Source organism: Nomascus leucogenys, chromosome 9, assembly GCF_006542625.1.
Source record: "Nomascus leucogenys isolate Asia chromosome 9, Asia_NLE_v1, whole genome shotgun sequence".
Lineage (NCBI taxonomy): Eukaryota > Metazoa > Chordata > Mammalia > Primates > Hylobatidae > Nomascus > Nomascus leucogenys.
The window spans coordinates 87,422,669-87,666,175 of record NC_044389.1 but is presented as its reverse complement, the minus strand read 5'-3'; the positions used below and the strand labels follow the sequence as shown (position 1 = coordinate 87,666,175).

The window sequence follows — 243,507 nt, the reverse complement described above, 5'->3', positions numbered from 1 at the left end:
GATTTTGTTTCATTTCATAGCTCAAATTTAGAGGCATTGAGTTGACCAATTCTAGTTTCTATACCTAAAGGAACCCATTGATTTTACTAGTTTTTATTTCTGTAGATTGGCTGTAAAAATCACAGATTCAATAAATTAATAAACTTTGTGTAGACAACTGTTACTTTCATTTTCATACTATATTATTCCTTTTCAAGTCCATTGCTGGTAGAGGCTTTAAATATTTGGCCAACCTCTACTCTCTTACTAGTGCCTGTGTAAATGTGTTACATTTATTAAGGCTCTTTCCTGTGATTTATTGTTTTGGAAATCCTAATCTCTTTTTGATTCTCATTTATTCCCCTTATGGTGATGACTCTGGGGATAACTCTCATCATCGCTATGGGATGACACTCTGTAGTGACGACTCCCTCTATGATGGTGACCTCTATAGCAATGACTCCCAAATCTCCATAAGAAGCCCAGGTCTCTTTCTGGTGTCTACCTATTGGTTATCAGTTTAAATGCCTTTGACTTCTCTTGTCCAAACCTGGATTCATCTTCACTTGCACATATATATGCTCCTTTCTCCCTGTTCTTGAACAATGGAATTGACTTTCTCAAAATCTTCCACTTGAAGCCTTGAAATCATATGGAACTTCTCTTTACTCATGAAGATGATCTAAATGGTTATTTGTTGTCCTCCACCCTTACTCTGTTGATTTTTCCCTTACTTCACTAGACTCTTGTTAACAGGCTTCTATCTCTTCTCCATGACTCTGAGATCCAACCCCTCTGCCTCATCCCCATTGCTATAGATCAGTATCATGCACTGTTACCTCCTAACCAAGTGGTTGTCTTGCCTCCAGTTTTTCTCCCTTTATACCATCTTCCACATTTCTAAACAGTGATTTTCTTACAGCATAGATCCTATTTTGTTATATGTTTCTCAAAATGCCCTCTATTCATAGTTTTCTATATTCTTGACAATAAAAATCAGACTCTCTCTTTTTGTCAGGAAACCCATCCCGCAGCCATGCAATGCTACTCACTCCTCAAACACATCTTATACTCACACTCTGAATACTGCACTTCTCTCTTACCAGTTTTGTTCACTACTTTTTCTCCCTTTTTCTATATATCATCATTAACAAATTGCATTTAAAGTGCTTTGTTGTTTACAGAAGACTATTATGATAACAGTTACTGTTTATTGAGCACCTATTGTATATCAAGCACTGTTTTGGATACTATGTGTGTACATATACCCTATATGCCTCTACTTGAGAAGTGCTATAACTTGCCCAAGGTCACACAGCTAGGTCGGTTTCAGAGCCAGGATTAGATAGAACCCATTACTCTGTGGCTCTAAATCCTATGGTTTTTCCATCCTTCTATGCATGCAGCTTCTCATGTACAACCGCCTTGTAATGTAGGCAAAGCTCAGAGCACTCCTCTATTTTATAGATAAGAAAACAGGCACAGAGAGTTTAAATGATTATACGAGCAGTAAATATTCTCTTGAAGTGTCTTTGGTAATGTATGAACCTCATTGAGGGACAACAAAGAGTGTAAGAGAAGAATGAATTCTTTTTACTTTTATTGATATATTGAGTGTTTAAATTGTGAAAATAAAACTTATAGAAAGATAGAAAATAGAGTACTATTATTGCAATAGTTGTAAAAAGTTAGCTGGAATTATCAAGAGATAAATAGTGGATTTATGGCATGTGACATGTTAGTCTCTTGAAAGTTGGAAGACATAAGCTGTGTCTGGTGGTCCTCTTGTGGGGCAAGGCACACCTAGTATTTTTCCCCCTCTTCTTCTAGCAATCAGTAGTACTCAGATGCTACCTAGTTAGTGAGCCTTGCTAGCGAGGTAAATCCATTTGATATGGTTTAGATGTTTTGTCCACTCCAAATCTCATGGTGAAATGTAATCTCTGTGGTAATGAGTAAGTTCTCACTGTATTAGTCCATTTTCATGCTGCTGTAAAGAACTGCCTGAGACTGGGTAATTTATAAAGGAAAGAGGTTTAATTGACTCAGTTCCACATAGCTGGGGAGACCTCAGGAAACTTACAATTACGAAAGAAAGGGAAACAAACATGTCCTTCACGTGGTGGCAGGAGAGACAAGTGCAGAGCAAAAGGGGGGAAGGTCCCTTATAAAAATCATCAGCTCTCATGAGAACTCGCTCACTATCACAGGAACAGCATAGGGGAACTGCCACCATGATCTAATCACCTCCCATGAGGTCCCTTCTCGATCACTTTTGGATTACAGTTCAGATTACAATTCAAGATGAGATTTAGGTGGGGACTCAGAGCCAGACCATATCATTCTGTCCCTTGCACCTCCCAAAACTCATCTTTCTCACATTTCAAAACACAGTTATGCCTTCCCAACAGTCCCCCAAAGTCTTAACTCATTCCAGCATTAACCCAAAAGTCCAAGTCCAAAGTCTCATCTGAGACAAGGCAAGTCCCTTCTGCCTATAAGCCTGTAAAATCAAAAACAAGTTAGTTACTTCCTAGATACAACGGGGGTACAGGCATTGGGTAAATACAGCCATTTCAAGTGGGAGAAATTGTCCAAAATAAAGGTACTACAGGCCCCATACAAGTCTGAAATCCAGTAGGGCAGTCATTGAGCCTTAAAGTTCCAAAATGATCTCCTTAGACCCCATGTCTCACATCCAGGCCATGCTGATGGAAGAGGTGGGCTCCCATGGCTTTGGGCAGTTCCACCTCTGTGGCTTTGCAGGGTACAGCCCCCCTCATGGCTGCTTTCATGGGCTGGCATTGAGTGTGGCTTTTCCAGGCACATGGTTGCAAGCTGTCAGTGGATCTACCATTCTGGGGTCTGGAGGGTGGTGGCCCTCTTCTCACAGCTCCACTAGGCAGTGCCCTAGTGAGGCCTCTGTGTGGGGCTGCAACCCCACATTTCCCTTCTGTACTGCCCTAACAGAAGTTTTCCATGATGGCTCTGCCCCTGCAGCAAACTTCTGCCTGGACATCCAGGGATTTCCATACATCCTCTGAAATCTGACTTTTGTACACCCCCAGGCTCAACACCACATGGAAGCCATTAGGGCTTGGGGCTTGCACCCTCTGAAGCCATGGCCTAAGCTGGACCCTGGCCCCTTTTAGCCATGGCTAGAGCAGCCGGGATGCAGGGCACCATGTCCCAAGGCTGCACAGTGCAAGGGGGCCTGGGCCCAACCCACAAAACCATTTTTTCTTTCAAGCCTCCAGGCCTGTGATGGGAGGGGCTGCTATGAAGCTCTCTGACATGCCCTGGAGAGACTTTCCCCATTGTCTTGGTGATTAACATTCGTCTGTTTGTTACTTAAGCAAATTTCTGCAGCAGTATTGAATTTCTCCCCAGAAAATGGGTTTTTCTTTGTGCATCGTTAGCCTACAAATTTTCCAAACTTTTATGTTCTACCTCCTCTTGAATGCTTTGCCACTTAGAAATTTCTTCTGCCAGATACCCTAAATAATCTCTCTCAAGTTCAGAGTTCTACAGATCTCTAGGGCAGGGGCACAATGCCACCAGTCTCTTTGCTAAGGCATAGCGAGAGTCACCTTTGCTCCAGTTCCCAAGAAGTTACTCATCTCCATCTGAAACCAACTCAGCGTGGAGTTCATTGTCCTTATCACTATCAGCATTTTGGTCAAAACCATTCAACAAGTCTCTAGGAAGTTCCAAACTTTCCCACACCTTCCTGTCTTCTTCTGAGTCCTTCAAACTTTCAACCTCTGCTTGTTACCCAGTTCCAAAGTTGCTTCTACATTTTTGGGTATCTTTATAGCAGCACTCCACTTAATGTACTGTATTAGTCCATTCTCATGCTGCTATAAAAAACTGCCTGAGCCTGGGTAACTTATAAATGAAAGAGATTTAGTTGACTCACAGTTCCACATGGCTAGGGAGGCCTCAGGAAACTTACAGTAGTGACAGAAGGGGAAGCAAACACATCCTTCTTTACATGGTGGCAGGAGAGAAAAGTGCAGAGCAAAAGGGAGAAAAGCCCCTTATAAAATCAACAGATCTCATGAGAACTCACTCACTACCTGGAGAACAGCACAGGGAAACCACCTCCATGATCAAATTACCTCCCACGAGCCCCCTCCCTCAACACACGGGGATTACAACTTGGATTACAAATCATTATGAGATTTGGGTGGGGACACAGAGCCAGGCCATATCACTTACTTTGGTAGCTCACATGAGAGCTCACATGAGACAGCCTGACAACTCCCATTCTTGCGCTCTTGCACCCACCCTCTCTTGCATGCTCTCTTGCCATGTGACACACCTGCTCTCCTTTTGCCTTCTACCATGATGTAAACTTCCTGAGGCCCTCACCAGAAGCTGAGCAGATGTTGGTACTGTGCTTATACAGTCTGCAGAACTGTGAGCCAAAATAAACCTCTTTTCTTTATAAATTACCCAGCCTCAGGTATTTCTTTATAGCAACACAAAAACAAACTAATATACCATCTGTCTACATTACTCCAGTTAATGATTGTCTTCATAGTGTGTGATGTTATGTACTTATAATCTTAGTACATACTTTTGAAATTTTTAAAATTATAAGCATCTTTCTATGTTGCTACATAGTCATCACTATTATGATGACAATGCGGCTCTTTCATGATTGTTTCAGAATACTAGCTAATTTAATTTTTGCCAGTCCAATCACATGAAACAAATTAAATAGACATTATACTAAATACTTATAAAGAAAACTACTGGGAAAATACAGAACAAATTATTGTTAAAACTGCCTAAAACAAATTAGGAAACTAAAATTGATCCATAGATGCAATTTTAGGTAATACCCACAGCCAGTTCCCATGGATGTGAAAAAGTAAAGGGTGTGGACTATCCAAGAATCATTCTCAAACTTGCCATAATTACAAATATCTGAAATTTTTATGAGCTTTCATTTATTTTTCACATAAGACAAACATTTCATCTATGATATATTTAGTAGCATTGAAGTCTACAGAGGAGCACTTAAAGTCTGTTCCTCCATCAATGACTACATGCATTTTTAGCAGCTTATATGCTTATTAATAATATGATGATTTAGTTTCAGAAGGGGCATCATTGTCTTGCCATAGGTCAAGGTATGTCTTGCCACTACTAGTTTATGTTTACTTATTATACTGTCTTATAATGTCTTACATGGTGAATCAAATCTTTAAATTCCAGTTGGCTTCTATTATTTTCATCCTTCTTTCCATATTCTGTTTTGCCAGTGGGCTCTATGAAACACCAGCATCAAAATCACCAAGAATGCTTCTTAAAGTACAAATTCCTGGCGTTCCCTAAAGATCTATTCATCAGAATTTCTGGGGTAGAGCCACAGTCATTTTTCATTTCCTCCATGAGTCTTAGATTAGACTTAGATATTCACAGGATGGATCATATTGGGAATTTTTCAGTGTTAATGTTCTGTTTGAGTTTATCTCCCCACCAAGAAGAGGAGAAAGAAAATGAGGTGTCTGCTTGTGTAGTGGATTCATACATAGAATATTATTATTACCTCCTGTTAAAAAAAGGTGGAGGGAGTAAAAGTTACACTAAGTTTAGTATTAAACATTAAATGTGGTTTGGGTTAAAACTTAAAAATGTACTTGATGAGAATAACTTGTTTTCTAAGTTAGCAAACTGTGTTAGGTAAAGTAAGCACATAATAATTGGGATCCCTATCAGCCCCACACATAGACTTGTCTTCCTAGGACACAATGAGAGATAAGCCTCTGCTTCTGATGTGACCACTTTGGAGGAGTTAGAATAATGAAGAAGTAGCTCTGCTCTAACGGGTGGGAGGGGACAGTGGTGGCCACAGAAGATAGAAGAGCTTTATAAAATGTGCGAGCTCTAGCCACAGATCAAGGTTTCTGTGGTTGACATGACATTTACCCTGTTCTGATGACCTGTTAAGACCAGACTCCACTTCTCAAATTCTGCCCCTCTATAATATGACTAGTAAACAAGACTCTAAAAGGATCCTTGTTCACCCTGAGAGGAAAAATATCAACGTTGCTTCTCCATTCAGGAATACCCAATACATAGACAATTGGGGCTCCTTCTCCTCTTTTGAGTACCTGGCTGCAAAAGATTGAATCAGGCAGAAAGATAAGAGGGATCCATACAGAAGCCATGCCACTACAGTGATTTTAATTAGCAAACTGCTGTTTTTAGACATGATTTCTCATTTATGTTTTTCTAAAATTCATTCAACCATTACTTATTGACCGCCTATGTGTATGTGCCAGGTGCTATTATTTTAAGTTTTTAGCATGCATGAGTACAAAACAGACAAAATCCCTGCTGTTGTAAAACTTGCATTTTGTGTGGGGAAGACATATCATAAACATAATAAATAATTTGCCTAATATGTAAAAGGAGGAACAGAGTAAGGAGAAATTGAGAATCCAGGTTGAGTTCAGTGGTAAGAGTAGCGAATTGAAATTCTGAATTGAGTAGGTCAAGGCAGGCCTCACTGGGAAGATAACAACTGAGCAAAGTGGTGAAGAGAAGCAGGAGCGAGCCCATGTGGGTCTAGAGCATTGAGGTAGCAAGGCCAAGAGCAAAAGTCCTAAGGCAGGAGTCCGGCTGGCTTGTTCCAAGAACAGCAAGGAGGCTTGTGTGGCTGTAGTGTAGGGAGCAGGGAAGAGAAGCAGAGATGAGGCCCCAGAGGGAGCAGGGAAATCACATGGGGCCTATGGGTCATCTAAGGACTTGCCCTTTGACCCTGGTAAAATGAGAAGCCACTGGAGGTTCTTGAACAAAGAAGCAGATCATTCCCACTGTGGTTTTGAAAACTGATTGTGCTGGGGGCAGGAGCAGGGATGGAAACCAGAAGATTATGAGATTTCTATAAATTTCCTAAGGTGGAAATAGAAAGAGAACATTTTATAGCCAAATAGATTTTTATAAGGCTTATTCCAAGGTATATTGCCACCAGCAATATATGAGATTTCTAGTTTCTTCCTTCCTATTCTTCCTAGGATAGAATATTTTATTATTTTTACGGTCTTCATAATAGGTTTAATTTTTTTCCCTACATACTTACTAGTCATAGTGTCTTCTATGAATGTCCTTTGTCTTTGCCAATTTATCCACTGGATCTTAATGTTTTTATCAATTATAATGATATTCCTTATTTCTAGGTGCAAAGTTTGGATCCTGAATACTGATCCAAGTTTAAAGAGATTATTAGCCCACTTTCAAGTCAGAAATCTAAATCTAAGCCCTGAAAATATTATGCCAAGCTAACTAAGGAAGCCGGGGTGGGAATATACTAATTTTCCCTGCTTGAGGCAGGACTAGCTGAAGGACTGTCCCTATTATGTTATTGCTTCCTGTTCTCTTTAAAGGTTAAAAATGAAAATAAGATAAAAATGTTTAAGCTTTTAATAACACTGTAAATTGAAAATGGCTAAATAGTAATACCAGTACAGTTTTGAAAGGAATCACGCAGAATGCCAAACAGTGAATCTTACCTAATTAAAGCAGCTAAAATTGGATGGCTGATTTGCATCTGTAGTCTTCTAGGAGAACTTAGTAGTTGGCAAGACCAGGGATTACCATCCTAATGCAGGAATTCTCCCCAGTTGGAGAGTAGAACATGAACACTAGGATTCAAGCCAGAATCTCATGCATCAGGAGCATTCTGTCCACAGGTGGACAGAAACAGCTAAGCCCACTGTGAAATCAGCAAGTAGACTGAGCTGTCCCTTCCTGTGTGAACAACAGCAACTCGGACAAGACCACATGCCCACAGCCTCTTCTGCGCAAGGGATTCCTGCTAGTTTCTAGTGAGTGGTAGAGGCAGAAGTAGAAGAGAGCTCTGGCTTTTGATTCAAGGATTAATGTCCCTTTCACTCTTATCGTGTTGCTTCTTGAGCTATTACTTATCCTCAAAGTCCAGCTCAAATGCAGGCTTTTCTGTCCCCAACCCTTCACATTGAAATCAATATTTTCTTTTCTGTGAGAGGTGAATAGCACTATTTATTTATTCCTCCATTATAGTCTTTAAGTCATTCTGACTTGTATTAGAATTGTTCATATTATCTCTTTTACTAGATTATAAACTCACTGAGAACAGAGATTGTTTTATGACAATGTTTGCATTATTGTTTTGCACATTAACAGTTCATGTTTTTTGAATTTAATAGATACAACATCCTGTGAGGAAGACAAATATTCTTTCCACTTTACTTACTACATTAAGTAAAGTTTAGAGAGAAGTTAAGTGGATTCCTGGAAATCACAGGCCTTCTGCATCTTGTCAGCATTCTAATACTGCATTTGAAAGCACTTTGAGGGGTGTCTCTCTGCTCTGTTCCAAAAGCCCATGTAATATCTTTGAAATATAAGAATATATTTGTTTTAAGGATCTCCAAAAAAGGAGACTTAACATATCTAACTTAAATATCAGGTTTTTAAAATTTAGCTTATTTTTAACATATATATACCTGATCATTGTATTCAGAGAGCTTCTTATAAATCTTAAGGTATAAAAAGTAATACATTTCTTTTCAAACTAGAAATAAATTTTATAATAAATTAACTTTTTGCATAATTCTTGCCTCCTAAAATTCTACTAATCATTGAAATTTTTACTTAAAGTCCTTTCTAAATTATTTTATTATGTTGTTTGCTATGGAGCCTCCAAATGAATATAGTAAACATTTGCCTAATGTCAAAACAAAAACCAGTACCTCTTTCTTTATGCATTCTATATACCTTTTAATGCAGCCTAGAATATTTTGTGTTTTCTGAAACAATGATTAGTGTTACCAGTTATGGGTTGCTTTTTTACTCCCCAAAGTGAATAAATGATACCAAGAAAGTAAGATTATCTGGGTAACATCTTAGTCGTAGCAGTATGTAAGGCATTTTGAGAGTTCTCATACAAAATTCCTCTAATGCCCCAGAGGAAAAAGTTTAACTGACAAAGGGCTGGTCATCACATGTTTACTGCTGCTTTTTTGTAGAAGATGAGAAAAAAATAAACATGAAATACTTAACAATAAAAATAGACTCAGGGCTCAAAGGCTAAAAATCTTGTTCCAGAGTGACTTCTTATATGGGTTTTTGTGTAATTATTGACATTAACTTCTGTGTCCAGAATTTATTCCTTCTGGTGGGTTCTTGGTCTTGCTGACTTCAAGAATGAAGCTGCGGACCCTCAAGGTGAGTGTTACAGTTCTTAAAGATGGTGTGTCCGGAGTTTGTTACTTCAGATGTTCAGCTGTGTCTGGACTTTCTTCCTTCCGGTGAGTTCATGGTCTCGCTGATTTCAGGAGTGAAGCCACAGACCTTCGCAGTGAGTGTTACAGCTCTTAAAGGTGGCGTGCCCAGAGTAGTTTGTTCCTCCCGGTGGGTTCATGGTCTCGCTGACCCCAGGAGTGAAGTCGCAGACCTTTGCAGTGACTGTTACAGCTCATAATGGTAGTGTGGATCCAAAGTGTGAGCAGCAGCAAGATTTATTGTGAAGAGCAAAAAAAGAAACTTCCATGGCCTGGAAGGGCACCCACGGGTTGCCGCTGCTGGCTGGGGTGGCCAGCTTTTATTCCCTTATTTGGCCCCACCCATGTCCTCCTGATTGGTCCATTTTACAGAGCGCTAATTAGTCCATTTTTACAGAGTGCTGACTGGTGCGTTTACAAATCTTTAGCTAGACACAGAGCGCTGATTGGTGCATTTTTACAGAGTGCTGATTGGTGCGTTTACAAACTTTTAGCTAGACACAGAGCACTGATTGGTATGTTTACAATCCTTTAGCTAGACAGAAAAGTTCTCCAAGTCTCCACTGACCCAGAAGCCCAGCAGCTTCACCTCTCACTTCCATGTTGGAAACTTGACCTCCTGAACTTGAAAGTAGCAGTAACATATTTTGATTTTCTGATTAGAGATACCATGATTTGACCACAGTCATAGAAGACCTAAATAATGTGAAGAGAGTGGTAGAACAAATAAGAATAATATATAGTGAAAATGAGAAAAAATGTAATCCACCTGGATGTAATATAAATTAGTTTAGTTGATAAACTCTCATGAAAAATAGTTTAAAGGTCACCTGTTGCACTTAAAACCCCACTTACTCGAAACTACTATGTTTTAGGGGATATTTTTCTCAAAGAAAAGTTAATTTTTTTCCTTTTCCTTCTATAACATCATGTCATTCCTCTGACTTCTCATTTTCTTTAGTTTTTTAAGAAAATTTTTAAAACTCTTAATTTGTTAAGGTATTAGAACTCTTGGTAGGCTCTGAAACCATAATTTCACTTTTACCAATACCAATCCAGCTTGTATCCTGCCCCACAAAACAAAGTACTATTAATGTAATTTACATTAATGTCTGTTAATTTGTCTTTAGAATATACTTAACCATTTACAGATAGATTTTATTTAATACAGAAATCTGCAGAAAGTACAATAGCTATAGACTGTAGGTTGCTTTTCTGAATCTGAAGGAGGATTTAGAATATAGAACTTTTTGAACTGGAAAGAATCTTGCTTATTGGAAGAGGAATGTAGAATCTACAGAGGTTAATTTTTTAAAGCCACATGACTAGCAAGTGATGGGGACTGGCTTGAAACTAGATCTTAATCCAAACTCGTTTTATTTTTGCTTTTGCTTTTTGCCATGCTTTTTTGTGTACTTTGCCTCCTTTAATGTAGAAACATAATTATTTGCCCCTTCATACTGTATGTGGTTAAAAATTATTGTGTTGTCCTAACTAAGGAAAAGAAGATATACATCATTTACCATTCTTTGCTGTAAATTTCTTTCCGACTGACAGCTGTTTAAACCTGATAGTTTTAATACAAAATAATATTCTTCATACAGAGATCTTTTTTTGTAATAAGAAGTTGGTAGACTCTCAAACCATAATTTGATTTTTACCACTGCCCAACCTGATAATATTGCTTGTAAATGTGACTATGAATTAAAGATCAAATGTAAATTCAGGAATACTGTGTGACTTAACATTTTAAATTTTAAAATATTACTTGTGATTGACTCACAGCAACTTTTTTGGGCAAAATTATGTTTAATTATTATGTATGAGTCCAACAGTAAGCCCTTTTTGCTCATCCTTGGAATGTTTCCAATCTGTGGCTCCTAGTATCCTATGCTGGGAACAGGGAAGAGAGGAATGCAAATCTGTGGCTGTCTTTCCCTTAACACTTATGTTGGACAATAAAAGTGTGTGTCAATCTAAGTTTTTCAGTGTTGAATGTTAATGATGTGTTAGTACTTTCAGCAAATAGGAGGAACATAAACCAACCATTCTATTAAAAACACTGTCTTTATATTAGCATCTGTTTGTGTAGATATTTTCCCATGGTATAAAACAAAAAGTGCAACAAATTAGGTTTGCCACTCCTTAGTGCTTCTTTCTAATGTGCATTGAAAGAATGATTTAAAACAGAGAATTCCAAAGATAACAGGTGGTGTGGGAGCTGGAATTGATGTTGGCCAAATACTCTGTGGCACAGATTAGATTCATCCTCTCTAACCAATTGTCCATCCCATGAAAGCTTTTTGCAATTTATTACAAGGAATATATTTTGTGAGGAGTGTTAAGAGTTGGTCTCAGGGTTGGATACTTGGGGTGACTGAGACAAAGAATTATTTAGTGAAACCTGCATGCATACTAAAAGATATCTGGTTTTAAAATGCAGTTTCAAGTTAGATTTCTTATTTTTTGGAGAAAAAAAGTACTTTTTACATGCAGATGCTATTTGGCTTCTGACCCTTTTTTCTCCCCTAAAAAGGATCATCTAACTGGCCAATATTACACTTGATGGTTTATGGGGGTGCACAAATATATATGGCTTAAGGTGGTGCTTCTTGGAGAAAAAAGGGAGAAACAGTAAATATTTGTTTATTTTCTCTATAAACAGAAATTTGGCTATTGCTTTATATAGAATACAAACCTTTGAGGCAGGATCAGTGTAAAAATTCTGTTCCCAAGAAAATAATTCACAAAAACAATTATCTTTCTGTAATTTGTGAAAATAGGAGTACAACACTTTACATCTAAGGAAACAGGTAGTGGGTGCCCCTTTGCTCTTTGTAATCACAGAGAATATGGTCACTAAAGCCAAAGTTGTCATCACATCATAAAAAGGAGTTGGTAATTTATTCACTACAACTGATAACTAATAGATTATTTGGCAGCCTGAATTGTATGCACTTTGGGATTAATTTTGGAATCATTTCAGATTTTAAAGATATTTTTCCCTACTGTTCTCATTAGTTTTCTAAACTAATATGCTATATTTTTAAGTTTTAAAATTTAAATTTTTAGTGTGTGTTTAGTATTTAGTAAGAAGAATATTACATGAAGAAATTGACAGTAGAAAGAATGTTAGTTGAGGGACCTTGGATTGGCAAGAAGTCACATTGAAAGGCTCACATAATTATGTTGGATGTGTACTTGCTGCAGCTTCTCAAATGTTGGAGTGTTAAGAGAAAAGGAGCCACATGTTTGCATTTGCCTCTTTCCCTGTTCCTAGCATAGGATACTGGAAGTCATCAACTGGAAACACTCTAAGGATGGACAAAAATAGCTTATTATGTGACTCAAATAAAAGTGAAACAGTTGTAAAAATAATTTTTCCCAAAAAGTCAAATATATGATTACATCAGTTTAATAGAGGAAAGGTTGATGTTTTGAATTTTGTTATATTATTAATCTGTTTCTGAGTAAAAATCCATAAAACCTAGTGGCTTAAGACAACAAACACTATTATATCACAATTTCTGTGGGTCAAGGAATCCAGGAAGGGCCTAACGGAGTTTCTTACTTCCAGGGTCATCTCGAGTCTTGACTGGGGAAGGATTTGCTTCCAAGCTTACATTGGTGGATAGGAAGATTTGGCTTCTTGCTCATCCCCTTACTATACGTGCCTCTTTAACATAGCAGCTTGCTTCATCAAAGTGTACAAGCCAACAATGAAATAGAGTCTCCCAGCAAGACAGCAGTCACCATCTTTTGTAACCACTCTTGGAAGTGACATCTGTCAACTTTACTGTATCCTATTGTGTAGAAGCAAGCCATGAGGTTCAGCCTACATTTGAGAGAACGAATTGAGCAAAGGAGTGAAGATCGGGAGGAGAAGGTCATTGGGCACCATTTTAAAGTCCCCCTACTATAACTACTAATCATAAGCAATAGAAATTCAACATAGGCCAGCAAATGGTTATATGTGAGAAGAGATCTACACTGCCGTGTTCCAAGGGAAAATGTGCCCTGGTGGAGGATTTGCGAGGTTCACCAGACTTGAAAATTGATGCACATTATGGGAAGGTCTTTCCTAGGAATAGTCTTGACAGTGAGATGCATCTAGTCAAAGAAAATATGATATATTCAACACATAGGCCAATAATAAGTGGTTATATCCATCTAAAGCATTTTATGCTTTGGAATTTTTGCAAGTGTCCAGTGAGTCATGAAAAATATAGAAGATAACAGAGGAATGAATGATTTAAAGGAAGATAGAACAAGCTAGTACATTTCACTACTTTAAAAAAAAAATAAAACTGGCAGGGCACCGTGACTCATGCCTGTAATCCCAACACTTTTGGAAGCCGAGGCAGGAGGATTGCTTGGGCCCAGGAGTTTAAGACCATCCTAGGCAATGTGGTAAAACCCTGTCTCTACAAAAAAGTACAAAAATTAGCTGGGAGTGGTGGCATGTGCCTGTAGTCCCAGCTAATTGATAGGCTAAGGTGGGAGAATCACCTGAGCCCAGGAAATCAAGGCTGCAGTGAACCATGATCACACTACTGCACTCCAGCCTGCGTGATGGGTGTAAGACCTGTTTCAAAAAAAAAAAAAAAAAATGAACACATTGTTTTAAAAATTAACATACAATGTCAAGGAACATAGCACTGCAACCCCTGAAAAAGTTTGGACTACTCACACTTGACTCTAGCTTTCCAGCTGTAGGGGAATGGCAGTGCCAGGGCTGTTTGTGTGGGTGTACGAGCTGATTGGGGAGGGATTTGTAGGGTATGAGATATCAGAAATATTATGTAACAAAAATGTTTGAGAAGCAATAAGACAGTATCGCATGATTGTTAAAAGCTTTGGCTTAGGCCGGGCACTGTGGCTTACACCTGTAATCCCGGCACTTTTGGAGGCCGAGGCCGGCAGATCACCTGAGGTCAGGAGTTTGAGACCAGCCTGGCCAAATGGTGAAAGTCTGTCTCTACTAAAAATACAAAATAAAAAATAGCCGAGTGTGGTGGCACACGCCTGTAGTCCCAGCTACTCGGGAAGCTGAGGCAGAAGATCACCTGAACCCAGGAAGCGGAGGTTGCAGTGAGCCAAGACCAAGCCACTGCGCTCCAGTCTGGGCAACAGAGTGAGACTTGGTCTCAAAAAACAAAACAAAACATAACAAAAGCTTTGGCTCAGAGTTTGAACACTTAAATTTACTTCTAAGTCCCATTACTTTATAGTTGTATGATCTTAAGCAAGCTATCTTTTTAAATTTCTTAATCTGTAAAAATGGCTTTACCAATAGAATCTATCTCGGGGTTTGTTTGAGAATTAAAGGAGATAATACATATACCATTTAGTGGTATACAGTAAATATTCACTAAATATTAATCAATACTATTTTACAAATTGATGACTGCACTCAAAAGAGAAAGAGATGAGGCAGGATGATTCAACGTTTGGGCCAAGGATGGTAAGAGAATGATAATACTATTCATTCACAAATACTAAAGGTGGCCTATAGTTTGGGTGGGAAATTATGAGATCAGTTTCAGGCTTGTTAAATTGGAGATGGCAGCATGTGACAATATCTAGCAAATTCTTTATGTGCTCAGATGGGAGGTTAAGTCTGGAGGTGACATTAGGGACACCATGTTCTTATGACCACCTAGCCATGGTTGATTGATCCAAGGTGATCACCTAACCTTTTCCCTTGACTGTACCCCCTGCTGAAATTGATTTATTTGAGACCTAAGCCTAAACTGAGCCAATCAATAGCCTTACTTAGAAATCTGCAATTGAGACCAAGACATTACAACCCAGTCTTCCTGCTCTCTGGAACAAAAAGAGATATAAATTCAAAATGGTCTGCACACAGGAAAATGAAACAATCACACAGAAAAAGAAAACAAAATTGGTAGAAAACTCACATGTTTGAGTCTCTGATCCCAAGTATTCCTTATTTAGGCAGCTTCATTTTTGCCTAAGATCCTTAAATATGTTTGTAAAATTTATGCTAGTTCAAGTTAGGTTTCTATTACTTGCAACTCCCAACTAATACCAAGAAACCACATGCAGGTGATAACTGCAGGCACTTGGCATGAATAAACTACCTGAGGGAACAGGAAAGGAATGAGAGCAAAACTAACTTGGCATTGTGAGTGTCAGAGAAGCCAAGATAGGAATGGAAGGTTAGAGGGACAATTGTATCAAATGCTAGTCTCTTTCTCTCTCTCCTCTCCTCTCTCTCCTGGAGCTGGGACACCTTTCGTCTCCTTCTTTTGGACATCAGAACTTCGGCCCCTCCAGCCTTTGGACTCTAAGGCCTAGTGGTCAAGGAAGATGAGGTCAGAGGAAAGCCTGCTGAATTGAGTTTTGAGAGTTCACTAGTAGCTTTAAAAATGTCTACCATTCTCAACAGACGAAGTGTAATGAAATTTCAAAGTTAAAACTTTTTTGAATCTTGGCAATGTTCCATCTTTTATAAGTCTCTTTTACTCAGAACACATGTTTAGTATGCCCATATTTAATTTATACCTGTCTGTTAAACAGGTTGACTGCATTATGTCTGTGGTGGTGGTGATGGTTCAAAACAGTCTGACCTTTTAAAGACAAGGTTACTGATTCCAGCTTAGTCATTCCCTTAGTCTTGAGGTTAGGAACCAGCTTAGAAACAGCTGAGAGTGACATCATTGTGGCCATTTGAAAATGCAGAGAAAGAAGGGTACGTCAAGCTGCTTCAGGAAGACTAGAATAGAGACCTTCACAGAAGAGAGAGGCCCCATATCAGAAGGAAGTGTGACCCAGAAGGATGGAGCTCATCAGAGACAGTCCCCTTTGAGAATCAAGAAAGATTCAGAACAGGTGAATTGAGTAAATTGTGGCTTTTGGAAACTGAGTAACACAGTAGCAAATTGCATAGCTTTTTAAACACTGCAACCTGACTTAAGAGAGAATCCCCCTGTAAAGGTAAGGCTGAGGGATGGTCAGTATAAACACCTTAGGAAATGTAGGTTACCTCTAATCTATCCCCGGTCTCTTTGCTTTTCTTGTTACTGTGTTGTTCCATGTATTTGTGTTTGATAAGAAAATGAACTGATATGTGTAAAAAGTGTGTGTATATGTATTTGAAGGATAGATGGGAGGTTGTTGGTTGCCCAGATTTACATTTCTCCAGGCTTAAATCACTGTGCCTTTTACAGTAGCCAAAAGAGGCACACAGTTCTAGAAGCACTGACTGAGCATCCAGAGGAGAAAAATTCAAAGATGTTCACTAATAGTACCAGAAAGACCTTAAGTCCCTCTGAGTCTCAGCTGCGGTCAAAGGAGGAAAATACCATCCTAGATTTTTCTGTAACATATTTGGGACCTATTTGGAGAGAAGATAGAGGCATACAACTTTGAGTGCTTATAGAAAACACTAGTTTCAATTTGTACTGCATGTCACCTACTGACCCGTAGTGCCCTCAGTATGAAATGTGTTGTTTTAGTGATCCCTAGCTGCTTTTTTGTTGTCGTTGCTTTTGAACCCCAAGTTAAGAATGATGAAAACCTTCCAAATCTGCCTAGATTACTGCCAAGGAAGAGATGGGTGCATACTGATCCCCTGCCAGACAAATGAAAAACTGGCAACATCCTGGGATGAGCTCTCCTGCTGTCAGTTTAGTTTTTGCTTACATGTGGCCAATGGTTGTCAACACTCATGGTGAGGGGGTATAAGCATGAGCTTGTCACCTCAAAGGCTAGGTTACCAGATTTAGCATTGTTTAAAGAAGTAACTGGAAACACTAAAAGTTTAACATCTGACATGGTTGAATGTGGCTACTCAAACAATAATTTAAAAGAATTAGCAGTTCAAAAAAGTGATTCCTGACAAATTATATGAAGGAAAGATAACTAAAAGTACCATCTGTTATGATTAAAACTAGGTAAAATGTATACATGTCTACAAACAGAACACAAAATAATACAGGAAAACTAACGAAGGTGATTTCTTGGAGTGGTGGACATCTGGATGATTTTTACTAATTCTTGTTGATGTTATAATGTTATGGGTATAACAAATTTAAAGTAAACAAAGTTGGTGGATTTATAGCAAGTGATGGTTTTTTGCTGGAACTACAATAAAAACATCTTAACCTAAACCATTCTCATAATCATTGAATCAGAGTGGCCCAAGTCCAGATTCTTATAAGCTAAGCAGTTATGTAGGATGACAGAGTGGTGAGGCCCCACATCCCAGGACAAAAACCAAAACAGCTCAGAAATGGTAATAGGATTGCTTAAGTGGGGTTTTTTCTCCATAAAGTAAGGCTAATAGCTAAACTCCAGAGCTGAGCCATTGAAGAGTTACATGAGTAACTGTAGCCTCGTGGCTAGTTAGAAAGAGAAAAAAATATATGTCAATTTCATCTGGGAAACCATCCATAAAGATAAACAATAGGAATGGTCTAGTGATGACAAATTGTGCATAGCAAATTAACGAGAAAAAAATCAAATTTTTCCTTGGGAGCAGATGAGTCTAACGTATTGGAAATATACATGTTCTGCAAAAGCAATTAGAACTGGAGTCCTTGAAAGGAGGCCAACTCAGCTAGAAAGCAGGAAGTTTCACTTCCCTAGACTTAATGATGTAGATGAAAATATGGATACTCTATGTCTGTCTGTTTACAATGAGCAGTTGTTTTGAGTATTAAACTCTAAGAAGACATGGCAATAACTTCTGTAAATCATAAATCCTCTAGCTTAGATTTAGACAGCTTTAACAGACAGTGAGGTATATTAAAATTTTTGGATCTAAATCTAGTGGCGAAATGTGCAAACTTTGGAGTCATGTAGATTTGGGTTTGAATTCCACTTTTTCCTATCTGCATGATCTCAGGTAACTTGCTTAAACTCTCTGAGTATGTTTCCTCATCTATAAAACGAAGATAAGGATAGTCTCTTAGAGACCATTGGGTTGTACTGAATGTATTCAGTAGATGACCTTATCTACTCAAGGTAATTTAAGAAGAAAGGAGAAATAATTGTAAAGATACAGGGTGGCTTATGAACCCCCAAGGACATGAAATGTGGTAGGCCTCAGAAACAAGTCAATCTAGGAATTGAAACATAGGCATCAGTGAGTACTGAGTGAGTTTGTCTTAGAGCCAAATGGTCTTTTGTCTCTACATCGTTTTTTATTCTCTCTAAAGACTTACAAATGGATCAAATACAGCCTATTACAGCATTTATTGGTTTTAATATTTTATATATCCAGCTGCAAATTCCTACAAGTATGAATTTGATTAGCACAGTTTACTTGATATCAGGTGTCGACCTCTGGTCTAGTCAACTGTGACCTGGTGGATCAGGGTCTTGTCGTATGAAGGTCTACCCCTTCCTGGAAGGTGATGATAAGGTGGGAATAAAGAAAAAGTGATACACATCTCTATAATTGAAACTTGACTTGCTAGGAACAATATGAGGATCAAATGAGATAATGTATGTGAAGCATCTAGAATAGTGTCTACCTGATACATAGCTCTAAAATAGTCTGTGAAATAACGGGGCTGATGGACAAAGGCCATAAAATCTCATTGGCTTAATCTTTGAAACCATATTTTGCTGCACCTGTCATCACAGAAGGAAGCTCATAGAAACATTAGTCATGTCATACCTATGAAAAATTATTTTCTTGTCCAAAGTGGTCACTCTGAGAAGGAGGCATTCCAGCAGCTGATGTTGTGATCAGGTTCTCCAACCTGGAGAATGCTTGCATCTCCATCAGAGGCAAGGCAGGGCACAAATGAAAGCTCCTTGCTTTAACATTGAAATTTTATTTACTCTTTTTTTATTTTTTTTTTTTTGAGATGGAGTCTTTCACTGTTGCCCAGGCTGGAGTGCAATGGCATGATCTTGGCTCACTGCAACCTCCACCTCCCGGGTTCAAGCAATCCTCCTGCCTAGACTCTCGAGTAGATGGGATTGCAAGTGTGTGCCACCACGCCCGGCTAATTTTTGTATTTTCAGTTGAGACTGGGTTTCACCATGTTGGCCAGGCTGATCCTGAACTCCTGACCTCAAATGATCAACTCTTCTCAGCCTTCCAAACTGCTGGGATTACAGGCGTGAGCCAACACGCCCAGCCTGAAATATTACTCTTAACAAGCACCTCTGCTCTGGCTATGAGAAAGTATCTCTCCCAGGCAGAAAGAAGCAGGAAGTTTCCCAATGGACAAGCTTAGCTAAAACACATGCTACTACCCAAGATAGGCAGTTTCATTCCTGCTTGAATTGGACTGTCAGTTTTTAGATTTTAAATATCCTCTTTAAGTAATGAAATTTTATAAAATGGGTATAAATCCAGCTTTTCTGCTGCATCTGCAGCAGTTGTGGTGTTTAGAGGTGGTGCTGTCTATAAAAGAAAAATTATCTCAATAAACCTAAGTTCTATAATTGATATTGGAGGTAACTTTTTGAAAAAATTAAAAAATTCAAACACACTGAGTAGCTTCTCTTTTGTTGATTTGAATGTATTAATGTACCAAATTTTAAAAATGTCTTCTCTTGCTTAACTGTCAAGTTTTAAGAACAAAAATATAAAAGCAAAAAAATTGCTTCTCTCTGAAATATTTTTAAATGATATACTTGTGGGAGACATTAGCTAATATATTTCCTTCTTTTCTCACTTGCAGCTTTCCAGTCTTTACCCTTTGGGTCTAAGTTCTACTTTAGTCTAAAATCAATATTTATTTTAGAAGCAAGGGCACCAATGCAGTTGTCAGGAAATGTCTCATAGAAAACCATGACGCACAAGTTCTGAGGGGAAATGTACCTTCTTGCACATGTTAGTGAATTGGCTATGGCAACTTATGGTTATAGGCCGGAGAATTTGGGGGAGAAACCCAGTCTTCCGCCTGGTTTAGAATAATATCAGGCATCTGTATTCTTCCTTCCAGGATCCAGTCTGCTCTGGTACAGGCTTCCTGAAATTGCCCCAGATGAGCTTGATAAGACTGTACCTAGAGGGCCCTCCCTGCTGGGGAGTAAAGATAACTATGGTTTCGTGGTGGATCCATCAAGTCTCACTGAGGTCTCAGAATTGCATGGGCATTGTGGATATGGACATCAGAAGTGCTCCTGTTGTTAAACGGTTAGGGTTGGTCGAGAGAGAGTGAAGGTAATGGCTTTAGTGCAGATGCCGGAGGAGCCTGCTCTGGGCCTTGCGTAAGAGGCCCACTGTTTTATCAATGCAACCATCTTTCCTGAGCCTCACCCATGTATCCAGCTATCTTTCAGACTTTTCCATCTGGAAAATCCACAGACATCAGCATGTCCAAAAATTGGACTTATGGTTTTTCCTACCAAAACCACATGTCTTCCATAAGTGGATGAATGGGGCTTCAGCCTTCATCCACTTATCAAGGCCAGAAAGCCCAGAGTTATTCTTAGCAATTCCTCTCCCAGTTGTCTTGTCTCCACATGCAGTTTCTTTCTCTCTCTCTTTCTTTTTTCTTTCTCTGTCTCTCTCTGTCCCTTCCCCTTCCTTCTTTCTTCTTTCTTTTTTTTTTTTGAGACAGAGTCTCACTCTGTCACCCAGGTTGGAGTGCAGTGGCGCGACCTCGGCTCACTGCAACCTCCATCTCCCAGGTTCAAGCGATTCTCCTGCCTCAGCCTCCCGAGTAGCTGGGATTATAGCTGCCCACCACAACGCCAGGCTAATTTTTGTATTTTTAGTATAAACGGGGTTTCACCATGTTGGCCAGGCTGGTCATGAACTCCTGATCTTAAGTGACCCACCAGCCTTGGCCTCCCAAAGTGCAGGGATTAGAGGCGTGAGCCACTGCATCCAGCCTGCAGTTTCATTAGGACATGTCAATTCTACCTCTTAGTAAATCTTTGACTTTGTAATTTGCAGTATTCTTGGGCTACCTTTAAAGTCCACCTATTACAGTATTTTTTTCCTGTCTCAATTTAAGTCATGGTTAGTTTCCTAAAAGTGGGTCATTTAAAAAATAGACACATTAGTTTTCCATAGGAAAACACAGCATTTTGAAGTATATATTCAAGTAGTTAATGAAAGTTCTTTTATATTGAAGAAAATATTTTAATATATAATGTTAATATATTTGTCTTTCTACAAAAAAAAAAAATTTTATCAAGAGGGTAGATCACAGGTTAAGTGTTACTACAAAAAAAAAAAAAAGCATAGGAAACTTTGAGTGATGATATGTAACTACGTTGACTGTAGTGATCGTTCAAGGTGTATGCGTTTGTCCTCATTAATTGTGTCCATTAAATATGTGCAGTTTTTGTGTATCAGTTATATCTCAATAAGTTGTTTAAAATAGGCATTGTAACCACAGCTATGAACAGAATTTTATTCCAGAGTGTTTTCTGATGTTTTCATCCATCAGTCGAAATTCTACATTTTAGCAGAATCTCTTCCTTTTTTATCTTGAATGTGGGTACAGTTAATACTTTAAAAATAAATATTTTTTAAATACTGAAAAAAAAATAAATAAAATAAAATAAAATAGCCATATAGTACTTAGTAATGTAAATAATAAAAACAATGTATAGAAAAATAAATATATAAAGTTGTTTAATGAGAAATAATGTTAATGATAGTGCCCAAAGCAGCCACTGATTTAAGCTCAGATCTCCTCAAACCTTAATGTGCTTCCAAATCACTGGCATTCTTGTTAAAATGCAGATTCTGATTCACTTGGCCTGGGGTAGGGCCTGAGATTCTGTGTTTCTGACAGGTGTCAGTGATGCTGATGATGCTGCTGATGGTTAGAAGACCATATTTTCAATCGCGAGGCCCTAGCCTTACAACTCTCACTTATGCTAAATATATCTCAAGGAATTCTTGCCCCCAGACTATCTTTGTCTTACTGGGGAAAGTTTCAAATCTGTCTCTTTTTCTTTAGTATAGGGAACACTGCTCTGATGCTTTGGGTCTGGTGAAGCAGCACCTCAGAGAGATGACACATTCACATTTTTCATTGTAGGTGATAACCTTTATTTTTATACCAGAGGTAAAAGCTTCAATTTGCATGAATCTCAGTGACATTAAATGACATTTTACAGACGTGTAAACTCTTGAGAGGTTTAAAAAACCAACACTCTAGAAATTCATGTGTTTACAGGGAATGAACCTTAAAACACCTCAATAGCAACTGAGAAATCACTTTGCAGCATGCTTAGCCACTCTCAGCATGTGAACTTTTATTGCCAGCAAAAGACCCCCAAAATGTCAGATGATATAAATCATGTTATCCTGAAAATAGTGCATGAATATTTTTCCCAGAATAACTATGAAATTTTTCATTACTTTATTCTGAAAATACAGAGATACTCTAAAAGTTGTAAAAATTTGTTATTTTCCTAAGAGAAAATCTTTTTAATTGACATATGCTAATTGTATATATTTATGGGGTACATAGTGATGGGATACATATAATGTAAAGTGATCAGATAAGTGTAATTAGCATATTCATCATTTCAAACATTTACCATTTCTTTGTTTTGGGAACATTCAAGATCCTTTTTTAGCTGTTTGAACCTATGTAACACAGTATTGTTAGCCATAGTCATCATACAGTGGTACAGAACACTAGAACTTATTCCTCCTGTCTAGCTGTAGATTTATAAAAATTTTTACACAAATAAGATAATGCAATTTATGTGTTTTCACTTTGCTCTTTTTTAACTTAATGGTCTTTGGTTTTCTCATGTACTAGCATGTATATATGTGTGTGTGTGTGCATATGTGTGTTAGTTTTTAGCATATGCAGTAATACCTACATAGTGCTTATTTTCATACTTTTGTATGTATTCTGAAATTGTATGTAAAATTTTTTGGCCTGAGGTAGAGAGTTCATATCCATTAAATTAAAAAAAAAACTAATTTGATACCTGCATTAAATTTCAGTATATTACTAACATTTTTTGAATGCTTCTGGTATACTAGATACAATATTAACTACCTTATAAGCATTATTTCATTACATCCTGAGGCAATATTTAATGTAGGATGATGTATAGCTAAGGTACGGAAGTGAGTCACTGCTTCTAGCTGTCACAGAAACCCATCCTGCCTCCATATTTAGCTCTGTGGTTCCTTACTTGCCCTAGCATATACAGTGACAAAAACAAAACTTTATTTCTTGTGAAACACAATTCTATAAAGAACTTGCTACTTGTTGCTAATGGCAGAGGAAGAAAGAAAGAGAATGCAGTCTAAGAAAATCATCTGGATAAACTGAAGTGAAATGTCATATTTGGCAGTGGTTCAGATGAGCATCATAACCAACTTCATCATTGCGAAGGCACTTCAATGGCCATTCCAGTTTGAGTGCAAAAACTGCTCAAGTGAAACAGAAAGATACAATGAAAAATTAATAGTCATTTAACTGATGGTATCAAGACAGGTACAGGAAAGGAATCTAAGTGGCAATGGAAAGTTGTTTGAGAGGAAGCTAGGCCCTTCTGTAAACACTTCCACGGTCATCAGATAGGGGGTTTGCAAGGACAAATCTCTTGTGAAGGTCAAAGGCCAGCTGTACCAGATTGTTTGGATTGCTTCTCTTTGTACTCTCTGGCACTCACCTAGTTCAAGCTTTTTTGGCTTCTCATCTGGACTAGACCAGTAGGCTCTCATTTGGTCTCACTGACACTAATCTCACTGCTCACATGTGCCTTAACCCAACTCATGTTATGCTGGTAACAGAATCACCTTTCAAAATGCAGATCTGACTTTGTCATTCCTCTACAAATCCTTCAGTGAAGGTACATCAAGCATAGGGTAAAGTCTAAACACCTTTTTGTGCATTCAAGTTCCCCACAGCCTGGCTTTGCTTCTCTTTTCACTCCCTCTAACCCTAACCCTTAACTCTATGCTCCAGAAATACCTTATTACATCGAGTTCCTCAAATATACTAGGCTATTTCATCTCTTATGGGCACGTGCTGCCCTTTTCATCTGGAGTCACTAGACCACCATGGGCATCATGAGCACAGGGGCAGTCTGCCTTGCTTCTTATTCTCAGAGCCTAGCACAGCCCTTAGGAGGTGCTCTACAATATATGTTGAATAAATGTCCCTTTAGTTCTTCTCCCACCTCCTGTGTTACTGCTGAACCTAGCGTATATCTCAGATGATGTGCTTATTACATCACATCGTGATTATTTATGCCCCTATTTTCTCCCACTAGGTAGTTTGTAATTGAAGACAATTTCTTATTTGTCTCTTTGCTAAATAAGTATTTTGCACAGGGCCAATATAGAGCCCAATAATTTTTTTACATAAATTAAGTATGTGACTTTTTCTCCTATTCATTTATTTGTTTGGAGATAAATCCTCAAGCTGGTATTCCTCAGTCAAAAGGTATAAACATCTTTTTGGTTTATAACACATATTCTCAGGTTGCTCTTAGGGTTTTATCTATTAGGGGTATTATTACTTTAGGATGTCAGCAGCCACACATGAATGCATTGTATTTTACCACATGTCACTCATATTGGTTATATCAACATTCATTTTTTTAAAATTAATCTAGGAGGATTATGTGTGTGGCAAATGGCATGGCAGATTGTTTCAAGATATATCTCTGCAGTTCTTGTAAACTGCTTACTTCTAAAAGAGAAAAAAGTAATGTGTCTGTTTGTTCAGAGTAGCAGGAAGCTCTGAGGTCTGCTGGATTGTATCCAGAAATTGTCTTCTCCACTTCCACTGTATTGGACTTATTTTAACCATTAAAAGTCAGTTCCTATGCATGTGTAGAAGAGGTCCCTATTCCAAAATAATTTGAATGTTTTTTACATAGGAGATCAATCTAGGGGATAAGTTATTCTTCATTTCAATGAGTAATGGAAGCAAAAACTCTTCTCCACTTTTCCTGATCTTATCAAGCAGTTTTCCAAAGATTTCTCATGCTCATTGATGGCTTCTGACTTTGGAACATTTTAGCATGATTAACTGATGTTTATCTAGTATTAAAGTCTTCTGGGTCTCGTTTCTTCATTGTCATCTTCTACTTTGTGAGCCCTTTGGGGCAAAAACATTTCTAGTTGAATTAATCTAACACACATGCTGGGAACATACTTTCTGAGTAACAGACTGAGGTCGGAGTTCTTACGAACAGTCCCTGCAGTGAAGCCTCTCACTGTTTCTTTCTGTAGGAATTTTGTGCTTGTAATAAAGTGCATAGGGGGCGGGGTGGGATGAGAGAAGCGCAGAGAAGGGGTAAAGGAAGCGCATGTGTTAGCTATTCCAGCTCTCATCATACTTTCTGTTTGGATAGCATATCACGTTTGGCTGGGGCTGAAAAACAAAATCCTATATTTAATGAGCCAATAAAATGCCTGGAGCAGCAGGGTCCTGGGGATGCTTGACTTTCCACCAAGCTAAAAGCCGATAATTGAGCCTGTGTGCCAGCTGAGACCTGGAGATTTCTACTGAAAGAGCCCTGTTTTTTACATTTTTTTCCATCTCATGTGCAGCCAGCTTCTGATGAGGACTCAGGTCTCAGATTCTCCGGAGAATTAACTGCTATCACCTAAATTATTTTGATCAACCCTTAACTCTGAGAGTCTCAATTTACTGACATGCCACATTAATAGTCTTGTGTAAATGTCTGCAGGGGAAAGTGATAAACCAGGTCTAATGCCAAGGGGCTGAGGGTGAGCCTTTATAAAACATTTTTTTTTAAGCTTGAAATAGAATTGTAACAGTTTCTGCTCAGAAATACACAAGGGAGAAGAAAAGGTTAGCAAGAAAGACCATTTTGTCTTATTCTAAACTAATCTCTCCCTCAAGTGACAAGTTTAACAGTGAGGTTGCTTAAGTGGAGATATATTTTAAAACACATTGAAGGGAGCCCTCTCCTTTATCATATTTTTAAACAATTTTCATAGTCTAATCCTTCTAAGAAAATGTTTAAAAACTAACAAAACTTAGGCTAGTTCAATTAAATTTGTGGACTTAGAAGGCTAGCATTGTGGTGGCTTTTGAGCTTTATCTAGAATCTGGATCCCAAGGAGGGAGAGATGATAAAAGAATCAATCATATGCCCACAGCCCTCTGAGGTTTTGATAGATTTTTCAGGGAGTATTAAATGAACTTAAAAAATTATCAGATTCATATGTCAGGTTTACTATGTAGCTGTGATTGCACATATCCCAATTTTAAAAACAATAGGCAATGTATTTGAAGATGGTTCATTACAACTTGGGTAGGTATATGACATTATGGGCTAGAGCAGCTATGTCAATCTTTTGCCATTTCATTTGCAAAGCGGTCTTATGCCACTTTATTCTTCTTTCATTTTAAAACATCTCTAAAGCATGTAGTATAGTTAAGAAGGATTAAAAGTTGTGTTTAAAATAATTTAGTCAGGAAATTATTCCTCGCTAGCCTGCATTTGCAAACTATGTGTACACAAGCTGGCCAGTTTAGCAACTAACTCAGAAGACTTGTTTTCTAGAGCCAGTTTTGTCTTCTGTCCTCTTTGGTCCCTTGTAGTCCCTTTCTTCTGTATCAGTCTCCTCTCATGTGAGTGTTGAAAGTCAAAAAACGTGAAGCAAAAAAGCTACGCAAGGAGGTGAATGATAAGAGATGAGTGGCACCTGGAAAATCCTTCTCGGCTACCTCTAACCAGGGTTGAAGGAGTGTCTAGGCTGTTTTATGGATTTTCTCATGTGCTCATAATTACATGTTATCCTCCACGATTGCAAAACTTTCCCCTTAAATTAGCCTCTTTTTCAAGAAGGTATATATAAAAAACATTTTTTCTTTGAGGAAGCAAAATTGTCATTGGCATCAGTTAAAAATTAAACTGAAATCTATCACCACTGCATAAAACAAATCAGTAATGGTTAATATAATGTAATTAATATAGTCATGTATTATAAAATAATTTATTAAAGTGAGTTTCTCTCAGAGATTTACTTTAAAATTAAGAACAGATATCCTTGGCTTAGCTTTAAGTTTTGAAATCAAACGGCATGCCTCGACCCTTCCACTATTTCAGTGGTTCTCAAACTGTGGTGTGCACGAATCAGAATCAGCTGAATTACATTAAAACACAGGTTTTTGGGCCTTCCTCCGCAGTTCCTGATTCAGTAAGTATGGGATGGAGCAAGAGAATTTGAATTTCCAAAAATTCTCAGGTGTGAAAGGAACAATTCTAAAGATGCCTCACCAAGGAATCCCATCCCCTGGTTATTTAAGCACCAATCTAGATGCTGCTGTGGAGGGACTTTGCAGATGGAATCAAGGTTACTAATCAACTGGCCATAAAATAGGGAGATTAGCCCAGATTGCCAGTGTAATCCAATGAGCCCTTGAAAGCAGATGAGGCAAACAGGAGAGGTGAGGCCGAAGGAGAGGTCGGAGCCATTTGGGGCATGAGAAATATTTACTCTGTCTTTGCTAGTTTTGAAGAGGGAGGAAGAAGCTGTGAGCCAAGGAATGTGGTTGGCCCCTAGAAACTGAGAATGACCCCCAATGGCTCAAGGAAACAGGGACCTTGGTCCCATATGGAACTGGCTTCTGATACCCTGAATGATCCAAAGTGGATTCATCCCCAGAGCTTCTGGAAACCAGTGCAGCTCTGCTGAAACCTTGATTTCAGCCTTGTAAAAACACTAAGCAGAAAACCAAGCTGGGTTCAGACTTCTGATCTACAGAAACTGTGAGGTAACAAATTTATGTTATGTTAAGTCATTGAATTTGTGGTCATTTGTTACAGCAGCAATAGAAAATGAATGTCTGGTAATGCTGAGGCCGCTGGTCCCAGGGTTACAATTTAAGGATCGCTGGCTTATTTGTTGAGAGTCTTGTGTTATTACCAATTTACAGCCTTCTGAAAAAGTTCAGCTACTATCTTAGTTTCATTCTCTGAAACAGGGCAAACAAAAGTGAAGAGTGATATTATTTTGAATGAGATAGTATAAGTAAAATATGTAGAACAGTACTTAGTCCTTGCCGAATGTTCAATAGTAGCTGTAATTTCTAATAGATATCACTTATGAAAATGCTCCATGCCAGGTGCTATGCTGATTATTTACCATGAATTTTCCCAATTAATTCTTATAATAACCCTATGAGGTAGATACCGTCATTCTTCTCATTTCACAGATGTGCAAACTGGGACTCAGGAAACTTGCCCACAATCAGGCAGTCAGTAAAATGGAGGTAAGATGTGAACCTAGGCAGTATGGCTCTGAACCTAAACTCTTAGTTGCTATTAACTTCTTATATGGTTATTTCATATCTGCTTACACATTCTTATCTTACTTGCCACTTGAGCTACATATTCCTATATAGTTTCACAAAACAATACAATGTAAGCTATACAATTTCTTTTTTTTTTTCTTTTTCTTTTTTTAGATGGAGTCTTGCTCTGTCGCCCAGGCTGGAGTGCAATTCCAGGTGGCAGAGGTGAGCAGAATAACCCGAAAAGCATATCCTCCATAAAAGAAATCAAACTGACAGAACTCTACCATATTTTCAATGGGTCTGCAGATCATGGAAGGGTTTTGTGTCAGAGGCATGGGCATTTAGAAGGTGGCAGAGTCTAAAGGTGCAGGCAAATGTTGGAAGACTGTGATGTCATGTCTTCCTACAACCCTTCACATTTTCCATAACATCACTAAATTCACAAAATCATTGACTGGACTTTCATGGAAAATGACATAGTGAAAGTCTTCATGTTGGCTGATGTAGGCTGGACTGTAATGGTATCAACATGCTAAGATTGATGATGATTAGAGGTGACCATAAGAAAATGGAATTGGGAAGTCATAGAAGTTATGTGGTGAATTCACATACACAAAAAGTGGTATATTCAGCACTATTCACAATAACAAAGATAGGGGATCAACCCAAGTGTCCATCAATGGATGAATGAATGAAATGTGTTATACACACAATGCAACACTACTGGGCCATAAAAAATGAATGAGTTGTCATTTGCAGCAACATGGATGGAACTGGAGTGGTGCCATCTCAGCTCACTGCAACCTCTGCCTCCCAGGTTCAAGCGATTCTGCTGCCCCAGCCTTCCGAGTAGCTGGTACTACAGGTGCGCACCACCACACCCAGCTAATTTCTGTATTTTTAGTAGAGACGGGGTTTCACCACATTGGTCAGGCTGGTATCGAGCTCCTGACCTCGTGATCCGCCCACCTCGGCCTCCCAAAGTGTTGGGATTACAGGCATGAGCCACCATGCCCCGCCAGCTATATAATTTCTTTCTTAAACTTTGCTAACATGGTAAAGCATATTTATCATTTATCCAGTCAATGTCTTTTAAACATACTGTATATTGGGCATGGTGCTAGGACTGTGCTTACAAACTTGTGAGTGGTCTCTGGTCCTGTTGAACTTATAACTAAAATTAGCAGCTATTAACATACTTCACAGAGAAACACTGTAGAGTCATTTCTAGTAAAACAGAAATAGTACGGCAATGCTATCATCATTATTTGGCACAATTCTCGTAGTGCTAGCACCACAACCAAACTTGCCAGATTTACCAAATAAAAATACAAGACACTTAGTTAAACTTGGGTTTCAGATGAACAACAATTTTTTAGTAATAGTACTCTAAAGTATTGCATAGGAAAAACTCATACTAAAAACTTATCAGTTTACCTGAGCAAACAATTTTTGGTCCTCTATTTCATCTGGCTACCCTAAATGCCACTACAGAAAGAGACTATAGTTATCTATTATTTGCAAATAATCACCTGGAAAACTATTAGTGCCAATAAAATTAAGTTAAATGGCTGGCTATAAGATATTAAAGTCAATGGTTTTTACATATACTAACTGGTTATACAGTAGGAAAAAATAAATAATCAACAATAAAAAAGATGAAACTTACCAATAAATGTGCGGGATAATATGAAAAAGACATATGAGGGCTATGAAAAGATTCTTGCAAGAATGTATAGGAATATGCTGTGGATTCAGGCATCAATGCTTGTTAAATTAAATGGCATATTTAACGCAAACCCATTGAAGATTCTACTGGTATTGAGCTTGGGGAGTGAGATGAAGGAATATTTGCGAAATGACTCTAAAATTTTTTGGACAAGTAATGTATGATAATAGCTTGAAGTCTGCAAAAGAGGAGTAAAAGGGGTGAAGATATGGGCAGACTGAATTTGGTTCAGGAGAGCCCGGTCTTGATAAACAGAAGTGGGATTTTAAGTTCAGCAACTGTTTGTATAAGCCTTTTGGAATTGGGATGTAAGTTCCAAGTATAAAGGGTTGTGGTGTAGCACAGCGTGGACAGGATAGTGTTGCTGGGCCACGAGCCCCTGCCACTGGCATATTGAGGTGTAGGCAAAGAAAGCTATACTGAGGTATGAAACATTTGCTCAGCTACCTCACGTTCACCAAATTGGATAACTCAATTAGGAAGAGGGGGGTGCAGGTGTACTCTTCCTGCCAATTGATGGCCCACCTGAATATCTGCAAAGATATGTCACTATGCACTCATTTTAAAGGGGAGAAGACATGACATCTAGACAAAATCTCACAAAGCAAAATATTTTTATATTTGACTTTAGAAAAAACACATACTTAGGTTGAAAAAAGTCATTAATATCTAGCAGACAAAATGCCAATATTTCTAATATTCAAAAAATGTAACATTTTGTACAGAAAATACACAATAGAAAAATTGATGTTTACAAAAACTATAGGAATGGCCAAAAAATGAAAAGTTGTAAATACAACAAGATTCTATTGATTTTTTTTCCTAAGCAATCAGCCTAATAAGGGAGGAGGTAGATAATCCCTTATCTGCAAAGGATAAAGGAGACTTTAATAAATTGTTGGATTTTAAAATGTATGTCAAGAGCTGGAAAGCACCTGAGATTTTTACATTCCTGGCACAGCCAACAGGTTAGGCCATAACAGTTTCATGGATGCCTGGGCCAGAGACAAAAATTTCATTACTCACAACAACAGCAATAGCCAAAATAGCAACGTCATCTTAGGCCAATTTCCTAAGCCCAAAGGGACAAGGTGACTCTTTACCTGGAATATGCTATAAGGAAATTATTAGAATAGGGTACAAACATAAATGCACATAGGCATAAATATATTTTCATTGCAGCATTATTTAGAATATTAAAATTTAGAAATATATGTGTCTTTTTAAATGATGGTATATCCATACAAGAGAATATTAGGAAACCATTAAAATGATCATGTAGGTCTATCCTGACATGAATTTAAATATCTGAAATGTTTTTGGGAAGATGTTGTGAACTGAATCATGTCTGTCCAAAATTTGGCCTAGCCCCCAGTGTGACATAAACATTTACAAAAACAAGATTCTATTGTTGTAAAAACTATCAGGCTGGGCATGATGGCTCATGCCTGTAATCCCAGCACTTTGGGAGGCCGAAGCAGTGGATCAGGAGTTTCAGACCATCCTGGCCAATGTGGTGAAACCCTGTCTCTACTAAAAATACAAAAAATTAGCCGGGCGTGGTGGCAGGTGCCTGTAATCCCTGCTACTCGGAGGCTGAGGCAGGAGAATCACTTGAACCTGGGAGGCGGAGGTTGCAGTGAGCCAAGATCACGCCGTTGCACTCTAGCCTGGGCAACAAGAGCGAAAATCCATCCCAACATTTTAAAAAAAACTAAAACTATCAGCCTGATGTGGGAGAAGGTAGAGAATACTTGATTTGTGAGGGATAATGGGCACAATTATAAATTGTTGGTGAAAATGTGCATCAAGAGCTGGAAAGCACCTGAGATTTTTACTATATTTGGAGACAAGGCCTTTAAGTAGGTAATTAAGGTTACATGAGGTCAAAAGCTTGGGGCCCTGATCTGATAGGATTTGTATCCTTATAAGAGGAAGAGAGAGACACCAGAATATTGACTTTCTACAGTAAACATATGCGTCTTTTACTGTCAAGCAAAAAAAAAAGTTTTCATTTTAGGGAAAAAAGGAAGTGCCTCTTGAAGCTAACCTCAGTATAACTCCATTTTTCTTTATCTTTCTGGTTTGTCACATTTCAGCTACTCTTACAATTGTAGCAACATGATAGTTCCCACTCAATGATTTTATTGGTAAGTCAAGTGCATCCTGAGATAAATAATCTTAGATGTTATGGTAAGTGGCTCCTGAGGAAAGAATAGAAAGGGTCTTAGGAGATAGGGCTAATAAGGCATGACATGTTAGATTTCAGCCTGCTTAAGTTCACATTCAATAAAAGAGTTTCCCAGTCATCAGGTTGGTGGAATATCTTTTGCTTCAATCTCTCTGCTATCCAATACAATGCCAACTTATTTTAGTGGTTCTTTCCTTTGATCAACAGCTTTGATTTCAGATGTTATTGGTGTGGTAAATTTTTAAAAGGCAGAGATCCAGAGATAATTTCTTTTCTAATCGTAGTTAGTACTTTGGAGTAGGTATAAAAGCAGATGCAGTCTTGCACGTCCTGTTAAGGCAAATTATTTTTTTAGTTAGTACACAGCGAAGGCTTGTGGTTTTTGTTTGTTTGTTTGTTTGAAATGGAGTTTCACTCTTGTTGCCCAGGCTGGAGTGCAATCTCAGCTCATTGCAACCTCTGCCTCCCAGGTTCAAGCTATTCTGCCTCAGCCTCCCAAGTAGCTGGGATTACAGGCATGCCCCACCACGCCTGGCTAATTTTTTGTATTGATTAGAGACGGGGTTTCTGGCTGGTCTCCAACTCCTGACCTCAGGTAATCCACCCGCCTTGGCCTTCTAAAGTTCTGGGATTGCAGGATCGAGCCACTGTGCCCAGCCCAAACGCTTGTTTTTTATGAGCTGTATCACTAAGCATCCTGCCTTATTCAAAGGAAGTATTTCCATTATAAATGGTGTTGGCCTAATAATAGCATCCTACCATTTCCGTATAACTTTGATATATTTCTTGTATTTTATCACATTTATAATAGTCCAGTTATGCATTTGTGGCCCTAGTTGTTGGTAAGGAATGAGACATGTAACCTAGATGTCACTTGGGATTTCAGTTTCTTGACGGTTTAGGTGACTTAGGCTCAAATTCTCAATATGCTAGGTTTTCTTGTGGCATGTATAGAATGCACAGTGATTACAGCAGGGTATTTGGGATATCTATCACTTATTTCTGTTGTAAACATTTCAAATTCTCTCTTCTAGAGTCTGAAATACACAGTATGTTGTTGCTAACTATAGTCACCCTGCTCTGCGATAGAATGTCCGAACTTGCACCTTCTATCTCATTGTATGTTGTACTCAATAACCAAACTCTCTTCATCACCCCTCCCACCCATACATCACCCCCAGCCCCTGGTATCTATTACCCTACTTTCTACATCCATGGGATCAAGTTTGTAAGCGCCCATATGAGGAAGAAAATGAGAACTCTGTCTTTCTGTGCCTGGCTTATTACACTTAATAACCTCCAGTTCCATCCATTTTGCTGCAAATGACAATTCATTCATTTTTTATGGCCCAGTAGTGTTGCATTGTTTGTATATATAACACATTTCCTTCATTCATTCATCCATTGATGGACACTTGGGTTGATCCCCTATCTTTGTTATTGTGAATAGTGCTGAATATGCCACTTTTTGTGTATGTGAATTCACCACATAACTTCCATGACTTCCCAATTCCATTTTCTTATGGTCACCTCTAATCATCGTCAATCTTAGCATGTTGATACCATTACAATCCAGCCTACACCAGCCAACGTGAAGACTTTCACTATGTCATTTTCCACAAAAGTCCAGTCAATGATTTTGTGAATTTAGTAATGTTACGGGAAACGTGAAGGGTTGTAGGAAGAGATGACATCACAGTCTTCCAACATTTGCCTGCACCTTTAGACTCTGCCACCTTCTAAATGCCCATGCCTCTGACACAAAACTCTTCCATGATCTGCAGACCCATTGAAAATACGGTAGAGTTCTGTCAGTTTGACTTCTTTTATGGAGGATATTCTTTATTTATTATTATCATACCTTAAGTTTTAGAGTATACATGTGCACAATGTGCAGGTTTGTTACATATGTATACGTGTGCCATGTTGGTGTGCTGCACTCATTAACTCGTCATTTAGCATTAGGTGTATCTCCTCATGCTGTCCCTCCCCCCTCCCCCTTCACCCCACCCCACAACAGTCCCTGGAGTGTGATGTTCCCCTTCCTGTGTCCATGAGTTCTCAGTGTTCAATTCCCACCTATGAGTGAGAACATGTGGTGTTTGGTTTTTTGCCCTTGTGATAGTTTGCTGAGAATGAGGGTTTCCAGTTTCATCCATGTCCCTACAAAGGACATGAACTCATCATTTTTTATGGCTGCATAGTATTCCATGGTGTATATGTGCCACATTTTCTTAATCCAGTCTATCGTTGTTGGACATTTGGGTTGGTTCCAAGTCTTTGCTATTGTGAATAGTGCCACAATAAACATACCTGTGCATGTGTCTTTATAGCAGCATGATTTATAGTCCTTTGGGTATATACCCAGTAATGGGATGGCTGGGTCAAATGGTATTTCTAGTTCTAGATCCCTGAGGAATCGCCACAATGTCTTCCACAATGGTTGAACTAGTTTACAGTCCCACCAACAGTGTCAAAGTGTTCCTATTTCTCCACATCCTCTCCAGCACCTGTTGTTTCCTGATTTTTGAATGATGGCCATTCTAACTGGTGTGAGATGGTATCTCATTGTGGTTTTGATTTGCATTTCTCTGATGGCCAGTGATGATGAGCATTTTTTCATGTGTTTTTTGGCTGCATAAATGTCTTCTTTTGAGAAGTGTCTGTTCATATCCTTCACCCACTTTTTGATGGGGTTGTTTTTTTCTTGTAAATTTGTTTGAGTTCATTGTAGATTCTGGATATTAGCCCTTTGTCAGATGAGTAGGTTATGAAAATTTTCTCCCATTTTGTAGGTTGCCTGTTGACTCTGATGGTAGTTTCTTTTCCTGTGCAGAAGGTCTTTAGTTTAATTAGATCCCATTTGTCAATTTTGGCTTTTGTTGCCATTGCTTTTGGTGTTTTAGACATGAAGTCCTTGCCCATGCCTATGTCCTGAATGGTATTGCCTAGGTTTTCTTCTAGGGTTTTTATGGTTTTAGGTCTAAGATTTAAGTCTTTAATCCATCTTGAATTAATTTTTGTATAAGGTGTAAGGAAGGAATCCAGTTTCAGCTTTCTACATATGGCTAGCCAGTTTTCCTGGCACCATTTATTAAATAGGGAATCCTTTCCCCATTTCTTGTTTTTGTCAGGTTTGTCAAAGATCAGATGCTTGTAGATATGCGGCATTATTTCTGAGGGCTCTGTTCTGTTCCATTGATCTATATCTCTGTTTTGGTACCAGTACCATGCTGTTTTTATTACTGTAGCCTTGTAGTATAGTTTGAAGTCAGGTAGTGTGATGCCTCCAGTTTTGTTCTTTTGGCTTAGGATTGACTTGGCAATGTGGGCTCTTTTTTGGTTCCATATGAACTTTAAAGTAGTTTTTTCCAATTCTGTGAAGAAAGTCATTTGTAGCTTGATGGGGATGGCATTGAATCTATAAATTACCTTGGGCAATGTGGCCATTTTCACGATACTGATTCTTCCTACCCATGAGCATGAAATGTTCTTCCATTTGTTTGTATCCTCTTTTATTTCATTGAGCAGTGGTTTATAGTTCTCCTTGAAGAGGTCCTTCACATCTTTTGTAAGTTGGATTCCTAGGTATTTTATTCTCTTTGAAGCAATTGTGAAAGGGAGTTCACTCATGATTTGTCTCTCTATTTCTCTGTTATTGGTGTATAAGAACGCTTGTGATTTTTAAGCATTCTTATGGAGGATATTCTTTTCGGGTTATTCTGCTCATCTCTGCCACCTGGAATTATGGAGAATGTACATTTTTCCATTTTGTTGCACTGATGATAATGAAATGTAACATTACTGAAGCTCATGCCACAAATCAGTGCCAGAGTAATATGCTCATTTAACAGACGTTTATTAGGCATCCTCCAAATATTCAGTATTAAGTACTAGAGATACAAAATAAGACATAGTCATAGGAGAAACATTTTAAAAAGCTTTTTCCTTTTGGAAGAAATGTTATAAAGTTACAGAAATTAAGAAGGAAGTCTTTTGGAGATCATCTGTTTCAACCCTTCATCATTGTACAGTTGAGAAAAGTAAGGGATAAGATCATACAACTGGTGGCAGAGCTGGGATTGATACATGTGCCTTCAGTCTCGGTCTAGTTCATTTTCCTGGACATTATGGAATATGGAAGATGTTGATCATATTAAGGATACAAATAAGGATACAAAAGTGTGCTGGAGAAACACCAAGGGGGAAAATGCAAGAGGTTTACAGAGAAGAAATAAAACAAGCAGGGCCTCCTAATAAGAAAAAGTAAAAGAGGACATGACAAGTAACAAGACAGTGGTGGGTTCATGTGAGTAGGAATGGTTCACCAACCAAATGAGGTGTGATGCAAAGAGAGCGAACATAGGTATATGTGTTAGTAAGTGGGAAAAGAAGAAACATGAAACCAGTGCTTCCCCAAGCTTGATAATGTTCCATCTTGATTGTATCCAAAATTTCTTATGTCAGTTTTCTCAATATGGGCCATGAAAGTAGAAGTTGGTAATTGTTGAGAGATTGAGCATCTTTGTGAGATTTCTTTTACTTTTTTTCTTTCTTTTTGAGACAGGGTCTCACTCCTGCCACCCAGACTGTAGTGCAGTGGTGATCATGGCTCACTGCAGCCTCAGCTTCCTGGGCTCAGGTGATCTTCCTCCCTCAGCCTCGCAAGCAGCTGGGACTACAGGTACATGCCACCTTGCCTGGCTAATGTTTTTGTATTTTTAGTAAAGATGAGGTTTCACCATGTTGCCCCGGCCGATCTCGAACTCCTGGGCTCAAGCGATCTGCCTGCCTTGGCCTCAAACTCCTGGGCTCAAGTGATCTGCCTGCCTTGGCCTCCCAAAGTGCTGGGATTATAGGCATGAGCCACCATGCAAGATTTCTAAGGGTTGAAAAAATGAATGGAATGATTTAAAAAAAAAAAAAGACTTCACATTTTCTCAAAAGATTTGTTGGAATCACGGGAGTAGGTGCCGGAGCTTCAACTAGTAAAGTTAAATACAACTGTTAATCCAGGGACTTTAGATACATGTATAGTATGTGATTTATATGGTCCAGAAGTTTCACAACACTGGAACACTTGGAAGTGGTGATAGGGAGAAATTGGAAATGCGGTTAGACTTTTGTTTACTCCCTAGTGCATTAAAAATGGGGAACACCAATTATGTGAAGGTTATTTCTACCTCTAGTTTTGTAGTAGTTTCATTCTCAATTAGTACACAAATTGTCCTTATATGTGAATTGGTAACTTGGGCCAGTTATAATCCAAGTTTTTAAAAAAAGATTTATTGCTTGTAGGGAATAAAAGTCCACTTAAAGTAGAATGCATACATTTAGGAATAGAAAACAAAGTAGAGTAAGGTCATGCAGAAACTAGAACTGGAAATTCAAAAAGTTAAGATGCTTCCTCTGTCCTTTAAGTCTACATTTTTTTTTCAACTGCTACATAATATTCTACATGTTGAGAGGGCACATGTGATATTTTGATACATGCATAAAAAACATGATCAAGTGAGGTTATTTATGATATTGAACACTTTTTTCTTTTTTTTATTATTATACTTTAGGTTTTAGGGTACATGTGCACAATGTGCAGGTTTGTTACATATGTATCCATGTGCCACGTTGGTTTGCTGCACCCATTAACTCGCCATTTAGCGTTAGGTATATCTCCTAATGCTGTCCCTCCCCCCTCCCCCCAACCCACAACAGTCCCGAGAGTGTGATTTTCCCCTTCCTGTGTCCACGAGTTCTCATTGTTCAATTCCCACCTATGAGTGAGAACATGCAGTGTTTGGTTTTTTGTCCTTGCAATAGTTTGCTGAGAATGATGGTTTACAGTTTCATCCATGTACCTACAAAGGACATGAATTCATCATTTTTTATGGCTGCATAGTATTCCATGGTGTATATGTGCCACATTTTCTTAATCCAGTCTATCGTTGTTGGACATTTGGGTTGGTTCCAAGTCTTTGCTATTGTGAATAGTGCCACAATAAACATACGTGTGCATGTGTCTTTATAGCAGCATGATTTATAGTCCTTTGGGTATATACCCAGTAATGGGATGGCTGGGTCAAATGGTATTTCTAGTTCTAGATCCCTGAGGAATTGCCACACTGACTTCCACAATGGTTGAACTAGTTTACAGTCCCACCAACAGTGTCAAAGTGTTCCTATTTCTCCACATCCTCTCCAGCACCTGTTGTTTCCTGACTTTTGAATGATGGCCATTCTAACTGGTGTGAGATGGTATCTCATTGTGGTTTTGATTTGCATTTCTCTGATGGCAAGTGATGATGAGCATTTTTTCATGTGTTTTTTGGCTGCATAAATGTCTTCTTTTGAGAAGTGTCTGTTCATGTCCTTTGCCCACTTTTTGATGAGGTTGTTTGTTCTTTTCTTGTAAATTTGTTTGAGTTCATTGTAGATTCTGGATATTAGCCCTTTGTCAGAAAAGTAGATTGCGAAAATTTTCTCCCATTTTGTAGGTTGCCTGTTGACTCTGATGGTAGTTTCTTTTGCTGTGCAGAAACTCTTTAGTTTAATTAGATCCCATTTGTCAATTTTGCCTTTTGTTGCCATTGCTTTTGGTGTTTTAGACATGAAGTCCTTGCCCATGCCTATGTCCTGAATGGTATTGCCTAGGTTTTCTTCTAGGGTTTTTATGGTTTTAGGTCTAACATGTAAGTCTTTAATCCATCTTGAATTAATTTTTATATAAGGTGTAAGGAAGGGATCCAGTTTCAGCTTTCTACATATGGCTAGCCAGTTTTCCCAGCACCATTTATTAAATAGGGAATCCTTTCCCCATTTCTTGTTTTTGTCAGGTTTGTCTAAGATCAGATAGTTGTAGATATGTGGCATCATTTCTGAGGACTCTGTTCTGTTCCATTGATCTATGTCTCTGTTGTGGTACCAGTACCATCCTCTTTTGGTTACAATAGCCTTGTAGTATAGTTTGAAGTCAGGTAGCGTGATGCCTCCAGCTTTGTTCTTTTGGCTTAGGATTGACTTGGCAATGTGGGCTCTTTTTTGGTTCCATATGAACTTTAAAGTAGTTTTTTCCAATTCTGTGAAGAAAGTCATTGGTAGCTTGATGGGGATGGCATTGAATCTATAAATTACCTTGGGCAGTATGACCATTTTCATGATATTGATTCTTCCAACCCATGGGCATGGAATGTTCTTCCATTTGTTTGTATCCTCTTTTATTTCATTGAGCAGTGGTTTGTAGTTCTCCTTGAAGAGGTCCTTCACATCCATTGTAAGTTGGATTCCTAGATGTTTTATTCTCTTTGAAGCAATTGTGAATGGGAGTTCACTCATGATTTGGCTCTCTGTTTGTCTGTGATTGGTGTACAAGAATGCTTGTGATTTTTGTACATTGATTTTGTATCCTGAGACTTTGCTGAAGTTGCTTATCAGCTTAAGGAGATTTTGGGCTGAGACAATGGGGTTTTCTAGATATGCAATCATGTCATCTGCAAACAGGGACAATTTGACTTCCTCTTTTCCTAATTAAATACCCTTGATTTCCTTCTCCTGCCTGATTGCCCTGGTCAGAACTTCCAGTACTATGTTGAATAGGAGTGGTGAGAGAGGGCATCCCTGTCTTATGCCAGATTTCAAAAGGGATGCTTCCAGTTTTTGCCCATTCAGTATGATATTGGCTGTGGGTTTGTCATAGATAGCTCTTATTATTTTGAGATACGTCCCGTCAATACCAAATTTATTGAGAGTTTTTAGCATGAAGGGTTGTTGAATTTGGTCAAAGGCCTTTTCTGCATCTATTGAGATAATCATGTGGTTTTTGTCTTTGGTTCTGTTTATATGCTGGATTACATTTATTGATTTGCATATGTTGAACCAGCCTTGCATCCCAGGGATGAAGCCCACTTGATCATGGTGTATAAGCTTTTTGATGTGCTGCTGGATTCAGTTTGCCAGTATTTTATTGAGGATTTTTGCATCAATGTTCATCAAGGATATTGGTCTGAAATTCTCTTTTTTTGGTTGTGTCTCTGTCAGGCTTTGGTATCAGGATGATGCTGGCCTCATAAAATGAGTTAGGGAGATTACCCTCTTTTTCTATTGATTGGAATAGTTTCAGAAGGAATGGTACCAGTTCCTCCTTGTACCTCTGGTAGAATTCGGCTGTGAATCCATCAGGTCCTGGACTCTTTTTGGTTGGTAGGCTATTGATTATTGCCACAATTTCAGAGCCTGTTATTGGTGTATTCAGAGATTCCACTTCTTCCTGGTTTAGTCTTGGGAGGGTGCATTTGTCGAGGAATTTACCCATTTATTCTAGATTTTCTAGTTTATTTGCGTAGAGATGTTTGTAGTATTCTCTGATGGTAGATTGTATTTCTGTGAGATTGGTGGTGATATCCCCTTTTTCATTTTTTATTGCATCTATTTGATTCCTCTCTCTTTTCTTCCTTGTTATTCTTGCCAGTGGTCTATCAATTTTGTTGATCTTTTCAGAAAACCAGCTCCTGGATTCATTAATTTTTTGAAGGGTTTTTTGTGTCTCTATTTCCTTCAGTTCTGCTCTGATTTTAGTTATTTCTAGCCTTCTGCCAGCTTTTGAATGTGTTTGCTCTTGCTTTTCTAGTTATTTTAATTGTGATGTTAGGGTGTCAATTTTGGATCTTTCCTGCTTTCTCTTGTGGGCATTTAGTGCTATAAATTTCCCTCTACACACTGCTTTGAATGTGTCCCAGAGATTCTGGTATGTTGTGTCTTTGTTCTCGTTGGTTTCAAAGAACATCTTTATTTCTGCCTTCATTTCATTATGTACCCAGTAGTCATTCAGGAGCAGGTTGTTCAGTTTCCATATAGTTGAGTGGTTTTGAGTGAGCTTCTTAATCCTGAGTTCTAGTTTGATTGCACTGTGATCTGAGAGACAGTTTGTTATAATTTCTGTTCTTTTACATTTGCTGAGGAGAGCTTTACTTCCAACTATGTGGTCAATTTTGGAATAGGTGTGGTGTGGTGCTGAAAAAAATGTATATTCTGTTGATTTGGGGTGGAGAGTTCTGTGGATGTCTATTAGGTCCACTTTGTGCAGAGCTGAGTTCAATTCCTGGATATCCTTGTTAACTTTCTGTCTCGTTGATCTGTCTAATATTGACAGTGGGGTGTTAAAATCTCCCATTATTATTTTGTGGGAGTTTAAGTCCCTTTGTATGTCACTCAGGACTTGCTTTATGAATCTGGGTCCTCCTGTGTTGGGTGCATATATATTTAGGATAGTTAGCTCTTCTTGTTGAATTGATTCCTTTACCATTATGTAATGGCCTTCTTTGTCTCTTTTGATCTTTGTTGGTTTAAAGTCTATTTTATCAGAGACTAGGATTGCAGCCCCTGCCTTTTTTTGTTTTCCATTTGCTTGATAGATCTTCCTCCATCCCTTTATTTTGAGTCTATGTGTGTCTCTGCACATGAGATGGGTTTCCTGAATACAGCACACTGATGGGTCTTGACTCCTTATCCAATTTGCCAGTCTGTGTCTTTTAATTGGAGCATTTAGCCCATTTACTTTTAAAGTTAATATTGTTATGTGTGAATTTGATCCTGTCATTATGATGTTAGTTGGTTATTTTGCTCGTTAGTTGATGCAGTTTCTTCCTAGCCTCGATGGTCTTTACAATTTGGCATGTTTTTGCAGTGGCTGGTACCAGTTGTTCCTTTCCATGTTTAGTGCTTCCTTCCAGAGCTCTTTTAGGGCAGGCCTGGTGGTGACAAAATGACTGAGCATTTGCTTGTCTGTAAAGTATTTTATTTCTCCTTCAGTTATGAAGCTTAGTTTGGCTAGATATGAAATTCTGGGTTGAAAATTCTTTTCTTTAAGAATGTTGAATATCAGCCCCCACTCTCTTCTGGCTTGTAGAGTTTCTGCCCAGAGATCAGCTGTTAATCTGATGGGCTTCCCTTTGTAACCCGACCTTTCTCTCTGGCTGCCCTTAACATTTTTTCCCTCATTTCAACTTTGGTGAATCTGACAATTATGTGTCTTGGAGTTGCACTTCTCAAGGAGTATCTTTGTGGTGTTCTCTGTGTTTCCTGAATCTGAATGTTGGCCTGCCTTGCTAGATTGGGGAAGTTCTCCTGGATAATATCTTGCAGAGTATTTTCCAACTTGGTTCCATTCTCCCCGTCACTTTCAGCTACACCAATCAGATGTAGGTTTGGTCTTTTCATATAGTCCCAAATTTCTTGGAGGCTTTGTTTGTTTATTTTTATTCTTTTTTCTCTAAACTTCCCTTCTCACTTCATTTCATTCATTTCATCTTCCATCACTGATACCCTTTCTTCTAGTTGATCGCATCGGCTACTGAGGCTTCTGCAATCTTCGCGTAGTTCTGGAAACTTGGTTGTCAGCTCCGTCATCTCCTTTAAGCCCTTCTCTTCATTGGTTATTCTAGTTATCCATTCATCTAATTTTTTTTCAAAGTTTTTAACTTCTTTGTCATTGTTTTGAATTTCCTCCCGTAGCTTGGAGTAGTTTGATTGTCTGAAGCCTTCTTCTCTCAACTCGTCAAAGTTGTTCTCCATCCAGCTTTGTTCCATTGCTGGTGAGGAACTGTGTTCCTTTGGAGGAGGAGAGGTGCTCTGCTTCTTAGAGCTTCCAGTTTTTCTGCTCTGTTTTTTCCCCATCTTTGTGGCTTTATCTACTTTTGGTCTTTGAAGATGGTGATGTACAGATGGGTTTTTGGTGTGGATGTCCTTTCTGTTTGTTAGTTTTCCTTCCACCAGACAGGACCCTCAGCTGCAGGTCTGTTGGAGTTTGCTAGAGGTCCACTCCAGACCCTGTTTGGCTGGGTGTCAGCAGAGATGGCTGCAGAACAGCGGATTTTCATGAGACTGCAAATTCAGCTGTCTGATAGTTCCTCTGGAAGTTTTTTCTCAGAGGAGTACCTGGCCGGATGAGGTGTCAATCTGTCCCTACTGGGGGGTGCCTCCCAGTTAGGCTGCTCGAGGGTCAGGGACCCACTTTAGGAGGCAGTCTGCCCATTCTCAGATCTCCAGCTGCATGCTGGGAGAACCACTACTCTCTTCAAAGCTCTCAGACAGGGACAATTAAGTCTGTAGAGGTTCCTGCTGACTTTTTGTTTGTCTGTGCCCTGCCCCCAGATGTGGAGCCTACAGAGGCAGGCAGGCCTCCTTGAGCTGTGGTGGGCTCCACCCAGTTCGAGCTTCCTGACTGCCTTGTTTACCTAAGCAAGCCTGGGCAATGGCGGGTGCCCCTCCCCCAGCCTCGCTGCTGCCTTGCAGTTTGATCTCAGACTGCTGTGCTAGCAATCAGCGAGACTCCATAGGCATAGGACCCTCCGAGCCAGGTGCGGGACACAATCTCCTGGTGTGACGTTTTCCAGGCCCATTGGAAAAGCGCAGTATTAGGGTGAGACTGACCTGGTTTTCCAGGTGCCGTCTGTTACCCCTTTCTTTGACTAGGAAAGGGAACTCCCTGACCCCTTGAGCTTCCTGAGTGAGGCAATGCCTTGCCCTTCTTTGGCTCACACACAGTGCACTGCACTGACTGTCCTGCACCCACTGTTTGGCACTCCCTTGTGAGATGAACCCGGTACCTCAAATGGAAATGCAGAAATCACCTGTCTTCTGTGTCTCTCACGCTGGGAGCTGTAGACTGGAGCTGTTCCTATTCAGCCATCTTGACTCCACCCTCCGATATTGAACACTTTTATGTTGGTAACATTTCAAATCTTCCAGATATTTTGAAATATAAAATATATTGTTAACCATAGTCACCCTACTGTGCTGTCGAACTCTAGAGCTTACTTTCCTATCTAACAGTATGTTTGTACTCATTAACCAACTTCTCTTCATCCCTTCCTCCCATCCACACACCCTTCCAGCCTCTGGTAACTATCATCCTACTCTCTGCTTCCATAAGATCAACTTTTGGCTCCCACATATGAGTGAATACATCCAATATTTGTTATTCTATGCCTGGCTATTTCACACAACATAATGACCACCAGTTCCATCCATGGTGCTGCAAATGACAGGATTTCATTTTTTGTTATGGCTAAATAATATTCCATTGTGTATATGTGTGTGTGTTTGTGTGTGTATATATATATATATACACACGTATATATATGTATATATACGTATATACACGTATATACATGTATTTATACGTATATACGTATATATACATGTATATATATGTATATATGTATATATGTATACATGTGTATATATACGTATATATATACACATGTATACATATATACATATATACATGTATATATGTACATGTATATATGTATATACATGTACATATGTACATGTATATATGTATATATACATGTATATATAACATTTTCTTTATCCATACATACATTGATGGACACTTAGGTTGATTCCATATTGTTGCTGTTGTGAATAGTGCTGCAAAAAACATGGGAGTGCAGGTGTCCCTTTGAGATACTGATTTTTCTTTCCTTTCCTTTGAATAAATCCCCATTAGTGGGATTTCTGGGTCATATGGTAGGTGGCTTGTGTGGTTTCCAGCAGTGGCAGTAGCAAGCCAGCAGGGCCAGTCCTGTGGTTGGTAGGTTGTGTGGGTGGTGATGGTGATACCAGGCAGTGCAGCCCTATTCTCAGACCCCCAGATAGTGTGCCTGTTCAGACCGTGGTGGATGGGGCATCTTGAGTGCAGGTGGCAGATGTTCTGGTCCTGTTGTTAGGTCCTCTGATGCTCCACATGTGAGCCAGAAGCCACAGGCAGGGCATGTCAAATCCTGGGACCTTGGGACAGTGTTCTTGGATGCCAGGGGCAGGCAGGCTGGGACCTTTATCCAATCTGCATGTTCATCAGTGTTTATCAATATCTCCTACTAAACCTGAATGGTTTCATCAGCACATGCCCATTTTGGCTGCATGACCCAATTCCACATGCTGCTGCTTCCAATTCTTCTACCCATCATCATATTTTTTATTTAGTCTGCCTTACAGCTCAAATTCTTGAGGGAGAATCTGGCTCACTGTGCTCAGTTTACATCTTCATTTCCTTTTATAAAGTTGCCACTGTTGGTCAACTCAGTCGTGACTACAGAGGAGGAGTTATAACCAACCCTGCGCTGGTTTTAAGCCCTTTTCTCCAAGGGAATATGGTTTGCTCTTTCTAAGGAAACTGCATGTGATTGGATCTGTGATCTAAGTTATCTTTTTCAAGCTTGTAGTTTTGGATAAAAAACTCATGATGCTTTCTAATTCATTAAGCATTTCTAAGCAGTGTTTTGGTCTGGGATTCAGATTCAGGGTCTCTTTAGTGAGCACTTAAGAAATTTAGAATATGAGATCTCACAAGGGAAGGTGAAAAATTGAAAGCACTGGAAATGTGGGGCTTTCTCTCCTTAAGCTGTAAAGAGCCACAGTGCTGCATAATATACTTAATGTTGCTGATTCTTTAATGTGGCCCCAATTTAAAAGAAAATCAGAATAGTTTTTTTATTATACTTTAAGTTTTAGGGTACACGTGCACAACGTGCAGGTTTGTTCCATATGTATACATGTGCCATGTTGGTGTGCTGCACCGATTAACTCATCATTTAACATTAGGTATATCTCCTAATGCTATCCCTCCCCCTTGCCCCACCCCACAACAGGCCCCAGTGTGTGATGTTCTCCTTCCTGTGTCCATGTGTTCTCATTGTTCAATTCCCACCTATGAATGAGAACATGTGGTGTTTGGTTTTTTGTCCTTGGGATAGTTTGCTGAGAATGAGGGTTTCCAGCTTCATCCATGTCCCTACAAAGGACATGAACTCATCATTTTTTATGGCTGCATAGTATTCCATGGTATATATGTGCCACATTTTCTTAATCCAGTCTATCGTTGTTGGACATTTGGGTTGGTTCCAAGTCTTTGCTATTGTGAATAGTGCCGCAATAAACATACCTGTGCATGTGTCTTTATAGCAGCATGATTTATAGTCCTTTGGGCATATACCCAGTAATGGGATGGCTGGGTCCAATGGTATTTCTAGTTCTAGATCCCTGAGGAATTGCCACACTGACTTCCACAATGGTTGAACTAGTTTACAGTCCCACCAACAGTGTCAAAGTGTTCCTGTTTCTCCACATCCTCTCCAGCACCTGTTGTTTCCTGACTTTTGAATGATGGCCATTCTAACTGGTGTGAGATGGTATCTCATTGTGGTTTTGATTTGCGTTTCTCTGATGGCCAGTGATGATGAGCATTTTTTCATGTGTTTTTTGGCTGCATAAATGTCTTCTTTTGAGAAGTGTCTGTTCATATCCTTCGTGCACTTTTTGATGGGGTTGTGTGTTTTTTTTTTTTCTTGTAAATTTGTTTGAGTTCATTGTAGATTCTGGATATTAGCCGTTTGTCAGATGAGTAGATTGCAAAAATTTTCTCCCATTCTGTAGGTTGCCTGTTCACTCTGATGGTAGTTTCTTTTGCTGTGCAGAAGCTCTTTAGTTTAATTAGATCCTATTTGTCAATTTTGGCTTTTGTTGCCATTGCTTTTGATGTTTTAGACATGAAGTCCTTGCCCATGCCTATGTCCTGAATGGTATTGCCTAGGTTTTCTTCTAGGGTTTCTATGGTTTTAGGTCTCATATTTAAATCTTTAATCCATCTTGAATTAATTTTTGTATAAGGTGTAAGGAAGGGATCCAGTTTCAGCTTTCTACATATGGCTAGCCAGTTTTCCCAGCACCATTTATTAAATAGGGAATCCTTTCTCTATTTCTTGTTTTTGTCAGGTTTTTCAAAGATCAGATGGTTGTAGATATGCAGCATTATTTCTTTTTTTTTCTTTCTTTTTTTTATTATTATACTTTAGGTTTTAGGGTACATGTGCACAATGTGCAGGTTTGTTACATATGTATCCATGTGCCATGTTGTTTTGCTGCACCCATTAACTCATCATTTAGCATTAGGTATATCTCCTAATGCTGTCCCTCCCCCTCCCTCCACCCCACAACAGTCCCCGGAGTGTGATGTTCCCCTTCCTGTGTCCATGAGTTCTCATTGTTCAATTCCCACCTATGAGTGAGAATATGCAGTGTTTGGTTTTTTGTGCTTGCGATAGTTTACTAAGAATGATGCTTTCCAGTTTCATCCATGTCCCTACAAAGGATATGAACTCATCATTTTTTATGGCTGGATATGCAGCATTATTTCTGAGGGCTCTGTTCTGTTCCATTGGTCTATATCTCTGTTTTGGTACCAGTAAATCATAGATTTTTAAAGAAGTATGTATTTGACATGACGCACCTCCCAAATAAAAGCTAATTTGAGAAGGAGATGAAATGAAATAAAATAGGTCTGTAGTAGGAGGTTATGGCAACTGGGGAGTGGGGGTAGGTTTTTTCCCCTTGTCTATAGGTTTAGTAAGTGATGAAATCAGAGAATTCCATTTTCTCCTTTGTGGAGATGTTAGAGTCTAATGCAAGGCATCGTTTATGCCTCTGAGTAATGTCTGCAGGATTTGGTGGGTGATGATGAAGCAGTTTATTGATTACATTATGAGAAATGGATTCAGAAGTCACCAAGACTTTTAGTTCCAGGATGGTTCCTGTACATGTAACGACATGCTGGCTGTTCATCACTGCAGCTAACACTGAGTACCGTGGCATGCCCAATTACAGTCCTGGTGAGAGATCTTCAGGGAGGTAATTGTGGTTTCCTTCATTGCCTTCATGTGGCCTCTGAGTGAGGAGACTCACAATTCCTTTCAGAGTCTGGAGCAGTAAGTGCACTAATGTAGCTAATGGTAATTTTGACTTCTCTTGTCTACTGAATTGAATCAATGCTCCCCAGTCTCTTTAATAAAACAATTTCCCACAGATGCTGAGCAGCTGTTGTTGTCCAAAGATTCTCTGAGAAGGACAATCAGGGGCTAGAAACTCTGTTTTTCTTCGTTAATTGAAACCAAAGCTCCCTCCTAGGAAGAGGAGAGCAAGAAGAAGTAAATGAAAGAGCGAGCCAGAAAGGATGGAGGAATGTAAGGAAGCAGGAGTACTGTCAGCAGCCTGCCTACAGAGGCTGTATTCGAAGACCATCCAGCTCTCTTGTGCATGCTACAATTGAAAATGGTTAACAGAGTACTTTGCATCAAATAGATTTCTTAAAGAGGACATAGGACATAGGCATTATGGCTATTGGAATTTAATCCATTTGCCAAAAAGAACAAAAGTGATCAGAGCTGTGTGGGTGGTTTCTGATGTCTTAACTACTGCTTATTATTTGCTCTGCTAATAATTTTCTGCTTTCACATGTACAGCCCCTATGTGTAGAGGATGAGGTAGAAGTAGCATGAGTTATAAAATTTTTTAAAAAACATGTTCTATCAGAAAAAGGTTTTGTTTTACCTTATATTCTCCTAATTGTCTCCCTTAGTCATTGCAAGAGGAGGGCAATGGGCAACAATGCCAACCAGCTGTGCTGGGGAGGTAGATGGTGGGAGACTCAGTGAAAGATAGTATGCTCAGACATCCAGTTTAGTTACAGTGGACTGATAGGTCTGTTATTTTGGGAATTTGATAGTCTAAAGGTAATAGTACATGATGTATTTCTACTAAATTTTTCCAACTGTAGCTCATCTTTTACATTTTGAATCTTCACAGCAAAAGAGACATCTTCAATGACTAAGTCCTGAGTGTTTTTATCCCACTCAAAGGGTAGAATAGGCTTTCCTGCTGATTGTGCCGTAATATATGGGAACCACGACTGTAATGGAATCAACACCTCTTTTGCATTAAAATAAACCACAACCCCAGTTCCTAACAGTGGAAATAGAAAACAGCTGGTGAAAACAAGGTGGTATGTGCAAGCCAGCCTTGAGGAATTATTCATATTCATTTTCAAAAGCGAACTTTTCTGGACTTGTTTTTCTTTTACTGCAGTAGAGCAAAAATTAGTTTAAGAGAAAAGCTGTTATCTTAAAAGTATGAAAAACATTTAAGCTACACCATCCTAGCTGTGACAAGTTTTGGTGATGACTGATGGGCATAATACTGACAACTTCATTTCAAGAACAAATTGTCAACCTAGAGTGTGGAAGACAAAATTATTGGCTCTGGATGAGCAAAATTATTGGTTGTGTCTCTGGAAGGTGAAAGTCTTTGAGTGTAAGAGAAACTGGTCAGATGCATATTTTTAAGACAGGATTGTTGCCCATGTTGGTTAAATAACAGGGTACTGTTGTTTTACTGCTGAACTGTGAAATTTACCATTTTTATCCCCTTTGCCATTTGAATTGACTAAGTGAACTCCTCCCAAATTGTCATCTGCATTGGTACTTAGTAAGGGCATATTTGCCACATGTGTGTTTGTGTTATGGGTAGGAAGGTAGATACATATGGCCAACCAACCAGATAGTATACGATAAAATGTTACTAGTGTTAATGGAGAAAGAGCCCTTATGAATTCCTTAATGGGTACTTCAATTCAAAATGAAAGACTGCAAGGTTAGTGGGAGGTGGGATGAAAGCTCAGGAAGTGGGACAGTCATTATTAAAGCGGTGCATTTAATAACATGGCTGGCAACAGCTTCGTGCCAAGTCAATTCACGTCTGAATCACATTGGTGCTATGTGAGTGTGTGTGTGTGTGTGTGTGTGTGTGTGTGTGTGTCTACACACACTACATTTCTACACCGGATCCCATTCAACTGGTAAGAAGTTTCTGACAGCCTTAACAATAAGGAGCAAAAAGATTAGAACATCTTGTGTACATCTATATAATGAGTTTTCAAATTCATATATGAGAAACTAGCTTGAATGCCACTGCCAACATGAGGTATATCTAGCTCCATTACTGGGAGGATTTGAAGACCGTTCCCAATTACTGAGCTCTTAACACTGTGTGCATTCTTTTGAGACTAAGATGATACTCTTCAGCCTCCTAGGAATTTCTGGGCATCTATAGAAATTCATTGTCTAGTTTTTATTCTGTGGGTGTGATTGCGGTTATGGAAGGCAGACCCAGCTGTGAGTCTAAATTGAGGAAGTATTTGTTAGAAATGTAGAGCTTCAGGATTTCCAGTTTGTTCTTTACCAAACTAAATCTAGTTACCTGTATTGTAAAATGCTGGCCGACAAATTTGTAGTGACTTCCCCATGCCTACAAGATAAAGTAAATGTCTTAGACTGGAATCCAAGACCTTCTACAATGGGGCCTCACTGATCTTTTTCATTATGTTCCAAGCCCTTTCACATACTCTGCAGGCAAGCTGTTCCAGTCGTTACGTATGTCCCGGACTCTACCCTATTGAAATCTAAGCCTAACCTTAACTCTGACCCTGACCCTTCCTATTTGAGCTCCTTAGGATCTAGATCAAATATATCTTTAGTGAAATTTAATGCGTCTAAAGTGTACTCTTACTCCACTGTACTCACAGCAGTTATTGTCTCTCTATACTACTAATTTGGCACTGATTATATGCTGTCTTTTATTGTCATTCATGTATGTAAATAATATTTTAAGGGCTGTGTACTATATAGTTATATAATGGTAAGTAAGACATGTCTGCTTTCTTGGACACTAGTTAAAACAGAAGGATCAGAAAAGAACACAGGTTAGATTCTACTAGAGAGCAGTGAGTTTTAGGAGGGTGTGCACAGCAAGGGCAGTTGGGAAAGACTCCTTATTTAGACTTGCAGTCCAGAAGGTCTTCCTTGAAGAAGTTACATTTGGCCTGATACCTGAAGGAAGGGGAAGAGTCAGCCAGGCCCACAGGCAGATCTTAGATCTTGCAAGGAAATCACAGCAGGATAGCTTATTAAGAAAATTGAATTAGTTCCCCCTGTACTACTACATTTCTCCTTATTCGAAGAAGATGAACTCTACTATGTGAGATGGGGATGGCAAGTGATGAGGAAGTACCTTTCATGAAGAACGTCGTAGGCTATCCCAAAGGTTTTGAACATTAGCTTAGAAGGAGCCATTGAAGGAATTTAATAAGGACAAGATCAAATTTACATTTCAAAAACATCACACTGCCTTCAGTGGCAAAGATAAGTTGGATAACAAAATGGAATAATTAGCCTCTTCTAGTGTCTTATCTATTTTTAGCATTTGTCTTAGATTTTTCATTTTTAACAAATTAATAACTATATTTCTGGCTACTACCAGGATCTCTTTTTGTAGTGCTCAAGATGCTTGTCAGTGAACAGAATTCTCACCTGAACACATGGTTAACTCTAAAATGCATCTCCCTTTCAAGGACAATCTGCAGGGTGCTTACCATAAACCAGCCCAGTAGGTAACCATGTCTGAGTCCTTTAAGTCTTGGGCAGTGGTGGGAGACGTATTTGAAACTTCTCTATCTGATGTGCCAGCCAGTTATGCCAGTCTATGAGACACAGGAAACCATCATGATCCATAGAAAACAAGGGTCAGTAAAGGTTAAATGTACATGAAATAATGAACAGGAAGTAGAAGTTGGGTGGTCTTTCTGTAAAGCATAAAAAGAGAAATTTCAATATTTACTACAGTGGGTTTGCCATTTATTAGAGGGTATAAATCTACAATTATTTACTTAATTTCATTGTTTGATGGTGCTCTTTTATTTAGCAAAAAATGCTTTCAGCAGCCATGGGTTTAAATAGTCAAAAGCCTATGTTCAATGAAGAATTAAGTAGTGAATTGTTTCTTGAGAAAGTAGATGGTGATTGGATAACTTGCATAAAATGATATCACTAACCAAATGAAAAGTCTGCTGAAAAATCTATTACAAAATTTAATATTTATAAGAAAACTGGGATTAAGAAAATGTGGCACATATACACCATGGAATACTATGCAGCCATAAAAAATGATGAGTTCATGTCCTTTGTAGGGACATGGATGAAACTGGAAACCATCATTCTCAGCAAACTATCGCAAGGACAAAAAAACAAACACCACATGTTCTCACTCATAGGTGGGAATTGAACAATGAGAACACATAGACACAGGAAGGGGAACATCACACTCCGGGGCCTGTTGTGGGTTGGGGGGAGGGGGGAGGGACAGCATTAGGAGATATACCTAATGCTAAATGATGAGTTAATGGGTGCAGCACACCAACATGGCACATGTATACATATGTAACAAACCTGCACATTGTGCACATGTACCCTAAAACTTAAAGTATAATAATAATAAAATAAAAAGTAAAAAAAGAGGCACCACTTAAAAACCAAAAAAAAAACTGTATAACAATTTAATTTGTACAGATGCAGAAAGTGCATTTCCTTATTACTCTATGAAACATGACTTTGTATTACAGCAAATAACTACTCTGCTCATCTTCATTTCCAAGTTTTCTAGTGAACTTACCAAGTGAAGTGAAAATTCTAAATATATTGGTTCTATTCATAGAAGAAAAATTCTGAGTCAAATGATGCCAGTTTATGCTGGTATTATCAAATGCTTTGAATAATAGAAACCAATTCCAATAATGTTCCCTTTTTAAAAAATATGTAATTCATGGAACCAAAGTAAACTTTTTTTGGAAGTTCATTTGGTTGGCATTATTGTGATTGCTATTGCAAATTTAGTTTTAAAAGTTCAACTTTGTACAAGGAATTATTTTGTGATAAGAGAAATACAAATTTGATGAAGGACAACAGGCATGGTATAAACCATTATTTTTATAGTAAATTTAAGAAACTTATGGAACTGAAATATATGCACTTGGATTTTTTTTGTGGTGCATACATACTTTATAAATGCACCTGAACAAGCTGCTATTCTACCAATTAAATACATTTTTAATATATTCAGAGTAGCTAGAGCTCTGAACATATAAAAATCAGTATGTAAACAGTCTATACGAGTTCATGATGCTGATAATGTTAAATACACAAAACTACTTTTTCATGGCACAATTACTTTTTTCTCTTCTCATCAACCGTTGGATTTTAGACATGGCTGAGCCTTTGGAGGGCTCTCTGCAAATCAGCCTAAGTGGCCTACAGTGGTTTTAAATTTTTGTGGACAATTCCTTGGACTGTTTTGTTTAAAATAAGTTGGGAATTTTTCATGCAAGTTTTTAATAAATGGAAACCCAAAAAATTATTTAGCAAATTATATTTACTGGGGGTGACAAAGGAAAGCTTAGAAGTAGGAAGACATTCAAATTTATCTCTGCAATGTAAGAGAAGAATGGAAATACCTAATGAGGACTTAAGTGGTATGTAATATCTAATTCTGAAGTTCTAAATTTCGCTTTGCAATATTTCCATTTGTGGGAATAACCTTTTAATGGAGCTCCTGTTTTTAACTGGATGAATCAGTATTCTATGCTAAGACGGAAGGACGTGAAAAGATTTATGATATTTAGCATCTAAATTTGATGTAGCATTCAGAAGGATCGTAAATAGAGGCAACTTTTTGAACAAATTTGTTTTGTAAAATTATGTATTGCAGAAAAGCACTCTAAATAATGGCAGAAAGATAGTATCTGTGAAAATATTTGACCTGAAATACCTATAATTTTAATATGCAACATTCAATTTTGATATGGACTTACCAGATACTGTGAAGAGTGCTTTCTCAGCTGGCCGTGGTGGTTCACGCCTGTAATCCCAGCACTGGGAGGCCAAGGTGGGCGGATTGCAAGGTCAGGGGTTTGAGAACAGCCTGGCCAATATGATGAAACCCCATCTCTACTAAAAATACAAAAGTTATCTGGGCATGGAGGCGCACACCTGTAGTCCCAGCCACTTGGGAGGCTGAGGCAAGAGAATCACCTGAACCAAGGAGGTGGAGGTTGAAGTGAGCCAAGATCGTGCCACTGCACTCCCATCTGGGTGACAGAGTGAGATTCTGTCTCTAAATAAATAAATAATAAATAAGAGTGCTCTCTCAATGAAACATAATGTGGACTTCAGGGAAGAGTCCATTAAAGGTGTAACAACTTCAAATTTTTTAACCATAAAATTCAGCTATAAAAAAATTCAGATAATTTAATGAAAATTTTAATTTTGGGGGGAAAATAACATTCACATAGTGTAATTTACAGCAAAGAAAGTAAATATCACACGTAAATATGTACCAAGAACAATTACTCTAATATAATTTTAAATTTCAGATAATCCATATAAAGAAGGATTTTTTTTTTTTTTTGCTTTCATGTACTTGAACGTTATTTCTGGAAAGAATTTTATTTATTGTGGTAAAATATAGCAAAAATTGGGCATTTTAACCATTTTAAAGTGTATATTTCAGCAGTGTTAATTACATTCACTATGTTGTATAACCATCTCCACTATCTACTTCCAATATTCTTTTATCACCCAAACAGAAACTCTGTACCCACTAAGCAATAACTCTTTACTTCCCTCTCACCCCAGCCCCTGGAAACCTCTAATCTGTTTTCTGTCTCTATGATCTTGCCTGTTTTTGTTATTTCATATAAGTGGAATTGTATAGGATTTGTCCTTTTGTGCCTGGCTACTTTCATATAATGTTTTTGAGGTTCATCCATGTTGTAGCAGGTATCAGAACTTTCATTCTTTTTATGACTGAGTGATATTCCATTGTATACATAGATACACTGGATTTTCTTTATGTATCTGTTGATGGGTACTTGAACTATTTCCATCTTTTGGCTATTGTAAGTAATGCTGCAAACAAACATTGGCATACAAGTATCTGGTTGAGTCCATTTTCATTCCTTTGGGTATGTACCTAAGAGTAAAACTGCTAGCCCACGTAATTCTATAGTTACCTTTTTTGAGGAGCTGTGAAACTGTTTTACACACTGGCTATGCCATTTTACTTTCTCACCGGCAACGCACGGGGGTTTCAGTCTTCAAATCCTTACCAACACTTTTTTCTTTTTCTTTTTTTTCTTTTTCTTCTTTATTTCCTTCTCTTTCTCTTTTTCTTTTTTTCTTTCCCTTTGTCTTTTTTTATTTCCCTCTCCCTTTCCTTCCTTTTTCTTCACAATCATGGCTCACTGCAGCCTCAACCTCCCAGGCTCAAGTGATCCTCCCACCTCAGCCTCCTGAGTAGCTAGGACTACAGGCATGCACCACCACACCAATCTAATTTCTCTATTTTTTGTAGAGACAGGATTTTACCATGTAGCCCAGGATGGTCTCAAACTCCTGGGCTCAAGTGATCCACATGCCTCAGACTTCCAAAGTGCCAGGTTTACAAGTGTGAGCCACCACGCCTGGCCTGTTTTGTTTTTAATTTAAAAAAACTTTAAAATTATAGCCATCTTGGTAGGTATAAAGTGAGATCTCATTGTGGTTTTGAGGAATTATAAAAGCAGTTTTCGAATGTAACTATTTTATCAGTTTACCAATATAAAACAGAATGAAAACTTTTCAGTCAAATATTTCAAGATATCCTGTATCAACTAAATGTAGGTGGAAGGATAAGGAGGGAAAATAATAAAAGTAGAGAGACTGAATGACAAGTATAGTCCAGGCAATAGATGGGGATGTCCTGAACTGGGGGTTGGAGAGGTGGTTGGCAATATGAGGAAATGAAGAGATCTTAAAAGTAAATATCAAGAGAGACAGCTGGTAAGATGAATAGACTCAAAGATTGATATGGGAGATAGGAAGAAGAAAGACTGAGGCACAGTGGTCACATTTCTGGCTTGAGTAACAAGGGAAATGGTACAGCCATTTACTACAAACCCTAGAAGGAGGGAAGGAGGTGATGGGGTGAAGGTAGATAAAAATAAGCTGGGCATGTTGAATTTGAGATGTCCGTGGGGCATTCAGATGAAGATGTTTATCCAGCAAGTAGTTGGAACTATAACCTGAAGCTCAGGAAAGAAACAGGGATGAACATGGAAAGTTTGGATTTATCTCTTTTCTGGGTTCTTATTTCTATAATGATGACAAACTCCTTGGAGGCATTTTTGTTTATCCATTTTGCATTGCTATAAAGGAATACTTGAGACTGGGTAATTCATAAAAGAGGTTTATTTGGCTCACAGTTGTGTAGGCTATTCAAGCATTATATCCTCATCTACTGAGCTGCTGGTGAGTCCTCAGGAAGCTTTTACTCATGGAAGAAAGTGAAGGGGCAGAAGGCATTTCACATGGCAAGAGAAGGGGGAGAGAGGGGGCAGAGGTGCTAGGCTCCTTTAAACAACCAGCCACCACTAAATGAACTAAAAGAACAAGAACTAACTCATTAGCATAGGGGTGTCACCAAGCCATTCATGAGGGACCTGCCCCTTGACCCAAATGCCTCCCACCACGCCCACCTCCAATACTGGGGATCACATTTCAACATTATATCTGGAGGGGACAAACATCCAAACCATATGGGCATTTTAAATATTTCCTTATTTGTGATTTTCAGGCGTGCAGCAATTTTAATTAAGAATCTTCCATATTTGGACCATTGTATTAGATTTAAGAGGAATTAGATAAAAGATGAATAAGGTACAGTTGTTGTCTACAGAATTTATAATTTAGTAAGGGCAGAATTTAAAAACACATAGAGAAATATAGAGATAAGTGAAGTATTATAAGGCATGGAGAAAAGTATAATCTACACATTCTAAGGAGATCTTAGAGAAGGATATCTACACTTAAAAGGTACTCCTTTGCTGATTGAAAATCAGTCTAATCATGGAGGCTGCATAATTTGAGGGACCCAGTGTACCATGAAAATTTGAGGCCTCTTGTTCAAAAAGCAGGAATATATTGTCCAATAAAGATTCACATAAACTTCCTTTCTTCCGTGGTCTCTCTTGACTTGGCCTGGTGTCTTTATTTGCTATTTAATGTTTTAAGTAAAAAAAATTAAAAATGTATTCACATGAGTTTTACCATTCATTTCTACTGTGCAGTGCTAGTTTAAAATTCAAATATCAGAGCATCTAACTCCTATACAGAAACACTGAAATTACACAATTTGAATTTGGTGGTTCATCCCCTTCAAAGAGTACCTAAGATAAACACCAGATTCAGGGAAACTATAAAGAAGAAGATAGGATCCTTTTCTCTCCACAAGCACTTGGGCATGACAATATTTGAGGAACAAGTATAGACACTGGGCATGAGGATATTCCATGGACAAGTACAGACCTTCATATTTACCTGGGGCCACGACCTGCCATGGAGGTCAGGTACCAATTCCCACCAGCAGCCAAACTGCTGAGCTGTGTCTTGGTTGGGGGGTGGGGTTTGGGAAGGTCAAGCCAGGCATGTCCCCTTCCTGTGGGCACATTCCTCAACCCATGAAAGACAGGAGAAACCCAAGGGTCTTTCAGCTTCCATGTCACTAGAAGATTGGTAATTGGATCAGGGATGGGCGGATGAGAGACTTCCTCTTTTGAGATACAGACTGGTCAGCTGCTCACCAGATGCACCATGGTGTTGCTAGTGTGGCTGCCATCCAGTGTACTTGCCTGACCCCATCCCATCTCTACTCCCTGCAGGGGATGGAGGGCAGCTGTGGTAACAGGGAGGGAGGAGCCTGGGCAGACCAGGCTAGGTTTTAAGCCCCACGTGCATTAGGTATTTGTCATAATGCTCTCCCTCCCTTTGCCCACCACCCCAGCCCCAGCCCCCGACAGGCCCTGGTGTGTGATGTTCCCCACCCTGTGTCCATGTGTTCTTGTTGTTCAACTCTCACTTATGAGTGAAAACATGCAGTGTTTGGTTTTCTGTTCCTGTGTTAGTTTGCTGAGAATGATGGCTTCCAGCTTCATCCATGTCCCTGCAAGGGGAAGTCATTCTTCTTTATGGCTGCATAGTATACCATGGTATATATGTGCCACATTTTCTATATCCAGTATATCATTGATGGGCATTTGAGTTGGTTCCAAGTTTTTGCTATTGTAAATAGTGCTGCAATAAACATGTGTGCATGTGTCTTTATAGTAGGATGACTTATAATCCTTTGTATATACCGAGTAATGGGATTGCTGGGTCAAATGGTATTTCTGGTTCTAGATCCTTGAGGAATCGCCACGCTGTCTTCCACAATGGTTGCACTAATTTACACTCCCACCAACAGTATAAAAGCATTCCTATTTTTCCATGGCCTCACCAGCATCTGTTGTTTCCTTATTTTTTAATCACCATTCTAACTGGCGTGAGATGATATCTCATTGTAGTTTTATTTTGCATTTCTCTAATGACTAGTTATGGTGAGCTTTTTTTCATATGTTTGTTGGCCACATATGCCATCTTTTGAGAAGCGTCTCTTCATATCCTTTGTCCACTTTTTGATGGGGTTGTTTTTTTCTTCTTGTAAATATAAGTTCTTTGTAGATTCTGAATATTAGCCCTTTGTCAGATGAGTAGATTGCAAACATTTTCTCCCATTCTGTAGGTTGCCTGTTCACTCTGATGAGGTTTTCTTTTGCTGTGCAGAAGCTATTTGGTTTGATTAGATCCCATTTGTAGATTTGGACATTTGTTGCAATTGCTTTTGATGTTTTAGTTATGAAGTTTTTGCCCATGCCTATGTCCTGAATGATATTGCCTAGGTTTTCTTCTAGAAACTGGACCTCTTCTAGTGTTTTTAAGGTTTTGGGTTTTACATTTAGGTCTTTAACCCATCTTGAGTTAATTTTTATATAGGGTGTAAGGAAGAGGTCCAGTTTCAGTTTTCTGCATATAGCTAGCCAGTTTTCCCAGCTTCATTTATTAAATAGGGAATCCTTTCCCCATTGCTTGTTTTTGTCAGGTTTGTCAAAGATCAGATGGTTGTAGATGTGTGGCATTATTTCTGAGGCCTCTGTTCTGTTCCATTGGTCTATATATCTGTTTTGGTACCAGTACCATGCTGTTTTGGTTACTGTAGCCTTGTAATATAGTTTGAAGTCAGGTAGCCTGATGCCTCCAGCTTTGTTCTTTTTACTTAGGATTGTCTTGGCTATATGGGCCCTTTTTTGGTTCCATATGAAATTTAAAGTAGTTTTTTTCCAATTCTGTGAAGAAAGTCATTGGTAGTTTGATGGGAATTGCATTGAATCTATAAATTACTTTGGTCAGTATGGCCGTTTTCACGATATTGATTCTTCCCATCAATGAGCACAGAATGTTCTTCCATTTGTTTGTGTCCTCTTTTATTTCATTGAGCAGTGGTTTGTAGTTCTCCTTGAAGAGGTCCTTCACATCCCTTGTAAGTTGTATTCCTAGGTATTTTATTTTCTTTGTAGCAATTATGAATGGGAGTTCACTCATGATTTGGCTCTCTCCTTGTCTATTGTTGATGTATAGGAATGCTTGTACTTGTGATTTTTGCACATTGATTTTGTATCCTGAGACTGCTGAGTTTGCTTATCAGCTGAAAGAGTTTTTGGGCTGAGATGATGGCATTTTCTAAATGTACAATCATGTCATCTGCAAGCAGACAATTTGACTTCCTTTCTTCCTATTTGACTAATCTTTATTTCTTTCTCTTGCCTGATTGCCCTGGCCAGAACTTCCAATAGTATGTTGAATATGAGTGGTGAGAGAGGGCATCCTTGTCTTGTGCTGGTTTTCAGAGTGAATGCTTCCAGCTTTTGCCTATTCAGTATGATATTGGCTATGGATTTGTCATAGCTATTATTATTTTGAGATATGTTCCATCAGTACCTAGTTTATTGAGAGTTTTTAACATGAAAGGGTGTTGAATTTTATCGAAGGCCTTTTCTGCATCTGTTGAGATAATCACGTGGTTTTTATCATTGGTTCTGTTTATGTGATGGATTATATTTATTGACTTGTACATGTTGAACCGGCGTTGCATCCCAGGGATGAAACTGACTTGATTGTGGTGGATAAGCTTTTTGATGTGCTGCTGGATTCAGTTTGCTAGTATTTTATTGAGGATTTTTGCATCGATGTTCATCAGGGATATTGGCCTGAAATTTTCCTTTTTTGTTGTGTCTCTGCCTTGTTTTGGTATCAGGATGATGCTGGCCTCATTAAATGAGTTAGGGAGGAGTCCTTATTCTTCTATTCATTGGAATAGTTTCAGAAGGAATGATACCAGCTCCTCTTTATAACTCTGGTAGAATTTGGCTGTGATCCATGTGGTCATGGGCTTTTTTTGCTTGGTAGGCTATTAGTTACTGCCTCAATTTCAGAACTTATTATTGGTCTATTCAGAGACTTGTAAGTCTAGACTAATCTTTTTATCTGGTTCTGATTATTCTTTGGTGGGGTAGAATGCCTGACAGGAAGGCGTAGGAGGCTTTATTTGGCATTAGAAAAGAAATATCTAAAATAAGAGCCACTTTTACTATGTGTTGCCATTCAAATACATCATATCATTTAATTCTATTAATCTGCAAGATAGCTATTACAATATTTTTCAGACTGAGGACATTAAGGCTTAGGAAGCTTAAATTGTTCAAGTTCAGACATGGCAGAACCAGAGTTTGAACCCAGGCCTGACTGCAGAGCAACTGCTTTGCCTTTGATATTAGGCTCTTGTCCTCATGCAGCAGATTATATAGTCTCTTGCCTGAGTCTCAAGAAGACTGTAAGTGACATATTTTTTTCCAGGGGGTCTAATCACCAAAAGAGGTAGTTTGCCCAACACCTTTTTTCTGGCCAAGTCAGATGTAGAAACATTTTCTAACAGAGTAGCAAGTATGGGGGTGGGGGATGCAAAGGATGAGGGGACAGAAAGAGGAATAGTAATAGTCCCTTTCCCTGCTCCAAAGTTTTAAACGTTCTAACTTACTAGTAGAGAAAGGAAAATAGTTCTATTCTTCCATCTCTCCTTCCCTTGTTCCCTCATTAATCCTGGAAGGCATAACTGGTATAATGAGTCCATGTGTATGAGATAGAGGAGGATTTTTCTTGCCTAGCCCAGCTTTTCTCTACTGATTTTCAGATGTCAGTGTTGTACACACTGGATTGTGAGGGCAAGTTTTTTTTTTTTTTTTTTTTTTCCCAGGCTAAGTCTCTTAAAACTCTGAGGTAGTGGGGTTGGTTCCAAGATGGCTGAATAGGAACAGCTCCAGTCTACAGCTCCCAGGATGAGCAACACAGAAAATGGGTGATTTCAGCATTTGCAACTGAGGTACTGGGTTCATCTTACAGGGGCTTGTCAGACAGTAGGGACAAGACAGTGGGTGCAGCCCACTGAGTGAGAGCTGAAGCAGGGGGAGGCATCACCTCACCCAGGAAGTGCAAGGGGTCAGGGAATTCCCATTCCTAGCCAAGGGAAGCTGTGACGGATGGCACCTGGAAAATCGGGTCACTCCCACCCTAATACTGCGCTTTTCCAAAGGTCTTAGCAAACGGCACATCAGGCGATTGTATCCTGTGCCTGGCTTGGAGGGTCCTATGCCCACAGAGCCTCGCTCATTGCTAGCACAGCAGTCTGGGATCAAACTGCAAAGTGGCAGCGAGGCTGGGGGAGAGGCGCCTGCCATTGCTGAGGCTTGAGTAGGGAAACAAAGCAACCAGGAAGCTTGAACTGGGTGGAGCCCACTGCAGCTCAACGAGGCCTGCCTGCCTCTGTAGACACCAACTCTGGGGGCAGGGCACAGCGGAACCCTCTGCAGAAACCTCTGCAGACTTAAATGTCCCTGTCTGACCGCTTTGAAAAGAGTAGTGGTTCTCCCAGCACAGAGTTTGAGATCTGAGAATGGATAGACTGCCTCCTCAAGTGGGTCGATGACCCCCAAGTAGCCTAACTGAGAGGCACCCTCCAGTAGGGGCAGACTGACACCTCATACGGCCAGGTACCCCACTGAGATGAACCTTCCAGAGGAAGGATCAAGCAGCAACTTACCTGTTCAGCAATATTCGCTGTTCTGCAGCCTCTGCTGCTGATAACCAGGCAAACAGGGTCTGGAGTGGACCTCCAGCAAACTCCAACAGACCTGCAGCTGAGGATCCTGACTGTTAGAAGGAAAACTAACAAACAGAAAGGACATCCACACCAAAACTCCATCTGTACATCACCATCATCAAAGACCAAAGGTAGATAAAACCACAAAGATGGGGAAAAAACAGAGCAGAAAAACTGAAAATTCTAAAAATCTGAGTGCCTCTTCCCCTTCAAAGGAACGCAGCAGCCCCTCACCAGCAGCAGAACAATGCTGGATGGAGAATGACTTTGATGAGTTGAGAGAAGAAGGCTTCAGATGATCATATTTCTCCAAGCTAAAGGAAGAAGTTTGAACCCATCACAAAGAAGCTAAAAACCTTAAAAAAGATTAGATGACTGGCTAACTAGAATAACCAGTGTAGAGAAGTCCTTAAATGATCTGATGGAGCTGAAAACCATGGCACGAGAACTATGTGATGAATGCACAAGCTTCAGTAGCTGATTCAATCAACTGGAAGAAAGGGTATCAGTGATTGAAGATCAAATGAATGCAATGAAGTGAGAAGAGAAGTTGAGAGATAAAAGAGCAAAAAGAAATGAACAAAGCCTCCAAGAAATATGGGACTATGTGAAAAGACCAAATCTATGTCTGACTGGTGTACCTGAAACTGATGGGGAGAATGGAACCAAGTTAGAAAACACTCTGCAGGATATTATCCAGGAGAACTTGCCCCATATAGCGAGGCAGGCCAACATTCAAATTCAGGAAATACAGAGAATGCCACAAAGATACTCCTTGAGAAGAGCAACTCCAAGACATAATTGTCAGATTCACCAAAGTTGAAATGAAGGAAAAAATGTTAAGGGCAGTCAGACAGAAAGGTTGGGTTATCCACAAAGGGAAGCCCATCAGACTAACAGTGGATCTCTCTGCAGAAACTCTACAAGCCAGGAGACAGTGGGGGCCAATATTCAACATTCTTAAAGAAAAGAATTTTCAACCCAGAATTTCATATCCAGCCAAACTAAGCTTCATAAGTGAAGGAGAAATAAAATCCTTTACAGACAAGCAAATGCTGAGAGATTTTGTCACCACCAGGCCTGCCCTAAAAGAGCTCCTGAAGGAAGCACTAAACATGGAAATGAAAAACCGGTACCAGCCACTGCAAAAACATGCCAAATTGTAAAGACCATCGATGCTATGAAGAAACTGCATCAACTAATGACCAAAGTAACCAGCTAACATCATAATGACAGGATCAAATTTGCACATAACAATATTAACCTTAAATGTAAATGGGCTAAATGCTCCAATTAAAAGACACAGACTGGCAAATTGGATAAAGAGTCAAGACCCATCAGTGTGCTGTATTCAGGAGACCCATCTCACTTGCAGAAACACACATAGGCTCAAAATAAAGGGATGGAGGAAGATCTACGAAGCCAATGGAAAACAAAAAAAGGCAGGAGCTGCAATCCTAGTCTCTGATAAAACAGACTTTAAACCAACAAAGATCAAAAGAGACAAAGAAGGCCATTACATAATGGTAAAGGGATCAATTCAACAAAAAGAGCTAACTATCCTAAATATATATGCACTCAATACAGGAGTACCCAGATTCATAAAGCAAGTCCTTAGAGACCTACAAAGAGACTTAAACTCCCACACAATAATAATAGGAGACTTTAACACCCCACTGTCAACATTAGACAGATCAACAAGACAGGACGTTAACAAGGATATCCAGGAATTGAACTCAGCTCTGCATTAAGCAGACCTAATAGACATCTACAGAACTCTCTACCCCAAATCAACAGAATATACATTCTTCTAGCACCACATCACACTTATTCTAAAATTGACCACATAGTTGGAAGTAAAGCAGTCCTTAGAAAATGTAAAAGAACAGAAATTATAACAAACTGTCTTTCAGACGACAGTGCAATCAAACTAGAACTCACAATTAAGAAACTCACTCAAAATCAATCAACTACATGGAAACTGAACAACCTGCTCCTGAATAACTACTGAGTACATAACAAAATGAAGGCAGAAAGAAAGATGTCCTCTGAAACCAATGAGAACAAAGACACAACATATCAGAATCTCTGGGACACATTTAAAGTAGTGTGTAGAGGGAAATTTATAGCACTAAATGCCCACAAGAGAAAGCAGGAAAGATCTAAAATTGACACCCTAACATCACAATTAAAAGAACTAGAGAAGCAAGAGCAAACACATTCAAAAGCTAGCAGAAGGCAAGAGATAACTAAGATCAGAGCAGAACTGAAGGAGATAGAGACACAGAAACCCCTTCAAAAAAATCAATGAATCTAGGAACTGGTTTTTTGAAAAGATCAACAAAATTGATAGACCACTAGTGAAACTAATAAAGAAGAAAAAAGAGAAGAATCAAATGGATGCAATAAAAAATGATAAAGGGGATATCACCACCAATCCCACAGAAATACAAACTACCATCAGAGAATACTATAAACACCTCTATGCAAATAAACTAGAAAATCTAGAAGAAATGAGTAAATTCCTGGACACATGCACCCTCCCAAGACTCAACTAGGAAGAAGTTGAATCCCTGAATAGATGAATAACAGGCTCTGAAATTGAGGCAATAATTAATAGCCTACAAACCAAAAAAAGTCCAGGACCAGATGGATTAACAGCTGAATTCTACCAGAGGTACAAGGAGGAACTGGTACCATTCCTTCTGAAACTATTCCAATCAATAGAAAAAGAGAAGATCCTCCTTAACTCATTTTATGAGGCCAGCATCATCCTGATACCAAAGTCTGGCAGAGACACAACCAAAAAAGAGAATTTTAGATAAATATACCTGATGAACATTGATGCAAAAATCCTCAATAAAATACTGGCAAACCGAATCCAGCAGCACATCAAAAAGCTTATCCACTATGATCAAGTGGGCTTCATCCCTGGGATGCAAGGCTGGTTCAACATACACAAATCAATAAGCGTAATCTAGCATATAAACAGAATCAATGACAAAAACCACATGATTATCTCAATAGATGCAGAAAAGGCCATTGACAAAATTCAACAGCCCTTCATGCTAAAAACTGTCAATAAATTAGGTATTGATGGGACGTATCTGAAAATAATATCAGCCATTTACAACAAACCCACAGCCAACATCATACTAAATGGGCAAAAACTGGAAGCGTTCCCTTTGAAAACGGGCACAAGACAGGGAATGCCCTCTCTCACATTCCTATTCAACATAGTGTTGGAAACTCTGGCCTGGGCAATCAGGCAGGAGAAGGAAATAAAGGGTATTCAATTAGGAAAAGAGGAAGTCAAATTGTCCCTGTTTGCAGATGACATGATTGCATATTTAGAAAACCCTATCGTCTCAGGCCCAAATATCCTTAAGCTGATAAGCAACTTCAGCAAAGTATCAGGATACAAAATTAATGTGCAAAAATCATGAGCATTCCTATACACCAATAACAGACAAACACAGAGCCAAATCATGAGTGAACTCCCATTCACAATTGCTTCAAAGAGAATAAAACACTAGGAATCCAACTTACAAGGGATGTGAAAGACCTCTTCAAGGAGAACTACAAACCACTGCTCAATGAAATAAAAGAGGACACAATCAAATGGAAGAACATTCCATGATCATGGGTTGGAAGAATCAATATCGTCAAAATGGCCATACTGCCCAAGGTAATTTATAGATTCAATGCCATCCCCATCAAGCTACCAATGACTTTCTTCACAGAATTGGAAAAAACTATAAAGTTCATATGGAACCAAAAAAGAGCTCGCATTGCCAAGACAATCCTAAGCCAAAAGAACAAAGCAGGAGGCATCACACTACCTGACTTCAAAGTATACTACAAGGCTACGGTAACCAAAACAGCATGGTATTGGTACCAAAACAGAGATATAGACCAATGGAACAGAACAGAGCCCTCAGAAATAATACCACACATCTACAACCATCTGATCTTTGACAAACCTGACAAAAACAAGAAATGGGGAAAGGATTCTCTATTTAATAAATGAAGCTGGGAAAACTGGCTAGCCATATGTAGAAAGCTGAAACTGGATCCCTTCCTTACACCTTATACAAAAATTAATTCAAGATGGATTAAAGACTTAAATCTTAGACCTAAAACCATACAAACCCTAGAAGAAAACCTAGGCAATACCATTCAGGACATAGGCATGTGCAAGGACTTCAAGTCTAAAACACCAAAATCAATGGCAACAAAAGCCAAAATTGACAAATGGGATCTAATTAAACTAAAGAGCTTCTGCACAGCAAAAGAAACTACCATCAGAGTGAGCAGGCAACCTACAGAATGGGAGAAAATTTTTGCAATCTACTCATCTGACAAAGGGCTAATATCCAGAATCTACAAAGAACTCAAACACACAAGAAACAAACAACCCCATCAAAAAGTGGGCGAAGGATATGAACAGACACTTCTCAAAAGAAGACACTTATGCAGCCAACAGACACATGAATAAATGCTCATCATCACTGGCCATCAGAGAAATGCAAATGAAAACCACAATGAGAAACCATCTCACACCAGTTAGAATGGCCATCATTCAAAAGTCAGGAAACAACAAGTGCTGGAGAGGATGTGGAGAAATAGGAACACTTTGACACTGTTGGTGGGATTGTAAACTAGTTCAACCACTGTAGAAGACAGTGTGGTGATTCCTTAAGGATCTAGAACTAGAAATACCATTTGACCCAGCCATCCCATTGCTGGGTATATACCCAAAGACTATAAATCATGCTATAAAGACACATGCACATGTATGTTTATTGCGGCACTATTCACAATAGCAAAGAGTTGGAACCAACCCAAATGTCCAACAATGATAGACTGGATTAAGAAAATGTGGCACATATACACCATGGAATACTATGCAGCCATAAAAAAGGATGAGTTCATGTCCTTTTTAGGGACATGGATGAAGCTGTAAACCATCATTCTCAGCAAACTATCACAAAGACAAAAAACCAAACACCGTATATTCTCACTCATAGGTGGGAATTGAACAATGAGAACACTTGGACACAGGAAGGGGAACATCACACACTGGGGCCTGTTGTGGGGTGGGGGGAGGGGGGAGGGATAGCATTAGGAGATATACCTAATGTAAATGATGAGTTAATGGGTGCAGCACACCAACATGGCACATGCATACATATGTAACAAACCTGCACATTGTGCACATGTATCCTAGAACTTTAATAGAATAATAATAAAATAAAAAATAGCAGAAGTGTGACATGAACTCAGGTTTGCCTAATTCGAATGCATATTGTAAATCCATATCTCCAGCACTGCAACCAGCACATTCCAACCTACATCAGAATTGTAGGAGCATACATTTCCAGAAGGGCTTATTTTCATCTGAAATTACTCAGAATAAGGCCCCAGTTTGTGTTTTTGGTTTTATATTCTTCTGAAAATTTGTAGCCAAACCGACTTTGCCCCCCAAAACTTTGAAATCTTATTCTATGTTTTTTGCACAAGTCCCTTTATAAATAAAAATGCAGTAAAAACAAAGAGACATTAGGCTCAAACCAGCATGAAATTTGCCCTCTGTTAGTCAGCCAAACCCTGCTGATGGTCCCACAAGGGGCTTTGCTCAAGATAGGGTAGTACTATGAGAAGGTAGTACTATGAGAAGGACCTCTGGGCTGCCCTCGGCTGTCCCAGCCCAGCTTGACCTTGATGCCTGCAAACACCTGCTTTGATTGGAGTTGTCTTGTTACTGAGTGGGGCCAGCTTTCCAGCACTTTCCAATTTACAAACTGGAAATTCCTGTGGTGAAAGATGTAAAAATTGTTTTTAAATATTAAATATAAAGGATTGAAAATGCAAAAAAAAACAAAAACTCTGAGGTAGATGGAACCCTGACACTTTTGAGACCTTCCGAGAATACCGATGACACCCTTGAGAAGAGTAAATAACTGAGAGGAGCATCAACTTTGAGGAAACACATCTCATCTTTCTTTCTTCCTCCTTCAGTCTCGCCCACAACCAGTTCCCCCACCATACCTGCTTTGACCCCATTTCCAGGATAGGTAGTACTCTCTTGAGTCATTCTTTCTGTTTCCAATTGGCTCACATTAATAGTGACTAAGAAAAGCTGAACGGCTGTCTTTTCTCTGAAAGATCTCATGGTTAGATTTAGCAAGTGGCTTCTGGTCTTTCTGTCCTTCCAGTGGAGAGTGTCACGTGTCATTCTGTACAGCCCTGGGGTTTTCCCCTCTTCTAAAATTCTAGTTATGAATGGTTATAAGTGCGAGTGACTCACCACTCTTTAATATACCAAGGCATAGGCAAGGCTCTGTGACAGCAGTGGCTGGCATGTGCTTGCAGCCAGACACACACCCACCTACACCCACACTGTTTTGCTTTTGTCCTTCAAGGTTGGAAGTGCTGAACAGAGCAGAGTCCCAGGTATTGTAGCATCATGGTATAATGTTTTCCACTGAGGCTTTTCCGAGTCAGAAGTGGACAACGCAATTAGGGGAGTTTTAATGTGTGTGTGACATATACTCACCATCCTAAGCTGTGTCATTGGAACTGAGGATGTTTTTGACTTTTCCTTCCCTCTCTCTTTCTCACTGACCCAGACCCCTTTCTGTGGAACAGAGAAATGGTAGGCAGCGTATCTTAGCCATTTATTAATGGGGCTCAGACTTTGCTGACAGGTCTAAATAAGGCTAATCTACATGTTGCCACCAGGAGCTCTATTAAAAAATTGGGCAGCTGGGGGAAAGGCTGGCCTACTGGGTTTTTCACTGTTCTGATTGGTCAGCTCAAGATCCTATTGCCCTGATAGAATAGAACTCCTCATATCTGCCTTGCTTTCTACCAGGCCCTGGAGCCACGTATTAGCTCTGTTTTAAGAAAATTATTGATATTCTGTGTCTCAGTTTTCTCAGCTATGGAATGGAGATAAAAATTGTACTTCCCTTAAATTGTGGTTGTGAAGATTAAAAGAATAAATACATGTAAAATGCTGAAATCGATATTTAGCCCACAGTAAAATTCTCTTAAATGTTAGTGATTAGTAATATCCAAGCCTCCAATCTGGGAACTTCCTAAGCTGCAAATATGTGAGTAATATCACAGCCTGTATGGCAGATGAAAGCATAAACTTTGGAAAGTTGTGTGCCTTGACCTGAAAATGCTTGGACTGACCATCACTGTCATTGCAAACCATAAGCAACTGAGCACTTATTGAATACGATTTTCTCAACCTGCAGCTGTACTTGAAGTCTGCAGGGGCTGAAACTTAACGTTATTTCCAACCCTCTTTGTAGTTCTACTACAAAGCCTGGCCTGCTGTAGATGCTTAATTGAGTTAGCATTGAGGGGCATCATTTTGAATCTTTATCATGAAAAGGACACTTTTGCTTGGCTGAACCTACATTGACACATAATTATACAGAGCCCACAGTTTACACAAGGGTTCACTCGAGTTGTACATTCTATGGATTTAAACAAATATATACCTGTATCCATCATTATAGTGTCATACCAAGTAGTTTCACTGCCTTAAAAATCTTCTGTGCCCTATTTGTTTCCTCACCTCTAACCCTGACAATCACTGATGTAATCCTTTTCTATTTCTGTAAAATTGGTAGTAATATCTTCTTTCATTTCTGATTTTAGTTACTTGAGCTTTTTTTCTTAGTCATTCTAGCTAAACATTTTGTTGATCTTTTCTAAGAGCTTACTCTTGGTTTAATTTTTTTTGTTTTATTATTTTTGTATCCTGTATTTTATCTTTGTTCTAATCTTTACTTCCTTCCTTCTTCTAGCTGTGGGTTTAGTTTTTTCTTTTTTTATTTCCTTAAAGTGTAAAGTACATTGTTAATTTTACATCCTTCTTTTTAATATAAGCACTTACAGCTATGCATTTTTCTCTTGGGTCTGCTTTCTTTACATGCCATAAGTGTGGGGGGGGTGTGTTTTCATTTCTCCCAAAATATTTTCCAGTTTCTCTATAGTTTCTTCTTTAACCCATTGGTTGTTTGAGTATATTGTTTAATTTCAATGTGTGTGAATTTTCCAGTTTTCCTTCTGCTACTCATTTCTAGTTTCATTCCATTATAATTGTAAGGGATACTTTGTATGATATCAACCTTTTAACATTTATTAAGACTTTTTTGTTAATAAATGTTTAACATTTATTAAGACTTTTTGGTTAATAAATGTTTAACATTTATTAAGACTTTTTGTTAACTTCAATTGCTTAACATTTCTATTCTGAAGAATGTTCTATGTACACCTGAAAAAAGTTGACTTGTCTAATATAAATATGTCATCCTTGCTCTCTTTTGGTTACTGTTTGCATAGATTAACTTTTCTCATTCTTTTACCCTCAATCTATGTGTATTCTTAGCTCTAAAATGAATCTCATAAAATTGTATCCTGCTTTCCTTAATCAGTTGTGCCAATCTATGTCCTTTGATTGGAAAATTTAATCCATTTACATTTAATGTAATTATTCATTGGCGAGGACTTACTTTTGCCATTTTATTTGGTTACTGTATACATTCTAGCTTTTTCTTCCACTTTTTCTCCATTACTGCCTTCGTTGATTTCTTATCATGACAAGCTTTGATTCCCTTCTCATTTCCTTTTGTGTACATTTTATATATTCTTTATGGTCACCATAGGGACTACATATAATATTCTAAAGTTATAACAATCTTTTTTGAATTTATACCAATTCAGCTTCAATTGCTTACAAAAACTCCTGTTCTTTTCTCTCCTTCACTTTGTTATTGACGTCACCGATTACATCTTTATACATTATATGCCTATAACCACAGATTTATAACTATTTTTATGCATTTGTCTTTTAAATCATGTAGAAAATTAAAAGTAGAATGAGAAACCAAGATTATAAAAATATTGATTTTTATATTTGCCCATGTGTTTACTTCTTCCAGAGTATTTATATATTCATAAAACTTTGAGTTACTGTCTAATTTTTTTTACTTCAATGCAAAGGATGCCCTTTAGTATTTCTTGTCAGACAGGTCTAGTGGTTATAAACTCCCTCAGTTTTTTGTTTGCCTGGGAATGTCTTTACTCCTCCCTCATTTTAAAGGCACCGTTTTGCGAAATATAGAATTCTTATCTGAGTTTTATCTTTCAGCACTTTAAATATATCATTAAGAACTAGAAAAGCAAGAGCAAACACATTCAAAAGCTAGCAGAAGGCAAGAAATAACTAAAATCAGAGCAGAACTGAAGGAAATAGAGACACAAAAAACCCTTCAAAAAATTAATGAATACAGGAACTGGTTTTTTGAAAAGATCAACAAAATTGATAGACCACTGGCAAGATTAATAAAGAAGAAAAGTGAGAAGAATCAAATAGATGCAATAAAAAATGATAAAGGGGATATCACCACCAATCCCATGGAAATACAAACTACCATCAGAGAATACTACAAACACCTGTACATAAACAAACTAGAAAATCTAGAAGAAATGGATAAATTCCTCGACACATGCACCTTCCCAAGACTAAACCAGGAAGAAGTTGAATCTCTGAATAGATCAATAACAGGCTCTGAAATTGTGGCAATAATCAATAGCCTACCAACCAAAAAAAGTCCAGGACCAGATGGATTCACAGCCAAATTCTACCAGAGGTACAAGGAGGAACTGATACCATTCCTTCTGAAACTATTCCAATCAATAGAAAAAGAGGGAATCCTCCTTAACTCATTTTATGAGGCCAGCATCATCCTGATACCAAAGCCGAGCAGAGACACAACCAAAAAAGAGAATTTTAGACCAATATCCTTGATGAATATTGATGCAAAAATCCTCAATAAAATACTGGCAAACCGAATCCAGCAGCACATCAAAAAGCTTATATACAATGATTAAGTGGGTTTCATCCCTGGGATGCAAGACTTGTTCAACATATGCAAATCCATAAATGTAATCCAGCATATAAACAGAACCAAAGACAAAAACCACATGATTACCCCAATAGATGCAGAAAAGGCCTCTGACAAAATTCAACAACGCTTCATGCTAAAAACTCTCAATAAATTAGGTATTGATGGGTACAAATTAGGTAATAAGAGCTATCTATGACAAACCCACAGCCAATATCATACTGAATGGGCAAAAACTGGAAGCATTCCCTTTGAAAACTGGCACAAGACAGGGATGCCTTTCTCACCACTCCTATTCAACATAGTGTTGGAAGTTCTGGCCAGGGCAATTAGGCAGGAGAAGGAAATAAAGGGTATTCAATTAGGAAAAGAGGAAGTCAAATTGTCCCTGTTTGCAGATGACATGTTTCTATATGTAGAAAACCCCATTGTCTCAGCCCCAAATCTCCTTAAGCTGATAAGCAAATTCAGCAAAGTCTCAGCATAAAAAATCAATGTACAAAAATCACAAGCATTCTTATAAACCAATAACAGACAAACAGAGAGCCAAATCATCAGTGAACTCCCATTCACAATTGCTTCAAAAAGAATAAAATACCTAGGAATCCAACTTACAAGGGATGTGAAGAACCTCTTCAAGGAGAACTACAAACCACTGCTCAATGAAATAAAAGAGGATACAAACAAATGGAAGGACATTCCATGCTCATATGTTGAAAGAATCAATATTGTGAAAATGGCCATACTGCCCAAGGTAATTTATAGACTCAATGCCATCCCCATTAAGCTACCAATGACTTTCTTCACAGAATTGGAAAAAACTACTTTAAAGTTCATATGGAACCAAAAAAGAGCCCGCATCAGCAAATCAATCCTAAGCCAAAAGAACAAAGCTGGAGGCATCATGCTACCTGACTTCAAATTATACTACAAGGCTACAGTAACCAAAACAGCATGGTACTGGTACCAAAACAGAGACATACATCAATGGAACAGAACAGAGCCCTCAGAAATAATGCCGCATATCTGAAACTATCTGATCTTTGACAAACCTGACAAAAACAAGAAATGGGGAAAGGATTTCCTATTTAATAAATGGTGCTGGGAAAACTGGCTAACCATATGTAGAAAGCTGAAACTGGATCCCTTCCTTACACCTTATACAAAAATTAATCCAAGATGGATTAAAGACCTACATGTTAGATCTAAAACCATAAAAACCCTAGAAGAAAACCTAGGCATTACCATTCAGGACACAGGTATGGGCAAGGACTTCATGTCTAAAACACCAAAAGCAATGGCAACAAAAGCTAAAATTGACAAATGGGATCTAATTAAACTAAAGAGCTTCTGCACAGCAAAAGAAACTACCATCAGAGTGAACAGGCAACCTACAGAATGGGAGAAAATTTTCACAACCTACTCATCTGACAAAGGGCTAATATCCAGAATCTACAATGAACTCAAATAAATTTACAAGAAAAAAACAACCCCATCAAAAAGTGGGCGATGGACATGAACAGACACTTCTCAAAAGAAGACATTTATGCAGCCAAAAGACATATGACAAAATGCTCATCATCACTGGCCATCAGAGAAATGCAAATGAAAACCACAATGAGATACCATCTCACACCAGTTAGAATGGTGATCATTAAAAAGTCAGGAAACAACAGGTGCTGGAGAGGATGTGGAGAAATAGGAACACTTTGACACCGTTGGTGGGACTGTAAACTAGTTCAACCATTGTGGAAGTCAGTGTGGCAATTCCTCAGGGATCTAGAACTAGAAATACCATTTGACCCAGCCATCCCATTACTGGGTATATACCCAAAGGACTATAAATCATGCTGCTATAAAGACACATGCACATGTATGTTTATTGCGGCACTATTCACAATAGCAGAGACTTGGAACCAACCCAAATGTCCAACAACGATAGACTAGATTAAGAAAATGTGGCACATATACACCATGGAATACTATGCAGCCATAAAAAATGATGAGTTCATGTCCTTTGTAGGGACATGGATGAAACTGGAAATCATCATTCTCATTAAACTATTGCAAGGACAAAAAACCAAACACCGCATGTTCTCACTCATAGGTGGGAATTGAACAATGAGAACACTTGGACACAGGAAGGGGAACATCACACACTGGGGCCTGTTGTGGGGTGGGGGGAAAGGGGAGGGATGGCATTAGGAGATATACCTAATGTAAATGATGAGTTAATGGGTGCAGCACACCAACATGGCACATGTATACATATGTAACAAACCTGCACATTGTGCACATGTACCCTAAAACTTAAAGTATAATAAAAAATATATATATATCATTCCAGTGCCTTCTAACCTTCAAAGTTTCTGCTGAGAAATTGGCTAATAATCATATTGGGACTCCCTTGTACATAGTAAATATTTTCTTGGGTTTATCCTAATTAGATTTTTCAAGCTTATTGGATGTATATTTGTGTCTTTCATCAAGTTTAGAAAGTTTCTGGCCATTATTTCTTCAAAGAAAGTCTCTGACCACCCACACTGCAGAGACTCTGATACAGCTTATATTGTTCAGCTTGATGGTATCCCATAAAATCCTTAGGCTCTGTATACTTTTCTTCAGTCTTTGTTCTTTGTTTTTAAGACTTGATAATTTTAAATATCCTGTCTTAAGTTCACTGTTTCTTTCTTCTGCTGGCTCAAATCTGCTGTTGAACCTGAATAATGACTTTTTTTTAAAAAAATTATACTTTAAGTTCTAGGATACATTGCAGAACATGCAGGTATGTTACATATGTATACACGTGCCATGGTAGTTTGCTACACCCATCAACCCATCATCATCTACTTTAGGTATTTCTCCTAATGCTATCCCTCCCCTAGCCCCCCGCCCCCCAACAGGCCCTGGTGTGTGATGTTCCCCTCCACGTATCATGTGTTCTCATTGTTAAACTCCCACTTATGAGTGAGAACATGCTGTGTTTGGTTTTCTGTTCTTATGTTAGTTTGCTGAGAGTGATGGTTTCCAGCTTCATCCATGTCCTGCAAAGGACATGAACTCATCCTTTTTAATGGCTGCATAGTATTCCGTGTTGTATATATGCCACATTTTCTTTATCCACTCTATCCTTGATGGGCATTTGGGTTGGTTCCAAGTCTTTGCTATTGTGAATAGGGCTGCAATAAACATGTGTGGGTGTGTCTTTATAGCAGAATGATTTATAATCTTTTGGTGTATATATCCAGTAATGGGAATGCCAGGACAAATGGTATATCTGGTTCTAGATCCTTGAGGAATCACCACACTGTCTTCCACAATGGTTGAACTAATTTACTCTCCCACCAAGAGTGTAAAAACATTTCTATTTCTCCACATCCTCTCCAGCATATATTGTTTCCTGACTTTTTAATGATTGCCACTCTAACTGGCATGAGATGGTATCTCATTGTGGTTTTGATTTGCATTTCTCTAATGACCAGTGATGATGAACTTTTTTTCTTCTTTTTTTCTTTTTTATTTATTTATTTTATTTTATTTTTATTGCTCAAGCTGATAAGCAACTTCAGCAAAGTCTCAGGATACAAAATCAGTGTACAAAAATCACAAGCATTCTTGTACACCAATCACAGAAAAACAGAGAGCCAAATCATGAGTGAACTCCCATTCACAATTGCTACAAAGAGAATAAAATACCTAGGAATCCAACTTACAAGGGACGTAAAGGACCTCTTCAAAGAGAACTACAAACCACTGCTCAATGAAATAAAAGAGGATACAAACAAATGGAAGGACATTCCATGCCCATGGGTTGGAAGAATCAATATCGTGAAAATGGCCATACTGCCCAAGGTAATTTATAGATTCAGTGCCATCCCCATCAAGCTACCAATGACTTTCTTCACAGAATTGGAAAAAACTACTTTAAAGTTCATATGGAACCAAAAAAGAGCCCACATCGCCAAGTCAATCCTAAGCCAAAAGAACAAAGCTGGAAGCATCACGCTACCTGACTTCAAAGTATAATACAAGGCTACAGTAACCAAAACAGCATGGTACTGGTACCAAAACAGAGACATAGATCAATGGAACAGAACAGAGCCCTCAGAAATAATGCCACATATCTATGACTATCTAATCTTTGACAAACCTGACAAAAACAAGAAATGGGGAAAGGATTCCCTATTTAATAAATGGTGCTGGGAAAACTGGCTAGCCATATGTAGAAAGCTGAAACTGGATCCCTTCCTTACACCTTATACAAAAATTAATTCAAGATGGATTAAAGACTTACATGTTAGACCTAAAACCATAAAAACTCTAGATGAACTTTTTTTCATATGTTTGTTGGCTGCATAAATGTTGTCTTTTGAGAAGTGTCTGTTCATATCCTTCACCCACTTTTTGATGTGGTTGTTTGTCTTTTTCTTGTAAAATTAAGTTCCTTGTAGATTCTGATATTAGCCCTTTATCAGATGGATAGATTGCAAAAATTTTCTCCCATTCTGTAGGTTGACTCTTCACTCTGATGAGAGTTTCTTTTGCTGTGCAGAAGCTTTTCAGTTTAATTAGATCTCATTTGTCAATTTTGCCTTTTGTTGCCATTGCTTTTGGTGTTTTAGTCATGAAATCTTTACCCATGCCTATGTCCTGAATGGTATTGCCTAGGTTGTCTTCTAGGGTTTTTGTGGTTTTAGGTTTATGTTTAAGTCTTTAATCCATCTTGAGCTAATTTTTATATAAGGTGTAAGGAAGGGGTCCATTTTCAGTTTTCTGCATATGGCTAGCCAGTTTTCTCAACACCATTTATTAAATAGGGAATCCTTTCCCCATTGCTTCTTTTTGTCAGGCTGTCAAAGATCAGATGTTTGTCGATGTGTGGCATTATTTCTGAGGCCTCTGTTCTGTTCCATTGGTCTATATCTCTGTTTTGGTACCAGTACCATGCTGTTTTTGTTACAGTAGCCTTGTAGTATAGTTTGAAGTCAGGTAGTGTGATCCCTCCAGCTTTGTTCTTTTGGCTTAGGATTGTCTTGGCTATACAGGCTCTTTTTTGGTTCCATATGAAATTTAAAGTAATTTTTTTCTAATTCTGTGAAGAAAGTCAGTGGTAGCTTGATGGGAATTGCATTGAATCTATAAATTACTTTGGGCAGTATGGTCATTTTCACAATACTGTTTCTTTCTATTCATGAGCATGGAATGTTTTTCCATTTGTTTGTGTCCTCTCATTTCCTTGAGCAGTGGTTTGCAGCTCTTCTTGAAGAGATCCTTCACATACCTTGTAAGTTGTATTCCTAGGTATTTTATTCTCTTTGTAGCAATTGTGAATGGGAGTTCACTCATGATTTGGCTCTCTGTTTGTCTATTATTGGTGTATAGCAATGTTTGTGAATTTTGCACCTTGATTTTGTATCCTGAGGTTTTGCTGAAGTTGCTTATCAGCCTAAAGAGATTTTGAGCTGAGACTATGGGGTTTTCTAAATATAAAATCATGTTATCTGCAATCAGAGAAAATTTGACTTCCTCTCTTCTCTTCCTATTTGAATTCCCTTTATTTCTTTTTCTTATCTGATTGCCCTGGGCAGAACTTCCAATAATATGTTGAATAGGAATGGCGAGACAGGGCATCCTTGTCTTGTGCTGGTTTTCAAAGTGAATGCTTCCAGCTTTTGCCCATTTAGTATGATATTGGTTGTGAGTTTGTCATAAATAGCTCTTATTATTTTGAGATAAGTTCTATTGATACCTAGTTTATTGAGAGTTTTTTAGCATGAAGGGATGTTGAATTTTATCGAAGTCCTTTTGTGCATCTATTGAGATAATCATGTGGTTTTTATCTTGGTTCTGTTTATGTGATGGATTATGTTTATTATTTGTGTATGTTGAACAGCCTTGCATCCCAGGGATGAAGACGACTTGACCGTGGTGGAAAAGCTTTTTGATCTGTTGCTGGATTCAAATTGCCAGTATTTTCTTGAGGATTTTCGCATCGATGTTCATTAGGGATATTGGCCAGAAATTTTCTTTTTTTTGTTGTGTCTCTGCAGGTTTTGGTATCAGGCTGATGCTGGCCTCATTAAATTAGTTAGGGAGAAGTCTCTCTTTTTCTCTTGTTTAAAAGAGTTTCAGAAAGAATAGTACCAGCTCCTCTTTGTACCCCTGGTAGAATTCAGCTGTGAATACGTCTGGTCCTGGGCTTTTTTTGGTTGTTAGGTTATTAATTACTGCCTCAATTTTAAAACTTGTTATTGGCCTATTCAGGGATTTGACTTCTCCCTGGTTTAGACTTGGGAGGGTGTATGTGTCCAGGAATTTATCCATTTCCTCTAGATTTTCTAGTTTATTTGTGTAGAGGTGTTTATAATATTCTCTGATGGTAGTTTTTATTTCTGTGGGATCAGTGGTGGTGTCCCCTTTATCATTTTTTATTGTGTCTATTTGATTCTTCTCTCTTTTCTTCTTTATTAGTCTGGCTAGCAGTCTATATATATTGTTGATGTTTTCAAAAAAACCAGCTCCTGGATTCACTGATTTTTTTTTTTTGAAGGGTTTTTGGTGTCTCTATCTCCTTCAGTTCTGCTCTGATCTTAGTTATTTCTTGTTTTCTGCTAGCTTTTGAATTTGTTTGCTCTTGCTTCCCTAGTTCTTTTAATTGTGATGTTAGGGTGTTGATTTTAGATCTTTCCTGCTTTCTCCTGTGGGCATTTAGTTCTATAAATTTTCTTCTAAACACTGCTTTACCTATTTTCCAGAAATTCTGGTATTTTATGTCTTTATTCTGAAAGAACATCTTTATTTCTGCCTTAATTTCATTATTTACCCAGTAGTCATTCAGGAGCAAGTTGTTCAGTATCCATGTAGTTGAGTGAGTTTCTTAATCCTGAGTTCTAATCTGATTGCACTGTGTTCTGAGAGACTGTTTGTTATGATTGCTGGGCTTTTTTGCATTTGCTGAGGAGTGTTTTACTTCCAATTATGTGATCTGTTTTAGAATAAGTGCAATGTGATGCTGAGAGGGGTGCATATATTCTTTTGATTTGGCGTGGAGAGTTCTGTAGATGTCTACTAGGTCCACTTGGTCTAGAGCTGAGTTCAAGTCCTGAATATCCTTGTTAATTTTCTGTATTGTTGATCTCATATTGACAGTGGAGTATTAAAGTCTCCCAGTATTATTGTGTGGGAGTCTAAGTCTCTTTGTGGGTCTCTAAGAACTTGCTTTGTGAATCTGGGTGCTCCTGTATTGGGTGCATATGTATTTAGGATAGTTAGCTCTTCTTGTTGCACTGATCCCTTTACCACTATGTAATGCCCTTGTTTGTGTTTTTTGATATTTGTTGGGTTAAAGTCTGTTTTATCAGAGACCAGAATTGCAACCCCTGCTTTTTGTTTGTTTGTTTTTTGCTTTCTATTTGCTTGGTAAATGTTCCTCCATCCCTTTGTTTTCAGCCCATGTGTGTCTTTGCACTTGTGATTGGCCTCCTGAATGCAGCACAACAATGGGTCTTGACTCTTTATCCAATGTGGCAGTCTGTGCCTTTTAATTTGGGCATTTAGCCCATTTACATTTAAGGTTAATATTGTTATGTGTGAATTTGATCCTGTCATTATGATGCTAGCTGGCTATTTTGCCCATTAATTGATGCAGTTTCTTCATATTGTCGATGATCTTTACAATTTGGCATGTTTTTGCAGTGGCTAGTACTGGTTATTCCTTTCCATGTTTAGTGCTTCCTTCAGGAGCTCTTGTAGGGCAGGCCTGGTGATGACAAAATCTCTCAGCAATTGCTTGTCTGTAAAGGATTTTATTTCTCCTTCACTTATAAAGCTTAGTTTGGCTGGATATGAAATTCTGGGTTGAAAATTCTTTTCTTTAAGAATGCTGAATATTGGCCCCCACTCTCTTCTGGTTTGTAGGGTTTCTGCCAAGAGATCTGCTGTTAGTCTGATGGGCTTCCCTTTGTGGGTAACCCGACCTTTCTCTCTGGCTGCCTTTAATGTTTTTTCCCTCATTTCAATCTTGGTGAATCTGACGATTCTGTGTCTTGGGGTTGCACTTCTCGAGGCGTATCTTTGTGGTGGTCTCTGTATTTCCTAAATTTGAATGTTGGCTTGTCTCGCTAGGTTGGGGGAGTTCTCCTGGATAATATCCTGCAGAGTGTTTTCCAACTTGGTTCCCTTCTCCCTGACACTTTCAGGTACACCAGTCAAACATAGGTTTGGTCTTTTCATATAGTGCCATATTTCTTGGAGGCATTGTTCATTTCTCTCCATTCTTTTTTCTCTAATCTTCTCTTCACATTTTATTTCATTAAGTTGATTTTCAGTCTCTGATATCCTTTCTTCTGCTTGATTGATTCAGCTATTGTTACCTGTGAGCGATTCACGAAGTTCTTGTGCTGTGTTTCAGCTCCATCAGCTTGTTTATATTCTTCTCTATACTGGTTATTCTAGTTAGCAATTTGTCTAACCTTTTTTCAAGGTTCTTGGCTTCCTTGCATTGGGTTAGAACATGCTCCTTTAGCTCAGAGAAGTTTGTTATTACCCACCTTCTGAAGCCTACTTCTGTCAATTCGTTACATTCCTTCTCCATCCAGTGTTGTTCCCTTGCTGGCAAGGAGTTTTGATCCTTTGGAGGAGAAGAGGCTTTCCAGTTTGGGGAATTTTCAGCCTTTTTGTGCTGTTTTTTTTTTTTTCTCATCTTTGTGGATTTAATTAACTTTGGTTTTTGATGTTGGTGACCTTTGGTTGAGGGTTCTGTGTGGATGTCCTTTTTGTTGATGCTATTCTTTCTGTTTGTTAGTTTTTCTTCTAACAGGCCCTTCTGCCACAGGTCTGCCGGAGTTCACTGGTGGCCCACTTTTTGTTGATTTTGATGCTATTCCTTTGTTAGTTTTCCTTCTAACAGGCCCCTCTGCTGCAGGTCGGCTGGAGTTTGCTGGTGGTCTACTTCAGACCCTGTTGCCTGGGTATCACCAGTGGAGGCTGCAGAACAGCAAAGATTGCTGCTGGTTCCTTCCTCTGGAAGCTTTGTCCCAGAGGGGCACCCGCCAGATGCCAGCTGGACTTCTCCTGTATGAGGTGTCTGTTGACCATTGCTAAGGAGATGTCTCCCAGTCAGGAGGCATGGGGGTGAGGGACCCACTTGAGGAGGCAGTCTGTCCCTTAGCAGAGCTTGAACGCTGTGCTGGGAGATCCACTGCTCTCTTCAGAGCCAGCAGGCAGGAATATTTAAGTCTGCTGAAGCTGCGCCCACAGCTGCCCCTTCCTCCAGGTGCTCTGTCCCAGGGAGATGGGAACTTTATCTATAAGCCCTTTTATCTATAAGCCCCTGACTGGGGCTTCTGCCTTTCTTTCAGAGATGCCCTGCCCAGAGAGAAGGAATCTAGAGAGTCAGTCTGGCTACAGTGGCTTTGTCGAGCTGCAGTATGCTCTGCCCAGTTTGAACTTCTGGAAGCTTTGTTTACACTGTGAGGGGAAAACCCACTTACTCAAGCCTCAGTAATGGCGGATGTCCCTCTCCCCCACCAAGCTTAAGCATCCCAGGTCGACTTCAGACTACTGTGCTGGCAGTGAGAACTTCAAACCAGTGAATCTTATCTTGCTGGGCTCCATGGGGGTGGGATCCTCTGAGCTAGACCACTTGGCTCCCTGGCTTCAGCTCCCTTTCCACGGGAGTGAATGGTTCTGTCTCACTGGAGGTCCAGGTGCCACTGGGGTATGAAAAAATACATCTGCAGCTAGATCGGTGTCTGCCCAAATGGCCATTCAGTTTTGTGCTTGAAATCCAGGGCCCTGGTGGTGTAGGCACCTGAGGTAATCTCCTGGTCTTCAGGTTACGAAGACCATGGAAAAAGTGTACTATCTGGGCTGTAGTGCACCGTTCCTTGTGGTACAGTCCCTCAGGGCTTCCCTTGGCTGGGGGAGGGAGTTCCTCAACCCCTTGCACTTCCTGGGTGAGGCAATGCCCCACCCTGCTTTGGCTCACCCTCCCTCCGTGGGCTGCACCCATTGTCTAACTAGTCTCAATGAGATGAGCCAGGTAACCCAGTTGGAAATGCAGATATCCGCTTTCTGCATTGATCTTGCTGGGAGCTGCACACTGGAATTTTTCCTATTCCGCCATCTTGCCCGCCACCTCTGAATAGTGACTTTTTCAATTCAGTTATTGTTTACAGCTCGAGAATTTTAGTTATAATTTCTTTTTCATATTCTTGCTTTTTTCTGATTTTGTTTAGTTATTTGTCCATGTTTTGCTTTCGCTCTTTTAGCAAATTTAAGGTTTTTTAAATTGTAGTAAAATATACACAATAATTTACCACTTTCACCAAAAAACCAAGGTTTTTTTTTTTTTTTATTGTGGTAAAGTATACACCACAATTTACCATTTTAACCATGGACCATCACCATCATCCATTTCCAGTATTTAAAAAAAAATTTTCCGAACTAAAACAACATACCTATTAATCAGTATCTCCCCATTTCTTCCTGCTCCCAGCCCCTGGCAACCACCATACTGCTTTCTGTCTCTCTGGATTCGACTACTCCAATTATCAACTACTCCAATTACCTTGCATAGGTGAAATTATACCGTATCAGTTATTTTGTGTCTGACTTATTTAACACAATGTGTTCAAGTTTCATCCATGTTGTAGCATGTGCATGTATTTCCTTCCTTTTAGAATAATTTTCTTCCTCTTTGAAGAATTTGAATAATATTCTAGTGTGTGTGTATATATATTATATATGTGTGTATATATATACACGTATATATACATATATATACACACACATATATACACACACACACACACAATTTTTTGTTCATTCATCTGTCAATGGACATTTGGGTTGCTTCCACCTATTGTGAACAATACTACTATGAACATGGGTGTATATATCAAGCATGACTGTTAGAGTCACTGCTTTTTAATAATTTTGGATATATACCTAGAAGTAGAATTGCTGGGTCATATGGTAATTCTATGTTTCATTTTTTGAGGAACAGAATTACTGCTTTCCACAGTGGCTGCACCATTTAACATTCCCACCACTGATGCACAAGGGTTCCAGTTTCCCCATGTCATCACTGATACCTGTTGTTTTCTTTTCTTTCTTTCTTTTTTTTTATAATTGCCATTTTAACAGGGATAGAATGACATCTCATTGTGAATTTTTTTTTTTTTTTTTGAGACAGTCTCACTCTGTCACCAGGCTGGAGTGCAATGGCACAATTACAGCCCACTGCCATCTCTGCCTTCCGGGTTGAAGTGATTCTTCTGCCTCAACCTCCCTAGTAGCTGGGATTACAGGCATTAGCTACCATGCCCAGCAAATCTTTGTATTTTTAGTAGAGACGGGGTTTCACCATGCTGGCCAAGCTGGTCTCAAACTCCTGACCTCAGATGATCCACCTGCCTTGGCCTCCCAAAGTGCTGGGATTACAGGCATGAACCACCATGCCTGGCCATCATTGTGGATTTTATTTGCATTTCCCAAGTGACTAGTCATGTTGAGCATCTTCTCGTGTACTTATTGGGCATTTGTATTTCTTTTTCGGAAGAATGTCTATTCAAGTCCTTTGTTCATTTTTAATTGGTATGATTGTTTCGTTGAATAACACAGTTATTTTAAAGTCTTTACCTAGTAAATCTGTGTTTTTGGGAGGATGGGAAAGGAATTTATTTCTGGAAATTTATTTTCTTGTTTGGAATGGGTTATACATGTCTTCCTGTTTCCTTGTATGCCTTGTGAATTTGTTAAAAACTGTTTAAAAATTGGGCATTCGGAAAAATAGCCATGTCTCCCAGTCTTTATGGCCTGTCTCTGAGCAGGGGTAGTCCTTCTTTTATTAGCTGGGTGTTCTCTAGGCCTTGGGACCAGCCTGAATGGAAAACAAATTCTTCTCCAGTCTTTTCTGCGTATGGGTCTATTCTGAGCCTTTGTGTGACTTTCTCAATTTTCCCCATATACGAGGTGGTTCTTGAATGCTTTACTTTTCCAAAGTCTCACCTTTAGCTTCTTAGGACCTTACATGGCCTATTGTAGGTCTCTACCCATAACCTTTTGCCCCAGGCATCTGCTGGTCTTAGTCTCCCTGTAGCTTTCATAAGCAGCACCCACTGTTTCTCTTTATTTGAGATGTAAGTTAGGCAAAACAGACTAGACCTTCAGGTAGCCCCCAGACAGGTTAGAACTTTGCAAATAGGTCTTCTCTGCCCCTCTAGTTTATGGGAAGGAACTGGAAACTGGGATGATTCCTCTTCCAGACCAAGACTGCCTTGCCAGTGAGGTGGTAGGGCAAGGGTAAATAAAAACCGCATATGATTTTTTATCATTTTGAATACAGCTTTTTCTTGATTTTTGCATTTGCTTGATTGCTATAGACCTGAGATTATTTTTCCAGAGCTTCCGTAGGGTTAATGTAGCCAGCAGTTTCTTCTCTTTTTTCCTGTTTTTTTTTTCTTTTTTTTTTTAAGTGTTTCCATGGGGAAGTGAAGACTTGGAGCTTCCTAGTCTGAGTTTTGTTGACAGTACTCCTAAACTCAGATTTTATGACTTTCTTTTTCTGCTCCTGGATGCCATGCTGGAAGTTTTATGACTTTTGGGGGGCTTTATGAGTAGTTTGGGGGATATTGATGGAAATTGATATTTCTGAATGATCTCTCCACTGAAATTGCTCTTAGGTACTATTACAAATTTCTGGATTTTGAAACTAAAAGTAACTAGAAAGTCCCACTAGAAGGCAAAGTAAAGAAGGTTTGGAGAGCTATATTTAGGGTTGAGAAAAATATCTTAAAAAACAAAAAAAAAGGGTAGGGTCTCTCTCTGTTGCCCCAGCTGGGATATAGTGATTATCCATGGACTCAGTCCAGCTGCTAATCAGCACAGGAGTTTTGAACTGCTACAGTTCTGACCTGGGCTAGTTTACCAATCCTTAGGCAACCTGATTGTCTCCTGCTCATGAGTGGTCACCATACTGATGCCAAAATTAGTGCAAATACCTGATCAGCCTAGTGCACTACAGCCCACAACTGGACTCAAGCAATCCTCCTTCCTCAGCCTCCCCAGCAGCTGAGGTTACAGGCCTGAGCCTCAGCACTCAGTGAGAAAAATACTTTTCTCTCAATCTCATTTCCTCATTCTCTCAATGAGGAAATCATTGAGGGTACTACTCACAAGATCAATGTGTGTTGTTTATGAGGTCTTAGGGGAGAAGATTTTTCTTTTTCTGATAGGCTTTAGAATACATAAATATACTCTGAAAGGTAGACAGGATATTTATCATCTTCATTTGCCTCATCAGGAAATTGAAACTTAATTAACAGAAGTTTTAGCCAGGTTTTTTCTGCCCCTTTTTTCCCTCCCTGAAAATGGAGGATTCTTATTTGCTGATGTGCCTCATGCATCTAGAATTGTGCCTGGAACATACATAGTAGGCAGTTAATAAGTTATTTGTAACACGAATAAATGGGAGGAGCTAGTTGTCCATAGTAGGAAAAGTGATAACTTTGTTATCTTTTTAAAACTTTATTTAGTGAACTTTATAATGAAGTCTAACCTATATCAGAAAAGAGTACCAATCATAAGTACAAAGGTCAGTGAGCTTTCATCAAGTGCATACACTCATGTAACCAGCTTCCAGATACAGAAAAAGAATATTATCAGCACTTTGGAATCAGAAATTCCTCCGTCTCAAGCCCTCTGCCGGTCACTACCCACTACCAACCCCCATCTTCTCTGAAGTGTAACTACCCTGATTTTCAAAATACATGGATTTGCTTTGTCTATTTTGAAATCCATATGCACTAAATAATACACTATGTACTCTTGTGTATGGCTTCTTTTGCTAAATATTTATTAGATTCATCCATATTATTGAATGAGGGTATAGTTGAACTTTGTTACCTTTTGAAACTTTATAAAAACATTTTACTTTGAAATTAATCAATGCCAAGTGAAACTCAGATTTATAGAAAATTAAACTCCAATAACTATCATTTTTGGAACACGTAATGACAGAAACTATGCCAAGAACTAACATACACGAGTGATCTCATTTAATTCTCTGAGGTTTCCTGAGGTGTAGGTGTTATAATCCTCATTTTACTGACAAACTCATAGAGAAGTTTACTAACTTGCTAATAATTTTGTAGTTGATGAAACCCTGTCTGGACCCAGGTCCCTCAATCAACCATGCTTATGCTTTATTAATCACCACTCTATTTGTCTCTCTCATGTGAGACCCTTAAGAAATTTTTAATTGGATATGCATTTAGGTAAAGAATAGGGAAAAGTGAGGCTGATATTAACTTAGAGACAGCTGTCTTGTAGCCATGTGCACCACGTGATAGAACAGTTTGCCAGGGCCTCTTTGCTGTCATAAACTGTTTGTTTGCAGACTCCTTTAGGTCTTGTTCTTTCATTGCAACAGGCTAACTCAGGAACTGTGTGCCTAGGAGGAAAGAGGCATGGACCTGGCCTCCTAGCCTCTGTATTATAGATTTAGGTCTCAGGAGAAAGTCAGGAAGGACTGTGTTTATTTGCCTCATGAGGAAATTGAAACTTAATTGACAGGAGTTTTAGCCAGGTCTCTTCTGCCAAATTCAGCCAAATTCTCCTTTGACCTTTAATTTTTTTAAATTTAAAAATGCTTTATTTGCTGATTTAATAGGTTTGACCAACATTTAACTCTTGGTTTAGATCTTTCACTTTCCCAGTTCAGTAGGGGAAAAAAGCATATCCTGTCTTCTAGTCCTGTCCCTTTTAACATACTCTGCCTTAAAATTACTTTATTCTGTTTATATAAATAAACAGAATATAAGAAAATAATATATCTGTTTCAGGTACAGATATTATAAACATTAATTTTATGAAATGAAAATACAAATATTGTCATTTCTTCACTTTTTTCTCTTTGATTTTTTTTTCTGCTGCTAGCTCTTAAATTGTTTGGGCTTTTTATTAGTGTTTGATATGTATTTGGTAAGTTAGAAACTTGTGATGTCTCTCCAACTACTAGAGTTTCCACAGTCACTGGGGGATAGTAACCTCATCTGAGAGCAATTTAAGGCATTATGAGATTACAGACAGGGAATTATTTCCTTGCTTTGTGACTATCTTCTCTCTAATTTGGGAGTCCTAGTTATGCTTCATGATCAAGTGTTCTTTTGCTGTTATGTAAATCTGTTTTGTCAGAGGAAGAATCGGAGATCTTGCTTATGGGAAGAAGGGAGAAAGGGCTGTAGGGCTCAGCTAGCAGAGCTATAAGATGTGCTCAGGAGAAGAAACCTCCTAATGTGAAGAAAGGGGAGGAAGAGAGATGAAAAAAATTTTGTATTAATAGAAAAAAACACTTATTGCTACTTCACACTTAAAGCTTTACATTCACATTTAATCTTCACCATAGCCCTATGATGGGTGCATATTATACGGAGTTTTTTTCAGATGAGGCTCAATGTCCACAACTGAAAAAACTTCAAGTCTGAATCCAGAGCCAGGTAACTTCTGCTACAGTTGTCCCTTGTGTATCCGTCAGGTTCCTTGATCCCCCAAAGATACCAAAAATACTGGGATGTTCAAGTCCCTCATATAAAATGGCTTAGTATTTGTACATAACCTACACACACCCTTCCATATACTTTAGATCATCTCTAGACTACTTCTAATACCTAATATAAGAGGAATGCCATGTATATAGTTGTTATAATGTATCATTTAAGAAATAAGAAAAAAGTCTTTACATGCTCTGCACAGATGCAACCATTCATTTTTTTTTCCCGAATATTCCCAGTGGTTGATTGAATCCACATATGTGGAGCATCAACTGTGTACTGTTTTCTGTGCTTCATTTCATTCCTTAAAACCAAAATAAAGAGCCTCCCAATGAGAGAAGGATGTGAGAGCACCACAGGCAACTCAGTTTTCAAGCAACAACACTCACATTTCTATTGACATTACTATGTTTTTTGCAAGGAATAAAAGCAAGTGCTCAGTGAATATACCTATAAGTCCTTAATTTTCTGAATTATCAGAATTCATTCTTTTTGGGGGAGTGAGATAGGAGGTCAAGTAACTTTATATAACTACTTTTTCACTAAATAGAATTCTCATTTTTGTGTGAATTAACAATTGATTAGAAGCCTGCCTGGCCAGGATCAACTGGGAGCTGGAGTGACTTCCCAACTCGGGGAAAGGGTGAGTGAGAGACTTCCACATCCCCACTGCAAAACTGTGGAATCTGGGCTGTTGGAGAACCCCTTGACCCTCCCAACCCCTGAAACTAACATAGGGAGCTGCAGGGAGGTCACGGAATGAAACTGCTCCAAGAAGGGATCTTGCAGTGAGCCCCATACCTTTTCGGAGACCTAAGCAGCTATGGCAAGGAACCATTTCCAAATCTAGCCTGTAGCAGACTACACACTCACCTAGGACCCAGTGGTGCCAGGACTGAGGCACTACAGAAACTTGGGCTGTTGCTGATACAACTCGGGAGTGAGCTGGGAGTGCCTTCTCACCTGGCGTAGGAAGTGAGCAAGGTGTGGGCTGCAGCTGCTGCTGCCAGGAAGTGGGCAACCCCAGGATGGAGATTAGGATATGAACAGGGTGCGAGTTGCCTTTGGGACTTGCTCTTATGACCAAGAAGGTGTAAGCTAGGCATGGGCTTTCACTGCTGGAGGAGTGAAAGCTGCTGGCTTTCACTAAGACTGGGATATGAGTGGGGGTTGCATGTTTCCCACCCATTGGCCCAGACTGTGACCACCCAGGCAAGTCCTCAGTGCAGCTGCTACTGCCTCTTTACCAAGCAGAGCACTCCACCTGAGGCCTGGGGATTGTCCACCCATGCCATCATGGCTGGTTGCTGCTATCACCATTAGGGAACCTGAACACAAGCCTGCCCAGCTCATTTTTCCCTCCCTCCAATCCAAGATAGATCACATAGCCTGGGGATGTGGGGATTGCCCAACCAATCCACCACCTCATGTACCTCAGCACTCCTACAGGCCTGAGGTTGGGCCTTAACTCACAGCCTGTACCTCCTCAGCTGGTATATACCTGCAAGCACCAACTGTGAACCTGGAGATAGGCCTGCCCAGCCCATCACAGCTACTGCCAATATCAATGCCCACTGATTAGGACCCAGAGAAATCATCTTGCCACGGCTACTGCTATTGCCCTTGTCACACCAGCTGTCTAGGAGCCTGAGAACCCCTCTACCCCTGCCACTACTGGCATCTGAGCAAGCCACCTTGAGGTCCAAGAATCAGGCCACCAGTAACAACCAACATAGGTTCTAGGGTACATCATCTTGAAGCACAAAGATAGGCATGCTCAGCCTACCACTGTCACCACTGGGGCCTTAAGACTGGCCTACCTGGCATCTTAGTCCCCTGTACAACTTCACTGTATCCTCCACTAATAACTACACCCTAACCCATTGAGGAAATCACAGAAACCAGTAACACTGTTTACATCTAAAGAAATCATATGGAGAGTGCCTACTGCATGCACCCAGAATCAAAGTTGAAGCGCCCTACTCAACCAACATCATAGATACATCTTCAGGAAAAATTCTCCCATATGAAAGTAAATTTAAAAATAAGAAGTGACTATTAAACCAGATGCACAGATATTAATGAAAGGACATAGACACAAAGCAAGAAAATACAACATCCCCAGAGGAACACTGTAATTCTCCAGCAAAAGATCTTCATCTAAAAGAAATATTTGAAATTCCAGATAAAGAATTCAAAATATTGATTTTAAAGCAGATCAGTGAGATATGAGAGCATTCTGACAAATAATACAAAGAAATTAGAAAAACAATTCAGAATATGAACAACTTTTCAAAAAGATATTTGAAAAAAGAACACAATAGAAATTCTACAAGTGGCAGGGTGTGGTGGCTCATGCCTGTAATCCCAGTACTTTGGAAGGCTGAAGCGGATGGATCACTTGAGGCCAGGAGTTCGAGACCAGCTTGGCCAACATAGTGAAACCCTGTCTCTATAAAAACTACAAAAATTAGCCGGCCTTGGTGGCGTATACCTGTGGTCCCAGCTGTTTGGGAGGCTGAGGCAGGAGAATCGCTTGAACCCGGGAGGCAGGGTTTCAGTGAGCCAATATTGTGCCACTATGCTCCAACTTGGCTGACAGAGCAAGACTGTCTCTGCATCCCCGCTCGCCCCCCAAAAAAAAAATTCTAGAAGAATTCATTAAAGGAAATAGAAAATACATTTGAAAGCTTCAACAATAGACTAGACTAGTCAGAAGAAAAAAATCCTAAGACTTGAAGACAGGTATTTTGAAACAATCTAGCTAGACAATAATGAAGAAAAAATAGGAAAGAATGAGCAAAGCCTTAGTTACATTTTGGACAAAAAGTGGTCAAATATTTAAATTATTGGTATCCCCAAGGGAAAAGGAACAAACTATTAGAAAACATATTTATAGTTTGTGTTTATTATTTCATATATTATCTTTATTTAACAAGATAATATATGAAAACCTCCTGGATCTAGCAAGAGATTTAGATATTCAGATATAGGAGGCTCAGTGATCCCTGGACTGAACAAGGCAAAAAGGTCTCTACAATACATTACAGCCAGACTAAAGTCAAAGATAAACAGCAAGTTCTAAAAGCAGCAAGGGAAAAGTGTCTAGTCACTTATAAAAGAAATCCCATCAGAGTAACAGTGAATTTCTCAACAAAAACCTTTCAGGCCAGAAGAGAATGGGACGATATATTCAAAGTGCTGAAAGAAAAAAAACCTTCCAGACAATACTATACCTAGCAAAATATCTTTTATAAAGTCTTTTCCAGACAGGCAAATGCTGAAGAATATTTTACCACTAGAATAGTTCTACAAAAAATGCTTAAGGGAGTCCTAAACCTAAGAGCAAAAGGACATTTACCATCATATAAACACATGAAAGTGTAAAAGCTACTGGTAAAGAAATCACACAAAGGAGGAAGAGAAAGGACTCAAATGGTACCACTACAGAAATCCACCAGGATCACAATGACAATAAGAGAAAAAGAACAGAAAGAAAAAATATACAAAACAACCAGAAAATAATTATATGATAGGAACAATACTTCCCATATCAGTAATAATCTTAAATAGATTAAATTGTCCACTTAAATATTGTAGAATGGCTGAATGGATTTTTTAAAAACTATGATCCAACTATGTGCTTCTTACAAAAAATTCACCTATAAAGACATATAGATAAAAAGCAAAGGGATAGAAAGTTATTCCATGCAAAATGAAACTGAAAGTAAGCAGGAGTAGCTATACTTAGATAAAACAGATTAAGTCAAGAACAGTTTTTCTTTTTTAAATTTTTATTTTACTTTAATTTCTGTGATACATGTGCAGAACATGCAGATTTGCCACATAGGTACACATGTGCCACAGTGGTCTGCCACACCCATCAACCTGTCACCTAGATATTAAGCCCCACATGCATTAGGCATTTGTCTCAATGCTGTTCCTCACCCCACCCCCTGACTGGCCCCAGCGTGTGATGTTCCCCTCCCTGTGTCCATGTGTTCTCATTGTTCAACTCTCACTTACGAGTGAGAGCAGGCGGTGTTTGGTTTTCTGTTCCTGTGTTAGTTTGCTGAGAATGATGGCTTCCAGCTTCATCCATGTCCCTACAAAGGACATGAACTCATCCTTTTTCATGGCTGCATAGTATTCCGTGGTGGATATATGCCACATTTTCTTTATCTAGTTTATCATTGATGGGCATTTGGGTTGATTCCAAGTCTTTGCTATTGTAAATAGTGCTGCAATAAACATACATGTGCATGTGTCTTTATAGTGGAATGATTATATTCCTTATGACCAGTAATGGGATTGCTGGGTCAAATGGTATTTCTGGTTCTAGATCCTTCAGGAATTGCCACACTGTCTTCCACAATGGTTGAACTAATTTACACTCCCACCAACAGTGTAAAAGCGTTCCTATTTCTCCATAGCCTTGCCAGCATCTGTTGTTTCCTGACTTTTTAATAATTGCCATTCTAACTGGCATGAGATGATATCTCATTGTGGTTTTGATTTGTATTCAAGAACAGGGTTTTTTTAAAGCTTTATATATCAATAAAGGATCAGTTCAGTGACAGAACACATAACAATTCTACGTATATATGCACCCAACACTGGAGCACCCAGATTCATAAAGCAAATATTACTACATCTACAGGAACAGATAGGCTGCAATATATTAATACTGGGTTACTTCAACATTCCATTCTCAGCATTATACAGATCATTTAGACAGAAAATCAACAAACATTGAGTTTAAACTGGATTTCAGACCAAATGGACCTGACAGACATTTAGAGAACATTTTATTCAACAACTGCGGAATATACATTCTTTTTATCAGCAAATGGATCATTTTTCAAGATAGACCATATGTTAGGCTGCAAACCAAGTCTCAACAAATGTCAAAAAATCAAAATCATATCAAGTATCTTCTCAGACCACAATGGGATACAACTAGAAATCAATACTAAAAACTTTGAAAGCTATAGTTATAAAATTAACATGCTTCTGAAGAAATTAACATGCAAATTACATTTTTTGACACAAGTGAAAATGGAAACACAATGTACCAAAACTTGTGGGATACAGCAAAAGCAGTACTAAGAGGGAAGTTTATATCAGTAAATGTCTACATCAAGAGTAGAAAGATTACAAATTAACAATCTCACAGTGTACCTCAAAGAACTAGAAAAGCAAGAACAAATCAAACCCAGAATCAGCAGAAGAAAAGAAATAATAAAAATCAGAGAAGAACTAAATGAAGTCTAGACTGAGAAAGTACAAAGGATCAACAAAACAAAAAGTTGCTTCTTCAAAAAGATAAACAAAATTGATAAACTGCCAGGTAGACTAACCAAGAAGCATAGATCCAAATATGATCAAATGAAAAAGGAGACATTACAACTGATAACACAGAAATACAAACATTTATCAGAGACTATTACAAACAACTATATACAACAAACTGGAAAATCTAAATGAAATGAATAAATTCCTAGAAACATTCATCTTACTAAGATTGAATCAAAAAGAAATAGAAAACCTGAACATATCAATAATGAGTAGTAAAGTTGAATCAGTAATAAAACGTCTCCTAACAACATTTCAGGACTGAATGGATCCTTAGCCAAATTCTACCAAATGTACAAAAAATCCCTACTACCAATCTTTCTGAAACTATTCCAAAAAATTAAAGGTGAGAGAATTCTAACTCGTTCAACAAGGCCAGCATCACCCTGATGCATAAAATCAGACAAGGATATGAGGAAAAAGAAAACAGGGCCAACATCTCTGATGAATATAGATGGCAAAAATCATCTACAAAATACTAGCAAATCAAATCCAACAGCACAACAAAAAAATAATACACCACAACCAAGTGGGATTTATCCCAGGGATGTAAGGATTGCTCAATATATGTAAATCAATAAACATGATATATCGACAAAAAATGAAGGACAAAAACCATATGATTTTCTTAATAGATGCAGAAAAAGCATTTGATAAAATTCAACAATTCATGATGAAAACTCAAACTGGACATAGAAAGAACACACCTAAAAACAATAAAGACCACATATGACAAACACATAGCTAACATCATACCCAACTGGCAAAAGTTGAAAGCCTTTACTAAGAACTGGAACAAGGCAGGAATGACCACTTTTACCCTCTTGTTCAACTTAATACTGGAAGTGTTCCTTGAGCAATCAGGAAGGAGAAAAGGCATCCAGATTTGCAAAGAGGAAGTCAAATTGTTCTTCTTTGCTGATGGGATGATCTTATATCTAGACAAACCTAGACACTCCATGAAAAAAACTCTTAGATCTGACAAATGAATAAAAGTTGCAGGACACAAAATTAGGATACAAAAATCAGTAGAATTTCTATTCACTAATCATGTAGCTGAGAAAGAAATCCCATTTACAATAGATAACCGCTCCCCAGCCCGCAAAAAAGAAAAAAAACCCTAGGAATAAATTTAACCAAGGAGGTAAAAGATCTCTGCAAGGAAAAGAACAAAATGTTGATGAAAGAAACTGAAGGCAACACAAATAGAAAAGTATGTATGCTCATGGGTTGGAAAAATTAATATTAAAATGACCACATTGGCCATGGCAATCTATAGATTCAACACAATTCCTATCAAAATACCATTTTATTTCTTGACAGAATTAGAAAAATCCTAACATGTATATGAAACTCAAAGAGCCTAAATAGCCAAAGCAATCCTGAGCAAAGAACAAAGCTGGAAGCACCATGTTACCTAACTTCAAAATATATTACAAGTAACCAAAACGGTATGGTACTGGATATATATATATATATATATATATACTAGTGGACCAGAATAGAGAATCCAGCAATAAAGCCACATATTTATAGTCAACTGTTCTTTGACAAAGCTGACAAGAACTTACAATAGAAAAAGGACACCCTGTTCAATAAATGGTGCCGGGAAAATTGTACAGCCACATGGAGAAGAATGAAACTAGACCTGATCTCTCACCATATACAAAAATCAACTCAAGATGGGTTAAAGATGTAAATGTAAAACCTAAAACTATGAAAATAATAGAAAACCTAGAGAAAACATTCCTGGATATTGGTCAAGGCAAATAATTTATGACTAAGACTTCAAAAGCATAGCCAACAAAGACAAAAATAGCCAAATGAGACTATATTAAACTAAAAAGCTGCTGCACAGCAAAGGAAACAATCAACAGAGTGAGAGAACAACTTGTTAAATGAGAGAAAATATTTGCAAACTGTTCATCTGACAGGGGACTAATATCAGAATGTAGAAGGAACTCAACAGGAAAAAAGCACAAATCTTTTTAAAAAGTAGGCAAAGTAAGTGAAGAGACATTTCTTAAAAGAAGATGTACATTTGGCAAACAAGTTTATAATCAGTAATCAGAATGATACAATCTATACTGATACAGATTATTAGCCATTTGTATGGCAAACAGGCTTATGATCAGTAATAATCAGTAATGTAGTTCAGTAGTAATCAGAGAAATGTAAATCATATCCACAGTGAGGTATCATCTTATTGCCATTCATAATAGCTATTAGTGAAACAAAACAAAACAAACACATGTTGGCAAGGATGCAGACAAAAGGGAACTCTTTTTTTTTTTTTTTTTGAGATGGAGTCTCGCTCTCGCCCAGGCTGGAGTGCAGTGGCTCGATCTCGGCTCACTGCAAGCTCCGCCTCCGGAGGTCCTGCCATTCTCCTGCCTCAGCCTCCCAAGTAGCTGAGACTACAGGGGTCCGCTACCACGCCCGGCTAATTTTTTTTTGTATTTTTAGTATAGACAGGGTTTCACTGTGTGAGCCAGGATGGTCTCGATCTCCTGACCTCATGATCTGCCTGCCTCGGCCTCCCAAAGTGCTGGGATTACAGGCATGAGCCACTGCGCCCAGCCAAGGGAACTCTTTTTACATTGTTTGTGGGAATGTAAATTTTACAGCCACTATAGAAGACAGTATAGAAATTTATTTTTTTTTTATTATTATACTTTAGGTTTTAGGGTACATGTGCACAATGTGCAGGTTTGTTACATATGTATCCATGTGCCGTGTTGGTTTGCTGCACCCATTAACTTGTCATTTAGCATTAGGTATATCTCCTGATACTGTCCCTCCTCCTTCCCCCCAACCCACAACAGTCCCCAGAGTGTGATGTTCGCCTTCCTGTGTCGATGAGTTCTCATTGTTCAATTCCCACCTATGAGTGAGAACATGCGGTGTTTGGTTTTTTGTCCTTGCGATAGTTTACTGAGAATGATGTTTTCCAGTTTCATCCATGTCCCTACAAAGGACATGAACTCATCATTTTTTATGGCTGCATAGTATTCCATGGTGTATATGTGCCACATTTTCTTAATCCAGTCTATCGTTGTTGGACATTTGGGTTGGTTCCAAGTCTTTGCTATTGTGAATAGTGCCACAATAAACATACGTGTGCATGTGTCTTTATAGCAGCATGATTTATAGTCCTTTGGGTATATACCCAGTAATGGGATGGCTGGGTCAAATGGTATTTCTAGTTCTAGATCCCTGAGGAATCGCCACACTGACTTCCACAATGGTTGAACCAGTTTACAGTCCCACCAACAGTGTCAAAGTGTTCCTATTTCTCCACATCCTCTCCAGCACCTGTTGTTTCCTGACTTTTGAATGACGGCCATTCTAACTGGTGTGAGATGGTATCTCATTGTGGTTTTAATTTGCATTTCTCTGATGGCCAGTGATGACGAGCATTTTTTCATGTGTTTTTTGGCTGCATAAATGTCTTCTTTTGAGAAGTGTCTGTTCATGTCCTTTGCCCACTTTTCGATGGGGTTGTTAGTTTTTTTTCTTGTAAATTTGTTTGAGTTCATTGTAGATTCTGGATATTAGCCCTTTGTCAGATGAGTAGGTTGCAAAAATTTTCTCCCATTCTGTAGGTTGCCTGTTCACTCTGATGGTAGTTTCTTTTGCTGTGCAGAAGCTCTTTAGTTTAATTAGATCCCATTTGTCAATTTTGGCTTTTGTTGCTATTGCTTTTGGTGTTTTAGACATGAAGTCCTTGCCCACGTCTATGTCCTGAATGGTATTGCCTAGGCTTTCTTCTAGAGTTTTTATGGTTTTAGGTCTAAGATTTAAATCTTTAATCCATCTTGAATTAATTATTGTATAAGGTGTAAGGAAGGGATCCAGTTTCAGCTTTCTACATATGGCTAGCCAGTTTTCCCAGCACCATTGATTAAATAGGGAATCCTTTCCCCATTTCTTGTTTTTGTCAGGTTTGTCAAAGATCAGATAGTTGTAGATATGTGGCATTATTTCTGAGGGCTCTGTTCTGTTCCACTGATCTATGTCTCTGTTGTGGTACCAGTATCATGCTGTTTTGGTTACTGTAGCCTTGTAGTATAGTTTGAAGTCAGGTAGCGTGATGCCTCCAGCTTTGTTCTTTTGACTTAGGATTGACTTGGTGATGCGGGCTCTTTTTTGGTTCCATATGAACTTTAAAGTAGTTTTTTCCAATTCTGTGAAGAAATTTCTTAAAAAACTAAGAACTATCATTCATTCCAGCAATCCTAATATGACCTAAAAGGAAAGACGTCAGTACATCAAAAGGATCTCTGCACTGCATATTTATGGCAGCACTATTCACAACAGTAAAGACATGGGATAACCTATATGTCCATCAGTGCATGAACAGATAAAGAAAACGTGGTTATACACATAATGGAGCAACCACAGGAAAGAACGAAATCTTGTCACTTGCAGCAATGTAGATGGCACTGAGGGGTCATTATTTTAAGTGAAATAGGCCAGGCATGAGACAAATATCACGTTATATGTGGGTTATCTGTGGGAGCTAAAAAATTTGATCACACGGAGGTAGAGAGTGGAAAGACCGATAACAGAGACTGGGAAGGGTGATTGTGGGGAGAGGAGAGAATGAAGGGAACTGGGTTAAAGTATACAGATATATAGTAAGATAGAATAAAGTCAATATTTGGCCATGTGCAGTGGTGAATACCTGTAATCCCAGCACTTTGGGAGGCTGAGGTGGGTGGATCACCTGAAATCAGGAGTTTGAGACCAACCTGGCTAGCATGGTGAAACCCTGACTCTACTAAAAATACAAAAAATTAGTCAGGCGTGGTGGCGTGCACCTGTAGTCCCAGCTACTTGGGAGGCTGAGGTGGGAGAATCACTTGAACCCAGGAGGTGGAGGTTGCAGTGTCCTGAGATTGTGCCACTGTACTCCAGCTTGGGCAACAGAGCAAGACTCCATCTCAGAAAAAAAATTAATAGAGTAGGGTGACTATACTTAAGAAAAATGTTGTACTTGGGTGATGGATACCCTAAATACCCTGGCTTCATCACTATGCATATTATATATCTGTAACAAACTTTCTCACATACCTCATACATTTGTGCCAAAAAAACTCATTAGAGGGTAAAATGCCAAATTGAAACAGCATAAAAAGAAGTCCCTCCAAAGAACTATATTTGTTGAGTATATATGTGAGGGAAAATGTGGCTCTTTTAAAGAGTGAATGTTGGATGAGAAAACCAAGAAAGTTTGTGAGAAACTACCTGGTTAGAGAGGAGAATTTAGGCAGGTAGCCTCTAATATACGGGAACAAAAGCATCTTCGTTCTTTGAAACAATTCTCCTAGTAAAACCCAAATAACATAAATGAGTTAATTCTAAGCATCTTTTGTAAACACTTTCTCATTCTTTCAACAACTTTGAGTGCATTGGGGGAGGGGGCGGTGGGGGTGGGGGAGATAAAGTCCCTGACTCCTTACGGATAAGTTGGGTGATTGAAGTTAATAAACAAGTGTCTTCATGAAACAAGCACCTCCCTCAAATCAATTAAGGGAAGAAAAGATGTTTCCCCAGACCTTTTTTTTTTTTTTTTTTTTGATACTCGCCTCCAGATGGCCTTTAAACCAACAAAATCTATCTAAAATTCTCCACACTGTATGGATTAGGTGCCTTGTTGAAAAATGACTTTTCTAACTAAGTCTGGCTCTTGCACAGCTGATGAGTGCTGGGCAGTGGAATCAGGCAGGACTCAAAGATAAGCTAGAATTACCCATAGTGGAAGGATTTTTATGATAAACCAACTGAAAAAAAGTGAGGAAGAAACGGGTGGTACTGTGTGACAGGGCAGCTGTGTGTGCCTACAAGAAAAGGTTTGTCCTTGGTATGTCTTTCCAGGAGAGGCAAGGGGCCAATAAAGCTTTGTGAATGCTGGCTCATCTGTCATTTCCAGCTGTTTCCCCTGTTTAAGTCCACCTGCAGGCTCAGAAGCAGCAGGCCTTCCCACACGTTCTTTTATGGTGTGCTAGCATCACCAGCCTCCACTAGTAGAGATCCTAGCAGAATGGGGCTCTAGCAGGAAAGGCTTTTGAGCTTGTGGAGTCTAAAATTCTCCCTGCCCTGGGCAGTGGAGACTTGCAAACATGGAGTGGGAGGCTCCCAAGGTTCAGCCAGGTGATGGATGGTGAAATGAGGGTTGACAATGTGCTCAGAGGGTTGAAATTAAAACAAAAGCCAAGTCATTAGATCATTGTGTTTTAACAGTGATGTTGTGGCTTCTCTTAATATCCTGGCTTGCAGAGTCCTGGAGGAATCTCCCAGTCAATAAGCTCAGAGCTTACTAAATGGTAGTCATTTCCTGGGTTGCACTATATGAATCAGATTTGGCCCAGGCTGAAAAGAGAGAAATGTGAGAAAGGGAATTCCTTTACTTCATGCATGATGTAAATGATTTCTCTGCCAATTTGGGAAGGAATGGAGGGCTGGAAGATTCCCACAACTATTGTTTAGCATCTTGTGGTTCTAGGAAGTGTTTCAGCTGGAGTGCACTGATATTATGTATGGGATGATTCACATGGCAGAGAATGGGTAGAGATGAGGACGATTTAGCCTCAAGCTCCTTGAAGCCATGTGGGACTAGATGAGGACAAGTATATTTGTCTGATACCTTCCAGGCCACCTCTTCCCATTCCTCCAGCCTACCACTCTGCCTTTCTGACGTACAGGAAGAAGCATCTTCCCTTAAGAAGAGTAGGAAAGAAGTGGAAAGTGAGATTCTGAAAATAGAGTTGGCCTTAGTTCTAAGCAATATGAATTCAACCTTAGTGCACCTGCTATCACTGAAACCCTTCACAAAACACTGGAGGGGACAATCTAAGATTAGAGTTGCTTTACTCTATATCTGATTTACACTGTCTACACATACAAAGTGAATACACTAAAAAGTTAGTTGGAAGGAAAAGTGAGCGAATATCTACACCATTTAACCAGAGAAATACTTTGGCCTTAATTATTTGGGTATTATCTTAGATATAGTTTAACATAAGACTAACTATCTTAAAAGTGTCTTTAAAAATTATTTTTTATTCCCTTTTCTTCATTGAGGTGGCAGTCATTCAAGCACTAAAAAAACTTCAGGAAGACAACACTTAGAGTGCATTAAATAAATATAAATTTTATTAAAAACACTCACATAGCATTATCAGGAATGATATAATAATAAACAGCTTTCAAATAACCTGCATTCATAACATTACAATACTTACAGTATTTATAACCATCCTCAGATCTTATAAACAAACCAAACATCTCATGAAAATGAAATGAAACTAGTTTAAAAAAAAAGCATAGAAAAATGCACACAGAAGTTCATTATCTTAGTGTCAAACTGCAAAAGTTTCCTACACAAGTTAACCACTAGCTTTAGAAGTGAACTGTACATCACTGTGCGTCAATCAAGATGAAAAATTCATTCAAGTAAAGTTGACACCACTCAGAAGCATTTTCAAGTATGGCTATATAGTCAACCTGATATTCCTATATTAGCAAATTGTAGATCTGCTTTCCATTCATTCTAACTGAGGCAGGTTTTATATTTACAATTATAGATCTGATATTTACAATATGCCACTCAATTTCTTCTCTTCCTTATGTAACCTCTCCCCAACCCCCCAAACTATACTTCCTGTTCTTGTTGGCCAGCAGTTTAACAAATGACAGTAGGTGACACAGAAATCAAATATTAAGAATGGATGATCAAAATCACCAAATGCACATGTAGTAATCAAATGTTTGGGGCTAGATATTATGGTATACAAAAAAACATTAAAATCATGTGGTTTGTAAGCAAAGCAAACATTTTTGGAAATGTTTGCAAATTGGACACAACCACAAATTCAAGAAATTTTTTAAAAAGACAAAAGCCAGCTTACAAAGATTTGACCAATAAAACCCAAAGGCCTCCTCTGATTAAGAATTTATTTTAAGGCCGGGCGCGGCGGCTCACGCTTGTAATCCCAGCACTTTGGGAGGCTGAGGCGGGCGGATCACGAGGTCAGGAGATAGAGACCATGGTGAAACCCCGTCTCTACTAAAAAATACAAAAAATTAGCCGGGCGTGGTGGCGGGCGCCTGTAGTCCCAGCTACTCGGAGAGGCTGAGGCAGGAGAATGGCGTGAACCCGGGAGGCGGAGCTTGCAGTGAGCCGAGATCGCGCCACTGCACTCCAGCCTGGGTGACAGAGCGAGACTCCGTCTCAAAAAAAAAAAAAAAAACAAAACAAAACAAAAAAGAATTTATTTTAAATACCAGTAAGCAAAAATATATTTAGGCCAAAATGTAATTGTACAATCTATTGCACACCATACCTGTAGGTGTTTGCCTGTTTAAGGGAAGTCCACATGGAGTATGTACCTTCAGTGATTACAGGATCAAAAAAACTTCATTTAGAGAGTTAAAAGTCTGGCCAACAGCCACTTGCCAAACTCCTGCCTTACAATTTTTCCCTTTATCAACTCAGTGCATTCTATTTTCATGTAATTTTTTTTTCCTGCTTGAAACAGTCAAAAGATTCCTCAAACTTTTAAAATGCTTTTCTTTACAATAAAAAGAGACAACAGATTTACAAAATTAGTTTTAGTTACATCAGTACATGTACAAGTAAAATAGAAGGGATTCAAAATAAAAGGGTTAAATCCCTGACAAAGAATATATTTATTAACCTACAACAATTTTACATAAACACAGGTGACATGTTGGCATAAGGAGAACATGAGCTGAAATATCCCTGAATTTTTAGAACAAAAAGGTTGAAGTTCAAGTTATACTTGCTAAGAAATCAAGTATTGAAAAAAGGTATGTTGTTTTTTTTTTTTTTAACAATAAAAAAAAGGACTTGGAAAAAAATGATGGTACACAATGCTTTCACTCTCAGTTCAATATCCTATTGCCAAACTAGTGTTGAGGTATATGACAAGTAGGAACATCACTCAAACATTTAATGAATTCTTAGCTCACATTATGATATATTTGTAGCAGGCTGAGTAGCACCATCATGATGTGAATTCTGCTTCAAACTCATATATATATATGTATATAATTTTTTTACAGTACTAAAATACTAAAGCATTGCGTTAAAAAAGTTTTGTTTACAATTTAATTTACTATACAACTCTTTCACTTCTTTATACAAATTAATGATTTAAAACCACCACAGCAAACCAGCTGCCTGTTTTTGTTTCTTTTTAACTGACAGATTCACATGGAACTAACCCTGTTTATTCATCTTATGCAGGCATCAGTCTGCTCAATCCTCTTGTTAAAGAGGACACTTAAGCTAAGAAATGACAACATCACAATGTACATAATTATCAACACAAAGGCAGACTGCCATTCAGTTCTCTGAAGAGCATATGATCCATAAAATAGCATAGGCTTCAGTGAACTAGCTTTGTTGAGTCTGCAGCATGCGGCTAATTATTACCTGCAGTTAATAGAAAATTCTTAAAACTGTACATTTTTGAGCAATGAACTTGTCATACAATTTTGTATAAAACTGTTTTACAGTATAGCATGTGAGATGAGCACCAGAAAACATGTTTTGTGGACTAACGTATTCCCTTGAATCCAGTAAGTCCCATGGTGGATTTAACTGGCTGTGTTAAAAATGGACACAATTGCTCATCAGCAGATGCATGGCTAAAAGCAAAAATATTTTAAAAGCTTTGTTTCCTTAAAAAAATCAACTTTGCATTCTAAAATGAAAGTAAACTTGTTTTTTAAACATCTCAGTACCTTAGCATTGTTCAAGTTGTCAAAGCTTAGGTAGACAAAGTGCTTCTAAAACACCATTTAAAATATTTATACATATACGTGTGTGCACATATACATGTTTGTGTATATATGTACATATATACGTTTATTGTCCTACAAGGACTTCACTGGATGAGCAAAATCCAGAGGCCTTTAAAATGTCCACATTTTAAAAACTAAGCTTCTGTAAGAATAGGGAATTATGATAAAAACTTGAATGAAAAGTTACCCCTATTATTCAAGGGCACTGGAGTACACTGATAGCATCTTGATATAAAGGCATTAAATTTTTAGCTATTAAAGACACCGTTTTCTTAGCACCATTTCTTAGAACATCCAAACAAATTCAGTGTTTTCCTGCTATTCATGTTTCCTGTAGCTATTCTGATAAATAAAAGTTAATATTAAGATTACAGTAAAAACTGCATTTCAAAAGCCATAATTCCAGTATTTCAGTACATCATATATTCAGCACCAGATGGTATTTTAAGATTCCTGTCACTGTAATACTACAGTACTTGTTTGATTTGTGTTCCATGACTATGCAAACTTGATATTATTAAAAGTGGTCACAGATGTGTAGAGTTGTAAGGGGGGTGGAAATCACATTTACATATCATCTCGTCCAATAATAGAACCAGTGTTTAAAAATGTAAATTGCGGAACACTTTCTTCCCCACCTTCTTTTTGCATAGAATGCTTTGGTCTTTTCCTAAATGCCATTTGTGACCACTTGGGAGCCAGTGAAAATTAAGTGCTGTGGTAAGATAACCTCTTTTGTTGCTGGTGAGCTGAGGTTTTTCCCACCACATTTGTCATGAATACTGTGACCTTTCCCCACTGCCTACGTCACGAGAACTATACTACTGACAGGTTGGTTGTGGTCTTTTCAAGTGAGGTAACCGATAAAAGGGGGCGATATCATATATATCTGTTGTAAGGCCCTGTGACCCGAGTGAAGGCATATGGAGATGTAGTTACTGTGGAGTCTGTGGTCACGGACATGGTCCTTTCGGCAATGGACTTGATGAAACGCAGGTAAGTGGGCTCTGAAGGTTCATGTGGCTCAGCAGGCTCCCGTTTCACTTTTTTGCCATGGGATTTCTGAGGCACATAGTCTGGGCCATACTTTTCACACTCTTCCTCTTTCTCACGGGCTTTTTCAGCCATTTTGGCTTCCCAAAGAGCCAAGCCATGTTTTGGCTCATTCATGCTCTTATGCTGGTAAAAGACGAGGGAGATCCTGGTGGGGTGATTCCTATTGGGATTCTTTAAAGGGGTTGTGGCATGCAGCTCACGCTTTGCACACTCAATGAGAATTGACCCATGAGTTGGAGCCACGGCCACTCCCCCAATGTCAGGATCCAGAAAGCTCTGCTCGCTGTCTGACCAGACCTCATCGTTGTCCTCTGCACCAGAAGCCACACCCTGGACTGGTGCCAATGGCTGCTTTTCCTGACCATTAGCATCACTTAATTTGTGTAAGCCTCCTTGGACACAAGCAGTTCTATCATGGTTAAGAGCTGGAAGCATCTTTGATAACCCATTAGCTGTGTGGGAAAGCATGTCATTCTCCTTGTTTTGGAGATGCAGGGCATGAAGAGAGCTGTTGAACATGCCCGGAGCTGCACTGTAGTTACGGATTATGTGAGAAGGTGAATGATGCTCACCATTTTTATAGTCCATGTTTGGATTGCTCAGATTGGGTGGTAATCTAGAGGTGGCTCCCATGAAGTGGCCATCCATCTCATGAGTGGGATAAGGAGGCAATTTCCCTACATGATGTACATTTGGTCTAATGTTACAACTGCTGAAACCATCTCCCTGCATATTTTGGTTTCCATAACCTAAGTATTTAGATGTAAAACTCTGGCTATTATTTCCAAACCTTGGCTGGTAAAGTGTATGGATGGGTGGTAGATTGAGCTTAGACAGAGGGTCTTGGCTTGGATACCTATACAGATCCATGGGCTGAGACTGGGGAGAATAGGAACCCAGATATGGGGAGCAGTTGTCCACTGATAGGTTTCCATTGCATTGATATGATGGATATTGGGTATTCTGATTCAAAAGCCCAGGGTAAGGGTTCATGGAATTAGAAGAGTTCAAATATGAACCTGCAGCTTGAGATGAGGTGGAATAGAAGTTCATAGGGCTGGTGCTTCCATAGATATCTGAAGTGTGTGAAGAGCTTGGATAAGGACTAACTGGATTGGGCCGTCTCATGTATGGATTGGTGGATCCAGAAGCAGAGTAAGAGTTGACAGACTCTGTCTGAGGGTGATGTGGCTGCTGCTGTTGGGGTCTCTGCTGCTGCTGGGGCTGTGGTGGCTGCTTCTGTAGAGGCTGGGGTTGCTGAGACTGCTGCACGACTGGTCCTGAAAGTCGCAAAAGTTCTGTGGACAGGGCAAGAGAGAACAGAAACAGATATCTTTGATGTTGATGATTATTTTATGAAGGCTAGTGAAGATACTTAAATGTATGTAAGAAACTCCACTAGGAATGTACAACACCCATTAAGCAAAGATAAGAGCAAAGTCAGGGTTCTGATCATTGTCCAGCACAATTTTTTGTCTAAGGCATTAGAAATGCAGAACTTTGTGAAAAAAATGTAATAAACATCCAAAGCCATTCCATTGAGAGCAAAATGTTCTTTGGAACTTCTCAGCATGTCTCTGCTTGAAGTGCCTCCTTTTTCCTCCCTCTCTCCCTGTCCTTCCTTGGTGTAGTCATCCCTTCCTCAAGGGACCACTGTGACCTCATCTTCTAGTGCTTTTTTAATACTCAACTGCAAAGATAGATCTGATAAAGCAATACTCACAATGTATTATAGTTATGTTTTTAGCCCTCTCTTCACCCCCACTGCTAAGTAAATTCCTAAATGGGAAGGACAATGTTTTATTTTACTTTACTTCTTCATTGCCTGCCATGCAGTGGAATTTGCTACATAATTAAAATAAGATTTATTATGCAAGATTCGGGAATGTTGTGAAAAAAAGAATGAGATGCATTTAAACACAAAAAGCATCTTATATAATCAACAAATGCTACTTTATGAGCAGGCTTTCCAGAAAGGAAGTTAACACAGTTGTAGATAACACTTTAAAGAAACTTTCAGTTTTTTAAATGAAACTTTTAAATGTCATACTTCTGTTTTGACCTCACTTTAAAAAGTCATATGAGTTAAGAACAAATAGATGAAACTGCAGTGGCAGTTCTGAGAACAGAAGGGATTATTACCTGCAGAAGCCAGTTAAAAGGGAGCAGAGACAAGGTTCTATCTGATTATATTTCACAGCTAACCTAAGTGAACAGTATTTACTTAGTGTAAGTCAACCAATCAATAAACACTTATCAAGTGTCTTTAGCATATTCTAAATTATTTAACTTAGTTCCTCTGAGCTTGGAAATGAATCAGTAGAGAAATTTGACTTCATGAAGCAGCAAAGATGGCTAGTTTTAAGCAAACTGGTTTGCTTTTGTTAATGGCCAGGCCAATACCATCTCCAAATTTTGGATTTTTTTTTTCTTTTTACAAACTGCAGACATAAAGCAAGAGGCTATGGAAAGAAAATAACTTAGTATTCATGAATAATGTTCTATTGTTATTACTACAGCTGTAGTCTATTTTGATGGGTAAAAGTTTTGTAGGATATCTACATGTAGAACCCCTCCTAAACCACAGACTCAGCATGTCTAAGGAAAGGTGTTTCATTCTCCTCTCTCTCTCTCATATTTTCAAACTTATTTCAATAAATAGTACTGTTTTAGAAACCTAAAACAGTAAGTTAAGTTTAGGTTTAAAACTTTGGAGTCATCTTTAAACTTTTCTTCTCTTTCATTCCAATGTTTTGTCACCAATGTATTGATTTTCTTTTTCGCATTTTGGAAGAGCTCATTTGCATCATTTTGCTATATCTTTGCTACTAACCAACAAAATTCGAGGTCTTGTTACCTCAGTCCTGGTTTACTGTGTTTATCTCCAAACTATTAGCTCTTCTATAATTTGGCCTACTGCCAAATTACAATGAATTTCATCATATCACTTACCTGTTAAAAAAAAGTTGCTGTTTATTATAGAATAAAATCCAGACTTTTCCATGTTTTCCATGTTGATGGTGCAATATCTCATTACCATCTCTGAGAACAAAGCCTGGCCCTTGCTACTTTAGAGAAGACTCTGGCACAGAACTAAGACCATGATTGATACAACTTTCCAAAATTAACAATGTTCATTTTACAATGAGAGCACATGGACACATGGTGGGGAAGTGGGGACAACACACACTGGGGCCTGTTGGTATGGGTGCATCAGGAAGATGCTGGGCTTAATACCTAGGTAATGGGTTGATCTGTGCAGCAAATCACCACGGCACATGTTTACCTGTATAACAAGCCTGCACATCCTGCATGTGTACCCCAGAACTTACGAGTTGATGGGGGCAAAACCAAAATAATTTTCATTTTTAATATACCATGCAACACATTTATCTACAAATGCTTTACATTAAATTTACCTGCCAACTGTTTAGCCTGGCTTGCGTTTTCAGTTTGTTTTGTACGTGATGGGGCTGACTTTTCCTTTTCATTTTTATTTGAGCTGTTCTCCAGGGAGGAAAGCTTTTCAGCTGCAGCTTTCTTGGCTTCTAGTTTCCTTTGTCGACAAGTCTTGACTGGCTCTGCTAACATCCTGACTTTTCGCCGAAAAGAACTCAGTACCTGAATGGCACCACTCTGTTTTTTCTCCTCCTGAGCTTCCACACTCCCGAACTCATCCACATCAGAGACTTTGTATAAAGGCAGAACGTGAAGCTGCTCATCTTCAGGTTTTCCTCCAAATTCTCGATTGTCTTCTCTAGTGAGAGTGCATACCTGGTAGGGAAGTAAGACATTACAGCCTCAGCTACAGGTCCCAAAGAAAATGTGTGGGGGTGTGTGTGTGTGTGTGTGTATATCTTTCTCCTCTCAGTATCCAGATTTGTGTTGGTGGCCTAGTTGATCCAGATCAGTGACATATATATTACCGTAAAACCATTCTACCTGTTATTAATGAAAATAGCATCAAAATGGTACAGGGAGATAAGACAAATTGACATTGCCCACCCACCCTTTCTCTGAGTGTATCAGGAACAGTTACCTGTGGTGACCCTTGTTCTTCACATATGTTTCTGTCTATGGGAAGACGCAACACTCCCCCAAAATGAAGCACTCTCTTGCTTTTCACACTTCAAAAATAGATGTGCTAGATGTGAAGCCTCTTCAAAAACAGGCTAAAAGTTTCTTCTACGAAATGACTTCCTCTGTTTTTGGTAGTATCACATTTGCCTCATCTCATACTTCTGAACACAAATTTCATGTCTTTTCACATATCTGACACCTAACTCTGTTTAAGAAATTTCCATAAGATAAGTGAAGTAAAAATATAAAAAATGAAAGGTAAAGATTTGGCTGATACAGGTAATATGCAACTTAATACTATTTTCACTCTCTTTTCTCTCCTCCTTTGTACTCTGTCAAACCTAACTTTCTCTTTTCTTAATTTCTTTTCTGAAATATGACCACATATAAGTGGGTACTCCGAAAAGGGTAAGGGGTGGAGGGAGGAAAGCTACCTCTGTTGCTTTGATAATTAAATGGTACTTTGTCCTTTAGTTACCACAATTACACTAACTTTGGTAAAAGATTATTTGTGGTTTTTAAATACTAGTTTTTGATCAATGGAGACAATGTGATCTAATGTGATCTAAAATAAAATTAGAAGATATTCTTGAGAGAAATGTGATCATAATGGACCGACTTTAGAAATAACTTTAACATGAGATGAGATGGTATTAATGAGCCTGTCACTTCCTACACAGAAAGGTCTTCAAATTCATGTCTCTGAGCACCTTGTTACTTTTCCCATACATATTTAACCCTATTCAGTTCTTATCTAGTGCTCCTTTCCATTTTACTTCACAGAACCCATGCTCTATCAGAGGCAAATTCTTCTTGATTCTAAACATCCTTCTCATCATCTTACTCTCTGTCACCTTGCTGGAATGAAACATGGTTATATTAGGATGCACTATAGCTCCAGTTATCATTTACTACTTCTGCTTTTCAGAAACTAGCATAGCCTCCTAATAATGAGCAGATGCTGAGTACATGATTAGTGATGATTTTAGATGTTGGAGTTGTTGGTAGGCCTTGTGTTTGTTCTTCTGGATCAGAAGTTAGGAAACCAGAAGCTATGGCTAATGTGCCTCACAGCTTGTGTTTGTATGGCCAGTAAACTAAGAACGGTTTTTACATTTTCAAGGAGTTTTTAAAAAACAAAACAAACAAAAAACACCCACCAAACAATGTGACAGAAATCCTATGTGGCCTGCAATCCCTAAAATATTTACCATCTTGCCGTTTATAGAGAAGAGTTTTCCAATCTCTGATCTAGACCATTAAATGAATACCTTCTCTGCTTCTCAACAAAAACTTCACACCAGCTTCTTCAAATTACTTCAGCTATCATCTAATACCTCCCTGAATGCTTTTCTGCCCTAGAATATGACTTTAATACCTGATATCTATTTCCATATTCTCACTGGCCATCTTCTTCAACTACACCTACATCCATGTTGATGATTCATTAGGCTGATTGATTTATAGTTTTTTTAACAGAATATTTTGTTCTTTATCTCTACTCTGGGTCATCCCTTTAGATGCAAAATTATACCCTGAACCCTTTGTTGGTATAGAACATATATATATATAAATAACATATATCTATTTTCCCCTCACCACTGCCTCCAATTACAAGACCAATCCATTTTACCCACTGTAATATGTAGTCAGGCTCTTTTGCACTGTGAATCTTTTACAATAGGTTACCACAGTTCCTGTGACAATGATGATGTCTTTCTCATTTATGCTTCTCTCTCTGTAAGGTGAATATGCTTCTCTCTCTGTAAGGTGAATGGCTTGTATATGGCTTTTTGCTTAACTGATTACAATCTACCAGGTAACTGGCACTGAATTTTGAGATTTTCCTGGCAGTTAACTGTAACTGGCAATGAATAGTCACTGGTTTAGATTAACAACAAGGATTTCCATGATTCTGCCTGCCGCCATGTAAGACGTGACTTTGCTCCTCATTTGCCTTCAGCTGTGATTGTGAGGCCTCCACAGCCATGTGGAACTATGAGTCAATTAAATCTCTTTCCTTTATAAATTACCCAGTCTTGCGTATGTCTTTATTAGCAGTGTGAGAACAGACTCAACAGCTGCTAAGCTCTCCTCAGCCCAACTTACCAATGTGCTGCCATTCTGCATGTTGTGCAAGTCTCTGTGGGCATGAGCACAGAAGTCCAAACATGCAGTGACCCCTGAGAATGGACGGCCTTCCTTCAGACCCAGACGGCACTCTGGTGCTCTGTGTTCATATTCAATCTGAAAAATAAAAGTGTGTGTGAATGGGAAAGAAGTTATTTTTACTCTTACACCAAAAACTCACTAGTATTTAGACCATTTAGAACTTTAAAAAAATGTTTTGAACTTTATATCCAGAAACAAAATGGAATGACACAAAACAGAGCAAATATCTTGACATGGTAAAGTTTTTATTTTATAGTGTTATTGAGGCCATAAAGTATGCTATTTGAGTTTTGATATATATTTGTCACAACCAAAATAAAGTACATATTCATTACTCTTAAAAATTTCCTCATGCCCCTGTATAATTCATGCTTCCTGCTTTGTTCCCAGACAACTACTAATCTATCACTACAGATTTTCATTTTCTAGAATTTCATATAAATGGATTTATTTGGAGTTAATTTTTATAAATGGTGTGAAATTAAGGATCAAGATTAGCTTTTTTCCCTTATGGTTTTCCAACTGTTCAGATATTACTGGATAAAATGGTTATCCCTTCACAATTGAATCATCTTTGTTAAAAATCAATTGACCATATTATATATGTTGGGTCTACTTAAGGATTCTCTATTCTGATCCACTTGTGTATAATGGTGTGTATGTAGGTATGTCAATTTCAAACTTTTTAAAAATTTTATTTATTTATTGAGACAGAGTCTCACTCTGTCACCCAGGCTGGAGTGCAGTGGTACGATCTGGGCTCACTGCAACCTCCGCCTCCCGGATTCAAGCGATTCTCAGGCCTCAACCTCCCAAGCAGCTGGGACTATAAGCACGCGCCACCATGCCCCACTAATTTTTTGTATTTTTATTAGAGATAGAGTTTTGCCATGTTGGCCAGGCTGGTCTCAAACTCCTGGCCTCAAGTGATCCACCCACCTCGGCCTCCAAAAGTGCTGGAATTACAGGCGTGAGCCACTGCGCCTGGGCAATATCAAACTGTCTTGACAGACAGTAGCAAGTATAGATTTCAGTAAATCTGAAAACCATGCAATATATAGTCTCAAATTCTGCTCTTCTTTTAAAATATTGTTTGACTATTCCAAGTCCTTTGCATTTCCAAGTATATATATTTTAGAGCCATCTTGTCCAATTCTTTCAAAAAACCTGCTGAGGTTTTGAAACATCATGTATTGAACATATTGATTAGTTTGGGGAGAACTGACATCTTAATAATATTTAGTCTTCTGATCCATGAACATAGTGTATCTCTCCAGTTACTGAAGTTTTCTATCATTTATCTCAGCAATGTTTTAGTTTCCAGTATATAATCTTCTACATTTTTGTCAAATTTATGTCTAAGAATTTTATATTTTTGATGCTATTTTAATGCTTTATTGCTAGCGTATAAAATACACTTGAATTTTGTATTTCACAACTTTGCTAAATTCATATATTAATTTCATTTTCTGGTAGATTTTTTGAGACTTCTTATGTAGACAAACATGTCATCTGCAAATAAGTACAGTTTTATTTTTTCCTACCCAATCTTGACTGCTTTATTTATTGCCTTACTGCACTTTCTAAAATTTACAGTTTGATGTTGAATAGAAGTAGTTGGTTAAAAATGGACATTGTTGTCTTGTTCCTTATCTTAGGGGTCAAGTATTAGTTTTTCACCACTAAGTATAGCATTAGCTTTTGGCTTTCCATTTATGTATTTAATAGGTTGAGAAAGTTTCCTTTTATGACTGTTGAATATTATCAAATGGTTTTTCTGCACCTACTGCAATAATCATATTTTTTCCTGTTATGTCTTTTTAACATTATTTTTTGTGTTAAAAATATCTTTTTAATTTATTTGTATCTTTATATTAAAGTGGTTTTCTTGGTTTTTGCTTTTTTTTCAATATCACAAGCTCTGTGTTATAATTAGGGGTGTTAAAACCATTTACATTTAATGTGGTTGTTGATATAGTTGGGTTTGAATAAACCATCTTGCTATTTGTTTTATTTTTATATTTATCTTTTTTTGGTCCTATATATTTTTAAAAACATTTTTGGATTGATTTCATTTTTCTGTCTTTACTGGCTGATTAGCTATATACTTTTTTTTTTTTTAACTGGTTTAAGGTATACAGTGTACTCTAACGTCTCACAGTTTACAGCCAAGTAATATACCCAGTCCACATATTGTATAAGTACTTTACAATAATATACTTTCAATTCCTCAGCCTCTATGCTACTTCTACGTGTTATAAACCTCATAATGCATTGTTAATATATTTTTAAGATGCAAGTCATCATTTTTTTAAAAGTCTTTTAACCACGTTTACTATTTTTGATACCATTCATTTCATTATGTTGATCTAGATTTCTGTCTGGTATCATGTTCTTTCTTCCTGAAGGATTTCGTTTAACATTTTTAAAGTGCTAGTTTGCTGGTGGTGAATTCTTTCAGCTTTTGTAGGTCTGAAAAAATATTCTTTATTTTGCTGTCTTTTTTGAGAGTTGTTTTCATTGGTTATATATTTCTGGGTGGAGAGTCTTTTTTCTTTTAGTATGTTAAAGAAAGATGTTTCTCTTATATCTTCTCTCTTGCCTTTTTCTGAATGAAGTCTCCTGTCTTATTTTTTCCCACCTAGTGTAATATGTCCTTTTTTCTCCATTTGGCTTTCTGAGTTTCTCTTTATCACAGATTGTAAGCAGGTTGATTATAAATTTTTGATATCTTTTTTATGTCTTTGTTTTTTAATCTGGGGTTTGCTGAGCTGCTGAGATCTGTGGGTTCACAGTTTTGAACAAATCTGAAAAAAATTTGGCCATTGTTTCTTTAAATATTTTTCTGTCTCCCACCTCCTTCTGGTACTCCAATTACACATATATTAGTGTAACAATATTGACTAATAGGTCTTTTATATATTCATTTTTTTCAGTTTTGTTTTTCTTTATATTGAAAAATTTCTATGACTATGTCTTCGAGTTCCTTAATCTGTTAATTTCACCTAGTGTATTTTTAATCTAGATATATATTTTTCACTTCTAGAAGGTCATTGTAGGGTATTTTAATATCTTCTAATCTTTCCTTATCACTCTCATGCTTTCCTATGGCATTTTTAGCATATGAAATATGATAGCCATTTTAATGAACTTATCAACATATTGTATCACATATGTCAGTTCTGGGACTATTTTTATTGATTTATTTCTGCCTGTTCCCCAGTAAAGGTTATATTTTCTTTTTTCTTTGTAGGCCTTGTATTTTCTGATGGAATGCTAGACCATAAATTTTACCTTGTTGGTAGATTTATTTTTTTTAATTTTTGTACTGGGATGCAGTTAAATTACTTAGAATCAGTTTGGTCCTTCTATGTTTTGATTTTAAGCATTTTTAGATGAGGTCAGAACAGCCAAATTTACTCCTACTACCAAGGCAATACAATTATGAATAGTATTATGAAGTCTTCTCCGTCTGGCTGGTATGATCAAGAACTATTCCAGGTCCTGTGTGAGATCAAGGGATTATTCTGCCTGCTTCTTCTGATGGTTCTTTCCCTACCTAGCCTTGGCAGTTTTTTCACATGCATGTGCTGTTTAATACTCAGCTGAAGACTGGATCAGAACCCTCTGCAGGTCTCTAGGGCTCTTCTCAATAACATTCTCTCCTCTCTGGTATTCTGAGTAGTGAACTCTCGTAACCTTGGCCTCTCCAAATTTTGAACTTTGTCTCCTTAATACAGAGATAATGCTGGGTGTGTTTGGGTTCCTACTGCCTACGCTGGAGCCCTAATACTCTCTTCAGGAAGTAAACTGGGGTATTTATAGGTTCACCTGTTTACTTCCTTTCTCTCTGGTGCCACTGTCTTTTGAATTTCCTATTCTATATCTAAAAACCATTGTTTCATATATTTTGTCAGTTTTTTCTTAAATGTGTAAAGGCATATCTAGTCTCTGTTTACTCCATCATGGCTAGAAGATGAACTTGCATTATGATAAAAGTTTGTGGTGGCTTCATATTATTTACTGTTGGATTCATATATGTATTTGTCTATCTAACGTCATAAAACTTTGGCCAAAGGAAAATGAAGGTACCAACTACTCTTTAACATAGATGTGTGCTTTGTGGCTGTTCCGTTCATGCTGTGGTCTAGTTAGCTTTATTCTGTTCCTTGAACAAAAACAGATGTACAATCAGCTAGAAATTACATTTATGCCATCTCCTAAAAAATACCATGCAGGATTTTGTGAATGAATTACTGGAAATCCATCTAAATGTTTGGAAGACAATTCTAAATGCATAGCTTTCTCATGGTCTAAGGTTGTGCTGTTCAATATGGTCACCATTATCCACATGTGGCTGTTTTTGTTAATTTTTAAATTAATTTAAACTCAATTACACTAGCCATGTATCAACTGTTAAATAATAACCACATGTGGCTAGTGCCTATTACACTGAATAGCATAGAGAATATTTCCATCTTCATAGAAAGCTCTCTTAGAAGCATTTGTCTAAAATGTCATCTTCATGTATGATAAATAGCACATGATTTTGAGATTCAAACCTGCTATTTCAGGTCTACTGTTAAATTGTAAGGCAGGCATAGAAAAGACAGAGCTAAATATATGTCTACTGGATAGACATGAAGAAAGGACATTTAAGTGGAGAAAACTGAAGCTCTAATTCCATGGGACTGACAGAAGAGATGCTGTGGAGAGCCCACTAAACTTTAGCAATAAGACTTCATGAAATCAAGGAATAAAGCAAGGAAGAATATTCAGATGTGATAAATAGAGATAATACACTCCGTTGGTGAAAGGAGGTAAAGATCAAATAGTAGGTTTTATGACAGCATCTATAACATCAAATGGTCTTCCCATGTACTGTGTGGAAGCATCACATGGCTATTATTTTGATCTCTTAAGCATATTAACATACATGGATGAACATTACCAATGGTACTACCATGCAATATAAAAATATTTTATCCATTCAGAAGCATCTCATCCATTTACAACTATTAATTGACTTAATTTATCTAGATATTACATCAACACATTGTTTCATATATAAAAACACATATTGGGAATTACATCTACTCATCTTGTTATAACTTGAACATTTTTGATGGCTTCATATTTTGGGTACTCAAGTTTTAGGAAATGTATAAAATAGTTTCAAGTATGAGACAGTCCATAATAAGAATCAAGGGAGCAAAAAGAACATCAATGCTTTGTTATTCTGCCTCTTTCCTCAAGTAAAGCCATTTGATTAACAGCACCTATTAAAAATTCATTTAATAGAAAATGACCCAGCTTTAAATCTAGCAATATAGACTCATTCACTTCTTTATTTTTATAGCTTGATTTGTTTCAGAAGTTCTTGCTGAGAATTAAACTTTTACAACAGTATCAAAGCACTCCTTATACTTTGTGATACTAGCTAAACAAAATAACAGTATTAATCCAACTATTAATAGTGTTTAAAACACTTTTCACAGATATTCATACACATTTCTAAAAACATAATTTATGACATAAAATAACTTACAAATAGACCATCGTTTAATTTGCCTCTATTGTTCCAACCAAAAAAAAAAAAAAAAAAGTTTGTTTAGGACTGTTAAAGTCCACAGTGGAAAAGAAGAGTAGCTAAATCATTTTAGGATTAGTCCCTTGTCCATGTCTGCTGTGTAAACTAATCTAATCCCACAAGTAAATGACAGAGCACACATCCCAGAGCCCCATACCTATTGCTCCTGTATACTCTGCTCTGGGTGTCTTCTCATCACTCCAGCTTTCCTCCGTCCATCCATCTCCCTCTTTCACTTTTCCTACTCCATTTCTTCTACTCCCTCTCCCAGTTCTTACTTCATTGGCTTCTCTTCCTCCACTCATGCCTAAAATGATTGATGGCTCCAGAATCCCATCATCAGCCCTTTGTCCTCTTTATAATCTCTACTTTGAAAACCTCCTTTCATTCCTACGTATTCAACTTTAAGTCAAGTCCTGCCAGCATTCTGACTCTCAAATCTACAGTGCTAGCCTGAATTTTTCTCCTGATTCTCCATCTATTAACCTCGAAGCATGTCAAGCCTAGCATGTCCAAAATTTTGATATCTTCTCCCCATCCCAAAACTTACTATTTCTTACCGATTTCTGATACTAGTTAATAGAACTACCGGTCCAAACTGGAAATTTGGTGGATCTCCAAATTCTCTTCACATCCATACATCTAGTCACCAAGTTCTCTAAGCTCCACCTTAGTTGGTGTACATACTTAATTCCTGCCATTTCTTTAGGTCCTTAAAATCTCTTGCCCAATGATTGCAATAGCTTTCTTCTCTCTCTAATCTTACATAGATTTAAGTTATATTTCCCTTACTTGGCTTTTAAGTAAATTTTTCAAAATATAAATTAAATCACTTTACCCTTCCATCCCCAACACGCACTTGAAACAGCCCAATGGTTACCTACAGAATAAAGTTCAAAGATCTTTATTTAGCATCTAAGGCCGCTTGTGACATCTAGTCTACTTTCAGGGTTTTTTTAAAAAAAATTTTTTTAGAAATGTGCACATACTTCTATTCCAGCTGGAATTGTATAATTCTAAAATTGCTATTTATTTTATATGTCTCTGTCTCCACTAAAGAAGGAATTCTTTTGTTTTTTGCTTTTTTTTTAGAATCTGGGTCGTCTTTGTCACCCAGGATGGAGCACAGTGATGCAATCATGGCTCACCACAGCCTCAGACTCCTGGTCTCCTGGGTAGCTGGGATTACAGGTGTAAACTACTACACCCAGTTAAAGATTAAATTCTTTTTCTTTTTTTTTTTTTTTCTTTTTTTTTGAGATGGAGTTTCACTCTTGTTGCCTAGGCTGGAGAGCAATGGTGCGACCTCGGCTCAATTCAACCTCCACCTCCCAGGTTCAAGCTATTCTCCTGCCTCAGCCTCCTGAGTAGCTGGGATTACAGGCGTCTGCCACTACGCCCAGCTAGTTTTGTATTTTTAGTAGAGACAGGGTTTCTCCATGTTGATCAGGCTGGTCTAGAACTCCTGACCTCAGGTGATCCACCTGCCTTGGCCTCCCAAAGTGTTGAGATTAAAGGTGTGAGCCACCGTACCCTCACCTTTATGTTCCCAGTGACTAAACACAGTGTTTGGTTTGTAATAGACTTTCACTTAATGCTTTTGTTGTTGATGTTACCGAAACAGTGAAGATTTTAGTTTTTTGCCTTCATGATGAGCAATTTCTGACAGAATCATCTACCTGTCTTAACTAGCTATAGTTTAGAATACACATGTAAAATAGAAAAAAAAATGTTTTTGCTTGGTGTATGAAGTCAAGGTCAAACAAAAAAGGAAGATCTGGCAAAATCTGACACATCTGGACCCAAATATGTATACTTACAATGTTAGTCTATGCATAGCTTTACATGAGTATTTGTAAGACTATAAATTCTTGTGAATACTCATTTATACTTAGAGACTTGCAGTAAAAATAGGTAGTTAGAACCTATAGCTTGGGCCACATAATTTTGATGTAATCTCCATAGTCTGTTTACAGAAACAAAATTATTCATATGAGAACAAGATTAGTAGATAGAACAGCCTGTGACTTTTAAAAGTGCTTTAAAATGTACTTTTGTATAATTTTCATATACTTGAAACTGAACACTGCAGTGGTTTCAACAATTAAGAGGAAAAGTTAGAATAATATTTAAAAATAATTGTTTCAAAAATATTTTTAGACATAGGTAGGTCATTAGTAACAAGTAAGTTGTTACAATCGCTGCCAATGATTATTTAAACTTACCTGATTATTATATGCATCAGGTGCAAGTTTCTTATATGTTGGTGCCATAAGAGTGGACAGGTTTTGCAAATGAGACTCCAGTTTCTCTTCCTGTATAAAGTGAATAATTCTACATATTAAATTCTAAGTCCATTTTCTCTATGTAAAAGAGACTATTGGTTAGATTATTCCCCTTACATTTTGAATCCCAAACACAATACACGGTGCTTTATTACTAAATAAAGCATCTTTAAAACATGACTATCATTTTATTGTATATGTGCTAGTAAATATCTAGCTATTTGTTTTTTTCATAAGATTGATTTTCTAACTGCATGCGGATATTTTGCATTTTACACATACAAGCCTGTGCCAGGAGTAGGGTTAGGGGAATGAAGCCGTATGGTCTTAAAGAGGTCACACTTTTTAGCTACCAAGGAAGATGAACTATTAAAAGAACTTATTTAGCTTAATTTGTCTATTATTTCTAATCTTTCTTTATATTTTATGCTTATAAAGGTAGTATTTAAAAAATTCGAAATGATCTCTCCATAGAGCAACTAAAATTTACTGGACACTTCAAATATGGATAAAATGCTTCAGAACTTGAATGCAGGATATATGAAAACCTTTGCAGAATTTACTTGAAAGGGGAAATGCTCAGTTACACCCCCACCTGCCCTGCTCATGAAGAACAGATTTTCCAAGTAATATGCTGTTAAAAAATGGTAGGTGATCATATTTAGCTGCTCCATTTATACTTAGAAGTCTTCATTTCAGATTGATATTTCTCTAAAAAAAAAAGTTGTGAGACATAACCACCTGGCAGAGATGTAAATTTTAGAAGGTGAGGAGGTTTCTGAACAGAGCTCTCCTACCCAACAGAGGCAGTAAGTTACTTGGTATCCTCTGGATTTGGTTTACATGAAACCTCATGAAAGTGATAAACATGTATCACTTGATAAAACAGTAGTTAAAAAAAAAGTTATCTGTAGAAAATTAAAATGACAGCGTGCAAAATCAGTACTTTTCATTAAGTTATTAATGTTCTTGTCTTATGAAATGATGTCTCACACATTTAAGTAAAGTTTAATTATTGAAAACATCCTTTAAAAAACTTACATTGTGATTTCAGGAGTTTTTGCACTTGCTTTATTAACTGTGACTATAATAGTAGGTGAAAGCTTAATAAGGTTAACAAATTCTTCATTTAAAGGGACTCATCAATGTTATAATATCTATAGTATGGAAATATTTTAATTGTATTTGAAATTCAAAAGATAATTGTAAGTGTATAGAATGACTGAAAATGTGGTCATATCTAAATGCTAAATATACTGAGGTTTTCTAATCATTCAATTAGTACGGAGACAGTCCCTGACCTATAATGGCTTGGTTTTTTTTTTTTTTACTTTAGGATGGGTTTACTGGGGGTATTAATGGATTTTCAATTTACAATGGATTTATAGGGATGTAGTCTCCTCATAAGTCAAGAAGTATCTATATTCTAGACTACATGCCACCCAAAAGTTGTTAAATTTATCAATTTGCAAATTATATTTTAAGAAATACGTATTCTAGAGACAAGACAAAAACCAATGACTTCAGTGAGAAATCAGTGTCCATTTATTTCCATTACAGAGTTATATTAAAATCTAAATAAGTTTTAGTTACTTAAATGCATTCATTACAGTGACTTTAAATTATTTGAATCTCATTGCACATAAATGTGACTAAAAATGGTCTTTTCTGAATGTAGTACTTATGTAACTTCCATAATTCAGAGTCAGAATATGAAAAACATCACCAATTCTCATTTAGTTTTAACAATGAAGTGACACCCCTTTAAAACTTTGGAATTAACATAAAAGACCAAAGAGGAAGTTTTTGTTGCTCAAATTTTGTCTATTATTTTGGCATAATATGATTATTATGCCAACTTAACAAGTAGTGTGTATCTATAGTTTGGGAAAAACTTTGATTAATAAGAGCTTACCAAGATATGTCATATGGTTCACTTCATCTATGCTAATGAATTCTCTATGAAAAATAAAGTGATTATACATCAGGAAGTAAACAAACCTCTTTTGGGTCATCCCCAAGCAGCTTAAACTTCCTTGGGATCTTGCTTCTGGCAAACTTACATCCATTGTAGTACATGCTCCATGAACAACCAAAAGAGAAGGAGGCACCACAGGTTTCTGGATCCAGCCCCTGACAGGCGCAAGTTCTCCTGAAAAATCAAAAGACCAAATTCATTGCTATGGATAGCATTATATAGGCTTTGCAGCTGATATTCTAGGTGTCTATATGCAAAATGAGTTTGAAAAGAAGTCTAATCTAACTCTGTATTAAGCTGTGGCATAACCACACACAGAACTATTTCAATTGACTTTAAAACAATTTTATTGCAATATAATACACATACAGAAAAGTGCACATAATTTTACAGTTTACAAATGGAAAATACCCAGGTAAGTAGAACCCACACTAAGAAACAAAATATTTACTATCCCCTGGAATTTCCCCTCATTTTGCCTTTCAGTCACTCACTGTCTGTCTCCCTAACGGTAACTTCTCTAAGAATATAGTAGTTCTGCCTATTTTTATGTTAATATTGCTTTCTTTTTTACAGATGAGGTCTTGCTATGTTGCTCAGGTTGAACCTGAACTTCTGGGCTCAAGCGATCTTCCCGCCTCAGCCTCCCAAATAGCTGGGACTATAGGTGTGTGCCACCATCGGTGGCTTGTTTTGCCTACTTTCATACTTGATATATACATAGGTATATGGAATTATATAATATAAGCTTATTTGTATCTGTCTTCTTTTTCCATTATGTTTGGGATATCCATCCAAATCACTGCATGTAGTTGTACTTTATTCATTTTCATTGAGTACCATATTCCATCTTACAAAAATGTGACAAATGAATTATTCTGCCATTGATGGGCATTTGAGTGCTTCATAGTTTTTGGCTAAAATACAGTATTACAGCTTTATAGCCCTAGTTCGATATATCCTAATGACAATAAACAAACATACAAATAAGCAAAGAAGAGATAAAACAACTTACAAGAAAAAATATTCAGGTAGCACTGTAAATTAGTTTTAAATTAATATATGTATATTGTGATGTAAATAGTTAATATCAAAAACCAAGAATTTCAGTGTACAAGAGAAGCAAAACAAAAGATAATAATACTCTGTCAACTATGAATAGGAAAAAACAGTATGAATTAATGATTTGAGTTAATCTCAGATTTTCTTTCTAAAAAATAATTACTTCATGTATTTGCCCATTAAAAAAGCCTAAAAGTAATGACATCTCTGTAGCAGGGAGCACATCTAGACACTGATTGTGATCTCTAAATATAATTTCCCATCAAAATCTCTGAAATTTGAGAAGATTCTTGCCATGCATTTATTCTATCATTCTTACAAACTATATTAAATGGTAACTAAACAGTTGATGAGGAAAAGTCCTGTAAAGCATTCCAGCTAATAAATGCAAAAGGAATATTACAATTAGAAATGATCACTTTACACATGTCAGCAAAAATGGCAGAATAAGGATCTCTGAAAATTTTATCCTCCATAAAAGCAAAAAGTACTGATAAATATTGTCAGAATCAGCTTTTTCAGATCTGGAAATTAGCAAAAAGCTTGCAGCAATATAGGGAGAATTTATTCAAGGGAAAAAAAGACAGGATTTCAGTGAGAACAGTGAGCTCTGTGGTATTTTAACTTTCCCCACAGCTCTATGGTAGCCTTCAAATCAAAACAGCCCAAATTTATTATGAAAAGCAGCAGCCAGGCTGCCACTAGAGGCCAGATTGGCTGGATATACTCTAAAGTCCCATTCACAGAGACCTTACATTATTTGACCTATTTGGTAGTTTCCTGGAAGATCCCACTAGTAAGGTTATCTTTACTTTATCTAACTTGGAGTTCACCTAGTGTGAAACACCTTTTCCACAGAGGCATTTGTCAAACAATCATAGGCAACTGTTGAATATTGTCATTGACTGAGGTGTAGCTAATAACTGGAGCAAAACATAAGATAACTAAAAAAGCTTACAAGTAAATTACCTGGGAAATGAGATGATCCATAGGAGGTTTTGAAAATATATTCCTAGGAATTTAGAAAGCCACATGCAAATGTAGGGCCCACAAAAGACCTGAGAAAGCCCTAACCTCTCACCACAGTCTAACCTTGAGACTCTGCACAAGCAGGGAATAAAAGCTAATCCAGAGCTGCAAATAGCCTGGCTGAGTGTTGAATGCATGCCCCAACACACATACAGACCCCTTTGTCAAAGACTGACTTATTGGTCTCAGGCACCTAAGGAATTCTGTCTAATCCTTAGCTGACCTCTAAGTTAACCAGGCAAAGACTTCGATGGCTATCTATGAGAAACAAAACAAACTTTATAGGAGTAGTTAAAAGAAAAAGAAATAAACAGCAACCACCAGAAACAGTAACATATTCTGGGCAGGGGGTAGAATCTGATTTTCAGATTTACCAGATTACATTATTTTATTTTTATTTTTGTAGAGACAGGGTCTCACTATGCTGCCCAGGCTAGTCTTGAACTCCTGGGCTTAAGTGATCCTCCTGCTTTGGCCTCTCAAAGTGCTGGGATTACAGGCATGAGCCACTGCTCTCAGCCATTACATTAGTTTAAAATGTCTAAACAATTAAGAGAAACAGAAACAAAGTATGGCCCATATAAAGTAGTCAATAGAGGCTATTCCTGAAAAAGTCCAGATATTAGGCCACTGGACAAAGACTTTAAGTCAGCTATTTCATGTATGCCCAAATAATGAAAGAAAACTGTATTTAAATAACTAAAGTAAGACTACAGCATTTTATTAAATACATGAGATAAACTCAAGAAAAAGATAATATTAAATAGAATTCTGAAGCTGAAAGTGTAATAACTGCAATAAAAAATTAGAGGGGTTCAATAGCAGAGTTGAAAAGGAGGGAGGGGAAAAAGGGACTTGAAGATAAGTCAATTGAGATTATTCAGTCTGAAAAATGAAAACATAAAATTAAACAGAACCTCAGAGATCTGTGGAAGACCATAAAGCATACCAACATAGACACAATGAAGGTCCCCAAAGTAGAGGATCAAGAATAAAGAATAGGAAGAATATTTGAAAAATAATGGCCGAAAACTTCTCAAATTTGATGAACAACATCAATCTACATGTCCAAGCTCAACTAACTCCATGTAACATAAACCCAAAGATATGCATACATATAAACATCATAACCAAACTGCTGAAAGCCAACAACACAAGAAAATCATGAAAACTGTATGATTATCATGTATGAAGGATTCCCAATAAGATTAATAACTGATCTCTGATCAGAAACAATGAAGACCAGAAGGCAGTAGAATGACATAGAACCACAAGAAAAAGACTGCCAACCAAGAATTCTGTATTTTGCAAAACTATCTTTCAGAAATGTATTATATAGGATATTCTCTGATAAATAAGAGTTTATTGTTTTGAGGCAGGTCCTATAAAAAATACTAAATGTGTGCTTCAGGCTGAAAGGAAAGGACACTAGACAGTACCTCAAATACACCTAAGAACTTAAAGATCACCAGTAAAGATAATTACATAGGTAAATATGAAATCACATATGTATTTTTGTTTGTAACTATTTTTCTCATATTTGATTTAAATGACAATATCGATCTGATTTAAAATATAAAACAATCTGTGTTAATGGGCATAAAATAAATAAAATGTAATTTGTATAATAGCACAGAGTAAAAAGAGGGAATGTAGCTATACGGGAACAAAGTTTCCTTATATTGTAATGAAATTGGTATTACTTCAGACTAGCTGTTATAAGTTAGTTGTAATCCCCAGGGAAACCATTAAGAAAATAACATCAAAAAATTTAGTAAAAGACAAGGGAATTAAAACAGTACACTAGAAAATATCTATTGAATACAAAAAAAGACAAGATACAGACAAAATGGCAGACAAATCCTACCTTATCAATAATTATGTTAAATGTATATAAATTGAAAAATTAAAAGGCAGAGACTAGTAATATCAATTTTTAAAAAGATTTAACTATACAATATCTACAAGATATACACTTTATAATAAAAAGTTCAAGCCATTAAAATGATGTAACAAATGTAAACATATATGTAATCAGCAACAGCACCAAAATACATGAAGCAAAAAATGGCAGAATAAATAGATAATTTACTAATCCACTTTCAATAATGGCTAAAAGTAGATAGAAGATTAAAAAGAAAACAGAAGTTGTAAAAAACACTATAAACCAACTAGGTCTAACAGGCATCTATAAAACATGCCACCCACCAACAGCCGAATATACACATTCTTCTCAAGCACACATGAAACATTCTCCAGGATGGACTGTATGTCAAGTTATAAAACAAGTCTAAATAAATGTAACACTGCAAAAATTGTCCAAAGTGTGTTTTCTGATAAAATTATACATGAATAACAAGCAAATTTGGGTAATAGGTAAAAATATACTTCTATATAGTTAGGAATCAAAAAAACATGATAGAAATTAGAAAATACCTTGTTGTAAATGAAAACTCAACATACTAATATTTTATTGGATGGAGCTAAAGCAGAGCTAGAGAACAAACTTCTAGAAAAACACAAACTACTAAAATTGACTCAAGAAGAAATAGAAAATCCGAATATACCTACAACAGGTTAAAAGATGTAATCAACACTACTTAGATCTGTCAGAGAAATGAGGTCACAGGGAAAATCACTGCCCTCAAAACCGAGGAAACAGATGGATAAAAAAAGAATTACAACTTACTGGAGCAGAAACCTCTGTAGGAACCAGTGTTGGGATAGGAATATCTGAACTATAATTGATGAATTGCTGGAGGTTCAGTGTGAACAACTCCAAAGGCATCCAGTCATAATAGGTTCCTCACAGTTTTGTGAGTTTTCTACATTCAGGAGCCAGATAAGGTTCTCACAATGAATACTAAAGAAAAATCCCTTCATGCTTCCATAGGAGGAGGGGAAAACAATTTTTGAAAATGCCAGATACCATTCTATTCTTCTTAAAAAGTTCTGCCATCAGGCTAGGTGTGATGGCTCATGCCTGTAATCCCATCACTCTTTGGAGGCTGAGGCAGGCAGATTGCTTGAGTCCAGGAGTTCAAGACCACACTGGGCAACATAGGAAAACACCGTCTCTAATAATAATAAAAAAATTAGCCAGACATGGTGGCATATGCCTGTAGTCTGAGCTACTTGGGAGGCTGAGGTGGGTGATTCACTTGAGCCCAGGAGGTCAAGGCTGCAGTGAGCTGAGATCATGCTACTGCACTCCAGCCTGGGCAATCAGAGTGAGACTCTGTCTCAAAAACAAAGGATAATAAAGAAATATTATGAACAAATGTGCCCACACATTTAATAATCAAGGTGAAATGGACCAATTCCTTGAAGGACACAACTACCAATATTTATGCAAAATAATAATCTAAACAGGCCTATATCTATGAAAGAAATTGAATCAGTAATAACTTTCCAAAACAGAGTACCAGACCCAGATGGTTCATTCTGATTTCTACCAAAGTTTTAAGGAAGAAATTATATCAATTCTCTACAATCTCAGTTAAGACAGAAGCAGAGAAAATACTTCATAACTTATTCTATGAGGGCAGCATTACCTTAATACCAACACCAAAGTCTTTACAATAAAAGATAACTACAGACTAATAGCAACCATGACCATGAATGCATTCATAAATAATGTATCACAACCATGTGGGACTTGCCCCTGGTATGCCAGCCTACTTCAAAATTTGAGAATCAATTAATGTAATCCATTTCGTTAATAAGCTAAAGAAAAATCATATGGTAATATCAATAGGTGGAAAAAAAGTATTTATAAAATCCAACACTGATTCATGATTTTCAAAAGCCCCTCAGTAAATGAGGAAAAGAGGGGAACTACCTGAACCTGATAAAGAATATCTACAAAACCATACAGCTAACATATTTAATGTTGATAAAATTGAAGATTTCCTGCTGAGATCAGGAACAAGGCAAGTATGTTGCCTCTGACCAGTGCCTTTCAACATCATACTGGAAATCCTAGCTAATACATTAAGACAAGAAAATAAAAGGTATACAGATGAGAAAGAAGTTGTCTTTGCAGATGACATGATCACCTAGAAAATACAAAAGAATGACAAAAAAAAACTGGATCTAAAGTGATTATATAACATGGTTGCAGGAAACAAGTTTAATATACAAAAGTTGATCACTTCTCTGCATACCAGCAATGTACAAGCAGAATCCGAGATAAAAATACATTATCATTAGCCCCCCCAAAATGAAATATTTATGTATAAATCTAATATGTACATGGTCTATATGAGGAAAATGCAAAATTCTAATGAAGGATATCAAAGAAATAGATGTTCCACGTTCATGGATAGGAAGATGTGTATTGTCAAGATGGCAGTATTTCTAACTCAATCTAGAAATGCAGTGCAATCTATCAAAATTCCTGCAAGATTTTGAGGATACTGACAAACCAATTTTAAAGTTTATATCGAGGCAAAAGACCAATAAATGACAGTATATATAGCCTTTTCAGACTGGTTTTTTTACTTAGTAATAGGCAAAAGAATAGCCAACTCAATACCGAAGGAGAAAAACAATGTCAGAGGACTGACACTACACGATTGCAAGAATTACTCTAAAGCCTAAGTTAACAAGCTGGTGTGGCATTGGTGAAAGTCTAGACAAATATAACAATGGAACAGAATAAAGAGTCCAGAAACAGACCACTTAATTATAATCAATTGATCTTTGACAAAGTAGCAAAGGTAATACAATAAAGCCAAGATAGTCTTTAAGAAATGGTACGGGAACAACTGGACAACTCCACATGCAAACAAGTGAATCTATACATAGTCTTTATAGCTTTTGCAAAATTAATGCAAAATGGGTCACAGCCCTAAATGTAAAATGCAAAACTATAAAATTCCTGGAAGATAACACAGAACATATAGATGACCTTGGGTTTGGTGTTGACTTTTTAGATACAATACCAAAAACATTATTCATGAATTAACTGATAACCTAGACTTCATTAAAATTAAAACTTTCTGTTCTGCAAATGGCACTGTCAAGTGAATGAAAAAACAAGACACAGACTGAGAAAAAATATTTCTTACTCTTACTGTCAATCAAGCTACTGTGCTCTGTGTTACTCAAAGGAGTTGAAAACATTTGTCCACACAAAAACCTACATACTTTTATAACAGCTTTATTCATAATTGTCAAAACTTGGAAGCAACTAAGATGTCTTTCACTATGTGAATGGATAAATCATCTGTGATAAACCAGACAATGGAATATTATTCAATGCTGAAAAGAAATGAACTATCAAGACATGGTGGAAAATTTAAAAGCTTATTAATAAGTAACAAAAACCGGTCTGAAAAGGCTACATATACTGTATCATTCCAACTATATGACATTCTAGAATAGGCAAAATTATGGAGATAAAAAGATCATTGGTTGCTAAGGGTTAGTGAAGTGGGAGAGATAAATAGGTAGGGTACAGAGGACTTTTAAGGTAGTGAAACTACTCTGAATGATACTGTAATGGTGAATGAGTATCATCAAACGTGGATCCAAACTCACAGGATACATAACACCAAAGGTGAACTCTAAACTATGAACTTTGAGTGACAATTGTCAATGCAGGTTCATTGATTGCAACAAATGTACCATTCTGGTAAAGGATGTTGATAATGAGGGAGGCTATGCACATACAGGGGCAGCATGTACTTGAGGAAGCTCTGTGCCTTTCATTCAATGTTGCTTTTACCCTAAAATTGCTTTAAAAATAATCTATTTTAAAAATATTTAAAAATTCCCACAAAGGAAAGCCCAGGGGTAGAGAATTTTCTCAAACATTTAAAAAAGAGTTAAACCAATCCTTTGTAAACTCTCACAAAAGATAGAGAAGGGAACATTTCCCATTGCATTTTGTGAACTCAGAATTACTCTGACACCAAAACCAAAGATATCACAAGAGAACTAAAGATCAATATACCTTGTCAACAGAGATGCAAAAGTCCTCCATGAAATACTAGCAAACGGACTCCAGCAATATATAAAAAGTAATACACACTGAGGCCAAGTGGGATTTATTCCAGAAATATAATGTCAATCTAATGTATAAAAATGAATCAATATAATACGCTATATTAACAGAATAAAGGAGAAGAACGCACGATCATTTCATTAGATGTAGCCACAGCATTTGAGAAAAGTTCAACACCCTTTCATGATAAAATTATTCAACAAACTAGCAACAGAAGGGAACTTCTGAACTTGACATAGTCTTTTTTTAAACAAAACCTACAACTAGTATCATACTTAATGGTGAAAAACTAAAAATTTCCTTCTAAAATGAGGAATAAGACAAGGATGTTTGCAGTTGTTAATTGTACCTGACATTTTCTGGAAGTTCTAACTGGGTAATCAGGCAAGAAAAAAAAATAAAGCCACCCAGATTGGAAGTGAAGAAACAAAATTATTTCTACTTGTAGATCACATAATCTTGTATGTAGCAAATCCTAAGGAATCTACCAAAAAAAGTTAGTGCTAATAAGCTAGTTCAGCAAGTTGGTAGGATATAAGACCAATATATAAAAGTGAAATATATGACCATATATTATCAACAAAAAATTTGATTTTGCAATACGATAAAAAAATACATAGAAAAAATTTTAACAGAAGTACAGGCCAGGCATGGTGGCTCATGCCTGTAATCCCAGTACTTTGGGAGGCCAAGGCAGTCAGATCACTTGAGGTGAGGTGTTTGAGACCAGCCTGGCCAACGTGGTGAAAGCTTGTCTCCACCAAAAACACAAAACAATTAACCAGGCATGGTGGCGCGCACCTGTAGTTCCAGCTGAGGCAGGAGAATCACTTGAACCTGGAGGTGGAGGTTGCAGTGAGCTGAGTTGGCAGCACTGCACTCTGGACTGGGCAGCAGAGCAAGACTCTGTCTTAAAAAAAAAATAAAAAGTGCAGGACTTTGTACATGTTTCATCCAAAACATTACTGAAAGAAATTTAAGAATAAATGGAAAAATAGCTTGTGTTCATAAATTGGAAGCTTTAATGTTAAGATATCAATACTCTCCAAATTGACCAACAGATTCAACAGAACCCCAGTCAAAGTCCCAGAAGGGGGTTGGATGTGGTGGCTCACGCCTGTAACCCCAGCACTCTGGGAAGCCTAGGCGGGAGGATCTCTTTAACCCAGGAGTTCAAGACCAGCTTGGGTAATATAGTAAGACTCTAGCTCTACCAAAAAAAAAAAAAAAAGAAAAAAAAATCCAGAAAGGAAACTGAGAAGCTGATCTTAAAATTCATATGGAAACCCAAGAAACATGGTAGGCAAAAGTACAAAGTTGGCAGACTTACCTCTCTTGATTTCAAAATTTACTACAAAACTACAGGAATCAGCACAGTGTGGCACTGGCATAAGAAAAGTGATGCAGATTAAGAGAATTAAGAGTCCAGAAATAAACCCATATATCTTGGTCAGTTAATTGAAAAAAACAGTCTCTTCAACAAATGGTGCTGAGAAAACTGGACAGCTACTTGCAAAGGAATGAAGCTGGACTCTTATCTCTCACCATCAAATTAACTAAACATTAATTAAAAATCTAAATGTAAGAACTAAAGTTATAATACTCTGAGAAGAAAGCATAGGTGTAAATCTTTCAGATCTTGAATGAGGCAATGATTTCTTAAATATGACCCCAAATGCACAAGCTACCAATTAAAAAGAAATTGAGTTTCATCAAAATCAATTTAAAACTTTTGTACTTTAAGGACATTATCAAAGTGAAGTGACAACCTGTGGGATAGGAGAAAATATCTGCAAACCATGCATTTGACAAAGTTCAAGTATCAACATAACATATTCTTACAACTCTAAAAATAATACAATTAAAAACATATAAGTAGACTTTTCTCAAAAAAATACATGGTCAATACACACGTGAAAAGATGCCCAATATCAGCCATTAGGCAAATGCAAATCAAAATCACGAGATAAACTTTATACCCACTTGGATGGTTATAATTAAAAAGACAATAACATTTTCTTGAGGATGTGGAGACACTGGAACCTTCATACATTGTTGGCAGAAATGTAAAAGGATGCAGCTACTTTGGAAAACAGTTTGGCAGTTCTTCAAAAAGTTAAACATAAAGTTACCATATTACTAACAATGTCACTCCTAGGTGTATATCCCAAGATAACTGAAAACATGTTCACACAAAAATTTGTACACCGATGTTTGTTGCAGCATAATTTATAATAGCCAAAAAGTAGAAACAATCCAAATGTCAATTAACTAATAAATGGATAAAGAAAATGTGGCTGGGCACAGTGGCTCATGCCTGTAATCCCAGCACTTTAGCAGGCTAAGGTAGAAGGATCACTTGAGGCTGAGTTTGAGACCAGCCTGGCCAACACAGTGAAACCCTGTCTCTACTAAAAATACAAAAATTAGCTGGGTGTGGCGGCACACACCTGTAATCCCAACTACTTGGGGGCTGAGGCATGAGAATCGCTTGAACCCGGGAGACAGAGGTTGCAGTGAGCTGAGGTTGCACCATTGCACTCTAGCCTGGGCAACAGAGCAAGACTCTGTCTCAAAAAATGTGGTGTGAATATATATATGGACAAAAAAAAAAAAAGAAAAAGTACTTTTTTTTTTTTTAATAAAATGAATGAGACTTGAAAACATTGAGGTACATGAAAGAAGCCAGACAGAAAGGCCAAATATATGAGTTCACTAATACAAAATGCCCAGAATAGGTAAATCCAGAGAAACTGAATGTTTATTGGCGGTTGCCACTTAGAGGAAGGAAGAAGGGGAGAAGGGGAAGTGACTGCCTAATAAATACAGGGTTTCCTTCTGGGAATGATGAAAACATTCTGAAACTAGGTAGAGGTGACATTTGCATAGCTTTGTGAATGTACTGAAACAACTGAATTGTATACTTTAAAAGGGTAAATTTTATGGTATGTGAATTATCTCAATTAGAAAAAAACGTGGCGGGATAACTTAAAGTTGATTTTCTAATAAAGTGGCTATTAAAAGGTATTTTTATTTCGATAGGGGTCTTTCAAATATTGTTAGAATTAGCACATGACAGTCATTTTAATATGACTTGAAATTTGGCTCATGGTAAACGATATAAAGGGCAAATATTAAAATGTCATCTATATAACAGATTTCTGCAAAAATTCTTAACCTTTGATTTACTAGTTGGACTTCTAATTGTAAAATATTTTTAAAGTAAAAATTAGGTCAGTTATTCAAATGTATACAGCATAGAAAAAATAGCAAAATAATTTAACTTTATATAACTAAATTTACACAACATCAAGTGAGAGAAAACTGTCAACTTGAAAACAAAATAATAGAAACAGGCAATGATCATCAATTGATGTGAAACTATCTGGTGAAAGTTTGATGAGGAACATAATGATGGATCAGGCTGACAACTAAACATGCTACACACTCTTAACATCACTAAAATGGGAACCGAGCAGACATTATGTGTCTCCTGATGTATATAAATGATTTTAGCACTACTTATGAAGTGTTTTTGCTAATGTATACTATACATGCACACATACTTATATTACCTAAAAATCAGCTGGGCTTGGTAGCTCATGCCTGTAATCCCAGCACTTTGGGAGTCCAAGGTGGGTGGATCACTTGAGGCCAGGAGTTCGAGACCAGCCTGGCCAACATGGCAAAACCCCGTCTCTACTAAAAGTACAAAAATTAGCAGGGTGAGGTGGCGCATGCTTGTAGTCTCAGCTACTCAGGAGGCTGAGGCACGAGAATAGCTTGAACCTGGGAGGTGGAGGTTGCAGTGAGCTGAGATTGGGCCACTGCACTCCAGCCTAAGCGACACAGCAAGAGCCTGTCTCAAAAAAAAAAAAAAAAAAAAAAGGAAAAAAGAAAAGAAAAAGAACCAGTCAAACTACCAGTCCACAGAAGATACTGGGGATAGAGGAATAAGTTAAACAAAAGAACCAAGATGAAACTGGCCAAATCCAGAATGTGGAGAATTTTACAGAGAAAATCATAGTTTCTTTAAAAAACAAATTCATAAAAAAAGGAGAAGGGCTATTATAAATAAAAAGAGGCTTGTGAATCATAGAATTTATCTTCTAAATGGAGACAATTTTACGAGAGGAAGTTTTATTTAATAGTTATCCCAGACAATGGACATGAACTGGGATCACACTACTCAGAAGTGTCAATCATGTGCAAGGGCTTTCTTTTTCTCATTATCATTTTTGTTTATTTGTGTGTTTTCTGAAATAGAATCTAATCAGATAATTTGAACACAGTCTAAATATTAAATGATAAAGTCTTTACCTGTTAGAAATACATCCTGAAATGTTAACAGGTAAGATGGTAAGTTATTTGTCTTCTGCTTTCAAACACTAGTGGGAGTGGATGTGGGAAAAATATATGAAAAAATATTGATAAAATGTTGATAAATATTGATGCTGTGTGATGGGTCCGTGGAATTCATTATATTGCACTTTTCCTTTTATGTTTGACAATTTTTATAATATAAAGTTCCTTGAAATGTTTAACATCACCCACCATGGCAGAAGGCATTTCTGGCTTTGATTTCCTTATGATGACAGATACACTCTCACAACTCTTACTTGCCAAAAAAATACTGGTTAGACTTAGTCATAAAATGGAAATCTCAAAGGGAAATCTTCAAAGAAGAAACAGCTGGTTTGGCTCAAAGGAAATGTAAAAATCAGTTTTTATTTTCCCACTGAAAGATGCACTCAGAGTTCTTTTCTGAACTCACAGTGGGTGGTTTGGAGCATGTGGACACACGGATTTGTAAGAACTCAGTGATGAGGTTCATACAGCTTTGAACATAAAACTGAGTCCGCAGCCTCAATTTGAGATTATTCTATTCTCTGTTCTTGGCAAAAAGTTGTAATTTTCGCTTCTGCCAGCCATAAAATAAAATCTATTTATGGGGTAGAAGAAACTTCAAAAGCTATTTCTGAGTAAAGTCTGTATTGACATTGGATACGTGTCTATTTTAATCATGTATTTAAGTATTAAAATTTTTTATTTTGGAGAATTGCTCTAAGTATGCATAAGCATAGCTTAAGCATTATCTAAATGATTATTCATCTTTACCTTGAAACTAGACAAAAAGCAGAAGTGTACAGCTGTGCTTTTAAACTGTCTTCATATTTGAAGCATGTCTTTTAATAGTTTTGTATCTGCCTGACATTTAGAGCAGTTAAACTAACAAACTACACGCTTTCTGAGACTCTAGTCCAACTATTTTTCATGGTTTTCAAATGCAAAATAATAAAAGTTCTTCATGTAATTTTTTTATATGTCAGATTCCATTTCAGGCATTGGCATTTATAAGAAATATGGAAAAGCTGGCCGGGCATGGTGGCCCACACCTGTAATCCCAGCACTTTGGGAGGCCAAGGTGGGTGGGTTACCTGAAGCCAGGAGTTAGAGATCAATCTGGCCAACATGGCGAAACCCTGTCTCTACTAAAAATACAAAAATGAGCCGGGCATGGTGGTGGGTGCCTGTAATTCTAGCTACTCGGGAGGCTGCAGCATGAGAATCACTTGAACCCGGGAGGTGGAGGTTGCGGTGAGCTGAGAAAAACATTAGAGATCTATGTTAATGAAAATTAAATTCATTACAATGAATGAAATATAGTTTCCAGGAAACTTCAAGAAATTCAAACATTTTGCAATAGGACTATTCTTGAAAAGAAATTTTAAAACTATCATTTTCACAAGAGGTTCTTCAGTGATTTAGAATTTCAAACCATCAAGTCTAAGAGATATTATGCTTTAAAGACAATGCAGTATTACTGAGTTCCTGAGAGAAATGCTATTACCAGTATGAGCCCAAGTTGCCTTAATTTTTAATTTTTTTTCTAATTAAAGGCAACTACATTTATTTTTTAAAATTTTTCTTCAGAAAGAGCAAGAGGAGTCAGGGTAGATTAAAAAAATGTTTTAGGCTGGGCGCAGTGGCTCACACCTGTAATCCCAGCACTCTGGGAGGCTGAGGCGGGCGGATCACCTGAGGTCAGGAGTTCCAGACCAGCCTGATCAACATGGAGAAACCCTGTCTCTACTAAAAATACAAAATTAGCTGGGCGTGGTAGCGCATGCCTGTAATCCCAGCTACTCGGGAGGCTGAGGCAGCAGAATTGCTTGAACCCGGGAGGTGGAGGTTGCAGTGAGCCGAGATCACGCCATTGCACTCCAGCCTGGGTGACAGAGTGAAACTCTGTCTTAAAAAAAAAAAAAAAAAAAAAAAAAAAAATTCATGCTTAAAGTAGTCCATCATAAGTTTATAAGTTAAACATGTTATGAGTCAGCAATTTCTACCTTCCAATTAATCATTTGTAAAAGTGGTCAGGTACACACCATAAAATTTTTGGATCATAATTATCATAGAAAGTCAAGTCACACTTTCATATAGAAAGAGTAACTTTTCTAAAGAGATTATGTATAGTTGATTTGTCTCCCCACAACCCAGAGAGAGAAACTGTGTTAACATAAATTTAGTAAAACCATGCTAGTTAGAGTTTTAAACAGCAAAGGACAAATTTGGCTAGCTGTTGCAATGAACAGTATGAGCATTTCTTATAAGCTAAGCAAACGATTCTATAGTTTGGTGGATGCAGAGAAAAAGAGACTAAAGGAAATAGTGCAAAATTAAAATTATTTTAAAACCAATCGTGAGCAAAATAACTTGTAAGATTTCTGGCCAGGCGCTGTGGCTCATGCCTGTAAGGCACTTTGGGAGGCAGAGGCGGGCGGATCACCTGAGGTCGGGAGTTTGAGACCAGCCTGACCAACATGGAGAAATCCTGTCTCTACTAAAAATACAAAATTAGCCGGGCATGGTGGCACATGCCTGTAATCCCAGCTACTAGGGAGGCTGAGGCAGGAGAATCTCTTGAACCTGGGAGGTGGAGGTTGCGGTGAGCCAAGATCACACCATTGCACTCCAGCCTGGGCAACAAGAGCGAAACTCCATCTCAAAAAAAAAAAAAAAAGATGTCTGTGTAGCACTGTGAACGTTCATCTATTCTTTTAGTTAGTGTTATATAGGATTATCAGCACAGTAGAGGAACATTAAAAATGAAGCTTTTTCCAAGTGAAGGTTTAGACTTCGTGCAAAGTGGATGGTGTTTAAAACAAAATATTAGCAATTGGATTCACTAAATATATTTAAGTGCATACTCTTGCAGTTCTATTCTAAATTCTTATATTCCTGGAAAATAATATATATCCATATCCAGTAATTTCCTGATCATTTAGCAGCAGTAAAAGTGGAAGCAGTTTTGATTACTTTTGTGGAAATAATGAATAGTTTGAATGAAAGTAAAAATCAGTTCTATTTCTACAGAACTTCTAGGCTTTGTATTTTGTTTTTGCTACATACATATGGAAGGTATTTGACCTGGGAATCCCGAAGTTTCTCATTAGACTTACTTTCTGTTTCAGATACTGCAACATGGAAGTGGAGTCAATACATACTAATATAGTGGCCAGGCACACAGGAGCTGTCACTTGTAGCATGTGAGCAGATAAACAATTTCAAGTTTATAGTATAACTGAGGCCATGTGGGTACAGACACTCTGACTGCTCCTAATGGCTAAACTGTACAATTCAGGTAATGAAATCATGTCAAGTTATTCACATTAGCAAATACAACTTCTTATCGCATGACTGCCAAACAGGCATTTTGATCCCCATTTTATAAATGTAAAAGTGCACGTTGAACTCTCTTCCTTCCAACCAAAGATTGGGCTTTCCTATCAGTGGCCGCAAAGAGGGTAGAGGCCCTGGGCTTCACTTACTCTTCATTCAAGGCACACCGGCGATTGGTGAGCGTGCCGTATTTCCTCAGCGTCTCGGTAAGCTCAGAGTAGAGTTTGTCAGCCAGAGACAGCGGGATTCCTTCCCACACCAGGATGAGAATCACAATCACTGCAGCCTCACAGGTGTGGCCAGCTCGCTCCCGCACCAAACACAGTAGCTTCTCTTCACTGCTGCTTCTGCGAACCACCTGTGTGGATCACCATTCCATCCCAAACACCCCCACCCCAACGAAAACAAAACAAGGGTCACTTGCAGCAGATAAGGGCACTTATGTATGTATATTTTATCATGTTTAGATCACAATTAGGGCAACATTTATCAGCATGTGCAATTTGCCTTTTGCTGCCCATCTATAAAAAGTGGGCTTTGACCCTAGTATCAGAACAAGGAGAGATGCAAAACTACTCCTTGATGTTTAGTAGACTATACCCAGTACAGTGGGGACAATTAAATGCTACCTGCATTAAAACCAGAGCTAGATGAAAGATAGGTAAGTCTTAGTTCAAGGTTTTCATAAATGACAATATAAAGATTAACTGAAGGTATTTAAAAGTTTAAGGATCACTTCACATTCTAAGAAGGATTATACATTTAGCAGGCACTAGAATGGACCTCTTCCTCATCACTAAATTATTTCAATTAAATACAGTTTGTTGATTTTAGAACTAATCTGCCTCTTCTTAAGAGATAACACATGATAAAAAATACAGGTAATGTTCTTTTTAACTGGCATGAGTCTTTGATCTGGGTAACCCAGTTCTCAGGGTCAGATTTACAAATCAAAATGCCCAAGATTTAAGACCAAAGGCTTTATCAAGTCACACTTACCCACTTAGCAATAGGACATCCCTGAGAACTTTTGCCTTCTTTACCAGTATAGATGACTCTTTCAATCCTAATAGCTTTACCCTTCTGTCCAAACCTTAAAGAAACCCACAGAAACACACACACATACAATTAGCAAATGAATTCAAGAGGCAATCAAAATATTTGAACATTTGAGCATAACTTTATTCTATGACCACATCCTGAGAAATGAACGGTTTATTATTTTTTAAACAGGTCTACGCCAAGCAAACTGGATAATGGTTTTTAAGCCTTGTTTTTCCTCAATATCAAAATGTACAGATAATTGTAATGAACTATTTTGTAAATTACATGTGGGTGAAAATGGGAAAGCTCATTTCGACATAAAATTTCACAAAGCGCAAAATTCAAGTTAGTTTGCTAAGTTCAGTCTTCTAAAACATAAACTATGTTTTCCCTTACTAAATTTAGCTATTTTAAAACTTGGGGAGTCATAATAGATTTTAGTTAGAACTGTTCCTCCAAGAATGTCTCACAATTTAGAAAAGGAGGCTGGCAAATAATTAGTATCCAGCCATATTGAAAATACAGAATAGTCCTAGAAATAGACTGTATCTTCCCTTATGACCAAAGCACCACCTACAGCTTGATTAAAAAACAAAACAAAAAACAAAAAAAAGGCACTTAGGGAAATTCACTATTTCTGCCAGGCCACTAGATGATTATTTAGTGACCTTCTACATGCTAATTTAGAAATGAATAATTTGGAAATGGAGCAAGAATGATACTGAATATGTCCTAGCTGCCCCAATGTATCCTAAGTACTTTAATAATAATACTGCCTACCTCTTAATGAAAAGGCACCCTAGAAGAAGAACAGCTCAGAGCTGTACAAATTTATATGAAAGGCCCTCTCTGCATTATCTCGCTCATAAGAGTCTTCTACATGCAGGATTAAAGGCAAGTACTTGTATACCTGTGATTGATAGCGGAAAAAAAAAAAAAGGCAGCTGTAAATAGTATGTTTCTCTTTCTATTCAACATATCACACTTGCTCTCTTTTTATGGTAAAAGAAAACTTAGAGATAAGTACTCATTTGCAACACTAGGTGAATTTAATTCAGTGGTTCTTTTCTTATACCACACTTTACCATTCTTTCCGCTTTGACACTTTATTATCAGGTGGGAAAGCCAGAGTGGGACCTCTCGTTGGAGCCTGTGCCAGTACCTTGTGGCTGGCAGGCTGGCTGGCCGATTCCTGTTCATGCCTGGGTTTTCTGGCATCCATCGCAAAGTGGGCAGCCTGTGCCAGCTAGCAGACTATTAGTCCTGTCAAATATTGTGACTCTCTGGTGAATAGCACAGTGTGTAGTGTTGGCAACCCTAGAATAGCTAAGCCTACTAATAATTACTCAATTTACAATTGTTTACTGCTTTGTGTGTGAAGGCTGGAAAAATTCTGACATATACAAAAGGATAAACGTTAATCTGCCCTGTGCCTTTGCGTTAATTACCTTTCTTCCATGATTTCTCTAATAGCTGCCACATTAGGACCTGCTCCTAGATGGGTATAAAAAGGACCTTCATCTTTTTCAATAATTTGCTCTGTTGAGATAATAGAAGATTATTATTTTAGACCTCAATTATACTAAATATAAAGGCTACATCCACAAAGCTTAACCCCCAACTACACATTAAGGGCTCTAAAAGTGACTTTAAAAATTTTTTTTCTTTAAAATGAGTAGATTGATGGACTGATCTATTAGAAAATGTGCCACATAATTAAGTATATGTACATGCTGGTTGTTGGATAAAAATATATTACATTTCAGATATGGGATAAAAAATTATTTTAAACCAAATAAATGAAACTAAACAAAGAATGCAGTGAGGGAATTAGAATGTATTATATGTAGTATCAACTACGATCCAATTTTTTGAGCTAGAAAAAAAAAAACATTTAAAGCTAACTGGAAGCCTACGTGTTACTTGGATTTTAAAAGATAAAAAATAAAATTTCCTGCTCTATCCCACCCTCAGAATATTGCTTGGTTTATTGTCAAGGATACCCCTTTTTCCTCTTACTTCCCCATAACATTTAATTGCTGTTTTGCAAATAAGAATAGTCAATCCAGAACCATATTAGTATGTATTTTAGAACAATTTATGATGAGAGAAAATCCTGGAGAGTCAGGCAAAAGGAAGGGGCTGTTGCAAACCAACAAAGATGGAAAAGTGGGAAGATAGGGGTGGGTGGTAAGAGAAGAGTGAAGACGATTACAACTTACCCAATATTATCTATGAGATGTGTGGTGTTTTAGCCCAGTGAGGCAACTTAATAACCACACGCAAAGAGGGACAGTAGGAGTCCTCCCTCCATCCTCCTACACAGTGTGGGGTATCTCATTGCAAGAGGGAAAACATGGCACGGGTAGGCCATTAGCCACACTAATTTAACATTTGTCTTTTCAAATATCTTTTACTAAATCTATGCTGCGTAGCTATAAAGATCTTCATCTCTACCCACGTATATATCTACGTCCATCAGCAAAAATATTTCACTATTCCGACAGACCTATTACATATTCTGAATTTTAACAAAAAGCTTTTTTTAAAAAAAATACAGGCATACCTCATTTTATTGTGCTTTGCTCTTTTGTGAGTTGCAGTTACTGTGACTTTCACAAATTGAAGGTTTGTGGCAATCCCACGTGTTAAGTATGTCTATCAGTGTCATTTTTTTCAACAACATGTGCTCACTTCATGTCTCCGTATCACATTTTGGTAATTCTCACAGTATTTTAAACTTTATTATTATATATGTTATGGTGATCTGTGATCAGTGATCTTTGATGTTACTATTCTAATTTTTGGGGGGTGCCACAAACCATACCCATAATCTGGTAAATGGTGCAAACATAATCTGATGAATGTTGTGTGCATTCTGCCTGCTCTATCAACCAGTCGTTCGGGCTCTCTCCCTCTCCCTGGGCCTCTCTATTCCCTAAAACATAACAATATTGAAATTAGGCCAATTAATAACCCTACAGTGGCCTCTAAGTGTTCAAGTGAAAGGAAGAGTTGTATGCCTGCCACTTTAAATCAAAAGCTAGATATGACTGAGCTAACTGAGGAAGGCATGTCAAAAGCCAAGATAGGCTGAAAAGCTAGGCCTTGCATGCCAGTTAGCCAAGTTGTGAATGCGAAGGAAATTACTCCATTGAACAAAAGAAAGGTAAGAAAGCAAAACAGCCTTATTGCTGATACGGAGAGTGCTTTAGTGGTCTGGATAGAAGATCACGCCAGCCACAACATTCCTTAAGTCAAAGCTTAATCCAGAGCAAGGCCTTTACTCCCTTCAGTTCTATGAAGAGAATGAGGAAGCTGCAGAAGAAAAGTTGGAAGCTAGCAGAAGTTGGTTTATAAAGTTTAAGAAAAGCAGCTGTCTCCATAACATAAAAGGACAAGGTGAGGCAGCAAGTGCTGATGTAGAAGCTGCAGCAAGTTATGCAGAAGATCTAGCTAAGATCACTGATGAAGGTGGCTGTACTAAACAGCCTACTATTGAAAGAAGGTGCCATCTAAGACTTTCATAGATAGAAGTCAATGCCTTGCTTCAAAGGACAGGCTGACTCTCTTGTTACAGGCTAATGCAGCTGATGATTTTGAGTTGAAGCCCATACTCATTTACCATTCTGAAAATTCCAAGGCCCTTTAGAATTATGCTAAGTCTACCTTGCTTGTATAGAGTAATGGAACAACAAAGTCTGGACAATAACACATCTGTTTACAACATAGTTTACTGAATATTTTAAGCCCAGCGTTGAGATTTACCGCTAAAACAAAACAAAACAAAAAAACAAAAAACAAAAACAAAACCTCCTTTCAAAATATTACTGCTCAAGGCACCTAGTCACCCAAGAGCTCTGATGGAGATGCACAAGGAGATTAATGCTGTTTTTGTGCCTGTTAATATAACACTGATTCTGCAGCCTATGGATTAAGGAGTACTTTTGACTTTCAAGTCGTTATGATTTAAGAAATATATTGTTAGTCTACAGCTGCCAAGATAGTCTTCTGATGGATCTGGGCAAAGTACATTGAAAGCCTTCGGGAAAGGTATCACCATTTAGAAGTTATTAAGAATATTCATAATTCATGGGAGGGGGTCAATATATCAACATTAACAGGAGTTTAGAAGTTGATTCCAACCCTCATGGATTACTTTGAGGAATTCAAGACTTCAGTGGAGGAGGTCACTGCAGATGAGGGAGATGTAGCAAGAGAACCAGAATTAGAAGTAGAGCCTGAAGATGTGGCTGAGTTACTGCAACGTCATGAAAAAACTTGATAAGAAGTTGCTTCTTACGGATGAACAAAGAATGTTTGAGATGGAATATACTTCCAATGAAGATGCTGTAAACTGCTGAAAAGACAACAAAGGATTTAGAATATTACAAAAACTTAGTTGATAAAGCAGCAACACAGTTTGAGAGGACTGAGTCCAATTTTTAAAGAAATTCTGCTGTAGGTTAAATGTTATCAAACAGCATTGCATGCTACAGAGAAATCTTTTGTGAATGGAAAAATCAATTGATACAGCACTTCACTGTCATCTTATTTTAAGAAATTGCCACACACACAGCCATCCCAGCAACCTTCAGCAACTACCACCATGATCAGTCCACAGCAATCAATATTGAAGCAGGACCCTCCACCAGCAAAAAGATTAGCACTCACTAAAGGCCCAGATAATTGTTGGCATTTTTTTAACAATAAATTATTTTTAAAGTATATATTTTTTAGACACAATGCTATTGCACACTTAGTATATTATAGTATAGTATATAAATAACTTTTACATACAGTGAGAAACCAAAAAGTCCTTACAACTTGCTTTATTGTAATATTCATTTTATTGTGGTATGGAGCCAAACCCACAATATCTCTGAGGTATGCCTGTATCATATTTTTTAATCAAAAAGATGAAATTTTAGAGAAAATGGAATCAAAATGTATATAAATCACAACATTCCAAATGTATAAATGGAGAAATGGAAACTTTAGGAGCACTAAGAGTGTCAGCATTATCATTTCCCCCAACTCATGAAGACTGAAGATAATAATTTCCCTATTAGCCAGAAATCTTGTGAAAGTAATATATTTTACTTTGAATTAAAAAATATTTAAAGTTCCTACATTAGACTGCATATAGTAGTTATTTTCTCATTTTAATAGATTTTTTTTTGCTGCCTAGCTGTCTCTCCAGGAGATAATATACAAAGAGCTAAATAGATTAATTGATCTAAAACAGATACATTCAAATTTTACAGGGTCTGAAGAGAGGGAAAAATAAACATGCACGATTATTTAATTCTTTTGGAAAAACTGCCTGTAAGTGAAGTTGTCTTTCACAAGACACAAGCATCAGTAACTTGACAAAAAATGTAAGCTTCAGATTTTTATGAGCCTTTACAAATTGCTGCCAGACTCAAGATTTAAAAAAAGAAGGAAAATCCCATATCTGAAGATAAATTTGCTAATTCTGGATAAACACCATGTGTCTCAGTACATTTCTGGCACTTACCTACACATCTGCAAGATGGGAAATCATACTGAGTCTTGACAGGTGTATCCAATAAATTTTTTATAGGAGTATCTAGTAATTTGGAAGGTGACTCTATAAAATTATTGAGAACAGAACCAGCTGTTCTTTTGGTTGGTGTCTTTTCTGAAGAAGTTGTTTGCTGCTCTAAAGCTGGGGTGTGGCTATCAAGTTCTGCAGCGGTGGTTTGTCTAGTCAAAACTGTGACTGGCCCTGACATTTCAACTTTTACTTGCTTCTGTGATTTGAGAGTAAGAGCCTTATGGTCAAATAACGACTTGGCCTGAAACTGCTTCAGATGCTGCTCCATGGTCTCAATGATGCTCTTTTGCTGCACATTATCACAGCTTGCAGGTGGATTCTCTTGCTTAGTTACCTTTTTCCATGTTTTGTTTTCTGGTGGTGCTGTGTGCATACAGGCATGTGGCTTGCATCCAGGTTCCACCTTAATTGGCCTGTGCATCTGACTATGGCAAGACTCAGTTTGGGGTTGCTGTGTTTGCTGCTGTTCTTGCTTCTGTAAGAGATGCCACCTTAGAGCAGCATGCTTTTGAACGTCCTTCTGGGGAGGGGTCTGAGTGTGACTTCCTCCCTGGTCAGGCACAGGAAAAACATTTGCTTGGTTATGTATCAAGTACCTTTGCTGAGCAAGTTGCGCAGCTTGTTGACCAGACATATCTTGGTTTCTACTTTTATATCCCTGTAGAACTGAAGCTTGTTGTGACTTCTGCTCCTGTTCTTGAAAGCACCTGTGAAGAAGATCTTGCTTTGGGATCACATTATTTGGAAAATATTGCATGTGATGCAAGTTTTGGGTCTTGTTTCCTGCAAAAAGTTCAGGACGTGTAGTCTGTTCTTTATTCTCTGAAACTAGGTGTGTATTGTTTGAACAAGAAACCTGTATTTTGCATGCACTTGATTTCATGGTCTGACTATACGGGGAATTTCTACTATTTATATTCTGTACTTCCTCCAGTCCCATTTGGACATTATGAGTCTGGAACTCACTTGATTTTGAATACTGATTTTCACCATGAAAACATTCTTCCACTTTAACCTGGCCAAAGAATGATCCTTCTCTTTGCTGATCATTGTTGCTTTGGGGGTGACGAAAAGTCTGGAGTATTTCTTCTTTATTCTTTATTTGTAATTTTTGCTGCTGTTGCTGGTTTTGAGGGAAATGTGAATTCTGGGATGGTTGTGTTTGTGCTGCCTGTTTATGAGGCTTATGTTGCAAAAGGTGTGAGTTTGAAAATGGCTCAGTCTCTGAAGCCTGTTGATTCAAGTGCTGTTTCAACACTGGGGACATAAGTTTTTCAGTTTGGGAATCTGCTCTTTGTTGAAAATGAAATCTAGTGCCACACAGTGACTGCACATGAGCTTTTGGTAAATGGTCTGTTTTGGAGAAGTGCACCTGGTGTGAGGGTTTTTGGAACTGGAGATGTTGGTCCACTGTACCTTGGGACTGCCCTTGATTCATTTCAACTTGGTACATTTGTGACTTGTGCTCCAGCTGTGTTGTTTTCTGGGTGTAAGCTTGCCTTGGGAGCCCCCCAGGCATGTTGGAATTTCCAGTGTATTGTTTGGAGGTCATGTGATTGGAGAGATTGGGTTGATACTGAAGAATTGATGGCAGTGATGCCTCATTACGTTTCAGATGGGATTCTGCTTGGTGAAAATGAGGGGCCTTCAATTCAATCCATCCTGGTTTCAGATAGTGCTGTGATTGCTCCTTGTCTCGACCCTTCAGAATCTCTTGCTCTTTGTTTCTCATCAACTGCCGGCAGTTGTCCTGTAGCTCTCCACTGCTACCAAAAATTGGTGGGTTATGCTTGAGGTGTTCTGACATTGGTCTTGTTTTCTCAGAACACAATGGAACAGTCATCGTCCCTTCAGTCTGTATGTCATTCCTGTTCACACAATTATTCTGAGGCCTTTCAGAAAGCATCAGAGAAGGGCTGCATATATGTGTAGATGGATTAGGACTCTGGGAAGGTGGTATCTCAGGTTTACCCTCTATTTTCACTTCCCTTAAAAGTGTTGTGTTACTTTGGTTGGGGTAGTGGTGGTGTTCTTCTAAAACTCCACCATTCAGAGTGCTTTTTCCTTCTGAAGGAAGCTGAGGAACCTGTGGAAGAGGAGGAGGGGGAGAAAGAAGCAATTGTGATGGTGGTGGTGGTGTGGTAGTGGCAGAAAAGGAATCCTTAGTGAACACTGAGCTTTGCTTGAAGTAAGCACCATTCATTTCATTTTGCTTTAAATACCGTCCAGAGCTGCCACCAGGAGCTTGCAAATTGCTGCTGGAACCTGAACAGAATTCTTCACCAGACACTAGCTTTGTGGTTCCTTGGATGTTATTTTCTGCATGAGATGGGCATATCTCAAAAACTGATTTTCGTTGTTGTAGTTGTTCTGGTTTCTGAAAGAAACAGGTATTTAGCATTGCAGCTGGTTTACTGGCATTATCAGCATCATCAGCATCACAGGCCTCAGTCACCACTGCAGCTGGCTTTGGAGGCAGCTCAGAGTTAGAGGTCTGTGCGGAATTGATCTGCCCTGAGGTATGCGATGGGTGAGTGATCTCACAGGACAACTCATTAGTAGCCTGACTGTTAATGGCATTTATGTGAGATGTGGTTTTCTGCACCGCAATGGAAACACAATCTGGATAATATTGAGACAGTGTTTTTTCCAGGAGTTCACCATGTGTGTGTTCCATGGAAGAGGCAGAAACTGTAGCACCATTAGGCATTAGCACTGCCTTGTTTTTAAGTAATACAATGTTCTTGTCATGGTATTTAGCACTTTTCCCCTCCTGCTCATTCAGAATCTGAAGCTCTGGATTTTCAGGCCCACTGTGGTTACGTGTTGAAAAACTGGTGAAATCTTTAACTGCATTTTCTTGGGCTACAGAGCTCACAGATTCTTTCTTATCACTCAAATCGGAGACATTTGGTTGACTGCTTTCACCTGGATTTCTTTCTTGGCTTACCCCGAAGTTACTTCTTTCTCCATTAGCCTTTTGGTCTTGTTTCAATTTCTTGATCTGAAGGAGCCCAGAGAGAGAAGGTTCACTAACTGTGCGCTTTATTCCTCCATTTTGCAAACACTTGGAATACCCTCTACTTTCTTGTATAAAGTCAGGACTCACACGACTATTCTGGCTTCCCTTCGTATGGGGTATTCCATAATAACTTTTGAAAGACTGCCACTTGGTGTCTCCATTTACTTCTGGATGAGTTCTCTCAGGCAGTGGGCTTCCATTCTGGAGCTTGGTAGCCAGAGGTTCTGTCTGGCAAATGGGAGATGATGGTATCAGGAATGGACTTAGTCTGTTGCCCTCAACATGGTTGGTTCTATCCTGTTCCATCAGGCTTGCTTCGGGGCCATCCACAAGGCTGCCCTCTAGTTGAATTCTAAAGAGCATGGAAACAAAAATTAAAATGTGTTTATATAAATATATATATACATAAAAAATACTAATATATTTTAAGGAATAATTGTGCATAAATATTGGAATACCTAGACATAGCAAACTGATATTTATTTTCATGTTTCATAGTGACAACTGACAGCTACATTCTTGTCTTCCTAGCAACTCTAAAATATTTATGGTCATGGAGAACAAGAGTGATCAAAATTACCAGCTAATGTGGGAAGTTCATACTCTTAGTTATTAGCATCAATTTTATTCCTAAATAATTTTTTGCCAAAATGCTAAAAACAATTGAAAAATATCACTTTTTTCTCTAGCACTTCATTTACCCAATCACTTGCTAAGTTCTATCAACTCTACTTCCTATATATTCCTTTAATTATCTTGACTGCTATTTTCATAGCTCACATCTCTTTATCACTGTGCCCCCTGATCTACTGCAGTAGCTTTTTTTTTTTTTTTTTTTGAGATGGAGTCTCACTCTGTTGCCCAGGCTGGAGTGCACTGGCATGATCTTGGCTCACTGCTGCAACCTCCGCCTCCCAGGTTCAAGCGATTCTCCTGCCGCAGCATCCCAAGTAGCTGAGATTACAGGTGCCTGCCACCATGCCCAGCTAATTTTTGTATTTTTAGTAGAGACGGGTTTCACCATGTTGGCCAGGCTGGTCTTGAACTTCTGACCTCAGGTGATCTGCCCGCCTTGGGCTCCCAAAGTGCTGGGATTACAGGTGTGAGCCACCGCACCCCACCTGCAGTAGCTTTTTAAAAGGGTTCTCCTCCCTTAGCCCATCTGCCCTTCCTCTCCAGCCCTTTAAGGTTCCCTTTGTTATCAAAAGGAAGATTCTAAAATGCAAATCTGATGTCATATTCTCTTTAACACACTGGCTTAAACTTGCCTGCATGGTTCTCAAACTATTTCATCCAAATACACCTGAGAGATAAGGAACACTCCCTTCAGTGTTATCAATATTCCAGGTGACAGAATAGGGGTGATGAAAAGTGTAGTTTATGAAAAACCCTTTCTAGGTGATTCTATGTTTTCCTCTACGGGGGCTGGCTGCCCAAACCTTTTGAGAATTTCTGTTTAAATGTTTTCTTCCCCCCACATACAGGCTGTTTTTTCTGTCCTCCTACTCTCTCTTACAGTTTATACTCCAACAATAACAACAGCTTATAAATATCCAAACATAGTAAGCTGTTTCAGAGCTTCATGCCTTTGGTTTTCTGTCTGCCTAGAATGCCTTCTTAATCCCCTTATTTGCCCAATGACTCTAAACCTGCCTCAGATATCATCTTCCCTAAGATTCCATCTTTGACTGTCTAAAAGAATTAATCATTCCTGCAGAGAAAAGGGAACATTTATCCACTTATTGCTTGTGGAAATGTAAACTAGATCAGCTGTTGTGGAAAGCAGTGCGGTAATTCCTCAGAGGACTTAGAATTGCCATTTGACCGAGCAATCCCATTATTCAGCATGTTACCCAAAGGGATATAAATCATTCTACCATAAAGGCACATTGCACATGTATGTTCATCACAGCACTATTAACGATAGCGAAGACATGGAATCAACCTAAATGTCCGTAAGTAGTAGACTGGATAAAGAAAGTGTTACATATACACCATGGAATACTACACAGCCATAAAAAAAACACAAGATCACGTTCTGTGCAGCAACATGGATGGAGCTGGAGGCCATTATCCTAAACAAACTAACAAAGGAACAGAAAAATACCACGTTCTCCTAAGTGGCAGCTAAACAGCAAGAACACACGGACACAAAGTGGGGGAACAACAGACACCAGGGATACTTTGAGGATGGGAGAAGGGAGAGGATAAAAAAACTACCTATTAAGTACTACACTTATTACCTGGGTGACAAAACAGTCTGTACACCAAACCCCCAAGGCATGCAATTCACCTATATAACCTGCACTTGTACCCTTGAATCTGATTTCATTCATTTGAACATTTTTGAGAGTAGTACTAATGAAGATTTCAGAGTCCCAATAATAGAGAAAGCCAGAAGAAATGGCACTAAAAAAATTAATCCATTGTATAAGGTGTCTGCTTTATTTTTCCACAGTCTTTCTCATTACATTTATTTTAAAAATATAAGTTGAAAAAAAAGACTATTTTCTCTTTGGGCGAAAAATAACTCTATTAAAACAGCTATTTCTTGATAAACAAGAAAAATGAATAGAGGAAATAAGAATATAGATGTTGAAAAGCAACACTAAAGTTATTGTTTACAGATAAAAAGATTATATACAGGTCAACCTAGAGAATCAAGTAAAAAATGGTTACAGTTTGTGAGAATTCAGCAAAGTAGCTGAAGAAAAATTCACAGCCTTGATTTATAAGAGCATCAACCAGTCAGAAGTTTTACTGGAATAAAATACTGTAGTTATAATAGAAGAAATTCATACACTAGGAATAAGTTTTTAAAATGTGGAAGACCTATTTTAATATAACCTTAAAACTATACTAAGTAATATATAAGTACAAAAACAAAACAAGTGAAAAGCTATATGTTCTTAGATAGTTGTCAAATTACTCACTTAATATACTCTTACTAAAAGTACTTGCAGAGTTTTTGAGGAATTAAGGAAGTTGACTCCAAAGTTCATGTGGAAAAATAAACAAATTGGGTAGCCAGGAATATTTTGAAAAAGAATTGTATGGGGCCTAGTAGCCAAATTAAAAGATATTTAAAAGCAACAAAGCTACTATACTTAAAATAGTTTGTGTTTGCACATATAATATTAATATGATCAATGGAATAAAACAGAATGTTCAAAAATAGACCCAAACCACAGAAATATGCTACAAGATAAGGATGGGATTTCAAAGACATACTTGATATTAGAACAACTGGGTAATCTCCTGAGAAAATGATAAAGTGGGATCATTCCCTTACACTTTATACTAAGATAAATTCTAGATGAATTTAATATTTGAATACAGGAAATAAAACCCCCCGAAAAGTTAAAAACAATCTGAGAAAACGTAAAAAAAAATCTAATGACTGGGTAAGTTCTTTTTTTGTGAAACAAAATCTAGAAGTCATAAAAGATCGGAAAGTTTGCTAAAATTTATATGTGCCAAAATAAACATGTAAAAAGAGTTAAAAGTTGTATAAAACTTTTCTTAACATATAGGACTCCTACAAATAGATGAATAACCACATACTAAAACATGGACAAGGGACATGGACAGTTCATAGAAAATGAAATGTGAATGGCTCTTAAGTATTTAAGAAGATGTCTACTATTGCTCATAAAAAGAAATGCAAATTAAAACTGCAACAAGGTACAGTTTTTCTCTTCTCCAATTAGTGAAGATCAGTAAGCTTAATACTATACTATGTTTGGCAAGCATGTGGGAAAACAGATACTCTCTTTTTTTTTTTTTTTTTTTTTTTGAGACGGAGTCTTGCTCTGTCCCCCAGGGTGGAGTGCAGTGGCGCGATCTCGGCTCACTGCAAGCTCCGCCTCCCAGGTTCAAGCCATTCTCCTGCCTCAGCCTCCCAAGTAGCTGGGACTACAGGCGCCCGCCAACACGCCCGGCTAATTTTTTGTATTTTTAGTAGAGACGGGGTTTCACCGTGTTAGCCTGGATGGTCTCGATCTCCTGACCTCGTGATCCGCCCGCCTCGGCCTCCCAAAGTGCTGGGATTACAGGCTTGAGCCACCGCGCCCGGCCAGATACTCTCTCATATGGCTTTTGAGAGTCAAAACTGCCACAAATATCATGTAGGATGACAATTTGGCAATATGTATAAAATTTCAGAAACACTTTCCTTGACCCTTTTAAGAATTTATCTGACAGTCTGGGTGTGGTAGCTCATGCCTATAATCCCAGCACTTTGGGAGGCTGAGGCCGGTGGATCACCTGAGGCCAGGAGTTCTAGACCAACATGGCCAACATGGTGAAATCCCGTCTCTACTAAAAAGATACAAAAATTAGCAGGGCATGGTGGTAGGCACCTGTAATCCCAGTTACTTGGGAGGCTGAGGAAGAAGAATCACCTGAACCCAGGAGGTGGACGTTGCAGTGAGCTGAGATTGTGATGCTGCACTCCAGCCTGGGTGACAGAGTGAGACACTGTCTTAAAAAAAAAAAAATCTGACAAATATGCTCATATATACATTAAATAATGTAGGCACAATCTTTTGCAATAATAAAAGGTTAGAAACAACCTACATCAATAAGGGTTATGTTAAATAATTTATGGTACACCCACACAATATAACACCATGTAGCTATTAAAATTAGTATCTCTATATTTTCAGATGGAAGTATCTCCAAGTAATTAAATGGAATAAAGGAAGCTACACAACAGTTTATATAAGAATGCTACAACCTATACCTTTGTAAAATAAAAAAAAATCATCTCTGGAGAATATATAACAAACTGGCCATAATAATTTGACTCCAGGAAAAGGAATGGGGCAGCTGGAGAAAAGCACTGGGAGGGGGATTACTTTTAACTATTCCTTTAAAAAAAAAAAAAAAAACTTTCAAGCATGTGTATTACTTAATAAATAAAAGGCCAGGCACAGTGGCTCATGCCTGTAGTCCCAGCACTTTGGGAGGCTGAAGCGGGTGGATCACGAGGTTAAGAGATCAAGACCATCCTGGCCAATGTGGTCAAATCGCGCCACTATTAAAAATACAAAAATTAGCTGGGCATGGTGGCGCCCACCTGTAGTCCCAGTTACTTGGGAGGCTGAGGCAGGAGAATCATTTGAATCTGGGAAGCAGAGATTGCAGTGAGCCGAGATCGCACCGCTGCACTCCAGCCTGGCAACAGAGCAAGACTCTGTCTCAAAAAAATAAAGTTATAACTCATATTGGACAAAGAAAACAAAGTGATGTTTTTATTTCTGCTAGATTTACTTCCTTCCATACATTAAGAGATGGTCTAGATATACATCATCCAACAGTGACTAGTCACATATAGCTATTGAGCCCTTAAAATGTGTCTAGTCCAAATTGAGATGTGGTATCTGTGAAAACATTTGGATTTCAAAGATTTAGTGTTAAAAAAACACAAAAATACTCAAAAAATATTTAAGACAGTTGAACTATTTTAAATATATTGGGTTAAATCAAACGTATCATCAATTTGTTTCTTTTTGACTTGTTTTAATGTGAGTACTAGAAAATGTAAAATTCCATGTGGCTTACATTATGTTTCTATTGAACAAATAGAAAAGTTGGGTGAGACAATGGCTGTTAATCATCAATAACACCTAATAAAGAAACTTTAGGTTTTAAAATCATGAAAATTGATTTGTAGTCTTTGATATGAGAGGCTTCTCCAAAATCAAGACACTATCACTTTTCAAAAATTAAGGAGCACAGACATAAATCTAAATAAATCCTGTAGAAAGAAAGTCAATTAGCTGTCCAGATACTACCAAAAAAAAGGCACTTTTCTTTTGGTAACTGTAAAACACCAATTCATATATAGAGCAATCAAAAGGTATTTACGTGTATATACATGTGTACATTTATGATAAGTTATATAAAATTTATAGGATCTGTACAAAATACATGTTTTTCTACTTTCTAAGGTATAAAATATTTTAAGCATTTAATATATTACCTTTTATTATGATCCATTCCACATAATTTTGGACATTCTTTAAAGTGTCAAGGGCAAATCCTTTGAGTATAATAATAGCTACTAAGAAATGAAGGTGACTAAAAAAGAAATTTATTTCAATATAGAGTTTTAAACACAATGGCCATTTTTAAACATTATACAGAACTATTTTGTCTGTGACAGCAAGTCCTTTATACAACCATTTGTGTGAAAAGTTTAATGGTTAACTTTTTCACACGAAGGACAGGAAAGTTATATGTTAGAATGAGGAAAATTTGTTATTGGTCTTTAAATCTTATTTCAGGAAATTTAAACTAATAAACTGCCATTTTAGAAGGAGAAAAAGGCAATATTTTCTTTTACTTTAATATGTGCGAAATCACACTTTTTATATACATATCCTGGAATATTATGATCCAGTAACCCACTTGCACAGTACTCTTTCAAGCTCTTAGTACTTGCATACTGATGTTGATAAAGTATTATTTTGTTTAATAAAAGAGAAGGAAATGAGACCTATGCACTTTGCTCATTGTAGAAATACTGGAAAAGCTTTCATGCTGTAGTTTTTATGGGGTCACTTACACAGTGTTTTCAAGCTTGCATAAAAAGCCTACATAAAGTCAATAATTTTTGCATAAGATAAAAAAACTTCAAAGATGAATTTTTGTAGATATTTATCTGCTATTCACCTGCTATTCAGTGAAAGTAGAGTTAATGAATTTTTTTTTACGAATTTGATTGCAAAGAAAACTTTTTCAAAGTTAAACTGTTTTTCAGATAAATATAAATTTTTGCTATAGAGATTATTTGTGTGATTTTTGCTTCTCAGAGACTAAGAACAAAAATATAATTTTAATTCATATCTGCTCTTATAAATGACTCATTGGAAATATTTTGAATTATTATGATTGATTTTTTTAGTAGAAATTAAACATCCTTCTATTTTTTCTTACACCAGAGAACACAAAATTAATATGGTATACAATATTAATCAAGATACTGTTCTATTGTGCAACTAAATATTCAAACACTTTGCTATTGAAGGTCTACACATTGTAATTCACTGTATGCAAAAGAGTCCATGCCAAATAAGATTCTACCTATAAAAATCATTCCCTAGATGGAAACAATTCTTATTTTAGAATGAGAAGCAACTTTACAAGAGGATGACAATGTCTTTCCTAAGAGGATGCTGGCCAATCAAAATTAAGGCCTTTTTTTGGGTTATTAAACTGGTTACGAAGTTTATATACAAGAACAGAGACGGAAGAACCTTTGGGAAAACCTGGAGTGACTAATTGTTTACCCAGGGATGATTTTCATAATGTCAATACTTCACTCATTGCATTTAGTTAAAATTTAAGAATGAATACAGTTTTTAACATATTCCTCAGGAGATGCTCTTATGGGTTATAGCTGGTATCATGTTATCAACCTACAGCTCATGCAATTCCTGAAAATTTCACAATGTGCTCTTGAGAACTGGTTCTAAGCACTGTTAGAGCTACCAAAATATTAAAAAATTATATTACTCTTTTTTCCTCCTTTTGAAAAAATGAAACTTCCCTGAGATCAAATACATGCCGTATTATTTTGGCATCTTTATTTCCAGAATTCTGGACAAAGAGCTCTTGCTTCTAGAATGACTAAATAGCAATTTAACCTTTTGAAAGGTGTGTTAGGCTGTTCTTGAGTTGCTATAAAGAAACAGCTGTCTGGGTAATTTATAAGAAAATAGGTTTAATTGGCTCATGGTTCTGCAGGCTGTATAGTAGGCACAGCACTGGCATCCGCTTTGGGTGAGGCCTTACAAAACTTAGAATCATGGCAGAAAGCAAAAGGGGAGTAGGCATCTAACATGGCGGGAGTGGGAGCAAGAGAGAGAGGAAGAGAGAGGAAGAGGGAGGAAAGGAGAGAGGGAAGGAAGGAGAGAGGGAGGGAAGGAGACAGGGAGGGGGACGTGCCACACACCCTTAACCAGATCTCTTGAGAACTCACTATCAGGAGGACAGCACCATGCTGTGAGGGATCTGCCCCAATAATCCAAACACTTCCCAGCAGGCTCCCACCTCCAACACTGGGGATTATATTTCAACAGGAGATTTAGAGGAGCCAATAACCAAACCATATCACAAGGCTAAGAAATTTTAAGGTGACACTCAAATACGAGTAATAATATGTAACAATGGTCCTAAAAATGTATAAACATTTCAGAGTAGCAGCAAGGATCTAGTACTGTTTTCTCATTTTAAAGATGTGAAAACTGAGGAATCTGCCCATGGTGAAGCATCAAAACAGTCGCTCCCACAGGGGCTAGGCCTAAGCACTCTGGCAGCTCTCTGAAGCTCTTCCCACCACATAATACTAAGACGACAAGTGCATAATTAAAGCAATAAGTTTTGTTATTAAATTCACATTTAGCCAACAATTTAAGCTTTTTTTTTTAAGGTTTAGGATTAAAAAACAAAGTATTTTGGTTACATATCTGTGGGTCTGTAATTATTAAGATGATTAAGGGCATTTTGCATGTCTTTTGCCAACAAATCATTTCTTTATGTGGTTTGGGATAGGATAAAAAAGAAAACGTAAACTTTTAGGACATGGAATTTGAAGCTGCCACAGAGTTATTCTGATCCCTTCTTTGCCACCTTCCCAGATTATCTTTACAATGCTGGACTGCTGATGATTTTTCTCTAGAATATTTGAGGATGATTTATGAATCTCCCCTGGTAATGTCACTCAGAGAATTGGAGCTCAAGACACATCAGTTCATTTATTTTTTCAGTCTGCCGCACTGAGTTGAATCCTCACTCAGTGCAGTTGCCATGGCATGGAGCTAACACAAAGATGCATACATCCTCTACTGCCCTAAACTGTGGTTATGTTGAGGCAATGAGACTACTGAAGTGCCATGGGAATACAGGAGAGGGGAAGAGTAGAGCTCTTGTCCCTGTCAATGTGGGCATATCAGCCACCCAAGTCACTCTTGTAAAATTTAACTTCATTTCTTCTTGCCGCAGTATGAGAGAAAAACACTAAGTCAAAGGTAAAAGGCTGACAACGAATATTCATCAAAGCTACCTACAACATTACTGAGGGAGGAGAACCAGTGACCTAAGTAGAAATGTGCATCAGTAGTCAGCAAGTACAGAGAACACCACATAAAAAACTCAGAGTGCAATTTCAAAAAAACTAGTAAGACAGCAAATAAGTTGTGGAAGCTCTTCTGATTATTGAACCCTTAACCTAGGAAAATACACGGCATGTTTATCTGCTTCACTATAAACTTCTCTTTGCTTATCAAAATATAACATATAGCCCATTATTCAAACTACACACACACACATACACACACACACACACACGATTTTTTACTACATGGTGCAGCATGAGATTTCTTCATAGGTTTATCAAAAAGGCAACAAAGTGAATTAAACTTTAAGAATGAACAAAATATAATGCTAAAGTTATAAGAACTTTGGTTTTTTTAAGTCTAAAAAGGCAGTTTTAGAAATTATCATTTGCCTAAATGACAGATTAATTAAATCACAATTTTAAAAGGTTATAATTTAGATCCCACTAGTCATATTATGTATGTCTATCCTTTTATTCCAATAATCTAATGTTCTTTGTAATGCATGGACTTCCAAGGAACCAAAAAGAATATTTCTATTTACTATAAATACCACCATTTTTTTCAGAAATTCTAAAGGTCAAATTATAACCAGGCAATTTAACATAAATAGAAACATGCAACAATTATATGGCCACTCAATAATTTCAGCTAATGCCCCAGAATAAATTTTTATAAGCTATGAGAGAGAGAGAGAGAGAGAGAGAGAGAGAGAGAGAGACTGGCTGATATGTCAATTATGTTAACCTTTATCTTCTATGTCAGAGGCATGTATTAATGAAGCATGTTTATCTCAGTTGAAAATACTGGCCTTTTGACTACTAGCTAACATTTTGGTTTCCTAAGACCAAAACAGGTTTTAGCCACAGCAGTTTTCCTTTGATTTTGTTCCTTTTCCCGCCTCTCTGAAAATAATTTATTATAAATTCAAGTTGCATTGGCAGCATCTGTGAAACAATTACTGCATCTAGGACTGACTCTGCAGTCTAATCCATCATAATTATGACAGGCCTCTTTGAAGATGCTATGATGCATGACTTAAAAATAGCACATTAGTGTGCAAATGGATCAGCATCTCATTTCACCAATATGCATTTAGGATTGTAATTTTGCTCCATACCATTTGACTCTTCAGATTTCTCAAGAATGGTAGCTGTATCTCTCACCACATAAAAGCTGTAGATATGCTCAAATTTGTGAAGAGGGCTTGATTTTGCTTTTGTTTTATTTTTTGGTTTATTGATTTTCTAGGTGGGGGTGTATCTTTTATTGCTCTAAGAGAAAAAATACACATCATTTAAATTTTATGTCAGCTTTTTTTCAAGGGGACAAAAGAATCAATTTACAGATTTGTATAGTTGCCACACTATAAGGTAGTAAATTATTTTTTTCCATAAAAAAAGTTTTGCATGTCTTAATACTACAAGTATATATAAATTACTCTACCATCATGAATCCTGTTTATTTATACATTCAGATTACTGAGGGTAAATACTTCAGACTGCTTACTTATGGGAACTGTATCTGCTAAAGACACTGTGTTTCAGGATCAAACTTACGGGAATCACTGTATATCTCTCTGTCACTTCCACTGACAGGCTTTACCTCTATTAGTAATTCAGGGTGTTAGGAATTAAATGTTTATTGACATGGAAAACACTGAGTAAAGATGACGTATACAGCCACACCTCCTGCATAGATGGCACTATTCTCCAAAACTATTTTGGATTCTTCCTATCAACATGGGACATAGCTTGTGTCAATTATACACTTATTTCAAGATGTGTGCAATGCAATGGACTTCATTATTGTCTACTAAATTTCCCTCTGGATAGTGTTCTAAAATCCTGAGCAAAATATTAGTTTAAATTCTTATCTTCTGTATCTATTAAGTTCTCTCCATTTCGTTTGACTTTAAAATTACTATGTAATATTGGTATGGTTGCCAAGTCTCACTCTTGAGGTAAAGAAAGTGTTTTATTATAGGGCATTTCTTATAAAATTAAAAACTATTCTTCATTAAAGTTAACATTTAATATTTAAATATTAAAGCCAAAATTTTAAAAACATAATCCAAAACATATATTTTTCAACAGCAAAATTAATGTACCCAAGCTACATGTTAGACCTGGAATATAATGTTTCCTATATGGATTAAGTATGGAGAATATAAGGTGAATTAATATTTTTAAGGCAAAGCTAACTTTTTATTTCTCATTCTGTAAGAACTTTCTATCTTAATATTTAAAAATCTATGAAGATGTACTTCACATCTCTTGAAAAAGGACTGCTGAACACACAAATATGTCAAAGTCCTCAGAGAAAGTTCCTCCATTTCTGAAAAGGTGTTAATTGGACAAGTAGCTGCACATATGTATACAGCGTGTGCACTGCTCCGAATCTAAATCACGTGCATAGGAGGCTTTGTCAAGTTTTTCATAATCCTCAGTAGGGACTATTTAATTCTCATGTTTAAAGTTTTAAAATGTGTTTCTTAAAATGGCAGTATAAACAAAATTTAATAATGTATATATTATTTGAGGGAGAAAAATTCAGAGGAATGCCATTGAAGATGAGAGGCAGATTAACTCGGAGATGGAGATCTGCATTTAAGATCTGGAGACACCTGTCAGTTTGGTATAAATCTGCTTTCAGTTTGCAACCCAAGTTAACCAACCAGTTTCTCATTCGTAAAATGGGCATGATCTTTTGTCAGTTCTCTGTTACCCACGTATTTGTTAATCCTGGAATTGTTCCTTGAATTTGGGCTTATTCCTGGCCTTTCTCAAAGTCTCACCAAACTAGTGTGTACTGAAGGAAACAATAATAATAATAATAAAGATAAACATAATTAGAAATGTAACATGTCACAAATATTATTTGTTTCTCATAAATTATTTTAAAAATCTATATTTTTCCATTTCAGTTGACTCCCATTATTAGAATGGATCATTGTGAGCTGGCTGTCCTTACTGGAACACTGTCTAGGATACATTTACATTATCCAATGCTTGAAGCTTTCAATTAAATAAAAGTGTACTTAGAAAAGTTGCAGAAGTTGTTTAGGCTTGGTCATGCTCTAAGAATCTGTCCAGGGTAAGGATGCTCCAGCAGAAAGAGACTGTGGGGTGGACTCAGCAGGCAAAGCTGAAGTAGCTATGGTGATAGAAGAGATAGGGACAGATCTCTCCTATCAGGGTACTGTGCAGTGAGAGCCCTTGTAGGCCTCTCTAAAGAACGCTCCATGTGTGTCAAGAGAACGAGTATTTGGATGCCTGCCTCATAGAGGGCGTCCAATAGCCAGTCAATGCCAGGCAGAAAAATAGCAACATCCAAAGTCCTCCAGTCTCGTTCAGGTGCTTAAGGAGCCCTGAGCTCCTTTTCATCCTTCCTCAGTCCTGCCCAATCTCCTAGGCACTGGTGCTCAAGGTAGAGGGGTAGGGGAGGTATCAGGAGTGAGGCTCCCCTACTTTCAACGCCAAGGGTTGGAGCCAGTGTTTAAGTTTGTGCTGGGAGAAGAACACTGACTCAGGCTTGAGTTGGGAGTTTTAAAATGAATAGGACTGAGTTTGAAAGACTAAAATAAAATTGTTCTAATAACCAAAAGGTGCTGTAAAAATTATGTTATCTGGTCAAGAAGACACCAATGGCTGAATGGGGTGAAGGAGACTATAACAGTATATTTGAGGGGCAACTGTAGAAAAAAACTACTTTCATTTTTATATACTGAGGTATGATTTTTCCCATAGAACCATTACATAAGGCCAACAAATGGGTTCTAATAACATATAAGAACCTTATGTAATTTCTAGGAGGGCTCATAATCATTCAGTGTAGTTATATAATGACACTGGTAGAGCTATAAAAATAATCTGTCAAGGTATTCATTCTTTCATGCAACATATATTTATATTGAACATATTCTACATGTCAGGCACTCTAGTAGTCACCGGTAATACACCACTGAACAAAAGAGATAAATACTCCTGTCTTCTTGGACCTGATATTCTAACGAGAAGAAGAACAATAAACACAATAAGAAAGTAAATTATGTGGTGTGGTAAGAAAATGTTGAGTGCTAAGGGAAAAACAAAGAAATAATAGGGCAGCTAACGGGGAATCAAGAGTATCGGGGAGTGGTTGCCCTATTAAATACTACATAGTGAGAGTAAATCTCATTAAGATAGTGAGATCTGAATAAAGTCTTAAAGTCGAGTTATATAATAAACATCTAATTCACCAAGATGATCTTAATCAATGCATAATTCTTCATTGTTTGATACATTGTCTCATATCTTCAGCCCTAAAATCAAGAATGGCAAAACAAAAAACAAACAAAACCCCACAAAGCTATCAAAAGGTAGAAATTAACTATATTAGAGTCGGTCAACTAAATTGTCACATCCCCAGGGGGCTCTACAATATTAATGTGAAACAAACATGACATACCTAGCATTTTACTTAAAAACTCTGTACCAGGAATCCTTGCAACACAGGCATTTTGGCAATTATGCACTGTACTGTATCCCTAAAATCTGTTCCTTCTCAAAAATATTTTGTTCCCTACCATTGCCTCAAAAGGCATGCCATCTATGTTTTGGAGAAGTTTTGTACAAACTTGAACAAATTTGTTTTCATATTGATCTAGTCTTAATCAACTGGTTATCATAACAATCTGGTCATTTTTATTCTTCCTATTTTGGAACAACTAGCAATGATCATGCTGTAGTTAATTTGTAGGATATTACAGTTATTTCTGAGAGTAAGATGAAGATCTTCTTAAAGATTAATAATGGAGATGCCATTAAACCAACTGCACATCCATGAGCTATCAATTTAAGAAATTTCAATATGTACCAGTTCTAATGAAAAGCTGCCAACATTATTTCATAATATAAACAAAATAATTTCAGTCCATCAGAAGAAAGAGTAAAAGAAATTCTCTCGTGGGTTAAATATTAGGAAAATGACAAATTTCAACTATACAGATGCTTTAAAAGAGTATGATATAACCATATGTTCATCAGAAAAATACATTAATGTTCCCATACATGATGAAGATTACTCTAATTTTCTTTGATCTGAAAAACTCTGATAAATAGGTTAAGATCACCTAAAATTACACAGCATGTTTTAGATTATCAAAATAGTAATAGACTATATATACAATATATACATATATATTTTTTTCATTACAAAAGGTTCTTCTGGAAACATAATTTATGGGATCCAGAAGTTGCATAAAATATGGTCTCTGTCTTTAAGAATCTTTAATTATTTAATTGAGAAGACAAGACATATACCTACAGGACATAGACACAGTCAGAACAAGAATGCTGAGTTTTTGTTCTAAATGTGGGTTTGTGAGCAGGTCATAACCACCCCACATCTCAATTTTTAAAAATGTATAACGTAATATGAGGGGAATGAACATGATTACATCTAAGGTCATCTTGTGTTCTAAAATGCTATGATTCTCTAAAACTGGCAATGATAAATATCTACTGGGGCTTCAATTAAATAAGTCATCACGAAGACCACTTTCAGTTTGAAGGGTATAATTTTTACCTTATTTAACACATAAGTAAACAGAAGCTAAAAGAACAAAGTGGCATGGCATAGCCTATATGAGGAAGAAGTAGATATAAAATGCAGCCTTGTCCAACTTCTGAGCCAAACTATGAATAGATGGAGATGATCTGTTCAGGACAAAGAGGCAGATTTGGTGCTCCTTATCAGTACTGTCCTTGGAAAAGAAACACTGGTTGGCCAATATGATCACATCACTAGGAACACAAATTCTTCTATGGGGCAGGATGATTAAAAAGCTTTCTTCATTGAGGTCTAGATAATAAGTATTCCTAAGACTCTTCATCTTCAAGAATCATTGGGTGCCCTTAAAGCAAGTACCCTGGACAGCAGACATAAATAATATTTTGAAAAAACTGGGAATTCCTGATTATTAATTGATAAACTTACAATTTTGTTTAAACATCAATCTCATGTGAGTTTAATTAAAACAACTCAATTTCCTTCACTCCAATCAACTCTGTAGGAGAGATAAAATTGGGCTTCTGAATTTTTAACATTAAGAAGCAGGTCCTAGGCAATGGTGTTCACCCTAAAATGATGTCTTCTTGATGTCTCTATCATGTCTCTTTATAAGTGCAGTATTAATAAACTAGAGATGTGTCCCAATGTGTAGGTACCTGAACACACATGTACACCAACACCACTGAAACAGATTCTTATCATATGTGATACCTATCTATGGGACACTGGTTCTTTGGGATATTAATGTGTAATTTTAAAAAAGGAGGACCAGCAGGAAATCAACATGGCACATGGATGCATATGTAACAAACCTGCACATTGTGCACATGTACCCTAAAACCTAAAGTATAATAAAAAAAAAAAAAGTAGGACCAGCCTGAAAAAGAATAAAGTTCTGTGCTCAAGTAAGAAAACTTATTTTTTTCTAATTTAAAACTTTCTTTAATGCATGGCCTCAAAGTCTTTAATATGATGATGGGATGTCTGGAAAGGTGCTGTGTGGCATTTCCTGGACATAATGAAATACAGGATCATTGTTTATGGAGCACCCTGAAAAAAACAGTATTTCCATGGAATAGCATACTTTGGAAAACCCTAATTCAGATGTAGTATATGATATCTTATGTAATTTTAATCTGTGCATAGATCTTGAGGCACTGATGAGAAACTGTGGACTAGGAGAGTATAAATTCATATAACCACTCAAATGTAGAGTTCTGAGTTCATTTTCAAGAGCAAAGGACACATACCTATGCAAGTTTTTAGCTTCAAATTTAACTTGTAAAAACTAAACTATCTTCTTCCAGTTATATTGCTGTTCTAATTATTCACGCTCTTCACCTGTACTTTGCCCAAATACAAAATCATAACTTTTTTTTTTCACCATGAGCTAAACAGACCATCCAAGTTATGCCTTTGAAATGAAGAGAAAGGTCTGTTCATAGGATATAATTTGGTTGATTGTTATTTTAGTGTTGCATAGTGCTGACATATATCTTCATAGGGAATGCAGGGAGGGGCAAGAACAAAGAAAGAACACACAAAAAAATTGTAAACTCACAAAATCTAAACATTCAGGACAAACAAAAAATATACTTCCATGTATGAATTGAAAATAACATTTGAATTCAAAATAAGACTTAACTACCTGCAAAGAAATTTCCATATAACCTTAGCATTACCTAGAAAATATCATAAATTCACGTCACGCCGTATGATGCATTTAAGATTGATGTGACCAACAGTTTGTCCAAGAGACTTAGCTATACATCTGCTATCATGATTATAACTAAATCCAATAAAAGATGAATTAGCTTTTTGTTTGAAAACAGCTTCAAATTAATTAGTGAATGATCCAAGTTTATGGCATTTTTCATAGAACAAAAACAGGATTCTAGAGGAAAACATCTAGGAAATATCATATAAATGTTCTGCTTTAACCTGTGGCAAATCATTACTTTTAAAGTTTATATTAGAATATAACATATACATGTAAATCAGAAGCAATAAACACTTCAAATATCACCAACAACCTAAAATAAGTCCACCCGCTAAGATAAGCACTGAATTACGATGAAGAAAAAGAACATTTCAGATTAACTCACAAAGATTATAGAACTGTTATTACCAGAAGCACCAACAATTCCATGAAAGAACTTTGATTAAAATTCAAAGCAATATTTTAACTCTCCTCCCCCCGACCTGTTTCAAAGAAGTACAATGAAATAAACATGTATAAAACATTACTTTTGTTTTAGTCAGCGTGGCTTTAAAAATACTCATTTGCACTCTATCTCTCCTCTTCTACCTCCCCCAGAAATACTAGCCAAACTCCAAGTATACTAGCTCTAATATTCACAGTATGGGAATGTTTTACATTGTCTTCTAAAAACCCACAGTTAGTAATCAAGATCATAAAATATTCTGAAGCTGAATTAACTTTATTTAAGGGGAGAACAAAGAGTAGAAGGAAATGGTGGTTGGTCTCTTAACAGAAAAGGTACTTTAGTCACACATGGAGAAAATAGAACTCTGAATTGTCAGACATGTCTCTTCAAAGGTATTGACTTACAGTTAAAATGTTACTCAGGCCAACCATTTATGGTATTGTATAAAAATTCTACACTGCTCTGCTAAAAAAGGTTATGGTTTAGAACCCCAGAAATGAGTTGGCATTCTGGTTGAAATCAAAGCAAACTCCTTCCCATGTTTCAATGTTCTCTTTGTGGTAAGATGTAGCATGAAGAGATGGTAAAATCACTGCAGATAAGGGGAAAAAAAAAAAAACTGGCTGATCTCATCTGTACTGCAGTTATTGCTTTGAGATGATGCTGAAGATTGCATTACTGAAGCAGTGCTGGGAAATGTTGTATTCCTTTCTGTTTTTTTTTCAAAATACTTTCAAAACTCTAAATCTTTTCTCAGAGGCATTTCTAACTCTGGAAGCCCACACAGCTACCAATTTTATAAACATTTAAAAGTATTTCATCTCTAATTTAAATGTTAAATAAAATTATAATGTGCTGTATAATAATTCAGGCTTTTTGGTAATAAATGTAAGTCAAATGTCACAAAGTTTAAAAAGCTCTTTCATTAATTTTCTAGAACATTATTTCCTGGTCTGACAAGTGATTGTAAGATGTTATTACAGAGAGACACTGAAATAACCTATACTTTTTAGTTTATAAACTATTCAGTTGAAGAAAATTAGATTTTATAAAAAGGTCTCATGTAGCATTTTCTGGAAAAAAGCATCATATTCTTATCACTGCCTATGGCTGTGTAGGAAAAAACCTCTCCAAAATGCATTTTTCCTCCGCTCTCACATCACAACAATATTCAAAACTGAAAACTTCTCTTTTGTGACCAAATGTGTGAGGGTTTCTCCCCAAGACCAAGCAGCAGACACTAGCTGGGTGTCCTCCAATTTAATTCCCGGAGACAGTGTCAGACCCCGTAGATTAAACGCTCAGTCCCCAAGATGCCCCTGCCACAGACACAGGTCACAAATCCAAGCCTCCAGAACTTCTGACCAACCAGCTTCGAGTTGGGGTTCCCACAACACCCTCCTTGGGTTCAATACGTTTGCTCAAGCAGCTCACATAACTCAAGAAAACACTTACTTATATTTGCTGGTTTATCAAAGGATACAGATGAAGAGATGCTTAGGGTGAAGTATATGGAAAGTGTACGGAGCTTCGAAGTCCTCCCTGGATGAGCCACCTTCCAGGAACCTCCACTGGTTCAGCTATCCAGAAGCTCCCCAAACTCAATCCTCCTGGGTTTTTATGGAGGCTTCATGATCATCAGCATTCCTTTCCCCAGTGCAAAGGGTGGGACCTTCTCTGGGGTTTTAAGACTCAAAATCAGAAGGGTGGGGAAGATCAGAATCTCCCTCAGGGTTGGGTGTGGTGGTTTGAGCCAAGGTGGGTGGATCACTTGAGCCCAGGAGCTGGAGGCCAGACTGGGCAACACGGCGAAAAACCTCCTCTCTACAAAAAAAAAAAAAAAAAAATGCCAGGTGTGGTGGCATGTGCCTATAGTCCCAGGTACTTGGGAGGCTGAGATGGGAGGATTGCTTGAACCTAGGAGGTTGAGGCTGCAGTGAGCTATGATCATGCCACTGCACTCCAGCCTGGGTGACACAGGGAAGTCTTGTCTCAAAAAAAAAAAAAAAAAAAAAATCGCCCTCGGGGGGGTGGGCAAGTGAAAGGAGGGCAGGAGAGATTCTGTTTTCTAAGGCCTGCCCCGAGGCCCAACACACCCCACATTCTAACAAAAGACTGTAAAAAGGGATATTGGAGCTATGAACCAGAAACCATGGACAAAAACCAATATATATCATAACACGACAATGGCAAACTTTTGTCCTAGCACTTTGTGAGGCCAAGGCAGGTGGATCACTTGAGGCCAGGAGTTTGAGACCAGCCTGGCCAACATGGTGAAACCTTGTTTTACTAAAAATTAGCCAGGCATGGTGGTATGGGCCTGTAGTCCCAGCTACTCGGGAGTTTGAGACAGGAGAATCACTTGAACCCAGCAGCACAGGTTGCAGTGAGCAGAGATTGCACCACTGTACTCCACCCTGGGTGACAGAGGGAGACTCTGCCTCAAAAAAACGTAGTTCAACTCATTACTTATTGAGCCTGTGAGCTGAGTACTGTACTAGGTGCCATGGGAAACAGAATGACAATTGGTCATAGTCCTCTCTGAGAGCTTTTATCTAATTTAGAAGCAGATCATAGAGTTATAATAAAATAAATGCCATCAGACATGCAACTATGGGGACTCATAGGAAGGTGGGTCATCCAAATGAACGGCTTTTGGTAGTGTGCTTTAAGAATTTTTAGAATTTCTTCACTTGCAGTGAAAGAAGAACATCCTAGGTAAAGGGAAATGCTTGAGAAAATTTGTAGAAAGACTTAAAACACAGAAAAATATCTTAAAATAGCAGGAAGTCCATTTGGTCAAGCATAGGTATATGTAACATCTTACAATGAGAAGAGTACAGATGTGGTAGAAATTAGTGTGTCATTTTGAATAAGGCTATTTGTGATGATCATTACAAGCTTTGAAGTATAATACTGTAAGTTTCAAACTCAACTTGATTAAAATTGGCTAAAGAAATTTTAGTATGCTTTCTCTCAATTTTTCCTCTTCTGCATATTTGAAAAGATGTGAATTTTCCCAAATTCTGCCTTTATGACTTAGAATAACAAAAGAACTATACTGACATGTCAAACTTCAGCAGGTTATATCATTATGCTTATAAATATTGAGTTACAGCCCTAGAAAATAGTCACTATTAGCTATTTCATAATGTACCTGTATATTTCTATGTCAGAAAAAAAATTGAGGAGTTAAGATTTAAACTCAAGCTTGTAAAACTAGTTTATGCACTTAAAAAGAAGTAGATGAGCAGATGTATTTGTAAAATAAAACTCCAATGGGGTCTTTTGGTGGGTGGGTGGGGGAATGGGGAAAATTAAATTTTTTTTTTCCTCTGAGACAGATTCTCACTCTGTCGCCCAGGCTAGAGTGCAGTGGCACGATCTCAGCTCACTGCAACTTCTGCCTTCTGGGTTCAAGTGATTCTCCTGCCTCAGCCTTCCAAGTATCTGGGACTACAGGCACGTGCCACCATGCCTGGCTAATTTTTGTATTTTTAGTAGAGACGGCGTATCACCATGTTGGCCAGGCTGGTTTTGAACTCCTGACTTCAGGTGATCCACCCGCCTCAGCCTCCCAAAGTGCTGGGATTACAGGCATGAGCTACCGCACCTGGCTGGAAATTAATATTTTTTAATCATGAAAAAAATAGAAAATTAAAAGAGACTAATAACATTAATTCATTTTTTAATTTCACTTAAACCAGAAAGGACAGTCCTAGAAAATATAGACCAGCCATACACAATTTGAAGATTCTGGGACTCTCAAATTTGACTTAGTATGCATAAATGATTTTATTCTAGTTTAAAGTGTGTATATATGTGTGTATACACACAAATAAAGGCAAATACAGGTGAATAATCTATTATAACTCTGTTAAGTTGCCAGTCATTATATGTAAATATTATTGACTACATTAAAAACAAATCAACACCTGAAACTAACATGAGCTTATTATTTTATTAGTTGGGTTTCTGTAATTAAATGTAATGTTCTGAAAGTCTGCTGGACCTCAATCTGAAAAGTACACTGGGTAATCTTTATAGATCATTTGGCAAAGCAGAACATTAAGAAGATAAAGAGGAGGTATTCATTACAACTATGAGTAACCTGGACTTCTCAACCATCTGACTAGATGAAAACTTCATGGCTTGAACATTTGGAATTTCCCATGTTTCAGGACAGATAAAGTGCTGACATGGGAAGAGTTACTTTATCCTCAAACTCAGTTTGCCTTGAAGCCACCAAAGGAATAATCAAGGTAAGAGTATCTGTTTCTATTGTTACTCTGCTTATTCACACCTCATTCCAACATTGGCATACTGTTATATGCAGGGTGAATATGAGGTGTCCATAAGGAATCTCAATGACTTAAGTTGCAGTAAGTAGTCTTTGTAGTCAGATAGATCTCCATTTAAATCCATATTCTTCTGTTTACTGTGTGATCCTGATGGAGCCTTTGTTTTTTAATCTAGTGACAACATTAACACTAAAGGGATTAAATGAGAAGTATTAAATGAGATATGTGAAAGACAAATGGGATGACTCTCTATTCCCCAAACAGACATGCATCTTCTGCCTCTATGCCTCCATTTACTCCTTCATACAGAATTTCCCTATCTTTCACAGCTCAATTAAAAATTCACCTCCACCTTACAGCCTTTCTTGTTCTCTTTCAGCCAGCTGCAGTGCCCTCTTCTGAACCATCCTTTCATTTAGATCTGTGTTAGGACACTCTCACTTTAGTGACACCTTGTTCTTAGTTTTCCTCTCTCTCATTGCTCCTTCTTAATGGCCCTCGTCTGCCTTGGCTTATTCCCTAAATGCTGGTCACCTCAGGGAGCTGGACTGGACCCTCTTATCTTCAACATTCTTTGATCTATTTATTTATTTATCTTTAACATATTGTTCTGGGTTCTAGGGATGTAGGGGTGAACAAGATAGTCTGGACTCCTTCATCAGTGAAGTTTATCTAGACAAACAAGTAGCTAAATAAACAAACAATTTCAGACTGATAAATGCTATGAGGGAAATAAATCTGAGTGATGAGATAAAGAGGACTAAAACAGGACTATTTAGAAAGAGCAGGTAAGGAAAGACTCTCTTGATTTGTTGATATCTATCTGAACCGAATGAAAAAGCCAATGATAGAATGACCTGGAAGAATGATCCAGCTAGAGGGAACAAAAGTACAAAAGGCACTGAAGCATAAATTAGCATGATATAGCTGAGGAGAAGACAAACTGGTCTAGTTAGTTCTCAGTGAACAAGAGGAGTGTTTTGAGGTGAGGTTAGAAGTATGTAAAGGCCATGGAGGGGTAAAGTGTTAAGATTATTATTTAAACCCAGTGGGAAGCCATAGGTGCATTATATATAAAGCAGTGACATGAACTGATTTGGACCTTTAAAAGATCACTCTGGTAGCTGTATAGACAATGAATTAAAAGTATAAAACATAGATGCATGAAGTTTAGAGACTGCAGTAATCCAAGAGAAAGGATATAATGTCCTGAACTAGAGAATAGCAGTGGCAGAGAAATGGATAAATTTAGGACACATTTTGGAGGCAGAAACAGAACAACTTGGTAATGGATTAGATGTGAGAAAGCACATGAAAGAAACGAAAGCAAGATAATGCCCAGAGTTTTGTCTTGAGCTAAAAGGTTGATGATGGTGCTATTTGTTAGGATGGGTAAATGGGAATAATATGACTGACAGAAAAATTAAGGTTTCTATTTCGAACAAGTTCAGTTTGAGATGTACATTATCATTAAAGTGGGTATATTAGGCAGGCAGTTGAGTGTACAAGTCAGGAAATCAGTAAGGGGTTTAAGCTGGAGATAACTGTGAACTGTGTTAACTTACCAATGGTATTCAATGCCCCATGACTAGATAAGATCATCCCAAGTAAGAGTACGGTTGGAGAAGCCAGCCTGAGATTGGGGCCTTAAAAACACCAGAATTTTGAGATCGTAAAGAGAATGAAAAGTCAACAAGGTGACCCAAGAGATGGCCAGGAAGATATTGAGATAACAATTTACTGAATGACCTATTTTATTCCCATAACTCAAGTAGCAATTCAATCTCAGATCTGTACTTCTAACCTTCAGCAGAGTTCATAATTTGGATTTTCAATCGTCTCCTAGTCATCTGTACCTGTATGTCCCATAGGCACTTCCAACTCTACTTATCCAAAATGGAATTCATACGTTCACTCCAAATCTGTCATCTACATTCCCCATCAGTGTGAGGGGTACTATCTTCCACCCAGTTACTTAAGAAGAAACCATGGATGTTTAATTCTTTCTTCCTGTTTAAAAAATAACCTATCGGTTCTATGTTCTTATTGTCTATAGAACCCATAAATTATCCATGCCCTTACTTTTACTACCATGGCTCATGCTGTCACCATCTCATTGCTGGATTACCACAACAGCCTACTGAATGAACTTCTTGCCTCTAAGCCTTGCTCATCTTCTACCTATTCATACTGAAGCCCAATGCTGAACACCATCTCTTCCATACTTACTTATCACCCTTCAGTAGATCTTCACACCTCTATACTAATTCTGCTTAAAATAATTCTTTCATGGCTACCTACAAGATTTCTTAATTTTCTTAAACACATCCTCTTTTATAAAAGCATCTTCACCAAGGAAGAGTAAAATTATGTATTTTAGCTCCATTCAGAAACATACACAAAAAATATGAGACAAATCTGTTGTCAGATTTCTGTTTTGTTTCCATTGTGACAAACCAACTTGGTATATGTACTGTTTTAATTAAAAGAAAGTTGTTGGAAGCACATTATATCAGCCACTGACCTATATCAAGAAGTGTAGAACATTTTGATCTCTAGTCCTAGAAGTCAACCCCACTGACTACTTAACATAAAGATCCAAAGTTGGTGAGCTCTGAGTCCAGGCTCATCCAGAGCATCTCAGTCAACACAGGAACAGAAATTTCAGATTTCCTCCCTATTTGGACGGAGATTCATTTTGATGTAGAAAATGTTATTGCGCTTGAGTCATCTTAGAACAAATTCAAACTTCAAATACTGTTAATCAGATATGACCTTAAACGTTATTAATCAGACTCAAACTTAGTGAGCCTGGTTGAATAACTCATAGCTGGAATACACACCAAAAGTGAATGGATAAAAAAATTTTCACGCAGACATTTATACCAGTGTATTCAGTATTGCTACAAGTGCCCCTTGCTCAAACATATATACATATACCATGCCTTGAGGCATCTATTTGATTTCTGATGTGCAAATTGTATCTTATTAAATGCCAAACTTAATTCTACTGGCATGCGCTTTGTGTTCTAGCAGATGTTAAAATTTAATAGCTTTGTCTCTTTATTCTTGTTTCACTCTAAAACACTTATCACTTTGAATTTGAGATTGTTTGCTGACAGTTCGTTCTTTGGTGGAAGAAGACTGTTTTAATTGGTACCAAGTTTCCTGCTGTTTCCTTTTGTTATGGCAGGTTACCACGTCAAAAAGCAGGAAGACACCAAAGAACACAATTCACGCTAAATTAATCCTAAACTTTGAGATTAATTGGAAACACTGACTACTTACCACTGTGCCTTTTTCCACTCCTATTTTACTCTTCTTCATGCTATAAGCTAGTAAGTAAGCTGCGCATGCTCAGCAACTTTTTGATGACTGGAAAAGATTCAAGAAATACAAACTGATTAAATGGCAAAGATGCCTAATTAAATTTTTTAACTTGTTGTACATAAAAATCAATCAAGTCTCTATCCCTTATACTTAGAGGCAAGAAAAATAATTGGATGATAAAAATAAATGAGAAAGCTAGAGTTTCCTAGTTTGAGATATTGATCCTTCAGAGAACTCAAAACGTAATTCAGAGGAGTATGTTTGGGAGTCCTGCTCAATGCTAGCCATTTGGGTTGTTTACAAATGAATGTTTGCTACCAGTTCCCACCAAAACAGAGAAGTCAGCTTGAGAATGGGGCCTTAAAAACACAAATTAGAGGCCGGGTGCGGTGGCTCACGCTTGTAATCCCAGCACTTTGGGAGGCTGAGGCGGGCGGATCACGAGGTCAGGAGATCGAGACCACGGTGAAACCCCGTCTCTACTAAAAATACAAAAAAATTAGCCGGGCGTGGTGGCGGGCGCCTGTAGTCCCAGCTACTCGGGGAGGCTGAGGCAGGAGAATGGCGTGAACCTGGGAGGTGGAGCTTGCAGTGAGCCGAGATTGCGCCACTTCACTACAGCCTGGGTGACAGGGCGAGACTCCGTCTCAAAAAAAAAAAAAAAAAAGAAACAACACAAATTAGAGACTGTAAAGAGAACGAAAAGTTAGCAAGATGACCCAAGATAAGCTGGCCTAAGATGAGAGCCTTAAAAACATGAGAATTTAGAGATTGTAAAGAGAATGAAAAGTCGGCAAGGTGACCCAAGAGATGGCCAGGAAGATACTGAGATAACCATTTGCAGAATGACATATTTTATTCCCATGAACTCAAGTAGCAATTCAATCTCAGATTTGTACTTCTAACCTTCAGCAGAGTTCACAATTTGGATTTTCAATTGTCTCCTAGTCATCTGTACCTGTATGTCCCATAGGCACTTCAAATTCAACTTATCCAAAATGGAATTCATTGTCTTTCACTCCAAACCTGTCATCTATACTCCCCATTGGTGTGAGGGATACTATCATCCACCCAGTTACTTAAGAAGAAACCATGGATGTTTAATTCTTTCTTCCCTTTTAAAAAATAACCTATCAACCACCAAGTATTGATTCTATCTTCTTATTGTCTGTAGGACATATGAAAGCATATGAAAGTATTCTAAACCAGAAGAGTGATAAAGTTAAATTTGGTTCCTAGAGCTGTGAACTTTATTTCTTCTGCTAACGCCTAACTGCATAATGAATGACTTCCACAGCAGTACAGGTTAACAGGGAAATCGCTAAACTCTTTCCACATCCGAAATCATACAGGTATAGAGTTGTCATTGTGACCAATCTTTTCAGTTCCTTTTACGATCCCTTAAATACAGACACTGAAATGGAAGCCATAGCCAAAACAAACAGAAAGGGCTTTCCACTTGTCTTTTTAAACTCCCTCCTCCTTTCTCCTTCAATGTATATCCCAAAGAAACTATGCAATACGAACTCTTGTTTAAAATCTGTTGGCTATTCTGAAAGGACTTCAGATCATAGCAAATTCAATTTTCTACATTTCCAGTTTGAGTTATTCACTTTAGTCTCCCTTTGTACTTCAGAAGGAGAGTTCTCAGGCTTAAGGTTTTCATGTTTGTGCTAAAGCAATTTCTTGTGAAATTAAGTTTATTATCCAAACTAGAAACTCACAAGATGGTAAATCTTTGTCTTAATTTCCCCATATACCCAATATTAGTCCCTAAGATTTCAGATCTTTTTGAGAATCTTATAAAAGCAACTGGTCAGTCACCTCTTCTAGTAAAATTTATGTAAAATTTTCAGTGAGCTCATACATTTCCATACATTAATGTTTGGAATCTTTATCAGTTAAAGTTTTTTATATCTCTGAAGTTTCACTTGAAGAGTTCAACTCGAATTTGAAATGTAAAAACAAGTTTACTCCAAACTTGTTTTATATGACTTGGTTTATTTTTGTTCTTGCGAGACTGGCTGATAATTTATTCTCTCTTCTTGAAAGCCTGCTTGCTATTTTAAATTTCCTTGAAAGCAGTATCCAATATTAAAGGCATTTAAGAAGCTTATTTCCATCATGTTCATGAACAAAATCAGGCTGGAGGACTTGCAGACTAGCAGGAGCATATGAGCAGATAGCTAAGCCCTCTTTCCAGTAAATGATTTAAACAGTCAAAGAAAAACAAAAATTAGAAAAGATCCCCCATTAGCACTAAAATACCATGGAATAGTGCCAGCTGAGAGGCAGAAAGTTTAAAGAATTTCTAGAGAAAATGCAGATGAATCCACATTAAAAGTCATCACTAAAAGCCCAATCCCAGTCCCTCTTCTAAAGCCAGTTGTGGAGTGCTACAGAAAATAAGTAAAGACTGCTCCATCATCTCTTATTTGGAGGGCATGGGTTGTGGTAGACAAAACTAATAGGAGAGAGGGAGACTGCAATTGAAGCCCTCCACATTTGTACCATTTGAGGGAGACAGAGAAACACTAAACAGAAACTCAACAGTAGGTCACTGTCTGAGTTACATACTCGTGTAGCAGGCTCACCCTGACATAAGGAAGCTGTCTTCCCAACCAAAAGGTCCCCAGCATCAAGGACTAAAGGTGAAGGAGGCTTTAGGAAACATGAGTATGTCTTATTTAACAACAAAGCAGCCAAAGGCAGCAAAGCTGGGGAAAGGAAATATATACAAACTCAGCAAACAGAATGCTTATGGGCAGCAGGACCCTGGCGTCACTCATGGGGAAAGGGAGAGGTCCCAATGGGATAGAGCTGTTCCCCAATCAGATGGGCTGAAGCACTAAAAAAGAAAATCAGACATTACCAAACTATAAATCTGAACTAGAGGCCAAGACAAGTAAAAGACAACTACAAAGGGTGTGGGGTGGGGGGTGGGCATGACCTGATCTCTTAAGAACTACAAAGGGTGTGGGGTGGGGGGTGGGCATGACCTGATCCCTCTTTCTCTTCAATAGAAAAAAGTTTGTCAGTGATAACGTTCTAAATGCTCCATTAAGATAATGTTTTAGGCTGGGTGTGGTGGCTCATGCCTGTAATCCTAGCACTTTGGGAGGCTGAAGCAGCTGGATCACCTGAGGTCAGGAGTTTGAGACCAGCCTGACCAACATAGAGAAACCCCGTCTCTACTAAAAATACAAAAAAATTAGCCGGGAGTGGTGGTGCATGCCTCTAATCCCAGCTACTCGGGAGGCTGAGGCAGAAGAATCTCTTGAAACCGGGAGGCGGAGGTTGCAGCGAGCCGAGATTGTGCCATTGCACTCCAGCCTAGGCAACAAGAGTGAAAAACTCAAAAAAAGAAAAAAAAAAAAAAAGACAATGTTTTGAACACTCTGAGAAAATTATAATTTTGTGGGTACAGATGAATCAGCCCTCCTTCAAGAATGTGTGAATAGGAGAACAAATCAGAATAGTACCTATTGGGTGGGGGGGGACTTCAATTAAAAGACAAAAATAAACATGTTACTTAATAGTAGAAGAACACACTTTCAGAAATGATTTGCTTACTGTTCTTAGAAATAAATCTTAGACCTCATGTGCCTTATCCTGACAAAGAAAATTTTCTTAGGTATTCATTGAAACAACAGATAAATGATTAACTTGGAAAACAGGCTAAAATTAAGAAGTTAAAGAAAATATTGTTAGGTGACATAATTCCACAACAAAATATAAAGAAGATTTACAAGAAGTAAAAAACAAAATACTGCAAATAATAAAGCTACTCAAGTGGAGAATAGGTTGAAAAGATTTTTATTCCTTTCTTTTCCTAAATAACTCTTTGTTCAAAGAAAGCAAAGCTTTGAAATAAGGAATTTCTGAAAATAATTGTAATATGTAAGCACCTCTCAAAATGCATTGGCTATAGCTATAGTATAACTAGAGTCTTAAAACTCTTTTATTGACAAAACAAAATAAAAACAATTAAGCATTCCAAATCACTAATTTAGGAAAACAAAGCAAATTTAAGCAAAGAAAGGAAAAGTAATTTTTAAAAATGAGAGAATTAGTTAATAACAAAATATATATAGTAGGCTTAATAAATCTAAGAGTAGGTTCCTTGGAAAATAATCTAGTGAATAGCAAAACTAAGGCAATTTAAAACAAATACATACAATAACTTAGTGTACACAGAGGTGCTGTACCTACAGATACAGAGAATATTTACCTAGTAAAATGCAATGTATTTTAAACCAATAAATTAGAAAACCTAGAGTGAATGGTGTTCCAGGGAAATATATACTGCTAAAGTCATCTCAAGAGGAGACACAGAGCCTAAATAAACTTATACCTATGGAAAATATTCTTTAAACTTTTCAAATTATCCTGCAATTACACCCAGAGCCTATTGTTCCTACAGATATTCTTTTCAATTTTCCTTCCAAGAAACATAACTCTTAATGTCATTTAAATTTTATAAAGCAAAGAAAAAGAAGGGAAAACTAACAGTTTTCTCCACTGGTAAATTATTCTTAGTTGAGAATACTTTTTTCTGTCAACTGTAGGCCTGATATTACATGATGTCTAATATTTTTAGGCAATAGTAGCTCATTATTCATTTAAATATCTATTAAGTACCTGGTATGCACTAAGGATTCAAGATTCTTGTCCCTGAGGAAGACAGATGCTTAAAACATTTTAAGAAAACAATGTAATTAGTTTTCTAATGTATGTATGTATGTGTGTGTGTGTATATATATATATATGTATTTTTTTTTGAGACGGAGTCTCGCTCTGTTGCCCAGGCTGGAATGCAGTGACGCGATCTCAACTCACTGCAACCTCTGCCTCCCAGGTTCGTGAGATTCTCCTGCCTCAGCCTCCTGAGTAGCTGGGATTACAGGCACTTGCCACTACGCCTGGCTAATTTTTGTATTTTTAGTAGAGAGAGTTTCGCCATATCGGCTAGGCTGGTCTCAAACTCCTGACCTCAGGTGATCTACCCACCTTGGCCTCCCAAAGTGCTGCGATTACAGGCATAAGCCACTGCACCTGGCCAGTTTTCTAATAGATTATACATAACATCCTTTAGAAACATTAAAAAACAGGGGTGGTAGGAGACTAAATTTGCCTCGAAGAGTTTGGGATGACTTCACAGAGGCTGTATATTCCTTATTATAATTAAACAAAAATTATTTAAATATTTCCCAAGACATTTCCTCAAGGTTGTTAATAACAGCCCTGATTTGTCTTGGTATTACCTACTGCATGGCGGCATCAGTGCTATGTTAAGAATTTAGGTAGATGTGTTTCCCAAAGCCAGGCACTCCCTTCTGTGTAATGTAATGTACTGGTATACAAAATGTAATGTATTGTATACAAAGACCTTTGTCTGACACAAAGCACATTCAATTCCCAACCGATTACAGTATTGTTTAGAATATTTTAAAAAAAGAAAATATGACTTTTTTCCCAGCAAATACATAGCTTAAAACCCTCTCCTACTACTACTTCCTTTTCCAACTTTTGGTGCTTTGTTTATTCTAATGTAATTATATAGGCCAAATATGAGTCCACATCGTCAATGTAGGAATGGAAGTAACTCTTAGTAAAGCAGAATCATATGGTGCTCTTTTACTTTTCTCCCAAATCTTATGTAAAAATGTTTTAAAGGAACCAATTTGAAATTGATAGCTCTTTCCAACTCTCTTAGTCACTAACTGAATGATAATCATTATTCATCCACCACACATTTATTAATTACCTACCATGTGCCAAGCACAGTGTTAGGAATCAAAATAAGAATAAGAGACATGTCCAAGTACTCCAGTCTTTCCAGTGACATTTCTTAAGACATTTAAAAATATTTGGCCAGGTATCCAATTATATTTGATACCTTATTTACTCATACTCTGCCCTGTTCCAGGAAATGTTTGTATTTCCTGTTTTTATTTTGCCTGCTATATAGTTAACAGCCATTTCATGTTTTCACAATGAAATCTTTATAACATAGTGCAACCACTACTTTGTTGACAGCAATTATATTACAAAACTATAGAAAGAGTGGTACTTTCTTTCCATTAAATTATAAGTAATAAACAAAAGGCAAGCCAGATATGAAAAGTAGGCATATGTTGCAAAATGAGGGCTCATTTTGGCCACTGAAGTTGTGATGTTACTAAAAATACTAAGTGTCATTTAGAAGAGGCCTAAAAACGACTGCCTTTAAGGAAAACAGAATTTTAGAGGAGAAAAAATGATCACCAATGTATTCAAGAGCAATGAGTAATTTAAAACTGTTTCCTGTATTTGTTCAATAAAAATGTAATAAGTTATGAAAAAGATTAAAAAATAAAATTGTGAATTACAGATTTTTTAGGGTAGTATGTAGTAGTGGGAAGCGACCTAGGATTTAGAGGACCTGAAGGGTGAACCCAGCCTCTAGAAATTCACTGCTTCACTTTACAGCAGTTATCTCACCTCTCAGAGGCTCAGGCTTTTCAAAGGTGAGGGCTAGAAAAAAAGAGAACTAATTTGACATTCATATTATTTTCAGCATCAGTTATTCATTAACCAAGATAAATATATGTTATTTATCTACAGTTTTTGTAAGCCTTCTATAATAAGTTAAAGTATATTTAAGTATATTCGTAACTCAGGGAACTAGTTAATCGTATATATATCTGTGTTCACAATATGTCAAGGATTAGGAAGAAGATGAGGACGGGTCTTACCTCTAAAAATATGCAGAAATTTCCAAGGGCATGAAAACCTGGAAGACAGAACTTGGTAATCTAAAGATTCTGGATGGGCCAGGTGTGGCAGCTCATTCCCATAATTCCAGCACTTTGGGAGGCCGAGGCAGGTGGATTGCTTGAGGCCAGGAGTTTGCGAACAGCCTGGGCAACATGGCAAAACCCCATCTCTACAAAAAATATAAAAAATTAGCCAGGGGTGATGGCATGCCCCTGTGGTCTCAGCTACTCTGGAAGCTGGGGTGGGAGGATCACCTGAGCCCGGGAAGTTGAGGCTGCAGTGAGCCTCAATCAAGCCACTGCACTGCAGCCTGGGCAACAGGAGTGAAACCCTGTCTGGAAAAAAAAAAAAAAAAAAAAAAAAAAAGGTCCTGGATGAAGATGTTCTATTAATGATACCATTTTAACTGTATTGGCACTAATTGAATTCTAGCCTCAACTTGGTAACCTATTACTTTATACTTTGCTTAGTACAATCTATAATTAGCAGTCCTTAAAACCCCTCAGTAAGGTTAAGTTTAAAAAAACACAACTCTCACAAATAGGCAATCCACTTGTGGAACTGTTTGATTTAAATGTTAGCAACTGATAATTTTATTTATTAGAAACTACAGTAATTGAGCACTGAAATGGGAACAATAGCAAGCACAGCACAAATGCACCCCCTATTGTATTATTTACTATCATACATGAAAATAAAGTTATACTTTCCTTAAACTTTTTAGGAAACACCTTGCATTAGAGCAACTAAAATATATAAGCATGAACCACTCCAATAGAAAACAATTCCTAAATTATACATTTGTGGGGGAAGTGATGCCTTTTTTTGAAGAAGAGATAATTTTGTTTAATAGGTTAATTTATCCAGCTTTAAAAATGTATCAACTATAACATTTCTAAATCGAACTCTTGATTTACAAGTATTTAAATGATTCAGACAGATAATTAAAGGGAATTCTCAGTCCTCAAGGGTTGAAGGATTCAACAACATGGATTTCAACTGTGGTATTATCAAGTAACTCAAGATGTAATAATCTCAAGAACATAAACTTAAAACTTGAATATAAAACAAGACATAAGCACTCCAGTGAAGTCAATCTTTTTTTCTCATTTTGATTAAAAGTATGACCTGGGGCCGGGTGTGGTGGCTCAAGCCTGTAATCCCAGCACTTTGGGAGGCTGAGGCGGGCAGATCACGAGGTCAAGAGATAGAGACCATCCTGGCCAACATGGTGAAACCCCATCTTTACTAAAAATACAAAAATTAGCTGGGCATGGTGGTGTGTGCCTGTAGTCCCAGCTACTCGGGAGGCTGAGGCAGGAGAAGAAGGCGGAGGTTGCAGTGAGCCAAGATTGTACCACTGCACTCCAGACTGGTGACAATGTGAGACTCCATCTCCAAAAAAAAAAGTGTGACCTGGGAGTTAAAATTAAACATATGCTCATATCAGACCCAGTTCGTAGCAAAAATTCACAAATGGGATCTAATTAAACTAAAGAGATTCTTCATAGCAAAAGAAACTATCAACAGAGAAAACAGACAACCTACAGAATGGGAGAAAAATTTTGCAATTTATGTATCTGACAAAAGTCTAGTATCCAGCATCTATAAGGATCTTAAATTTACAGGAAAAAAAAAAAAATCCCCATGAAAAAGTGGGCAAAGGACACGAACAGACACTTTACAAAAGAAGACATACATGCGGCCAACAAACATATGAAATAAAGCTCAACATCACTGATCATTAGAGAAATGCAAATCAAAACCACAATGAGATACCATCTCACACCAGTCAGGATGGCTATTATTAAAAAGTCAAAAAATAACAGATGTTAGTGAGGTTGTAGAGAAAAAGGAACACTTATATGCTATTGGTGGGAATGAATGTAAATTAGTTCAACCATTGTGGAAGACAGTGTAGCGATTCCTCAAAGACCTCAAGACAGAAATACTATTCAACCCAGCAACCCCATTACTGGGTATATACGAAAGGAAAAAAAAAAATGTTCTATTATAAAGACACATGCACACGTATTTTCACTGCAGCACTATTCACAATAGCAAAGACATGGACTCAACCTAAATGCCCATCAATAATAGACTGGATAAAAAAAACTGTGTTATATATACACCATGGAATACCATGCAGCCATATAAGAGAATAAGATCATGTTTTTTGCAGGGACATGGATGGAGCTGGAGGCCATTATCCATAGCAAACTAACACAGGAACAGAAAACCAAATACTGCATGTTCTCACTTATAAGTGGGAGCTAAATGATGAGAACACATAGACACACAGAGGGGAACAACACACACTGAGGTCTATCAGAGGGTGGAGGGTGGGAGGAGGGAGAGGATCAGGAAAAATAACTAATGGGTACTAGGCTTAATACCTGGGTGATGAAATAACCTGTACAACAAACTCCCATGACCCAAGGTTGCCTATGCAACAAACCTGCACATGTACTCCTGAACTTAAGGAAAAAAAAAAAAGTTAAAAAGAAGTAAGTCACTTGATGGTATGGAAAAAGATTTCCATAAATTTCCTTAGACTTAGAGGAGGGACTTGAAGAAACAAGATGGAAATTAATAAATTGTAAGTTAAAATCGCCAACATTTATTTAGAAAATCACAGTCACAAAGGGAAGGATAGTAGAGATTCATTTATCAGCTGCTTGCCTGAAAAAACGACAAAAACTTTTGCGGACTGTAATTTCAATGTGATTAAATCTTATGCTCTTACTATCAAAAAAGCAAGTGTGCTTTGAGACTGTATTAATAGATGTGCAGTATCCAGGCAATTAGAAGAGTGCCCTATAAGGATGTGATCATGTTTAAGATAACAAACACCAAACTTTAATATTTAAGGGACCAGTAAGTTATAAATGAATCCAACATTCTTTAATAAAGAGTAGAAGACCTAGAGTGACAGATTCTTGCTCAACTTGCTCTCAAACTTCTCTTTCTACAGTAAAACATTTATGTTTATCAATACTATTGGAATTAGAACACTAAACATATCCCTAAAGTTTCCAAATAGCTAAAACCTCACAACTCTCAACTCCAACACATTTAATTTTGGTAGGACACTTTAGTGAAAAAAAAATGTAAGTATCAAATGTTCTACAAGTGTTAATTATAATTAAGTATCTCTGAGGTTCAAGCTCTAATATAGTGTAACTTCGCAAATGAGACTATCATGTTTTGACACTTGAAGTTCCAACTACTCGACTCCCACACTGATGTACCAGATCAGTGAGTTCCCAATTATTACCACAAGTATCCAATTAGGTGCTAGACTAGTCCTATTAGGAATGCAGTAAAGAAGGTTCCTGCATGGTATGGAAAGGGAATGTTCATTTTTTCAGGCTACAAGGCATATTTTTTCCAGATGATAATAACAGCAATTTTGTAAACATTCTGATTCTCATAAATTTAGAAAACATTCTCTTGCCCTTATTTTCTGGCTACTGCTTCTTTCTCCATAACTTCCTTCTGTCTCCTTTAACTGGTATCAAATATTTGATGTTAGCATTTTATAACATATTTTAGTTTCTGACTTAGGTTAATTAAGAGAAATATCTTCCATATCATTATCAAAAGCTAAGTTTGACAAAATATATTTTGATAGTTTTCCTTTTCATAGGACAATGATACCTTCGTTAAATCAAAAAGCATTTATTTATATATTTTATTTATTTATTTATTTATTGAGACAGAGTTTCACTCTTGTTGCCCAGGCTGGAGTGCAATGGCACAATCTCGGCTCACTGCAACCTCCACCTCCTGAGTTCAAGCGATTCTCCTGCCTCAGCCTCCCGAGTAGCTGGTATTATAGGCATGCACCAACACCACCACCCCCAGCTAATTTTGTATTTTTAGTAGAGACGGGGTTTCACCATATTGGTCAGGCTGGTCTCAAACTCTTGACCTCAGGTGATCCACCCGCCTCGGCCTCCCAAATTGCTGGGATTACAGGAGTGAGCCACCACACCTGGCCCAAAAAACATTTATTAAATACTTACTATGTAGGCATTCACAGATGCTTTTCTACCTTGCTACTCTAGGAAGACCTACTAATAGAATAAATATCATAGTAATTCTAATTTTTCAAATGTCTAAAAGGTGACTCACTTTCAAAAAATAAAACTTTTGGAAAAACAGAAAGGGACAATTAAAATATAAATTGAAAAATAAAACTACTCTTCCTTGCCTTAGTCTGAAAGTGAGTAAAGGGAAAAACCTTTCAGAGACCATCTGGTTTTATATTTCATTACTGAATATATGATTTTATTTTGTTCTAAATGAAATACACTTGAAATGCCTAAATATTTAATTCTAAATTTGATGTGGGAAGTGTATTTACTTTCCTCTATAGCGATGGATATTAAGAATCACTTTTTACTCTTTGGTCATGGAACCTAAAGCTTAGAAGTCTTTCCTAAAATGCTCTCTGGAGATCTACAGTATTAGTTTTTCCCTGCAAGCCTGCACCCATTCTCAGCCGCATCACAAAGCACCTGGACAGCACTCTCAAACATACGGCCTCCTACAAGAGCCTACATTCTAAAGTCCACTGACCACTTTCTGCTTCTCTGACAGTGAAAAACAGAACGCAACCAAAAACTGCTGGATACGAAAATCTATAATCAATGATAAACTTTTCATAATTTTCAAAATATTTTCTGTATTCATGTATTTCTCACTAAGGTCTTGAGCATGTTTAGTCATCAAAAATTATCACCTAATAGACATCAAATATCATTCACAACAGCTCTCAAACTTCTCTTTCTACAGTGAAACATTTATGTTCATCAATACTATTAGAATTAAAACACTAAACATATCCCTAAAGTCTCCAAATAGCTAAAACCTCACAAATCTCAACTGCAACACATTTAATTTTGATAGGATACTTTAGTGAAAAAAGGTAGGTATCAAATGTTCCACAAGTGTTACTTATAATTAAGTATCGCTGAGGTTCAAGCTCTGATATAATGTAACTTTGCAAATGAGATTATCATGTTTTGACACTTGAAGTTCCAACTACTCGACTCCCACACCTCTTCCCTCCACTTAATGGGCAAGTGTTGTATCTATTTTAAGAAGTAGGAAGAAGCTGCCAGTAGGGAGAGAGGGAAATAAAACATATGAAAAAGATCACAAAGTCAACCTGTTCTTTTAAATTGTATGATTGAATGCCTACTATGTAACCAGATACTATGTAAAATATTAGTAATAAGAAGACAAGATACAGCCTTTGCCCTAGGAATTTCAGAATCTGCAAAGGAGACAAGCACAAACAAATGACTACAGTAAGTAGGATGTTTGAGGAACAACAGTGCCACAACAAATATTAAGCTTCCCTTATGAGAAATCTGAGCTGTGTAGTTAAGAGAAAAGGGAAGTTCATCAGGAGAGGAACAGCGGTAAAAAGGTTCAATGTGTAAAATATGATGTCATGGTAAAGATTTACAAATCTGAAGGGACAATATAGTAAGGAGGAATTTGAAGAGTGACCAGGAGGCAGATCAGGAATATCAAGCATAGAGTTTGATCTACTTTCTGTAGGCTGATGGTTTTCTGTATTGAGTTCTTTAGATTCCTGGGTTCACAGAGCTATTCAGGGCCACTCTGAAGAGGGGATAAGTAGGTGTCCCCAAGAATTCTACATCACATCTATTTTTGCATTAACCAGATAAACTCCATTCTAATTGCAAAAACTTCAAGTGGTAAGGTTGGAGGGGGGGAAGCTTCCACCCCTTTAATAAAGTTTGAAATGGGTATCCATAAAAGAAAGGATATTAAGAAGGGGTATAGATGGTCAGATTTGCACTTAAGAGTGAGCATACAGAGGTACTTTAAACTGATCATCAGAAAAAAAAAAGAACAGAGGCAGAGGGAACAATTAGGAAATAATTTATGAAAGTGGTGAGATGACTCTGAAGAGTGAAAAGAATGGATATGTCTAAACTGTGTTTTGGGGTAGAGGTGGAAAAAAATGGTAGAAGTTCTTGGTCTACGAGTTGAATGCTCTCAATGCAATAGGAAGTGAGCAGGACTTAAGGAAGGGTATTGTGTGTGAGTGTGCACAAGTATGTGCACGTGTGCAAGTGGGGGTAGGAGTCAAGATCTTGAGAAGATGGTCAAAATATTTTAAGAAAAGTCCCCAAGACTCCTACCAAGATTCAAGGACTATACATGTCCTCGGTTGAGAATTACAAAATTGCTATGCACGCAGGCAACATTATAGTCAGCCCCCCATGGGTATTCATGGATTCCAGCATCTGTGGATTCAATCAATCACAGATCAAAATACTCAGAAAAAAAATGGATTGCTGTGTTTGTATTGAACATGTACAGATTAATTTTCTTGTCACTATTCCCTAAACAATACAGTATAATAACTACTTACATAGCATGCACATTGTAGTATTATAAATAATCGAGAGATGATTCAAAGTTTATGGGAGGGTATATGTAAATTATGTGCAAATACTGCACTATTTTATATAAGAGACTTGAGGATCCACAGATTTTGATATCCATGGGGGGTCCTGGAACCAATCTCCCACAGATACTGAAGGACAACTGTAATTATATGATCATAGATTCTTCTAGAACATCATTACTTGTTTTTCTAGTCTCTTCAATATTAAATGAGCTAAGAAAATCCATACTATTTTCACATTTTGAGAAAAATGTCTGGTCAGATTAACATCTGTAAAGATGAATAAATGTTTTTGGTGCCTGTATTTACACTGCAATTTTGTTTCAGAATACAAACTGTTTTCACTAAGACTCTTCCATTTCTACTTAAAAGATCCTGAGATCAATAGAGGCAGCTGATATTTCACCTTTTGATGAGGAAACTGAAACACAAGAATAGTGAAAATGACTTTCATAAGGTGCAGTCTATTTTAGCATGCTTTACTTGTTCTAAAATCAAAGGACACATCATGTGTGGATATGCATTAAATGCAAAAAACGCTACACAGCTATTTGTGAATTTAGGGATTGCCAAGGTTGTCAGAAAAATGCCACAAGAACATCAACAGTCTTGTTTAATTCAGTCTCTTGGGACACAGAGACTACTGAGACCACTCTGGGCCTTCACATATATGCAAGACACCATGTGTAAGAGTGGTTTTGCTTTCACATAGTTGAGTTATGACTTGTATCATACCATGTGGCATGCGTAACGGAGAGAGTAGAGAAGTGTATAAAGAATTGTAAAGCTACTGTAAATACATGTCTGCTCACTTGCTAGATAATTTTATTAGAATAAAAAACAAATAACTGATGAGTAGTAGAAAAATTGAAGAGTACAGTTTGAAGAGCACTGTATTATGATCTCTAAGATCTACTTTTTCTTTTACAATCCTGTGATTCAAAGAATAAACTGCTCAGGCTTGCTAGAACAATGACTATGGATTTTAGTTCATAAGAATGACCTGTAAGGAAGTAACAATGAAGTCTTAAAGTCTAAGTATTGACTTAAATTTGAAGAGAAATCAGGAGCCAGATCAGGAAAATCAAGCAAAGAGTGTGATTTATTTCCTGTAGGGTGATGGTTTTTTGGGCCAATAAGAAAAGCTATTTTTCTTTTGAAAGACAAACAGAAAAATAGTACAACAGTAGAAATATCATTCCTCCTTAAACTACTGAAGAGATAAAAAGATAACATTGTAAATCAGGAAACTTCAACAATGACTAAAGGTGGGAGAAAGTGATTAATTAAATCAAGAAGACTGAAGCTTCTAAACCAGTTAGATCTGTTTCATGAGAAAGGATAAAATGTGTCCATGTTAATTAGAAAAATGGCTACAACAGAGTGCTAACAGGCAAGTCAAACCTTCTAATCCTATTCTCTACAAGCAAGCTGGCGAAATACAAATCACTAATACTTTTTTATTTTTTTTATTAGCAAGAGGAGAGTCTCAATATGGAGACCTGGGCTAGACCAAGTTACCTAATAGCTAGAGGCATGGCTATAAAGTCATGTAACATCTCTGGCTATCCTTTTTCCTTCCACAAAATGAACTAATTGGACTAGCTGATGTCTAATGGTTCCAAATCAATAATGTTTTGATTCTCTGTCTCTCCAACTTGTTCTAAAATTATAAAATTTGAATAGCAAACAATTTTTGTACTATGTTAGTATTACATGGATTTAATGCATAGTAAAAACAGCTCTTAGAAACTTAATTCAGCCTATATGACAAATATCAAATGAACTTTAGTTGCCTTAAGAATATCTGCATCTGATTGTCTTAACTGACTCATGCTGAATTCAAACTCATATGTCCCAACTTCCCTATTTCTTTTAATACCAACACGTAATTAATCATTTTGAAAATTTTAGAGAAATCCTTGACTCCTCTCTTTTACCTCTTATGTGCAGTCAGCAAATAAATCCTCATTTTTCCTTAAAATATATAAAATCTAACTTCCCTTCTCTCTTAACAAAATCCATTTTCAATTTATCTCCTAAATTACTCCAACTACTGCCTCCATTTCCTTATTTGTTTAAATTTGTAAAAATAACGATATTGCTAAATACAAGAATTCACCTTTCTACTCATCTGCTCTAATTGTTCCCCAATATTTTCAGGATAGCATGCAATCATCTTTAGCTTGACTTTAGGATTTTACAAAATTTGGCCTTACCCCACTTTTCCATCTTCTATTTGCCAACATGAACTCTATACAAGGTCGCCTTTTTCCTGCTTCCCACTTGCTCTCTGCCTGGCCCATTCCTGCCCTAAAGGCCAACATTCGTATTTCACTCCATTTCATGCTGTTCCCCCTCCACTTCTCTCCACTAGGATGTCATTCTTTGTTATCGATCCCAATTCTTCCCGTCCTTCAGGATCCAGGCCATGCCCTGTCACCTTCCTTTGTGAAGCCTCCTCTGTTATAGTCCAGATGGACCTTGCTATTCAACTTCCAAAGTTCTTGTCCATATCACTTACTTAAGTGTATGTGTAAATATTTACTGATGTATAAGATACTGTGATTCTTTTTAAATCACTCTGCATAAAACCTTTTACTACTCCAGGTCTTTTGGCTGTTCTCCACTACCTGCAATTCCTTCAGATAACTTCATAGCTTGTTTCTATACCTTTATCAGATTTTTATTTAAGACATAATCTTCTCTTGAAGCTGCCTTACTTGACTACTATATCTTCAATTACTACCTAACCCTGCCACTCAATTTCCTTTTTCTGCTTTATATTTTTATACTTAGCACTTCTTTGTATTTAGTATATTATACATTTTATTTTGTATGTGTCTGTCTCTTACTCTAACAGATTCTAAGCTCAACAAGGGAAGAGATTTTTGTCTCTTACTCATTAATGCCACTCTAGTTCCTAGAAGAGTGTCTGGTTGGGAGGCCGAGGCGGGCGGATCACGAGGTCAGGAGATCGAGACCACGGTGAAACCCCGTCTCTACTAAAAATACAAAATATTAGCTGGGCGTGGTGGCGGGCGCCTGTAGTCCCAGCTACTCGGAGAGGCTGAGCCAGGAGAATGGCGTGAACCCGGGAGGCGGAGCTTGCAGTGAGCCGAGATCGCGCCACTGCACTCCAGCCTGGGCGACAGAGCGAGACTCCGTCTAAAAAAAAAAAAAAAAAAAAAACTAAAAGCAACATTAATAAAAGTGGTTAATAATAAAACAAATACCAATATAAAATTGAGAACTTACTATATGTTGGGCAATGTACAGGTAATGCATAAAATAATCCTGTTATTATCTATTATTACCTACTTTCTACTTTGCCATACAAAGCAGGGCTTACAGAAGTTAAATAATTTTCCCAAGAACACATTCCTAATAAGTGTACTAAAAATAAACTCTAGGCTTATTTGCTATTGAAAATATGTCAAGGGCTGAGCTTATCCAACTGTAAAAAACTAAATGCAAAACAAGATTTTTGAGGAGATATGAGGGAAGAACTCCTCAGAGAGCTACCTGTAAAACCTTTTCCCTCAGTGGCTAATATTTTAATTTGTTGTCTTTTTTTTTGTGTGTGTAAGTTATCTTACAATTTTCCATAAACTTCTGCACTTTATTCCTTACCCAGGCTTAATGTTCAAGAAGAGAAAATCTTCTGACTAATGTTATGACTTCATTAAGGAGTAAAAATTCCATCTTAAAAATGCGTTCTCAGTTCTCACGTAAAAGACAAGAGCAGAATGAGTAGTCACAGTTCTCACAGAGTGAGGTAAAGCAATCATCAAGGGAGGAGGGGAAAAGTAAAGAATGCTTTATTCATAATTACCTAAGATTTTCCAGCATGAGAGGGGAAAGAGGAAGTCTATTTTCAGTGACAATGATTACTCTAAAAATATTAACATGCAAGGGGAAAATTTTCATTCTGAGAGTTACTACTATACTGAGTTCTCTTTCCCTCACAGAGTGACTTAAAATTCCCAAGGTAGAGAGGTAACCTAGACAGATGTGATTGCCCTGTGTCTTGAAAATGGCAACATCCAGGAATCATGGGAGTTCAACTGAGGACACACTGGAAAGGATTTCTCAGCACCAGGACAGTCTCTAAGAAGTATCAAGTGGCAGAGTGGATACTTATATCCTCAGGTGTCTGCAGTAAGACAGAGATTAGAGCTATACAGGCTTATTAGAAGATTTGTTATGCTGAATGCATAAACAAGATTTAGTGAAACTGAAGCTGAATTACCCACTAAAAGGGTTATAGACAAAAAAAAGCCTAATTCTTCCTTTTTTCTATCTAATCCAGATTCTCTCCTGCAATGTCTCTACAATTTTAACTGTCTTATATAGTACAGGCAAAGTTATATATTGTAGAATTCATTCTCATCTTCATCTTAAACATTTTAGACAAAAATGTATTAGTTCCCTACTTCTATACATGCACATATGAGAAAATGGTCTGACAACCCTTAGGTTGGGACACTCAGCAGGTCATGGCATTCAGAGCAAATTGATTTTTATTAAGATAATTATAAGAACATGACTAAAAAAGTATTTTGTGTCTCCCTTTTTCTTTTGTATTTTCAGAAAATCATATGAACTGGGCCTGGGGGCATGCACCTGTAATCCCAGCTCCTTAAGAGGCTAAGGCAGGATGGTGGCTTGAACCCAGGAGTTTCAGAGCAGCCTGGGCAACATAGCCAGACTCTGTCTCTATCCATTAAAAACAAACCATATGTAAAATCACATAGCTGCTCCTGAGATCTGCCATTCCATAATTTAGTTCTCTGCTAGTTCTATGGCACCAAATTGTCATAAGACTGACTAGCCAGGTGCAGGAGGTACTCACTTTTCAGATCAGCAAGTAACCACAAATACCATTTATTTGGTCCTTAACAAGACTGAGACAAGTGGCTACAAGTGAAGCAAAAAGGCGGCGATAAATACTGTAACAATTGGTTATAGATATCACATTTTCTTATGTTTATAGTTACATTTGAATAATCTTTACCTCTTTTTAAAAACTCCATAGACATTGAGAATTGATAAAAATCTATCTTTCTCCAGAAAAATACAGCTATACATAAGTCAGCACACAACTTTAGCAAATTCACAAATCTTAACAATCTAATCCATGTGTCCTAAGCATAGACAATAAAGAAAAGTATTTGAGAGGGTGCAGGGTAACTTGGAGTTGAAGTTTGGGAGAGAGATTAACCATTAAATTAGGAATAAATTCATACTTGACAAACAAGCATCAACTGTCTCCACTGTCTTACCAGCAGCTCAGTCCCTTACTGCTCTTCCTGGATCATGTCCTATTGGCTGCTGCTGAGCCCATCTCCTGCTTCCAAGCGTTGTAACTCAACAGGAGCAAAGGCAAGTAAACAATCTTGAGAGGGTGTGCTGCTGAATGTTTGCCAGCCTAGAGAAGACAGAGTTTGAACATTTTTAAGTTAGCAAAAAGGAACAGGGTATATACACCTGATATAAAGAGATTAAAAGGTTTTAGATACCTATAATTGGATATTTCCATTACACTGTGGCTGTAAAATAACTTAGAGGATCTTTCTCAAAGCAATGACGCTCTCAAATATACCATAATACAATTCTAATGTCTGTAGAACACTTTGCAATGCCCAAAGCATCTTTAGTCTTCACATCTTCACTGCAATAATCAATGAGGCTTAAGAGCCAGTGGCTTATATTACTTCATCTGTTGAATCCAGTGGTTCACAGTGTGGCTTACAAGAGCATCACCTAGGTAAGAAGCTGAGGATTTTGCTCAGAGATTCCGACTTGTTGAGCTAAGAGGAAACTTTATTCTCCAGGTGACTTTAAGATGAAGTCAGGATTGAGAATCATTAAGTCTCTGTACTTCATGAGATGTGGCACTAACTAAGCTCATAAATAGCAAGCATTCATTCAGTATATGCCATGTCAAGGTAATGTGCTAAGTGCTATGGAAAAGGTAAAACATTATAACATGTGGTCTGTGTGCTCAAGGGTTTTAATTTAGCTGGAGAGATTGGACATATACTTTAAAAGGACCACCTAAAAAGATACCTACTTTAAAAACATAACCCAAGTAAGACTTAACTGGTCAAAGATGTAGTAAAAATATTGGGTGCCACAAATAAGTGGAGAAGACATGCACTGATATAAGGGAGTAGGTTAAAAACATGAGAGAAGTCCACTGAGTTCCAAGGGCAGAGAGAAAAGAGGAATGGGGAGAAAGCATTGTTTTGAGGCAAAGATACAGCTGCAGCAAATTGGAGGAGATTAAAAAGCTCTCTCTGAAGAGTGTCTACAAAGGAGCACAAGAAGAATTTGGAAAGACCGATTTGAAACAGAATCTAAAGAGTTTTGATAAAATGGCTAAAGGAGTTGGTCCATTGTCCTGAATATATGGAAACAGTATTGGAATACCCTGAAATAGTATCTGGAATAGTATCGGAAGCTGTTGAAGCTCAGGTTCCAGGGGTTCTTGGTAAATGCCAGACACTATGCTAGATGCACTACATATGTTACCTCTTTTAACACTCAAAAAAATCTGGTGAGATCATTATTATTATCATTATCATCATTATTATTATTCCCATTTTACAGAGTAAGAAGGGAGGTCTCTTAATTTTTTCTCAAAGTCACATGCCTAGAAATAGTAAGCTGAGACTGGGACATGTTGCTTCTTTAGAAACATGGCATCATAAAAGCCATACGTTAAGATTTAAGGGGTGTTTTGAGATATAATTCACATACCATAAAATACATCCTCATAAAGTATATGAGTCAGTGGGTTTTAGTATATTAAAAAAAAACTTATGCCACTGTCACCTATCATTACTATCAAATTCTACAATATTTTCATCACTCTGTCCCCCTCCCCCCAAAAAACGCAGTACCCATTAGGAGCCAGTTTTCATTCATTCCTCCCCTGGGCCTTGGTGACCACTAATCAACTTTCAGTCTCTATGTGTTTTCCTATTTTGAACAACTTTATATATATATAAAACCATACAAAATTTGGCCTTTTATGTCTGATTTCTTTCACTTAGTGTAATGTTTTTAAGGTGCATCTGTGTTGTAGCATGTGTCTGTACTTTATTCCTTTGTATGACTAATACTCTACTGTTTTGATATACCATATTTCCTTTAGCTATCAATGATGAACTTTTGGGTTACTTCCACTTTTAGCCTCATAAGTAATGCTTCTTTGGATATTCATTTCAAACTTTTTAATTGTGATAAGATATATGTAACAAAGTTTGCCATTCAAACCATATTTAAGTATACTATTCTGTGGCACTAAGTACATTCACATTGCTGTGCAACCATCACTGCCACCCATCTCCAGAACTTTTTCATCTTCCTAAACAGAAATTCTATGCTCATTAAACAATAACTTCCCATTTGCTCCTCCTCCAGCCCCTGGCAATCATTATTCTACTGTATGCCTCTATGAATTTGACTATTCTAAGTACCTCATATAAGTGGAATCTTATAATATTTTTCCTTGTGTGATTGGCTTATTCCACTTAGCATAATGTATACAAGATCCATCCATTTCCTAGCATGAGTCAGAATTTTCTTCCTCTTTAAGGTTGAATAATAGTCCATTGTATGTCTATACCACATTCTGTTTATCCATTCATCCATCTATAGGCATTTGGGTTGCTTCTACCTTTAGGCTATTGTGAATAATGCTGCAACAAACATGGATATACAATGTTCATAAGTTTTTGTATGGGCATATGTTTTCAATTCTCTTGAGAGTGGAATCCCTAAGAGTGAAACTACTGGGTCTTATGGTAGTTCCATGCTTAATCTTTTGATGAACTGCCAAACTGTTTTGCAAAGTGGCTACACCTTTTTACATTCCACTAGCAATGTGTCAGGGTTCCAATTTTTCCACATCCTCACTAACACCTGTTATTGTATGTTTTAAAAATTATATCCATCCCAGTGAGTGTGAAGTGGTAGAAGATTTAGGTGTTATAAATAATCATATGCAAGATATTGGCTTATTGCAGTACTCAAGAATAAGCAATAGTTGGAATGAGAGGGTGGCAGAATAAATGAAATAAAATGATCAAACAGAAATATTACTGATAAAGAAATGAATGGCATTTAGTAACATTTTAAATGTAAGGAGAAAAAAGAAATTCAATTATAGTGATAAAGCTTTTGAGTTTGGTTGTCTGGAAGAATGATGCTATTAATCAGATAAATAGATAATTCTAGAAAGGAATCTGAAATGACAAAATAAATTCTTAACATGATGCATTTGAAAAAACTTATGTATTCCAAATATTCATCAGGCAGGTGAAGTACAGGAGGTCAGGGTTGGAGTCAATAGGCTATTTCATTTTTCTTTTTAAAGAAATGATCAAAGAAACATTATTAAGATTAGAAGAGGGTTATTGCCTGTATATGATTACACTCTTAAATTTGAGTTCAGCAACTGACAAACCAAACATTGAGGAAGGCAGAGGAGTTTTTACCTTCTGTTTTCTGTTTGAAATAGTAAAACAAAACTTAAAAGGTAAAAAATATATCTTTATTAAGCTTCATAGAACTTATTTTTATCAGAATTTGAGTTGGTATCACATTTTTAACTATAACAAGGTGGTGCTCGTGGTTATTGGAATGGTGTGAGCAGTTCTAGGGGGATTTCCCTCTCTGAGCTGGCACAAGATTGGGAGTCCTAGAGGACATGAGTGTCACTATCAGCAGTTATCTGGTTGGCTGGGAATCAAGCTGGCAAACTATCAAGGAGAAACCATGAATTCTAGTTTTATATGCCCAAAACAGTCCCCTTTAGTAAAAAGAGGTGATCCCCAACAAATAGAATAGTCTCTTGCTAGAATATAGTTCCTCAGTAGCCAATAATTCTGGCTTTGTTCAGCTTTGGAAAGTCTCCAATATGATAATATTCAGGAATAAATACAGTGATGACTCACAGGCTTATATACATGTTTTGAAAGAGAAGCTTAATGATGCTATTTTGGATCACGAAGCCAGGCCGCGGTGGCTCATACCTGCAATCCCAGCACTTTGGGAGGGCAAGGTGGGTGGATCACTTGAGGTCAGGAGTTCGAGACCTGCCTAGACAACATGATGAAACCCCGTCTCTACTAAAAATATAAAAATTAGCCAGCTATGGTGGTGCAAGCCTGTAGTCCCAGCTACTCGGGAGGCTGAGACAGAAGAATCGCTTGAACCCAGGAGGCTGAGGTTGCAATGAGCTGAGATCACACCACTGCACTCCAGCCTGGGAGACAGAGTGAGACTCCATCTCAAAAAAAAAAAAAAAAAAAAAAAAAAAAATTCTCAAAGAAAATGCAAAATACAGACAGCTTATACATTGAGTTTTCCTTCTGCCATGATATATTGAGAGTTATAAAAAAAATCACTTAGAAGATAAAACAGAACAAACATATGAAAAGTACTGCTGAAGACAAAGGTTAAGATAAGGACCATGAAGGGGGTTAAAGAAAAATCTAAGCCGATGAGCACATTTAAATGTTCTCATTCCCACACACATATCTACTGTTGTTTTTGTTTTTTTGTTTGTTTGTTTTCTTGAGACAGGGTCTTGCTCTGCTACCCAGGCTCAAGTGCAGTGGCACAATCTCGGCTCACTGCAGCATTATCTCCTAGACTCAAGCTATCCTTCCATCTCAGTCTCCCAAGTGGCTAGGACTACAGGTATGTACCACCACACCCAGCACATTTTTTGTTTATTTTTTTGTAGAGATGAGGTCTCACTATGTTGCCCAGGCAGGTCTCAAACTCCTAAGCTCAAGTGATCCACCTGCATCAGCCTTCCAAAGTGCTGAGATTACAGGTGTGAGCCACCACGCCCAGCCATATCTACATTTTTAATTGAATAAAATACACTTCACCATCAAAGTTGCAATCATTTTGAGCATAATATCATTCCTAAACATATTTTCCTTTGTTCCCTAAATTGAAGCCTATTCTATTTTATCTTTGTAAACTATTCACTGTTTTGTTTTATTTTTATTTTTTATTTTTTAGAGACAGTCTCGCTCTGTAGCCCAGGCTGGAGTGCAGTGGTGCGATCGTGGCTCACTGCAAGCTCTGCCTCCCCGGTTCATGCCATTCGCCTGCCTCAGCCTCCTGAGTAGCTGGGATTACAGGCACATGCCCCCACGCCCGGCTAATTTTTGTATTTTTAGTAGAGACGGGATTTCACCATGTTAGCCAGGATGGTCTCGATCTCCTGACCTCATGATCTGCCCGCCTCGGCCTCTGAAAGTGCTGGGATTACAAGCATGAGCCACTGCACCCAGTCTCACTGTGTTTTAAAAAGGTATTATCTAAACTTTATCTGCAATATTTTCCAAATAGATTTAGAAAAAAAAGACAATAAAAATAGCTAAAATTTACTGAATGGATTCTAAGTCATCTAATTTTCAAAATACTATCAGTTGTTTACCTTAGCACACCCTTTGTGGGTGGCAGGGCCTCCAGAGCCTGCGCTCTTATTCAACAGGCTTCATGGCCTCCACAAGCTTGTAGGAGATTCAATGAAACACTTCATTTTGGTGAAAGGTAAATAATTCTACATTTCAAAGCCTAGAAACAGACAAGTTTTCTTTCAAAAAAATGAAGGAAAAAAAAAAAACCTCTTCTCTAAAAACCAGTCACTTTACCTATAAACATGAATATATCATTACGAGCTAGGCACCTTATATAAGAATCCTCCATTTGGTGTTTAAATGCATTTTCCTTTCAAGAGATAGATCTGCCATTGATCAAACATCATCAAACACTTCCGTTACAAAAAAGGGACTTTGTTTATCACGCTGAATTTAGTCCTTCCCTTCCCTTTGTGATATTAGTACACCTTCATGGCATGTTTCTTCAAAGCCCCAGTAATAGATGTTTCCTTCCTGTTGAAATGCTGCCTTGGCTGCTTCTCTGCTTGATGTGATTCTCCTCCAGGTTTAAATGGGGTCAGACTGGAGTTCACTAAACAGCACGTTACTCACCTCAGCAGGATATGCCCACAAAGTGTTTCTCCTATGCTTATACACATGTGTACGCACATAAATACACACACACATACACACCTCTCTGCAAGTAAATGATCCCAACTGTACAGTGCCTAAAGGGAAGTGCTATTTCAGAATGTCAGCCACTTGGCAGTGATGGCTATTCTATTAATGCTTTAAAACACCACTACGGTAGTCAAAGTTTTAAGAAGAAAATTAGAGACTTTAAATGTATTCACTTCCTGCTCCTCCTAACATAGACAAAGTGGTGACTCCCAGTGAAGAACTCAGTAAGTGTTTGCAGAACAAATTCCATGAAGATAAAAACAAGTATACACCATATGAGGTTGTTTCTAATCAACAGTCTTTATGTAACTACAATTGCCAAACAAGGCTGAAATATCAACCACCAGTTATAAACAATTTAACATAGTATTTCCATTACACAAAGTGATTATTTAAGAACCAAACACTGGAACATGAGAGGTACAGGTATAAATTCACAAGGCATTGTGTATAGATTATCAGATCAATTTATATAGTTTCCAAAAATAAGAAGTTATGAGGGAATATTTTTTAAAATAATAGGTATTTTTAAAAACCAAGATGGAAAACATTTCAGAAGAAAATACCCTATAAACATCACGCAGAAAACGCAAAAAAAATTCTGCATCTGAAACACAAACTTTTCATGACATTCTGAAACTTGCTAATACTTGACCTCACTGGTCAGAGACTGGGCCAATGAAGGGTGTACTCAAAATCTTAACTTTGAAAAGCCTCTTAAGGGTATGGTTTATTTTTCATCCACTAAAATAGAAAATATAATTCTCTACAATAGACTTACCATTCCCAACATCTAGGCATTTTAGAGATCCCCGCTAGAAATTTCAAGTAGTACAGGAGAAGAAAGGAGTGAAAGGGGAAGAAAGGGGCAAAGAAAGGTAACTTGCATTGATTTCGATGCTTTCATAGTCATTTTCTTTTTCTTCACACAAGGAACTTTAGGTATTTGTGATTGTATCTGTGTGGCTGACTGCAGGACAATAATTCTATCGGGAGCTAGGTTTTTAGCTGAATCTCAGAATATCTCTCCCGTAACTTCCACAAACCCACAGGCAAACTAAGGGGGTAGGCTGTAGAAGAGATAACAAAGTATAAATTAATCTCGGGTTCTAATTCTGACTCTAATCCTCCATAAATTCATGATCTTGAGCTGATCACTTAAGGAGACTGAGGACTAGAGAGCCTATAAGATGTTAAATTGTATTATTTCTGTTCCAACCCAGCTTTAAGGTTTTATTATTCCATGATTTAGATACTATCGAATTTGAGATAAAAAATATATATAGGAAAAAGTTATTGAAGTGAATAGGTATAAAAACACAAGCAAAATTATATTAATGGAATTATTCTAAGTCTACTTGTGTGATATTAAGTTTATAAAAGGATATCCCTTACATTGTAATATATAACTATAATTGATAGGCACAATACTTATTATTGATTCCAAAGCAATTTCTACAATATATATTCTATTCCTTATATTTAGTAATTTAATATTACAAAATGATGTAATGGTTTCTTGGGAGTAATGAGTCTACAACCATGGTTCTCTTAGACTGAACTGCTAATTGCATCCATTTAAAACAGCCACAGATTGAGGATCAATAAACTGGTAGACTTTAAGTGCTTTTTAAAAACTGCTTCCAATCTATAACATTAACCCAGATATTTTTAAAAGGATTTTATTTTTCCTATTTTGGGGGGATAAGTATTAGGTATACATGAACCCTACCTTATAATTTCTTGAAAATGGATGGAAAGAATGAATTTTTAAATCACTTATGTTATAAATTATTTATAGCCCAAATATCTTCATCTAAGGATGCTTTAAATCATATGACCTATATGAGCTAAGGTTTAAAGATATTACATTAATATCATCAATATAAACATCAAAGGATCAATTATAAAAATTCTAATGCTTAATGGGATGGCAAACTACAAAATAAAATTTTACACTATAGGATAAAACTGCTGACATTTGATCAGTCACTATTTTAAAAAAATATTCCTTCAGTAACAATATTCTGTAATTTTCATTCTAAAAATTGAAACAAGGAAATTTTTATCTAATCTATTTCTAATAGAAAGGCAAATAAAAAATACTTTTTTAAAGATTTCAAAACATAGGAAAACTCTGCAGTTATGTTTACCTGGTTTGTTAAAAACAAACTATGCATTCTGCAAAATTGCAAGTGTCTACTTTTATCATAAGGTAATCTTAAAAGTAGTTTAGTAAACATCAAGTTACAACAAACAGATGTCTCCCTTGCCACACAGGAGTGATAATCAAAGTATTTAATAACTCATATGTCCAGGCATGGGACATAGTGCTGGAGGAGGATCCTAGAGGAAGCTACATGCCATTTATTATTCTAGCTGCAGGATGGTGGGTAGACCCAGGGAGTAATGGGGAAGGAGCTATAGTGGCTTAGGGTAGCAGAATTACTAGCTACCTTGGAAATCTTTCAGTAACCATTAGCACAGCCACACTCATGTGCACCTGCTGCCTATCAGCTCTGGTTGTTTGCATGATTCTTAAATAAGGGATAAAAAAGTATTAAGCAACTGTTACAAGTCTTTGCAAATCTACCATTTGTCATTGGAAAAAAATGTAACTATTAACTTTGGTTGTAGCCAGAGAACAAATGATAGGGAAAATTTGATAAAAGAAATAAAAATTTAAAGATGCAATATTTAAAAATGTCTTCAAATTATACATAAAATTACATAAAATATTTTCATAATATTAAAATTATATAAAAATGAAAGTATGAGGTTGAACCTTCAAGTAATAACCAAGATAATAGAATTTAAATACACTTCTCCCTAAATAAAGAAACTAGTATAAAAAGCTATCAATTCAATCATACTTAAGGTTGGCGGGTAATATAAGTGAATCAGATATCCAAATGAGTATTTTTATAACAAATTGTGACATAGTATTTTTCATCAAAGTAACTGTCATTATCACATTAAACTGGATTTTCACATCTTCAATTTCCTAGAAGGGGCTACACTATTGCTACTTACAAGTTGATTGCCTATGAATAAGCATATCATAATGCTCAAGAAATAGCAGCATAAGTAAAAAATATTTGGGGCAATGTTACAGATGTAGGAGACTGTACAGAATTACACATTTTAAAAAAGTTTTAAACCATTTTTTATTTGCTAGATTTTCTAAGTGAAATATCTGAATCTAAAGAAAGCAGGAATTTGTTGTTGTTGATTGTCCTGTGTTAAAAGGGATTAAAGTCGCTTAGCAACCTCTGTGTTGTAGAAACCAAGATAAAAGAAGAGTTGGCTGTCTATCACCAGCTCTTCTAAGATGGAAGAGTGCAAGTAAATAGAAAAGCACTATTTCTGCAATGGTGCTTTGACATACATTCTTCATCACATGACAAAATAAAAATCATCAAGAAATTCCCAGGAAAAGGAAAATCCTCAAAAAGCATATTGTGACTAAATGGAGAATTTACAAACCACTACCATACAGATGCATACAAAGACAAACACACACAATAACAAAAGACATGGCCAAGGAGTATATAGATGGTAGCTGAGAAAGAGAGACTGCATAGTAGAAACTTTGTTACAAAGGATTTAAAATATTCTAGATAGAAATATAAATGAGCATAAGAGTGATGATTTATACAATCAGAGACTATTTTTAAACTTGGTTTTATAGAGGCAAAGAAGGAATGAAGATTAAACTAGAACAGTACATAATTAGGAAAGGTAACTTCACATGGAGGGATAAATTTGAGGATTTGGGTTAAAAGAAAGATAAAAGGGCCAGATGCAGTGGCTGACGCCTGTAATTCCAGCACTTTCAGAGGCTGCGGTGGATGGATCACCTGAGGTCAGGAGTTTGAGACCAGTCTGGCCAACATCGTCCTGTCTCTACTAAAAATACAAAATTAGCCAGGTGTGGTGGCACGTGCCTGTAATTCCAGCTACTCGGCAGGCTGAGGCAGGAGAATCGCTCGAACTCAGGAGGTGGAGATTGCAGTGAGCCAAGATCGTGTTTCTGCACCCCAGCCTGGGCAACAGAGTGAGACTGTCTCCAAGAAAAAAAAAAATGATAAAATGGCAGTATCAATTAGAACTTGAAATACTGTTTGTGACCATGGAGATCATGGAGAATATTTACATTTTAGAAAGGTTTTTAAGTGTCATGAGATTCTAAATGCAGTAAATAAGCTCTGCAATGAACATAATTTTGCTTCCTAGTAAAACAAAAAAAGACAAAACTTAAAAGAACTCAATAATTATAGAACACAATTGTATATATTTTATCTATCTACAACAGCTGAGAAGCACAGGCATGTAATAATTTGTATTTTCCTCCATGGATTAATGACAGAGATTTTGGAATATGAGGAAGTATTTTTAGATTAGGAATGAATCAAATCACCATTTTAATGTTATCACTGAGCAAAGTGGAGTTTGGCAAAAAGAAGCCACTGACTCTGCGTTTAGAGAAGCTTATCTGAAAAGTCCTTTATGCCAAGTTGACTCAGGTTCATAGGCCATGAGAAATCAATACTGAAAGTCTTGTCATTGATTTTGGATGAGAAACTAAGTGAAGGCTGGAACATCTAATTCCTTTACACTTGAAGATGTGAAAGTGTCATTTCTATGATAGGTCAACAGCCAGCTGACCAGAAAGGCATAACTACTGTAACTTCCAAGAAAAAAACCAGTGAAAGAAGGGAGACAGACAAATGAACAACCCTTAGTAGGCACATTTTATTTCAGCTCAGTAGCCATTAAAAACCAGATACTCTGCATGCTAGAAAAACTTTCCTCTTGGGCATGACAAGTAATACTCAAGAACCTAATAGTGGGATAAACTTAATCATGCCTCACTAGGAATGCAGCTGCTTTAGAGGATCTCACTGTAGATAGTCTTCCAGTGGGATGTCAATCTTCCCTCCAACATGTGCCACTGAAATGACTTAATACTCTAGGTTTATGCCAGGTCAGGGTACACAGGTCACCTAGAGAGCCATGAATGAAGTCATGCATTATCAGAAAGCAGGTCAGACGTGACACAAATCATCTAAGTGTAACAGCTGACTACAAATTACTTTCTATTATAAGCACTCATTTCCCAAATGAAGAGGATATTTTTCATTTTTTGAGGATAGATGGTGAAAAAAATCCTCACATAAAATCAAACAAGATTTTTTATCTTGAATACTTTGAGAAAAAGGATGGAGTCTGTCTGTAGGTACATGAATTTGCCTCGTAGCCTTTGCAGTATCATTGGCATTGAAAGAAGGCAACTGAATTATGCCCATGGACACTCATGGATATCCCCCATCACCTCCCCTATTTCTTTTAATGAAAGATTTGTGTTGATTCTTCATTGCAAACAAGGTTGTGGGTCAATTAAGGAGGAGACAATGTTATTTTTCCTAACCCCAAATTGGAAAATGGAGGTCAAAAAGACGACTTGAAATGAAACACTATAAAACCCCATAAAAGAAAAGACATACTTTTATCACTGATATGGTTAGGCTTTGCGTCCCCACTCAAATCTCATCTTGAATTATAATCCCCATAATCTCCATAATACCCATGTGTCAAGGCAGAGACCAGATGGAAGTAATTGGATCATGGGGGCTGTTTCCCCCATGCTGTTCTCATCATAGTGAGTGAGTTCTCATGAGATCTGATGGTTTTATAAGTGTTTGGTAGTTGCTTCTGCATTCATTTCTCCTTCCTGCCACCTTGTGAAGTCAGCTTCTGCCATGACTGTTAAGTTTCCTGAGACCTCCCCAGCCATGCTAAACTGTGAGTCAATTAAATCTCTTTCCTTTATAAATTACTCAGTCTCAGGCAGTACTTTATAGCAGTATGAAAATGAACTGATACATTCAACTAGTTTATTTTCTTTTTATTAACATTTTTTCAGATTGCCTAAATTTTTTAACATTAATAAACTTTACAGTAAAATTGATTCACAGTAAAACAGTACAAAGTTCCCATACACCCCTGTCCCCACAGACCCACAACCTTCCCCCATTATCAACATCCCATACCAGAGTGGTATATTTGTTACAAATGATAAACCTACATTGACGCATTTTGATACCCAAAGCCCATAGTTTACATTAGGGTTCACTATTGGTGGTTACATTCTACATGTTTGGACAAATGTATAATGACATGGATCCACCACTGTAGTATTATATAGATTCATTTCACTGCTCTAAAAATTTGCCTATACATTCCTCCCTCCTCCTAAACCCTGGAAAACATTGCTCTTTTTACTGTCTCCATAATTTTGGCTTTTCTGGAATGTCATATAGTTGGAATCATACAGTATTTAGCCTTTTCGGATTAGCTTCTTTCACTTTATAATATGCATTTAAGTTTCATCCATGTCTTTTTATGATGTGATAGCTCATTTCTTAGTGCTGAATAATATTCTTACATCTGGATGTACCACAGTTTATCCACTCACATATTAAAGGATATCTTGATTGCACCCAAGTTTTGACAACTATGTAAAGCTGTTAAACAATGTGTGCAGGTTTTTATGTGGACATAAGTTTTGTTTGTTTGTTTTTGCTTTTTTTCTGAGATGGAGTTTTGCTCTGTCACTCAGGCTGGAGTGCAGTGGCACGATCTCAGCTCCCTGCAACCTCCACCTCCTGAGTTCAAGTGATTCTCCTGCCTCAGCCTCCCTAGTAGCTGAGATTACAGGTGCACACTGCCACACCCAGCTACTTTTTTATATTTTTAGTAGAGATGGGGTTTCACCATGGTGGCCAGGCTGGTCTTGAACTCCTGACCTCAAATGATCCACCTGCCTTGGCCTCCCAAAGTGCTGCAATTACAGGCGTGAGCTACTGTGCCCGGCCAGGACATAAGTTTTCAAGTCCATACCAAGGAGTGCTATTGCTGAATCATATGGTAAGAGTATGTTTATTTTGTAAGAAACTGCCAAATTGTCTTCCAAAGTGACTACATCATTTTAAATTCTTACCAGCAATGAATGAAGGTTCCCTGTTGCTTCACATTCTCACCAGCACTTGGTTTCATGAGTGTTCTGACTTCGGCCATTCTAACAGGTATGTAGCGGTATCTCATTGTTGTTTTAATTTCCAATACCCTAATGACTATGATGTTTAACATCTTTTCATATGCTTTCTTGACACTTGTGTATCTTCTTTGGTGAGGTGTCTGTTCAGGTTTTTTGCCCATTTTTTAAGTTGAGTTGTTCATTTTCAAACTGTTGAGTTGCAAGAGTTGTTTGCATATTGTGGACAATAGTCCTTTATGAGAAGTATCTTTTGCAAATAATTTTTCCATCTATGGCTTGTCTTCTCATACTCTTAAATTGTCTTTCACAGAGCAGAAGTTTTAAATTTTAGTTAAGTCCAGCTTCTCAATCATTTCCTTCATGTATCATGCCTTTGGAGCTGTTTCTAAAAAATGTCACTGCCATACCAAAGTCATCTAGGTTTTTTCCTGTGTTATCTTCTGGGAGTTTTATAGTTCTGCATTTTACATTTAGGTCTATGATTCAAGTTAATTTTTGCAAAGGGTATAAGATCTGTGTTTACACTCATTTTGGATTTAAAAACTTTTGTTGTTGTATGTTAATGTCTAGTTTTTCCAGCATTATTTGTTGAAAAGACCATCTTTGCTCCATTGTATTGCCTTTTCTCCCTTCTCAAAGATCATTTGATTATATTTAGATGGGCTTGTTTGGGCTCTTTATTTGAATATTTGAATATTCTTTCACCAGTACCCACTACATTGATTATCTGAGCTTTATAGTAAGCTTTAAAGCCAGGTAGTGTCAGTCCTCTGACTTTGTTGTTCTCCTCAAATACTGAGTTGGCTATTCTGCTCTTTTGCCTCTCCATATAAACTTTAGAATCCTTTTGTTGATATCCATAAAATATCGTGCTGTGTTTTTTAATGGTATTGCACTGAATCTATAGATCAAGTTGGGAAGAACTGACATCTTGACAATATTGAGCCTTCCTATCCATGACCATGTAACATCTCTTCATTATTTAGTTCACTGGTATTTTTCATTACACTTTTGTAGTTCTCTTCATATAGATCATGTATATATTCTGTTAGATTTATACAAAAGTATTTCATTTCTTGGGGTGCTAATGTAAATGGTAATGTGTTTCTAATTCAAATTACACTTGTTTATTGCTGGTATATAGGAAAGTGATTGGCTTTCTTTATATTAAGTTTGTATTCTGTAACCTTACAATAATCACTTATTAGTTCCAGTTTTTTTTTTTTTTCTGATCCTTTGGATGTTCTATATAAACAACTGTCATCTGTGAACAAAGACAGTTTGATTTCTTCCTCTGGAATCTGTATGCTTTTCATGTTCTTTCCTTTGTCTTATTGCATTAGGTAGCACTTCCAGTAGGAAACAAAGTGGTAAGAGGAGACACCTTTGTCTTGTTCTTGATCTTAGCAGGAAAGCTTTGAGTTTCTAAAAATTAAGTATGATGTAAGCTATAGGTTTTTTGTGTATTTTCTTTACCAAGTTGGGAAATACTACTATATCCCTAATTTTATTTTCCATATGTGGATCTGAGTTTCTAACCTATATCATTTTATCTCTCTCTAAAGAACTTTAAACATTTTTTGCAAGAGTGGTCCACTGGCAACAAATTCCTGAAATTTTTGTTTCTTTAAGACAGTCTTTATTTCTTAACTTCTGAAGGATAATTTTGCAAGGTCCAGAATTGTACACTGCTGGATTTTTCTTTCAACATCTTAAATGTCTCACTCTACTCTCTTATTTGCATGGTTTATGAGGATACGTCAGATAAAATTCTTATTTTTGCTCCTCTATAGGTGTTTTTTCCTTCTGGATTCTTTCAATTTTTTCTAATCTTTGATTTTCTGAAGTTTGAATATAATATGCCCATGAGTAGTTTTGGGACATTTATCCTGCTTGGTGTTCTCTGAGCTTTCTGGAGAAGTAGTTCGGTGTCTGACATTAATTGGGGGAGATTTTCACACACTATTGCTTCAAATATTGCATCTAATCCTTTCTTTTTCTAGTATGCCCATTACATGTACATTATACCTTTTGTAGGTCTCCTGCAGTCTTGAATATTCTCTTCTGTTTTTTTCACAGTCTTTTTTCTCTTTGCATTTTAGTTCCTATTATCATATCTTGAACTTCAAAGATTTTTTCCTCAGCTATGTTCAATCTACTTATGAGCCTATCAAAGGCATTTTTAATCATTTCTGTACATTATGCTTGATACTGGGCATTTCTCTTTGGTTCTTTCCTAAAATTTCCATCTCTATATTTACATTATTCAACTGTTCTTTTATGTCATTTTTTTAATCCCTCACCATATTAACCATAGTTTTTTATAAAGTTTCTGGTCTGATAATTCCAATGTCACTGACATATTTGACTCTGCTTTCTGATGCTTATTCAGTGTCTTCAAACTGCATTTCCTGCCTTTTAGCATGCTTTATAATTTTTTGGTTGAATGACAGACATGATATACTCAGTAAAAGAAACTGCTGCAAATAGGCTTTTAGTAATAAGATAGTAAAATGTGTGGGAAAGAGAAGCATTCTGTAGCCTTATGATTTGGTCTCCCTCTTTGGTGAGACTGTACCCATGGACTATGAACTTCACCAGTTTTCTCAGTTCCCCTAGGCTCCCTAACGTGGACAGGATGGTTTGAGTTGTCTAGAGGTATATATTTTCCTTTCCCTACGTGGAACGCTAAAAGGGGGCTGAACTTAGGTATTTCCCTTCCCTTTGGGAGGTTACGCTCTTATAAAATCCCAAAAGTTTAGGCTCTGGTAAAATAGTTTCACCTGAGGGCAGGCTTGAGTCCAACAAAATGCTCTGACATATTTCAAGATGGTTCCTTTTCTTCTCCCCTTAGGGAATTTTCTCCAGTATTCACTGTGAACATTCCTGGAGGTTAAACTCACAAAAGTACAGGCCCTTCCATAAGTGAGTCTTCCTGGAGTTTTTAACCCTCAGACTTGCCCACACTGAACAATTGCCCACACTAAGCAATTTTTCAATTACATTTCATATTTTCCTACCTGGCACCGGTTCCCATAAAAATTTTCCTTGTAGGTTTTTGCCCCACTAAGTTGTGATTCTTTCTATCTACCTGTCTGCTTCTCTAATATTTGATGCAGTGGTTTGCCTTATAATCTCATTTTTCTGACATGTCTAAGAAGAGTCGTTAATTTTCCAATTTATTCAGCTTTTTACTTGTTGTTAGGGTGGAGTGGTGGCTTCTAAGGTCCTTACATGCCAGGCTGAAAACCAAAGTCTCAGTATTTTTTTTAAAGAGTTTTTTGTTTTGTTTTGTTTTTTACTTTTTAACCATACGTCATCCCACAAAAATATCGATCTTCTATTCCAAATAAATCTTAGGAAATACTAGTGGCAAGAAAATCTGTGATCATAGTCTACTTCTCAAAAAGGGTTGCTTTGCAATGTACAAATACATTTCTTTAGAAGAATGCAGTGATAAAATATCTTTTAAGAGCTACCAAATAAGGGATAGGCTTATCAAATTCATACATGTATTTGCTCTTTTCTAACTCTGTCTGATACCCCTAAAATTTTATTTATATATGAACAGTATGGCTATAGAACAAATTGAGGCTTTGGGTAGAAATATAATTAGCATACTAAGTTCATGTTTCTAATTGTTTTGTTAATATATACGTTGATAGGGACCACTATGGTCCTTTGAAGTCATTGCTACCTACTCTTTTAAGAAATATATACACCATTTTTGCATGCATGGGTAAAATATATATTTCCTCACATATAACTACCTAAGTCAGTATTTTATTAAATTGAAGTCTTGAGGAAGTCTCAAGATTTTTCTCAACCAATATTAATCTCCATTAGATTATAATCTTGTTTATATGTTACTTTGTTAACAGGAATTCTAAGAATATGAGCCTAATTTTATAAATGTTTTAATTTACCATGTAATAAATATTTGAATAAATGGGTTCCTGGCCTGCATTTGCTGAGTAGTAGAGAAAACAAATCGGCAAACCCCTTTTTTCCTCATGTCATCACCTTTGCATTCTTGTAGCAAATCATGTCATTTTCGAAACTAGAATTTCTTTTTTTTTTTTTTTTTTTTTGAGACGGAGTCTTGCTCTGTCGCCCAGGCGGGAGTGCAGTGGCACAATCTCGGCTCACTGCAAGCTCTGCCTCCTGGGTTCACGCCATTCTCCTGCCTCAGCCTCTCCAAGTAGCTGGGACTACAGGCGCCCGCCACCACGCCCGGCTAATTTCTTTGTATTTTTTAGTAGAGACGGGGTTTCACTGTGGTCTCGATCTCCTGACCTTGCGATCCGCCCGCCTTGGCCTCCCAAAGTGCTGGGATTACAAGCGTGAGCCACCGTGCCCGGCAAAACTAGAATTTCTTTATTTCCTTTATTGACTAAAATGACTCATTCTTATCTGCAATTTTTTAGTAAGATTGAGTCTTTTTTGTTTGTTTGAGAGAGAATCTCCCTCTTTTGCCCAGGCTGGAGTGCAGTGGTGCATTCTCAACTCACTGCAACCTCCACCTCCTGGGTTCAATTGATTCTCCTGCCTCAGCCTCCCAAGTAGCTGGCACTACAGGCGCACACCACCATGCCTGGCTAGTGTTTTTTTTTTTTTTTTTGTATTTTTAGTAGAGATGGGGTTTCACCATATTGGCCAGGCTGGTCTCAAACTCCTGAGCTCGTGATCCGCCCACCTCGGCCTCCCAAAGTGCTGGAATCACAGGCGTGAGCCACCACACCCAACCAAGATTGAGTTGGAACTTATCGTTTTGGTAACTGGCACACAGCAGATGGAAATTTTATGCACATTTTCCTCTTAGAAACTAAGGATAGGTAAACTTTTTATCCTTTGTGTTGGCATGCAAGAATAAATTTCCTCTTAAGAAGAAAATTTATATTGTTGAGAGGTCTGAGAAGCAGACACTTTTTCATATTTTCTATTCTCTAAAGGGATATTTAAAATTTAGATTATAAAAATAAAACTAATTTGCTTTCTGCTCTGAAAAATAGTATCATTGTATAATAAGAGAGTAGCAGCATAGCCAACTTGGAAAAAGCTGTTAATTGCCCATATCAATTTCATTACCAAAAATATGTCGTCTACTAGAATACTTCTGATGAATACTCTTTCCTCACTGAAAGATTTTCTTTTTAAGTTGCTTAAAGAGTTAATCAGTTAATCAGTTTCAAGTCGTAAGACCATTAGTATTCTCATTATATGACAAACATTACAGAAAGTATACAAACAATCTGCAGGAAACTTGGAATTCAACTTTCATAGTTCTGAAATGTTTCTCATAAACATACAGGCATTTGAATGGAACACTATTTTTTTCATTGAAAAAAAGTAACAAGGTCACTTACAAAATGCAACGTAACAAATACCGCTGACCTTAAACAGTACAGGTTTGAACTGCATGGATCTGCTTATATGTGAATTTTCTTCCACTTCTGCCACCCCTGGAACAGCAAGACCAACCCATCCTTTTCCTCCTCTTCCTCAGCATACTCAAGGTGAGGACAACAAAGGATGAAGATCTTTATGATGATCTACTTCCATTTAATAAATAGTAAATATATTTTCTTTACCTTATGATTTTCTTAACAGTTTCTTTTCTCTAGCTTAGTTTATTGTAAGAATATAGTACACAATACATATCATAGAAAATATGTGTTAGTCAACTGTGTGTGTTATCAGCAGGGCTTCCAGTCAACAGCAGGCTATTAGTAGTTAAGTTTTTGGGGAGTCAAAAATTACATGTGAATTTTTGACAGTGCAGGGGGTTGGTGCTCTTAACCTCCATGTTATTCAAGGGTCAACTGTATTTATTTAAGGTCTGTGATGCATTGTAAATAGACATACACACACACACACACACACCCCTACTTTGCTGAGCTCAAAGTTCAGTGAAATTTCACAAAATGTTATCTTGCCCAGGTCTTTCATTTTATAGATGAAGAAACAGTAGGCTTTCTCCCCAGTAACACATGGAAAACCAAGGATATAATCTAAAGACAACCATAAATTTTTGCCATACCAAATATATACCAATTCTATCTTACCTGTCTGAGAAATGCATGCTATGGACATATGAAGGTGATGATAAGTCTTGGAAGATTAGGAAATAGGCTTCCAAAGCAGATAAAGGCAGGCATATGAAAATGAATAATGCAATCTGGAAGAAAGAGAATAGTCTGTTTCTGTAGGTTTACCCACAGCTATTTTAAAGATGTTGCTTCACCTTCTTCACCATCCCAGGTACTATATTGTACATTCCACTGTAAATGAGAAAACATTACACTCGCAGCAGGGACCAGCTTCCTTTATCAAGAGGCAGGTGTAGCTCAAGAGTTGCATCTTGGTAGCACCAATACAGAATTTAAGGATTACAGAAGATATCTCAGTAAGTTACACTACTGGTTTGAAGAAAACAGTTTTGACCTCTAATTTTTTCTCTTATTCTAATCTTCCTGTCATTTTTTAAAGAACAAAAGATGAATAAGGAACTATTGGCTTGTGTTATCTTATTTGGTTATATGATTACATATTATTATGATCAATAACATATTAAAACTTATTAATCAATGCCTCTTTAATTTCAGAAAGTTCTCTATACTTGGAAGAAAAATAAAGAACAATTTGCACTTCATTTCCTTAGCATGGAGTAGAGCATTAATCATTATCATTTTTTCATGCCACTAAATCTTTGCAATGAGAATTCTTTAATAGTATTGGTCTACATCCACTAGATAAACATTATAGGCTTATAATGTGCCAGGCACTGTGCTAGACACTGGAGATAACACTTTGAATAAAACAGAAATGGAACTCCCACCACGGAGCTCAGAAATAACACTGAAATTCTCCTGGATTTTGAGCCAGCAATAACAGCAGGAAGAAAACTGCACTCAAAACACTATGAATTTATTTCCGCCATTAAAAAAAAAAATGAATGAAGAAGGTATTTCAAATCCAGAAAAGATATTTTCTCATCATTATAGCAGATGTCAAATATACTGGAAACAGTGCAACTTCTCCTAGTGTAGAAGAAGGAGGAAGTTGGTAGACACACAACTGAAATAAAGGAAGCAGAAGGAAGAACACAGGCAGTGCTCATCTTGCAGGAGGCTTGAGCACCCTAAGTCTATTTATAAATCAGTTGTTCAAAACTAACAAGTAGTGTCACACATCATGTTTATATTTTGAGGTAGCCACAACAGCCTTTTAAATGCACAATGTAATTGAAACACTAGCATCAGAAAAGAGTACAGTTGCCAATATAAATGGAATTTTAGTGACCAATGTTTCCTTTGCTCCAGAAGCTCCTAGAAGATTGTCTCAGCTATTCCTCATGAATCCAAAAGCCTAATTTCACCTATAAATAATCAATGGATATTTTATCTATCTTCAATTTCCAATGAGGATAAATCAGCAGAGAAAAGACAACACTGGCAGCCTTAAAGAGAAAAGCAGTAAAAATAAGATTATTTCATTGCCATTTTTTTAAAGAGATGGGTTCTCACTGTGTTGACCAGGCTACAGTGCAGTAGCTATTCACAGGCACAATCATAGTGCACTACAGCCCCAAACTTTTGAGACTCAGGCAATCTTCCTGCCTCAGCCTTCAGAGTAGCTGGGACTATAGTCATTGCCATTTTAGAAACCATTTTCATTCACTGCAACTTTCACCAAATATTTATTGAGTGCTCACCATGTGCTAGCCACTGTTTGGTATGCTGACGCTACATGTCAGTGGCCCAAACAATGTTCCTCATCTCATAGAACTCACATCTACTGGGGAAAGCAGACAATAAAAATTTTTTAAGAAAAGCAGAAACACTTTGCCAAGGGTTGATAAACTACGCAATTCCCATCAAAATACCACCATCATTCTTCATAGAATTAGGAAAAACAATTCTAAAATTTATATGAAAACAAAAAAGAACCCACAGAGCCAAAGCAATACTAAGCACAAAGAACAAATTGGGCGGAATCACAGTACCTGACTTTATACTAGACATAGACACCAAAACAGCATGGTACTGGTATAAAAATAGGTACAGAGACCAATGGAACGGATAGAGAACCAAGAAAGAAACCCACATACTTACAGCCAACTGACCTTTGACAAAGCAAACAAAAACATAAATTAGTAGGGAAAGGACACCCTATTCAACAAATGGTGCTGGGATAGCTGGTAAGCCACATATAGAAGAATGGAACTAAATCCTCATCTCTCACCTCATATAAAAATCAACTCAAGATGGATCAAAAACTTAAGTCTACAATCTGAAACTATAAAAATTCTAGAAGATAACATCAGAAAAACCCTTCTAGACATTGGCTTAGGCAAAGACTTCATGACCAAGAACCCAAAAGCAAATGCAACAAAAACAAAGATAAATAGGTGAGACTTAATTAAACAAAAGAGCCTCTGCACAGCAATAGGAACAGTCAGCAGAGTAAACAGACAACCCACAGAGTGAGAGAAAATCTTCACAATCTATACATCCAGCAAAGGACTAATACTTAGAATCAGCAAGGAACTCCAACAAATTAGCAAGGAAAAAAACAAACGATCCTATCAAAAAGTGGGCTAAGGACATGAAAAGACAATTTTAAAAAGAAGATATACAAATGACCAACAAACATATGAAAAAAATGTTCAATATCACTAATGATCAGGGAAATGCAAATCAAAACCACAATGCAATACTTTACTCCTGCAAGAATGGCAATAAAAAAAATCAAAAAATAGTAGATGTTGGTGTGGATATGGTGAACAGAGAACACTTCTACACTGCTGGTGGGAATGTAAACTAGTACAGCCACTATGGAAAACGGTGTGGAGATTCCTTAAATAACTAAAAGTACAACTACCATTTGATCCAGCAATCCCACTACTGGGTATCTACCCAGAGGAAAAAAGTCATTATATGAAAACGATACTTGCACACACATTTATAGCAGCACAATTTGCAATTGCAAAAATGTGGAACCAACCCAAATGCTTGTCAATCGGTGAGTAGATAAAGAAACTGTGGTATATTTATATGATGGAATACTACTCAGCCATAAAAAGGAATGATTTAATGGCATTTGCAGCGACCTGGATAAGACTGGAGACTATTATTCTAAGTGAAGTAACTCAGGAATGGAAAACCAAACATCATATGTTCTCACTCATAAGTGGGAGCTACGCTATGAGGATGCAAAGGCATAAGAATGACACAATGGACTCTGGGGACTCAGGGGAAAAGGGTGGGAAGGGGGTGAGGAATAAAAGACTACAAATAGGGTGAAGTGTATATTGCTGGGGTGATAGGTGCACCAAGATGTCACAAATCACCGCTAAAGAACTTACCCATGTAACTAAATACCACCTGTTCCCCAATAATCTATGGAAATAAAAAAAATAAAATTTAAAAGAAAGAGAGAAAGTAAAGCAAGGTCAAGAGTGATAGTTCTGTTAGATAGAATGGTTAGGTAATTTATCTCTAAAAAAGTAACACTCAAGGAGAGATTAGAAGCAAAGATAGAAACAATACCTGTGGCTCTCTGAAGGAAGGGTGCTCCAGGAAGAGGGAACAGCAAGTGCAAAGGCCTGGAGGAAAAAGGATGCTCTTCTTGTTGCCAGGACAGCAAGAAAACCAAGGAAATTAGAATAGAATGAGGGAGAATAGTGGCAAGAAATGGAATCAGAAACACAAATAGCAGCCAATTCACTTGAGGACTGGTGGGTCATGAAAAGGGCTTTGGCTTATATTCTGAGTGAAACAGAGACCCATTAATGGTTTTAAGCAGAGGAGAGGCATGACCTGACTTAATTTTTAAATGATCACTTGAATTTTTGTTTGGGTAAAAACCCACAGTGAGGTAAGAAGGGGGAGCAAAGCTAGAAACAGAGAAACCCATGACAGGGAAACTGCACTTTTCAAAGTAACACATGAAGGTGGTTTGAATGGAGATGGAAATTGGTGAAATGGTGTGAAGTAGTCAGATCCTGAATATACTTTACAGGTAGAGTCCACAGAACATGTTGGAGGATCGGTTATTCCTTTTCTCTCTGTTGTTTCTAGTGTTTCTTTCATTCCTTAAAGCTAGGCAAGATTATGTCCTTGTGGGTTTCACATTTATTTTTAAAGACTGTTAAGCAGTGCAAAATGATGACATTTAAATTTTATCTCCTTTTCTGTTACCTGTTATTGGATAGCAAGATAGGTAAAAGATATGAAGACGAGCAAAGAATCTCCAAGGGCCCAGAAATGAAAATAGTTACACCTTAGATCTGTACAGGATGAAGCGCTACTGCTAGGACTATTAGCACAGTCACTGACTATGCTTGGGCACTGTAATACTAAAGCATTATTATTGAGGGCTTAATAAACAACCATACACACCAAGTTCTGAAAATTAGTCATGAACTCTAGCACTGTTATTTTTAAAAGGGGGCCAAATAAAGTACAGTGAAACTATTATATACATATTTTTTCTTTGTACATATACATGTATATAGATACACTACATGTGTATATACATACACACATATACATGTACATATATTACATGTATATGTAGCATATGTGTACACATATACACACTTTTCTTAAGTGTAGTTGTATTGTTTTTAGATATAGTTAGGTAAAATTTAATCTTCTTTGTTTGCCTAATTTTCCCACAAAATTTAATACATTTTATATGATTTGAGCCACGAAATAGGCTATCATTAAAAAGAATCAATCAGAGAATAGAAAATGGACTTTTTGGAAATTAAATTTCAATTAACAAAAATATCAAAAGTTGAGAAAATAAAACATACAGAGATAAACAGATGAAAAATATATGATGGAATTTAATAAATAAGAAAAATCAGTTCACAAGTTCTAATGCACCATTAACATGAGTTTCATAAAGATAGGGTGAAAAAAAGAAGGAAGAAATAATCAAAGGTACAATGGAAGAAAAGTACCTTAAGCTAAATAAAGGCAGTTGTTTCCAGATTGTACAGAATCATCAAGTGCTGAGAAGAATACATTTTAACAGAGCCATATCTGGAGGAATTTCAGAAGTGAAAAGATAAAGATCCTAATAAACATATGAATAGGGAAAAAAGTTATCTAAAAAAGACAGAATCAGAATGGCATCAGATATCTATCTCATAAGCAATACTAGATGAAAGGTAACAATGTACCAATGTTTCCCAAGCTCTGAGAGAAAATTACTTTGAATTTATGGTTCTAATCACAATAATTTATGAATGTACTATGAGGAAAAATATAAGGCATTTTGGACATGTAACGACTCAGCACAATATTTGTAAAAACCCGTTTTTTTTTCTTTTTTTCTGTAAGAAGAAAAACAGTAGTAAAAAGAAAAATAATAATCAAATACAAAGACATGAGACTAAAGCAATAATAGACATAGCCAGGAGAAAAATGAGAAGAAACTCTAAATTAGAACAGAAAAATCAGACTTCAAGAAGAAAGTGTATTTCATTCATCAAATGGTATAATTAAGAAATCTGAAAAAAAATTGTGATATGATGTAAATGTTTCTTCTGTCAACAAGAATAAAAAATGCAATTAAAATTTTCAAGAAAAATTGAATGCTTACAGAAAAATCTAAGTCCAAATGTGAAAGAAACAAAAATGTGGCATAATTTTGAGGAACTGAAAGAATTTAGCAAAAGGGAATCCATTTTACCCTAATGCTTAAAGTAGCATCCTTAGAACAAGCTAAGTTTTAGTGTCACAGGATCACTTTTTCCTTTTCTACATTTTCAACCATACTGCTTGGTGTTACAGTGAATTTTATTTATTACAATCATGACATTGTAAATGATGTGTTTTCTTTTTCAATTAGCACTGAGAAATGAAGCACAAGAGAATTAACTATAGATGCAAACCAGAATATAAGTATTATAAATTTAGCAATAGGAAGTAATGATATGGAATACAGGAGTTGACAGAAGGCAGGAAAAGAAAAGTAGCTGGAATTGAAGAATATTAACTTTCACATCTTACATAGTGGAGATTCAGAAAGGTATGGTCTGACACTGATAAATAATTTTTTAAAGCAATGCATTATTGTGGGTAATAATAATAAAGGCATACTTATGATTGTAGTATTTAAAATAGTTTGGTTACCATGCTCCTATATATTTTCAAAAGTCACTGTGGAAATTAAGCAAACAATCAAACATTTCATTTTGTGTTCTGTATTTCCCTAAATGCAGACTTAGAAAGGTACTCAAGAGTATCCCAACTTATACATGGCAATAACCAGTAGGTGTTATTGAGGGTCTGCTATTCATTTGCTTGCATGATAATTATTGTGGAAAATTCAATAGATATACAAGATGTGATCCTAGTTCTCAAAGAAACTTCAATCTCAATGAAAGCAGTTTCTGACACATAAATAATGTATTTTTAAATCGTTAACTATTTTAAGAGACACTCAAAAACATCTTTCACATGGGCCTAAAATTTCATGACACTGCCATGTAAGGAATTTCCATTCTCACAGGAAGCTCCTGATTAGCACACCAAGACAATTATGTTTTTTGTTTGTTTGTTTGTTTTGGGAGACAAAGTCTCCCTCTGTCACCCAGGCTAGAGTGCAATGGCACGATCTCAGCTCACTGCAACCTCTGCCTCCTGGGTTCAAGCAATTCTCGTGCCTCAGTCTCCTGACTGGCTGGGATTACAGGTGCCTACCACCACGCCTGGCTAATTTTTGTATTTTTTGGTAGAGACAGGGTTTCTCTATCTTGGCCAGGTTGGTTTCAAACTCCTGACCTCAGGTGATCTGCCCGCCTTGGCCTCCCAAAGTGCTGGAATTACAGGTCTAAGCCAACACACCCAGCTATCATTTATCTTTAAGCAAGGTATGCCAAAATGTTGTCTCTTCTTCCTAAAAATATGATATAAAATAGAGGAAAAACAGTAATATCTATAGTCCTTAGTACTTTTTAAATCATGCCTGCTATCATTTAATATTTCTATAGACAAACTTGTATCTTTTCATTGTATGTAATAAAGACAATAAAGGATGATCGTGAAAGGATGGTACTATGAGCTCATAATTTATATCTTGATTGAAACAATAAAAGGGTTGGAAGTAATCCTTCATCTCTTCCCCCTTGAGCCAATCTTCAGAGGCTGTGCTGTTACACTTGTGCAATCTCCCTGTCAGGTCTCAATACTGAGAAAGCTATGCCAACTCTAGCACCTATTCAGGCAACTGGGAACTCACACCTTTTGAGCAGAGGCTGGAAGCATCCTGGGAAATTCCTCAACTCACCAGTCTATGAGTCCTATAATTTTCATCTCATTATGCTTTAAAAAAAAGATCAAAGTATTGATTATTTCCTATGAGCCTGTATATTCCAGAAGGGTAAAGATGATGGCTGTCTTCTTGCTTGATACATAGATGCTCAACACATGCTTGAAGAACAAACAAATATTTATTCAATCACTACAATTTTGCCAAGTAACATGCTGGATGTTTTATTTATGTTACTTCATCTGATCCTCTCAGTAATCCATGAGATAAGAATTATTAGTTGTTCTCATTTTACAGGTAGAGAAGCAGATTCACAAATGCTAAGGCAACCTGAATATGACATACACAGCTAATAAAAAGGAAAGTCAGGATTCTAAACTAGATCTTCCTACTGCATGATCTCACTTATATCTGGAATCTAAAGAAGTCGAACTCACGAAAGCAGAGAGTAACATGGCATGCCATGCGCTGGGTAGTAGGGGAAACAGGTTTGTCAAAGGGTACATAGTTTCAGTTACGCCAGATGAATATTTAATACATTCTGGAGATATAATGTACAGCATGGTGACTACAGTTAGTACTGTACGGTATCCTTGACTACATTTGAGTAGCTCTTAAGTGTTCTCACCATAAACACATAAAATGACTGAGAGGTGATGGAGATGTGAATTAGCTTGATAGTAATAATCACTTCACAATGTATATGTATATTAAAACATCACACTGTATCCCTTAAATACGTACATTTTGTCGACTGTTTACTTGTCAATTATATCTCAATAAAGCTGACACACACATACACACACACACACACACACACACACACACACTCTTGAACCTTTCGAGCTCCAAACACCAGACTGCTTGTTGGGATCCAACTGTTTAAAAGTTTATTTACATTGATTACAAACAAAAAGACAATGGAGATTTGCAAATAGGGAGATGATGCCAAAGATAATTCAAAATTTATAGAGAAGTTATTTAACCCCATGTCTTGGTTTCTTCCTTAGTAAAGTGGGGAGAGTAATAGCACCAACAAAAATATAGATGATGTAAGAATTAGATAATCTCTGGAAAGTGCTTAGTATGGTACTTAACCCAACATAAGAACTTAATCAATAGTAGCTATTATTAGAAATATACATAGCTTGTTATGCTATTTGAGGCAACTGACTTTACTTTCCCATGCCTCCATTTTCTCATCTGTAAATGCAAGGAATGGGATCTCTAAAGTCCTTTCAGCTTGTAACAATCCATGATTCTGTTTGAAAATAAACTACGTTTTTGATGAATTGTTTATTGAAATACTGGAGTGAAGGTGGTGGCAATCCAGGTGGCAATGTCTTATAAGCAGTTAGAAACAGCTCTAGTTTACAAATCTAGATCTAAAGTATAAAAATATGGCCGGGCACGGTGGCTCAAGCCTGTAATCCCAGCACTTTGGGAGGCCGAGGCGGGCGGATCACAAGGTCAGGAGATCGAGACCATCCTGGCTAAAACGGTGAAACCTCGTCTCTACTAAAAATACAAAAAATTAGCCGGGCGTGTTGGCGGGCGCCTGTAGTCCCAGCTACTTGGGAGGCTAAGGCAGGAGAATGGCGTGAACCCAGGAGGTGGAGGTTGCGGTGAGCCGAGATCACGCCACTGCACTCCAGCGTAGGGGACAGAGAAAGACTCCGTCTCAAAAAAAAAAAAAAAAAAAAAAAAAAAAATATATATATATATATATATATATATATATATATATTCAAACACACATACATACACAGAATTAAATCTATAATTCAGGGAAAAAGATGAAAAGCTCAAAAAAGGTAGATTTAAAAGTCTGATAATTTGTTACAAGTAGGAAAAAGTTTAAAATACATATTTAAAATGTTCATAATTTGTGATAGAAAATTTATTCTTCACTGAAAAATTCATAGTCTCCTGATTTTTACATTTTTTTTTCTCATCCTTTTAGGCAATTATCCATGCTAAGCACAGCTGCTGGTGTTTAGTTCAATAAATACCACTAGTTCATCATTGCATATTTTCCAAAATTACTTCTCACCTTTTCTTTCTCTTTATCATTAATCTATCACACAAAAGGGGATTTTCTCCCCATATTATTGCAGATACAGGCTCTTCAATAGAATCCTAATGTTAAGCAAAATAGTTCTATACAAACAGAGATTTTGGAAAGTATTTCTATATGTAATAGGAATGGTATGTTTTCAAAAATGAAATGTAAATAATAGATAAACACTTAAAAACATGAAAATGCAGCTCTTGCTCCAACTGTTTCTATGAAGGCGTGCAGCAACATTATTAGAGATGGTTAAGTTACTATACTAGCTTCTAAAAGAGTTTGAGTCAGCTTGGTTATGAAAGAGAGTAACACTCCTCAGGGCTTGTCACCTTCAGTTCTTGAATACTAAAGTGCCTACTTGCTTGTCAGGGTTAAAAACTACTATTTTAAGTTCAAAGTGAAAAGCTCCTTTCAGGTGGTAATGATAGTTTAAAATAAACAATGTGGGGCAGGGAAAAGCCTCCTTTAGGTATCTACCATGTTTCCCCTTCAGTCAGGCCAGTGCTTTCTCATTCTGTATCAATATTCATGATCCAGGTCATTAAACAGTAAGATAGACACCACTCTTTTTCCCTGTACCCCACTGTTAAACAACTGTAGGCTTCAGAATTCTGGAGCTGTGTGTAAATATGAAAGCTCCATGTGTTTGACCATGTGGGAAGGCATTAGGGTAACCTGGGACTCCTACGCAAGAGAGAACTCCCTCGCAGGAATGTTATCATCACCAAGCAAGCTGTTTGTTGTGTGTGTGTGTTTGGTGCCTCAGCTGTCTTCTACAGGAACCATATAAAAGTAGTTTATACAAAAGACCCCAAGGATTTTGTGCACCTTCAATATATTAGGGAAAATGCAAGACATCAGTATTTTTTCATTTTATATTTATAGACAGAGACTTTTACTATAGTATATTTAACCATTTCTACCAAAGAGGATTCAGCTTAAACATGAAAAGTTCAAAACACACACATACCACATACACACACTTAGTAGTAACTGAAAAAAGATGAACAGCCTAAAATTTCCACATTGCTCCTTGGTATGCATCAGATTCAATCTACCATTTTGATATTTTATAATACAGAGACAACTGTCACTCAGTCTGATCTTTATGAAGACAGCCTATGCATTAATAAGTCAATGTTTATTGCATGCTTGCCCCTTCAAGTGAAACTACAGTACAGCCAAATGAAAGTTATATTTAAATCGCTTTTTTAGTAGAAATTAACTTATAGCCTTAATCAAATTCTGAGCACTTGCAGCTCATATCCATATATGATTTACTGTGAAACAAAGGTCTGAGAAAGAGGGAAAATATGAGTATTCTAATATAAGATAGGACGACTTTTGTTAAAGCTCAAGAGTGTTCAGCAATGGCTCTGCTCTGTGCAGGAAAAGTACACTTGTAAGTAATTTCACCCAAGCTTTTACTATTTAGGCCGAGGATAATTGAGAGAAATACATCATTTCTAGTCCGACACTAAAAAAGCAAGTAGATAAATCACGCAAATAAGAACTTTTAAAAATCTACAACCAAAAAAAAAAAAAAATCTACAACCTACTCTCACCATATCTTAATTCAGTGTATCAGAAATGTACAATAATAAATTATAAGTAATAAACACTAAAGAAGTAATATCTTTTCATATCCAGAAGGCTGTTTTTGCTCTGCAACAGAATGAAAAAATATTTATCCTTAGATTTTATTGTTAGTTAAATGAGTCACTCTTTTGGTAATTTCCTCTAAATGAGAACAGCTTTAGATGTTAAATGGCTAAAACCTGAGTTTCTATATGTGAATAATAGATTCGGTCAGATAATATTTAAATTATTCCAAATATAAAGTTCTCTTATACCAAATATTACTTAAAGAAAAACACCTGTAATCCCAGCACTTTGGGACGCTGAGGCGAGTGGATCACGAGGTCAGGAGTTCAAAACCAGCCTGACCAAGATGGTAAAACCCCGTCTGTACTAAAAATACAAAAATTAGCCGGGTGTGGTGGCGAGAGCCTGTAATCCCAGCTACTCGGGAGCCTGAGGCAGAGAATTGCTGGAGCCCAGGAGGCGGAGGTTGCAGTGAGCCCAGATCGCTCCGCTGCACTCCAGCCTGGGCGACAGAGGGAGACTCTTTGAAAAACAAACCAACCCCAAAAAACAGATTTGGTGCTTGGTTTAGCTCTTGGGAAAAGATCCTTTATTTAAAAAAAAAAAAATTTCATTTATAGTATCACATTTCAAAGACTGATTTTTCCTATCTTTAGAAAGGTAGTGTAATTACAAAAACATATTCTGTGAAAGAAGCACTCAAATCAGCTAACTTTTCAATTAACTATAAATTTCATCTTTGATGATCTAATTACAATTCTTTGTTAGGCAAGAAGGCTTCTATTTTGGATGGTAAATGATGACATCCATCTCAAATGATCCTTAGATGCAATACAAAAAGAACTCAAATTCTGTTCATATTTTAAATATTCAAACCAGTCTGCTTACAGCTAATAAATAGCACCAGGACACATATACCAGATATACGTGGTTAGACATTTAAATTCTTTTTTTTTTTTTTATTATACTTTAGGGTTTTAGGGTACATGTGCACAATGTGCAGGTTTGTTACACATGTATCCATGTGCCATGTCATTTAAATTCTTGATGCCTTATTTTTTTATTTCAACTTGTTTCGTATTGATAAAAATAAATGAAAAGCTATAAAAATCAATTTGGGATAGGAGGCACATTCCCTAAATACAGACACTTAAAGCTTTGTTGTTGTTGTTTTAGCTCTAGGTCTTGATATGAAATTAAAAATGAAGGAAGGTTGAGAGAATTTACAGAGGATGGGGAAAGGGGAGAGGCAGGTATAATGGTATACTAAGGAGCATGATTAAGAGTTTTCTTGAGTGTTTTCTGGTCAGACCGTTTAGTTTGGGAAGTCAATCATGAATTCTCTTGCTTTTTAAGACGCTTACAAATATCAAGTTTGTTGTTGTTTTTTTTTTTTTGAGACAGAGTCTCGTTCTGTCGCCAGGCTGGAGCGCAGTGGCGCGATCTCGGCTCACTGCAACCTCCGCCTCCCAGGGTCAAGCGCTTCTCCTGCCACAGTCTCCCGAGTAGCTGGGATTACAGGCGCCCGCCACCACGCCCAGCTAATTTTTGTATTTTTAGTAGAGACGGGGTTTCACCGTGTTGGCCAGGATTATCTCGATCTCTTGCCACCCGCCTCGGCCTCCCAAAATGCCGGGATTACAGGCGTGAGCCACTCTGCCTGGCCAAGATGTAATTTTTTAAAGGCATTTTGTGAGGCTGGGAGGCAGGTATGCAAACCTCACGTAAATTACAAGAGCACTGTGAATTATAATCAGATCCAAAGCATCATCTGCTCACGTTTCCCCAAATCACAAAAATGGTTTGGCATGACTAGTTCTGTTTGCTGCAGGGCATAAAAAGATTAATCTTAGCCCGGCGCGGTGGCTCAAGCCTGTAATCCCAGCACTTTGGGGGCCGAAGCAGGCGGATCACCTTAAGTCGGGAGTTCAACACCAGGCTGACCAACATGGAGAAACACTGTCTGTACTAAAAATACAAAATTAGCCGGGCGTGGTGGCGCATGCCTATAATCCCAGCTACTTGGGTGGCTGAGGCAGGAGAATCGCTGGAACCGGTGAGGCTGAGGTTGCAGTGAGCCGAGATCGCGGCGCCATTGCACTCCAGCCTTGGCAACAAGAGCGAAACTCCGTCTCAAAAAAAAGAAAAAAAAAAAAGAAAAAAAGATTAATCTTGTATTTAGGCACAGCTTTTGAGGCTTTGGTAGGAAAACCATGCGTTATGGAAGATCCTGACCTAAACACCTTGATCTTTGGTTCATGACCCTATCAGAGCCAGACAAGAGCTCCCGGACAATGAATTAAACTGTGTTGATTCCTCCGCCCACAGACGCTCAAAGCTTACTCTCTTCACTGTTACATAAGAGTCTCTGGAATCCTAGGATGGTGTTTGTAAATACTGCTGCCACGTGCGCGGTACCCACGTGTCAAATGTTGATGTGACCGCGCGTAACTGGAAGGAGAGAAAGCTTCTACAATTTCCAAAGAGAAGCCTACTATTTTTTGGCCCTAAAAATGAACATACAGATGTCAACGAATTATCTCTAACTAAAGGTGATTTATTTGTCTTTTCTTTCTTTTTTTTTTTTTCCAAAAAAGAGGAAGAACTGGAATATTTTTTTCCTGTTACTTTCTTGTAATCTAAGTGCTCTACCTAATTCAATTTAGGATCAGTTTTATAACTTCAGCAATGCATTGAATGCACTTTCTGCTTCCTCTTTTTGCAGGACTTACTCTTGCTTGCTTATTTACTTCAGTGTAAACTGAGATATTATGAGAGATGAATTACATAAAAACCAGAGATATACACTTAGGCAAATGATTTACAAAGTTATAATTTACACCCAATTAAACTACAACATGACCCATTCAGTATTCAATGGCTTTCCTTGGGTGAAGGAAAAAAAAGTAGTATTTTACCTCTCTTCCTATTTCAGATTTCACCTTCATCTACATTCATTATATCTGTTACAATGGGTTTGTGAACAGAAAACAAGTAAACTCCATTCCTTAAACACCTGAATTCTTATCAATACTGAGAAAAATTACAACGTCAATAACTAAGTTTTTAACCCCTATAGTTTCCCAAAACCCTAAGGATTAAGGCATGACTAATTATAACAATGCAAAAAAAATTAAAGAAAAACTGTCAGTAGTAAATTAAACTTACTGTATTTTTAAAAATATTCTGACTTCAACAAAATCCAAGAATTGTCTTTAAAGTCACTTTAAAATGCCATACCCTAGATTTCCCATGCTCTTGAAAAACATGTTGGTAAAAATGTTTTAAAATTACAATATATGTTTAAAAAATTAGCTGATGTTCATAAAATTTCTTATTTGAAACAAGAACCACATTTTTTTAACAGTAAATAAGTTGTTTCAAAGTAAATAAGTTGTAACAGTAAATATGCTGGCCGGGCCCAGTGGCTCATGCCTGTAATCCCAGCACTTTAGGAAGCGGAAGCGGGTGGATCACTAGAGGTCAGGAGTTCGAGACCAGCCTAGCCAACATGGCAAAATGCTGTTTCTACTAAAAATGCAAAAATTAGCCAGGCACGGTGGCTGGTGCCTATAATCCCAGCTACTCGGGAGGCTGGGACAGGAGAATTGCTTGAACCCAGGAAAAGGAGGCTGCAGTGAGCCAAGATCATGCCACTGCACTCCAGCCTGGGCAAGAGTGAGACTCTACCAAAAAATAAAAAATAAAAAAACATAAAAATTTTTAGTTCCCACAGTTAGTAACCAAATGTCTTTTTCAAGTTTGCTTTTCAGTAGAAATACATAATTAAATCTTAGCCATTAATAAGGTGAGCCAACAGCAAAATGTCTATTAGCTTTGCTTTCTGTCAGTGTTTTTCCACAAGCGTAATGTGGCAGACAACTCCAAAATTAAAATACAACCTTGTTTTAAATTCAACTTATGTAGATAATATAACTTCACTGGAGAAAAAACCATTTCAGTGGCTAGATTGGAAGAAAGATAAAATCTACAAAACAAAGTTTAAAGTATGTTTTTTCCTGCTAAAATGTATGTTTGTACTAAAATAAATAATTTATATGGTAAGAATCTTTAGCTGTGAGATTTTTTTCTTCCTTCATTTTTGAAAGGTACTCATTTATGGTATTCTTCTTTTCATCAGTTATATTTGGTACATTAAAATAGGAACGTAAATGAATTAATATTTTAATAACTCAATTCACTTTTTAAGATGCTCACTCTGATTTGACGAACTATCAGACACTGTATTTGTAGAAATGGTTTTTTCTTCTGTTATAATGTATATAGTAGAGTGCACAGTAGAACAAAAAAAAACTCATCTGAACTAATTACAGGGTGCTCAAAGTGATCCTTTTAATGCAAATATAATGAAAAGTTATAAAAGAGCTGAGATAACTTTACAGCCAATGGCAAATATAAAAATTCTATAACTTCAAAGCAAGAGACTTCAAACAAAAGCAGGAAAAGTGCTAAAAGAACAAACAGGTTAAAAAATTAATAAGACCAGGACAGTATGTTATGGATAGAATCTGGGTGTGGTCTCATTGTATTACTCTCACATTCTGGTGCTCTACTTCAGAGGCAGCACAACTAATAATTATGGTATTTTTAAATGGGTGCCCTTCTTAGTGCAGACAGGTAAGAAAACGGGAGGAATAACTCATATACCATGCTATGTTATTTGGCTTTCATTATCCCTATTGAAGCTTTTTCACTTTTTTTTAATGCATCATCTATTTCAGGAGAAAATACTATAATAATAACTCATTTGAGAGATGGGTGAATGTTCTCATTAATGTATAATCTGGACATAGAAGCTAGATTTAACACTGCATCAAGAAAAGTGATTTGGTAAGGCAGGTTTTAGCAATGGCTAATGAGGCACGACAACAGTAATTAAAATTACCATTACTTTTACCCACCCACAGAACAAACTGTGACAAATCTCAAAATGTTAAAGTAGCAAATTAAAAATATCAATACTCTGTATGGCATACCTAAATGTCAGACTGCCTGCATTTCTATGCCTGAACATAGGCAATTCCCTTTGAAGGGAGTAGTACATCAGCAAAAATTCACAGCCCATTTTTCTTCTTTTGAATATGGTGTATCTTCCGTATAAATTACTTATAAAAAGCAAAGCTAAAAATAAACAACAAATCAAAATGTTCCTAATATGTGAGAACAGATTTACATTTTTTGGAAGTGCATTAAAAAGCAAAGATGAAGTACTACACTCAAACTTGTGAACAACTTTTTTAAAATTATGGAGATACTAGTACAAAAATTTATAGTCAGCTGAGGTGGTTCACAAAGTTTTAGGAGAAACAAGAGAGAGTGAAGACAAGTAAGCTACTCATTTCTCCAGTAAGGAGAACAGAACCTAAATTCTATCTTACTGCTTTCCATAACCATCACTACACCAATTTCTTGATGGGTCTAACATGAGCATCTATCTTGGGCTTGTCACACATACTCAACAAACCTACAAGTAGATGCTATGATCATACTCTTAAAAAGTAAAATTCTATAGTTACTCATTAAACAAGCGATCATAACAATTATATAGAGCCAATATACTTCCTTATTGGGTACAATCACATGTGTACCTTAAATATGTCTCTGAACCCTAAAGCTCAACCTTTCCAGATCAGTGAATTTTCTCCACTCCAGTTATCAGTCATGGTCCCAAGGTATGGGATCCAACTGGCTGCAGCCCAACATTCTCATGAGAATAAAAAGGGAGAGAAGCATTGCACAACAAGAATGTCTGGTATCTAGAATTACATAAGGTTAGAAATTCAAATACAATCAACCCCAAGTAATTCACCCTGTGTGTCCAAAACTACAAGTCATAGTTCCACAGGGACTAGTGTTAAAAATCTGCACTCATTTTACCTTTAAGTGGTTTGTAGAAGTTCTGCTGGTATTTGTAAATACTTGCGGCCATGTGTAGCAAAGATGGAGAGCCATCATCCTTCTGACCCTGTTTCTCACTTTGTCCTGGCATTATGAAGACTGCTGCAGAGCAATTTCCTTTTCAACCTTATTTTACATCTTCAACATGCCACAGTATCAGTTAACAGAAAAAGAGTCACTTGTTTAAACCCTATGAGATACTTTGTCATTTTAACTTTAAAATCTGAAACATGACAAGTGGAGATATAAACAGTTAACAAACTCAAAGTTTTGAAGTTTATTCTCTGCCCTGCATTGCCCTTCTGTTTTCACAATACCCCCCAAAATCTAGTAATTTATTATTTCCAGATTAAACTGCACTAAGTAGTAATTTAAACAAGAACAGCAATTTTTATAGTTTTTTTTTTGTTTTTTTTTTTTTGAGAGAGAAGGTCTCACTTTGTCACCCAGGCTGAAGTGTGGGGGCACCAACATGGCTCACTGCAGCCTCAACTTCCCAGGCTCGAGCCATCCTCCCGCCTCAGCCCCACAAGTACCTGGAACTATAGGGATGTGCCACCACACCCAGCTAACTTGTGCATTTTTTGTAGAGATGGGGTTTTGCCATTTTGCCCAGGCTTGTCTCCAACTCCTGAGCTCAAGAGACCCGCCCACTTCCGCCTCGCAAAGCGCTGGGATTACAGGTGTGAGCCACCGCGCCCAGTCACATTCCTTTTAACACTTGGGTTACATCTCCTGAACTGAATGGCTAGGTAACTAAAGACATCTGAGAAAGTTTCTTGCACCTATAAATTAAGCCCTGTTTACCAAGTCATATAACCTATCACTATCTATTAAATCTTCCCATATAAGCTCTAAAGGCTATTGTTATCACAAAACACAATGCCAACTTTTGAGTGATTAAGTATCCTCATCTATAAGAGGATGTTGCCCAGACTAATCTCAAACTTCTGGTCTCCCGCCTTGGCCTCCCAAAGTGCCAGGATTACAGGCGTAATAAAACTCCTTGATGCCACCTTCCTAGAAAGATATGCTTAGCCTCATTCAATCCAAATAGTTCCTGCATTTCTTTTGCATGAGATGTAAGATATTTTCTGACATAACATAAACCAAATAACTCAACTATATTCATTTTTATAACCACAGCTTTTTGAAATATAATTCACATACAATAAATTCATCCTTTTAAAGCATATAATTCAGTGGGTTTCAGCATATTCAAAGAGTTGGGCAATCATTACTATCTAATTATAGAACATTTTCATCATCACCAAAAGAAATCTCATACTAATGAGCAGTCACCTCCCTCCCACCCCAGCCCCTGGTAATAACTAGCCAACTTTCTGTCTCCTTAGATTTGCCTATTCTGGACGTTACTTAAAATTGAAAGCATATCATATGTGGCCTTTCTTGTGCCTCTCAGATTCACCTATGTGACAGCATTTATCAATAATCCATTCCTTTATATTGCTTAATAATATTTCACTGTATGGATATACCACGATTTATGTATTCAATCATGACATGATAGACATTTGGGTTGTTTCCATTTTTTAACATTATTAATAATGCCATAATGAACATTTGGCTACAAGTTTTCATGTGAACAACTGTATGCATTTTAAATCTCCTTTTATGACTTTCTCTACATAGTCCACATTATACACTTTTATAGCTATCAATGATAATGAGGAAGTATAATATAGTGATTAAAAGATTTGGCACTAGAGACAGACTGCTTAACTCAAATGCTGGCTAAGCCTAAGCCATGTATCGGCTGTATGAACTTAAGGAAGTTATTTAACCTCACTGGGCTTCAGTTTCCTCATTCATAAATAGGGATAAGAATAATACCTATCTCTAGGGTTGTGATGAGAATTAAATGTCATCAACTTACACTGTCACAAAACAACTTAAAATATTTTTAACATAAAGGCCATTCTATCAAAAAAAAGGACTTTTAAGAAAACAAAAACTTACATTCTGACACGCATTTTAATATGGCATAATAGCACAATCACATGATTGATAAATTGCTAAACTTTTGTGCTAAACTTCTCTGTTTTGAGAAAAAAAGGTTTAAAAATATGTGATCATGTGACTAAATGGTATAAAACAAAACACACACAAATGTGTACAAGTTAAACTGAGAACATCTGAATAAGATTAGTAGGCCATATCAATGTCAGTATCATGGTTGTGATATGATATTATAGTTTTGCAAAGTGTTGCCACTGGGGGAAATTGAGCAAGTATATGTGGAATCTCTCTGTATTATTTCATACAATGGCATATGAATCTGTAATTATCTCAAAAAATATTTCAATTAAAATATATGATCCCATATAAGTTTACCAAAAACCATTCACTTTTGTGCTTAAAATGGGTGGCTTTTATAGGGCAATTGCCATAGCCTGTAGAAATTAAATGTAAGGAAAACACACCATTACTCCTACCATCATCACCATCACCAAGACACTTAACACTATTTTTCTCTTATACATTGAAAATAGATTAGACCAGGTGCAGTGGCTCATGCCTGTAATCCCAGCACTTTGGGAGACCCGGGCAGGCAGATCACTTGAGACCAGGAGTACGAGATCAGCCTGGCCAACATGGTGAAACCCTGTCTCTAATAAAAACAGAAAAATTAGTCAGGTGTGATGGGGCACGCTCCTAGTCCCAGCTACTCTGGAGGCTGAGAAAGAGAATCACTTGAACCTGGAAAACAGAGGTTGCAGTGAGCTGAGACCACGCCACTGCACTCCAGCCTAGGTGACAGAGCAAGATATCGTCTCAAAAAAAAAAAAAAAAAAAAAAAAAAAAAAAAGAAAAAGGAAAAGAAGATAGATTACACTTTTTTCTAGTTAAATTGCATGGTTTTTCACTAGTTCTATATCATCCATTAAATATTGACTCAGAGGTCAACAGCAGGTTCTATTAGGGAATATCCAATAGACAAAAAAGAAATGTAATTTGAAAGAAACATTTGTAGTATTTTTAGTCAAACAACCAGTTCATTTTATATCCTAGACTGTCCTTTAAAAACACTTTATCCCAATTTATTCATCTCCTATTTATTAATTTTTTTTTTGAGGCAGAGTCTCTCTGCCCTGCCCAGGCTGGAGTGCAGCAGAGCCATCTCGGCTCACCACAGCCTCTGCCTCCCAGGAGGGTTCAAGCAATTCTCCTGTATCAGCCTCCAGAATAGCTGAGATTACAGGTGTGTGCCACCACACCCAGCTAATTTTGTATGTTTAGTGGGGACGGGGTTTCACCATGTTGGCCAGACTGGTCTCGAATTCCTGACGTCAGGTGATCCACCTGCCTCAGCCTCCCAAAGTGCTGGGATTATAGGCATGAGCCACCACGCCCAGGCTCAAGTGATTCTTGGGCCTCAGCCCGGCTAATTTTGTATTTTTAGTAGAGACAGGGTTTCACCATGTTGGCCAGGCTGGTCTCAAACTCCTGACCTCAGGTCATCCACCTGCCTTGGTGTCCCAAAGTGCTGGGATTACAGGCATGAGCCACCACAACCGGCCTCATCTCTTACTTTAATTCTCAGTTTATTTGAAACATGATTTCAAGTCAGTTTAAAGGAACAACTTTCAGTGAATATAAAGCATTGAGTTCTGAATTATTTTTATTTTTATTTTTATTTTTGTTGAATAGAGACGGGTATCTCACTATGTTGCCCAGGCTGGTCTAGAACTTCTGGCCTCAAGTGATCCTCCTGCCTTCGCCTCCCAAAATAAGCCACCACACCTGGCCTGAGTTCTGAATTCTTAAAACTGCAGGTAGGATGATATTATCACTGAATTTATTTTTACATATAATATATATTGAAAATATATATTATCTCTATATAATATATATTATATTGAAAATCCACCTACTATCTGTTTCTTCTTTTTGAAGTATGACACATTTAACTACATGCCATTACAAATGAAGAAAACATAAATCAAAGCTCATAGAATGTGCTTTTTTGTTTGTTTGGTTTTGTTGTTGTTGCTGTTTGAGATAGGGTCTCTCTCTCTTGCCTGGGCTGGAGCGCAGTGGTGTGATCATAGCTCATTGTAAGTTAGAATACTTGAGCTCAATCCATCCTCCTACCTCAGTCTCCTGAGTAGCTGGGACTACAGGAATGTACCATCATGCCCCACTGACTTTTTGAATTTTTTGTAGAGACTGGGGCCTGACTGTGTTGCCCAGGCTGGTCTCAAACTCCTGGCCTCAAGTGATCTCTCACCTTGGCCTCCCAAAGTGCTAGGATTACAGGCATGAGCCACCATGCCCATCCAAAATTTGTTATTTGGAATGGACAACCAAATATCTATTCTTTTGAGAAAAAGATTATATATCTATTTTAAGTCAGCAAGTCTCTGCAATGTACAATATAGGACAAAAATAATGCTGGAAATAAGCAGACATACATAATTCTTTTTGGATTGTAGTCACAGTGATTCACATGCTCTCACTTTCCCCTTTCCCTCCTGGAACCCTTCTCTCCTACTATACACCAAACCAACAGATGCACTGCATAACCTCCTTCAATAATGTCACAGTATTCACTCAGTTTTGGCAGTGAGTAGAAATAGAATTTGGAGATCTAGACCAAGTAAATACTGTATATTTGGCAAAATCATTTGTGGTTGTGTTCTTCAGCACAGTTTCCCAGATAACCACCAGCTCTACTTGGCAACTGATCTTTCCCACAGTTAAGGCTCCAATTGTAAAGTTGGCTTGGGAGATATTCTATTGCTGCTGGCTTTGGTACCATTACTATCCTTAAGAACTACTGTGCAATGGTAGAATAATCATTGACAAAGTGTTATTCTGATGAACAAATACTGACAGCTGGTCCAAAGTTTTAGCCTGTTCCCAAGGTAGGAAACAATTACATTAAAACAGTCTACATGGTTATTTATAAAACAAAGATGACTCTTTCCAGCAATTTGAAATTGCTAGATAAGACTATGAAATTCTATTAAAACAATAACAACAAAAACAATTTAACTTGCATTAGAAGCAATTAGAGCATAAAAAGTAGATCTAATATTTTCTAAATATTAGATATTCTAAAATATTGACATTATACAATGTCTAGCATCCATAACTTTTGAAGATATTTTATTTCAAGGTAATTTCATAAGAATTCATAAGAATTTACCTACTCAGACTTTGGGCAGGATGGAAAATAGAGTTTCTGTGAGGTGTGCCTATGAATCATAAGAAGGGCTTCTTAATGAGGTCAGCAATTAAGGAAATACATTTTGATAGTGACATTGGACTTATAACATTGTTTGGGGGTGGAGTCTTAGAAGAATTGATAGGGAACTTTTAACTTCAACAAGTGAAACTAAAACATTAACTCCGGTTGTTGTTACCTAATACGAGACCAGTGGCCAATAAGGACTTTGGAATTCTTTCATAACAACTCCTTGGCAGGTGCACTTCACTTGTTCTGGAAGTGATGTTCACTTGCCAATGTCTAGTAGGAACATGTGCCACTGCCTCAAAATCCTATCAATTCCTCCAGCTTCTGGCATAAACTGGCACATCAGACCTAATTAAAGCCTTAAGAAGAGTTTGGCAAATATGACAATTTAAACAAAGCAAGGGACTTCTCTCACTGCAACTTAATTTCTCATTAATGATTAGTTCAATAAGAAAATAAGCAAAACAACATCATAGTTAAGAAAAGCTATCTATCTTGTTATTGTCCATTATCACGTTCCTAAAATTCAATAACCCAAGACAGTCCTATGGAATTTTTGGAGCACCTAGGTAGTACGATCACATATATGGTAAAGAAAGAACTGAGGTTATGTCTTTTATTGTAAACTACCCCATACTTATTAAAATAATTTCTCTTTTCCAACAAAGGATAAAGTGACTAACATACACATCTCTTCCTTATAATCACTGAAATACTTTATACAGTATTAATTAGCAGCTATTTTCAGCACAAAAGTAGGATGCACAAAATAACAAGAATCTAAATTTGATGACAGGAAAAAACAAGCCTTCATAGTTGTATTCAAAATTATTAACCAATGTAGTTATTCTTATTTATTGAGTGGAAAATGTATCTATTATTAGTTGAATAGCCTGAAGACAGTATTTACCACAACATTTGAAAAGTTGTCCCCAAAAAGTAAATACTAGCTTGTTAGCAAAAGGAATTGTTTTTAATTCTGAATTGCTGGAATAATTAACCATAGTTTTCTCGATCGTTTAACATGAACAGCATTAATGGTAAAATCCTAAGTGTTTTTTTTTTTTTTTAATTTTAGGGCAAATAAGAACTAACCAATGAACTGTTTCTATTCCACAGAGATGAGTAATGCTTCTTCCTTGTAATCATGTGAAAGAACCCCGCGTATCAATGATTAAAGCAAACTACATCAAATTAACAAAGATCAAAATAGAAAGTTACAAAGTGAACTATCGAGGACAAATAGTTTTGGAAATTCGACTTATGGAGAAATATCTATTGTTGTGTTTTTCCTTCTATCCATTTTTTAATCCTATAAATTGTTTTCTAAACTTCAGTTTGATTATCCAACACTTCACTAACAGTTCTCTGCTTATTAACATTTAAAAAAATCAATATTTATTGTGTTTAAATTTATATTCTATTCCAAACATTATTAAGCACACATACAAACATGTAAAAGAACATAACTCCCCTTAGTATTTCAACTTTCCATTAAAATGCAAATGTAATGATTTCATTAGCCAGGCAACAATACCCACAGTATTACACCAAACCAAACCAATGTCTTTTCTCTGTGAATCCCAACTTCCCTTAAGATACAATCTTATTCCTATGTTGGATCATTTGTTGATGAATACCTTTGAATTTGGGTTTCCCATTATAATCCCTGACTGAAGGGGAAAAAGCACAATGTGTGATTTGAGATATTAAATTCATGAATGTATTCCACTCCCTAGACACGTAAATATATAAACATTTCACTAAATTTTATGCACTAAATTTTACCGCTGGAAAATAAGCCTTTTCTCAATTCTTAAACATTAGATGAAGAAGGGAGAACTCACTCAATGTAATTAAAAGTATATCATGAGGGGAATAACCAGCAAATAACACTTATATTTCATTTTCGGCCTTTCCGGGAGTCTATCCAGGCCACACACTTCATTATGCCATAGGTAGAAAACTCTCCATACAAACCCTATTAGCTTAATAAAACTAGACAAGCAGTCCCGGTGAAAAGATTCAGCAAGATGCGAGTGAGGTGTGTGTGTGTGTGTGTGTGTGTGTGTGTGTGTGTGTGTGTGTGTGTATGTATGAGAGAGAGAGAGAGAAGAAACGAGTAGAGAGGAGACACAGAGAGAAAGGCAGAGAGATGAAAGACCAAACAGAGAAGCCAAAAGAGAAATTTGGATGGGACTGTTACAAATCTGCTCTTCACTTCTTTGCTGGGATTGGGTTTCATTTCTTTCGGCGGCGCCCCTGACCTTGCAGTCTTGCAACTCTCAACGCTGCGCTCCCCACTCCCTCCCGCCCCCTCCCCGGGCCTGCGCCTGCCTTTGTGTCTGCCTGTCACTTACCAAGGAACCAAACGAAGCTGATTCGGGAGAAGCACAAAGCCGGGACACAGATTTGTCCATAAATTCTCTTACATACATTCCCCAGGCTGGAAGGCTCAGCCCAGCGCTGACTTATGTACCTTGAGAAAAGTGAGTTCTGGTCTTGTTTGGGGAACCAGAGAAACTATTCTTTCCTCTTTCACTCAGCGCCGCTAACAAAACGCGCGGACTTAAGGGGAAAAAAAAAAACCCACTCAGTGTACTCCAATTCCACTCCCTGTGACATTCACTTCGTACAGCCCCCTAAAGGGGGATGAGGAGGTAGGAGGAGGCAGACACAAACCCAGACCCAGACCCTACAGCTGATAAAAGGGTCGAAAAACACCCTATCAGTGTTCTCTCTGAGGTTGTTCAGGATAAACGGGAGACTCGTTTCACTTACACGAAAGAAACAGGGGAAGAGGATTAAAGGGAAAAGTAGTGCACCCCAAAGCTGAACTATTTTAGAAAGGAAAGCAAATTTAAAAATCACTTTTCTGAGGATTAAAAAAGGCCGGGAAACCGGCTCGTCGGAGGCACAAAGGTAAGTTTTCCGGGAGATGAGGGGACGAACATTAAGAGGAGAGAAGAGAACACAGAACTACAGGTTTAAAAGGGGTAGAGGGAATTAAAACTATATTTGTCAGCCATGTTGAAGAGGCTCCAGTAATTTGTGAAGCTTCCCTCTTCCCTCTTGGTATTTGTGGGTGACACTACAGGGTTTGCTCCCCAGTCCCTGGAAGCCCGAGAAAAAGCGAAGGGGAGAAGAAAGGGAGAGTTTCGCGGCATAAGAGAAGCGCTCTGACCTCGTTCTCGTCCCTCAGCCTTGCAGCAATCCAGCAGTTGCAGTCGGGTCTCCTTTCTAACAAATCCTAAAGGGCAGCCATCTTGCTTCCTTCTGCTTCTCTACGAAAGCAGCCTAGCCTCCGCATCAATATTCATAAGGCAGTTTGACGTCTGTTCTCATCACTCAGCGGGGCCGGCGTCTCGGGGCGGCCGCGCCGAGGGGGCGGACGTGACTCGCATGCGAGCGGGGCCTGGGCGCGCGGCGCTCGCGAGGAGGCGGCGGCGGCCGCCCGAGCTCTCGCCGCTGCCACTGCCGCTACCACCGGCTCTCCTCCTCCGCCCGGGCCTCCTCCCGCTCCGCCCCGGCCTCCTCCCGCTCCGCCCCGGCCTGCGCCGCCGCCCTGGGGCCCTCAGCCCCGGCTCCCAGGGAGTTAGCCCCCCGCACTGGGCGTACAGCACAAAGGCCGGCGGCACCTGGGGCCCTATAGCGGGGCGCGCAGTGGAGACCTGGGCTGCCCTCACGCCCGCCGTGCAGTGGCGCGGGGGTAGTGGTGCGCCCGGACGAGCGCGGAGTAGGGGCCAGGGCTGCCGAGCGCGGGGAAGGGTGCAGCCCTCGGGGACCCCGGGGACCTCGGCGGGTCTCCACCCCTGGGAGAAGACGCAGAGCAAGCGCGAAGGTTGGGGGCGAGGTGAGGGGTTAGGATGGCATGGGTGCCTGGACAAGGACGTGACATCCAAGATTTCCCTTTGAAACTTTTTGCTGGTCTGCACTCCACCACCACTTCGAGGTCCCGCGCACACGCCCCTGCGCGCACCCACCTCCTCCGGAGTGTACCCGCACGTGCCCTCGCTCTGGCCGCCGCCTCCACCCACTGGCACCTCTCCCCGCACCACACCCCCGCTTGCGCCCACCTTACCCTCAGAGGCCCGCGTCTCTATCTCTCTTTGGATCCCCTTGCCCGCGCTTTCTTTTCGCTTTTCTGTCGCTTTAATCTCATTCAGCAGAAGCGCTCCCCTGTTTCACCGAGGGCATGCCCTTAGTGCTTTAGGGGCCTGTATTTTTAAAGACCCGACAAACTGGGAAATTGAGCGAGTTGTTTCTCCCCGCCCCGGCCCACCTTCTGTTTACTTTAGCCACGTGGGCTGAGTAGAAGGGGGCGTCTCACAGATTCAAGATGGGTTTCTCACTAGTGACCCTCTACTTCTCGCTAGGAGGAAATAAACCTGCACTTTCAAATGCTTAAGTTGCCACTCCTAAGAGCCTCTACTTTGAAGTAGTTTCCACCCGTACAATTAAGTAATGAAGAAACCGACCGATACAGAGCTAATTCCGAATGACGGATGCTTGATTTTCCCTGACATTCGGAGCTCTGTAACTATGCTCTTCCTTTGACTGGAGTTTTTCTCTATTGCTGAGTAGCGTTACTTCCCCCTCTAATGCTCCTTTTTCTAATCACCAACTTTTTGTTTGCAGATAAGATGAAGAACGAAGCCCATATGAATCATAGTAAGTATCATATTATGTCAGATAGTCGTTTTTGAAATGTTCCCTTCATCTTTAACATGTTCTTACATGACACGTTCAAATTTTAAGTGGGTATTTTGGTCACATCTTTTATGGGATCACTGCATGGTGATCACAATATCCTTAAGTCAATACTAGTCATATTGTGTAACCACGCTTTTTTTGATCTGTAATTTCTTTAAAAGTGAAGCCCTAAGTTTACGAAATCGGAATATTTCCTCTTTGAAGAGTGTAAAAAGGGAACTCCTTGAAAGTATCGCATTGTTGCTAAGAAGAATGTTTAGTGGGTCCAATCAAACATTGTTTATTCCATTTTGAAACAAAGTTGACTCAGATTTCAGATTTTGCACAAACTAAGGAAAATAGTACATTTTGCCCTAAACATTTCAGGTGGGAATGACATTCCATCCATGTTTTCTAGCTGTACACTAAAGTGTCACTTAGGTCTTGGAAATTGTTAATGCACTTTAAAATCTACACTGTTTGAAAGTTCTTTGTGATCTTTATTTCTTTCTATCTTTCTTTTCTTTCCTTTTCTTTCTTTCTTGAGAGAGTCTTGCTGCGTCACCCAGGCTGGAGTGCAGTGGCGCGATCTCAGCTCACTGCAACCTCCGCCTTCCGGGTTCAAGAGATTCTTCTGCCTCAGCCTCCCGAGTAGCTGGGACTACAGGCGTGCGCCACCACGCCCAGCTATTTTTTGTATTTTTAATAGAGACGGGGTTTCACCATATTGGCCAGGCTGGTCTCGAACTCCTGACCTCGTGATCTGCCCACCTCGGCCTCCCAGAGTGCTGGGATTACAGGCGTGAGCCACCGCGCCCGGCTTGTGATGTATTTTTCAAGTCCAGGAAATAAAGTTATCTCAAGACCACAACATACATTTATATAGTGCACAGTATTGCAGAGTTGTTGAAACGTGGGCTTTGGAGTTTTACAGAGCTGAGTGACTCTTAACTCTATCTTTTCCAGTGTGACCTTGTGCATTTTACTTAACTCTCTCGGTATCGGTTTCTTTTAATCTGTTCAACGACCTGTAAGACAGCAGGGTTGTGGTGAATTTTTAATAAGAGCACTAGGTAAGTGCCCAGGTAGTTACTACTACTACAGTAACAAACCATTTACTTCTAGGAGTTATTTTGTTTCTGACTATAGAAGTATATAATTATATATCTTCTTACATTTAATAATACGTGAAAATATTATATTAACATGTGTTTAATATAAAAGTATCCGTAGGTTCCTTTAGTTATAACTGGGAAATGATCTTTCAGGTCACCTCCTTCTCATTTCTTCTTTGAAAACTGCTCTCTGTTGTAACAGGGTGTTCTTGCCTATTTGGAATCATATTTGGCTTGCAGTTGGTTTTACAACAGGCCCTGGACATTTTCTTGCCAACTTCTTTCTCTGCACCTCCACTCTACCCTTAACCATCATGACTTTTTAAAATTTAAAATAAAATAGATTACTCCTCTTGGCTATTGTGACTTTTCAACAGCAAAAGGAAGTAAAATTCTGAAGGCCTTCACATATAAAATATTTTAGTTAGTTTTTTTTTTTTATTTAAAAAACTTCCTTCTGCTATTTCTGGGAAAGAAAGGATATAGTTTGCATAATCAGTTGTTTACTGAACGCAGTGCGCACTTGTATGGGTAATTCAGAACCAGCTTTTATTAATTGTGTGCATTCTTGAGATTCCTCCTCCTATAGGTGTGGACAATCTATGTTTAAAATACAATTTGCTGTTTTAACAACAATTAATTATCAAATTCTTTACCATTTTTTTCCTCAAACTAGAAATAGCAGCACTGCTTCCATACAGAGAGATCCTTGCTTCCTTAACAGAGAAAAAAGACTAATAGAACAAGTTCCGCAACATGCTACTCTGTGTTAGAAAATTGACTTGATTGGCCTCCTCACCTGCTATCTAACTCAGTTGCTCAGTCTTTAAATCTCTTAGAGTGGAGGCAGTTTCCTGTCTGCTGCTGCCCATTAAAGAGCTGACGTTGGTAGTTTGCTTTACAATGCAAATTTTTTTATGTTATACTAACACAAAAATAATAGGTGCATTCTTCATTTCCTCCCCACCTGCAGAATAGAAAATGTTCCTTCTTTCTTTTTTTTTTTGAAACGGAGTCTCACTGTCACCCAGGATGGAGTGAGTGGCGCGATCTCTGCTCACTGCAACTTCCGCCTCCCAGGTTCAAGGAATTCTCCTGTCTGCTCTCAAACTCCTGACCTCGTGCTCCGCCCACCTCGGCCTCCCAAATTGCTGGGATTACATTTTTCTTTAAGGACTTGATACTCTCTTCAACACAGAGAAATAGTTGTGATATACACTGCTTTGAAAGAATTATAGTGGTTTAACAAAAACATAAAATCATGGCCTGTTGTTTCCCCTCTCCAAAAACATGTTTCTGAAGTATAACATGATAAAGATTCTCTGTATGCTTAAAAGACAATTGACCATCAAACAGCATAGCAGTCACTGCAGTGAAAAAGCTTTCTTATTTATTTTGTTTGGTTACATTACTGAACATTACATGTAGGTACGTATTTAACACAGAATACTAAGTTTTAACAGTCTCCAATAGATGACATATTGAGATATAATATTTTAGCTTATTAATATAAATTATTATTAATAAAAATTATTGTCTAAACCCAGGGATTATAATATTATGAGAGTCTTGATAGAATCTCTTATGATTTCTAGTTACTTTTTTCCTAATCTGATTTTATTTGGTTAATTTTTCTTTATATAATTTGAAAAATTTAAAGAAAAATTACAAATTATATAATATTAAATTAATGAAATCAGGAACTATCCAATGTGTGTACTAATTTAATGGGGGCAAAGTAGAATATAAGATAAACTGAAAAGCATTGGCAGAGGCATTATAGAAAGAATGTTACTGAAGAGGAAGGATCACTTAAGCCCAGGAATTCAAGACTGTGAGCCACGTGAGCCATGATTGTGCCACTGAACTCCAGACTGGGTGATAGAGCAAGACTCTGTCTCAAAAAGAAAATGAAAGAATATTAGAATCATTAGTGGGACAACATCATGGAAATTCCTCCACAATTATTGCAAATATTGCTAATACCAATCTCTTAGAATTTTAGGGAATACCTTTTCACTTCATAAATTCTGACTTCACAATCCAGTAACTACTCTTTCTCCTCATCCAAATTTACTAACTCACTTAGTATCTCATTTTATTTTGAAAGAATAATTTTTAACTTTAATGATGAATTTCAGTAATCAATAAAATTTAACTATTAATAATTACCTCAGCACCATTTTATAGGACTCTATAGTTTTTTGGCATTTTATGTGCATTATTATGACTTAATATTCAAAAATCATGTCATATTAAAAATGGCATTTAATGTAATTCCATCATATAAATATTAAAGGTGAGGTTAAGTGATTTATTTAATGTAATTTCCATCATATAAATATTAAAGATGAGATTAATTGATTTACCTCGGGTCAGACATCCTGTAAATAGAGAGCACCTTACAAATCTAAATTTTGTGAATTAAGGTTTAGGCCTTTTTTATTATACCAAAGCTAACCTTCTGTTTTTTTCCTGCTTATCCTCCTCTAATTTTTTTTCTCACCATTATTAGTACTGACTGGTAAAGGAATCTTCCCTTCAAAACCGCATGGTAATTTTCTATTATCCTTTGCTACTTAAAAAATTAAAAACTCAGCACCTACATTTACTTAGCACTCCAAAAGTAATTTTATTGGTTAAATACTGGCTATGCACCAACCATTGAAATAATTGTTTTACGTTCATTATCTCTTTTAATTTAATGCTTATTATAACCAAGTAAAGTAGGTAATATCTTGTTGAGAATTAAGGGCTAAGTAGCTTGTTGCGATAAAATAGTGGGCAGAATTGTCTCAGTCAGAGTTAGCTGACTCTAAAGCTGATGATCTTGCAGGCTACCTGGTGCTGTCTCCCAATTTAGCAGATACAGACATCTATGTTTGCCCCATCATAAGTTTTTCACACAGTATGTTGTATAGCAGTAACATCAGTATTTCCTATATCTTTCTCATATTTTTAAAAAAACCTCTTTTGTCCAAATCTCTACTTTATAAAAAAAAAAAGCATTGCTTTCTACTCTGTTTCTTTAGTTTCCAATTTTGTGCCAGGAAGTTGACATTCTTGAACTCTTCAGAAGAATAATTACATTCATGTAATAAGCAAATGTGATACTGTACCCCTTCCCCACAACCACTTTAACATGTGTCTCGACTGACTAACAATTGGTTTGCAAAGGTAAGTTCTAGTGTATGTTTTCAATATTGGCGTGGAATTGCACCTTTGACCTGCCCTTGACTTTTATGAATGACTTAGGGTTCATTCCGCCAAGCAAGGAAGCTGGCAGGTGGAAAGAGCGCCATCTACTGAACTCATTAATCGGACATGGGTCTTTGGTGATATTAATAAAATACTCAGAATGGGATAGCACCAAACCTTTCAATTTGGAAAACAAAAACTCATTTAGGGAGCTTTTGAAAAATATGCATGACTAGGTTACACTCCTCTACCCCCGCAGGCCTTTTGGAGATTCTGATTAAGGAGGTCTGGGATGGGGCAGGAGTAACAATACTTTCCGAATGATTCACAATGAGATGTATAAACTGTGCTTGAATATCACTGGGATAGCTTAATGTGTGAGAATGCAATAAAAACATTTAGTGTTTACACCTATTATGAATAGTTAACAGGCACACAATATTATCATTCATAGAACATCCTATGACAAAGAACAGACTTTATATATCTCTCTATAGTATAGTGGAACTCTTTCCTTTGCAAAGATCCTGCAAAGCTGCCTTTAACTCTTTTGATATTTCATATTGATTAAATATTTCTGAATTCTCTTGTGATAGGTCAAAAAATTGAGGAAGACATAATTAGCAGCTGAAGAATGACTCAGATTATCAGTAGTGAATAAGAATAATTAGGGGGAAATGTAAGTGACAGGAACAATGCCTTGAAGCAGTGGGGAGAAAGAAGTACTGGACGTTGCCTGAGTTCCATGTGTGAAGAATATTCTGTTTTGTTGTTGTTGTTATTCTCATGGGAAAATTCTACTGATAGAGTTTTGTCAAAAATTATAAAGTTTTTAAGCCATTCCTATAATCTTGGCAATTAGACCAGTTGAATATGATTTTTTCTTTTTCCAAAATAATAGTCATGCAATAGTTTATGAGTGTTATTATGTGGCATCATGCTAATAGTTAGTGCAATTCTTCCTGGAAGGAAGACCTATAGAGATTAAACAATGTTTAGGCCCCAGTAAGTTAAATTATTCCCTTTCCTCCAGACACCCTATATGGAGAAGGCAAATTAAAAAGGAAGTAAGGTAGCTATTAGTTGATTTCCAATTTTCTTCAAATCTTCTAAAGTGTGTTTTCATATTTTCTGGAGATGTGTGGGAAAATTGAGCTCTGACTCAGATCCAACTCAAAGCCTGTGCAAGCATGAGAGGCTAAGTAGTTTCCTGGGAAGCTCTGCACTACCAATCTCTGTTTAATTTGTTTTCTTATGTTATATCTCAGAGTACAATATTATTATGATTTGGCAGAAAACCTCCTTGATCTGTTAGTAATTAGGCATACCACTAAAGTGAACATGGGTTGGTTGCCAGGCAATTGTTCTGCATTTCACAATAACTTGTATCCTCAAGAGAATAAATTATATCCAAGCAGGGACCACAAAACGGGTTTCTGACAGGCTAGGGTAGAAGGTGAAAACACACACAGACAGACACACACAGACACACACATCAGAATAGCAAAAACAAATCCCAAAGGAGCATTTCATTGAGGTTCTCTGAAATCTTATGAACACTGGCCCTAGTTTGACTGGATAGGAAGATGCAAGAAAGTGAGAACTATTGAATAAGGATTTCTTTAGCATGGATTAGTGGTCAGGTGCATGCTGATCCTAGGGCGATGATGATACATTTTAATGAAGGAAAGTTTTCTGAAACCCCTTTAGTAACACAGTGTCAATAGGCACTGTCTACTAGTGAACAAGAACTAGAGAGTCTCTAAATTTAAAATTGGTGAAACAGTAAAGTCATAATTTTGATAAGTGAGAATTGCTGTTAAAAGTAGTGTAAGGTCAAAAATAGATATTCAGAAAATTTAGAAAGAGAAACTCCAAAAGCACACTTATTGGAAGTGTTAAACTCAGGCAATAAGTATACGATAGGATCCAAGATTGTAATCTAGCCTCCACTACTGAAAACCTACAAAAAACCTTTAAAATGCATTATGTCATTTAGTATTTACAGTAATCTTGAAAACAGGTAAGACCATTATAATTTCCATTTTATTGAATTTTATTTTTTTAACACCAGGGAACATGTGTTTTAATACATGAAGGAACGTGTCAGAGAGATTAAGAACTTGCCCAGGGTGACACAGCAGGTGATAAATTCTCAAATTCAAGTTTTCTTCAGTATTCTTTCCACAAACTAAAGGGAAATAAGCCAACTTTAATTCTTTCCTGAAGGCAGAAAAGAAGCTCTTACCAACTTGTGACATTGTATCGTAGGTTGATACATTTTCATTCCTTGCCTGTGCTCACACAGATAGAGGACAATGCTACAGTAAAGGAAACATTTAGGAAGAGAGTGCTTTGTGTATTTTTTTTAAGTAGGCCATCCACTGTGATAGTAATTCTGTTTATTCCAAATGTGAGATGAAAGTTAATCTGTTCCCTGAAAGCATTTCTAAGGGAAAGAATAAGTTATTCAAAGGCATGAAAGACAAAATGTTTGGAGCTCTTCCTTGCTGTCTCCTCTCCAAAGCAACTGAGAAAGATGTTTGGATGAAGGGGAGAGAGAGGAGAGAGAAACAGAGAGCTAGAGGGAGAGAAGGTGTGTGGTGTGTGTGTGGTGTGTGTGTGTAAGTAATGAGAAAAAATCATTAGACCAGAAGTTTATAAACTGAAAGTTTTATAAAAAGTTTTTTTTTAATTTTGAAATTTATTGAAACAATTCCCCTTTTTATTGATTAAGGCTGGAGGGATGGGGCTTGGTGGATTTAGTTTAGAGTTTCAAATTCACATATTTTCTAAAGAAACAAAAACTCAGAATGAAACTTGATGCATACAATCTGGAATGAGTGAAACATTTTGCTCTAAACTATTTCATGAAAAGACAAATTTCATATAATTCTGACAAATAATAATGTTCTCCAACAAGGCTGCTTACCAAGCAATTATTGCATATCCAATATCTTTAGAAAAAGGACAAATGTAGATTGTATTTATTATAGAATTATTAGCTTTTGGAAACAATAATTACTTTACTTGGTAGCATACATTTTTACTTTTGAGAGACTTATTGATGGCAGCCAATGGGAAAGATGTGAATTTTTGTAGTAATTTATAAAATTCAAAATCATAGCTGTGGGGTGACAAGGGAAATAGTTATAGGTCCCACTTTTAGCTGGGACTTTTGAATTGCTTTGCTCCTGAAAGGTATGTGCCATGAATTGAGAGGAGGGAGGAGCTTACCAAAGAATTTGAGATGAATAAAATCTAACCTAGTCAGGACACATTTACAGATTTTTTTTTTTTGTTGTTAAAAAAATGTAGAAATGAAGGCTGGTTATTCTCATTTCCGTTGCATAAATGGTTGCTCAAATGTGAATTTCTAATTATCATAGTTTATGGTGATACATTAAGAGACTAATGTGTCATTTGTGTTTTGATTTCTACATTCTAGAGAGACAGTTTAATCAGTGCATGACCAAAATCAAACAGAGTAAACTGTGTCATCATGGAGGTCTGCCCAGGAAATCCCCAAAATACAGAAGGATCAGAAGTAGATGGAAATACCGTCATAGAACATCTCTCACAAGTGTGTTATAAGAATGACAGGGAAGCTACAGGTTACAACAGATTTGTGAACTCAGCCAAGGACAGTGGTGGCAGGGCCTAGCCGCTACAAAGAAGACATGTTTTAGACAAATACTCGTGTATGGGCAAAAAACTCGAGGACTGTATTTGTGACTAATTATGTAACAGAGTATTTTAGTGTCTGTTCTGTGGAAAGTGTAAAGCATTCCAACAAAGGGTTTTAATGTAGATTTTTTTTTTTTGCACCCATGCTGTTGATTGCTAAATGTAATAGTCTGATCGTGATGCTAAATAAATGTCTTTTTCTAAAAAAAAAAAAAAAAAAAAAGAATGACATATTTGTTCTTCATTCTTGTTTCACATTAGTAGTGGCATTTCTCATGCTCTATTTTCCCATCCTTGTTCTATATTTTGAGTTATGTGAAGAAAAGTATGCCAGGATGCAATAGGAAGGATGCTTAATATTCATCCTTGTAGGTTCAGGGAGATCTTTCCATGGAAGTAACATTTGAACTGAGAGCTAAAGGATGAATAGGAATTATTCAGGCCAAGTAGTAAGTCAGAGAAAAGTGCTTGCTTTAGATAAAAGATTATATATTAGAGACCTAAGAAAGCATGACATGTTTGACGAAATAAAATTAATTCCAAAAGCCTTATAGAAAGGAAAGAGGAAGAGTTCATACTATTGGGATGCAGCAGTTTGCAGGGGTCAGATTATGAGGGTTACTTTAAATCATGGTAAGGGGTTTGGATTGTGGCTTAAGTGGACTGAGAAATCAATAATGGATTTGAAAAGAGAAGAAAATGATTAGATTTGGGCTTTGAAAATATTTCTGTAGTTGCTGTGGAGAAAATGGATTGAGAGAACACAATAACCGAGTCTAGGACACCTATGAGGAGAGAGTAGAAAAACTAGGGTGGTCTAGATGAGGAATTAGGCAATAATAGAGAAGACAGAAATGCATAGATCCAGAGGTATTAACAGAAGCAGCAGGAATGGAGCACAGTAACTACCTTGGAGCAGGGTGAGACAGAGGCAGGATTGAGGATGTCAGCCAGGTTTCTGACCTGGCCAACAAAATGGTTGGTAGTGGCTTTCATTGGAGATAAAAAGAAGATAGAAGGACCTGGGAGTAGGAGTTTTGGGGTTGTGGGAAGAAACAATCACGATGAACAAGTTAAGTTTTAGGCACTGAAAGGACATCCATTATGAGATACACAGTGAGTAGCTGGGTATCTGAGCCCGAAATTCAGAAAAAAGATCCACACTGGAGTTAGAAATTTGTGAATCATCAGCATAAAGATGGCAGTTGAGGAAGATAATCTCATATACTGAGGGAGAAGAAAAGTGGAACTCCAGAAGAGAAACAGAGGAACACCACTCTCGAGGTTCGAGAGAAAGAGGAGGAGCCCCCAAAGGAGAAACCCAGATGTGTGTGGTTTTATGGGAGCCAAATTAAGGAAATGCTTCATGACAGAGCGTTAGCAGGGCCACATACTGAACTATCACCTGAGAGAAGTAGTAAGAAGTATCCCTTGGATGGTGGTGCATTCATTGC

The 243,507-nt window shown here is 37.4% G+C and overlaps 2 protein-coding genes and 1 long non-coding RNA gene across 3 annotated transcripts; 2 read left to right on the top strand and 1 right to left on the bottom strand.

Moving 5' to 3' along the window:
* The first annotated feature begins 16,015 nt into the window (after nt 1-16,015).
* LOC105738253 lies at nt 16,016-207,910 on the top strand. Its single transcript, XR_001114027.1, has 6 exons — nt 16,016-16,217; nt 36,944-37,060; nt 201,205-201,286; nt 206,667-206,830; nt 207,520-207,664; nt 207,864-207,910. It is a non-coding gene; the product is annotated as an uncharacterized LOC105738253 (long non-coding RNA).
* Nucleotides 101,799-232,903, bottom strand: TET2 (tet methylcytosine dioxygenase 2). The gene is made up of 11 exons (XM_003257463.4): nt 232,546-232,903; nt 188,391-188,536; nt 142,337-145,770; nt 138,264-138,354; nt 136,771-136,864; nt 135,921-136,129; nt 120,011-120,161; nt 117,950-118,039; nt 110,072-110,209; nt 107,302-107,656; nt 101,799-105,180 (listed from the first exon to the last, which is right to left on the bottom strand). Exons 3-11 carry the CDS (start codon nt 145,722-145,724, stop codon nt 103,706-103,708), a joined length of 5,991 nt encoding a protein of 1,996 aa, XP_003257511.2. The 5' UTR covers nt 145,725-145,770; nt 188,391-188,536; nt 232,546-232,903; the 3' UTR covers nt 101,799-103,705.
* On the top strand, nt 232,300-242,253 carry LOC115836668. The gene is made up of 4 exons (XM_030818487.1): nt 232,300-232,357; nt 232,714-233,214; nt 234,000-234,032; nt 241,815-242,253. Exons 1-4 carry the CDS (start codon nt 232,300-232,302, stop codon nt 241,958-241,960), a joined length of 738 nt encoding a protein of 245 aa, XP_030674347.1. The 3' UTR covers nt 241,961-242,253.
* Nucleotides 242,254-243,507: the final 1,254 nt, after the last annotated feature.

Excerpts from the sequence above, each read along its gene's own strand:
- TET2 (XM_003257463.4), bottom strand. The coding sequence starts at position 145,724 with ATGGAACAGGATAGAACCAACCATGTTGAGGGCAACAGACTAAGTCCA. Across the intron at positions 120,162-135,920 it reads CGGTGTGCCTTGAATGAAGA|GAGAACTTGCGCCTGTCAGG; the intron begins GTAAGTGAAGCC and ends TTGATTTTTCAG. Across the intron at positions 105,181-107,301 it reads CCAGGCTAAACAGTTGGCAG|AACTTTTGCGACTTTCAGGA; the intron begins GTAAATTTAATG and ends CCCTGTCCACAG.
- LOC115836668 (XM_030818487.1), top strand. The coding sequence starts at position 232,300 with ATGAGGGGACGAACATTAAGAGGAGAGAAGAGAACACAGAACTACAGG. Across the intron at positions 233,215-233,999 it reads GCGCGAAGGTTGGGGGCGAG|ATAAGATGAAGAACGAAGCC; the intron begins GTGAGGGGTTAG and ends TTTTGTTTGCAG. Across the intron at positions 234,033-241,814 it reads CGAAGCCCATATGAATCATA|AGAGACAGTTTAATCAGTGC; the intron begins GTAAGTATCATA and ends TCTACATTCTAG.